General features: G+C 58.3%; 8 protein-coding genes across 24 annotated transcripts in view; 4 read left to right on the top strand and 4 right to left on the bottom strand.

The window, feature by feature from the left end:
* The first annotated feature begins 11,105 nt into the window (after positions 1 to 11,105).
* On the top strand, positions 11,106 to 106,437 carry HDAC7 (histone deacetylase 7). 10 transcript variants are annotated; one of them, XM_075075958.1, is made up of 25 exons: positions 11,106 to 11,249; positions 89,877 to 90,130; positions 91,775 to 91,865; positions 93,947 to 94,058; positions 94,550 to 94,665; positions 94,833 to 94,955; positions 95,462 to 95,571; positions 96,001 to 96,117; positions 96,342 to 96,540; positions 97,426 to 97,634; positions 97,929 to 98,138; positions 98,875 to 99,100; positions 99,576 to 99,709; positions 100,344 to 100,464; positions 100,701 to 100,750; positions 101,894 to 102,001; positions 102,230 to 102,285; positions 102,516 to 102,603; positions 102,922 to 103,041; positions 103,498 to 103,595; positions 103,694 to 103,812; positions 104,002 to 104,135; positions 104,244 to 104,328; positions 104,576 to 104,714; positions 105,326 to 106,437. In XM_075075958.1, the coding sequence occupies exons 1-25, from the start codon at positions 11,246 to 11,248 to the stop codon at positions 105,369 to 105,371; spliced, it is 3,069 nt and encodes a 1,022-aa protein (XP_074932059.1). In that variant the 5' UTR covers positions 11,106 to 11,245; the 3' UTR covers positions 105,372 to 106,437. The 10 variants fall into 10 exon arrangements, with proteins under 10 accessions (XP_074932059.1, XP_074932058.1, XP_074932060.1 ...); XM_075075957.1 differs by lacking the exon at positions 11,106 to 11,249 and adding an exon at positions 17,313 to 17,599; XM_075075959.1 differs by lacking the exon at positions 11,106 to 11,249 and adding an exon at positions 50,297 to 50,435.
* Positions 106,438 to 108,803: 2,366 nt separating this feature from the next.
* Positions 108,804 to 117,908, bottom strand: LOC142048763 (twist-related protein 2-like). Its single transcript, XM_075075962.1, has 2 exons — positions 117,043 to 117,908; positions 108,804 to 110,711 (listed from the first exon to the last, which is right to left on the bottom strand). The coding sequence occupies exon 1, from the start codon at positions 117,532 to 117,534 to the stop codon at positions 117,049 to 117,051; it is 486 nt and encodes a 161-aa protein (XP_074932063.1). The 5' UTR covers positions 117,535 to 117,908; the 3' UTR covers positions 108,804 to 110,711; positions 117,043 to 117,048.
* Positions 117,909 to 138,366: 20,458 nt separating this feature from the next.
* On the bottom strand, positions 138,367 to 154,750 carry SLC48A1 (solute carrier family 48 member 1). Its single transcript, XM_075075504.1, has 3 exons — positions 154,566 to 154,750; positions 143,313 to 143,480; positions 138,367 to 141,364 (listed from the first exon to the last, which is right to left on the bottom strand). The coding sequence occupies exons 1-3, from the start codon at positions 154,702 to 154,704 to the stop codon at positions 141,228 to 141,230; spliced, it is 444 nt and encodes a 147-aa protein (XP_074931605.1). The 5' UTR covers positions 154,705 to 154,750; the 3' UTR covers positions 138,367 to 141,227.
* A 15,442-nt stretch (positions 154,751 to 170,192) lies between these two features.
* RAPGEF3 (Rap guanine nucleotide exchange factor 3) lies at positions 170,193 to 185,554 on the top strand. Of its 2 annotated transcripts, none has more exons than XR_012657502.1 (27): positions 170,193 to 170,633; positions 175,771 to 175,824; positions 176,165 to 176,271; positions 176,444 to 176,565; positions 176,724 to 176,898; positions 177,154 to 177,238; positions 177,461 to 177,521; positions 177,775 to 177,851; positions 177,960 to 178,106; positions 178,277 to 178,386; positions 178,638 to 178,726; positions 179,355 to 179,433; positions 179,696 to 179,846; positions 179,942 to 180,024; positions 180,423 to 180,462; positions 180,597 to 180,678; positions 180,754 to 180,900; positions 181,042 to 181,139; positions 181,313 to 181,438; positions 181,524 to 181,705; positions 181,790 to 181,880; positions 182,295 to 182,345; positions 182,533 to 182,620; positions 182,763 to 182,827; positions 183,033 to 183,143; positions 183,235 to 183,306; positions 185,187 to 185,554. XR_012657502.1 is itself a non-coding variant. In XM_075075634.1 (27 exons), the coding sequence occupies exons 1-27, from the start codon at positions 170,346 to 170,348 to the stop codon at positions 185,303 to 185,305; spliced, it is 2,844 nt and encodes a 947-aa protein (XP_074931735.1). In that variant the 5' UTR covers positions 170,194 to 170,345; the 3' UTR covers positions 185,306 to 185,554. The 2 variants fall into 2 exon arrangements, 1 of the variants encoding a protein (XP_074931735.1); XM_075075634.1 differs by having other exon boundaries at positions 170,194 to 170,633; positions 183,089 to 183,143.
* A 4,862-nt stretch (positions 185,555 to 190,416) lies between these two features.
* On the top strand, positions 190,417 to 197,363 carry ENDOU (endonuclease, poly(U) specific). The gene is made up of 8 exons (XM_075075738.1): positions 190,417 to 190,474; positions 194,056 to 194,190; positions 195,148 to 195,319; positions 195,437 to 195,636; positions 195,931 to 196,044; positions 196,127 to 196,233; positions 196,615 to 196,757; positions 197,249 to 197,363. Exons 1-8 carry the CDS (start codon positions 190,417 to 190,419, stop codon positions 197,361 to 197,363), a joined length of 1,044 nt encoding a protein of 347 aa, XP_074931839.1.
* Positions 197,364 to 210,893: 13,530 nt separating this feature from the next.
* NEUROD4 (neuronal differentiation 4) lies at positions 210,894 to 213,465 on the bottom strand. Its single transcript, XM_075075581.1, has one exon. It carries the CDS (start codon positions 213,463 to 213,465, stop codon positions 212,470 to 212,472), a length of 996 nt encoding a protein of 331 aa, XP_074931682.1. The 3' UTR covers positions 210,894 to 212,469.
* A 17,723-nt stretch (positions 213,466 to 231,188) lies between these two features.
* On the bottom strand, positions 231,189 to 240,558 carry TESPA1 (thymocyte expressed, positive selection associated 1). 6 transcript variants are annotated; one of them, XM_075075694.1, is made up of 14 exons: positions 240,428 to 240,558; positions 240,028 to 240,082; positions 238,458 to 238,591; positions 237,563 to 237,703; positions 235,515 to 235,711; positions 235,391 to 235,433; positions 234,745 to 234,794; positions 234,481 to 234,534; positions 234,136 to 234,172; positions 233,942 to 234,025; positions 233,635 to 233,843; positions 232,280 to 233,376; positions 231,807 to 231,900; positions 231,189 to 231,711 (listed from the first exon to the last, which is right to left on the bottom strand). In XM_075075694.1, exons 5-14 carry the CDS (start codon positions 235,678 to 235,680, stop codon positions 231,599 to 231,601), a joined length of 1,947 nt encoding a protein of 648 aa, XP_074931795.1. In that variant the 5' UTR covers positions 235,681 to 235,711; positions 237,563 to 237,703; positions 238,458 to 238,591; positions 240,028 to 240,082; positions 240,428 to 240,558; the 3' UTR covers positions 231,189 to 231,598. The 6 variants fall into 6 exon arrangements, with proteins under 6 accessions (XP_074931795.1, XP_074931794.1, XP_074931798.1 ...); XM_075075693.1 differs by lacking the exon at positions 240,028 to 240,082; XM_075075697.1 differs by lacking the exon at positions 240,028 to 240,082 and having other exon boundaries at positions 240,443 to 240,558.
* A 2,020-nt stretch (positions 240,559 to 242,578) lies between these two features.
* Positions 242,579 to 243,793, top strand: part of PPP1R1A (protein phosphatase 1 regulatory inhibitor subunit 1A) — a 5,715-nt gene continuing 4,500 nt past the window's right edge. The window contains exon 1 of one of the 2 annotated variants that reach the window (XM_075075735.1): positions 242,579 to 242,737. In XM_075075735.1, coding sequence (XP_074931836.1) covers positions 242,657 to 242,737 — 81 coding nt within the window. In that variant the 5' untranslated portion in view covers positions 242,579 to 242,656. The remainder of the gene's footprint in view (positions 242,738 to 243,793) is intronic. The other variant, XM_075075734.1, reaches the window with a different exon arrangement.

Raw genomic sequence — 243,793 nt, 5'->3', positions numbered from 1 at the left:
CTTAATTCAGGTGGCTCTTAGCACCAGCAAGGATGTGAGCTTTGTGGAGCAGAGGTTGTCCAGTGGTGGGAATGGCCGGGCCCCAGCGGTATCGCTTGAAGGTGCTGAGGATGGTTCAGCTGGGAGTGTAAGAGAGGCACGGAGAGGGTGCCTGGTTTGTTATTTAGAAACAATTGACGAGGAGATGGGAGAAGAACATGTGGGGAAGGCAGCTGGCTGCAATAGCTCAGAAATAAGACCAAATCCTACACTTCTCAGATGCCAAGGCGTTGCAGAAATCTGAGTTCCTATCTGGTCCTAGCTCTTCCCACAGCAATAACCGCCTGGGGCAGGGGATGTGATGTTCCAGCCTTCTTTATTCCGAACCCACTGTTTGTCTAATTCTGTATTTCTCCCACTGCATTTGGGATCTTTCTGTGGCTACAAGGGGGGTCTTCTTGTTTTCTGGATTCGGAGTGTGTTGCAGGTCAGCAGAGCTGCCCAGGTGAGCAGTGACTTGCACCTGAGATGACCAGGACTGGCAGCCTTCCACGTTGAGAGCATTCGTGGCTGCCGAGGGAGGCAGCAAATGGCCCGAACTCTGGCAAAAGGGCTGGGACCAAATCCCAGTTCCAGACCACAGGAAAGGGTGCAAGAGGATTCATGGGCTTTGCAGGGTTTTTAACTAATGAAAGCCAGAGCATGAGAGAAAATCAGGTCCTCTGATTCTAGCAGCCAACTGCTGGTCCAAAGGCACGTGGTCCTACTATCGTGGCACAAAAGTAATAAGAAATTGTGGTGTTTTTGATAAGATTGATAAGATTGCAGCAGTAATATGCTGCACTAGTTCTGAGCTAAACTTTGAGAGCAATGGGAAAAGAAGAGAAGCTGAAGCGATGACAGCGCAACATAATGTGTAGAAAGAAAGAATAATAGTCAGTGGATGATTTAAACAATGTGTTAATTAAAATAATATAGATATTGAAGGATGAATCTGTTTCCTGCACAACTTGGAAAAAACCAGAACATGGTACGCTTGGACTAGTTAACAGCAGCTGTGGGCAAGAGTAGGCAAGAAGATCCTGCCGAGTGAAACATTTCGGTGCTTTGCACAGCTTTAAAGAATGTAAAAGTTCTGAAATGTGGCTGAACTCACAGAAAGTCCCATGGAAATAAAAGAAAAGGTCGTTGGACATCTGCGCCTGGTCAGTTCTGGATAAGCTATTATCCTGGGTGTTTCTGAGATGAACCGTAGCTGGTGCCATGACTCCTTGGATTCTTCCTTGGGTATTGGGTAGGAGGTTACTTCACTGGTAAGTACCGGAGAAATTCCTGTATGTGGAGAGGGAAGACCAAGGAAACAGTAGATCTAAGTCTTTCTCAAGAGAAGCAGCTAATAGTGGGTAATGCCAAGGTCAAAATATGTCAGTCTAACTTCAAAGGGTGATTGATGAGATAAGCATCATGATTGACAAGTGGTAAAGAGGGAAGAAATCTCAATACAGTAAGGAAAAGCCAAGTTAGAAATGCCCTTATATTCATTATATATGTTCAGGTCATCTGGGCAAGATTAAATTCCCTCAATGGCTGGGAGAAAGCTAAGAAGGGAGCCTTACTAACCTGGGGAGGATGGAAAATGGGCAAGAAAAATGCCAGAGGTTTCTATTAAAAAGGAGACTGAAGATCCGGAGAGAATTATGTGGTGTCGGGATCTGGGAAAACAGTGGAACAAGCAGTTAAACGTGTTGTTTGTCAGCACCTAAAGAAGAACACCAAAGAAAATGAGTAACAGGCAATAGTAATTTGGCAAGATCCAGCCACCCCAAGCTAAGATAATGTACTTCTACAGTGATGTTATGAGCGCTGCACTCCAAGAAGAGGCAGTAAATACAGTTTTACGGTTTTTGACACTGTTCCACATGGTACATGAGCAAGTTAAAGAAAAGTTCAGATAAAATCACTCCGGAGTGGATCCAAGACTGAGTGATGAGCCCTGTGCAGAGGAGCATTTTCAGAGGCTTCCTTGCAAAGTGGAAGAGTAGAAGCAAAGCAAGCTTTTTAAGAGCAGGTTAAAGAAATGGGTTGGGAATAATGTAACTGGTCCTTGATGGGGCAGGAGGATATTTCCCTCTCACCTCTACTGAATGGGGGCCTCTACAGATATTTTGGAAAATCATGTAATTTTAATTGCTATGAAACAACAAAAAATTACTTGTTTCGTTTTTTTTTTTTTTTTATTGCAAGCAGGAAGCTAAAGTACCTTGAAACAAGAAGCTGTCAGCAATTTTAACTGATTTAAGATAACAAAAACGTAGTGTGAAGCAGCTACAGACAGAAAGATGCTTCTAAAAGAGTTAATTCATGAAGAAATAGCTCAAGCCGAGCCTGGACGCCTGCTCTTCCGAACAGCGATGGAACCTGGATATTTCTACAAACAGATCTCCAACGTATTGCCTGTTCCTGAACAATTCCTATTCCTTCAAATGCTTCAAATGCTGTGTTTCTCTTGGGACTTAACTCTCTGAAGTGTCAGGACACCCTCGCTGAGAAGGATTTTACCCTTGGCCAAAGTCACAACTGAGATTGCGTGATGTGATTTCCTGTGCGAGCAAAACTGGGTTTGACGACCCTCTGAACCTCTCGGCCTTGAAGGCTGAAGCTTGTTTTCTTGGGCTTTAACTTGGAACCAATTCAACCAAGTCTTTTTGTCCTGAATTTTATCTAAACAAAAAAAAAAAAAAAAAGAAGAAAGCGTCTTCTAGAAAAAGAAAACAAACTGTTTCACTCCCTAATTCTGACTCTTCCTCCAACAGCTTTCAGGAAACCAAGTGACAGAGGTGAAATTGTTTTATATAAACCATAATTTCCACCCGGTGAGAATACAGCTCCCTGCTCGCTTCTCTACAAGTGGAGCTGAAGTTGGCCATTTCTCACCTCGGCAAGTCCAATGGCCGAATCCTGCATGAGACACCACACTGGGACGGCAGGTTTTCCACCTGCTTTCAGCCGCCCACAGCAGCACCTCTGGGAGGCTTCGCTTCTGCTTCGCCCGCCTGTTCTCATCCAGGACGTATCTCAGCCAACAACTGCCACTGGTGCATGGCAAAGGCGCGGTGTTGCATGTATCTGCCAGTACCGCCCCAGCAGCTGTGTTGGAGCCTTCAAATGCGTGTTGCATTAGACAAGAAGAAACGGGTGCTCTCCATGTGGTTTATAGCATCGCTGTAGCCCACATCTGGGTACAGCCACAGAGACACTGGCTTTGTATGTGCTGCCAACTGCTTGGCCAAAGTCACCTTGACTAGCGATAGAATGAGAGGAAATGGCCTCAAGCTACGTCAGGGTTGGTTTAGGTTGGGTATTAGGAACAATGTCCTCACTGCAAGAGTGGTCAGGTGCTGGCACAGGCTGCCCAGAGAGGTGGGGGAGTCACCGTCTCTGGGGGGGTTCAAACACCGTGCAGACGTGGCCCTTGGGGCCATGGTCTAGGAATCCTGGTAGCGTTGGCTTAACGGTTGGACTTGATGATCCTAGAGGTCTTTTCCACCCTTAATGATTCTATGATTCTCCAGGGTCACATGGCACCCAGGTGGCTCACAAAGATTTTCTTTTCTTCTGTTTTTTTTTTCCTTTTTCAGTTCAAAGTACCTCAAGCACTGAGAAGGCTGTCAGAGCCTTCCCGAGTGGTTTATTTTTAGCACAGCACCCAGAGCATGCTCTGTGCCCTGAGGCGTGCTGTTAGGTGATGCAAAGACACTTGAAAATATAAAACTCCCCCTTTTCAACAGAAGCGAGCTCTTAAATCTGCCCAGACTTTCTAGTGGCTTAATTCAGTCCTTGTGATCATATTTCATTTGACAGGATTTTATTTGATGTTTCATTTTCGAGACGTTGCTCTCCATATAAGTATTTATTGAGTCCCTCAACCCTGCTCCCTAAAGCGCTCAAGTCCTGAAGTCTCCTGCCCCGGAGGCTTTGAATGGGTCCCGTGGTGCTCAGCTGATCCCAGCGGCCACTCTGGCCCCGCAATCGCTGACTGCATGAAACGAGAACCCCTGATTATTTTCACAGGCGGCTTTCCTGAGAAGCGGTCTCACAGCATCTCAGCCCCTCGCTTATGAAACTCTCAGCGTGTGCAGGCAGGAGGCGTTTCATCCGGAGCTGGAACACATCAGCCAAGCAGAATTTCCTCTGAGCTGCAGATAAGCAGATTCTGGTGATAGAGAGGCCCTGCTCAAACAGACACTGGGCTTCCAGCTTTCAGAACAGCCTCCAGGGCCAAAGGGGAAGGAAGTATTTAATATTGTGAACATAGGACATATAGAGAAAAACAACATTTCAAGATGCATCACCCTTAAAGCCGTACGCCCTGAGCTGTTAACCCACTGCTGCCAAGGGTGGGCGTCCCCAGAGCGGCCTTGGAGCTTAGGGCACGTGCAGCAAGGCTGAAGGTTTTCTAAGCCTGTGCAGTATTTGGTAAGAATTCCTCTGGAATCGGCAACAAAGAGTCAACTCATTGTGCAGGAAACCTTGATCAGCCATGGAGAAAGCTGATCACGGAGTTGGGCGTATTGAAAAATCAAGTTGTCTTTGTGAACGACCTGAATGGTCAGATTACAGAAAGCAAATCCCCACAAAAACCCAATTCCAGCCTCTTCGCTGAACGCTGCAGAGCTCAGCTTGCCCGGCGTTGAGTTGTGAAACATGTCGGGGCACGCACAAGATCTTAGAAATCATAGCTCTTTCCAGCATCAGCAGAATTAAAAAGTGCTTCCAGAGAGCAAAGAGAAGCAGCACTCTGCACTGCCGAAACGCTATCAAAAAGATATAGTGGGATAATAACGTTGTGGTCAAAACCAGCAGAAGATAGAGGCAGGCTCAGGCAGTCTGGCTCTTGAAAGAAGATCTTAGAAAAATCGATAACAAATCAAGCTTATTAATAACAAACCAAGCGTTTCTGGAAAAGCAACGGAGAAGCGCTGCCTGCCGTCGGGTAGCCCCACCTGCGCGCCGGCGAGGGGCACTAACGAAGAGTGGAGAAACAGGCAAAAAGTTACGCCATGGTCGCAGATGACATAAACGCACAGATGAGAGTCAGTGGAGGAAAAAAGTAGGATGCAAGGGGCTCCCTCGTGGTTTCTAGGGAGAGACTGACCCCGAAAAACCCCTCATCTCGGGGCCACCTGCCAGATTAGCGGGCGACACGGCAGAATATCCAGTAACAGAGACTTTATCCAAGCGTACCCGGCTGAAGAAAGGAAGAACAGGATGATGACCTGCTATTCGAGGACCGTGAATCGCAAGGTCCTGCTGTATCCTTGTAGTTATAGGTGGGACGGGAGCTCCCCAGCCTGGCTGGAGGCAGCTGCAGGCCGGAGGCTGAGCAGCGGCGCCCCGATGATGTGTGCGTGTCGCCCCAAGCAGTGCTCACAGAGGGACACCCACATCTTCATCCCCCCCTCCCCGAGCCCAGTGAAAGGTGTTACAGGAGCCAGTCTGCCCACAGCTTCCAGAAGCTGCCTCAAGATGGTGCTCCAGCCAATTTTCTGGGTTCTAGAAGAATTTGCATGTGTTACAGATGGCTTTTCTGTGCAGGTCTTTGCTTCCTAGTGACAAGCGAGGATGGACCCGGCTCAGTCCTTGCAGGGAGCCTTCAGCCGTCTCCGCCAAGCCATTCGTCCCTTTGAAAGGCTCCTCGCTTCCAGCTGACGGTCTGGAAGCCCCGAGCAGCTGCCGGGAATGAGTTACAAACAAGGTCCCCATAGGAAAGGAGAACTATGGATTCATAACCTTGACCGGTCTGGGTAGGAAAAGTTTATTTGTCCAACTTGCTTTATAAATAACCCAGAAAGCAGCAGCTTTGTTTTCACGAGCTCAGACTGGAGGTGCAGAGGGGCCGCAGCAGGGGGCCTGCCGAGCCCTGGCAGCCATGCCCAGGGACACCAGTCCCGGGACAGGCATTTTATTTCATGACTCACAACACGCAAAATACCCCAACAGGATAAGACCAAGGAGCGGGATCTGTGACTCTGCGGCATGGGAGAGCTGCGGGCACTGAGGACCCTCCTGCTGCCTCTGGCCCCCGGATCTTGCCAAAATATACCCTCCATCCACACTGCGTTTTGCAGCACTGTAGAGGGAACCATCAGCAGCCTCCCCATGAGCTACTCGATATTGCTGTGTTGCAGCCTGAGTGATAAAAAGGGTTAAAAAGAAGCTGGAGCGGTTTTGTGGAGAATGGAAAGAGTTGAGGTCAAAGAGCAAAATGTTAATGGAGGGATGTGTGCAGGGGCCTGTAGAGTCAGCTCTCACCACGCAGGTAACTCCAAGGAGAAACCGAAACCCTGACAGTAAAATTAACCCTATGAAGGCAAGGTTAACCCTTGCATTTTATGTCTGTCGGCAGCAACAGTCTTCCAGCAATCGTTTGCTGCTGGGGTTGGGGGACCAGTGACGTTAAATTGGGAAAGGTACTTCTTGTTTGCTTCTAGGCTGGAGGGATGCCTGGCTTCCCACAGCAGCTGCCGGGGCAGGATGTCCTCTTGGAGCCAGGCAGAGATGCCACGGCTAAGAAGGAGCCAGTCTTCATCCTGACTGCGGTCCCACAGAAGACTTCTTGCTGGTCCCACTCGCAGCACTGGAGGCTTGAGGATGCCTTGTGTCCCCCGTAGAAGTGGTATGGGGACAGAGAACAGCATTAATGAAGAGCTGATCCTTCCATTAATGATGGTTTTGTGTTGATTTTTTTTTTTCCAATCCCTCCATCATATAGTGTTTTTCTACTTTTTGCAGGGCAGGAACAGCTCCAGCTCTTCTTTTTGTTAGAGGAATCGAACAGGTGCTGGAAAGGGGCAAATACTCTTTTACACCAAGCAATAAAACTGAGAAATCGTAGGATGCTACAGGAATGGTGCAGGCAGACATCACCCACGCACCTGAGCGTCGTCTGCCAGGAGACCCTACAGAGCCTGACGGTGGTCGGCTAACGAGCATCGAAAGCCTGTAAGCCTTGGTCGTGGGATAAGCACTGGGCACAGAGAGCTTTGCAAAGTATGTGGAAAAAGAGAAAATGTGGAGGGCGAGTAGAAACCCTGTACTCAGCACTTCAGGGATGTTTAGCCTGTTTCTCGCATTGCAAGCAGTTCTTCCCCGGGCAGCTTCGCTTCCCCCGAGTCTGATTCGCAGAGTACTAAGGACTCAAACCAATCTTTAAAACTAGATACTTCCCTTACCCAACCCATTCTTCCTTCAGCCCTTATCTGCCCTTACCTGTCTCCACTAGGTCGCTTTAAAAGTCCCAGACACTTCCTTCCTTTGTTTGTCTTGGCCAGAAAGGGAAATGTCTTGTGTGTCAAAGGTTTAGTGCAAATTCCTGGCCAAGCTCTTTAGTACCTCTGGCCCCGGTAAATCAAACTTCTTCTCCTGACTGGGGATTTGCATGATCAGTCAGGCACTCTCGCCCCATTCTCCCTCTCGTGCCTGCACACAGGATCGAGGTGGAAACCACAAAACACCAGGGGGTTAAATCCCTACTGACTGGTGCAAATTGGGGGACCGGAAAAGAAGTTCTGGGTTTCAAATGCATTTGCACAGAGCCAGAGTTTCTCAAGGTCTGTGCCACTGTCCCGGCTCTCCCAGGGCCTGGCTGAGATGGATGAAGAGCAGCTGGCAGAAAATGAGCCCTGAAGCAGTGGTGGTTGGTAGGGAAAATATGAGCTATTAATGGTCAGATTTCACTCTGTGAATGATCAGGATCAGTGCCTCTCAGGGAGCCCACCAGAACCTCACGGAGGCTGCTCTGAGAGCCTTCCCTTTCTCTGCCCTCTCACTCCTCCTGTTGAGTCCACATTCCTGGTACCACCCAGGATCTGTCCTGTATTTTCTGCATCCCACGGGCTGCCTGTGCCCATGCGGCAGCTCTCGGGACTCAGAGGAAGCTGGAAAAACATCTATTACTGAAGCAGGCAGAAGAGGGAGAGGAGTTTAATGCCCCCTGTGCAGAGAGTACATGGGATGTGGGACCTGAGGTTTCAAAAGAGAAATATCGCATTACCTAGCCACCTGATGACCCTCCAGGCATCAAGCTTCCCCTGTGGGTGATGAAGATGCTCAGAAGAGTCCCCATCCTCCCGGTTTCACAAGAGGAGTTAGTCATTTCTGGAGCAGGAATTTATGATGGGATGGGCACAATGGTTTGGTGAGAGCAGAGGCTGCTGGCAGAAGAAAGCTTGAGAAGCATCGTTCTCTAGCTTGGTGGACTGAGCAGCTCAGATGGGATAGGGCATTTGTCTTAAAACTGGCACGATAAAGCCAGGGGCAAAACTGAGTGTGCAGGGGGTAATTTTGAGGAATTCCAGGCAGCTCCCATGCCTGAATTACCTCCTCTGGGTTGTTTTCCAATGAACTGCGCTGTGCTGTGTCCAACGGCACGTTCAGAGGGATGGAGCGAACAGATCAAAGAGCGTGAAACACCCTTGCCTGGGGTGGGTGGCTTTTCTGAGTGTTCTGCTCATCCCTTCCTCTTCAGGAAAATCATCTGGACTTAGAGACTCAAAGCAGGACACCGGGGTCCTGGCTAGAGATGTGGGCAGGAGGCGCAGCCTCTGTGAGCTCTACCTGGACTGCAGCACCATCTCCCCAGGGCCTACAGGAGGGAGGCCGACAGTTCCTATCATCCTGGAAGAGTGAAAAATGTGGTAAGCCTGAGACACGCTCTAAAGAGAGATACTGGTCTCCCATTTTCATCCCAGACCTTTGCCTGGGCTTGGCTGAAAATAAGAAAAAAGAGACCTCTCCATCGGGTGAGCAGTTCAGCAGCAGCAGGTGCAGAACAAGAGCGTCGGGTCGAGTTTGAAGCTCTCTGAGCCTCGACAGGGAGGGGTGAGCTAGCTAGCCACAAGCCTACCACGCAGGCAGCACTTCGGTTGGAAGCTCCTTCCTTTGCAGATGAACACCTTGATCTCAGCTCCCCCATCTTCTCCTTCTCACCGAATCAGCCCTGTGCGGTTGCTCGAGAGCAGCGCACCTGACTGCGGGGTGCCTGGTGCCAGCAGCTGCTGAAACCACAGCTTCAATGAAGCCAGCCTTCCTCCCCCTTGCTCAAGAGAAGACTGTGCTGCATGAAAACAAAACTGAATCAGGCTGTTCTCACCCTAAACTCCCCTGGCAAACAGGAAGCTACGAGCAAGGGTGGAAGAGCAAGGTTCTGGGCTTGTGGGTAACACCAGGAACATACTCCAGACACCACCTGCAGCAAAGTGAAAGAAGTGCTTTCCAGGTAAACACAGGCGTCTGGGTTTACCTGGCCAGCTGATACACCGACATCTGTATCCAAAAGGGGGGACGAGTTGAGCACTTGCATTCCCCTCCCTGAGCTTTGTCTTCAGGCGAAACGTTAAACTGATGCACCATCTGCCAGAGCAGCAGTTCAGGTGCAAGCGGCTGTGGCCGGGGCTGCCGTTATAGCCAGGGAGAACAACTGATGAAGAGCCAAGAGATTAGTGGCCAGCAACAAGTCTCCTCCGTGCCAGCACCACACTAGCTGGCACCAGGGCTTCAGAGTCATCCTCCCCTGGAGAGGGAAGGGCTTTCCTCCCCCACAATGCTCTTTCCACCTCCGAGCTCCTCCAGGAACGTGGGATATGTCCATCTAGGAGGGACGGCCTCCTTGTCATGCCCCGGCTAAGGGTGTTCAGGCTCATGTCTGCAAGTCTCCTTTATTGCAATTTACTGTCACAGGAGACAGGGATTGTCTGTCTGTACGTTGGTGGGAAGAGGACAGAGGCAAGTATGTGCCCAGGGAAGTGTGACCGAGTTGGATAAAAGCTGTTTTGCAGTGAGATACACTCGACTGTAATAATATCTGCCCAGAGAAAGTCTAGAGGGGAAAACATTCGGTTTAAATAAATAGATGTTAAATAGTACAAATGCCTAAGGAAACGTGCACCCAGCAAAAGCCAGGTAGGTTATACCTGCGTAAAAATGCCGGTGCTGATTGAAGAGCAGTTTCTACCCAAACTAAATGCATCTACAGCTCCAGCAGGTTTCTGCTGCCTGCGCACACCGAGAAGCAACTTCCCTATGCCAGACACTAAAAGTTCAAAGCCCTGGATGCTATTATAAGCATTTCTTTTTAATCGTTAGGTGCTTTTCAGGCTGGTGCAGAGGCCAAAGGGAAGCTTTTGCGTGCATCGTCCTGCCTGGTGTATTCCTCTTTGGTAGCTCCAAAATGAATCGCTGTGAGGAAGGGCAGCATCTTCTGCTCATCTATGCCAAGAGGCCCCTGGCTCGTGAGGAGGCAGTGGGCTCAGCAAGGCACCCCCATGTTTCTCCACCTCTAATTTTCATCCTGGCCCTCTCCCTCACTCCCTTAGCACCAAGGTTACATATCAGGTATGTGTATGCTCAGAGGTTTCACCACTGCTGTGGTAAGCTTTTCACTACCAGCTCTGCACAGGATCAATATTGGAGCTCCCTTGATTCAGCACCTGCCTGCTCTTGACATTTAACCTGTCTGTAGCGATCAGGATCTACCACAAAGGCACAGCAAGAGATTGTTGATGGCAATACAAGAGCAAACAGCCATTTCTGTAGGTCTTCCTGCTGATTGCACCCTGGAGATGCTTCTACCCCTGGCACTCACAGTCTGCCGCTGGAGCCGAGGGCCACCACGGGACATGGGTGGGATGGTGGATTAGAAAAATGGCTGTGAAATTTCTCATGCATTTCCTGCAAGTTTTGAAGTCACCTCCCTGTATGACATCTCATCCCTCCTCTTCACAGCTGCTTCTCATTTCCCAGCCATAGTCTTCCTGTTTTGCTGGAATTTTTAATATTTTTTTTCCTTTTTTTTGGGGAAAGGTGGGGGGCTGTGCTCAACAGCTGCACACAATTGTCCCCTGGCCATGCCTGCTCCCATCTCTATATATAGCCTCAGACATGCCAAACAAATGGAGCAGGGCTGGGGTTAATAATCACAAAATGGAGTTCAGCTGTCTCTGAACTGTGATTTACTGGGACCCAGGCCAGGCGAGTTCTTCCTCACGCCCTTGCTGTGGAGTTGTCCGCAAGGGACCAGCCTTTTCAAAAGGGGAAAAATTATTTGAAATGCCTTTTTTTTGCTAGCTGAAACTTGAGAAGATGTGAAATGATTCAAGCAGGTCTGCTGTTGGATGAGGTCTCCAGGGAGATGGTGGTGTGATGCAGAGGGGCATCGTGCATGCTGACGTGCCACTGTCTCCATCCTTAGAAGCTTGGAGCTGGGAAAATGGGTGAGTTTAACCTGGCCCTTGTTCTTCAGTGGGGTTTGTGGGGGGCTGAACTGTTGTTCATGGAAGCACCCCCTGAGGAATGGTTAGAGTTGCTCTCAGACAATTAGTGCACCCCAGAGGGAAGGTCTACCCTGGGGTTAGAGGTGTGAGGGTCTGCCATTCCGTGTCCCCTCCCTGTTCTGTGTCAGGTGTCTAAAACGTTCTTGGCGTGTGATATCTTGCCTGTTTGTCACATGGACAGAGGCTGGGTACAGCTGTCCCCCTTCGAGGGGTTTTAGCCTCATTGGTCTCCCCTGTGTTGGGTGCTGCTCTGTGCTGTGCAGGAGCCCCGGCTCCCCCGGGGTGACCTGTGGGGGGCTCATATCTCTGTTCCCTGCACCATCGCAATATTGATGTGAAGAACCTGCAGAGCGTCGCTGGGGCTTGAATTGCTTTGTGTACTAATTGCTAATGAACAGGCCGAGCTGGGCTGCTGAGTTCACTTCAGCACCTAAAACAAAAGCCAAAGTACGTGGGCAGGATTCAGAGAACATCCAGTTTTGTGGGTCTTGGACACCCCAGTCCTGCCCCTTGGGTATCCTGAACATCAGGATACGCTGCAGAGGCTGTAAGGAAGGCCGTAGTGCCACACAGGAGGCATCACCCCCTTCCCCTAACACAGGGCTCCCCGTGGCGTGCTCTCCTGCGCGACCTCTCTTGTACACCCTGGTCCTCAACAGCTCCGAGTATTTTTAGCCAGCGTGCCTTGCATACGTAACTCTCCTCCTCCTGAAGAAACAAACCTGCTCGTTTCCTGCCTTCTATGGAGAGAGATGCAGCTCCAGGCGGCTCTCCTCCCCCTGCCTCGCACATCCACTGCCTGCACCCACGCTGCTGCTCCTCCAGCTTTAAGCTGCTGATGGCCTGCTCAGTGTCTAAGGGCAATTCTGGCAGTCCCCATCTCCACTTACCTTTCGGGGGGGGAGGTGGACCTCGGGTGATGTGAGAGCAGGCTCGTGGCCGCTGGAAGCAAAGACCAAGCTATTGAAAGTATGCCAGGGCAGGTGGGATGCACCTGACTTAGCTCGAGAGCCTGGGACCCCACAGCACAGCTTAGGTCTTTGTGCTTTGACTGGAAGAGATGGGGTCCTGACGGCATGTTCAGCACAGATACAGGCACCTAGTAGGATCTTCAGCAAAGCTTGTACTCCTTGTCACCCAAAGGTTTTACAAAGTCCATTTGCCCCTTTATATTCCTAAACACCATCTTGGACCTGCCCTGGCCTCATTTGTTACAGAAACATCAGCCTGTAGCTTTCCAGCGTACAAATTTTAAGTAGTTTCTAGCCGAAAAGGCTGCAGAAATAGCTGGCAGTATCTACGCAATCTAAAGGACCCTTCCTCTCTTTCCTATGCTGCCTCAGCTTTCCCAGCCCTAAATGAACTGTCCACACTGATGTGACTGTGCCATGCTCGAGAGGCCACCGGGGAAGGAGCATCTGCCAACAAACGCTGCCGCCGGAGCCGCTCAGGCCTTCTGGCACGTAACCGCGGAAGGCAACATGGCACGGCCGTGCCACCAAATCTCCCGCTGATGGGGATGTTGGGGCTTCTTTACTGGGCTGCTGGACCAGTGTCAGGCGGATGGCAGAGGGGGGGAATCTTGCACTGAGGGAGAACTGCCCGGGTTAGTCGGTGCTGAGCCACCGTGCCTGGTGTGCTGGGCCACGCAGGGCTCGGGAGGAAGGCTCTTAGTGTCAGATATACTCCGAGAAGAGACATCCTAGGCTTAAGTGGGACCGTCATCTGCAGAAAAGAGGGATAGCACAGAACGAGGCCAAAGTAGTCCCTCCAGAGCTATTTCATTCCTTGTTCCAAAGCAATCTGCTGTGCAGATTGCAAGTTTGCAGTGCGCACAGCGTCTTCTGGGAGTGTCCCGGAACATCATTCCCACATGGTGTGAGCATTCTCCAAGTATGTCTTTACGTTCCTCTGGGCTGGCCTAAAGTTCCCCTGAAATTTCCTGAAATTTTGAAATTCCTCCTCTCCGTGTACCTCCTTAAATGAGCAGGGCGTGCCTGCGAGGTGGTGGTACGAAGGGCAAATAAGCGCTTGTGGACTACGTGAAGATTTCCCTTTGAGAGAGCAGTGTTCATAGCTAGGGATTTCAGGAGCCCACTGGAATGTATAGAGGTTTGTTTTTTCCATGATAAAGCCTTGAAGAAGTGCTCTTGGATAATGCGAGCGCAGATTAGAGCGCTGGGGCTTAGCATTTGCACAACTGCAGAAGTTCAAAGGAGCTAGGCGTATGCTTTCCTTCAGATGACGGGTTGCGGTGTGGTTTCTGAAAGCCCCGCGCTCTGCCTGCTCCGTCCCTGGGTGTTCCCACCCCGAAGTCCACTGGGTGCCGCTTTCCGACTCCTTCTACAGCGTGAACCCGCCGCCCCCATTTACAGCGGGGGGGGGTGTCTATATGCGCTCGCAGCCCCACGCACGCCCGTGCCACCGCTGTACCCCAAAAGCTCCGTGCGGGCTCTCTCCCCTCCGGATCTCTGTGACGGCCCGTGTTGTTCTTTCAGGGCAGAACTGACCCTTTCAGGAGACTCCAGCTGCCCCTGTGCCAAAGCAGCCATGTGCGCCTTGGGTCCTCGGACAAGGGTCTTTTCAACCAGCGACTGCGGGGAACGTTCCCTCCGACTGCCGGGGTGCAGATGTGCCCAAAATCCTCCTCTCTCTCATCCAGTTGTCTGTCTGTCTGTCCCGCGGGGTAGTGTTCAGAGTTTGCCTTTGGCCTCGGGTGCCTCTGAGAGCAACAGAGCTTCTTTGGGACAGAACTTATTTTGGATGGCCACCCTACAGACAAACCTTCAGGAACCTCCTTAGAGCCACCATAGTAACCATTTCCAGGGCTCGAGCTGCCACACAACGTCTTCTGGGTTCTCCAGTTGGTAGAACGTGAGCTTTCCCGCTGGTCTCCTCCACCCTTGAAACACAAAGATTTTAATCTTGCACCCTCTTTCTTCCTCCTGGTAGGCTTCGGTCAGTCTTCCTAATTAGACAGGATTGCCTCACTTCCTTAGATATGGAAATGTCTCTTTGTTAAACAAGGCAGTATCTCTTATCGCTGCCTGGCCTTTAAACAGCTCTGCTTTTGGCAATTCCTTCTGCGTCCTTACACCTAACATGCAAATGATGCAAACATCCAACTAGGTAAAAGTTTGTAACTCAAAATAAAAACTCGGCTGGAACCCGGAGCAGGAGTGACCCTGTTTGGGGGCACTCGGCTCCGCGTGGCTGACTGCCAAACTCTCTCCTCAGCACATCTTTACCACGGCGATTTCCTTTCCCCTCAGATCTTTCCCCATGGTCTTTTTTATTTTTCCTTTCTTTTTTTTTTCCCTCTTTCAGGTTGTCGGGTTCTTTTATCTGAGAACAGAGTCAGAAAAGTCCCAGGAACGTTATTTTTTTACCTGTGGGACTTCTCCAGGCCGGGCCCGCCTGGGCCACCCCAGGATGTGACTTCTCGTTTGGGGGAGAAAGCAGCCCTCAGTCGCAGCTTTCTGCGGCCCGACGGATCCCTCCCAGCCCCCCTCCAGAACTTGTCCTGCTGTTGCCATGACCATGAATTTTGCTGCTGCCAGCTGTGGGGACAAATGAGCGATTTTCTCCCTCATTCTTGTGACAGCAAAACTAACCTTTTGCTTTTGAGAAGCCTTCAGCTGTTTCTAGTCTCAGGCATTCACATCCCTGCTAGAGCGGGACGGGCATCGCTTGGTTTTTAGGGGTGGGAGAAGGTCCACCACGCTCCCTCTTGCCCACTGACATTGCTCCAGTTGGCACTGAAGGATAATTTGTGCTTGGGCTGGAAATAGCCAGGACAGGTTGACCATGATCCTCCAGCCCAGGAGCAGGGCGGGGAGCCCAGACCCCACTCTCGGGAGAGTTTGTGTGCTCCCTGCACAAAGCAGGGCAACTTCGGCGGAAGAGGTGGAGCCCATCCCTTCGCAAGGCTCCTGGGAGGATGCTCCTGGCTGCTGGAGATTTTCCTTCCCTCAGAGGCAAAACCTGAAGCCAGGCCCCCTGCATTAGGCCAGCTGCTGTTATTGAGAGGGATGCTTGGGGTGGCAATGGGTGAGGCAGGAAGAGCATTGCTGTCTTCCTCCTGGAGCTGTAACCCTGAAGACAAGGTCCTTCAGAAAGGTGAAGGCTACAAGCCTTGGAAGTGGTTTGGGGCTGGAATCCCAGGTGGAAGGAGCCACCTCCTGGAAAGACTAAGGCTTGCAAGCACTGAAGGAGGATGGTCCCTCAGCTTCTCCCCTATTCTCCTGCTTTCCTTCTCGCACCCATCATCCTCGGGAGCTCTTCTTGGGCTAGGGTGTGCTCCCAGTGAGGGTGAGATGCTCAGAAGCTCAGAGGTGCGAAATTATCGTGCTATGGCCCAAATTCCCCTGTAGATCTAGTGGAAGATGCTACATCTGCGTCCCTCAGCGTGCGGAAGGTCCCGCTAGCCCTTTGCACCACCGCCAGTGGCTTCTCCTCCAGGTGGAGGAGCGAGGGGCAGGTAATGGTGTGGCCAAGATCCTCGAGGGTCGGGGGGACAGCAGTGGGAATGGAGCCAAGACCAGGTGTACAACAGAGTCTCACCCTGGAGAGCTTCTCCTGAGCAGCCAGCGAGGAAGCCCTCTCCAGCTCCCACTACTTTTTGTAAGTGCTGAAAACTCCAGGTGAAGATTAGATACAGGCATCTAAGCGGGTTCTGGGCTTTCGGAGCCTTTACCCGGCGTTACAAGAGGGTTTAGCATCTTGGAGTGCAGCTGGCTTAACTCTTCTGAACACATTCAAAATGAAATCCTCAGGCTGGACCTTTTTTCTCTGATTGCAGCTGACTTTGTGTTTGAAATCTGTGTGCTTTTCCCTCGACAAATCCTTGAAAGGAAGGATGGCTTCAGGCAGGGCAGAGATCAGCTCGTCGCAGAGGAGCGGCGACAGGAGAGCGTGGCCTGCAGTGAGCTATCGAAGGAACTTCGTCTGTTTGGTACATCAAAACCCAGCAGCCTCTCGATCCATTATTCAACTGTGTGTTTAGAGACACTGGAAAATACTGGATTTGACTAGATTTGAAAGTGATAAACTGCATAACAGTAATCAATTTCCAGGAGTTAAAGCCAGGCGCAGTCAAACAAGAAAAGACACAGGTTTTGGTGGTGAGTTAACATAATTAAAGTGCTCCTTGTTAGGCTGTTAAATTATTGAGGAAAAAATTGAGGAGTTTGTGTGCAAATCCAGAGCAGCTGCTCCTGGCAAACGCTGTAGACGTCGGGCCCAGTGAGTCGTTGTCTTGGATGAAAGGTCCTATCTTGGGACAAACCTAAGGACTGTTAGATGAGGAAATAGTACTTCTCCGACCCCGAAATCCCACAGCCTGTGTCTGAGAAGTCGTGCTTCAGTAGCTGAGGTCTGTCCCAGCCGTGCCCGAGGGTGTCTGTACAATTTAATTTCTCTCCAGCCCTCTGTTTCCCACCTGCTCTATCAGATGGACTGTTTCCCTCGGTCTCTCACTTAACGGCGCGATTTCCCTTTCCATTTGGGACAGGGAGTGCTGGGTTAATGCCACCCTCCTCGGGTGTCGGCACCGCACACCCAGTTAACCCTCTCCGCGTAAGACACAGATGGGAAAAACAAAAGGAAGAAGAGGCAGCGAATTCTCTGCCGGTGACACTTTCTCCCAGCCAACAAACAAACGTTTTATTAGCTGAACCCTCTCAGATGCTGCATTCCAGCTTGGTAACATTTCGGTAACACATTGCAAACGTTTGACTCATAGAAACTTGGAAGGCTGGAGCCGGGGGAGGGGGAAGAGCGTCACATTCCCATTCCCGGGCAGGGTTTGGTTGTTGGATCCTTTTTTTTTTTTTTTTTTTTTTTTAAAAAGAACTGAAACTTCTCTCTGTTTAATGAAAGAAAAAAAAAAAAGTGTCTGAGCCTGACGGCTTTCACCGGCTCACATTGTGTTTAGGAGAGAGGGGCTGGGGGAGGCGGGCTTGCGCTGCCAAGGGAGGAACCCGGGGCAGCTGAACTCGCTTTTCTTCTGCAAGTTTTTTTTTTTTTTTTTCCTCCCTCTGTGTTCCCAGGACAGGGTTGGCTTTCTAGGTTTGATAAAGCATTTCCTTCCATTGTCATTCTATACAGCCTCTGGGCCCTTCGCTCAGTCCCTCCCCTTTCGCCGTCCCCTCTCTTTCTCTCTCTCTCTTCCTGAACTTTAGTGAATCTTGAGATATAAAGAAAGCAGCTGCCTCCCTTAAGCACATCTTGAACAATGAGACCTCATCTCCAAGGGCTTTAATTCCTCTGGATGCAAGGACAAAGCCAGGGTGAGTAGCCTGCTAGTGACCCCGGCGGTCACCGCGCCCGCAAACGCGGCCGTTCCCGGTGGGCGCTCGTGCCTGTCCCGCGGCGCCGGGGTCCCCTCGCCGCGCTCGGGCTGCGGAGGTATCGCGTAGCGCAAGAGCAGATGCTGGGAACATTACAACTCTCGGAAACCCAACCGGCCGACGCCGTCCCTGCCGGACGCTGCCCCCGGCGTACCCGTGTGCTGGAGAAGGCTTTGCCACCCAGCTGCGTGCTTGGATTTGGGTCACCCGCTGGCTCCCCTCCTTGGGAAACAGGGCAAAACCTGGCTCTTGGCAGGGCGGGGGGAATCCTGATCTCAAAGGCAAAGAAAAACAAACGTGATGCAATCAGGCGTGACTCTGAGCTGGGCTGCGGGAGGGACATCTTCCCCACGGCTCTGGGGCTGTGCAGTCCTGGGGCGACGCTAAGAGAGGAGCCTGGGAAGGCACCAGGTGGGAGACACCTCCACGATCCAGGGGCGCTTGGTTTCGGAGGCGAGGGCTGCGTCACGCCGATGCTGCAGACCTTCCTGCCAGTGTCCGGGGCATTTCTTGCCTTCAACAGCCTCGTAGGAATTTTCCTGTCTGTTTTAAATGGCGAAGTGAGAGATGGGCTGGAGCACGGGGGAGCTTGGGCTTGGTGCAGGGGATCGGCGGCTCGCGACTGCTGCATCCCGGGGGGGAGCGTGGCGGTGGGGCTTGCTGCGCTCCGTGCTGGGGACCGCAGAGAGCAGGCAGAGGCGCAGCGCCTGTTGTCGTTGCAGAGCGTTATCTGGAGTCTAGGTTTGCCCGAGGGATCCGTTTCGTGCGCAAAAAAGCAGGAGACAAAATACAGAACATCTCGGCAGCAGCGTGATGTATGTTAATTAAGGGAATTCGGGGCGAGTGATGAAGCTGCTGCCTAACTTGCAACTTCCAGTACAGGGTCCCAGTCTCATCCTCCCGGGAAACTGAAACTGATTCACATGGGAGACGGTGACAGACACAAAAGCATCTATCCCAGATGAAGCTTTAAGATCTTCCCAAGGGACCGTGTGCTGCAAAAAAGCACACTGTAAACCCGCCAGCTCCTCCTCCAGAGCAGCTTCACCGGACACTTGCTCTGCTCGATGTGCACCAAACCAGCCCTGTGCTCCTGGCGCGTCCCCGCTGCTCTTTCCGTCAGGCCTTTGCAAACAGCTAAAATACGCTCGTCTCATGAAACCTTCCTTGCGAGGTGTTTGCGTTCTGCAAGCTCCAGCATGCGCTGATGTACTCCCTGGTGTAGCGGTCCCTTTCTTTGCCTCCACTGTCATGCAAGCTTGTCTTGCTTGCCAGTGGCCAGGTGACAAGGGAAACACAGGCGCAGGCGCCATGACTCTGAATGATTTCTGAGGTCAAAAAGTCCCCTCTCTCACTTGTACCGGCTCCTCTAGTTGCTGAATAACTTGCAATGTGTCCCCTACCTTCATGCTACTTAGGGGAATTGGGGGAAAACTGATGTGCAGAGTAAGTGCAGGCGATGCACGTGGGTGCAGGAACCCGCAGGACAGGACGGACTGAGGACACCGGGACTAGATGGGCTTCGGCAAGTGGGAAATACTGCGTGCTTAAGAGAAATGTTGCTGTGTTATGGCGTGTTCCTTAGCAGACTGGTGACCGCCTGAGTCTGGAAAAGCAGGGGAGGGGAGAGCTAGCGAGATGCAGCAGTAGCTGCTGTTGGGGGGGAAGGTGCTCCGGCAGTTCTGCTGCTTTTCTCGTCCCTCGGTGCCCCTTGACTTCTGCCACTGAACTCGCGTGACTCAGTGTGGTTAGACTGGGCCCGAAGGGTTTGTTTTTAACCTCGGTTGCTCGGTATTAGCTGAGTGATCTGGTTAACAGTACAACGCCACAAGCGATAGCCGTGCCGCTGCCGAGAGCGGCCGTGAACGGCAACGCGCCGGTGGGATCGAGTGGCCTTGGTGGGACGTCGTTAAGGCTTCGCTGCCAAAGACACCGTGAAGTGAAACGACTCCCAGGCTGAGTCGCCGATTGCATGCAACTAAATACAGCCCAGATGTTGTTATCTAATGACCCCGTGTCTCGGTGTCCCCCCTTGAGCTTCTCCTCTTCATCTCCATCTGTCTCCAGTATCTGCTGCCTGCGCCGAAATGCGATTCGTAGGAAAGACTATCTTAGCCTAGGAAATACCACAGGGTATCCGAGGTCCTTGGGATGGGGCATGGAAAAGATTGGTCCCTGAAAGCCCATAGCAAGCCTCCATAATGACTGATCCTCCGACAAATTCTCCTAACAGCGCTATTACAGGTGAGTTTCCCAAATTTCTGCCTTCTGCCCCAGAACAGGAAGGAAAGTCTGGGATAACTGCAGTTCGGAAGGTTTCCAATGGCTTTATTGGGCTCCTTCATGCCATGTAGAGGCTTGTCGGGTGGAATTCATCCAAGTTAAGGTGGATGAGCCCAGGTGAGCTGCTCAGCCTTGGCTCCCTTTGCAGGCAGAGGGGAGGAGGAGCCTCTTCTGGGGACTGTTCATCTCAGCTAAAAGTAGATATTTGATGTGCGCTTCTCATCTGGATAAATTGAATCCTTCTGGTAGGGGCTTTAGGAGAAGCAGCTGATGACTTGGACATGGAAGACAGGAAAAACAGAGGAAAGAGAGCTGACAAAGGGAAATTCAGCTTAACAGGGTAAACCTGAGCACGTGCAAACAATGTGATTTTGTGTTTAGAAATTTCAAACCCCGCCTGGACGCGGCCCTGTGCCCCTGCTCTGGGTGTGCCTGCTCACGCAGGGGTGGGACGGGGTGAGCTCCCAAGGGCCCTGCCAGCCCCCACCAGGCTGGGATTCTGTGTTAGAAAACACTGCAAGACTACAGCTGAGAGCAGAGAAAGTAGGTCAGATGCTGACTGCTGGCTCTATTCTAGGAAACAGACCCTGGGCAGGATTTGGCCACCACCTGGGTAAGCAGGAGGACATGCCCCGCTTCTCCCGTAAGGCCCAATGTGATACCTGGGCACATAAAATGAGCAGCTGTGTCCTTTAATCTCACTAGAGTTAATTTTTTTTTTTTTTTTTTAAATATGAATGTTGATGCTTCCTGTCATAGATGTAGGGCATATTTGCAATGGGGGGCTCTGTCTGAGGAAGCAATGCCTTGAAGGGGCTCTAGGAGGCTTTGAAAGAAGAAATCTACTGGTACTGTCGCCAGTATAAAATGGCAGTTAAAAACCAAGCATGATTTTGGGCCTTATAAACAGGGGACGATCAAAGAAGGTATAAAACAACACTTCTATTACTCATTAAAGCATTACTGAGACTGGGATTCTGCGTTGGTTCGGGCCGCCGCTGGAGCACGGTGTGTTCTTGTGCTATAAGCAACCTAAAAGTTGTCCCGTGTTCTGCAACATATAAACTGTGCAAAACACGACTGGATGTTTTCTAAGAGACCTGCAGAACTTGTGGCTTGTGCAAAAATCATCTAGAGAGCCTGTGTAGTCCGTTATACGGGAAGCCCGAGTAGGCTAGATAAACTTTTTGTTTTTGAGCTTTTCTCCTTAAAATCGCGTTTCTAGTCCAACACATCGGGTGTTTTCCCATCAACCCAGTGCAGCCGTGCTTGTGGCATTTGCTCTCACCAGAGACCCCTGCTGACCTTCGGGCAGCGCCCTGCTATCTGTGCAGGTGGGCTAGGAGCTGGAGTTAGACACAGCTCAGGAACAGATGCGAGGCTGGGTGGACAAGAACAGGATTAGTCCAGGGAGGATCAGAGCCTATCGGCATAAGGGAAGCAGTCACATTCACCTTAAATCCCGTTGACTAAGTTGGAGGAGTTTTTATACAACTGGGCTTTAAAGTAGCGGAATGAGGGAGGTGAAATGAGCATCTCCAGACTTGATACTGAACAGATCTCAGATCTGCGGCAGGAGGAAACCTCCAAAGCTGTTGTGCTACTGCCTGGGACAGGCATTTTTCCAGCAGGAGCTGACATGTGTTAGTATAAATGTAGATGAAACCTTCAGATTTAATGGAGCTTTTCAGAGGCATAATCGCGTTCCCTTGATTTTTTCAGGAGGAGATGAGAACTTTACTGCCACTTCTGCCGCGGAAAGTCTTCCCCACCTCTGTGCCCATAGTCCCCTCCATAGCAGCCTCCAGGAGCTCATCTGTGTTCTTGGCACTTACACAATGAGGAAATTGGCCAGCATTTCCATATTAGCAATCAACTTTCCAGGGATGTTGCATGTATTTTCCAGCAAGGGATGGAACAGCATCAGCAACCCTTTTATCCATCAGGCCAGGACTGCGATTCTGCAGTAGGAAGGACCAGACATTGTTGTAAAAAGACTCAGATGAGAGCTTGCAGAGTGCAAACGTCCAGAGAGGCCGTTCCCGTGGCACAGGAGCTCTGTATTCAGACCGCGTCCTGGCGCTTGGCCCTCACGCCTTGTCCCTGCTGGGATGCTTTGGCGAGGCCTGGTGATTGCTGCCACCGCTGGCGCTGTACCCTGGCCCAGCCGCTCCCCCCGACCGCCCCAGTGCCGCGGCCAGTGGGCAGCTGGGCGAAGGCGGGAGGGACTGGGGGGTGGCAGCGCTCGTCCCACTTCACGCAGCTTCTTGGCATCCTGATGGACTATGGGAGAGTCCGGCTCTCCTCCCCCTGGCTTTAGGGCCCCATTCCCCTGGTGAAGCTGGGCTTGGGGTCGCTCAGTGCGGGTTGTCACATGGGGAAGGGAAACCTGGGACAAAGCCCGTAGAAATGGCCGTCTGGAGCAGTTGGTAAATTGGGATTGAGGTGATACGACGTGTGTGACCACCCTCGTGGTGCGCAGGGATGGGGAGTGACAGGTACCCAGCTGTGACCTTATTTCCAGTGGCACCTTCCCCTTGGTATCTCTCCTGGACAGGCACAGCCTTGCACTGTGTGTGTCGTCGGGAAGATGCACTTTAAATATGTATTAACTTGGCTCGGTTAATTCATCAGGAAGTTTACTTTAAAAGCAAATAAAAGCAGCGAGCAGCTATAATGCCAGGAAACAGGTAAACATCCCCCCCTCTTCCCCCCCTGAACAAACCAGGCGGGTGAGGCAAAAAAAAATCTTGCCTGAGCTGCAAGCATTTAGCAAATCTGTGATGGCTGCACCTGATGGTTATAATATCACCAGACAAACCGCTAAATAAGAGGTTTTTGTGTGGTGGCCACACAGGAAGACCCTTGTGGCCACTCACATCCTTGAAATTTGCTGTCCAAGACCATTGCAGGGCTATCGGTGACTCTGGAATAGTTATTCCCTCAGCCCGTGGTCGGATCTAGTTCGCTGTTGCTTTGGCATCTTTCAAATGCAAAATGCGCTGATGAAAAAAACTAAATAATGATTGTGTTGTGCTTTGCGCCGTGGCTGGCAGACGCGTGCAGGTCTGTAAAACCCATCCTGAGCTTTGCAGCACTGGTGCAAAACTACAGCAGAGCAAGTGTGTCAGGACTTGAGATGCTGCGCCCCTGGAACGGAGGGTGGAACAGGAGGAGATGGAGCCTCTCTCGAAGGTCACCAGGTCCCTCCGGCGCTGCTGCAACCCTGGGCTGCTAGTCCGTGGCTTCTGCTAGTCCTCAGCAGGCTGGGAGACAGGTAATGCTGCGGTTCAGCCTGCTTTAGCCTTTTTTTTTCTCATGCCAGCCTGCTCCTCCCTGGTAACTGCTTGCCGGCCTTTGTTCTTGAACCATATTTCTCACCACGTCGTCAAGCGCGCTCAGCGAGACAGAGAAAAGCGCTCCCTTTCGAACATAAAGACCCAGGACAGCCCCGGCCTTTTTGTTTCTTTTTTTTTTTGTTTTTCTGTGCTCGCTTTCATGCTGGGAGAGCAGTTTTTCCGGCCAGCCTGGCTTTGGAAAAGCCCAGAGCGCCGGACACGTGCAGAATGAGCAATGCTGGAGCTCTGGGGCTCAGCCTGGAAGATCCTGGCTGGATGGACACCAGGCTGGAGGACCTGGCAGGCAGATAGTCTCACACGGGAGGAAAGGGCTCGTTCTGGGGACAGAGCGTGGCTTTGAAGGGAATCTAGGCTTTCCAGAGCTGGGTTTCGAGTTGGAGACATCCTGAGGCTTTGGGTTTGAAGCAGAACTATTTCCTCCGTGTCTTCGTGCTTGTGCTTTAAATCTGGGAAACGGCACGTGCTTGGTGTTGGTCATTCGTTCGGTGAGACCCAGACCCCATAACTCACTCGATAAATGCTGCAGCAGGCTCTGCTTCTCCCAGGCACAGTGGCCGATCCGAGCGCTGACAGTACAGCCCGCCATGGGGAGGGCCTGGCTGTGGAAGAGTCAGAAGGATTCAGATCAGTCTCTCCGCTGTGACTTGGCTAGACTAAAGGTTTTCAGCAACTTGGAAAAAACAGTGCGGGATTCCCGAGCGTTTCACAGCCCTCGGTGTCCTCTGGCCCCTTTACGGAGGTGAAACCCTGAAATCGTGAGAGGCTTGAGATCATGTTGCTGTGTGGCTCCTAGGAATGATTTATAGTCCAGGGACTATAAATCCTGCTCTGCTCAGATGTAATAAGAAAGGATCCCTCCTCCCATTTCCTGAATTCATGATATTTAAGACAAGTGAAATCTGCGTTAGAACAAAAAGAAAAAAAAAAAGAATCTCTGTAGCAGATCAGAAAGGAAACATTCCTGTACGTGAAACTAAATCTCAAACCAAAACTGAGACAAGCAAAGTAGAGACCAGACACAGGGCTTAAAGCCATACGAAGTCACGGGCATCCGAGATGGGTCTTGTGCAGGAAGAAGTTGCCGCCTGCCAGCTTCGAGAGTCAAACAGCCCCTGCGGCCGCGGGAGATGCGAGGCTGGTTCTCGCCTCCCGCGGAGGGTCGGAGGGCGCCGAGCCCCTGCCGCTGTCCTTGGGCAAATGCTTCTCGAGCTCCTCCTCAGAGCTGAAAGGCTGGAGCAGGAGGGGGTTGTTTTAGTGAGGCCGGGAGTCCTGCGCACTTGCGGCACCGGGCGCGGGGGGCTGAGCCCAGGCGCGGCTCTGGCTCTCGGCAGTTGTCCGTCACCAAACCCGAGAGCTGGGGACGTCCCTGGAGGCCACCGCTCCCCCTTCCCGGGGCGGCACGGCTGGCTCCTGGGACGGCAGCACCCTCCAAGGGATGTGGCCGAGGGGTTGCCTAATCCCTTCTGCTTTCTGCACACGCAGTGTGAGCAACGTCACTGCAAGGGGAAGGGGATGAGGGCCTTTTTCAAGGTTACAAGCTTCTTATTTTTGGATGTGTTTCCCTACTGCTGGAGCTGGCCCAGGCTGCGAGCTGTTGAAGTTTTAGGTCCTTTGTTTGTTTAATTGAAGTGCTGTTTGTTTTTGATCACAGGCATGAGATAGGCGCTTCCTCTGCAGGCAGGAAGCAGTGATTTCCTGTTCGTTCGCTGGCCAACTCTCACTGTGCAGGAAACCTCGCTCTGCTGAGTGTTCACTTTTTATGCAACATTTTTGGAAGGTCTTTCGTGTTGTTGTTTTGTTTTCTCTCCTCCCCCCCCGCCCCATCCCCACAAACGGTGCTGGTGGTGTTGGGTCTCCGTAGGAAGGACGTGCAGAGACAGCCCTGAGCCAACGCGCGTCGGGCCGAGTGCGCTGGATGATGCTATTTGCTGAAAATGGTTCCATTTAGGCTGAAATCTGTTGGTGATGGCCAACTCGCAGGGAAGACGGTCGCTGTGCCGTCTTCACGCCGCCGCCAAGCCTCCTGCTACCGAACTCCTTTGGTTTTGGCAGTTATTTGACGATAGCCGTGTGTTACTCCAGGCAGCACCAGCCTGTCTTCCTCGTGCTTTTGCAGACCCCCCTCGGCGCAGAGCCGCGTCCCGAAGCACCCGATTCCTTCGCGAGTCTTGCTGGTCTCTAACTGCTGTTTTGTTGATGTGTGCCTTGGGGTGAAACGCTGCGGTGGTTTTGGTGGGGGGGTGTGTTGTGGTTTTTTTTCCTCTCTTACTGTTGAGGAAGGTATATTTGTAACAGGTCATTTAAATGACTCGCCCAGTATCACATAAACGCTCAGCACTTGAGCAAGGAGTTAAAACTGAGACCTGGGTCAAATCTGCCAGGTTTACCTGCTTATTTGCTTGCTGTGCTAGAGGGACCTTTAGGCATGTGAATGCTCTGAGGATGCAGCAGGTGAAAATGTTATTACCAATTAAATCAGTGATAGGTCGCTCTTCTCCGTCTCTGCCCGCCATGGATGGTGTTTCCCAGCTGCTCTGTAAGCGCAGGCAGCTCATTTCTCATGTCTGCAATACCGCGCCGGCCTCGTTCCCTCCCTGCACGCCCAGGTCAGCCCCATGAAGCATCAGAGAGGGGTCAGGGATGGGGTTAGAGCTGATGCTTCGCACCTACACAGGGGTTTCTGGGGTGGAAGAGAGATGCTTGGCCTTTTCTGTCGTATCTCAAACAGGGGGGGCAGCAGTTCCCTGGCACCTCCGCGCGTGCGCACAGGGATGTTCTTACTCGGTGGTGTTTACCCTGGTAGCATCTAGGAGCTAACCCAGATAGGGTTTCGCTGCAGCGCAATGCCCAGAGGTGAAGCTCTGCAGTATCAGATGGCTCCAGCCACAGGAAGACTGGACAGACAGACGGACACCGCTGCATGAGCGCTTTCAAACTGCCCCACAGCGACAGATGCCAACCGTCAGGGCCGCGCATACTTGTCTGGCCAAGTTTTTAATTATTTTGCTGTCGTAAAGGGGCTCCCCTGCAGGGAGGGAATTTGTGATGGGAAGGAGAACGGCTGTAGGAACAAAGCGGGGAGAGAAATGGCAGGGGAAGGGGGAGCAGGGCAGCTCGGAGCCCCGGAGGGGAAGGGCGGGGGGATTAATCCTGCAAATGCCCGTGCACGGGAAAGAAGATGGTCGGATGTTTTAGCCAGCGTTGTGCAAGAGGAGCTGGCTGGGGCCGTTCGGCCGCAGGGGGATGAAACGCCGGGGGGATGCACAGAGGGATGGGAGCTGGAGGAAGGAGAGGGCAGGATGGGCTCTGCTACAGCTGCCGCGCCAGGCTCCAGCCTCCGTGCTCTTCGGCCACAGCTTGTGCTCGGGGCCATCCAAGGAAAACATTGCCCGGGCTGCTCTCACACGGCCCCGGCCCTCGGCAAGCGCGTCTCCTGCCATCTCGGCCTCCCCTCCCGCCTCGTTCCTGGAGAGCTCGCCATTCCCCAGGCCCCTTGCAATCATTGCATGTTGGTGACATCACTGCCGGTTGCCATGGAAAAGCCAGGTTGTCCAAAACACGACCCCTTGGCCTCATCCCATGTGTGTCAGGAAATGAAGGTTTTATAGTACATCTCTGCAATGGAGCAGAAACAGCCGGAGCAGGAACCGCAGCCCGGGGACAGGCGCGTAACCCACCGTCACCGCGGGCTGCCCGGCCCGTGACTCCCCGGTGGCATCTCCCATGGGGCAACCGGGACCTCTTTCTTGGGGTTGCAAGGCTGATTGATGCCCCCTGAGTTGTTTCTGGGCTGCTGAGCTTTCTGCTTTGGTGTGAAATGCCCTGGAGGAGAGGTGACCTGAAGCTTTTAAGCTGGTGCCCAGGAATAAGGCAGAAATTCTGTGTGAGGTTCTGAGAAAAGCCAGAAAATGGGAGAAAATGGTTCATAGGGGGCTCCTGGCTGGGTGGAGAAGTCAGAGGCGATCAAAAGCATCTCCCACCGAATGTCTCTCGCACCCCTTTGGAGGGGCTGTGGTGTGCAGGGAGAAGAGCAAAGGCGCTTGGGAGCCTTGGCCACAGAAACTTTCCTAAAGCCGGAAAAAACTGTCCCAGAATGGAGGATTACCAAAGCCCTCGCAGAGGGTGTGGGGGCTCTAGAAAGGTGTCACCCCGTGGCAGGGACACAACGCGGCTGTTAAAGGCAGCCTTTGTTTAGGCAGGAATTACAACCAGACTCTCTGCTCTCCCACAACGTTTGGGAGTGGAGGTGTTTCCCCGCGGGAGAGCTGGAAGCCTTACCCCTGGTTCCTCCGAAACCAGGCCAGAGAAAGCACGAGGTGTCCTGCCCTGGCCACAAAGCCAGGCTGGATCCACTCCTTCTGTGCAGAAAGAGCAGAAAAAGCTCCCACGAACACCTGAAGCAGCCGGGGGCTTTGCCAACCCCAGCTTCAGCGTCGCTTCCAAATTCACGGCAGGGCCAGCCTTCAGTTCGTCACCTGGCTCGGACGTGCGTCACCTCAGATGCAACGGCTCTGCAGCAGCCTGGGCTTTGACACGGGTTGTCTCGCCCCTGCCCTTCCTGCTCTCAGTTTGGCTGGGAAACGAAAACGCTGCTTCTCTTGCTGTTTCCAGAGAGAGCAGCTGAGCGTCTCCGGATGGACGAGCTGTAACGTGAGAGTCTGAGAGCCGAAGAGCCTCGAGGTCTCGCCGTTTCGTGTTGCTGCGTCCTGCCACTGGGCTGGGTGGCGCAGGCAGGCCCGCGGGTGCATCCCTCCGTTAGTCCTGGCTGGCCTGTGGTTGGTGCGTGCCCGTGTCCGCCACAGCCCTGCGCACGAGGGAATTAAATAACAAGAAGAAAATGACCCTCAAACAGCAGCGTGGCCTGAATCTGGTTTCTGCTGCCTAACGCAAGCTCATCTTGAACCTGGAGGCTTTGTCCCCCTCGCTTGCCCCTCTGCCATGTTGCCCCCTGAAACCAGTTGCCCAGAAAATGGGGGTGATGAGCTGGTTAAACAGCGTGCGTGTTCGGGGGATGTGCTGGAAAATAAAAAGTTGGAGCCTTTAGGTTTTGCATACCCCATCCGGGGGCATGGTGCTGGCACCGAGCATGGAAAGTGCCTTCGTGACTTGTTTTGGTCTCACTTTGCTTGATAACTTGCCAATGCCGCAGTCAAATTACCCCGGTAAACAACAGCACGAGCCAGCTCAGACTCAGAAATGGGGCTGGCAGCGACACAGTCCCAACCCGACGGTGCTGGCTGACCCGCTGCGCTGCGCTGCAGGCTCCCCACCGCTGGCAGTGGGTGTTTCGGGGTTAAAAATAGACTCCAGATTTCGGTTAGTAAATGCGGAGGCAGGGAGCAGAGAGCTGTTTATCAATGCCAGGGTTTCCCCTGAGACACTGAAATGAGTCAGATAAGAGACGGGCACAACTGTGCACATGCCCTACTTCGCTGGGGCCGGCAGCGCTGCTCTGCGCACGGGAACTTTTTCTATGTGCTGAGGTGCCTTGGAAGCCGCCGGTCCCTGTGGATGCTCAGTATGAGTCATGTTCCTACCAGATTTAGATACTTTGCAGCATCCTACCCTCATCCCCTTTTGAAAACATCGCTCTCTGCCATCAACCTGTCACGCCTCAGCCATGAGAGAGTTATTTTTCTAACCTGGCTCAATTTCTACTTGTATTTTGAGCTCACCAAAGCGGTAGCAGGGGAGGAGCGGGTGGCGGGGACGGCGGCGGAGCATGGGTGTCCTGAGCGGACCCGCGTGGCTGCGAGGCACCGGCCTCCGCTGGCATCCCAGCCGCCGGGGATGCAACGGCACCTCGCAGGGCCAGGCAGGCGTCACCCCGACCCTTCTACCACGTGCAGAAAAATTGCTTCTAATGTGGAGGTTGCGTAACTGGAGCTCTGTAATCCTTGGGTTTTAGGGAAGCGCGAGTGAGGATCTCGCTGTCCCTGTTCCCCAGGCAGCTGGGCTCCCACGTGCAAGGGGGGGTGCAGGTAGCAAAGTCCGTGGCGTGGAGATGCTGGAGGGGTCCCAGGCTCTTTCAGCTGAACAAGCACTGGTGAAGTCTGGTTGTACGAACACAGCTATTGTTGCAAGGTTTTTCTCGGGCTCCCAAACGTAAAGGGGTGGCAAATTGGGATGAACTGCTGAAATGGGATAAATAGCGCTTGCGGCCGCCGTTACGTTGCTAACGTTTGGGACCTCTAGAGCAGCTGCGAAGGGAGGAGAGTGGGAGTGACGCGGTGTCATCGCTGCTGTTTGGAGCCATGTGTCCAGCCCGGGTGCTCGGAGCCTGCCAGCACCGCGCGGAGGGCTGAGCAGTGCCACGGGGAACAGAAACAGCACATTTTCGGTGCCGCTTTTGGGACCTCTGTTGATGTGCATCATCCAGTGATGCCTGAACGTAAAGACATGGGACGCTGCCTTTATGTCCTTTGCCTTTCCACTGTCTCTTGACAGTTATCACGGCACCAGCCCATGTTTTCATGGGGTTACAGGCTTGCATGGTCACCCAGACCCTGTGTTGCCCTCTGCCCGGTACCAGCTTCACTGGGGCTGATGGGGCCTTAGCTGCAGCCTCTGCCCTGGCGCTGGGGCACGAGGGGCGTGTTTGAGTCTGGTTATAATGCACACGGGCAGCAGCGTGCGGCTGGTTCTGGCAGAAGACCAAATTGTCATTTGGTCTGTTGCAGGTTGTCTAAGGTCCAGTTGATGGAGTGCCTTGTCTCGGTCCCGTGGGGAGGGGGACAAGACTGAAACCACCCCCTGGCTCCAGCCTTTCCCCTCCTGTGCTCCCACACCTCCTGACTCCCATCCCCGGCACCCAGAGACTCCCGGCACCATCCAGACCCCGACGCCTCGGTGTCCCTGAAGCGATGCATCCCTGCACAAGGAGGTTTCCGATGCTCCGGAGCCCTTTTCCCACACTGATATTTTCAAAACCAGCAGCTGGGGCCTCAAAGTTACCCAAACCGCATTTTTCAGAGGGGGTGGCACAGGCAACGCCGAGCCTCCAAATAAACCTTGACATGGAGGAGGTGCAGAGCCAAACCCCAGCGCGGGCAGCACCCCAAACGCCCCGGCCTCGTATCGGCCGGGTAAATCGGCTTGGCAAGGGGTGGGCTGTGGGGCCAGGGCCTGCGAGTTAATCGAGGGCACTTTTTTACGGCTAATACTTCGCTCGCCTGCGCAGCAGCGGCTTCCTGTTTGACTCACACCTGACAGCCCTGCTGCATAAGTCGGGGCCTCTTGTGCTTGCAAGCAACTGAATGGGGCTGTTTACAATTAGAGAACATGGGATTCCCAGAAAGAGGCTCAGACCGGACATCCTGAAGCGAAATACCCTGGGCGTCACCAGCTAAAAATAACCGTAGCAGAACAGTCACCAAACAAACAGCACGTTAACGCCAGCCCTGGCACCGAGCTCTCACGTATCCCTGGCACGGGGGGAGGGGCAGGCGGAGGGGCACCGAAAGCACCAGCTTTCCCTACCCCTCTGGGGTTTTTCTGGCATAACATGGTGCCGGAAAGGCTGGAGACTGCCACTTGCAGTGATTTCTCTTTGGTTTTGGTTTATTTAGTGGGAGGGGAGAGCAAGGCAAGGGTTAAAATATAAATAAAACAAGTTTCAGCCAGAAATGGCTAGTGGAAATTGGTTCAGCCCGCTGATGGGCTGGGGGAAGCCGTGGAGGGTGGGAAGTGAGGCAAGAACAGCCTCCGCGAGGACGGGGACTTTGCTGGGCCTCAGTGGCTGGGTGGGCATGCGTCATCGTGGCCGGCTCCCGGGGACGCCGAACAGCCTCAAAGAGCAGCACGAGCTGCTGTTTCTCATCCGATGTCTGTGCTGGGAACACGTCTCCCACAGGGACCCCCCACTTGGGCTCAGGGCGGGGGTTTATAGCAAATGCTCCCAACAGCTGGGGGGGAACCAGCGCCACGGCACCGCTCCGGTCCCCACGGACGGCGGCTGCAGGGTGATCTCGGTAACGCTGCTGTGCGCTTCCATAGGGGTCCCGCTGCGGTTTCCCACTTGCATTCCCAGGGAAAGCAAGTGCCTGACCTGAGAGCCCTTTGCCAGCCTTCCTCAGGGACGGCACCCACAAAGCAGCCGGCAGGCACCGACTGCACGTGAAAAAGGGTCAACAGCGCTCATTAATCCTTTACGAAATTTTCCAGGGCCCGAGTTAGTGCTAGGGAAGGGGAAGGTGCTAAAGTGGCCGGTCCTTAGAGCGGGGCTCAGAAAACGGACACGCGATGGTGATGGGACCAGCCTCAGCTGGAGCTGAGCTGCGCGTTGCGGTAGCCCCGGCACAAAGCAGACTGCCGCTGGCTTTGCACCTCCTCCCCGATGCTCGCCAGCTTGAGGAAGAGAAAATAAGATGGATCAGAGCAAAAGGGCCCAGGAAGGATCATAAAGACTCAGGCCAACAGCCCTATAGCCCAGTCAACCTCTCTCTAACAGGGATTTCAGAAGATGGGGGCTCCCGTTAAAAGGTGCTTATGCAATAGGTTGCTACGAGAGGAAGTTTCTCTTTAACCCCAGGCAGTTAGTGGTTGATTTATGTCCTACAGCTTTAGCTTTTATAAGTTGCAGGGATGTTGCATAAGAAGATAATTTGACCCCATATTTCTTATAAACTTTTTCTGTTGGGCGACATCTACTCTTTTATCTGCCTCTTGCATGCCTGACACCTTGACGATGTAAAGGAAAGGAAGATCATAGGGCTCAGGTTATCTTATGCATGACAGTGAATCCCCTCGGAGCCTGGAGGCAGTGCTGGATTTGTGTCTTCCTGAGCTTTACCCGGGATACTGCCCGCTTTGCCTTGCTAGTTGCATCCTCCCCAGAATAACAGAGGCTCCGTTGCTGCATGTGCTCTCAATTTCTCCTGCCCTGTTCGTGTACCGAGTTATTGCCGGTGGCTTTTGGTCTTAAGCAATAATAGAGCAGCAGGGAATACTCCAGGAGGGGGGACGTGCGGCCTGGATGGCTGTGGACAATTTTGCACCACGTTACTTAGTTCGTGTAGATGTTGGCCCTACACTCGGTGGCCCTGGGAACCACTTCCAGTCCCACGGACCTTCCCAGGTAACAGCTATCACTTAGTGGGAGCCAGTTCATTTCACGGCAGGGGAGGCAGACAGAGGTCTTCTGCCTCGTGGGAAGTTCACTTGGGATCTCTCCTGATTTGCCATTTGCCTTGAACCTAAAATAAAAGTTATTTAGACTAAAAGCAGGCACTAGCAATTTGTGAACAGAAGGGCAATTACAGGGAGAAAACTAATTTCCACCAGCATGGTGGGGGAAAGACGCTGCTACGTTGTCTGAGCCGCGGTGTCCTTCCCAGCAGAAGAACCGGTCCAGGTTCTCTGCCTCCAGCTATTTTGAATGACGATAGTTTGTGAACTCATCCTCTTGTTCTTGGCCTCCTTCTTGGAGTCCCGCCACAGGCCGTCTGACTGCTACGGCAGCAGCGATACCTCCAGGCCCTCCCGTCGACAGCTGCCCATGTAAAAAGCTTCATTAGCTCAGCGGAGGACCAGGCTGCTCCATCTGCTCTCGACCAGTGCAAAAGCAGAGCCGCAGCCTGGCAGGGATGACTGCGGAAACAGCCAGCTCAGAGTAAATACTGCACTGGAGGGACAGGCTGCCAAGCGCAGGGAGGACAACTCTGGTGCTCTGAGATGCTGAATGGAGAGCTGGGGCAATTCCTTCTTTCGTTACAGGCTCCCCTGGTGCCCTTGAGCAAGGCCATTACCCGCCTGGGCATCGGCTTGCCCTGCTGGCAGATCCGGGGCGACAGCGTCTTCTCCCTCTTTTCGTCTGCCTTGTTAATTGAGACCGTCCCTTTGCTCGCGTGGATGCCTGCTGCCACATGGAAATCTGAGCTTTAGGTTGTAAATTCTCGAAGGGAGGGATTTTTCCTTTCCTGGGTGAGTGTGGGTGGCTCTGAAGCTGCTCCAGTTTTAGTCTCCCCACACCACCCAGATATAAAACTGGGCATCTTGCTGCATCTGGTCCCGGGATATTCATTGTCCGGGAATCCCCAGGTGACCAATTATGCCGGCGGGAGCATTCATGGAAACAGGCCACTTTCTGCGACGGCTCAAAGTGTTTGCAAAAGGTTGGTAGAGTCCCAAGAGCTTCTGGCAGCTTCATTTTATTTTGAAACCAGTTGGTCCCCAGCTGGGTGTGAGAGTAAAATGAAAGGATGCGAGATAAACCCACTTGTGCGAGAGAGTGAGCTGCTGCCCGAGGCAGCGCAGCATCAGAGGTCGTCATTCTGAAACCGAGCATGGAAACTGCACAGAGAAGAAAGCTAGAGAGCAGGGCTCGGGCTCCTCGCCACACAGGGTGCAGACCACACTAAAGAGCTGCTCTGCCTGGGGACTGTCACATGCGCTGGGGCAAAGGAGAGAGAAACCTAAGGGGCAGCAGCCAGCTCTGACTGGGCAGATGAGCACTGACAACAAAGGTACTCTCGTCCTCTCCGGGCTACTCTCGTCCAACCCATCTTTTGGGTTTAAATGTGTCTTTGGGCTTTCTTTATCCTCTGCTCTTTGCTCAACATCTCTGTCTTGTTGCCGCGATCACCACCATCGGTGCCTGGGCGTTTGTAGGCATCCCCTCGCCTGAGCTGCTCGGGAGGACGAGGGGAGGCGGAGGCGGAGGGGAGCGAATGGCGAGGCACAGCGAAGAGGAGGCTCCGAGCGGTTGTTAAGCGTCTGCCTGCCCTGCGAGCTGCCGAGCGAGCTGCCAGCCTGCTCAAGAGCCTGGGTACTGTTTGTCAGGAAATACGGTCGCTGTGTTCTGTGTTTGTAGCTCCGGCGCCTTGTGACCCAGACCCACGCAGGGAGTTAGGGATTTTTAGTCCAGTTGATCCATTTTTGTGTGGTGTGTGGTGTGTTATTCCTGCTCCTGCTGGGATAACCCCGGGCCAGCAGCTCCCTCCCCCAGCTGGTGCAGCCTCTTGTATTTTAAGTAGCCGAGAGATGCTCTGATAGACAGGCCGTAGCAAAGGGCTTAATACAGAGGATCTCCTGGTGGACGTCGGCCAGGAAGGGAATGGCCGACAGGGCAGGGGGTTCTCGCTCATGCCGGCATCGGTTGATCACCACACGGCACGTGACGAGCTCCTAGCAGATGGGGGTAGCTCCCCTCTTTCAGGTGCGAAAGGCAGGCGTTGCGTTAGGTTTAGCGTGGTGGGGAGCAGCGCTGGCTCTCGCGGGACACCAGAGCTCTCCGACCTCCGGGCTAGATGCTCAGTTACAGGTTTTCACCTTCAAAGCGTGAAGTTCTCATTGCTGCTCCTCAGGACCCTCCTGTGTGCACTGCGCCGCGGTCGCTGTGTTGCCGGTGACCCACAGCACGGACGGCTCTGTTGGACACGAGCTAACCTGACACGGTAGCTCTGTGGCGTTAAACCGTGATGATACACAATAGCTGCAGCATTTGCTTACGTTACATGAATGACTTTTTCTCCGTACACCAGTATTCGCCTTGCAGAGCCCTGGCCTGGACCAAGTGACTGGAGCCAGGACATGAGGAGGGAGCATCTCCCCACTTTCTTCATCCCAAGACAGGTATTAGAGCTCTTCTCTCTTCTCTTGCCACCCCCCGGTACTTCCTTGCTCTCTTTCTGTGAATACGTTGGAAAATTGCATCAAAATAGCGATGCGCAGGTGATGACACCATGGTTAGGAGGAGGGAAGCTGTGATGGAAGAACTTGTTGAGTTTTGTCCTACCTCAAAAGTGCTGAAACTGGCGTTATGCTCCCACACCCCAGCCTGGGAATTTCCAGCTAAAAGCAAGTGGTTTTGGTTCTCTGGGCTGTAGAGAAAGCTGAGCACATGCTCGGGGTGCCCTAGTTATTTCAGAAACCAGGATGCACATTGGAAGAGCTGACACTTTTACAGTATCGGGACCCTTAATGCCAAATCTCATGTTCTACAAGCATCTGGCGTGACTTTTGGATGGTTGACCTTGGCAGCACCACTGTGTTTCAAGCACCTCGTCTCCTGGCTTTGAGGGCGAGAGTCAGAAAGAAAGGAGAGGGAGACGACACAGCACTAAGGAAAACTGAGCCCTACACGTGATGGGATCTTGCTGAGAAGTGAGAAAGTGGAGGAACTGTGTAGACGTCATGCGGCAGGAGGGCTTTCAACCCCAAGCTTCCTACAACCACTTGAAGGCCAAGAAAGCAGCTTCAGGGCTGTTCTCTACAGCTGGAGACAGCACCGTCTGATCACGGTCAACAGTTAGTGCAAATTAGAGTTAATTAGAGTTGGTTAGCAGGCAGCAGGAGAGAGATGCAGCAGACCCTCTCCTCTTTCACCCACTCTTTCCTCTTGTATTAAAGCTTCATCAGTTATGAGCTCTGGTTTGGGTTGTCTTTGTTCCCCGCCTACGGCAGCGAGGCCGAATGCTGCTTTGGAGGGGAGAGGGAAGGAGCTGAGTGAGAAAAGCAGCTAAAGAGGCTTGCGAGGCAGGTGCCAAAGTGCGCCGAGCCACTGAGGATGTTCCAGGGTAATTGAAGACTTCAAGGAAAGATGCAAGGACAAAAGGAGCAAAAGACAGTTGCTTAAAAATCCTTCTGTATCAGAGGTCACCAGGTTTTTTTAACAGGCTGCGCTTGAGTTACCAGATGCTGGTGCAAACCCTCGGATAACAGCGCAGTCCTAGACAGACTGAAACTTTTGAAGGGTCCACGTTTCAGGTAAGAACTCAAAGAAAAAGAGGCTCTTTTGTGGCATTTGTAACAGCTGTGATTGTGCTGAGCCTGATGGGCAATTCTGGGGGCCTTGTGGACTCTGTAGTTCATGGCCAGACTAAAGGGGACCAGAGATGAGACCTTGTGGAAGAAAGACCCTTGGGGGGCAGCGTCTTGATTCAAGCAGTAAAACTCTTGAGTGGGGACAAGAGAGAAAAGGCTGGGTCTGGGCTTTGGTGGGGAATTGAGGCAATGCCACCGGCTGAGTGGCCCGCAAGTAACAGCCCGAGGTGAGGGAAATGAGGAAAAAGTGAAAACTCCGGGGATGGGACTGTGAACATGCGAACAGGGAGGTCACAAGAAGCAGCCGGGAAGGCTTCACGCAGCCCGAAAAAGCACAGGCACCCACGGCAGAGCTGCTGCCCTCGCAGGGAGGAAAACTGCAAATGCCTTCAACTGACGACTGAAAATACCCAAAAGGAGCAGAATTTACCTATCCCGCGTGCCGAAAAGGGTTAACTCGCAGGGCTGTTGAAGGCACAGCCACGCACAGTGGCTAGGCTGTTGTACTTAATGTTATTTGACCACTTGTAGCAGTAAAGTGAAGAAGCCTGGTGGTTAAAGCTCACACCACACGAATGGGGTCATCCTTACCATGGGTGTTTCTGAGCCCTGTATCGCACACCTGAACGGTCCCTACTGGTAGGCGACAAAGGGTAAAAGGTCTCTCTTACTCTTTCTTGATGGGCTGATATCCTGTGTGTCAGAGAAAGCCCTTCTAGGGCTGAGCATGAGCTTAGAGTCTGGAGCTGACGTTGGGCAAAGAAAACCTGAAAAACTCCAGACTTGACAAATAAAAGCTCTTTCAGTGGCAATTTTTGAACTTTATGCCCAGCCCACATTCACCTGGTCTTTCTCTGTGTTTGCTGGGAAATAGGGATATGATGGTTTTGGAGAAATTGTTCTTGCTGTTCAGAAAAGGCCGATGGGCCCAGCTCCTTGCCCTGTAATCGCAGGCACAGCCAAAGCCCTGTAGCAATGGCAGAGAACGAGCCACATCTCATAATTAGGAGGGTGGGGGGGGTGGGGAGTTGTTTTTTTTCTTTTTAACCAAAACAGGATGATTTCCAAATGATTACTTTGAATCTGAAGGATGAGTAATCGCGTGGTCATGGGGATGGTGAGGTTACAATTGTTAAAAGGAAGCCTTAAAAATTGTCGAGTGTTGTGTTCAAAGCTCGCACAAGGGCAGCACCCATGTAACAGGGACCACAACGTGCTGAAACGTTGCTCAATGAAACCTCAAACTAGACTGCTTGTTGTATAAGCACTGGTTTTTAAAAATAGCTCTACTGGAAACGTTCCTATCCATCGTGGGGAATTGCAGTAGAGAAGGTCGGAAGAGAAAATCCGGGCGGCTGCAGGGGTGCGTGCTGGAAATGTGCACGGGCAGGATTTTCTGCCCCTTGCTTTTGGGATAGCTCTGTAGGAGAGGAAAAGAAACCTTCAGCTCTCGGCGAGAGGAGGTGGAGAGGAAACGGACCCTGAGTCAAAGCTGAAGAGGCTACAAAGGGCTCAGGGCACGGGGAGCGACAGTGGGAAGGGTGAGTAGGCAGCGCAGGGCTGCAGCCCTGGAGCTGCTCCCAAGGCAAGTGACTCCAGGCTGTGCTGGGACCTCAGCGGCTTGTCCTGCAAGGGAAGGTGGCCCTTGACGAGGCCGGTGTCAAAAATGAGTTGCTTTTTGGTGGGATCCAGCTGATGTCTGTCCCAGGAAAAATTCGTAGGCATCTGGCTGTGATGCCTCTCCCAGAGCCTCCTTCCTCCAACTTTTGTTTACCTCCCTCATAACAGAAAAACCCATCAGAGTTATTAGCTCCATTTCAAAGATGCCATCAACCGCAACCAAAGCCGTGGCTTAGCCAGCAAAGTGTTAAAGTCTGTCCCGGAAACTCCCCGAGAGGAAGGGAGCTGGCCAGAGGCAGGCTTGGGTCCCTGCCAGCGGCTGTGGAGCAGCCTCCGCTGTCTCCTGGCCACCCTCCCTGCCAAGGCCCCTTGGGTCGTCCCCTCACTTTCTTGGGATTTCTGTGATGTGTCGTGTGAGCAGCGCTGCGTTGCTCATCTAGGCATCCCGGCTTGCTCCCCTCGCCCCTGCTGGCATCTTCCTCCATCCTACCCCGTCGCAGGAGGGTTTCACTGGCACCTCCAGAGCACTTGGCGTAGCTGCACCCAGAAATCCTCCCTGCCCTGACCACAGCCGGCCCATGCCCCAGCTCCAGGAGGAAACCCAAGCCATAAGGGATGTCCCCACACTCAGAGGTTTTGCCTTTGCACCCGCTGTCTGCTGCTGCTGGAAGCTCCTTCGAGCAGTGTCGCAGCGGAGAAGGTCTCCTTTGGGATGGCAGCGATACGGGCATGTCCTGGGAGAAGGGAAGGCTGAGCCGAGGCGGCAGCCTGCGAGCCGGCCGGGGAGTCCCCGGCAGACCTGGCCCCGTCTGCCGCGGCACCCAGAGGGCTGGGAGGCCGTGGAAAGGCTGCCAGCAGCGCTGCCAAGCACAAAATGGAACCACAACCTCAGCCTGAGAGCAAAACTCCCCTTCGCTTGGAGGTCTGGCCCCTTCTGCGGCGAGGCTGCTGGCGGGGCCACCACCCCGGCCCCGCTCCCGGTGGCCCCGGGGAGCTCATGATGCCTTCCTTGGCCAGCCTGAGCTGTTCTTCTCAACAGTCTCCCTCACGAGGGACACCTGGGCGAGTTCAAAAGCAGAAGCCACCAGGGCTGTCCTGGCTGAGGGTAGGATGTGGTTGCTCAGCAGCCTTTGGGCACATTCTTGCCCTGGGGTTTTAGGCATCCCCACCCTCACAGCTCATTATATTTGCCGATCTTGGGTTGTCACCTTTAGCTCTCTGAATGTGCTCGTTCTGCAGATCTCAGAAGTCAGTTCGGGCTCCTCTGTGGCTTTCAGAGGTGCTGAGGCACTGACAAAAGTGTTGCTGTCAGACGTTGTTGGGACTAGGGGGAGAAGCTGGTGAAAGCGAGCCCTGGGGCTCCCAGACTGTCAGGAGCTGGTGGGTTTATTTACCTCGCTGAATTAATCTTGGATCAGGTGCTTCTCTTCACTCTCTCTGCCAGGGACCGTGAGCTCTGGATGTTTCCGAGCAAGTTGCAAGGGCATCTGTACGTGTGTCTGTGTCCACTTGGTGGCAGTGTGTCTGCCCTGGCTCCTGCAGGTGAGGGGCCTGACCTTTTGGAAGATGCTTTTGGATGCTCAGATTAGGTTACGCTTCAGGGAGCGACCTGGTGTCAGCGGTAGCGGTGATGCCCTGGGTACCTGCGCTGCGTGGCTGCAGCCGGGCTCCTCGCCGTGGTGCCTGGCAGGAGCAGCAATGAGCGTGAACGGAAACAAGAGAGGTTCTGGCTGGATACGAGGAGGAACTTTTCCCCGATGAGGGCAGTCAAGCATTGGAATAGATTGTGCAGGCTCCATCCCTGAGCCTTTAAAGACCAAAGCCCCAGGCAACCCACTCTGATCTCACAACTTCAAGCAGGAGGTTGGACTGGAGACCCCCAGAAGCCCCTTCCAACTTGAATTATCCTATGATCCTATGACAAGTCTTCTGGCTATAGTAGGAACTTTGCTGCTTATGCTCTTACACCTCAATACATCTGCTGGCAGGGGCTGGCACGTCCTCCTCCCACGCACCTCCTTGACCACCGGGGTGTCCGGCTCCTGGCTTTCTCAGTGTGTCTCTCTCAGCAAGCTCCCAGCATGATACAATCCGTTCCACGTCGCCTGTTTGTGCTGCTGACGTGTTCGCCCGTGAATCGGCACCAAGGAGCTGAGCGTTGCCTCCAGCCTCTGCAGGCAGGATGGCAGCTGAGGTCATAGCTTGCTGGGTGGAAAGATTTACTAGCACAGTTGTTCCTCATGTGTTTTCTGAGCCTTTTTGAAAGGCAGGAATCCACCTTCCCCTGCAGACCTGCCTAGCCTGGTAGCACAGCTGCTTTGCTGAGTCTGGAGACAGCTCTCTGGCCATTCAGGTAGACCCTGTCCAGGACGGGGACGGTGCGGTTGCTGTCACAAAGCTTTAAAACGTATTGGTGTTCTCTCTCTAGACCAATCCAGCCTCACAGTGTTTCCTCTCCCAGGACTGGAGCGCTTGGGTGAGCTCCGCATTCTTACTAATAAGAGAGCAGGTATTGCTTCAGGCTGTTGAATCGATGGAGAAAGTACCTTGCTCTGGATGGATTGTAACATCCCTTAAATGCTCCTTATTTATCCTCAAAATCTGTTTATCTCCATTTAGATCTTGCTCTGCTGTTGGACCAGAAAGGTCCTTCTGCCCTGAGAAATATTGCCCCTTGCAAATACCTCTGATCGCAGTTCAGTCATCCCACAGCCTTCCCCTGGATGCACACAGCGCTCTTCAGCCTCTCGTTCCACGGCGGGACATACGGAGCCTGAATCTTCACTGACCTGCCGTGACGTTTTACCTCCCTTCTTCACGGGCGGGTGGCAGAGCCAGCGTCCGTCCTTGTGCCTCCAGGGGTGCGTTAGGCTTTGGAGGAGCCAAGCACGTAGGTTTGACAGTGGGACTTTCCTGAAGGTGTGAATTAATCTCACCTACCTTTAGATGTCTTCACCTGAACATCACTTTAAAGTCAACAGAGGGGAACAGCTTTTCTAGGGCATGAGTCATCCGGGCTATTTTGGAGACGAACGGTACCTGCTCTGCCCAGGGATTTCGCGTGTGGTTTTTCATTTGTGTGACTGATACGGTGCCCATGGAAAGTTGTCCTCCTAGGTCGGTTCGGTTGTGTTTTCTATCAGCCAACCTATGGCAAGCTGCTAGCTTCAGATCAATATTTCCTTTTTCTTACCGGCTTGCTGAGAAAATCACAACTGCCTGTGTCAGGTTAAGAAAGTGCCTGTGGTTCCTGTGTCCTGCTCTGAGGAGCTTTAAGATGAGGCGCAACTGTCTCTTCTGTGCCCTGATAATCAAAGACCCGCTGTGTATGCCTCACAGGCTTGGAAAGGGAAAGGCACCCACAGAGCCCGGTGAGCCACCCAAACCCCCTCCCTGCTGGGGAGCCCTCTGGCCCCAGCCTTTTGCGGGGGACACGCGGGCGGCAGGGGCCAGGGGAGATGGGAAGGGCAGGACCCCAAACCCTTCCCAGCTGGCTTTAACCCCTGAGCACACCCATGCTTTAACCTTGGAGCGCAGGATGCTCGGGTGCTCCCAAACCCACCCTGAGGGTAGAAGGAGCCAGACTTTTGCTGTAGGTGCAGGACAGGTCGCAGCGGGGACCCGGGGTGGACGCTGGACCGGTGGCCGGGGGGGGGTCGTGCCATAACGGCGGGGTTTCAGCCTCCGATGCCAACGTGCCCAGCAGCTCAGAACAGTGCCCAGAGCAAGCCAGAGGCTTTTGTTCATTCTCCTGGTGTTTAGGAAAACACGGTTTTGCCAGCTATTATTTCTTTATCTGAATACAAACCCTCTGGGCATTTTAAAGGGAAATAAACGATTTCCAGTTGCTCAGGTGGTGGCACTTGAAAACTGCTGTAGACTTATACAGCCCTTTTCTGTGAAACTGTTTGCCCTGAGCTTCTCTAATGAGAAAGGCAAGCAAGAGCAGGTAGCGGTTGACGTATACAGGTGATGGGCTTTCATGTAATTGCCACACTGGAGTCGCTTTTAAGGATATATTAAAAAGGCAGAGGACTCTAGAAGCTCCTGTATAAGTTGGGCTGCGCCTTGCTTCACAGGGAGCGAGCAGTGAGGAACCCACCAGGTTGTGTCTGTGCCTGCAGATCCCGTCAGAGAGGCTTGAAATGGGAGGCACGGATTTGGCAGCCGGCGCTGAGGGAAACGACAAAGCCCCCGAGTTACTGCATTTGCTCCCGGAGTCAGGAGAGGGCGTGCGGTGCGGGGCCGCGGGCAGGATTTGCTACAGAAACATTTAGTCAACTCAAAGGCTGTTTCGAAAGCTAAATTCAGAGCTGCTCCGGCTCTTTCCCCCCCCAGCCCATTGTTGTGGTTTTACAATCACATTTTCCTGTTTTTAAAACAAATGTTTTTCTCTTCCCTGGGGCTGTACGAAAACCCCACGAGAGCAGCAGGGGAAGGTGGCCGCAGGACTGCGCTGCACCCGGGGGCTGCAGAGCTGCAGCAAACCCCCCCATCGCCCCTTCCCTCTAATTGCCGTTTGCTTTGCGCAACGCGCTGCAGCGCTAACAGCAACGGGAGGGTGAAACAGGCAGGCAGAAGTGTGATAATTTTTTATTTTTAAATTTTTTTTTTATTTTCAAGTTGATGGTTCCTCTTTACCGAGCTGTGGTTTCACGCTCGGCAGCAGGATGGTGAAGGTATTTTTGTAGGTCTTATTCAAGGAGTGTCTATTTAAAACAAACTTCTGGGCTGACAAGCAAATGTCATTGTTCAGTTAAAAGCACAGGCGGAAGATGGGGCTTGTGGAGAAATGGTGGCAGCCCCTTGAGGGCTTCTGCCACTTGGGCTGTCCGATGGGTGCTGTGAGCTCTCTGACGGTCCTCAGAGCCCAAGTCCCAGCTGTATCCGTACGGAGGGTGGACCCACCACTGTGTACGCGGAGGCGGTGCAAGACGAGGGCCCGCGGAGGAGAAAAGCTATGTATCATACAAGTTCCTGTATGCAGAGCGCCTGCATGCCACCAGCGTTTTGCATTTAAATATGAATAGTTTTACATTTACTGAATGGAAGTCAAGAAGTTTAAAATGCTGAGCAGTAGGTCCGCCGAGCTGCTCCAGCTGTGCCTCGCGTTTCCGGGCAGGGCGCAACTGGGGCCAAAATTGCACGGGGAGTGGGCTAACACTTGCCCAGCATGGCCAGGACCTGCTCAGCCCCTGGTCTGGCCCCTCTTCCTTCTCTTGTGCAGCTGAGACCCTGAAACACAAACCCTTCAGTGCCCGGGACACATCCCAAAGACCCGATCGATCGCCCGCCGCCTGTTTCCCCAAAGCGCTGCTCGGCGCCTCCTTCCCAGCCCAGCTGCGCGTTGCCCAATGCAGGGTGTGAGCTGCTGCCCTCGTATCGTACATCAGCAAATAAAAAGAGGCATCAAGCGCTCTTGTGCCCAAGTCAGCAACTCGCCCACCTGCTTGCTGGGTCAGCCAGCCCTGCTGCTGCTGGCAGGCTCACCAGGCTGCCCTCAAACCCTCCCAAGCATCCCAAAATCAATCCCCAGCGGAGAAGAAATGGCCGGGGCGGGGAGGAGGAGAAGGAGAAACTCTGTGATGGAAAAGTAGGGGTTGGGAGGAAGGCTTTAATCCCTGCTTGAGCGCCAAGCAGGCTCCCCACTGCGTTTGCAGCTGCGGGTGGCTTTGGTCGAGCCGTTTGCAGAGGTAGGACCATGCAGGGCTCTCCGGTGTCCCCGGCACGAGGCTGGAGTCGAGGCCAGCAGGAGGGAGGTTTTTAGATAGGGTCTGGGGAAACGGAGCTGGTTTCCTTTCCAGTCGCCTCTCCAAACCCACCAGTGCTGAGCCGTGCTGCTTTGGGTGCCATGTTAGCTGTGGCCCCGCTCTGGCGTGATGGGGCTTGTGTGGATGCAGGGAGCAGAGGCAGCGTTATCGCCTCTGCCGCGCAGCCCGCTGGGGTAGGTAACGACCCTGCCTTGGTTTGTAGGTGGAAGATAAGGGCATGCTTGGAGCAGACGCTGTGTGCTGGAGCAGTAGCAGGAGGTCAGCAGCTACTGAGAGGGAGCAAATGGTGGTTTTCAGCATTTTATAATGAGGCTAAAGCATCCTACTGCCAGCCTGTGAGCTCCTGCTGCAGCCCAGGGAGGCCAAAACATACCTGAAACAAGCACACCACCATTTCCCCCGGAAAGCAGGAGAAACCTTCATTTTTTCACATTTTTGCGAGGCCCACAGGTGACCTGGAAGGTTCAGACCGTGCACAGCCCCGCACCAGCCCAAATGAGAGCAGAGCTTTGTGGTTGCAGGAGAGGCACGTGGAAGGAGCTATGTTTTTGGGATGGAAAGTTTGTGGATGGAGGGAGGAAGACACAGACCAGCACAAAGCCAGGGGAGAGGATACTGGGCTGTCCCTGAGGCTGCGGGTCCCTCCTGCAGCTCTGTGCGGTCCCCTCTTATGGTCACTCAGCCCTTGTTTTGCTCAGGTAATTACGGAGCCAGAAGGATGCAGTCGGTCCCGGTGGGGAATGCTGGCTGCTGTGCCCCTAATTTTACCAGGTTCTTCCCTGTCATCAGCAGGACCCCCACGCTTGAACACAGCCCTCCCAACGCCGGCAACAGCAGGTGTTCGCCCGGTCGCCACCGTGGAGATACCGGGGAGCTTGCTGTTCCCAGGGCTCCAGTTAGGAGAGCCCCGTGCCAGAAGCAGCTGGCTGCAGCCCAGGTTCCCAGCACGGCTCCATAAACTGGGGCGGGCCGGGGAGCTGAGCGCGCGTCAGAGGACGCTCTCCTCCGGGGAGCATCGCTCTCGTCTGATCGAAACCGCAGTCACTCCTCACCTGCCGCAGCCACCACCTACGTGGCGTCTTGCTCTTGCAGACGTTCCCGCTTGCAGCGGGCAGGGAGGCCACAGGCAGCGGGCACGGGCAGGGGAGCGAGGCGGCCCTCAGCTTGGGCGGGCAGGAGGCGGCTGCTGGGGGTCCCCGAGATGCCCCTGGATGGGGGATGGAGGCCAGGAGAGCCGCCGAGAATAGGGCTGCCCGTGCCACCATGCCAACCATGCCCATCCTCATGGCTCCTGCCATTCTGGGGGGCCAGGAGCACAACCCCAGCTTGCAGGCTGTCCCCAGCCCTGGGCACATTCCCAGCTTTATCCTCGCCTTTTCCTGCTTGCTCTGCCTTGCTGCAGGACTGAGGTGTGATGGGTGGGAGCTAGAGAAGTACATCCAGCTGCTCAGCAAAGACCTCGGCTGGGATGTGCCACCATTGCCCACCCTCCCTCCCCCTCCCAGGCAGACCAAGACCTTCTTCTGGCTCTCCTCCAGCTCCGAGCATCGGGGCCGAGCCTGCGTGGGGGTGCTGCGGGAACCCTCCCCGCTTGCTGCGAGCTGGCTCGAACGCGGGGAGCCTGAGTGAGCCTGGGCAGCCTTGAGCATCTTTGTCTCCTTCACCGGCAGTCTGAGGGTTGCACAACGCGCGGGGGTGAAGCGCATTCATCTCCACTGATCAAAATAGCACGTTTCTTTCACAACCGGCAGTGGGTTCTGCACATGTACCCCTGCCCGGCCGCAGCAGAGCCCCAGCCTTGCTGGCGACGGTCTCTAAGGGAGGAGAGACTCAAGAAAGGGAAGCGGTGCCTTGCTTTCCAGGCTAAAAATACTGGCTGCGCTTCCAAAATAATCTTGGTTGAATGATCTCATTCGACCCCAGGCTCCATGGCTGATTCAATTCCCCAATAACTTCAGCCTGAGCTTTGGCCATCTGGATGGAGGAAGGTCTCAGTGGGATCTCTTTGCCGTTGGAGGTGAGTTTTACTCTTCGTGTGCAGGTAATTCCTGAAAGGGGATGTAGCGGGAGAAGCCGGGGTGCCGCTTCTTTTTTGAAGTGTGAACATGAAAATATTCACAGATTTCAAAGCTGAACACAAAGACCAGAAATACTCTGGTTTTCCAGCCCACCCTGAATCTGACCTTTTATCTGAGCTATTACTTTGGAAGAGAAAAACACCAGCTTCCTCCAGGATGCCCCGGGGTAGATTCCCATGGGTTATACCGGCATGGGGAGCTATCTGCAGGAATGATGGGGCTGGCTGGGCTCAGGAGGAGCGACCCCCAGCTTGCCCTTCCCAGCGCGTTTGAGCCTTTTTGAAGGATGAATTTAGGGGAATTTAGAGCACTGAACAGGGGAAAGAGCTAGATGGGGAGGATGAAGCCCTTTTTCCTGCTGCTGACCAACATAAACCACTGAGAACACTCCCCACCAGTTGCACCTTTGGTTGGTTTCACTGAGTAATATGTAAATTTATGCAGAGTGGGGCCTGCTGGGGCTTACATTGTGAAGTTATTGACCGTTCTCAGAATCAGCTGTTAGTCATAAAAACATTGCCATGGCAATTTCGGTGTTGTTGGGGCCCTGGGAGCACATCAACATCCTCATGAGGCTGCCCGAGGCCCTGGGATGCCTGTGGGTCCGCGTGGTGCTCGCCAGCGGGGCCGAGGCAGCTCACCTACCCCATATTCCTGGTTTCCCATTGCTCGTGCAGCCGGAAAGGCTTTACGCCTCATTGTGTCCCTCTCGGCACCGCTTTGCTTTGCAGAGTGATCCCAAAGCACCGCTCAGGCCGGCGCACACACGGACCCCCGTCCCGGTGGGGTTCTGAGCCTCCAGCAGCCCCCAGCCACGTGCTGGCTCCTTCGCCAGCCTGGGAAATCACCAACGCTTTGGCAGCTCACGACATCAAGGATATCGATGTTCCTTCCCCTGCCGGCTGGCTTCCTCCACTGACACCGACGCTGAGGTTTCCCCCTTGCCTCCCCTGGGTTCAGTCTGGGATTCATTTGCAACTACCTTAAATGTCTAGCACTTCTGTTCTGGTGTTATTTTGCAAATCAGAGAGGCATTAAGTGTAACCTCCGTAATTATGAGTTAGTAAAAAAGCCTTTGTCCCTCCCTCTGTCTTTGCTACGGAGTGAACCTCTGTGAGGCGCCGTTTGAGGGTCACGCATGGTCCCAGAGGAGCTTTTGCCAAGCATTTCCAAGATGAGACTGGGGATCAATAAGGTTTTGAGAGTTTGGAAATGAAAGGGAAGGCAAGGCTGAGCCAGAAGAAAACTGGCTTAAATGAAAGGGAAAGAGAAAGCCCCAAAGGTGAGCGGCTGCAGCTTCAGAGAGGGCCAAAAATAACCGCTTGGTAAGTGGGGCTTACAACTGTGTGCCAGCCTGTGTGCAGGCATGCATGCTTGATATGTAACTTCCCATATTCTGGTCTGGTATCGTAAGAGTGAGCAAAATAGCTCAGCAAAAACACAGCCACTACCCACCCGTGTTTCGGTGTTTATCTCACCGCATCTGCACCGATTGACCTCCGGAGATGCCGGGTGCCGCAGCTGAGCGGCGGCTCCTCCAGGCCTCCTTGCTCTGGGATGAGGCAGGGCTTTGCTCTGCATCTGAAGTGATTTCTTCTTTGGAAAAAAGAAGTGTAATTCAGTGGTCAGAGAATCCCCCACGCTTTGGATTTCCTGGAAATGCAGCTGTCCTCTCGCAGAGGAGCTGTGGCCAAATAAGCGCCGTCGCAGGCAGCTCACCCCGCGGTCAATAAGGAAATCTCGGGTGGTATCACTCAGCCTTTGAACAAGATTTGAAGCCCCCTCAGCGTCACCTCCTTCGCTCTGAATTGGGCTCATTTTCTTTCCTGGAGGTGCTAGGTCCCCACCGTGTGCTGCGTGGGGATGCTCCCGCTGTCCTGCCCTCAGCTCCTCCCTTCCTGTGCTGGTTTTGGCTGGGAAAGAGTTAATTTTCTCCACTGGAGCTGCAACGGGACCTGCCCCGTCCCGGCCCTGATCCCCGCTCGGGAGGGCCCGTGGGTGAGCTCCCACAGCGGGGTGACGGGAGAGCGCCAAGAGCAGAGCAAGTCACTGGGAAATGCAGGGGAAAGGTGTGTCTTAAACCTGCAATTTCATGTAATTTAGGAGTTTTACTCGGGGCTATGCGGAAGCGCCTATCTCCAATTAGGTTTGCAGAGCTCTCCTCGGGTTAGGGCCTTCTGCCAGCGTGTTTGCTGCCCCTTTTCTCAGCAGTTTGGTGGCTTGGACATTCACTCAGGATGGAGGGACTCAGGGTCCAGTTTGGCTTCTAGTGACAAAGATTTGAACCCTACTCCTGCTTGCCCTGGGTCTTTCCAAGCACGCGGCTGAGGGACTGCTGGAACGAGCTAGTCGCCGTCTCTCCTGTTGGAGCAGGTCAGCTCTGTATAATACCATATTTATCAGGTATGAGACGATGTGGCTCCCTCCTCCTGGAGACGAGGGGGCACCTGGGGGCTCCCATGGGTGAGCGACCTGGGTTTGGGTCTTGCTCTGATGGTTACCGCATTTGCAGTGCAGCTGCTGAGACGGTCAGGGTCGAGAGCGAGGGGGCTACAAGGAGAAGTGGGGGGAGCCGCTCTGTTTTAGGGTGGGGAAGAGGGGAGGAAGGAGAGGTCTAACCACAGCCTACCACAACCTGAGGGCAAGCACGAGACAGCAGAGTCAGCCTATTCCCAGTGGTGCCACCCACACGACAAAAGGCAACTGGGACAGTTTGTGGTTTGCTGGTACAGGCTGGACAAGCGGAGATGTTCTGCAGAGAGGTGGAAGGCCTCTATCCTTGGAGATGACCAGCCTGAGCGAGGCAGGGCCACGAGCACCGTGCTGGGGAGGGTGGTGCTCCGAGGAGGAGGCCGGACCGGAGCCTCTGGAGACCCCTTCCCACCGGCACTGCAACCCCCGAGACATCGGCCTGTCCCAGGGTGGCTGTAGGATCGGCGTTTTAAAAAGAAAACTCACCCAGTCCCAATGGGATGTAGAGATTGGAGGTACTGAAGCCTGACCAGAGTGTCAAAAACCCGGAAGGCTACACGCTGGGTGTTTGAAAGACAACCTAAATATTCATGTGGATTTTGAAGCACCTGAAAATACCTCTCTGAAAAGGAATGTTTGGCTCAGCTTCAATTAAAGAGCTGCTACACTCCTTAAATTTAAGACTGTGATCCGCATAATATTCTGGATTAATAGTATTTAATTTTCAAAGAGAATACACTTAAGAGTAATATAAATAGCAGTAGAAAGGCTGGCAAGCTTCACGGCTCCTTCCTGCTTGCACATCCCGTATCTTTCTGGAGCCACCCTTATTTTTACCAGCCAGATGCATCAAATCCAAATGATGCGGCCACTTGAAAGGACTTGTCGTTGGTGACCGAGTCCCAAGGGAACGGGCAGGAAACGGCACCAATCTGCCAGAGACAGACCTGTGCTTTCGGCTTTGCGTCCTCCGTGCTGCCGTACAGCTCTCGCTGCGGACCGTGCTGGATTTCAGATTTTGTAAGGAAATCCAGGGCAGAGCAATGTTTCCCAAAACTTAATTCATAAGTCTGGGCTCAGGGTCCAGCTGCAAGAGATTTTAAATGCGCAATTCCTAGCTTTTCCTCGCTAAATGTCTGTGAATCATACCCGACTCTCTCTAGCAACGAGACGCGTCCTGCCCGAGCCGGCAGCCTCGGGAAGCAAGATAAAAAGCTGCAGTAATGGCAGAACTTCTTACCGAAGAGCTCTTGCTGCAAGAGGCGAGTTTCTTAAGTTCCTGCATGTAACATTTTCTGTATCTGGGATTTATAAGCCGTGGCAAAGCTTCTGTTGCGGCTCACTGACCTCAGTGGGATCGGTTCGGTAGGACCAAGCACGGTATGGTCGGTGGGGAGGAGCCGTTGAACCCTGCGGAGGTTCAATTCAGCCAGCACCCTACCGTGCGACTCTCTGATGATGTTAAAAAAAAAAAGAGAGAGATGCTAAGGCAGAACCGAAATAGCCTCCATTTGAAGCAAGCACTTAAACCGAGGATGGCATCACGTGCCCAAGCAAAACACAGCTCGGAGCCACCCTCCCGAGGCAGCCGCCCCAGCAGTTCCAGCCGCCACCTGCAAACGCTTTTAGGCGTTCTGGCGGCGGGTTTTCCATCCCGCTGAGCTCTCGCCGGGGCCCAGCGCGGCCCTTCCTTCTGCTACAGACGAGGCTTTTCCCCCCGCCCCGCCGCCCGCTCGCTGCGCGCCCCCGAGGGTTGCGGGTGCCGCGTGGCCCGGGGAGCGCGCCGCGGCCGGGCACCACGGCGCATCCCGCCGCACCGGGGTCTGCGTGCGTGGCAGGTGCTTTTCCAGCCCTAGGGGGGACCCGCCTTTGCACACCCGCAGGGTGCGGGGGGCGGCTCAGGGAGCCCCGTTTTGGCACCCGAATCCCGGTTCCGCCCAGACGCGCAGGATCCCCGGCTCGGTCCGAGTGCTTGAACCGCCCCCCCCCCCCTCCACACACACGTCCCCGGCCGGTCCCGGTGCCCGCGCCCCGCGTCGCCCCACGCGTGCACCCCGGTTCCCAGCTGTGTTCCGGCCCCGGTTCGGCCCGGCCCGGCCCGGCCAAGCCCAGCCCGGGGGGCGGTGGCGGCGGCGCCATTGGCCGGGCCCGGCGGGGCGGTGCGGCCCGCAGACAACGCGCCGTGGGCCGGGCCGGGCCCGGCCGCTCCTCCCCGCCCGGTTCCGGTGCGGCGGCGGCGGCGGCGGCGCAGGTGGAGCCGAGCCGCTGAGGGGAGCCCCGCGCCCCGCCGCCCAGCGCGGCCCGGCCGGGGGCCGCCCCCGCTCCGCCGCCCTCGCTCCGCCGCCGCCGCCCTCGCCCGCCGCGGACGCGCCGGCCTCGCCTTTGTCCCCGCCTGGCTCCGCCGCCGGCCTCAGCCCGGCCCCCGCCCGAGGTAGGCACCGGGACGTTTCCGCCGCGGCCTGGGGCGGGCGCGGCTCAGTCACCCCCGGAGGGGGCGTCGGAGGGGCCTTTCCCGGGTCGGGCCCCCCATTCCTGCGGCGGTGTCAGAGGCCTCCCCCCAGGCCGGGTCCCCCATCCCCCGGGAGGGTGTCGGAGGCCTACCCCCGGGCCGGGTCCCCCATCCCCATGAAGGGGGTGTCGGAGGCCTCCCCCGGGCCGGGTCCCCCATCCCCCGGGAGGGTGTCGGAGGCCTCCCCCAGGCTGAGCCCCCATCCCCGTGCAGGGGGTGTTAGAGGCCTCCCCCTGGGCCGGGTCCCGCGTCCCCATGCAGGAGGGGACTCCCCTGGGCCAGGCCTGGCCCCATTTCCCCCCATATTCCCAGGGGGAGATGCCTTCCCCCTGTCAGGGGCAGCCCCAGCCGAGCCCCCTGAAGGGCTCTGCTTGCCCCCCCTTCCCAGGCCTTGCACCCCCCCTGCTCCCCAAAGCCCCTGGGGCTGGCAGGCCCCTGTGAAGGGGTGCCCTGTGCTGCACTGGGATGGAGGAGCCCCCTCCACAGCAGGGAGCCGGCTGGTCCAGAGCAGGAGGGTCTCGATCGCTCCTGGGGGCGTTGGAGCCCCGCGGCACCCGCTTGGGCTGGGCTGGGGCTGCTGGTGCACCCCGTATCGACGGAGAGTCGCTGGCTGTGCTTTCGCCCCGATACTGCGTGCATGGCGTGCCCGGCTGCGGGCCAGGGAGCGTCCGACAGCCCAGCGCGCTGGCGGCCCTGGCCGCAGCGGAGACCATGGGCTGGTGCTGGTGCCTGCGGAAGCATCAGGTGACGGTGGCTTCGGGAGCAGCTGATCCACCCCGGGAGGTGATGGTGTCCCATGTGAATGTGTGCGTGTGGCTGCGGGTGTAAGCCTAGATAAGGTGCCGGAGCTGAGGGAGAGACTTCAGGCTCATGAGTCCCCGACTCATTGGGTCGAACGAGGTCCGCAGACCTGTGGCTGCCTTCGAGAGTGGGTGTTTAGCTGTGGTAAACCCGAGCCTGGTGTTTGCTGGAACGTTTTTATTCTGATCCTGTTGCCTTTCCCTTCTGAAGGCCAGCTGGCGCTTGCAGGAATCGAGGCTTTGAGGGCAGAGGAGTGATGGCATTGGGCTGCATCCTCCTTGGGTTGATTTACTGAAGTGGCATCTCCCCTTTCTCATTAAATCCGTTGTTTGAGAAAGGATGTGAGCAGCTGCGCTGGGAAAAGAGCTGTTGATACCCTGAGTAGCCCGGATGTGTCTGGAGACTGAGCGTATGAGCCAATGCAGCCCACAGGTCTGTGACTCGTCCAAAATTTGCCCTTTGCTGGCAATCCCCAGGCTCCCAAAAAGCAGATCTTCCCACACCTTTTTCCATGGTAAAGGTATTATCCAGGGTTTGGGCATGTTACGAGGCTCTGCTGAGTAATGGGACGTCGGGAGGCTCCTGCAGAGGCGGTGTTGAGATGTGCGCCCGGGCTAGGCTTGGCTCAGGGCGGCTGTGCAGGAGGGACGAGGTGTCGCGTGTCGTGGGAGAGGAGGGGAAGCGGATGGCCTGAGGATTTGGACTGTGCAGTAGCTTTTGCCCAACTGGATGATCTGTAAGTGGTTTCTGCCCTGTGTTTGTTCTAGCAGATGGTCAAAGCAGCAAGGATGGGGAGGGTGGGGAGGGTGGGGAGGGTGGGCCCCACTCTCTTTGGGTCCGGATGCGATACCTCTGACCAGATGTTTGCAGAGCATTTGCAGCCTGGAAATCACAGGCTTTCTCAGGAGATCTCCAGTGCTTCCTGGTTTGCAGTGAGGATCGGAGGATTTCAGCACTTCCTACTCAGCTGCCGGAGGCAAGCAGGAAGTGGGAGCATGAAAATGGCAGCAAAAGTGCTTGCAGCGAGGCTGGAAGCTCAGCAGGCGTAAGCACATGGGATGATGATGAGGTTAGACCTGTCCTGAACAGTGTCCTGAACCCTTTGGACGTGTCATTTGGGAAGGGGCAAGTCACAATGCTAGGGCCAGCCTTTGCAGGCACTTATCTCGTCCTGGGACAGCAGGAAGGCGGAGGTGCTGCGTGAGTGCATGTGAGTGCGTCTTTTCCTGTAGTTTATTAAACAGCTTTGTCGCATCCTGCTGGGCCTGGGACGGGAACCACCCCAGGGCAGGGAGAGGCTTGTGCTTTGGGTTTGTGCTGGGTGCTGTCCAGTGCAGCTCTGATCTGGCATTTCAATGCGACGCAGTGTTATATCTGGGCTAGCAAAGGGATGAACTTCGCGCCCTCGTGAGATTGTGGGTCTGGGTTTGTGCTGTGCCTCTGGCAGAGGTGGGGGATTCAGGCCTGTGGTGGCCGGAGCATGTGTGTCGTGGCTCTGGCCCTGCTTTCTGTGTTCGCACTTCACTGGGCTGGGGATTGGGGTAAAGACCTGGGTTGTATCTGGTCTGGGGAAGGGAGGCTGGTTGCTTAAAGTCTTTTGTGGCAGGTGATTCTAGGGATGTGAGTGGCCGCACCGATGGCTTTGGGATACGTGGCTTAAGCCAAACAGCTCTCCCACCGTGGGGCACTGCGATAGGAACAGCTCTTGGGAACCTCTAAGCCAGTGCTACAAAACCCTAACCATTTAGAAACTGTTGAAAGAAAAATGAGGCTTGAAAATGTCAGTACTAAGGAGACATCGTGTATTTGGAGTCTGTGGCTCAGATTTTCAGGCTTTTTCCTGTTCCAATAGTGGGATGCAATGGTATATGTGCTTTTTAAGATAGTCTGGGAGATCCTGCAATCATGTATTTAACACCTGGGACCTTGGGGAGGGGAAAACAGAGACAAGTGTGTTGGCAGCGCTCCGAAACAAGGCAGCTCCTTCTGCCCCATTGCCTGACTCTCGCAGTGGAGGTGTGCGAATCTCCTCTTCAATCTCTGGTTCAGACATCAAGACCTTAGTTTTTCTGATCTGATTTATTACCTTTTGATCTCCATCCAGCCCCATAGCTGCTTTCTGCTACAGCGGGACGGGACAGCACAGGATGGGTAGGTGAGTCAGTCCTGCGAGCTGCTGAGTCCTTCCCGACGTCTGTGTCTCATTACCTCGCAATGCTCCCTGAAGGCAGGAATGCATCCTTCCCCGGTTCAGGCTCTGCCGGCTTCCTATTAACAGCCTCTTTGCTGACTTTTGTGCTGTTGGTAAGATGGGGGAGATGACAGGCGGCCAGAGAAGCGTGTCCTGGCCTTGCTGAGTTTGAACAGTCTGGCTGCAGCTGGGTGGGCTTGTGTCAGACTTGAGCGGCCCTCTGTGACCGAGGCTTTGTGAGCCCCGCACGGTTCAGCTCCTGGCTGGCATGGCCGGTCTCTCGTTTGCTGTTCTGACTGCCCTAAAAATACTGCAGAAACCCCTGCTGCTTGCAGCCTAGCAGTCTTGCTGAATGCCTGTAATGTTTTCCTGCCTTTGTTGATGCCTAACCTATGTGGTTTGTTTCTGGTCGCCCCGCTCCCACCTCTTTGGACGTGTACGGGCTGCTCTGCTGAATTGCCTTCCCCGAAGAGCAGGGCTGGGCCTGCACTGTGTCAGGTCACTCAAGAAAGGTCTGAATTGGGACATTTGCTTATGATGTGATGGTGCCGTGAAGCTTTCAAGGGGGTCTACACAGTTCAGGAGGCACGTAGGGGCCGGTGGTGTGTGGTGTGAGTTGCTAATGCTGTTAACATTAACTTGGGTCTCGTTAAGCTGAGCCGAGGAAGTTGAGGAGAGCAGCGCTGTCCTGCAGAATGTAGGCAAAGGATTTGTTTTCTTTCTCTGCCTTGGAGAGCTCCTTCTTCCCTTGAAACTGTCTTCCCAATATAGCAGCAGTTGCTAACACTGAATGAATGCGTGCTGAATTTAGGCAGCTCTGAGGCTGCCGTGTGTTGTGCAGGATTCAGTCGTTTGAGCTTAGCCAGAGCAAGCGAAGCTGGTATGCTTGGGTGGCATTGTCCCAGTTGCCAAACTATAAATAGCAAACAGAACCCAAGCGCTTGTTGAACTGACTTTGGAAATTTCCCAGACTCACCTTGGGGGAGGAATTCGTGCCAAGACACATCAGCCCTTGGCACAGCAGGGCTGAAGGCGGTGAATGCTCAGGATGATGCAGAAGTACCCGTAAGCGAGTCGATGAGGTGGCAGAGCTGGTACGAGTGCCGTATGTCCGTGTCACTGCGGTCCCTGTTGGGCAATGTCTGAGGGTGCTGAGGAAAGAGCCTTGAGTCAGTGCCATGCTGTCACCCAGAGAGGTCTTCAGCAGGGAGGGAGTGTCCTAAAGTGAGGGTCTCCATGGAGGTCCTGAGCCCGAGGACGGGCTGGAGCCAGATAGCGGCTATCTGTTAGGCTTCAACACCTTAGCATATCCATCACGTGTATCTGTTCACCTTCCCTCATCCTAAAAGTTTAGTCCGTCCATGTTCAAGGCTAAACGTGGTGGATGGTGCTCTCAGTGTGTCAGTGCTGTTGTCAACGCAAGAATTACGAAGGCGTCTCCCGAGGCTGGAGTCCTGCTCGGTGGCTGGCTTGCCTTTTGCACCACAGCACAGTAACGAACCGCCCCGCTCGCTCACAGGCAGATACGTTAGGCCTCGTCCCGTGAGGTGTTTGTCTTCAGGAGCAGGAACGCATGCCAGCAGGAGAATTAGCTCTTCCACAGGATTGCGTTGCACAGTTGGATCAAAATACTGCTCACATCAGTGCAAAACAAACACTGCTGCTGGTCTGGCACGCGGTCATGCTCACCCCGTGGCCTCTCTGCCGCAGTAAATGACAGCGTGCGCTTCAGGGGGACGGAGGCTCCGCACCGGGAAGGTGGGTGCGAAGGGGAGGGAACAGGAGGATGGAGACGCAGGAGCTGGTAAAAAGAGCTGAAAACTGGGAGTATCCTGTGCTGGCTTCCACAAGAGACCTATTTCTCTTGAAGGAGAACTATTTACTTGTGCAGGATGTCCCCCTCAGCGGTGCCTGCCCGGAGCATCCTCCCAGCGTCTACCCGGTGAGTGGGACAGGAGCGGCAGCCGCTGCTGCCCATACGTGGCTCCCAGCTTTTGGCACTGCTAAGCCGATCGCTCTTCTGGGCTGTTTGTGCATCGCGGTGTGTAACTTAGGGTCGGAAAAGCTCTACTGGTTTACTGTAGCTATCCTAAAGTAATACCTCAAAACCAAGACCCAAACTTTTGTTTATTTTAGAAATGCCTCGATGTTATAAGGCATGAAATAAGCAGGTAGGGCTTCCCAGTGCAGCTGGGCTTCTTGACAAGGTTGCCTATGCCTGTACTGATTCACTGGGTCACGTTAGGTGATCCTGGACTTTTCATCCATCTGCTCTCCCACCGTCCTCTCCTACTTTGCCTCTTTTATTCCCTTCTTCACCTTCCCTTGTACTCGAGTACCCCCAGTTCTCCTGCAGCTCCCCCTCCACACGGAGCGTGGTAGCCGCTTATAGAAATAAAATAGGAAGGTGTCCTGATCCGGTTTGTGTTCCAGTTGTAGCTGGAAGGATATCAGCCTGTCGCTTGGGTCATCTGCTTCTCCGAAAGAGCGGCGTGTCCGAGGAGCCTCTGGAGCATCCCGCGGTCCTGCAAGTGCTTTGGAGTTCAGCTCCACGGAGGGTGGAAGCAGGCATGGCGGCAGCCTCCGGGGAGGAGTGGACTCCCTGATGCTGCAGGAAGGAGTCGGGCCGTGGTGCTGGGAGCGGTTGGCGGAGGGCGGGGGGAAATGTTCTTGAGCCCTCACAGGAGGAGAATCTCTTACGCAAGTGTTGGTGCTGAGGCAGCTTTTTCAAAAGCCGCTGTTGCGTAAGAGCGAAGCCTTGGGCAGCACAGAAAATGTGGAGAACGTCACTTCCGAGCCATCGCTGAAGACAAAGCGAGGATTGCTCTCTGAATTTCTTCCTTTATGCGTATCCTAAACTTCAAGGCTCATGTAAATTCTCCAGGTTTGCTCAGGGCTTGATACACTTATGTTGCAGAGGATATGTTTCCATACATAGCCTGGGGGTGCAACTACCAAGTGAAAACAGTCTCTTCTGTTCCTGCCATAGACTATTCTCTTGATGTAGCTGCCTTCAGCAACACTTACGAGGCCAGTGAAAGTGCCTGCTTTCCAGTATTATCTTCTGGTGGCTGTAGGGTGGGAACATTCACAGCACAGAGGCTGTCTCTGCCTCTCTGGGAGGTGGGAGTGTGTCCCTGCTCCCTCCCTCCCCTTCGCTGCCCAGAGCAGAGGAAAAGCACCGTTCTCCCACTTCCCTTGCCTTGCTTAGTCCCAGCTTTTGCTGTGTCCTTTTTGCCAGCTGTGTGGGCTCACCCTTGGTCCTCTGGCCCCTCTGCCCTTGTCCCAGGGCTGAGGCAGGGCTGGCATACGGGTCCTTGCTGTCCCAGGGATGCCAAGGATGGAGGGCTGACTGTTTCTGCGGATGCTACTCCTCCTGGATGCAGGAGCCTCTGCTTCGTCTTCTGGCTTCTGCAATGCTCAGGATCATGCCTGCCTCCTTGTTCTCCTTCTTCCAAGACTGCACCAACACGTCGCTGCAGCGGTAGAGGGGTCCCCAAGCGAGGATGTGGAGGTGCTGGTGGGCAGACTTGCCGTACAGTCCGTACACGTTGAAAATTGCTTCCACAGAGACCAAGCCTGCGAGTGGATGCAGTTCTCCGCGGCTCAGGGATGCATCAAAGCCTGATGAAACTACCGGGTACTCCTCATCTACCTGTTGTCAGCCTCTTTCGTGGCCTTGCTGCTCCCCTCTGCTCTGGGGCTGAGACAGGCTGGACCCTCCCTGCCTTTGCTGGTGGCACTTCAATCCCTGCAGAACAGAGCTGCTGCCAGCAGGAGGTGGCCATGTCCCAGAAGAGGGGTTCCCCACGCTGGGGGATGGTCCCTGCCGCAGTGCCAGGGTGGCTGGGTTTTCTGTGGGTCCCTGCAGCCACGTGGCTGTCACCTGCTGGCGTGGGGCGGGCAGAGAGGGCAGCAGCACTGGCTCATGCCGCTGTAATAATTGAACTGCAGCGTTAAGCAAATCTGCGGCCGGTGATCTTTATTCAGAGCGCTCAGCCTCTTTGAAACAGTGGTTTAATACAGGCGGTTTGACAGAGGCCTTAATAAGCATTTGCTGTCTGGATGACAACTGGAATTGGAGGTGCCGTGTTCCCTCAGATGCCCAGTGTAAGTTTTGGAGGATGTTTTTATAACAGACGGAGCTGGTGGGTGTGGGGAATTCAGTTATGTAGCACTGAAGACTGTCAGTCCCTGCTTATGACTTACTCCTGTCTGAAAAATGGTAGAAAATATATTTTTAGGTTTTGAGTAAGCTGGCAGAATGTACTGGCATCGCGAGTATTCAGACGCACATGCTGACCGGGCGCTGTGAGCTAGCAGAGAGCTGCTGCAGGGACCGGTCTCAGGTGGCAAGTTTGATTTCCAGAAACCGTAGCTTGTATGTTTGTTTTCCCAGTATCTAAGGATTGAAATGAAATACGCTCTGAGTATTGCCATTTAAATTTCCCTACATTAGCCTTAAAGTTGGTTGCTAACCGAGACCAGATCTTTCCTAAACACATCTGGCGACTGCGTACGATCGCAACCCTTTCTTCTAAGGGTGTGCTTTGCTGAAGGGCTGCAAGGGTCCGCTTGAGGTTAGAAAGCAAAGACAAGGTTTGGGGTTTGTGGGTGCTCTGTCCAGTTGCTTTGGTCACGTCAGCTCCCTTTGAGGCTCGGCTCGGCTGGCTGCGAGCGCCTGGTCAGGATCTCTGGCAGCCCTGCTTCACCCAGGTGCCTGGGCAGGCTGAACCTGCGGCAACACGCTCTGCTCGATGTGGGCTGCGCGGCGGCGGTGCGGGCAGCACAGCAGGCGGTTTGCTGGGGTTTTGCCGAATCCCAGGCGGGGAGGAGCAATAGCCACACTGGGCTGGTGCCCGTTGGGGTCCAGCTGTGCAGTTCTTGGTGGGCTTGGCCGGTCCCGGGGACGCTCAGGGCACTGTGGGGCTCGTGCTGTGCCAGGGGACGACCCGCTTGGTGTCGTACTGCTGCAAACACAGGCCCCGTGTCTTGGGTTTTGAGGAATGAGCTGGCAAAGCGGTGCGAGATGGCCTCGCGGATTTGCCACAGCGTTTGCTTTGCCTCAAAAGCACACGCAGTGGCTCTACCTTCTGTTACCCAAATCTTTCTTGGTGAGGTGAGAGTTGTTGTGCAGAGTTTCCTCTTTATATCCTCTTATGTCACGCTGCCCCGCCGGCTGAGTGCGCTCAAAATAGCTGCCAATCCCAGTAGGTTTCACTTCAAGGTCTCTATTCTTAGCTTGCTGGTTAGCTGAGCAAGCCGCGTTACTCAGTAGTCATGAGTTCAAGGACCATAGGGTAAAGACTAGCAAACTTATGCCATGCAGGAGTTTTGTTTGCGTTTCATGGCAGCTTCGAAGGGACAGCCTGGGCAGAGCCCTGCCCGGCAGCCTCAGACTTGTGCGCTCAACAAGAAGGCCACACGTATGTGAGCACAAATAAGAGTTGCCGGAGCCGGTACATGCTCCGGAGGCGGCGGACGGCTCAGGAGACGGGATGACTCAGTATATGCGAGTCTGTTAAGTGGCTTATTGCATCTGACCCATGTATGAGCAGCCTTATCAGATGCATCTTACTGCTGCACTGATGACCAGATACGTGCGTGGCAGGAGTGAAGCAGAAGTGAATGTGGGATGCGGAGCGGCGGCTTCCCGGGAGTGGAACTAGCTGGATGTTCTCAGAGTGTCACACCGAGGCTGAAGATATCTGCTGCGCTGGTGATGTTCAGCCCGTCCTGTAAGTGCCTTTCCCATCCCTGGGAGATTTTCTCCTTCCTTGCATGACTCTGAATCCTGACTAGTCAGGTGGGCTGGCTGAAGGTGTACACGGGAGCATCCTTCTGTATGACACGTGGGCCTGAGCTGAAGCTCTAAGCTGCGCCTGGTGGACACAGCCACCGCTGGGGCAGGGCTTTGTGATTCTGATCGCCTGTACGCAGGGTCCCAGCTCGGTGCTGACGTGTGAGCTTTCCACAGCCCTGTTAGCCAAGGGAGAGGAGCAGGTAGCATCAGTCCCAGTTGTACCAGCAAACACACGACAGGCTCATCTGTTACCTGCTCAGCCGTTTCTGGCTGTTTCACTGGGAACTCACCATTTGCCCACCAGCTCTTGCTCAGATGTAATGAAGGTGCTGCCTAGATGGATGCAGAGGGACCCCTCGCTAGTCCTTCAGCAGGACTTAGCTATTTTTGAGAGTGCATTTTGAGAGAGATCTTGTTTTCCAGAGTTTGTTTAAATTCCTTTAGCTTTTCAAACTATTGTTGGAGCTGGCTGATGCCAGCTGTGCTGGGCTTGGATGGTTTCCCACCCAGGAGTGGATCAGGCACAGTGTGCTGGCGTTAGGGCACGGGCAGGAGCAGCATCCTGCACCCGAGGGGTTTATGGCACAGGAGAAACGAGCCCGTCCTGGGGGCGAAAGGTGTCGGCCATGGCTTTCGCTGTGTGCTGCGAGGTGGTTGAGGCTCTGTACGTGGGGTTGCTGGGGAGCGAGTGTTGTGTACCAAGTTTGCATCCTGCCTACGCTGCGGGTAACGGTCACGTGCAGGCGAGGCCTTTGTCCTGTGCCTGACTGCTTTTTTTAAAATTTATTTTTAGGTGCTCTCTGGCTTCCCCTTCCTCCTGCGCTGCGCTGCACTCCCTCTTTCTAACTCCCTCTTCTAGGATTGCTTTTTGAACAATCAGTTCCTCCTTAAACCCATTTTTGCAGGCCTTTGTCTGCGCTTGGGAGCTGGCCCAGTTTAGCATTAGCAGCTGCTGGCTCCTTCTGGGTAAGCGAGAAGAAATAAAGGTTTACACTGAATGAATCATTTGAGCCTTATCTGTCTTTCAAATTCGGGACAGCTGTACAACTGCTGTGTGGAGTCTGCCTGGAGGGCACAGAGGCTCCTCGGTGAGGAACTTCTCCCGCCAGTGGCCTGGGCTTAATGGGTGTTGTGCTGCTGATCCGTGGGCTGCCTCATTGAATTCTGCGTGCCTCTCTGAGCTTTATCCCACACTTGGTTACGAAGCACAGCTCTGGAATAGCTCCCTTTCCTTGAAGCCTTGCTCCACGCCAGCTTTGCTGTAGGCTCCTGCAGAAATGAAGCCTTTGGGATGCTTTGAGTGGTTTGATCGCCGTGTGAAAATGCAGACGCTGGCTGCAGAGCATCGTGGTGGGAGCCGCATCGCGGTGGGACCCGCGGCGTGGATGAGCTTTGAAGGCAGACAGCGCGTGGTTTGTGGGGAGCGAGCTGTTGGCATCCCCTTGGGCTCCCCGCTTAAGCAAAGGGACACGGCGGAGTGTGGGCACGGCAGAGTGTTGACACTGCAGGAACCGCGGTGTGGCTTTGCTGGTTTAAGAGGCAGGATTTGTAGATAAGTAGTGTTAGTTGGTTTAATAACAGAAATGTGGGAGAAGGGAGGGGAGCAGCAGATAAGCCTTGGGCTCGTGCCTAAAAGGTTTTAATCTGACGCTAAGGTGGGGAGTTGCACCAGAGCTAATATTTTGCTGAGATGAACAGGCCAGTTTTTTCTCCCTTTCCCTCCCTCTCCTGCTGTCCCTGTCTTCTGGCACTTGAGATTAGACTTGGTTTATCCTCTTTCTGTGCAGAGAGGCCATGCAGTTAGGCCCTGTCTAACCGTAACGGAGGCCTCGCCAGCAGATGTGCTGTTGTTTAGCGGTTCGGAGGAAGTGCCAGCACACGGTGAGCCTCGCCCACCCTCCTGCAGCCTAGTCCTTCTCCCAGCTTGCATCCTCCGGTCGTCAGAGCTCATCAGAAGAAGCAGCAGGCTTAGACACGTGACGCAGGGGTGGCAAACTCCTCGTAGCTTCTTGCAATTTCCCTTTTTTTTTTTTTTTCTCTCAATTTTTTCAGAGGCTGTGTGCTGCAGAGCCTGCCCATCTCTCGGCACCCTCCGCAGATGCTGGAGGGAGGTTTGGCTCTGCGGCTGGATAAACCATTTGCCTTTGTGATGCTGGGAGCCGTCGTGCTCTTGCAAACTGGAGGCGTTGGTGGAGCTTCCTTCGTGTGTTTGTAACTTGCCTTCCCAGTTTGTCTCATCCCACGCCGAAGGCCCTGCGTTGACACCGAGAAAGGGATGTGGTGGCTTGGTGGCTTCGGTCCCGCCGGGCACTGAGGACGTGTTTGCGAGACGGAAGTCCATCCTTTCTAGAGGGCCAGGCCTTGGAAGGTGAAGATGGCTCTGCCCTTTGCATGGCAGCAGTTGCAAACCTTACTGTTAACTCGATAAGAATCAGGGGATTAAAGCAGACCTTGGCTCCTGAGTGCAAGGGCTCTTGGCACTTTGACTCCTCTAGAGAAGATCTGCAGGCTGGCCTGGCTGCTCAGAGCTGGGCTTGTGGCCCCAGCAGAGCGTACTGAGGTGTACAGAGGATTGTGCATTGTCTGCAAGGTCTCCTCCTGCCCTGGCGGTGACTTCCGTGGGGCTCCCTGGAGCTGGGCTTGCTCTGAAGCTGTTATGGCCAAGGCTCTTGGGGTGCTTGGAAGGTGATTTTAGGACTAAGGTAAGTCCTGGGTGAGGAACCAAACAGGTACTCGTAACAGTGGTGGCAGAATAAGGTGGTGTTGTGGCAGAGGCTGTTTCCTTAGTTCCACGTGAGCTCTTTCCTGCAAAGCCCAATGGATAAACTGCATCGCTTTCTTCTCCAGAGCTTGGCGGCACCCGGCGGTGCTTGTGACCTGGTCTGGGAGCTTGAGTAGAGTGGGGAGATGCAGGGCTGCATATCCTGGGTTGGGAAAAATAACCCAGAGACCCTTTCCACCTCAAATACAGAATTTTGAAGGGGGTCTGCAGGATGCTGGGATGGGACAGCCACACTATGCATGGTGAGCTCGGCTGTTTATTACCTCTGTCTTCGTCTGGTGTGGAGGTGGCACATCAAGCTTGGTCATCTGCAGGAGGGTTTTCTTCCATGCTTTGATTTCCAGCACAGGCGTGAAACTGTGGACGGCCAGACCCAGGGACTCGGTGGGAGAGGGGTCTTGAAAGGGGGGTAGGGAGGCAAACCTCAGCACTACGAACATGAAGACTGGCTCCTGAGATGCAGGGGGGTCTTGCTCTGAGCCCGAAGAGCTGCGGCACAGGGGAGGAGAGCCCAAAAGGTGGCACTGAGCTCGTGGTGCCGGAGAGGGGAAAGCCAGGGTGGGGGGACACAGCAGCATGGATCCTCAGCCAATGCAGTTTCTTTTTAAAACTGAATTTTTTCAGCCTTTCCAAGAGCTTCATATGCATTAAGCTGGCTTGGTGACCTGCCTGTCAGGCCCAGGCTGGGGCAGTTTGGGGCCAAACCCATGGATCCATCGCACGGAGGATTTCTGAGGGATACCCCCAGCTAGCCAGGATGAGCCTGTATCGATTACTGCTTAACTTCAGGTCTCCCTGCCTGTGTCGGGCAGACTCTGAGTGCCCCAGTGCAGGGATAAGCAAAGAGGGCTTGTACAACCCTTACAAATCTGGGGATGGAACCTGCTTTTCTAGTATGACAGACCAGGTCTCAGCCACTCTGCCTTTTTAAAGCAAGTGTACTCAGAGAGGGTTTGGCTTTTCTGCCTATAACTAATTTTTTAGCCATTAGGTAGACGGGGCAAAAGTACCTGCTGGATTTGTCCCGGCAGCTCATTGCAGAGCCGGTGGAGGTTGTGTTGTGACGCCTTGTCTCGTGCAGCGGGTCCGTCCCTGGCTGTGCACCAGCTGCAATGGGTGTGCAGGGATGCTAAATCCCCCCTTCCTCATCAGCTGGGTGCCTCCTCAACGGAGCAGGAATTAGTCACCTGGATTAAATCACAAGCCTTCTCTCTCCTTCCATCTTCAAGGCCCTGCTGTCGTAAACAGCTGCTTACTGGAGTAGGTAAGTGGAGGCAGCGCGGTCCCGCCAAGCCCTCGTGTCCACAAATGACTAAATCCTGCCTGAAAAGTCAAAGTATGAAAACATTATTTTTTGGTTTTGGCTGAGCCTCGTGGATTGCTGGGATCAAGCCATCTTGGCTGCCCGGCGGGATAGCAGAGCCGCTCCTCTGGATGCTGGCTGGGGCTCTGCCCACCTTGCAGCTGGCGGATGAGGGTGGAGGAAGGCTGGTGCGGACGTGTCGGGGAGCAGGCGAGGTCCTGGGGCGCAGGGCAGTGCCTGGGGGATGCCACTGCCCCAACGGTGCTCGGACCAGCCTTACAGCCTGGGATCTGCTAGCAGCGCTCTTGCAAAAATTGTTGTGCCCATTGGCAAAATGTGTTGGCTGGAGCGCGGTGCTGCAGCTGCAAGCCCTCGCAGTTCGTAAATAGCTGTGGGGGCTGGAGAGCCGGGCCGGTGTCTCGTAGAGGAGCTGTCGTGCCAGCCCCTGTGCAAAGGCAGCACCTTGCCTGCGTTTTTTGGCTTTGAAGCTAGCTTTTCTCTTGTGTGCGCTTCCACGGTGGGGGCCTGCATGCAGCTGGGGTTTCTGTGTGCTGCCCTCATTTGCTTGCTGCTCTGGCGGTCCATCTTGGGATAGCGGCTGGTCGTCGCTGGCAGCCCTGCCTGCCTGGAGCTGGGTCAGGAGCCTTGCTGAACCGAGTGGTGGGTCTGTCATTCTGTCGCAGCCTGGCCAGTCAACTCTGCTGTTGGTTTGGAGGGAATAGGTGGATGTGAGGTGGGAGATGCTGTTGTTTAATAGGGCGCTGGTCTGGGAAAGGAGAGCTCGCTCAGAGCTCTGTGCTAAAGACTCTTTGTGCGTTTTGATGTCTGTAATATATGCTGGAGCAGGAGCCTAAGAGGGTGGAGAGGAGTCTGGTAGTAGCCCAGTCTAAGTAGGTGTCCTGGCGCGCTCCTGGGAGTGCAGATCTTGCTGCCTGAAACACCCGACGTGTCTCACTTCTGTGGGACAGGCTGCTGTGAGAGCAGGTGCCTACAGCCTCGGCGGTGCTGCATATGGCATTGCTGAAAGACCCCTGGCTCTGGGCCCTGGCCCAGCAGAGACCACTTCCTTCTCTAAACAGCGCGGCAGCTTGTGGTCTGCTTGATCTGACTGCATCTGTGCTCTGCTTTGGATGTAAGCAGTGATGGACCAGGCAGTGCAGAAGCCGCTGTGCATCCCTGCGTCCTAGGCTCCCATCTCCAGCTACTCAGGCTTTCCCAGGTGTACCCCTCCTCTTCTCCACCCAGAAAAGCCCTTGCAGAACTTGGTTTCCCAGTTGGCCAGTGGAGATAACATGAAATGGAGTTCTGCTCTCCTCCTCCATAAGCTCCGGCCGTTAGAGGTGGAGCGTGGGTCCAGCTGCCTCGGCAAGTGAGACTTGGGACCCACAGGAGCTCGGCATAAGCCTGGCCTCCTGCTGTCTGGTTAGGGCTGTAGGGATAGAGCTGAGGAGCCTATGGTACGGGAGGTGAGAAACTGTGATGGGAGATGAGGCAGGGTGTCAGGGAGGTGGCAGTAGCAAGGGGTCGTCCAACCCCCATCTCCCATAGCAGAGGGAGGTGATGTGGTGTTTGCTCTAACATAACTGACTCGCTCATAGCGTGACCTGATGTGATGCGTAACTGGGGGACGCTCATGGTTTTTCAAACCTCTTTAACTCGGCCGTATTTATAATCAAACTTTGCTTCAAAAGAGGTTGGCAGCCGTGCTCTGGGCTGTCCATTTGCAGCTGGAGAGGACAAGCGTGCCTGTGCGTCACAAGGGCAAGCCTGAAGCTGGCCTCTGCCAGCTGACCAGAGACGGTGGTTTTGCATCCCTTTGCGTCTCCTCTCCCTCGCTTGCTCCGCAGGCGTGGTTTGCAGGGGCTTGGGCAGCAGCCTGTGGGCAGTCTGGGATTGCTGCTGGTGGAGGCAGAGGTAGAACTTGGCTTCAAAGGCTGTATCTGCTCGGTCTGGGTCAAGCAGAGCAGCAGCAGGCCTGTGTTGCTACACTGGACGCTTGTCTGCTCCCAGCGGTTCTTGGTGTCCCTTCCCTGCCCCCACGGAAGAAGCCCCCCTCCAAAGAGCAACCTCCATCACCGCGTGCAGGACCTGACGCTTCTGGAAGACTCTGCAGTGTCTGGATGGAGATAAGGGTTTAAGGCCAAAAATTAGGAGAATTTCCTGCTGCTAGAGATGGAGCCTGGGTAATGCTGATTTAGGGTTTTGACTCCCATCTGCAGCCTCCCCGGGCTCCCAGGGGAAGCTGACCGGATTCCCAGCTTGCTTGGGATCTCCCAGCTCATGCCTACTCACAGCCTCGGGGCCTCACTGGATCTATAGGTGGTTTGTGGATATGGATCCCCAGTTCTCGGTCTGCCTTTCCCGCATTCATGGCAGCGCGATTCCCAGGTACGTGGAGCCGCCGACACGCCGCATCCTCCTGCGGTAGGACAGAGCCTGGCAGCCGAGACACCCCTTCTGCGTGGCCAGGCTCAGTGGTGAGACACTGGTATGCGAGATGTAAACTCAATACCAAAGTTTAGATTACAGCCCTGTGAAAAACATCAGCTCCCCTAAATGGAGCCCAGATGGTGGCGGAAGCTGTGCAATGCATCGAAGCCAAGGGCCGGGAATTGCAGGAACTGTGTGAGCAAAGGGACCAGGGCTGTGGGGGAGGGAGAGGAAGGGAGGTAGGGTTACAGCTCAAGTAGGCTGCGACGCGGGCCATTGGCCTCTGCCGTCTGCATCAAGGGTCAACTCCTAATCCAGGCTGGTTAATCAACCTCGCCCCCTTAAAAACAGCTTCGGATGACAGATGTCTTGAGTTGCATCACTGTAAATGCAGCATTTGCAAAGCTGAGGTTTCCCACAGCCCATGACAGCTGAACTTGCGGGCGTAAGAGGCCGAGGGCTCTTGGGCAAATTAGAGGAGACCGGGTAGATCTGAGGCAATGAATACACAAGCTGTGTTCGCTCGGGAGCTCTGCCAGAAGAGGAATTTCCCAGCTTCCCCATTTCGGCAGGTTCAGAGCCGCTGAGCCCGGGGAGAGGGGCAAGTTGTGCGTGGGGTAACCTGGAGACGGAGCCGTGTTTTGGGTAGGACGAGCACCAATGTGCGCCCCAGCAGCTGGGCGATTGCATGGGTGAGCGCAGGCTTCGGGGAGGCTGACCGTGACTCAATATCCTGGTGTTGAAAAAAGCAAATGTCCCTGGGCACTGCCGAGAATGCTGTCTGGGAGGCCAGGAGCCATCCTTCCCTCCTGCTGTGTTGTGGGAGCCTCTGCCACAGCTTGTTCTGGGTGTTTTGGAAAGTTGTGGAGTGACAGAGGAGCACCAGAGGGACCACAGAGCACGTGTGGTAGGGCTGGACCCCGTGAAGCCAAGCAGTGCCAGCGCATGCAGAGGGGACTGAGGCTCCAAGTGATGCTGCGGTGATGTGAGAGCAAGTTATTCCCTTCTCCGGACAGCTGATGCCCTTGGGCTGCAGCAGGGAGACCACTCTGGGCCCAGACAGGTCCAGTGGTGAGGGCAGGCTTGGCCAAGTTAGATGAATGTTAGAAATGGCTGAGTTAACTGTCTCCTCTGTGAACTAGAGGGCTGGGGTGAGGTGATGAAGAGACGAGGCATTTACATTGAAATGGGGCTCTTCCTGATGTTCTTCTGTCAAGAGGAGTTGTGGGGAGACCCCAAACTTGTCCAGAGGGGATCAGTGCTCCTCCGTTAGGACCCCACCATCCCTCCTTCCTTCCTGCTCTGCCCTTCCCACGTCTCCCTCCCTTTCCTTGTAAGAACTGCTGCATTTTCCAGTATCACCTGCTTGGGCGGTAAAAAGGGGACTGGGGCTGAGCTAGGGAGAGGGCAGGAGGGATGGAGAGGAGCAGGAGCGCTCCTGCGGGCCCCAGCACCACTGCTGGCAGCCAGGGACTGAGGTACCAAGCCGTGGGGCCTGCGGCTAAGCTCACCCACGCGGCATTTGCCCCGGAGGAAGGCCCACATCCCTCGAGATAACAGTGTGTGCAGGAGCAACACACCCCTCCCCTTGGAGATAAGTTTGTGTGCAGACACAGCCCGGAGATAAACACTCAGGAAGGCAAACATCCAATTCGTACACCTGTACGGACATGGAGCACCTGCAAACGCCCGCCGCGTGGCTGTGCCCGTCCTGCTGGGGTGGCAGAGCTGAGCTAGGCGGGTGTTTGGCGCTTGCCAGACCAGCACTGGGCCTGGTTTTGTGCTAGAAAATCACACGTAGGGCTGTGCGCTGCCCCAGAATCTGGAGGTGCTCAGGGAGAGGGACCAGGCGGAGTTTGGTGTCATCTGGGGTTGAGTTGGCTGCAGCTTTCAAAGGTGCTCGGAGCATCTTCCTGCTCAGACCCCAAAGTGCTGTTACACCCCAGGGTTTTGCACGCCTGGAGGATGCTGTCATCTTTAAGCTATGAACTCAGTTTTCCAGTGGCTCTCAGGTAGCCTCCACACGCAACACAGAGCCTTGGAAAGTTCCTTTAACTTGTAAGAAGGGTTTTTGTTAAACTCGTGTCTCAGAGAAGTTGTGAAATTGGCACAAACGAACCCGTTGCAGTGGGAATGCTTTGCGGGGGATTTCGACAGGCGCTTCGGGGACTCTGCTTTTGGGCTCCTGTAAAGGGGGCTGAACCAGTCGTCTGGCCTTCGCTTAGGTTCGGGAGAGAGCGGATCCGCGCAGCTGGCGGAGCTGCCGCTCGCTTCTCAGGAGCAGCATGCGGGCCGGGTTTAACTCCCTGAGTTTCAGGTGTCTGCAATGATGGCATTTACATCTGAGCCCGAGCCACACGTTGCCGCGCTCTGGGCAGGCGGAAGAGCTGCTGGGGCAAACTGCACCGTTTTAGGATGTCCGTGATGGGATTATTGCTGGTGTCTCTGCAGCCAGCTCAGACATCTGCACCGAAACGTCCACTCTGGCAGATGAATCGCAGCTGTAGCTGGTGGATTTGGATCTTACCCTGAAGTCAGGCTCCAGAGTTTTATTTTTCAGGACCGACTGGGAGATAGTTAGGGCACCATCACGTATATCCCGGATGAGGTGTGGGGGGCTGGGGAGTTCTGGTGGTGGCCAGCCCTGCACGTGCTGTCTGCAGACGCCTCCCAGCGTATCCTGCAGAGGCTGTTCCTGCCCCCCCAAGCTTGCCATGCTAATTGTAGGGGCTCGTGAGACATGCTTTCGCACTTTGGTCGCACCATATGGTTACTCTGATTAAAATAAATACCAATAGTGGGTTGTAACCAAGCAGGGGGTGGCGGTTCTGTGTCTTGTCTGTCACCGAGAGAGCTTGCTGCAATGCACCCCCAGTTCTGGGGCGAGCAGCAGCCCGAGGAGCCCTGTACTGACAGGTAGGAGCCTTGCAGAGTTGGGGAGCTAGACGTCAGCTCTGTGCCTCTTGCTCTTGTAAATACTGCAGCTGAATGTTAACCTTCTTCCTTGGCAGGATAAACTAATCTTTAGACTTTGAAGACTCGGAGCACTGCATTGGTCTGTAGCTGCAGGGTGCTCCTGATGTGGATGCGGCCGAGCAGTTAAGATGCTGCAGCTTGTCTCTCCTGGGCGTCCTTTGCCCTCTGTCTCCCTGCGCATGCGGGACTGTTTGTACTTCCTCCTGGTTTTGCTAGTAGAGGTGTATTTGTCACAAATCAACAGCATCCATATCCACGAGCAGGAACCGAGCTGTCAGGAGAGAGGCGATGCTGGGCTGCTCAGGCAGTGCCATGGTGGCTGTGCTCCGAGTCCTTAAAAACAACTGAACGGGGTTGAAGGCTCCACCGAGTCTGTGTTTCCTGAGTGATGCCAAGAAGCATGAAGTAGGAGTAAGGAGACATCATCGCCTCTCTAGCTCATGACTCGAGTGGTCTTAATGCTGTGGCCAGCACTGTACTATCTACTTCAGAAAGGGCAGTGACTCAATGGAAGACTCAAAACTACAAAAATGCAGGACCTGCCTTGCAGGGAGAGATGAGGAGGAGGCTCAGCCTGGTTATCTTGGCAAAGGAGACTCAAAGCATCAGCTCCTTTGGCTGATGGACCAAGACAACGATGTTGGAGGCAGAGGTTAGCTTGCGGTTTCTGTGTTGGCCCTGTCCACCTTACGTGACCGGTCCTAGCAGTGCCACATCTGACCATTTCTTGTGTCAAATCGCAGCAGAAGGCAGTCCCTGGGGAAGCGTCTGGAGTCTGCTCCTTCCCTGGCCAAAGATCTGTAAGTCTCGTTTGCAGCTCCTCTGTCGGTTTTACTGGCTGCCTCTTCTGTTTGTGTTTTGAGGTGTGGATTTGTAACCGTGCTGATGATGAACCCTTGAAAGATCTGTCAAGATCAAGGAACTGGGAGGATTTTTAAAATTTTTTTTTTCTTGGTGGGACCTTGTTGTCAGGGTTGGATGTCTTGTTGGATCTAGCTTACTCATGAGTAACTGTGCTGGTTGGGTGGAGGTTCGCGCTCTCTTCTGCAGGAGCCCAGACTGGATGATAGCCTGTGACGGCGATGGGAACAAGTGATAGCGCTTGGCTGCTTCCCTGCTGGAGAGGTTGGGATGCTGGCACGGAGAGGCCATTTCACACCACGCGGACGTGTCTGGGACAATGTGCCAAGCGAACGAAGAAGGTGGAGGGTGTGTCTGAGGAGAAGCCTGGGAGGGGTGCAGGGTGTAGGATGGGGTGCTGGCACATCTGGAGGTGGGACAGAGAAACTTGCAGAAGGATTTGTGGGCTAGGCCTGGTTTGAGCTTGGGTGTGTGCTGTATCTGCACAAATCTGCATGTCCTCCCTTCTGCCATCTTATCTTCTGGCTCGGTGGGGGAGGCCTCCCAGCAGTGCTGCTTGCCAGAGGAGATCCTTGCAAAACCTCACGGCTTTCCCCCCTGTCCATGCGACTTCCATGTCCATCTCCTCGCAGCAGCTCTTGGCATTCCGGACCCTGGAATGAGAGATGAGGCTTGGCCAGAGCTCACCTGCCCCCCGACCAGTCTGATACCGGTAGCCCGGTTCAGAGGAGAGGTTCCCAGTTACGTGCTGCTGGTTGCTTTCCTGAGGTACTTAGCATTAGCATAGATCTCCTAGTCGGAGAGATAGGGATACCCTGGATAACGATCTCACAGCAGGCTCTGGGATGAGCAATGCTCTGTAAGTGGTATCTCATTACAAAAACTGATGGTTTTATTTTGACAGAATATCTAAATTAACAGCAGAAAAGCTATGACTTCTGTGACTTTGAGGCGAGGCTTTGGTCACGGGTGAATAGTTTCCAGTAGATTTGTGTTTTAGGAAGCCATTTGATGGGCTGTTTTCAAGAGTCTTGACTGAAGAGTGTGCCGAAGTTGCCATGGCTGGAAGGTGGCTGATGCGGGAAGCAGGAGACCTAGGTGAGAGCAGCAAGTGGCACCACACGGCGCGTACGGTCGCGAGCAGGGGGCGGCGGTGGCTTAGCGAGAGGGGGTGTTTGCAGCTCCTCTGTGTCTAGAAGTTCTTATTGCACTAAGAAAAGGGTTAGGAACTTTATGGCAAGGAATAGAAATCACAACCCAAAGGTCTGGCTGGGAGTTGTGGCTTTCACGCAGGAAAAAAGAGCTCTGTGAGGCACAGGCTAAGAAGGGGATTGGATTTGGGGCTGGGGTTGGTGGATTTAAGCCTGGGGCAAGGCAGGAAGGGCTTGGGCAGTTCAGGGCTGTTTTGCTGTTGGATGCACCCGCTCCTGAGTCAGGCTTCAGCTCTGGCATGGCTTTGCTGAAAGAGGAGGCCAAACAGCTGGGAGAGGAGGTGAAGCTGGCAGAAATGAAGCCTGCAGGAGCTGATTTATCTGAGAAGATTAAAATACTTTTTATCTAGCTGAAATCATGGCCTCCATCTAGGCTGCGCTTGCTCGCTGTTAGTTCCAGATCCCTGCCGCTTGCTGTAGGAGCGTCTCCTGCTGCAGCTCGCCAAATCAGGCATTTACCCAGGCATTGCTCCACATCTGTCTGCAGCAGAGACGGGGATCGGTAAAAACAGCCGCGGTACCTCCGGAGCCAGTCCCTCCTTCCCTTTTGGGTGCTTGCTGACCCACCTGGGCAGGCTCGCCGGAGCCGAGCGAGCTGGCTGCTCCCTGAGCCTGTGCCTGGGCTCCCAGCTTGCCATGTTTTTTCCCTCCAGCGGCAGCTACATGCCCTTTCCACAGCCCACACAGTTTTTCTTGGGTTGCGGGAGCCCTGGCAGCAGGATATCAGAGCAGACTTCCCTGCCAGGGCTCCAAGGGTGGATAGACCAGCTCTTCTCCTTCCCTTATCACCTTAAGCTTCGGGAGCGGGGAAGCCGCTGCACAGCTGCTGCGCTGCAGAAGAGTTTTTTGGTTTTGGCAGCAAAGGGAGAACATCAAGAGCTGTGATGGCTGCAGAGGGACCACCTAAGAGAGCATGGGAGGTTGGCAGCAAACACGGCTGAGCAAAGAAATGGCAACTGATGTTGAAACTCCTGGAAAGGGGAGAGTTGTTGCTGTAGAAGGCGGGGGGGCGGAATAATATGGAAGTATGGGAATGGCTTGCCACTAGATGGAGTGAATGGTCTTACAGGGATTTATCTTCAGCCTCTGGCAAGTTCAGTCCAGGACCTTTGCTGTGGGAATAGGTCCCTTCTTCCTCAAACTGCTTGGCTTGACTTTGGGAGCTGAGTTGAGCTGCCCATCAGCGTCTCCTCCAGCACGGCTGAGGGGTGCGTGGCACGGTGGTCCCGGCTGTTGCCACCCGTTGGATGTAGAGCAGAAGAGTCACCTCCAGATATTGTGGGCACAGAAATCAAATCCTTGAGCTCTCGAAGCCCTTGTCCTTCGGAAGAAGCACGGTTTCGGACTCTTTGGGGTGATATGGAAGGTGCGAGAGTCACGCAGAGAAAGGACATCTTTTCCAGCCTTGCTGGAAGGAGCCGTGGAGCTGGTCCTCCCGGGGCTTTGGGGGGGGCAGTAGCCTTTTGGGAAACCACCTGGAAACATTGCCGTCGTGATGCGTGCGGATTTGCAGCGGGACCCAGTGGAAGAGCTAGCTGTTGATCTGTAGAGCTGTGGTGCTGGCTCCGCTGGCCCCATGGCCATCCCTGGGGAGCTGATGACTTGCAGCAGGGGACCCCCACGCCCCATCCTGTTCTCCCACCTCTTGCTGTTGCCAGAGGAGGCTGCAGACCCTGTCAGGAATGATGCAGCGCTGCAGGAGGAGATCGACGCAGGAGAACCTTGGGCTGCCCCTCTCGGGTGCCGGCTGGCAGCGTCAGGAACCCCTGCAGCAGCCGCAGCTCCCCGGTGATGCAAGCGCCGGCGCAGCAGCCCCGTCGGGGTGAGATGCAGCGCTTTTCCCCCCGCCCGCGCACCAGGGGAGGGGTGAGCTACAGCAACAAAAATGCGCCCTTCCACTTGGGTGACTGCTCCCAGTTAGAGATGAAAACATTTGTTCCTGAAATTGGAGTCATTCCTGGGATTGCAACACCCAGGCTGTGTTTCCAATTAATCTGCTGAAGTCGTCATGCATTTCCAAGTGCATTGGCTCAGCAGAGAGAAATCTGGCGTTGCCTTCGCGCTGGGATGCCAGCTGAGATGCGCACGGTCTGAAATGAGGAGGGAATGGCCCCGGCAGGCTGGCCCACCGGCACCTGGCACGGGACCGCAAGGGGGCACCGGGCAGCTCCGGTATGGCTGGGGGATGTGGCAGAGGGCACGGCAGCCTCCTCCTGGGAATGAAAACGCTTGAAATAGTTGTTGAATTACGGTTGGGTTTTTCCTGACTGGTTTCCTTCTGTTTCTGGGTGTGTGTTTTGTTTTGGGGAGAAGGGGAGGGGGGTGAAGTGAGTTATGCTTGGTCTATTCGCTGCGTCTGCAGGAGCGTATTTACAGCTTCGCCGCCTTAGAGGCGATGAGCGGGAGATGTTTGCCGTGTGTTGGGGATGACGGTGTGACCTCTCAACCCCAGCCTCCTCCCAGGCCCTCCCACAGGGCGCTGCTGCCCTCGGCGAGGCGGGTGAAGGCTGGAGGCCGGAGGCTGTTTCGTTTGGGAGTTGAGTGATCCCTTAAGCGATGCCTGCGGCGCTGCACATGGGTCGGTGTCTGGGCGCCTGCGGGGCGAGGGGAGTCTGGAGCGCGGCAGCCCGCAGAGCCGGCTCGGTGTTGGGCGGTGGGTCCTGCTGGTGCGTCTCTGCATTAGGCACCTCTCCAGGGAGCCGCTGGAAGGGCAGGCATGCCCTTGCCGATGGGTTTCTTTTTCTCTCCTAGGGCTGCTTTTGTAGAAGGCAGGGTTCCTGCCTGGAGCTGGAAGTGACCCGACACATTCCTCATCTCCCGTGTGATTTCCTGAGAAATGAAATTGGATCTAGAGCCCGGTCCCAGCTGGGTGGGAGCGGTCCAGTACGTTAGCACAAACACTCATGGAAAGGCCGAGCTTGCGTAGAAATCTTCCCTTTCCAAGAATGAGGTTCAGGCGGAGGCCCCCCTCCCTCCAGAGTCAGCAGGGATGACGGACAGGAGCAGGGAAGGGGGGGATGGGAAGCTCAGCAGGTCTCCGGCCACTGAGGTCACCGGTGGCTTTTTCCTTCAGGAGGAAGCACGCAAACTGCTTTTGCAGAAGGAGCATGCAAACCGCTTTTACCTGTTGGGAACCGGAGCTGGGATGGAGAGTCCGGCTGCCTCCAGCTTCCCGCTCTGCGCAGCCCCTCTCCCCGTGCCGTAGGGATGGCGTTCCCCCGCGTTCCTGCAGCAGTGCTTCCCTAGAGCTGGAAAGTGTTAAGTGAGGATGGTGACAAGACCACTCCCAAATTGGATCACGCTTCCTTTCCCATCTGCGAGGGCAGCACCGGGGCAGTATGTTCTTCTGTGGGAGTGTCGTGCAAGCCTGTGCACCCTTCTCAGAGGCCAGCGCAGGCAGGCGGCCCACGGCAGATGCGTAAAAGCCTGAAAAAAAAGAAAAAAAAAAAGAAAAAAAAACCCAAAACAAACAGGGAAGCGAGGAGAGGAGGGGGAAGGCAAGTTCACCACCAGGGTTTAATGCCACGGTGCGTCAGTATAACAAATAGTCTTAAGGCTGTTGCGCTGACTTCCCAAGTTATTTGCTCCAGAAATAGAGCTTTCCTATGTGTCTGTATTAGAATAAGTCACCGCTGCATAGATTTTTAATGGCGAGCACGTAATGTTTCTATATTTGCTTGCAGGACAATGATGCTGATGCTTTCTATTTTCTATTTTTCTATTTTTAACACATCAGCGGGGCAGAAATGTAGTTGGGAGCCTTCAGGGAGCAGAGCAGCTCTGCCCGGAGTGCTGCCTGCACGGCCAGGCTTCGGGAGCGACGCCAGCAGCTCAGCGAGCAGCCCGGGCTTTCAGAGTGCCTGGCCCCGCTTTTTGGCAGGTAAAAAGAAGCCAGTCTGCGCAGGGCTCGTCTCCCTGCTCCGGTGGGCTCCGCGGAGCCCGCGCTTCAGGGTCACAGGGCTGGGTGGTGGTAGGGAGAAGCGAGGGACGTGAGGCATAGGCCATCCTCTTCCTCCTGTTTCTCTCCCTGCTGTGGCCGTTTGAGGCTGCGGAGGTGGTGGGGAGCAATGAAGGGTTTGTGGGTCTGGCTCTGTTGCTGGCTCTGTGATGCTTGTTTGGGTGGTGCTGGTCCTGAAAGCCCAGCTCAGGTCCTGAAAGCATTTCAAGCCTTATATATGTATATATGGGGTTTTTTTTCCTTTTTTCTTTGGTTTTTTTTTTTAAAAGAAAACCAGTTTCCATCACCACCTTGATCTTGAAAAAGGGCTGCAAGTGATAACCTGCAAAGACCTCCAAAACAGGAGGTGAATAACAAAACTGGTACCGACTTGAGTTGCAATCCCAAGTTTGGGGGCTGGTTCATAACTTTGAGTGGTTCTGCCCTGGCCAGGTCCCTCTGCCACCCTCATCTACTTGAGCTGCCGTCAGCAGCCCTCCTCCAGCAGGATGGGCTTGCGTTGGTCCTTGCAGGGTTTCTGTCTGCTGACGTCCGTGCTGGAGGAGCCTGAACACGTGCACCTCCCATTTGGAGGAGAAAATAGGAATTTAGGGTGGAACTTGCTCCCCGGGGGCTCTGTTTCGCCCTCCGGGCTGGGCCCAGAGAAAGTGTCTTCTGCTGTCTTGGTGGTTTGTTTTTTTTTTCCCCCCCCGCAGTGGAAAATCCCACCGGTCTCAGGAGTGGATTTTATCGCGGTGTTTGCGCCTGTTGCAGGGACTCTGGTTTCCAGCCCCTCCGCAGGGCTGTGCGCAGCGATCACCCTGTTTCCACAGCAGCTGGTAGCCGCCAGCGGATTTCGGATTAAACCCCAGACCTGGCCGTTCGTTGTGCCTGGGGGTCCCGGCTGAAGGTGGCGCCTGTACCTGTGGCTGCCCCTCCTGGACGAGGCAGCAGGTTTGCATTTCGGGGCCGGTCCTTTGGGGCAAAGAGGTGACTTTGGGTTTGCAGTACGGGGCGGGCAGCCGCGTGGGGCTTGGCCCCTGGCTGGGACAATGGCAGGAAGCCGGGAGCTGCGTGCAGCGCCTTGCTGCTGGCCAGGCATTGCATCCTCGCGGAGCCGAGGCTGCCTCCGCCGCCGCTCCTCCCTTGCTATTTCCATCGCATTGTCCGGAGGAGAGGAAGGATGTTTCCAGCCTTCTTCCTTTTTGCCTCAAAGGGATGTGGGGTGGGCAGGGAGGGGAGGGGAGGGGATTTTTCCCCGCTGGCAGTTGTGCAATAGGCACGATCACTGCTATTCAAAGCACGGTCCTGCTCCGCCCAGGTCAAGGGGGTGACGCATCTTGGCCTGAGCCGTCCCGGAGGTCTCCCCTCCTCTGCGGTCCTGGCAGCGGAGGTGCGTCTCGTCCCATGTCCTTGCTGGCAGACGGTGGGCTCAGGCGCGTCCTCGTGTGCGAGGCGGGGGCTCGGCGCTCCATCGGAGGAGGTGCTTCTGTGGTGTGGCTTTTAGTGAACGTGCAGACGTGGCTGGACTCGTGGTGCTCAGCAGTGCTGGGGGAGATGCTGCACCCACGCCCCGTGTTCCCAGTGGCGGGGTGAGGCTGTGGTGAGGTTGCCGGTGCGCAACGTAAGGTATTTTGGGAAGGCAAAGTGGGATCCTGGTGTTATAAACGTCTTCGGCACCGTGTCGTGGTGGGAACATGTGCGTGGAGGTATCGTGGTAGGGCTGCAGGGCGTCGGAAGATAACCCCTGGCCCCTCAACAGGGATGGTTTCAGGAGCTCTGAAAGCATTAAAAGTGGTGTCGTGGGGAAAGGGAATGGGGAAGGTCACCTCTTGCTTTGTGATAGAGAAATATGGCCATGAAAGCGGGTTCTGGCCTTTTTTGGGGATGTTTTTAGATCTTCATCTCGTGGACAGGGCTCTGATGATGACAAAGAAATGCTGCAAAATCCTGCCTGCGTTTTTGCACAGCTCCAACTGCTGTGGCTGTGCAAAGTCGAGGCTCCTCGCTGCGCCGGAGGAGGCCGGGCTCCCACGTGCCAGGAAGTGAAAGCAGAATTAATTAAGGTGGGAAATTATCTTAATTTGCTCGGGCTAAATCCCTTTAGCACCAGTAAACCCCAAACATTTGAAGGAAAATTCTTTGGTTGGAGTGCAGCCACACCTCTCGTGTCCTTCAAAGGTGGAGAAATTGCCCGTGACACATCTCTGAGGGTTTGACTATAAGAGAGAGTTTTACCAGTGTTACTGGGAGGCTTGTCACTCCGGGTAGCAGCCAAACTGGGAGAAGCCCATCTCTTGCTGAATGGGATCCCAGCTCGGCTGGGATCACCCCAGGACAGCCAGAAGAGTCCAAATTCAAATCTCATGTGTGCTGGCGTTCAGTCTGTCCTGGGACAGCCTCAAGACTTAGCAGCGCCGCTGATTGTTTCCATAGGGGAGCAGAAAGCTTTAAGGATCTCTTTCTTCTTTGCCTGTCCCGAAGTGGATCGGGACGCAGCGCGGCTGCGTTGTGTCGCCCTCCTCGAACCGCATCCCCCACGCGTGGTACCCGTCACGTGCCGTTCTCGGGGACACCCTCCATACCCCGCTTTGGAGCCACCAAACGTTTCTGACAAAGCCAGGGTCGGGACCAGCCCACGTCACCTGCCAGGAGTACCGGGAGCTCCCGGATTTTGCTGCTGGCAGGAGGTGTCAGGCAGTGCCGGGGCGATGGAGCAATTACTTGGCGTCTGTCGGAGCCAGCTCTTTGCGTTAACGAAAAATGTGAATGATGTGCAGGCTTGTGAAAGTGCTGTTTGTCCCTGGGGGGTCGGGGAAACGACCTCGCCTGTGTGTCCTTGGTGGTTTGAGCCTTCCACGCGCGTCCCGTTCCGTGCATTGGTGTTGGCCACCCTGCGGTGGGGTAAGCGAGGAGACGGAGGTTGCGTGGAAGGAGGAGGAGATGAGCAGTTCTATCACCTCACTCCTCCTCCATGGTTTTGTGGTTGTAGGGAGGCTGTGAGCATGGAGAACGCTGCAGAGGAGCAATTCTTCTGTAAACCAGCTCAGAAATGATGCTGGAGGAGCTGATGCAATAAAATACCACTTTAGGCTGAGGCAGGAGTTTTTCCCCCATTATTTTTTAAAAAAACATGAGCAAGCTGGGGTGTGTGCTTCATTATGGTCTCTCTTATTGCGTGTTCCCCTTTGCAAAGCGGAGAGGGTCTTGTGTTCGCCTCCAGCAGCTGCCACAGCAAAGGGGGTTGGAGCGGGCACGTGCAGGAGTGGCACGGGCATCGTGGCCCATCCTCTCCGCTCTGCTGTGGCTTTTGCTTCCCCGACAGAGACCTCTCTGCGTTTCCACCTGCTGCTGCGTGGGGCCTGGGTGCCAGCCACCTGCCCGAGCCCACGCAAAGCCTCCCTGTTTATTTTGTCTAAAAGCAATATCCCCCAAAATGGGGTGCGGGGGGGGAGAAATACCCGCTCTGGCTTAATTGCGCTTAATGAATCTGACGGGGCTGGCTGCCAGCAAGCAGAGCGCTTTGCCAAGGCTCGTACTTGCCCGTGAGAACTGCAAGGGTGTGGTGCACGACCGCGCCTGGCTTTGCAACCGCTGGGAGAAAAGATCTGAGAGCTCCCGCCACCCTTCGCCGCGGCCGTTGTGCTGCTCGCCCAATGCCATCGGCCCAGCCCGCCTCGCAGGGCTCAGCCCAACGGTTGCGTTGACCCCCAAGTACTCGGAGGGACATGATGACATCTGTAGGTGAGTGTGCCAAGCGGGTGGGCAGCATCCCTTGCAGACGTGACAGGGGGCTTATAAAGATGGGTTTGTATTAGACGCAGCATGAGCGTCCTTTTATCTAGAGCTGGGTCCAGCTCAGCTCCGCAGTGTGCACCCAGCCAGGCGCCGTTGCTCGTTTGATTGTCAAGTGAGCTTTAGGGACCTGGATAGGTGTGTGATTTTGCTGAGTTGAGACCAGGTCTGGCCTTGAGAGGTGCTGAGGGCTCAAATCCCACCACGTGCACTGATTCCTCATTGAGGTTAACAGTGCGGCACTGGGCTCGCTGGGGGGTTGTTTATTTATTTTCCTCTTTTCCCCGGCCATGCTTGAGTGGCTCAGCGGCAGGTTTAACCCTGTTTTCTGGGTTAAACACCCTGGGCAGTGTTGCTACATGAGTGTGGAGCACACACACACCCCACCGCACCTTCCGTCCCCACCAGGCGCTTTGGCTGCCTCGGGGCACTCGTGTTCTGCAGCCGTCAGCTGGGAGCTGGCCTGCATCCTCCTCCAAGGTTTCTCCCTGCTGACTGCTTTTCCCTGGGCAGGCTCTGGCTGCATGTAGGACACTGGTTCCTCCTTGCATTTCTTCACCTCCAGCTTGTGGAGACCCAGAAATCCTGCCTGATGACTTGGCCGTGCCGTTTCTTTTAGCTTTTCCAGCCTGGGTGGCATTCCCCAGCTTCAACATCGTGGATCTCTTCCCAGCATCTCCCCCAGCTGCTTGCATGCACCAGCGCTAACCCAGATTTACGCGCCAGGGCAGCTGTCACTGGTGTGGCAGACGGGCTTGTTGGATCCAGGCACGTTTCAGCCTCCTCTGCCTTAAGGATTTGATTCCGGTGCCTTTCCCAGCTGCACAGATGCCAGCTTTGAACCAAAGGCCGTGCTTTTTCCTGAGCACCCAGGTATGGGAGGCAGTGCCAGACAGCCCACAGCAAAAGATACCAGAAGAGTATTTGTACAGGAAACTGAAAAGGTTGCGGCTTCCTTCCTCTGACAGAAATAGCTCTCGCCCTAAAACCTGAGTCTCCGCTCTGCGTGCTGGTAACCTCTGGCACTGGCTTGAGGGGACGCTGCGATGGGGTGGGCAGGGGTCGGGGACCACCACGTGCCGTCGCCGGGCCTCGCAGGGCGAAGCTGAGTCCCCTCAACGTTGGGAGCCTGCTTGCTCAAACACCTGATGGGCGGCACTGGAGCAAGGCTTGGCGTGAACGCCGCATGTGCCCTTGCTGGTGGCAGTTGAGCAGTCCGTAGATCTGCACGGGGAATTTCGTTTGTGCCCCTTTCCCTGGGATGTGTGTTATTCCCCTAGAGCTGGGGCTGCCGGTGTTTCTCCCAGCTCCTTCTTCTCCTGCTCTCTGCACTGTATTGGGTCTGAGGTATTTCTAATTTTCTTTTCACGGCTGAATCTGTCTTCCAGCCCGGCCCTGGATCTCAGCCAGCATTTGCCAAAGGGACTTCCTTCTCTGCAGCATGCAGAGAGGCTCCAATTAATGGGCAGGTCCCCTTGAGTAGTCACTCGCTGAGTGTGGGTATTGTGGGAGTCCAGGCTTTTTTGTCTCAGCACTTCCAGATCAAGCAAGACACCGCTGTGGAGCCCTGAGCTCTTCCCTGGGGCCTTATGAGTCAAGCTGGGCTCTTGCTGTGTTGCACACAGCAATTAAAAATATAAAAATGTAGGCTGAGCTGCAGCGCTGGTGACAGCAGCCCCCGTGCAGTGGTGACCCTTTGCGGGTGGTGCGAGACGAAGCAGGTTGTTGTTTCGAGCCAAGTGGATGGAGGCGCTGCTCCGCGCCATGCCCACGAGGCGCGCCGTGCCGCGGCGGGGCGCTCCCAACAGCAGCTCCGTGCGTGCCAGGGGGCGGCGGCAGTGAGAACCCCCCTGCGGCAGCCCCCAGGCGGGCTGCGGGCAGCAGCGTGGTGCGGGGCAGAGGTGCCGACGGGCCCATCAGCGTGCTGTCCAAACCAGTTGGGAACGCTCTCCTCCGCTTATGCAAACGGCTGCTAATTGAGGAGAGGTTCGTATAATCGTTTGATCTCTCCTCTGCTTCCCTTGGCACGGAGGCCGCATCCTCTCATGCTGATGTAATCAAACCCGGTGCGGGAAGACGCGGCGTCCTGCGCCGAGAGGGTGCTCGCTTGCTTCCCGGGAGCGCTCGGCTGCATCCGCGGGGCTGCCGTGCAGCTCTGCCTCTGTTGGCATCTACCTGCTTGGAGAACAGAGACCCGGAGGAGCTTATCTTGCTCGGGCTGGTGCCAAAGCCTCTCTCCAAAGATGATCTGTGTTGGCGGTAGGCAGGGCGATGATGCTGGGGCTCTAGACTGGACTGTTGCCTCTTGCCAGAAGCCTGGTCGAGGGAGAAGATGGGACTGTTAGAAGGCACTGGGCTGCTCCAGTGCCGGCAGAGCCAGGGGACTTGCTTGCCTGGAGCTGCTGCCTGTCATCCGTGTTCGACTTTGGCTGTGGGCCTTGGCAGTATTTAAGCTTTCAGGAGCACACTGCAGACCCTCGCCCCTTCTCCGGCTGCTCCTGTAGCCGTGTCCGCAAAGAGAGGGCACGGGCGGTGAAGATCCATAGCAGCCCTCCGTGGGGCACGTTTGGGGGGCCGGAGGGGCAGGAGGAGCGGTGGAGCTTGGCGTTGGCTGCAGGGAAAGGCTTCGGGGGAGGACCAGGAGGAACGGCTCTGCCTCTGCATCGCATGACTCGGGATAGCGCGATGCGTGGGGCTATGCCGACCTGCCGCTGGTGGCTCTCGAGCAGGGAGTAGCGGGCAGACCCTGTCCGGGCTGTGCGACCAGGTGAGGGTGGTTGGAAGGGAAGGAATCCAGCGGGGTGGGCTGTGCTATGGGGGATGTTTCTCTTCTGGGAGGGGAGGACTTTTCCCTCAATCTCGGGAGTTTCTGTGAGCAGAAGCTGCCCTCGCTGTTCTGGGGAGCGTGAGGCACTGCCAGGCAACCTTGGCTTTCCTTCAAAAAGAGCCCTTTGGTCATGAATTTCCCTCTGTTTCGGAGGAAATAGCAACTGTTGCGAGGTTTCCTGGGGATACCTTGCACTCCCCCGCACAGCATCCTCCCCCAGGGGCCTTGTGCTGCTATTTGGGATGGGGTTTACAACCGGTGGGGGTGGGAGGATGCAACTGCCGGCAGGAAATGACTGCCAGAGGTTTCCAGCTGTGCCAGAGCCGTGGCGGGGATGGAGCCCACTTGCTGTTCCTCTGGCCTCATGCCCCGGCTGCGGTTGCAGCTCTTCAGTCCCACCTTGCACCTCGTGCTGCCCACGCTCAAACCGTGTGGCGCAGGGACCTGATCCTTCTGCAGAGAAACCGGTAAAAACACTATTTTTATTTACTTACTTGCTTTAGACACGCACAAGCACACGTATACCTGCCCACGTAGGCATGGCGGCTGGTGCCGTGTACCGCGGCATGACCGAGGAACGGCCGGCGGGGACCGGGATCCCTTACGCTGGGATCGAAAGCAGCTATTTGTGAAGCAGTGGCCACTGTGTTGCCTGCTGGTGGTGTGATTCAGCCCTGCCTGTGCCTGGCTCTTCCTATGGCTGGGTACCCGTGTGTCCTCTGCGACCAAAGAGTCTCAAATTTAGTCTCGAAACCCATCGCCAGGTTTTGCCTCTGCACATTCATGGTTGCGTGCTTTGAAGGCTTTTAAAAAATTTGTCCCTGGGAGAGGGGCAGGATCCAGGGAGCTGAGCCCCTGGCAAGCTTGCAAGTTCCCCCAGCTCCTCTGGGAGCTGGATGTGAGTGTGAAAGGAGTTGTTTGGTGGTTTGAGTACCGCCTGTGGGGAAGTTTGGGTCTGGTATTAAGGTTCGCGGCTTTGGGGTAATTGAGCGTGATGCAGGGTTACCTTGGGATCCTCTTGACCAGCTTCGCCCTGCAGGCAGAATGCTTTCAAGGCCAATCTGAACATGCGGATTTGAGGGCATGTGGAAAAGCTGCCTTGAAACAGGCTCCTAAACACACCTGTGTGGATCTGCTCGCATCTGCGGGGCAGAGCTGGGCCAGCGCGGAGGGGGCTCCCTGTTCAGGGAGAGCACAGGCACCCGGATTTCCACTGCGGATGCAACTGCACCGCTTCCATGAACGTTTCGTTAGTGCTGAAGTTTCATTAGTACATTATACCTCTTCCTTTGGCAGCGGAGTCCTGCCTTCAGCTCTGTATGGATGCTGTGGGAGTGTATAGCGTGATCCCGTGCCTCCAGCGGGCCTGGGTGGGAACACCGATACTCTGATATATGGGAATATAAGATACATCGACATACGGGAACACCCACACCAGTGGGTGCGGGTTGAAACACAGGGCATTAAATATAGCAGTAGATCCAGGTACAAAGGGTTTTGCTTCGTGTCGCCGTAGCTCACGCTGGCCTTGGCGCACCATGAGATTTTTGGGTCCCGGAGTCATGAGTTTTAAAATGTAACTACGCGCGTTTGTGGGGAGAAAATTCCAGGGAGGGCTATTAAATGCCTGACTCAAAGGTCACGAGCTGCAAATAACCAGCGAGAGGAATCAGGGGAAGGATCTCGCCCTGATCTGCTTCCCGAGGCCAACGTGGACCTCGTTTACAGGCTCAAACAGAGTATTTTCTGCTTTATGTGCTTGAAATACCGAAATAATGTGCTTCGCTCGCAGGTGTATGTGCGTAGTCTGGGTGGTTTCAGGTGTGTTGCTTTTAACCTCGGTTCGTGGCTTTGCGGAGAGGGTTCTGTGGGGCACGTGCGACTTTGCCAAACTTTAATCATCGTCTGTCTCAAATTTGTTTCTGGAAACTTTCTGCAGAAGAAAGTTTTCAAAAACCAGAGTAGAAAAATACGGTTTTACCCTTGTGGAAAAACTCTCGGGGGCTTTTCTTAGAGAAGCATCGGCCTTTTCTTGTTGTGGAGCAGGAATTTGATGTCTGGTAGAAGGGAGAGGGATCCACCCACATCTGGCCAATTCATAAAGCCCTTGAAACTCCCAGTTAACATGCTCCATAAAGAGTTATCGCAACTTGGCAACTGACCGCTCCAAACATTACATCTTCCCTGAGCATCATCTGTTCTCTTATGGCTCATGCGGGACACTGTGTACGGCCTCTCGGCGCGGGGACAGCGGCGCAGGGCTTTCCCTGGAGCTGCGTGGCAGCTTCCCTGTGCTCCCCCGGCAGCCGCCCGGCGAGGCGAGGAAGGAGGAAAATGCCCCAGACGCTCAGATTCCGCAGGGCCCTGCGAGGAAGCCCCCCGGGGACGCGAGAGCGGATGGAGGTAAGGGGGGGCAGGGGGGCACGTGGAGCACCGGCTCGGGGTTCCCGCTATCTCCCAGAGAGCTGCGAGACCCGACGGCTAGCGCCTGTGTCCCTGCTACTGGTGCAGCCGGGCAGAGATAGTGGGGTGATGCTGGTTTTGTCATTTTTTTTTTTTTTTAACTTGTCTTTGAGGGGAGCATACTGTTTAGCCCCGTAATTAAAACCAGCGTCTTGGTGCATACACCCCAGGGGCCAGGGTGAGGTTATGCAAGGTACCCCGACTCTGGGATTTCCTATTTCTCGAGTTCTGGCTTTGTGATCTTAATGTTATTTCAACATAGTCCTTTTTGTGTGGTTTCTTATTTAAGTGTTTTTAATTTGAACAAACTCCCTCCAGCTAATTTTTGTTACTTGTGCGTGGCTCTGGAGAAGACCTTTTCCTTTTATTAAAGAGGAATGTTTTTAATCACATGCATTCTTCAACCCGGCTGAACTCTGAACCTTTCACAGCTAATCAACATAAGATGGGAAAGGGTTTAAAACAAAACAAAACACCCAACAAAACCTGCCTTTAACTGCTGCTCAGCCTCAGACAAAGCTCTTCGCTGTGTGCGATCGCTTCCCGGGCAGTGCTGGCACATGAACCGGTCGCACCGTGCCGCGAGACCCGGCCGCCTGCCTTCATGGCAGGCAGGGCTGAAGGCAGGGATGCACGGGAAGGCGTAGCTCAGATGCGACTGGTTTGCTCCTTAATAATTTCCCTGCCCTGGTTTGTTTGCTTCGTGCTTTATTTCCCTCTTACATAAGCGCAGCTCTTCGCTGCTGGCTGATATTGCCTCTTTAAAAACATAAAAAAATCAGGAAATGCCAAAGCAAAGATTTCTGCGCTGCTTTTCTCTGGTGGGGGGGGGGGGGGGGGGTGGCTGGATGGCTGAGAGCAGCAGCACGACCAGTGATGTCCCCTTTGGGGAGAGAGCGATACAAGCACTGGATTACCACCACCAGCCTGGGAAACTCGCTGCCACCACGCTTCACCCTGGCCAAAAGCTTAGCAGGGGTCCAAGAGGCGCTTGACTGTGCGCAAAGCGGGGAGCCCGTCGCCGTCTGCACGCTCGCTCCGTGTCTCTCGCCGGCGAGCACGCGGGCCCTTGGAGCGCTTCGGCTGTTTTCCTTGTGCTGCAGCCTGGAAAACGCCGGTAACCCGTGCCGGGTTGTTGAGCACAGAGCTTGCGTTCGTGCTCGTACCGCCGAAGGCTTTCCCAGGGCACGCCGGGGAGAGACTCCGCACCGAAGCTCCTCTCGCTGTGTTGCAACCTCCCCTTCCCGTGGAGGCAGGGTGGCAGCGGCTCTTACCTGCCCAGGCGCGGAGCGGTTTGTGCAATGGGCTCGGCAGCCCCGGGGCAGTCGCCTCCGCGCGCCGGGACCGCGGCGTGGTTCGCCTCGGCTTCCTCCCCGCGCGCTGCCGTAGCGGCGTGTTTTCCTCCCCTCGACCTGGCTGCGCGAGGTGACCCAGAAAAACAATCGCTCGGTGCCGCAACGCCGGGACAGCCTGGGTGCTTCTGCTTTACTGCGGGGCCGTGTGGTGCGAGCGGGGACGAGGCAGCAGGTGCTCCCTGTGGCCACCTTCACCCCCTGTCCAGGAGAGGGGCTGATGCTGCCTTGCTTCACACCCCAAACACATCCCGAATTGTTTGGGCTGAGCAGAGGAGCTTTGCAATTAATGATTTATTCAGCAGAAGCAAGGAGGAGAGGGATATCTGTGCACAGAGGCTGAGTTTTGCTGTGTTTTAATAGCAGAGTCATGTGCAAAGCCATTTGCTCTGCAAATACTGCCCCGGTCCCAGCACGCTGCTGCTGGTGACTTGGTGGCTGCTGAGCCCCTGCCAGCCCCAGCGCTCGTGCGAAGATGAGCTTGCCACCAGTGCTGGCCTTCCCATGCGAATGTTCTTGCGAACTAAAAATAATTCGCAAAAAAATGTTGGCAGCTGGACGTCCAGCCGGGAGAGGAGCCTGTCGCAGAAACCTTCCGCCTCTTCCCTGGGTGGGTGCTCCCAGCTCGCTTCTCCCTGCCCCAGCGCTCGGCCCCGCTCCTGGCCGTGCGGGTGAGGAGGGCAGGATGATGGATTCAGCCCGCTGAGGCTGCACGGGGCCAGCGGAGCATCCCAGCCCCTCTGTGGCCACAGGCTGTGGTGCTGGTGGCTTACGAGGGTCCGCTAGGAACCGGCAGGACCTGCGCTGGGTTGGGGAGTAGGGCAGATGCCCCCCAAGAGCCGTCATGGAGCCGTGCTTTTGGCCTTCTTTGGGTGAGGGGAAGAGGAGGAGCTGCTTGCCTGGCTGCCTGCCCCCTGAATCATGTGTGAGCATCGCAGGCTGCCGGGGAGGGGAGTTGTTTACTGTAACTCTTGGCGCAGGTCCCGGCATGAAACCCCAAATGAATTCAAGCTGCACCGGGAGGTCACGGCTGAAACAAACAGCTCCCAGGGCAGGAAGGGCTTCACGAAGGGGTTCTGGAGCTGGCGGGGTCTGGCTGGAGCGGGGAGGATGCGGGGCATCCCTGGGGAGCTGCCGTGCGCAGGTGCCACACGCCAGAGGCGTCCCAGCGTGGGGAGAGCGGCCGAGGCTCCTGCCCAGGGGCTGGGCTGCGCTCCCAGCACCGCTGCCCTCAGCCAGTCCTCGTCCCTCGCTTCCCTGGCACTCGGAGTGTAAAACATCGTGTTTCTAAGCTCTGAAAAACCATCCTGAGTTTTGTGGCTTTAGCCTGCGCTGGCCGGGTGTGGAGCTGTAAGCGGGGGCTTTGCGCAGGCTGGGACACCCGTGTCGCCCCGGGGCACTTCAGGCTGGTCCATGCTCCCATGGTACCTTTTTATCATCCCATCTTCCCTCTCTCCCGCCTCCTGGACAGCCCCGTTTTGCCAAAACATCCCCAGCCGAGCGGGGACTGGCGTAGCGGGGTGCTCCATGCACCGTCGATGTGCAGAGCTGGGGGGCCGTGGCTGGAGGAGGGTCCGCGCAGCCTCTGCTGGCGGCTGCTCCCCCTGGCTCTGGTGCCTTTTGGCCGTGGGGATGCTCGACAGCCTTTTTCCTGGCTCTGGGCGAGTGTTGAGGAGTTGTTTTTCTGGCTGCTGGCCGCTGGCCTGCCCGTCCTCCCTCTCCCCCAGCAGACGCATTCCCTCCCACTTCTCTTCCGCTGCTTCAGAGTTTGTTTTTAAAAAGACTAAAACAAATGAGGTAGAGAGATTCCCAGCGACCCCGCCAGCGCCTTCACCCTCAGCTCTGTGCTGCTGTCCGTGTCTCCCCCTCCATCCCCAGAGGTGCCTGTAATACCCCCTCCTGTGCCTGCGGTTGCCCCCAAGACCTTCTCGCCCCTTTTTGCCCCATGGAGGTGCTGGAGGGGCAGCGTCGGGCCCGAGGATGCTGCTGATGGGGAGGTGAGAACGTGACTGCTGCTGCTGAGCGTTGGCTGGTGGGAGCTCCCCATGGGTGTTTTTCACATCGCAAGTAGAGGGCTGTGACAACTCTCTGGATGCCATCAGCTCCAAGGATGGAGGCTGTGGCTTGGTGGGCTGGTCTCTTCCTCCTCGTACTCCCGCTTTCCCTTCCGAATGATGCTTCTGCATGTAAACAGCCCTTTTCAGTGTCTCAAAGCAGAGCCCGATGGCTGCGGTCCTCCGGCAGCCCCTCTGCAGTTCCAAGCTCCTGCCCCTTCGTGCTATACAGCAGGACAGTGACATTTGGCTGGAGGGGACCGAGGGGTGGCTGAGCTTCAGCAAGCTCCTGCAGATAGGCAGCGTCATGTGGCGGGCGTTTGGCTCGGCTGGGAGCTGTCAGAAGTCCCCGTTTCCCATCCTTAGATTTGCTCGTTACAGCCTGTCCTTGCGTGGCTGCCAGCAGCCCGGCCCGTCGGGTAGCACTGTGCATGTCGTGCCGCTGCCTCCCTCCAGCCTTCCTCCTGCTGAGCATCCCTGAGGGGCTTGGCCAGCGCCTGTTCCTCTGGCATCGTCCTCACGGGGAGGTGGGAACACCCGTGAGCTGAGAAGCAGGAGGTGACAGCCCAGCTTATCACTTGCATCCTTCAAAATCGGTGACGTTTAGCAAGATCTGAGGCCCTTTGGGGATTGCTGAAGCTGGGAGGTATCTGGAACAGCAGGCAGGTAGGGCCTCCCAGGGTGCTGGTGCTGGCACCGTGCTGCAAGGAGACGGGACCAAGCGCTGCAGCCTTTCGGGTAGTGCTGGGGTGAATTGTCAGCCCCGTGGAGGACGACAGCCTTTTTGGGACCTCCTGGCTTCTTGCAGGTGTTGAAGGGTGCATAGAGAGAACACTTGGTGTCTTCCTGCTTAGGGTAACTTCACTTGGACTCTTGTTATCTCATAAAAACGCAGCTGAAATGTGCTCATCTGCTTTTGCCGTGCCTGACCCTCAAAGGGGGCTGCGGGTCTCATCCTGCCCACCTCGTGGCACCGCACCGTGTCCAGCCCCGAGGCCTCGGTGGTAACGGAGCAGAGGAGCTCAGCGGCTTTCAGGCTGCGGCTGTTAATCTTCCTCAACCTCCGTATCATGCCGGTTACGGTGGGGCAGGCAGGGTGCAGCAATTAGAGCCAATTAGCCAGAGACAAATTAAATCCCAGGCAGTTATCAGCGAGATAGAGAGGGCAGGATAAACCCTGCGATGGGGTTTCCTGGGAACAACGTTTCTTTCTCCAACATGGGTTGAAATCGGGGACATTTCTGTCCTGGAGAATTGAGCTGGTGCCGACAAGCGTTTGCCCTTGGCCAGAGGGAGTTTTCCCTGCCGGGGCCGCGGAGGGAAGCCAGAGCTGGCCCTGTTTCAGCAGGGCCGTGCACCCTGTCATCTGCACGGATGCGCACCTGCGCTTATTAATAGTCCCTGTGCCCTCCTCGGGTGAACACGCTCGTGCTCCTTTGCCTTGCAGGAAGGCGCGGGCTGGGCTGGGAGTTTGCTGGGTTTCCCCCTGGAAGAGCTGGGTAAATGCTGCGTTATGGCCCAGGAGCCTGCAGAGGTTTCTCCTGCAATATCGCACTCATCAGCACAAGCTCCCTGATGCCGCTGAGGTTGGCGTTTGAGCAGCGCAGGGTGCGGTTCTCCGTCTATAAAATAACATTTGCATTAGGTGGTTGTTTTGTATTTTGTTTTGTTTTTTTAAATTGAAACTGCTTTTGGAAGGCAATTAGTTCTCAGGCTGCAGTGGCCTTGGCCCTGCATCCTGCAAGAGCATCCCCCTTGCAGCGTCTTTTCATGCTCAATTTCCTGCCCGCCTGCATGTTTCCAGCTTTCCCATGGCAAAGCACAAAGCTGCAGCGGCCAGGGCTGCCTTGCACCTGGCTGCGCTTGGTTTGTGGGACGCGACAGGGCTTGTCCGTGCGTCCTTCGGTTGCTGTCACGCTCGCTCATCCCCTTTGTGCCTGTGCCTGGCTGGCTCGCTGCCTTCTCGCTGCGTTGCTTGGAGCATCCTGCTGCAGAGATGCAGGAGGAGCACTGCAGCTGCGGGCATCCCTCGGCTGGGTGGCTCTTCTGAGGGTTTGTCTGCTCTTTGTCACAGCTGGAGGCAACCAGCTCTGCTTTGCACTGGCCCGTGGCACGTGCAGGATAAATTAAGCGAGGCTTTAGGACCTGGTTGGTGAAAATGCCCTGCTTCGGTGGGTGCTCCGAAGCTCTGTGTAATTGGGACTATTTTAGGTGTTCCCATGAGGATGGCGGGGTTCAGCACATGGGGAGGCCGGGCATCCAGGCAGGGCGGGAGCGCCTTAAGTTTGTAAAGCAATTCTCAGCTGTGGTGTCAGGGAGAGATGCCTGCAGCACCTTGGAGACTCTCCAAGGGTGTCTGATTTACAGGATTTTTTTTTGCCCGGATGATGGAGGAGGCTTTTGCAGGCAGTAGGTGGTGCGTGGCAAACCCTTCTCAATGGCAGGACACGTTCCTCGCAGTGCCCACCCGTGCATTGGGGTACACCCGGGCCCCATCCCAATGCTTTCCCTACCTACCTAGCAGGGCAGTCTGAGCCGGACTGGGACTGACCTGTGCTCCGCTTTGTGTCTTGACAGCTGCTGTGAACCCGTGCACCTCCCCACGGGTGCCCCAGACCGCCCCCATGGACCTGCGTATCGGGCAGCGCGTCGTCAAGCCCGGCTCTGACACCACCTTGCTGGCCCTGAAGCACACGCAGCAGCTGCAGCACCAGCTCTTCCTCGCCAGCCTGCACCAGCAGCAAGTGGAGCAGCTCGCCCACCAGCACGTGAGGGTACGGGCACCCCGGGGTGCAGGGGCAGGACCTGCACCCGCTTTCCATAGCAGTTGGGTGAGGACCGGACACTCTGAAGAATTCATTTTGCCCCCAAAGCACACAGCTCATGGTGCCATGCGTGTCTGCCAGCAGCGCCCTGCGTCGGGGCTGGCTTTGTCTGAGCTCCCGTCTCTGGCAGGGATTAGAAGGAATAGGCTGGAAATCCCATCCCCAAAATAACCTTCCCAGGTGAATTCCTTCTTTCCCCTGAGGTGGAGAGTCTGTGGTGCTTTTTAGCCAGCCCTGAGACCTCTCTGACGCAAGGTGACCAGTCAGGGAGTCAGGTGGGGGGGTTTCGTGCCTTACTTTCAGGCCAAATCTCCGTTCTGCCAAGGCCAGCGGGAGGGCTGGGGCCTCCTGGGATGTGCGAAGCAGGGAAATGTTTTCAGCTGCATACCATGTGTGCTGAGCGAGGAGCCAGAGCGACTGGACAGGATGCCTGGTGTCTGTGATCTGCCACTCCGCTTGGCCACTGCTGTTTCTCTGCCCTAAAGGCATGGCTTACTCACTTTACAAGCTAATTTGCTTTTCTGGGAAGTCTTCACTGAAATTCTCTAGTGTCACCCGGAATAGCACCCCTGCCCTGCACAGCCTCTGGTGCCAGACTGCATTGTCACGAAATTACAGCAAGATTTAGCTTGGATGGTTCCTCTGGAGGCCCCCCGCTGAGGGCAGGACTGACTTCAGAGGTAGGGCAGGTTGTGGAGGACCACATCCAGGTGAGCCGCGACCATCTCTAAGGACAGAGATCACCCTGCACGTCCCAGTCGCAGGGCTGCACCCTGCTCATGGCAGGAATCGGTCCCATAGACAGGATTTTCCTCGTGGCACATCTGTCTCGTTGCCGCTCATCCTTTTGCTGCGCTCCTCGGAGGACCCTGGCTCCATCTGCTCCGTAACTGCCTTTGGGTGGTGGAAGACGCAGTTGTCCCACCTCTCGTCGGGACTAAACGAGGCCAGCCTCGTCTGCTTCTCTCACGTCCTGTGTGCTCTGCCCCTGGGCACCAGCTCTGCTCTTGGTGGCTGGCACGGGCTCACTGGTCCCAGTCGCCTTGTCTGGAAGCCCTGAGGGAATCACGCTGAGGCTTTCTGGGAGGGGCTTGAGCATCAGCTTGGTCCACACAAGGAGAGTTTGAGATGCTGCTGCTGCCACGACTGATGGGTGCTTAGAGGCATTTGTGCAGATGTGATGCTTTCTGACCTCCCTGGGAAACGGGATCAACTCTGAAAACCTCAGCTCTGGAAAACACCAAGATCAAAACTTTTAAGACTAGTAGAGTATTTTTTTTCCTTTATTCCCCTTTTTAGTCAACTATGGTTTTTATTTTTGGTTGTCTTACAACATGCCCTAGCTACAGATATGTCAAAACACCATGAAAGGCATCAAGTTGAAACGGACTTGTTTGAATTGTACAGTGTCCCTGGGGAGGGCGTCTCTAGAGACAAAGATGCGTCCGGTTTGCTGTGATGAAACAAGTTAACACGTTCTTGTTGGCCAGGGCTGCCCATCAGGTTTCCAAAAATGACATAACGGACCGTTGCAGACATGCTCCATCACCGTGCAGTCGTGCTTTGGGCGTGGGGAGGGGGTGAGAGGGCTTTGGTCTGCACTGGGCGAGGCTGGGGTCTCCTGGCGCTGATGTCTCTCTCCCCACGCAGGTGACCATGGAGTCCCCGCACCGCGAAGCCGAGCCTGGGCAGCAGGAGCAGGAGCTGCGGCAGATCCTCAACAAGGACAAGAGCAAGCGAAGTAAGAGCCTCCGTGTGTCTGCCGGCGTGTGGCACCGGGTGCCGCGTACCTGCCCGAGGGGCCGAGTCCCCAAAACTGGGGGACTCGGCTCACTGAGGGAGGGAGATCAGAGGGGCTTTTAGAAGAGGGCTCAGCAGGTGGTTCTGCCCTTATCCAGACCAAGCTCTGCCTTCTCTTGGTCTAAAGGCGTGTGATAGCATCCACACCACTGAGATCTCTGTCCTGTGCATCAAACTGAGCCGGGCTCTGTGCCTGCCTGGGGCCAAGAGAGCAACTTAGTGTCTGTGGGGAAGTGCAGTCCTTCTAAGCAGCAAGCGGCGATGCCAGCAAGTTGCACTAAGCAGCTGGCAAGAGATTTTTTTGGCCCGGGCTTAGCTGGTGTTTGTCCTTCGTGTCCTTCCTAGCGACGCCAACCAGCCGGTCACGACAGATCTCCATGCTAACGTTGCATCGTGCCCTACGGCTGCTGCAGCAGCGCTGCCCGAGCCGTTGGTGCTTGTGACTGCGCTGGCTAGGGCGTGAATTTGCCTCTTGAGCTTGCAAGCCCAGGCTGGAGCACTGGTGGCAGTGGGGAGAGGCTAGTGGGTTCCCCTCCACGCTGGGCAGAAAGGTTTGCAAACCCTGGCCGGCTGCGATCTCCCTGCGCCATCTAGTGCCAGTCGCCGCAGGGAGCTCACAGGGAGCTTGCTCTGAGCTTTTGGATGTGCAGAGCTCTGCATCGCACCCCAAAGATGCAGCTGCAGCGTGCATTGGATGCGCTGCACCCGCCCCAGTGTCCGTGAGCCTACTGTCCGCCTCCTCGTCCAGCCTGAGCAATCTTGGGACGCTGATATTTTCCCTTCGCTCCCGTGTGGCTGCAGAGCACAGGCTTCTCTGCCGCGGTTCCCAGGGTTGACGGGGCTAATTGCGATGCTGAAAACACAGTGCCTGCCCTTTCCACGCCATTCCTGAGCAGGCAGCTCCTGCGAACGCGGTTGGCTCGGCGTGGGCTGAGCGTGACGGCCGCTTTATGCAATCTGGGAGTTAATAGTATGAATTGATCGATAACTTGTGCTCAGAGGTGCCAGATGCTGGCACAGAAGTGTGGAGCGACCCGTTGTAAGCACAGAGCGTTCCTGCTAGAATGGACGGGTGGGGACGTGGCCTGGCATGGGTAGGAGCATGGGAACGGGCCCTAGCCCGAGGTGGGAAGCCCCATGGGAGGCTCACGGCAGCCGGTGACTGCAGCACCCTGCAGCAGTCAGACCTCTGTGTGGGGGTGTTTCACCACCACAGTGGAGCCAGGTGCTGAATGCGGGTCGCTGCTGCTTGTCTGCCAGCGGGTTATGGTAAGTCTCATGCTCTTCTGTAAGAGCACAGGTCCATCAAGAGATTCAGGAGCCTCAAAGCTATCCCCTGATTTGTTTGGAGGTGCTTTCTTTCTCTTCCTCGTGCAAGCTGTCCCTGTTTTGGGGGGCAGAGTGTGGCTGTGGGGGGGCTGAGGTGCAGGACGGCTGAGCTGTATGCCATCGACTGGAAATCATCAGCATGTAGCCAATGCTCGAAGAGCCTCAGGGCACAGTGCCTCTGGAGAGGCTTCAGAAGGATCCCATGCAGCTGCGGGAGTGTTGTCGCTGCTGTACAAGCCACATTTGTGCTTTCATGCCCTCTTTATGCTGTGGGCGTCAACTTATACCTGCTCCCTCTGGCTCAGATGAAGCAGGCAGCTCCGCAGCTGAGACGCGCCGCTGGCGATGCTCTGCCTCTCACCCGCCACATTCCCAGTGCTCGACAGGGTGCATGCAAAAAGATTGGGCTCCTGAGGTGATGTGGGAGAGCTGAGGGTGTGACAGGGATGCTTCCTTGACCATCTGGGAAACCCTGGTTGCCCCAGCTGGCCTTTCTCTCCCTGAGCCAATCTGACCTGAGAACTGCACCAAGCATCTCCGCAGGGCTTCCACAGTGTCTGTGTGTTTGTAGGGGGTCTCCAGCCGTCCCGGTGTTATTTGTGGAGCCATGGGGCCGCTCATGCCTGCAGGGATCCTTTGAAGTGCTCTGCGTTGGCTCTCAGCCCTGTGTGGTCACTGCTGGTCTTTCTGCAGGTGCTGTGGCCAGCACAGTGGTGAAGCAGAAGCTGGCTGAGGTCATTCTGAAGAAGCAGCAGGCAGCTTTGGAGAGGACCAGCAACCCCAACCCTTCAGCCATGCCGTACAGGTAAAACAAGGGCATCTTCTGGCCTGCCCCGGGCAGGACATCTGCTTGGGACCCAGAAAAGGTGGCTGTTTGTCTTGGGCAAGATCTTACCGTTATCTTCTGCTTCCTGGTCTGTAGAGATACTGTTTAGCTAATGTCTGTTGGGGTGAGGTAGCTTGGTTCTGTGTTAAGTGCTTGCAGGAGGTGGATGAAGCTCCCACATTGCTTTCCCTGACCTTGTTGGACTTTGATGGCTTGTCTCACTCTTGACCCAAAAAGTACTGTTAGGCTTCTTGTCTTTTGTCCCAAGGCAAGACAAAACCACCAGCTGGTTCCCTTCTGTAGGTGCTTGTAGTGGATGGGACAAGCCTTTCTGGCCACTGGCAGAAGAGCTAGTATACACCCAGGAAAGGCAGAGCCCCACGGGCCACCCTTGTGTTGGAGGACGTAGTGTGGGTGGCACGTGGCTGCCAACTGGGAAAGGTCTCTAACAAGGTGGCTTCTCCCCATAGGTCTCTGGAGCCTCTGGATCCCGAGGGCCCTTCCCCTCCTGTGCTCAGCACCTTCTTGCCCCCTGTCCCCAGCACTTCTCTTGAACCCCCAGAGCATTTTCCACTGCGGAAGACAGGTAAGGCCGTGGGGGCAATGCCATCTCCCTCCCGCCGTGATACCCTCGCAGCTCGCTCACAGGGGGTGGCTGGAGCCCAGAAGTGGGGTGGCCTGGCCCCACAAAGCCAGTCCAGCTTCACCCCCATCAGCAGTGAGGCCGGGACTAACCACCTGGTCCGCTTGCAGCGTCTGAGCCCAACCTGAAGGTGCGTTGCAAGCCCAGGAAGTGCCTTGACCGACGCAAGAACCCCCTGACGCGGAAGGAGAGCGCTCCTCCCTCCTTGAAGAGGCGGCCACCCGAGGCAATTGGTGAGGGCTTTACCTGGGCGGTGATACCTTGGGGGTTTGGAGAGACCTTGGGGCCAGGCTGGAGCAGCTACGGTCTGTCCAGGATCCTGCACCACATCTGCCTGGAGGTTGCGTCTTCGGGGCTCGGCATGTTATCGGTGCTTGGGGCAGAACCCCTGGAGGGAACTCTCTGCCGTGATGGTGCAGGGGTAGGTGAGCCAGGAAAGGATGTTGCTACAGCTGTATCCTGCTGCTCTTTGGGCCCAGGATGGACCTACAAGGCTGAGTGGGTCCAAGGCCCTGAGCAAATGTGGCTGGTCGTGCTTTTCTCACTGTGGTGTGGTGCCTCCCATGCTGGGAGGGCAGCTCTGCCTCCACTGTGCCATGCAGTCGAAGGGAGGTTTGGCCCTTGGAGGGCGGTGGGCAGCGGTGAGAGGGAGGGAGGGGTATGAAGGGCTGGGGCAGGGGCTGTGAATCCATTTTCTGGGTGCTTGTGCCCATCATGCCCATTTCTCTTCCTTGTGCAGACTCCTCCCCGAGCAGTAGCAGCACCCCTGTGTCCGGCTGCAGCTCGCCCAACGACAGCCTCCCCGCCGAGCACGGAGCCCTTCCTGCTGCCTCCGGCATGGCCCACGAGGTGAGCTCCGGCGGCCTCCCAGCCAGAGGTCTTGCAGCTTGGGGCTTTGTGACCCCAGGGTCGGGTGCCCTCATCTCCCACTCCCATCGTAGGCTCAGGCAAAGGTAGCATCCACCCCCTGGGACCCCAGCCCTCAATCCCACTGCCCAGGAACTGCCCTTAACTCTGCTCTCCCTGCACGGTGGGATCTTGTGTCTGGCCCAGTGCTGCTCACGACACACGCTGCCTTCCTTTGCAGTGTGCGTTTCTCGTCTCATGGTGTATGTGCTTTCCCCACTGGGCCCCAATACCCCTTGCCCTGGCCCGAGGCGTTCCTCCAGGCAGCTGGGGCTCAGCCACCCTCTTCTGCTGCCTGCGCCCAAGCTGCTTGTCCCTCGCTGAGCTCTACCGCTGCCAGAGCAGGAGACTAATAAATTGTGTTTGGTGCAGACGCCCCTGGCCCAGCGCCTGATGATGCAGGAGAGCTCACTGGCCCAGTTTGCCCTGCAGAGTGCAACCTCCCTTCCGGCCATCACACTGGGATTGCCGGCTACCACTAGCGCCAGGGTAGGTAGCCAGGTTGTAGGTAGCCCCAGAACTGGGCAGAGGGTCCCTGTGGGGCAGGGGAAGCCCTTTCCTTTGGGCCTGGGGTTCCTGGGGTAACACCGGGCGTGTACTGGCCCTGAGTATTAATAGGCGCTGCCCGTGAGCATGGTGAGGATATGCCATGCCATCCCCTCCCTGTGCTGTGTCCCCGTGGGTTGCTAACCCAGTCCTCCTCCTCTCCGCAGGGAGAGGCAGATCGCCGCCCCCTCTCCGGCCTGGCACACCGGGTGCCCGTGCTGAACGGACCCGTCCTCACGGGCACGCACTCGCCCATGTTCATACCAGCTGGCTTGGAGCAGCACGAGGCTGGGAGCCCCTTATCCCCTCGGCTCCAGCCCGTCATCATCCTCGAGCCCTCGGTCACCCACACTCCGCTGGTGGCAGGTAAGTGTCGAGCTCGGTGACGGGCACTGAGGCTGTGTCAGCGCTGGCAGGGCCCAGCGTGGAGCTTTGCTCAGGGCAGGCAGGTTTTTTGGGTGCTGGGAAAGTGCAGTGGCCTTGATTTTTCCGTTACTCTTCCGTGAGTATGTTGAAGCAGGCTGTTGACCCTGGTTCTGGCTAGCCAGCAAGCATGTCCTTGCCATGGATGAAATGAGAGTTCTGCGTGTACCATGGCCTCAGCAATGCAGAGAGCGCCATAGCTTTGGCTCTTCCTTCCAGCTGCCCCTTGCCCAGCCCGAGCTGGGCCAGTGTGGAGCCGTGCGCCTTTCCTGCAGCCCAGAAGCCCCCCTCCAAGGGGTCTTTCCTGCTTTTCTGCTAGACTCTTGTGCCAGTAGATTTCACTGCAGACCCTGCACTGAGCAGGGCAGCTCAGACCTCTTGGCTGTGCCTCTGGTTGACTTATTCCCCCCAGCCCCTTCAGGTAATCTGCTCTAATTGTAGCAGAAGGAGAAGTGGCTCCTTTATGCTGGTTCCTGGCTCCATCTCTCCCTGCCCTGTGATACCTGCAGTGAAGGAAGCTTCTCCCATTGAGGATGAAGCTGAGGCAGGATGATTGAAGTCGGCCAGATCTAATTCCCAGACCCCTGTTGGCTGTGCGATGCCAAAGTGATGGGGACAGGAGGAAGGGAGCCATAAAGACACAGCCCGCCCATCCTAGCCTACCAGATACTTGGCTCCAGGGCTGGATCAGTGTCATTTTTAGGGCTGCCTGGAGACAGTCTGCATGGGTACAGAGAGCGCTGCTGCTTGCTATGCCCAGCTCTGCAGGGTGTCACGTCTGCCCAGCCGACAATGCCACCCTTCACCTCTCCTTCATCTCCCCTGCAGTGCCAGGTCTGGGAACGGTCCCCATCTCCTTCGCCCCCTCACTCATCTCGGCAGAGCGCCTGTCGCTCCCAGGCCACCATAAACCGCTGGGCAGGACCCGCTCGGAGCCCCTGCCCCAGAACCCCAAGGCCATCCAGCAGCAACTGGTGTACCAGCAGCATCACACCCAGTTCCTGGAGAGACTCAAGCAGCAGACGCATCTGGGCAAGGTAAGACATGGAGGCCCAGGCCAGGCATGTAGGAGGTGATGGGAGGCAGATGCTAGAAGGGTGCAAGATGGCAACCCTACCTGCTGGGCAGTGAGTACCAGATGTCCAGGGCCAAGCCAGAGGGCAGGCATGCAAGGTTCTGCCTCGCCCAGGCTTGTAACAGCAAGCTGAGGGTAGCTGCTCGGCATCCCTGGCTCCCACATCCATCATGCTCCTGCCACCCCCCACGACCACCTCAGCCTGGCCTGGCCCCTGCCACCTCCCTGGGCTCATTTGTGACCCCTCTGGCCGCAGCGCATGGCTAAATCCAGCGAGAAGCCCCGTCTGCGGCAGATCCCCTCCTCGGAGGACATGGAGGCTGAGGGGACGCTCCCAGAGGCCGGGGCTGAGAGCAGCGACCCGGCGAGGGCACGCGTGGAGCCCACACGGCCGGGGAGTTGCGTGAAGGAGCCCGAGAGGACGCAGAAGATGATGCAGCCTCAAGAGGAGCTTGTCCTGCAGCAGGTAGCTGAGGGCTGGCAGGGATGGGAGAGCCCTGAGGAAGGGTGGGGGCTGTCAGCCTGAAGCAGCCCATGAAGGAGCCCATGGGAAAAAGGGACAATGGCTTCTCTGGCTGTCCCAAGCTGCAGGGAGCCCTTGGGGTGGTTTGAAGCCTTCATACAAGCTCAGGAGTGGGCTGTAAGAGGTGGAGTTTCCAGCCTTGTCCCTGTCTCCAGTCACGGCTTAACTGCTTTGAGCGTTAGTCATGGGCAGGCAGCACGCAGAGATCCCTGCCCTGCAATCTGGAGCAATTTTTAATTCATCCCTTGGTGTCTCCTATTTGAGGCTTTGCACAAACCCGGTAAAGCTGGTAGCATTCTGAGCCTGGGAAGATTCAAATCAGAACCTGAGAGCCACCTCTGTGTTTCCCCGAGCCTGGGGCAGTTTGCTAGGACAGGGCCGAGAGCTGCAGCCACCCCTGGTGCCAGCAAGGCTGGGCGTCATCCCCAGATTGCTGGGTGTCACCCCCAAATTGCCGCAGCACTGCGGGGCTGAGCCAGCAGAGAGCAGCAGATGCTGTGTGACGCGTCCCAGCTCCTGCAATCCGGCTCCGGGCCCTGCAGCGTGGAGGGGTCTGTTGTATCCAGACCCTGGGAGGGTGCAGAGTGCGGGGCTCCCTTCCCAGGGCCGGCTGATGCTGCTCCCACCGCCCTGGTGCCTCGCGCTGGATGCCGTGCTCACTGCCGCCTCTCTCCGTCAGGCGTATCTCTGGGATTCCTACCAGCGCGTGCAGCAGCAGCTCCTCAAGCGGCAACCCTTGGCCGACTCCCCCATGGTCCCCACCATCCATGCGGGGCACAGGCCCCTCTCCAGGGCCCAGTCATCTCCTGCCACCGCCACCATCTCCCTTCCTGCCCAGGACACGGCCTCCAAGACGCTCTCCCTGCCGGTGCAGGAGCAGCCAGCCAAGCCGCACTTCACAACAGGTACGGCCCGGCCCCTGTGCGGGGCTGTCACAGCTGGAGCAGCAGCAGGGGCTGGGAACAAGAGCTGGAAGGGAGGTGGGGATGCCCAGGGGCAGCTTAGCATCAGTCCGAGTCACTCCCGGAGCCGTAAATGCTTGGGAGCGCTCTGGCCAGCTGCTAAAAGGGCAGAGCCAGCCACGAGGGGCCCCTTCACCCTTACCTAAGGTGGCTTTTCCCATCTGGCCCTTTGACTGCCATCCTGGTCCTGCGATGCTGGCAAAGTTCAGCTCTCTTACATATCCGAGGCAGGATTTGCTTTAAGCACGCTGGGACAGAGGCTCCTGTGGTTTGAGGGAGGCATTTCAGTCAAACCAAATAGTTACAGGCATTTAGGGTCTCGACCAGCCCCTGAAAAGGAGCTGAATTAGGGTCAGCACCATCGAGGCCTGGGTGTCCAGTCCAGTCTCGGGACAGCAGCCCTCCTTGTGCCTTGCAGGGCTGGTTTACGACTCGGTGATGCTCAAACACCAGTGCTCCTGCGGCGACAACAGCAACCACCCAGAGCATGCGGGCAGGATCCAGAGCATCTGGTCCCGTCTGCAGGAGAGAGGGCTGCGCAGCCAGTGCGAGGTGAGCGTGGGACGCCTGTCCGGGAGGGCGATGCCGGTACGAGCTCATCTGCTAATGGTGTGACAAGTTATCCTGCTCCCACCTCCATCCCTTTTGCCTCCCAGATCTTCTCAGCCTGTTGCCACCATTATCCAGGCAACAAAGACTTTGGGAGAGGGCTTGGACTTGTCCGTTGCTGGCAGTGCCAGGTCAGAGCACGCTGGTGTGACCATATCCAGCTTTGGATGGCAGCAGCAGTCTGTTCTGCTGGAAGATGGGCGTAGGGTGAGGCGTGATCCCCACTGAAATGGCGTGTTTTGCCAATTCGGGGAAGATCCGTGTGAGTTCCAGTCTGTTAGAAACCTTGCCCCTGGTCTGGCTGGGCTGACTGGTCCGCACAGGGCTCTGCAGCTGTAGGAAGGTGGTGCTGGCATTTCCTGCCTGATCTCTGCTTGCAAATGAGGGGTGCTCAAGTTCAAATCTAATGCAAGAAGCGCAGCGCTCAGCCTTGCAGCTGCCGTCTCAGGTGACACGAGGTGTGGCCGTACCCGTATGTCAGGGCGTGCCACCTCCGCCCTCGGAGGCTGGTGTGCGGGGTGGGAGAGCCCGCGTCTCCCACCTGGAGCAGCTTGGTCACAGACCCTGTCTGCCCCAGTGTCTGCGGGGACGCAAGGCCACCCTGGAAGAGCTGCAGTGTGTCCATACGGAGCGCCACGTCTTCCTCTACGGCACCAATCCCCTCAACCGCCTGAAACTGGACAACGGGAAGCTGGCAGGTGAGTCTACATCCGCACCACTCCTTGGGCAGCCGTGCCCTCGCCTTCTGCCCACACATCCTCACCGGGTCTTGGAGCACGCTCAGCCTCGGGGACCGCACCAAGCAGCTCCCCTGGAGGCTGATCCTAGTGCTGGCCAAGCCTCCCTCCTTGGTAGCCCTGTGCCATGCACCCTGTCCCCCCACCATCCCTCAGTGTCTCAGCTCTGAAGTCCTCACTGTCCCCTCTCTCTGCAGGGATCCTGTCGCAGCGGATGTTCGTCATGCTGCCCTGCGGAGGGGTGGGGGTAAGTGCTCGATATCTGCTTTGGCCGCTTTTGGACAGGGTTGTTCCTTCTGTCCCCAGCGAGGGCCTCCTCACGGGCTTGAGTGGAGAGGGAGCTCCCAAAGCCCTTGGGCTGCCACAGTTGGGTAGCCTCAGGTGGGAGCACTCCGCCTGTGGGCAAGATGTTGTGTCAGAACTTCCCCCGTCCTTGGGACGGTCCTAAGCATCCCGCCTTCAAAGGGGATCCTTTATGCCTCCTTACTCTAAGGGAAGGGGAACCAAAAGCCCCTCACAGCCATCTCTAAGAGCCTGGGGCATTAGAAGGGAGTGAGCTGGCAGGACGGCTTGGGGAAGCCACAAGCCGTGGCCCCCACTGAGGGAGGGGAGCGGTGTCATGGGACAGCAACTCGCCACTTCCCTCCAGACACTTCTGTGGCTTCTCCTTCCACAGCTTGCCACCCTCGTTTCTCTCCATTCATTGCGTTCTCCTCTCTTCTTCTCTCCCCCCTGTCTCTGTCCTTCTCTCTCTCTTTCAGGAAGGGTCTCACTCCATGCCTTCCTGCTGCCTCTTCTGGTTCTTCTCCTCTCCTTGCCCCCGCTGCTGGGCGCCAGCTCTTCTCAGCCCCGTTTGCATCTACTTTCCCTGCTCTGCCTCCCCCTCCCTGCCCTCCTCTCGCCCGTGCCCCGAAGGCAGTGGGGCTGGAGCTGCCCCTCTCCGTGGGCAGAGGGGAGCCTTTGAGTTGCACACATGGCGTTGATCAGAAGAGACTTGAGTTTTCCGGCTCTGGCTCAGCCCTTGACGTGATCCTGATCAAACCAAGATGTTTGGTTAAGCAATAAAATAAGATAAAGAAGGTAACAAGCGTTTCCTCAGTCACTCCTTCCAGCCCCCGGGGTGCGGGGTGAGATGCTCCGTGCAGAGCTCGGCTGGGGGCTGGGGCTGACGGCATGCGGAGGAGCTGCCACCCTGCTCGGCAGCAGGGAGCCGCTGGCGAGCCTGCCCTGTTGCGTGCAAGGCGGTCCAGCTCCACAGTGCCCAGCCCTTCAGCCTGCACAGGACTTCAACCCCCGGCCCCGAGCGGGGTGGCTGGCCAAGAGCGTGGGTCCCGTGACTGAGATCTCCACCGGTGCCTTGTCCCCGTGTGACCGATCCCCTTGCTTCCAGGTGGACAGTGATACCATCTGGAACGAGCTGCACTCCTCCAACGCTGCCCGCTGGGCCGCGGGCAGCGTCACTGAGCTGGCCTTCAAGGTGGCCACCAGGGAGCTGAAGGTAGGCTGGCTTCACGTGGCCGTCCCAGAGCTGTGCATCGCCCCGTGGCTGGGCAAGAGCGGGGCTGTGGGGTCTGGGCAGCGCCCAGTGCCAGCTGGCAGCCCTGCGCTGCTGCGGGCTCCGTCCCCAGCTGTCCCCGTGTGGCAGGACTGGCCAGCTGGGGTTTGGAGGCAGTGTGCGGTGCTGTGGGCAGCAGCTCTGATCGCCTCGCCTTTGTTTTGTCCCCAGAACGGCTTTGCTGTGGTGCGGCCACCCGGACATCACGCAGATCCTTCCACCGCCATGTAAGGGCCCCGTCGGAAGCTGCAGGGCTTTGGGCTGGCGCATGGGAAGCCCCAGAAAACATCTCCTGGGCTCAAAATCACTGATTGCTCCATGCTAACCTCCCCCAGGACCCATATCCAGGCTGGAGGGAGAGGGGAGGGGGAGCCCGCCCTTTGGCGAGGGCATGAGCCAGGAGGAGGGTGCTCAGGAAGGACCCTAGTGTTAACCAGCTCCAACTCCCTCTTTGCAGGGGATTCTGCTTCTTTAACTCGGTGGCCATTGCCGCCAGGCAGTTGCAGCAGAAGGGGAAGCTCAACAAGATCCTCATTGTGGACTGGGTAAGTCCCCTGTGTCCCCCAGCATGTCCCTGCTCCTCCCCAGGACGTCCCCAGGAGCAGGCGTCTGCACCTCCTCCCAGCTCTGGCTTGGAGCTAGACCAGAGAGCAGCAAAACCTCCTCCTTTGGGGACCGGCTGCAGGACCGTGGCTGGGAACCCCCCAGCGTGTCAGGGTGGGGGAGCAGGAGCAGATCCTGGAGATGGGGGACCAAGCCCTGGAGCAGGGTAGAGACCCAGTTGCTTTTAGCTCCATCAGGCTGTAGGGCCACACTCAAGGCTGGAAAAAAAAAAAAAGCGCTCTCCCAATTTCTCCCCTTAGGATGTTCACCACGGCAATGGGACCCAGCAGATCTTCTACAGAGACCCTGACGTTCTCTACATCTCTTTGCATCGTCATGATGATGGCAACTTCTTCCCCGGCAGCGGGGCCGCAGACGAGGTAAAACGCACCGACAGGCTGCGAGGTCTGTGCAGCTCTGCCTGGGGAGGGCAGCGCTGGTGGCGAAGGTGGCAGCCAGCCAGCAGAACGGGGCTCTGCCCGGTTTGAGCGGAGGGTAGCTGTGGGTCTGCGCCTTCCCCTTTTGGGCCTGATCCTGCCTGCTTCACCCAGCTGGCGGCAGAGCCGAGGCTTTGTCCTGCCTGCAGCCAGCAGCACGGGGATGGTGGCTGATGGCTGCAAGGCTCCGGGAAACGTCCAGAAAATGCCACAGCTTCTGCTGCTCTTCAGCAAGCTTTGCAAACCCAGCTCCCATGGCCCTGACGCAGGGAAGGGGGGGCCGGGGCACCCAGCCCTTCCTCCCCGGAGCCTGGCAGTGGTGGGTCCTGCTCAGGGCACTGCCCCAGCGTCCCTGGAGGTTGCACCCAGGCCTTCACTGCTCTCCTTGCTCTCTCACAGGTTGGTGCTGGCCCCGGTGAGGGATTTAATGTCAATGTAGCCTGGACTGGAGGGCTCGACCCCCCGATGGGTGACCCTGAGTATCTGGCTGCTTTCAGGTACTGTTCCCTGTGTTTCTGCTCATCTCTTTCCGTCCGTGTCAGGCTGAGCCAGCACTTAACACCTCTTATTTGTTTTTTTTTCTTTACCCACGCAGGACGGTGGTGATGCCAATTGCACACGAATTCTCACCCGACGTGGTGCTGGTGTCGGCCGGCTTCGACGCGGCTGACGGCCACCCGCCACCCCTGGGCGGCTACAAAGTCTCTGCTAAATGTAAGGAGGTGGAAGCAGCGCTGCTGTCTCAGGGCGGGTTGTTCCCACTGCCCACCCGGGCTGGGTCATGGTGTTGGGGTGGCAGCTCTCCAGGGAGCTGGGAGAGATCTTTGGGCTTGTACCGGCCTATCGAGGCCCCAGCGTTTCAGGCAGGGGGTCTGACAACCATCCCTTGGGCTTCTCCTCCAGGCTTTGGCTACATGACGAAGCAGCTGATGAGCCTGGCTGGTGGAGCCATCGTCCTCGCGCTAGAAGGTGGCCATGACCTAACGGCCATCTGTGATGCATCCGAGGCCTGTGTGTCAGCCTTGCTGGGCAACGAGGTGAGGGCTGGGGGTCAGCGGGTTGTGGCTGTGGGGCTGTACTGGTGCTGTGGGCCGAGCCCTGGGCGCAGCTCCCTCCTATTGACCCCCTCTGTCTTCCTTCGGCAGCTGGACCCTCTCCCAGAAGAAAGCATGAGGCAGAAGCCAAACGCCAACGCTGTGCGCTCCTTGGAAACGGTGATCCAGGTCCAGAGTGAGTGTCCCAGGGCTGGGGGCTCGGTTATTTACCATGGAAGGGCCAAGTGTTAGCACTTCCTCCCCTCTCCAGTAAATCCCATGACCTCCAAGGGAACATTTGGCATAAAAGACCCCAGCGGAGCCCTCCATCATCGTCCTCCTCGTGGGAGGGTGACGCCCCATGTGTGCACTCTCTGCAAGGGAAGCCTGGAGACCTCAGGCACCCCTATCCTGGCACCTCCTGATTTTTGCTTCTCCTGCAGGTAAATACTGGGTGGCCGTGCAGCGCTTTGCCTCCAAGCTGGGCTGCTCCTTCCTGGAGGCACAGCACCACGAGGCAGAAGAGGTGGAGACGGTCACAGCCTTGGCCTCCCTCTCGGTGGCCGTGATGGTGGAGAAGAGGTGATGCCCTTAATTGATGCTGGGAGACGTGGGTGCCCCTCACTCCCTGTGTGCCTGGTTCTGAGCCTTGCCATCGCAGGGGTGGCAGCAGGGAAAGGCCGTGTCCCCTCAGCCAGATGAGCTTCGGGGAGGCCAGGACGTTGCTGGTTTTAAGCAGGTCTTGGGCTGTGGGAGATAGAAATTACAACCGTCCTCCCCCTCGAGAGCTCTGATCCTGCAGCCCCCACAGACCTGGCCCCAGCATTCAGCACTGGTGGGCGGCGGGGTGAGCTCCTGCATCCACATGGTCAGGACCTGGGCTGGCTTCGGGGGGATTCAGTCCTGGGCTCTTCCCAAACAAGGTGAAACTGAGACCAAATCCTTTCTCCTTCCTTGGAGGCTGGAGGCGTGGGGGTTTATCACCTCCTTTCAGCCAGGGTCCTGCCTGCCCACCACCTTTTCCCATCCTCACCAGGACTCAGCCAGAGTCTACGTAGGTCTCAGTGGAGCGGGAAGCACTGGGAGGCCCGTGTAGATGCTGGGCTTGCCAGAAGGCTCCTCAATGCTGAGAGAGTTGTGTTGTGTCACACAGGTCTCTCCTCCTTCTCATGTGTCTTATTTCTCCATTCCAGGCCACAGGACGAGCCGATGGAGGAAGAGGAGCCCATGAACCAGTGACGAGCAGTGACATTTTTCTGCTCCCCTGCTTCCAGGATGTGGCTGGACTCTCCTGAGCCCAGCGCTCGCTCTTCACTCCTGGCTTCCCGTTTGCCACGTCATCCTCACTCCCCGAGTCACGGTCCTGAAATGGCCTGGACCTTTGGCTGCCGCCTCGGCAGGTCTCCCAGAAAGGATGCTCCTGCAGCCACCGGGAAGACGTCTTCCTGGCTCGGGACCGATGGAAAACCACAGACTCCCTCTGCAGGGCGTGGCCTTGCGAACCTAGACCGTGCGTGCTATCAGTCCCCAACCTTCGGGACCTGCAGCCCCTCTGGGGACACGCGTGAGAGGCCTCCACCCCTCTGGCTGCGCTGGCAGCCCGACGCAGACCTGCCCTCCTCCTGGGATCTTCCTCACCCTTGGGGAAAGGGGGTGGGTGTTGGGATGGATGTTGTGGCCAAGCTGCGGGTGGTTAGAGCTGCCTTCGGGACTGCACCGAGAGCTCCTCCCCGGCCAGGCAGCGCTGCCTTTGAGAAGCAGCCCGGTGTTTTGCTCGGGAGGGACGGGCTGTCTGTGTCTTCTCGCGAAGGCTCCCTGGCCCCCCTTCCTTTGGTAGGGCCCAAGGAGGGAGTGAGCATGACAGTGAGAATGGGGTATGACCTCGTTCTGCACGAGAAGCGTTTGGACAGCTGTGCACGATGCACCGATCACCTTGCAGCTGAGGAAGAGCAAGGGCTGGAGTGTCTGCAGTGCCCAGGATTGCACCCGTGGGACATCCTAACCACTAACCAGAGCGCGAACCCTCTGGTGCTGGGGCTCTGATTTGCACTATATACAATTGACGTGTGCTAATGTGAACCTTACGTACTCTTCTTTCCGTGGGAATGCCGGGATCAAACACCTCGTCGTGTGGATGTTACCAAGGTGCCTTGAGCCCTTTTCAGCAACCCGCTGACCTGAGGGTCTGTATCAGTGCCCACCCCTGTAATCCCTAAAGCAGGGGGCAGCCCAGCTGTCTTCCAGTCAGCCCCCTGAGCCCACCCCCAGCACCCCCATGGGCCCCTCTTCTCCAGCTGAGCTCAACTCAAGTCCTGTCCCCCTCTGCTTGGTGCTCCGCTGCCCTAGGGATGCCCAAAGCCCCAGCAATACAGTGCCTGTCTCTGTCCAGGCTGTCTTGGGGTGACAGAGGCAGGGTCAGGCCCCCCAAAAACGCCGTGTCCGGCTAGATGTGCCTTCTTCCCATCTCATAGTGCAACAGGGCAGCATGTGGCTTGTCACCCCGGGAGCCTTCCCCGTGTCGTCCCTGTGTCCCATGGGTTGCCCCCCCAAGGACAGGTCCCCGCTCGGGCGTCACGGTGCTGCGGGGTTTGGGGACAGCTGGGCTGGGGTGGCTGGGACGCGGAGGCCTGGCTGAGCTCGGGAGGCAGCCAGGACCAGCAGGCACAGGGAGGAGGTTTTGTAAAAAAAAAAAAAAAAAAAAAAAAGAGAAAGGAGAAAAAAAAAAAGGACCTTGGAAGAATAAAACATTTCTGTGTCTCCGACTGCCCAGAGCTGGGGTCCAGCAGTGCCGGCCAGTGGCACAGAGACCGGGGAGGCTGTGAGTGTCCTTACAGCCGGGTGACACGTAGAGAAGCCGGCCTGGCCGCACTGCAGCACTGCCCTGACGGCCGCCTCCTTGCTGCCGGGGCTCGGGTGCCTGTGCTCGCCCTGCAGGGTGGTCCTGGGACCCCTCCACAGCAGCATCTTGCTGGACAGGAGAGAGGGTGTCACGTTGCAGTAGGACAGCTTGGGCAGGAAAGGGTTAAAAAGCCCCCCAAAACCTTTCACTGTCTTCTCCAGAGCCTGGTATTTGTAGCTGCCATCCCTCCATGGTGTGGGTCTCCCCCTGAGGTGGGCTGCGGGGTGGTGGGAAGGACCTGCTTCTCCAGCCTTGGGCCACTTGAGGGGTTCTGGTGTCCCCAAGCCGAGGCTGGTGCTGCCACCCCTTCCCTCGGGTCCATCCCCTCTGCTGAGCTAGTCCCCCCACAGACCCCTTGGCTCCACCCCCTCGGCTGAGCTGGGACCCCCACGGACCCCTCGGCTGAGCTGGCCCCCCACAGACCCCTCGGCTCCACCCCCTCGGCTGAGCTGGGACCCCACAGACCCCTCGGCTCCATCCCCTCGGCTGAGCTGGGACCCCACAGACCCCTCGGCTGAGCCGGGCCCCCCACGGCCCCATGCCGTGGCTCTGCCAGAACCACCACCTCTCCCTCCACCGGCCTCAGTTTCCCTTCCTTGCTCGGTCCCACCCTCGCTCCCGTTTCTCCCGGCGGGTCCCAGCCCGACTCATGCCCCGCTGGAGCCGTCGTGCTGCGACGTGGCCCGCGGCCGCTCCTCGCCTCCGAGGCAGCCCAAAGCTCAACAGCCGAGGGGCGTTTGTGCCCCAGTTGCCATCGCGCGAGCGCTGTGGGTGCAACTGGGTGAGCTCAGCTGTGGGAGCTGTTACAGAGGGACGTGCCCCAAGCAAGCGGCCTCTTGCCTCAGTCCTTAACTATTTTAGTATTTAACGTTTTCAGTTTTCCTCTGGGTCTATCAGGGCAAGATACCAACGGAAAAAAAGCTGTGATTAATTAAGCTCATGAATCCAAGGGCTGGCCCTTCCCAGCCTCCAGCCTGGCGCCCAGCGACACCTTCCTGAGCGTCACCCAGCCCGGGCTGGGGTGGGCGGCCAACAAGTCGGTCACCCTCTGCACGCTACGTGGTGGGTAACCCCAAGCCGGAGCCGAGACCCCGCGCAGCCCCTCTGCATTCGCCTCCTGTCGCGTCCCCCCCAGCCCGGGCGCCGACCGGCTCACGGGAAGCGCCGGCCCCAGCTCCCAACCGGGTCGCTTGAGGTTTCGACCCTGAAGACGGGGCCAAACACCGCGGTGGTGAAACGCGGGTGTTTGTGCGAGGTTTTCTTTCCTAGCGGGGTTACGTGCGTCTTTGGAAGGGTGGGGTGGCACCGCCTCATCCCCAGGTCCCCCCTCCCCCCCAACCACCCCTTTCAGGGGTGTCCGCTGAGCGCCGAGGCTGGAGGAGGTGGCGGGGTCCCACGGGTGGACGTCCTGCCGTGGTGATGTGGACGCCCAGGTCTGGGTGGGTGCGTCACTTCTCGCCCAGGCTGGAGGGAGGGTCCTCGCCCACCTCCCATCTGCCTGGTTTTAACAGCTGAACATCCCACTGTGACGCCGACGATGGGCTTCTCCAGCGGTTGGAGCTCGGCTCTGCAGCCGTCCCTGGCGCCGTGCCCGCGCCGCGCCGCTGAGCGCGCTCCATCCCATCGCCCGTGGCGAACGGGACACACACACCCCCCCAAAAATGGGCACCGGGACCCACAGAGGCCCCCCGCCGATGGGGTGGGTGGTTGGCGCGGTGGCCGCTGCGGGATGCCCGGTGTCCTGCTGGGGTGACTGGCCCGTGGGGACGGGGTTTGGGGGGGGGGGATGACCCCCAAGACTCGTGATGGTAACGGCCATGACACCCCCAGATCCGTCCCTCCTTGCCCCAGTGAGCTTTTCCCCCCAAAACTCTGTGTCTTTGGTAACAACCACCATGACCATGACATTGAAAAACCCAAAGTTCGTCGTTCAAACTGTTGTTCGGGCCTTAGGGCTGATGTTTTGCTCATTTTAAAATAAGTCAAGATAAGGATTTTTTTAAAAAAGACTCAACAACATGTTACTTTAAAAATAATTTTTTTAAAGATACTTAGAAGATACTTAAAAGCGCTTTTTTTAAAAAAAATTAGGGTTGGAAGCCTGAGTCTCCGCTTCACAAAGAGGTATTTCCCCTTTATTTTTAAAGCACATTTTATTTTTTTGAAAAAAAAATTATATTTCTAAAGGTGGTTTCATTTTTCATGTGTAAAATACTTCCTCTGATGCGGTTAATGAAGCCATCCACAACCCTATTTTTAATGGAATTTTTATTTTTTTAAGCACATTCAGGTCTTTTTAAAGGCTGCGGTCAGCTCCCCGGAGCAGGGAATCCACTCACAGTGTACATAAAAATTGAAGATTATACAGAAAAAGGTAGTCTGAGCCTTGCTGTCGCTTCTCGTTGGATTCTCTGGTGTGTAATAAAGCGTGATCACTAACTGAAACTCTGCTGTTGAGTCACTGGTACCGCTTCTCTCCCACATGGGGTATTTGGGTTACATGCGTGTTGCAGCCTCACTTACAGGGAGTTTTTTTCCTCCCTTTCTCTGCTAAAATGAGCAAAAATACCTGATTCTTTTGCCTAATTTAAATACCACTGGCTGAGCACCAGCGCTGACGGAGGGTGCAGGGGCGGGCGCGCGGCCACGCTGCCTCGCGCTTACGGCAGCACCATTTCCTTAGGAAACAAGATGTTTGAACCCTGGAAAATTCCCCCTGGACTTAACGGGATTGTCCGAAAACCCCAAGGCCCCTCCGTCATCCCCCCCCCAGCGTCTCTGCATCCCCCCAAAAGAGCCCGAATCCCCCCAGGGCAGCGCCGCTCCCGAGGGGTCCCCAAACTCTCGCACTCTTGCGAGGAAGAGGGAAGGGCTGTGTTCAGCGTCTCCAGCCTTGTTTTCCAATAATTTCAAAGAAATTGGGTTGTTCGAACAGGGCGGGTGATTTTGAGGCACGTCCGCAGGGCGTCGTGAGCCGCGGGGTTCACTGGGGGGCTCAGCAGCCCCCCAAAACCCACCCTGCACGCCAGGCAGCAGTACAGAGCATGGTGTCAGCGCGGTGCGGACCTCCAGAGCGGCGTGAAAGAGGCCCAAACCCTTGGTCGCTGCGGTTTCGTGTCCCTGGGGAGGCGTTAGGAAGCGGTGAGCACCAGGCCAGCGAGGGACGGCTCGAGCCTTTCCCATCGCCCCGAGAGGGGTTGTCCCCGCCTGGTCCTGGCAGAAGGCAGCTGCCTGCACGTCCTGGCTGCGGGGCTGGCTGCAGGCGGCGGGGGGTTGCGGGGAGCACCGAGCCCGCTGAGCCGAGGACATCGGCGTCCCTGCAGGCTCGGGAAGCGGGCGGCTACTACCGGCGTAGGTAACTCGACTATTTCTTACCTGCGAGTCAAAAAATAAATTACACCCTAAAAGAGTTTCATACACAGCATCCAACCAAGCTCGTTCCAAGCAAAACCACCTGGGTCCTGGTTCGGGTCCCTCTGCCCCAGCCCCGGGGTTTGGAGGGGGTCAGAGCAGCCCCAGGCGAGGGGGCTGGCAGGGTGGGACGGGGCTTGCGCTCTCCTGCTCGCCGGGGAGGCTGCTGTCGGTTTTTTCGGATGCTGGAGGAGAGCGGGGTGGCGGGGTCTGGGTGCCCGGGTGCTGCTGAGCTGCTGCTTGCTTCCATCGAGGCGGAGGCGGAAGACCTAAGGGAGACAGGCAGGGTCAGCCCGGCTGCCGAGTCACCGAGGTTTTGGCTCGGTACGGCCAGCCCAGGCTTCCCAAAATCATGCAAAACCCGGCGCTTGGCTGGGAAGCCGGCGGGGGGACGAGCCGCGTTTGGTTGCTGGCCTTTGAGCCTTCGTGCTTCGCATTCGCAGGCTTCCCAGCAGCCACAGGCGTTTGCATGGGACGTGCTGGGAAATGCCCTCGCACCTGAGCCTGGGACCGGGAGCGTTCAGAAAAATATTTTAAAAATCACAGCTTTTACCTCAAATATGCTTCTCTGGGAGGAGGGAGAAGGAAAGCAGCTGAACCACTCACCCCGCCCCCCTCCATGGGGGGGACTGGCACTATCCTGTGACGAACTGGTCCCTCTCCAGCCCGGAGGATGACAGGCTGTCCCTAGGGCGGGTGACGCCAGAGGGGACCCCGTGGAGCCTCCGGGCACCTCCAGCCGATGCTGGACGCCAGCCTGGAGCCAGGGGCCGTGGCGCGGGTGAACCGAGCACAAGAGCAGGGCAAGCCAAGCCGGCAGCCGGACCCGGACCTTGGGCAGGGGCAAACGACTCCTGCAAGGGCTGGAGGAGATTGGAAACGGCTCCAGCATGTCTTGAGGGACCAGGCATGGGGAGGGGGAAGAGGGGAATCAAGCCCTGTAGGGCAATGGCTTCGTTTTGCTGGCCCTGGCACTCGCTGGGCTTCCTCCCCATCACCCCCAGGTCTCCAGCTTTATTTCATCCCCCCTGCTTTGACGCCTGCTTCTGTAGTCCCTCCTTGAGCAATAGCTGAGCCCTTTACCTCTCTGGAGAGGAGCCTGGAGAAGAATAAATCAAGCCCTCCAGTAATTCACCCCTGGGCACTGGCTGAGGTAATGCGGACGGGGGCCGGCAGGCTGCTGGGGGCAGCCCCTGCCCACCCTCTCTGCAGATGGGACGGAGCCTGCCCGAGCCAGGCGGCAGAGAGAGGAGAAAAAAACCCCGCAGCCCGATGTATCCCGTTGCTGTGCCTTTGGGACCGTGGTCTGAAAGGTCTGCGCCGGGCGCTGCGCGCATCCGCGGTGCTCAAGGGCAGCGATGCCTGCTGCCACGGCGCAGGGATGGCCGGGGTGGTGGGAAGCACAGCCACGAGCCTCTCAGCCCAGCCCATATGAACGCTAACAATCTCCCCTCGCCCCACAGCACATCAACCTCTCAAGCCAACAAGCTCTGACGCCAAACAACGCCCTCACGGTGTGATTTTTGAAAGCGGCCGAAGGGCTGCAGGAGCCTCCGTGGGCGAGCGGCCCTGCCCTGAGTGCGCAGGGCTTGGGGACGGAGGCTCCCGGGGCTGGCGTGGAGCAGACCCCAGAGCCAGGACACACAGCGCTCCGCGAGCCTGTCCTCAGCGCCCCGGCCGACGGCTGCCCTTCCCTCCCTCCGCTGCATTAACACCCTCGTCGCTGCTCAGGTACAGCCCTATAAAAGGAAATTAAATGCAAAGCCCGTCTCGTTAACGCATCTCCTTCGTTCCCCCTCAGATCCCAGGTGCATTCCCATGACATTTGGCGATGAAATACGGGCTCGTTTCAAAGGCATTCCTCTGGGCTAAGCGAACACAGCTGAGATCTAGCGAGCCCGGCTCCTCGTGGGGATCGTAAACCAGCAGACATTTTAATGCTCGTGAAGACTGGCTCTGTAGGTTTATCTCTGTTTTAATTTTAACTAATCCTGAGTAGTGCTGAGAACCTGCTTTCCTGCGATGGAGAGGAACCCGGTCCCCCCAGGCAGGTTTCAGGTTGAGTTCTTCTGGCTTTAATACAAATATGGAAGTTTTTGCTAGAAAAAGTTTTCTTTCTGATGGTGAAATTAACGGCAGCCCCAGTCTCCTCTTTGGCATGTCCTTGTGCTGGATGGTCTCATGCCAAGAGACCTGGAGAGGGAAGGCTGGACACAGCCTGTGGCTCTCTCTGCTTCAGGCTGGGCTCCGGGAACATCAAGGTGATGCCACCCCTTGCTCCTACGCAGCAGTCGGGGCATCCCCGGGCACGGCGTGAGCTGCTTGTGGTCAGACTGAGCATCCCCAGCCCACCCAGTCCCGCATCCTTACCCAGAGCCAGGGCATGAGGTCAGCCCTGGGATCCTGGGGGATGTCCCGCATCCCTCACCTAGGGCAGCCTCTCCTGCCCCAGGGCACCCCAGCTGGAGCCTTCAAGGCACCAAACATCTCTCCTTCTACCTGTGCACCCTACAGACCCTGTGGCTAATGCTGCCCCAGCTCTGCGCCTGTGGGGCAGAGAGCAGCCCCTGAACCTTCTCCACGCCAGATCAAGGAGCAAATCCCAGAAGCGTCCTGCCAGGGCGCGTGGATGGGAGCACGGGGCACGGCTGGTACGTGGCGTATTCCTTGACCCGAATAGAAAAAAGGAAAATCACGGATTTCCCAGGATTTGGGCAACTCCTCGTCTCTTCTGGGAGCTCAAACCAAAAGTGAAAGCGAGGTGGTTGCTGCCAGCACAACTCCTCACCCGCTGGACCTGGCTAAGGAGGAGCCCAGCGCCCGGGCTTGCCCTAAGCCAGCCCGGGGTACCCTGAGCCAGCTTGGCCAGTTTAACCAGCAGGGAGCGAATGGACCCACTTCTCGCTGCTTTCAAAGGACTGACGGAGGTGGCCTGCAGCTCAGCCGGCCAGGGCTGTGCGTTCTCGCCAGGCTGCAGAGGGATCTCGGCTTTTTGAAACAGATGCTGCTTTAAATGTATTTTCTGAGCAGATCTGAAGAGGGAAGGGAGCTCTCCCCAAGCTCCTTTAGTACCCTGGTGCTTTAATACCATGCAATGAGACGTATTTATAAATAAAAGAAAATGAAACATCCACCCGACAAAGCAGACTCCAAGCAAGAGCAACAGTCCCCAAAGGGAAGATTTATCCAAGGTCTTTCAGGATAGACAATTAAGTGAGGGCAATGCGAGAAAGACAATAAATCCAGGGAGACAAATGAAGGGCGAGGAATATCACCCCTTACAACTCCACCAGTCTTTCCCCCCCAGCAGTTTCAGCTTCCAGACTCATTTTCTCCTCCAGCAGGAAAAGAAACCATTTTAATGTGCTCAAGACTGTGCTGAAAAACCATGAGCTTGGGGGACTTCAAACATTATTTTTCTTGCCTGAGGGCTCAATCCCTCTTTCCCCGGATGATGTCTCCTGGTTAACAAGGGCATATCCACATCCCGCTATTCCAGTGCCCTTTGATATTTAATAGGCTGGGTTTCAGTGGAGACCAGTACGCCGGCGCTCGCAGCAGCCATTAGCTGCTTTACATTATAAAATTACAGTCCCATTGCAAGCGCTGGGTTAATTCACTTACGGGAGAGAGACGCAACCTTTCCAACTCCGGCATCGCTTCCCCTGTGGCTGTTCCCTCTTCTCGGTCTTTGCTTAGCAAATCCTCCTCCCCTTATGTCCCTGCCTGGCTGGGAGATGCTAATCGGTACCCGAATACCGCTGCAGGTTGGCACAAAGCAGATTATTATCTATTCAGCTGAAGGATGCTTTGCCTCAAGGCAAGCACCGGAGCTGCTCGGGATGAATATTAACCAGCAAGGCTAAGCACACTGAGAGTACCGCGCTCACAGGACATGAGGGATTTTACACGGAGGCTTTTTCATTTAGCAGAGACAGCTTTAAGATCACTAAGGGTCTTTAATGCCTCTGTTTATCATGGGAGCGCGACTCCTGCCAAGCACTCGGCTTAAATAAACAGGTCTACAAGTCAACGCCCGGACGCAGAGCTGCACGTCAGCCCACACACGCAACCGGGAGCGGCCGCGCGTGTGCCGAGAGCAATGGCCTCGAGCCTGGGGGCGATGGGGAGGGCACTCAAAAGCCCCACATCTCCTCAAGGTGGCCATGCCTCTAGCTGGGCTTGAACAACGCGCACAGCACGGCCTTCGTCAGCACAGTGCCGAAGCCCTTAACAACCACCCACCAAAGAAACCCACGCGCCCGCCAGGCTGATCCCACCTCTCTTGCGACCCCAGGAGCGGGGCAAAGCTGTGCCGAGCGGCTCCCATCTTTTGGGGGCGTGCACGGAGCACCCTGCCTCCCCCAAAACAGGATAACCCAGCTGCCTACTGCAAAACTCACAGGGCTGCTAAAATGTGACGCCCAGAAGAGGGTGAGAGAGGCTCTGGGGAGGGATACGGGCTTGCTCTGCTCGGGAGGCTTAGCATCCCGACCATCCCTGGCAGCTTCTTGGCTTCTCAAAGCGAGAACAAGTAACCACACGCTTTGCTTCTGGCTGTCCCAAAGGGGACGGTGTCCCTGGCAGCACCCCGCCATGGCTAAGGGGCAGCAATCCGGCTTCTAGCAAGGGCAGTCTTTCTCATCCAGGTCTTAAACAAATATTGTCTGCCCCAAATAATGGAAATCTATACACGGGTTTAGGAAACTGGCAGGTTTGCTGTTGGCTAGAAGAGCTCTTAGCAAGGTTTGCAGCAAAACGAGAGTTTAAATGTAGCACAACCTTAAATGAAATCCCCCTGGGAGCTGGTCAACACCTTCAGCCAGCGGCTGCACCGATATCTGCAGATCTGACCTGAAGTTCAGGGCGGTTAAGTGGCAAAACCCAAATGCAGGCAGGTCAGCAGTGCTCATGTGGGCAGTGGCAGAGGGTCCCGGGCATCGCTTGGGTCACTTGGCAGGAATTTGCTGTGATTTATTTTGTCTCAGAAAGGCCACTTTCCTCCCTTTCCCACTCCCTCTGGCCTTTCGAAACGTGAGACCAGGGTGGCGAGCAGATTACTTTTGGTTTTTTGCACTATGGCTTCCCCAAAATACACGCTAAAGGTGGAGGCACGAGGAGCCCATCGTCCTCGCCAGGCTGTGCCGTGACAGGGCAGGGACCAGCGGTCTCACACCGCCCTGCAGCATCGCACCAGCTCCCTGCCCCAGCTGGGGGGGGGGTGTCTTTAATTAGGGTCTTGCACCCGCTCAGCACTTCCCATCACAGGGTCTGGCCTGTCTCGTGTTATAAATACGCTGCTTCTGCTTGCAGGGAGACCACGGTTGGGCACGGGCATGCGGGTCCCTGCACTGAACTGGGACTTCAGTAAGTCTGGCCAGGAGGAGAAATGGCACGTAAGGAGGTTGCACAAGGCTGACCTCAGATAGCTGGCAGAAAATATAAAGAAAAGGGTTTTCCACGTTGCAGCCCTTAGTGGTGGGTGCAAGAAAAATGAGTCCTTTTGCAGTCGGCTTCCCCGGAGGACCCGGTGGTCTCTAACCCCCGGCGCCGGGGCCGACACAAGGCAGGGGTTAGCCAGTGCCCGAGGGAAGCCAGATAGCCCTGAGCCTGCTTAGGGGACAACGGGGACTCTCGGGATCTGGGCTGGGCGCCCACGAAGTGCCCCCAAAGTCCACAGCTTGGGAACGTCCTCCGGAGCTTTCTGCTCCCGCTCACGGGCTGCAGGGAACGTTAGCGTGACCCATCTCCCCCCGTGCCCCCTTTCTCCCAGCCCAATGAGACCTAAAGCAGTGAAAATAGGATTATTCCCCTCTCGTCCCAGCAGCGTTGCCAGTGGCCGAAAAGATGCTCGGGTGGAGGCCGGATGGTGCTGAGCACATGAAGCAAGGGGTGCCGTGCAGCGGGCGGGCAAACCCCCGCACCCTCACGCAGTATTGTAGTCCCTGCAGTGTAGGATGCCTACAGAGCTGGGGGGATTACGGATCCCACCTTATCTGCAGCACTGTAGGAGAGGGAGAGGAGAAAGCCTGGCAGGATGGGGGCCCCGGGGCCACCCAGCGGCTTCGGGGAACGGCTGCCGAGTTTCGCCCGAGAGGCGAGCACAAGGCTGGGCTCTTCGCGCGGTGGGAGCAACAGCAGCCACCGGCCGATGTCTGCAGGGCTGCCGCTGCTCTTGCTCGTGCCGTTTTGACACCTCGCTAACCCAAGCACATTCAGGAGGGTGTCTGCTGATTTACGTGCCCTCCCGGGTTACCATGGGAGGATAAATCAGATTTATTTTTTTTTAAGCCCTCGTTTTAAACCTTTCACTAGCCTGCCCAGACCATACCCCACTAAATGAGATCAGTTGCTTCAAGGCTCCGCTGCTCAGCCCCCTGCAACGTCCTACCGGCCCCGGCAAGGTTGGGAATCGCCAACTCCTCCGACCGCCGGCCTTGGCAGCGTCTGGGGTTCGTTAAAGCAAATCGCTTGCACGTGGAGTGCGAGGAGGGGGCGGCTGCCGTGCGTTTCCCCCGCAGGACCGAGCTGGGGAGGTGCACGGAGGATGCAGGAGCGAGGGATGTGCGGAGGCGTCAGCGGGGAGGTGGCGATACGTACCCCGGCTCAGTGGGATGCCGACATGGACCAAGCCCCTTCCATCCTCCAGACGGAGAAGGCGTAGCTGAGCCTCTCGTGGGCCAGGTAGTTGCAGCTGGTGATCTTGTGGTCCAGCTCATCGCTCTGCAGGACCTGGTACAAGAAGTCTATGTAGCGGGCGGCCAGCTTGAGGGTTTGGATCTTGCTCAGCTTGTCGGAGGGCAGCGTCGGGATGATCTTCCGCAGCTCTGCAAAGGCGTCGTTGAGTGACTGGGTCCGCTGGCGTTCCCGCACGTTGGCGATCACGCGCTGCGTGTGCACGTCGTCGAAGGACTGCGGGACGGGGCTGCGCTTGCTCCGCTTGCCCTGCGGCGACGGGGCACCGCAGTCCTCTGCCGGCTTGCCCCCCTGGCCGCGCTTGCGGAGGCATTTCTTGTGCAGCCGCTCGCCCTCCTCCTCGCTGGTGACCAGGCTGCCTTCGGGGGAGTCCGGGCACATGCTTTCCTCTTTCATCTTCTGGGCACCTTGCAGGCAAAGGGCTCTGGGGTCTCACGAGGTGCGACGGCCACAGCACATCGGCGAGGCGGCCTGGAGAGCAGCCGGTGCCCACGCAAGAGGTGCAGCCTGGAGCATCCACCCTCCAGCCTCCCCAAACCTCCCAAGCCTTGCGGAGCCCTCCAAGGAGCTCGGTTGGTTTTTCCTTTGGGCTACGGAGAGGAGGGCATTCAAATAACTTTGGGGAATGGCTCTTGCTGATAGGGCGAGGGGGACCGTGGGCGGACCAGGCACAGACCAATGCAGCCGTGCAAGGTAATGCAAACATCAGTGGAGCTTATGGGTTCCAGATTTCCTTCCTCCCTCCTCCACCGACACCCCCAAGCCCTCCGGCACAGATGCTCCTGCCTGCTGCCCGGATGTCAGGGGACATTGCCTATGCTAACGTGAGCACCAGCCATGGAGTTCAAGGCAGACTTTTTTGGGTTTTAGCCATTTTTTAAAATTTTTTTAAAGCCCAGTTGACCCTGCAAAAGCCAGTCAGAAATATTCACTTGTCCAGTTTGGAACAAGAGACTCTTATCTATGAGAGATTCAGGTGGAAATGTGGAGCGATGGATGTTTCAATGAGCAATACAAGGTATTCTCGGAGTCCAGGGGAAGAAGCAACAGTGATAGGCATCCATGTTGTTCTTGAGAAATGGCATAATTCAAAATGAACTTGAGTTTGAATCCATTCATCCATCTGCCCAGTCATCCATCCAGTCATCCATCCATCCATCTGCCCAGTCATCCATCCATCCACCCATCCACCCATCCATCCATCCATCCATCCATCCATCCATCCATCCATCCATCCATCCATCCATCCATCCATCCATCCATCCATCCACCCATCCATCCCTCTTCCACTGTCTACATTTCTGGTGGTCTACGATAGCCCTTATTACACAGATGGAAGCCAATACTCATCCACCGTCAAATTCCCTTCAAATAAGTATGGCAGCTACTGAAGATAGAGGGGGTGGAAGAGGTCCAGGCTGGAGCCACAGCCAGTTCTTCCCCTGCTTTCCCCAGGAAATCAAGCGCTATAAGCAGCATCGCTTCCTCACACCACGCCTGAGCCTGCCTACAAAGGCCCTTCCTCCCCCCTGCAGAAATGCTGGGAGAGCTGCATCCTCTTTTAGCCAAGTTTGGAGGTCCAGATTCAGACCACCAAGGCATAAAATATTCTGCCCAAGACCCTCCTTATATTGGATAGTTTTCAACCCTCTGTTATCACAGCAGAAGACCCAACACATGAAACTGGAACCCACTGGTGACCCACCACTCTCCCATGCCCAGTCACCACTCCTAAAAATAGCCTACACCTTTGGGGACCCCTATAACCCTCCCATCTCCTGCCTGTGCCCTCTCTGCCTCTCCACGGCGTTCGTCTCCAAGCCGTCTCTGCCCATCACGCTCCCCTGGCGTTGCTCCCTGTCACCGGGAGCTCTCGCCCTCAGCCCCTTCGGAGGGACACTGGTGCCCTGGCACAACGCTCCCTGGGGATATTGGGGTCCATCCCCGGCAGGGCGCCATAACCCTTGCTAAAATCACGCTTTGTTGTTCTGGCTCATAATAAGAGCACAAAGGGGTATTATGGGAACAATACAGTTTAAAGTGGTGTCAGTAATTCATCAAAATCATTAAAATAACATCGATAAACTATGAACTGTTGAGTTGACCTACGCCTGTGTCTGTATAAATATTTTTTATATTTTATATATATGTATTTTAGATATTTTTTAAATTAGCTCCTTGTTCTGGCACGTAACAAGTCCCCATATATAATATATATAACGGACATCTATAGCGTACTACAGAGTCCTCCTACGCTGCTGAGCCTGCCCCGTGCGGCGGAGGGGTCCCCACCTACCCCGGACTGGCAGTGATGGGGATGCGGCAGCTCAGGCTGAGCATCACCAGGAGGCTGCAGGAGAAAGTCCTTTAAAAGGCAACGACCTTCTTTTTTTGTGTGTGCCTTGCTGCAGATAAAAAATTAATATTCTCGTCTTGTCGGTGTGATCCTCATCCTGAGAAACCGATACTGTTGTGCTGCAGGCTTCTCTTGAACCTCTGCTCAGGAACCTCTGGGCCGCTCCCTGCAGCCTGAAGAGGAGGAGGATGTCCTCTCTGCTCTCTGAGGTGGGGCTGAAGAAAAGCAGGTGACTCGGCCAACTTTGCTCAAGCAAGCTACTCCAGTTTCCAGTAGAAAAACCCCAATTCAAGCTCAACTACAAGGTTATTTCTTCATGCTCCGTAGACCTGTTAAGTGCCTGTAGCCTCACTGACCAGCCACGCATCCCGCTGTCCATCAGCGCTCCCAGCAAAACCCCTTCCCACCCCGTCGCCTCCCTGCGTACACCCACGCAGAGGCTGCCGTTTCACTCAGGATGCAGGCACTGTAGAGAGGATTTTTGTCTATTTTAAGGAAATGTGTGTTTTCACATGCTTCCACGGGTTTCTCGCGCCCGTCCTTCATGCCGGGTGGGGGCCTGAGTGGAATGGCAACCTCGAAGAGCCACCTCAGCCCCGTCCCAGGGAGACCCGAGCGATGCAGGATGAGGACTTTGAATATGAGCTTCGGCTCAGCCCCATCCTCCCTCCGCTCATGTCAACTCGTCAGGGATGGCAGAAGCCGCGGACGGGAGCCAGCGTTTGAAAAACGCCCGCTATTGCTGAAAGAAGGAAAAGATGCTCAGAAACAGGCTGATACTGAGACTCGCTGGGACGGAGCCCGGTGACTTTGCTCCTTCCTCCGCACCGAAGCCCGTGGTGCCAGCAGGGCATCGGCTCGACGCGCTGCTCACACGCGAGCGTTGTCAAGACAGCGACGAATGTCAGATGTTCATAATGCGGAAAGACAATAGATCACAGGGGCCTGGGAAAGCGAGCGAAAACAAAGGGCGAGGGAAAAATACCCCAGGGAGGGCAGGATTTAGGCAGGATCCAGGGCCCTTGCTTGGAGGAGCTGGCGGAGCTCTGCCGAGGGCTGGGGAGCTGCCAATTAACACCAGCTGGGGCACGGGCTTGCGCCTGGGCTTAGTTCTTTATTAATTTATTATTATTATTATTATTATTATTATTATTATTATTATTATTGTTTTCCTTTTTTAAAAAGTAAGTTTAATTTAATTTCGTTGGCAAATGGTTTTGGACGGAGGAAGTGAAGTTCGGTGTTGTGTTGCTGATATCCCTGAGCAAAAAGGAGCCACACAATGAGCTTTGATCTGCGGGAAGGATCAGCTCAGCGCCCCGTGCTGCTCGAGCGGGCTTTTTTTTACCCAGATTTGGCTGTTTTGTGGCAAGAGTATTTTTCCCTTGAACGTTTCAATTTGTTCTTTCAGTGAGTGTTTTTTTGGAGGAATATTAATATAAACTTTTCATGGAAAGGTCATGAGTCACCAAACTGGTTTCAATAACTTTGCTTTTCCAGCTAGCTGGGGGTTTTATAGCGCTCGTTTTGACAGATCAGTGAAAATTTCAGACCTTAAATATGTGGAGAAAAAAAAAGCCTAGCTCGCTGGATTCAGTGAGAAGCCACCAGCTGGGAGCTTTGAATCGCCACCATGTCCCGTTCCCTCTGCCCACCTCCCCTCCTGGTCCTCCTCTGCCCTCTCACGACTCACATCCACCCTTCCCGAGCAGCTTTTCTTCGGCTTGGGCAGGAAATGCCCCCAGCGCTGGGGTGTCCTCAGCAGGTCTGAGCCTGGAAGGTGGTTTGCAGGGCTCCTGCGGGGCCAGTTAGCGCTTTGGAAAGAAAGAAAAGGTGAAAAAAAGACAGCAAGGACACTACCAAACCACGCACGGGCAGAGAGCGAGGGAGCCCATCACGTGGGAAAACAGGGCTGAGGCACACCAATACCTTCAGAGAGGCTGTAGGACCTCAAATGGAAGCGCTTTTGTGGGGTCGAGGTGGGCACCAGGGTTGAGGCGTCCCCTCAAAACCACATCCTTTCATGGGCTGAAAGCACGTCTCGGTCAGCCTGAGCCTATTTCTGCCGCTGAGCCTCACACCGCCTGTAGATGCTCTTCACCGGTCCTGGAGGGGTCTGACCCCTCTCTGCCACCTGCGTGGTTGCAAACCAAGCCCTCCCAGTCTCTTCCCCGAAAGCAGGTCTCCAAACCCCGCGGTGATCCCAGCGCCCCGCCGTGCTGTCCCCGTGGTGGACCAGGCTTCCCTCTCGCTCCCAGGAGAGCCGAGCTTTGGCACAAACGCTTACCGACCTCCTTTCAGTACAAGTCACAGGCTCGCGCAAACCCCCTGAGGCGTCCCGGCCTCCCTCCGCCTGCCGCACGCCCGCAGGGACGGTCCGCTGGAGCGAGAGGTGGGTGGTCTGAGGGGCAGCGTGGCACTGCCGTGCCTCCAGGTCCAGCTCTGTCCCGCTCACCAGGGGAACAACTGCTTAATACCTCAAATAATAATAAAAAATCCCCTTCATTTTATCAATCTGCTTCTTATTCGTTGGTGATGTCACATCTTTTGGCTTTTCTGAGCTGGAGCCGGAGCACGAGGCTCTGCCCCAACCTCATCAGCCGCACCGAGCTGGGTGGCTGTGACGGGAGGTCTCGGGGGACTGGATGGGGTCTTCGGGTTAACGCACGCTGGGGAAGAGCTCGGAATGGCGCTGATGCTCCGCCACCACGGGCGTAAGGAAGGTGCCCGGGAGGTTTCTGCATCCTTGGGTTCTGTGGGGTTGAAGCCATGATTTTTCTTGTGGGGTGTGGCATAAACCAGGGCTGCATCCGCTGTAAGAGCATCACGAGGAGCGACTGGGCGAGCTGGGCGCCACCCCAACAACCTCCACAGATGCCATGACTTGCCCGTGGTGGGACAGGACTTATACCACGGTCTGGGTGCAAATCCCATTTTGGTCCAGGGAGGCTGAGGACGTGCCACCCCCCCCCAGCTCCACCCTCCAGCTCCACCAGTTTTCAGGCTGGTAAAACGGGGCTGCGAACCTGCCCGCCGCTGCGACGGGCTGGGGCTGCACCGGGATAACATGGGCCATGTGTGAGCCCGGTGCTGTCAATACCATCGCTTTGATGGCCAAGGACCTGATTATGCCTGCAAATAATTCCGGGCACAAAATCAGAGGCCGAGCCTCAACGCGGAGGTTTTGGGGTTGGTTTTGTTCTTTTTTTTTTTTTTAAGCTCCTTTTCTTTGTTAGAGAGGACAAAAATAATCTCTATTTTATCCTGCGTGAAAAAAAGGAGGATAACGCTAATAAATTGAGAACATTAAAGGGAGCCAGGAATAGCCGCTGCCCCTGGAGGCTGGGGAAGCAGCTTTGGTTTCGCAGGTTTTTCTAGTTATTGCAGCGTTAGAGTGGAAACATGTGTGGTGCGAATAAAAATGCGAAGCATCCGCTGTAGCGTGCTGTTGCTGCAGCAACCGCAGGGAATATGGGCGAGGGGGATCGTGCAGGGCTCTGGCTGTAAAAGGGAACTCGAGCGCTGCGGGGTCCTTTGATCTGTGCGCCTGCAGCTTTGATTGATGGCCTCGCAATTCATTTCCTTGTCAAAGTGACATAATGTTCCTGGAACTTGCTGAACTTTTTAAGAACTAAAAGATGTTCCCCACCAAAACGCGCCCCCTCCACCCCTCCCTGAGCGGGGGGCAGAAGGAACTCGGGGTGGCGGACGGGGTCTGGCCAGGGGTGTTGCTGGTGAGACCGGGTGTGAGCTGCGGTGCTTTTCTGCCTCGCTTTGCCCCTTCCCCGGGCGTGGAGCCACGGGATGGGGCGGCGGGACGAGCCCCGGCACCGAGGCCGAGCGACGGAGGGACGCCCCGCGTGCCACCCACAGATGCCAACCACCACCCCGCGCCGACGACCATCCCGTTCCAGTTAATTTTAACATGTGAAAGTTTGGGGCTTTTTTTTTCCCTCCCTCCCCTTTCTTCCCCATCTGTTTCCATCTGGCCATCAAAGGAGCAAAACGCCATGTTCTGGCTCTCGCTGCCAAGAGCCTCCCCGCTCTCCCCGTGAGCCGAATAATTCCCACCGCAGCCGCCTCCAGCCCAGCCCTGGCACTGCACGAGCCGAGCCCTGGGGGGAAGCCGAGCGTGACGGGCTCACGCCGGGGCACAGCGGCCGAGCCGAGCCCTTCCCCGGCCACTGCTGCTAACGGAGGCGGTCGGGCAGCCCTCCCGGGAGACCAGGCGCTGCCTGTGACTGCGACCTTGCTCTGCCCTTGAATTTACATCAGTCCCAGGCAGCGCCGAAGCGGATCAATCCCCCTAGGATCTGCTTCCCTCCTAGTGATGAAAGAGCGTCACAAAGCAGTTGCTTTTCCTAGTTACTCCAGGTTTCTCCTCCAAAGGACCCCGCTGCTTTGCGCGTCCCGTGCAATGCCTCGCGGACACGAAGCCACGCTGGGAGGGCGCCCCAGATGATGGGGCAGGGGAGGTTTTGCGTGCCGTGGCCAGTAGATAAGTGACCAAGCGGTGCCCCAGGGGATGGCATGGAGAGGACAAATGCGGTCTCTGCAGGCAAAGAGGCTCTTTGGGAGGAGGGAGCGAGAGCCCTATAGCGAGGTACTCCTGCGACAGAAATAACACGAGCAGCGAACCCAGCCCTGCCTGCTGACCCTGAATCTACGTCAGCCCTTCGGCAAACATTTCTTGGAGCAGCTCCTCTGCCCAGATGCGAGGTGTTTGGCTGTGTCACCCAACACTACCGAGAACGGCTTCATCATCTTTGTAGCTTGCGAGTAGTTGTGCTTCTCCTTGTTGTTGTCTTGCACCTCAGGAGCAAATAAAAACCTTCTTGTCGTTCTTGCCTTTAATTTCTTGCCTTGGATTTAAATGCCAGGCAGAGAGAAACCCTGTGAGGTGCCCGTCCCCGCTTACCGCACCTCCCCGGCTCCGCAGGCCTGTCTGCAGGACCCGACCCTGGCTCCAGGAGTGCAGCTCCTTCTCCCGGTGCAAAGCCAGGCCCCCCCCCGCCCTCTGCCTCGCTACCCCCGCGCGCGTCGCCCTGCACCGCTGCTCCCATCTGGCCAAGGACAACCTCCTCCCGGCTCTCTCCAGCCGGAGGCACCGACGTTTGTGGCTCGTGAGCAGGTCTGGGTGGTGAACGGGGCACTGCGATGCCACAGAGGTGCTTGACGCATTCGAGGGGAAGGAAACAAGATGCGCTGTGGGCACGTTGCAGGCGAAGGCTTGACTGGGAGCTCTGCATTTCACCCCAGTGCTTCCCAGTTCCCCGCTGGACCTGGGCTAGCACCAGGAACCCAAGGATGAGAGGCCAGTGACTCACCGTTGGATGGAGCAAGGATCCTGACGGCTGTGGCTAGGTTAGCAGGAAGCCTCTTTCCATCACGCTGTGCATCAGCTCAGCTACTCCTGCGGTGAGTCACTTCCAGCCAGGAGATCCTACAGCCTCAGTCCGGCCTGTGAGAAGGGAAACCAAAGGGTCGCCTTCTAATCTTAGGGAGTTTCATGGTTTAATCTTCTCTGAATGTGTAAACGCTGCCTAATCCCCCTGCTCCAGGCCTGCTTCCCCCCTGCAACGGCATCAGAGCCCCCCCGTGCAGCTATTAACCCCCGAAAAGCAGAATTTCTGAAGCGTGGGGGCTCAGGAGAGGAAATACAGTCATTCTTATTTTTGCAAGCTGCACCCCTGGGCTCCAGCCCAGCCCATTTCTGCCTTTTCCTGACCCTTAGGATGGCTCATCTGTGGGTCACCCTGTGCCCATCCCTCTGTTTGAGGCTCAGATCGTCCAGCATCCAGCTGTAACTCCCTCTCCATACGTACGTAGCCGTCTACCCATCCATCCTCCACACACCTTTTCCCCTGAGCTACATTGGGCCTGGCCACGCACTTTGCCATCCTGCTACGAAACCATCCCTCCGCTCTCCCCCGTGCAAGACTCTGAAACCCCAATAAAGCCCGGAAAGTTGACTCTTTTCTCCCCTAGTGCACTAAACCCAGTCTTTTGTTTTAAAATGAATCCGTTTGAAGCAAATATGTATTTGTGTGTGCGGTTACCTCTCTCTGCGCAGAGCTGGAGAGGATCCAGTAAGTCCAAGCCATCCTGACCTCCATCTGCCCCATGCAGAGCGCCACGCGAGCCTCCAACAGCAGCTCAAGTATTTGTGGGAAAGCAAAGTTCAAAACTGCTGTTAGCAACAAGGCAAACATTTATGGTAGGTTTTGTTTCATCTGTGAGCAAAACAGCCTCTGGAAAAATCTGTGCGAGCAGGTGTTGGAAGGGCAGAGGTTGAATTTGCCCCAGGGGATCCCTGTCCGAGAGCGTCTTCCCCAGATAGGAGGAGACGTTTCACTTGGTGTTTCTCCCAAGCAGTGACCAAACTGTCCTGGTCCCTTGGGCGCCTGCTCTCAGCAAATCAACCTGAGATTCAGGTTCAGGAACTGGGAGGGAGTGAAAATGGGGGAGGGGGGAAATGTGGTTTTCTCCTGGGGGCAACCAGAGAAGCAAAAAACGGAAGACACCAGCAAGTGCACGCATTTTATAGCAGTTTTCCTTGGGCTGTTATTAAATGCCACAAAGCCTACCAGCAGGATAAGGCCACAGAAGTACAGAGCAGCCAGCCAGACGGATGATAGCGCTGATGCACATCCCAAAGAACGCTGCGTTATTTTTATGTGAGCAACTTTGCAAGCACTCAAAGCTGACTCACTTTTCTGCATCCCCTCCCTTCGAGCCATGGGCCAAGCTGGAGCCGTGCCAACCCAAGGGATGGAGGGAAAAGGGGGTCTCAGAAAAGCCAACGTGCTGGGTCTTCTTCACACGGCTCTGCGTGAGAGTCCCTGCTCATGCAAACCACCAGCGTCTTGGCGCAATTCAGTAGCTCCCGTTCAGAGCCTGGCGGCTTCCCACGGCTCCCAGCGGGCTCATGCGTGGCAGAGCAGAGTTACGAGCAACATCTTAGGACAGGCTTGGGTGGGATGGGAGAGGCCACCCTGGGCCCGCTCCCACCCCCAGCCTCCAGACACATTAGCATCACCCTCCATCACCATCACCCCGAGCCCTGGTCTGTTACCAGGGAAGTCACAGAGGGCCAGAAACAGGAGGAAGGGCTTTGGAGAAGGGGGATGGAGGGAGCTTGGACCCTTCCCCACGGCACTGATACTTTGCTGCCAGCAAGAACCAAACTCCATCTCTGCACTCTGTGTACTTTGCTCTCCCCACAGCACAGCCCTGGGCAGAAAGCAGACCCTCCAAAAGCCTGGCGAAGCAGAGGGTATCATCTCCACCTCCATCCTGTAGAGCTCCAGAACCTCTTTTAAGATGCCTGGGGAAGAGGCTGCAGAACCTCAACCCCACTAGGAGACCCGTGGGACACCACGTCCCACCGTGCTGCAGCCCATGGGGGTCCCCTGCGCTTCATGACCCTCCGGGGTGAAGGTGGTTTGCAGAAGCCCCTCCAGTCACCCCATTTGGGCATCTCCCAAAGGGAAGAACACTTTTCTCCCATGCTGCTTTCCACCCTCTCCTCCCTCCCGGTCCCAGAGCTGACACCACTCCCAGCCCCAGCAGCACATGTGGGAGGACCCTGCAAGCCTTCAAAGCCCTGTCTGGGGCGAGATGAAAGGCCGGTTAAACTCCTGGCTGGAGATGAAAGAAAACTCTCCCCTCCGCGGCTGGAATGAGTTGCTGGTGCTTTGGAGTCGGGTTTGAGGCCCATTTCCTGAGCGCCATGGCAGGAGCTTTCATTTGCAGAGGGACTTTGCGAACCAGCCACGGGGCTGTCGTGAGAGCAGATGTCCGAGTCACCCACGGCGCTTGGGCGCATCCCTGTCCCCGAGCACGCCGCGAAGACGCCGGGCTCTGCAGGACGGGCAGCCGGGATGCTCCAGCAGCTGGGGCTGGTGCTCACACCCTCCACAGGGGAGGGGTCCCGGCACGGCTCAGCGGGACCCCGGCACCCCTCAGGAGTGACAAAGCCACGCGTGAAGATGGGCCGTCCAGCTGGGGTGAGCAGAAAGGGGAGATTCCAGCTCCAGCACCAAGCACAGATACACAGCCCAGGGCTGAGGAGCGGCTGGCCGGGCGGATGCGAGCGACAGATTTTACTCATTTTGTCAAAGGAAATTCTATTCCGATTAAAACCTGTTTGATCTCGATGGAGAAGGGGGGTAGGGTGGGGGGTAGGATTGGGTTTCTCTCCAATTGTTGGGCTTTATTGGGCTAATGTATCAACTAAAATCTTCCAAGCAAGATTTAAAGGAGGGAAAGGCAAGGGCATGAGCTGCAAAATCTGGAGATTACTTCAAGGGGCTTAATAAAAAAAGGGATGCGCTGCACAGCACGGAGCAGGAAGGTATCAAGCCGCTCGTCCAGGGCCACGTGTACAGGCGGGCTGCAGAGCCAGGCCCCCCCGGTACCCACAGCTGATGGCACCAACACCCCGGGGCCGCGCCCTCTCCTCCCACCTCTGCCTGTATCTCATCGCTGCGTTGGGACGGGGTTACCTGGTGTCAAACCTGAGCTGAGCAGGGCCCAGGATGTAGAGACAGTCAACATCAGATGGGTTTATGAGGGTGTCTTAAGCTTTGTGGCTGCCGGAGGGACAGAGCTAAAGGCCGGGAAGGTGTTGGGTAACGGTTGGAGAAATAACGTCAGAGCTGGGGAAACGTGGACAGACCTGAACGCACCATCCCAGGCAGAGGAGCCTGAGGCAGTGGAAAGATCAGGGCTGCTACGGGCTTGATTTGAGCATCAACAGGCAGAAAGGCACCGGCCGGGGAGCAGGGCTGGCCACGGAGACCCTCCTACCCCGTGTCTCCAGCGAGCACTTCCTACGCTGGTGCATCCCACTGCATCCGCTCCCAAACCAGTCAGTTCAAATGCAGCAATTTTGGCTAGAATAACAGGTCGAGACATAGAAAACTCCAGCTGCGAGGACTTGGAGAGGTCACCCCATGTGTTCCTCTGTCCCCAGGATGGATCAGTCGCTCCTCTGCCATGTCTGCAAACGCCCACCCAGTTTGTCCCGCCAGCAAAGGGGGCCAGGCAGCCCACACCAGCAACCCGCTGCCCTCACTAATCCTTCCCAAGACCTAACCTACACCTGTGCTGTAGTTTAACCCTATCACTTCTTTTCCCAGCCAGACGAGAAGAGCAGATCGTCCCTCTCCTCTGTAAATCAGTCCCCAAAGACCATGGTCAGGTCTTCTTTCAACGGTTCCTTCTCCAGACCAAGCAACAGAGACACTTCCAAGGCTCACCCTAGGCTCTGCCTTGCTAGTTAAGCCCTACCTGCCGCTCCGCCGTACCTGTTGCTCTCTGCAGGTCTCTGTGCTGCTGCCACTAAGCACAGACCCTGGCGAGTGCGGGCACGTAGAGTTGAGCAGGGATGGATGAAAGGGGGGCGAGGGAAGATGATCACCTTGGCGGAAAAACTCCTAGAGGAGGAGATGCCACATCACCGCCTCGTCGTGAGTTGGGTTGCTTGTAGGGCTGGGCTTGGCTGGCTGCCTCCTGCCTGGACAGCTGAACGCCCAGGCTCAGTTTCCAAAGGGTTGATTCCTCCCCATCGAGGAACGAGAGGCCTCTGGCTCCCGACCTTCTCCTCCGCCACCTGAAACCGGCCGTAACGTAAAAGGGAACGTGTCCTGTGAGGCAGAGCACCGCAGGGTTAGGTGTATGCAGGGGAACGAGGAAGGTTCCACTGAAGTTCTGGTTTGTCTGAGGACCGGAGAGAGCACCGTGAGTTGGGGGACATGGGCAACGGACCGTCTTCCAAGGGAGGCCATGATAACGTGTGATCTGAAATGAGTGATGGTGAGCTGGCTTGGGTTAAATTGAATGGCTAGCTACGGTGTTTTGCTAGGGAACCACTTTTTTTTGAGCTGGAGAGAGGGAAAACCCCACTGAAAAGTTCCATTTACTTGTAGAAAGGAAAAGAATCAGAGAAAACATCTCTTTCTTAGAGACCTCTGTAGGGATAAAGCCAGAATTGTCCTAAGCCAGGCTGAGTTAGACCTGGCTAAGGAAGTTCAGCGAGAAAGTCCTTTAGGTGTATATATAAAAAGAGAGGAAAAAAAAAAAAAAAGATTACATCTGCACAGTGCAGATGGAATTGGGCTTAAAGATAATTTAGACATTTCCCCAAATAACTCCACGATTCAGCGAGGAGGATGAGGACGCAGGAAGGGTGCCGCTCGAGGAGGAGCGTACGGAGCGAGCACCTTGGAGGCGAAGGCGAACGCGGGAGCGTGGCGTGCTGGAGCACCGAAACCCCCATCTGTAATAAATATCATGGCTTGCTGGAAAATAAAACCGACCGAGTAAAGACAGTAAATACAGAGCTTTTATTGTCGGAAGGGCAAGAGAAGCAAGGGAGCGCGACCCCGGCGGCGTGCAGGGCTTGGAGGAAATCTGGAGAGCAAAAACTATCAAAGATAGGGAGATAATTGGATTAAAACGGTGCAGAACAAGCTCACCTTGGGCTAACTCGATAATTGTCTTTGATCAAAAATTATATTCTGAACCAAGGCAGTGCAGTAGATCTCCTCTGTCTGGGCTTTATTAACACACTTGATAAATTGCTCCATAGGCACTTGTGGGTAAACTGGGGAAAAGGAGGTTTGACCTGGGGAAGGAATGGGCTAAAAGGGGAGACGTGGGGCTGCCGTGGAAGAGGGACTCCCACTAGCTTGGGGTCCCTCAGGGACTGGTTGGGGACCAGCTTCCTTAAGGTATTCATGTCCCTGAAAGCCAGGAGGAAGGTAAAAGCAATTTGCTAGCGATGCAAAGTCATCGTAGCACCAAGGCGCTGGCAGCAGAGAGGAGGGTCGGGCTATCGGCGTGCGAGACCCGGATGTATTAAAAGATTGAAGTAACAAATGATGGAACAAGATCAAATGGAAATTCAGCATTTGGAAATATAAAACCCTTGACAAAGCCTTCTTGCCACCGCTGGCACTTGCACTGCGGCCATCCCATTTTTCCCAGTCCCCTTCCTGGGTGAAGCTGCCCCCCAACCAGAATTTGGCTGACCCACCCCACCAAGCATATCTTCCCCGAGGTGGAAAAACAGCAATAAACCCAATTTGGAGAGGAGGAGGAGCGTGCATCGGCCTGCTGGGCTGTGGGGTGCCCAGCCCAAACACTGCACATCCCCTACCACGTGCATCCCAAACCAACTCCACCTTCCCGGCACTGGGCAGATAAGGGAGAAATTCTTAATTTTTGAGGGTTGATTTTAACTTTGGAGCCCTCGGCTTTGGGCCCTAGCTACCAACCCACAAGATTTTTAATATAATTATTCCCAGAATAAATTCTCCCCCACAAGGCCTTTAAACCACTGAACTGTGTCAAGGAGCTGTGGGCCAAGAGACATGTCCTGGCACGGCACTGGCTCAGCGAGATGTTTCCAGCCACATCAGGCGTGGAGTAAACAGGATCTGGTGGAGGATCTCACAGCCCAAGCGCTCGCAGGAGGAGGGGAAGGGCACCCATGTCACCGCTTGCCTCTTTCTTTGCAGTCGTGTTTTGATCCGCTATGATTTTCCCAGTTCATTCTTGGCTTTTCAGCCCTTTCTTCATTTCTTTGCTCTTTCATTCCTGGTTTAGGAGGAGGATCAGCAACGACCCTTCCATGAAAAGTTGCTGCCAGCCCAGCTCAGCTCCAAGCCTGCAGCACGGGCTGTCCCAGGAGAGGACCAGAGCCCTCCAGCCAGCTCCAAACTGCAGAGTAACCTCCGTGGAGGTGCCAGGACCATCCGATAACCTCTTTGCAAAGCTGTGGTTCAGGCTGCCTTTGGCTGCACATCACCACTCGCCATAAATATTGTCTCAAAGGCTCTTCCTAGATACTCCACTTCAACCCGGCAATTTTCAGCCTCCTTGTTAAATATTGGAACCATATTGAATCATTTTACGCACTTGGTTGTTCTCCAAACTGAAAGATGTCCTAAAAATAACTATTCCCAGCTCTGCGTGTGATGCTCAGCCCCCCCCCCCGACCATGGCTGCCTCCCAGCTCCGTCTGTGCGTCGGTCAGCTTATCCCAACACTAAAGCAGCTCAGCTGGGGGCTTTTAATCCCACTGCTAATGTTTACCAAAACCCACCTCTGCCTGGCGGCTCGTGAGAAGCCCAAGGCAGGACAACAACTTCCCTTGGGAAGAGCATCACCCTGGCAGGACTTAGTGCCGAAGCAGGACCTGGTCTGGGCTCGCGTCCGTGAGTCCAGCGTCCACCCAGCTCGAGGTACGGCACTTGGGAGCAAGGAGACACCTCTGGGGTTGCTCGCTCCAGCGAGGAGGTCTTCTGCAGGGGCTCCTCCTTGCCGTGCTTCCCTTTGGGCAGGTTGTCCTGTCCTCTCCACCCTTTCCCAACCCACACTCAGAACTGGGGCTGGGTGCAGTGAGACCTCGCAGTTGTCCCTGCCGTGAGGAGGGCACCGGACCAAAGACTACCAAAAGGTCCCTTCTAGCATTATTTTATCCTTTAACCCATTCTTTTAACCCACACTATCCCCGCCTGCCACGTCCACGGTCACCCCACCTTACCACATCCACTGCTACCCTTTACCCATCACGTCCAGCACAGTCCCGTGCCCGGGGCTGCCCCACGCCCGCTGCCTCTGGGTCATGGCTCTATTGGCCTCATCCAGCAACGCCTCCGAAGCAGCGCTACCCCAGCCTCGCAGTCATGGCCAGAAACACCCCGTGCCTGCTACATCTCGCTCCAGCCAGCGCACGACGGCACACAGCTCCCTCCTGCTCTGACGAGGACGTTGCGTGCGAGGGCTGCAGTTATTAAAATGGTATTTGGGGGATTTTCTTCTTTTTTGTTTCTTTTTTTTTTTTTTTACAAGCAACAGCCAGTAAACAAAGAGCAAATATGTGCTGAGTCGGCTCCCTGCTCGCAGGGCGGGCCGGCTCCGCTGCAAGACCGGGGACCGCGCTCGCAGCAAACCCCGCGTCCAGGCGGATCTGCACGGCGGGGCTGCTCTGCAGAGCAGTGCCGCCAAGCGCGGCTGAGGTCCCCCGTGCCTGCAAGGCCTGTAAAATGGGCCCCTCTCCCTCGCATTCCCCCTTCTCAGCACCCGCACTGGCAGGCAACGGGTCCTGCAAGCGCAGCTTTGGCCAAGCGGCAGCGTGAGACCCAACGTGGCACCGTCGAGCTGGATGGTGGACGTCCCCGAGGGAACAGGGACCTAGCACCTGGGCAGATCGATGACCCTCTTGCCTACATGGCTGGTCCCTCCTGGCACCACCCTCCCAGCCCAGCCACTCTTAGGACCATCCGTGGTCTCCTCAAGGATGGCAGAAGACCCCTTCGCCCCCGCTGCATGGAGCCCCGGGCTCTGCCCCATGCCTTAGAGCTGTTGGACACCCCTAAGCACAGCCCCGGCGCCCACATAGAGGACGCAGAGCCAAGCTTTATGGGCCCAACACACCGAGGATGGCGTCACCCTGGCCAGCAGGCACCGAGCATCCTTCCCCACCCAGACCCACTTTTGAAGGCCCACGTTCAGCAGCTCCAGTGAGGCTCATCTGCAGCGGCCTCCACGTCTGGCGGGGCTGCAGCGCTCGAAGCCTTTGAAACGCCGCTTCCGTCCTCCCCACATCTTGAAAGCAGATTGCTAAAATGCAAAAAATCTGTTGTTTCTGTTAATGTTGCTTTGAATATCTTCAAGTGCTGCTCAGGCAGGAAGGTGGGATCAGGGCCACCGACATGGGCGAGCAACAGACCCTCTGGGAGGGTGCCGAGACCCCGACAGCGGGTCTCAGCAAGCGGTTGGAGACCCGCGCCGGTGGCGTGACAGCGGGCTGCAGGCAGAGCTGTGCTTCACAGCAGGCTCCTTCTAACCCCAAAGGTCTTCTGTGAGCCCCAAGACACACGCCAAATCCAGCAGATGCTGCCCAGTTTCTGGAGAGTTCCTCAGGCGGCCGGGTGCCGGGTGACACGAACGCCGCTGCTCCTCGGAATAAGTGAAAACTGGGCAATTGCATGAAAAAGGTCCTGTTGGATGGTGAAGCCTGGTCTACCCTGAGAGCAGGGCGGGGATCGCCAGGACTTTGGGGAGCAGGTAGAGAAGGGCTCCCATGCCAAGATGATGGACGCGCGTCTGCGCGGGTTTGCTCTGGCCCTTTAGAGCCACACGGGACCTCTGCTCCCCTCGTAGCCTAACGCCAGAGGGACGAGCAGGTCATATGGGCTGGGGTCCTGCCCTGCCTGGTTTAGAGCAAGGACTGGAAACCTTTCCCTGGGAGAGGAGGTGGCTTTTCCCCTCCTGAGCGGGGCAGTCGAGGGCTGTTCTACCCTCCCTTTGGAGGGCAGCTGGACCCACCGAGCTGCAAAAACCACCCCATAAGGTGGGGGGAGACTGCCACTCAGAGGGCTTGGATTCCCCACTGCAACCCAAGCAGAGAAGGGAGATCCCTCCCCTTCATACCTGCTCTGCTTTGGCCCTTGCAGCCCCCCTGAGAGGCAGTTTTGCAGCTACAAACCCAGAGGAGGCCCAGAGAGGATGATGTGACACCCAGCGCTGGTGATGCCCAGTGGGTACCTTCATCCCTGAGCACCGCAGGACTGTGCTGAGCCCCTCCGTGGCCTCCCCAGCCCAGGGGACAGCCTGGAGCGTGGTGACACAGCGCTGGACCTGACACAGGGCTAGCAGGAGAAATCCCCTCATCCCAGGAAGGGCTCAGTGGCGTCCCCGGGTGCGTGTGCCACCGGGCTGTCAGCCCTCGCCACCTCCCTGTCGATGGCAGAGACTCAGTGGCCCCTCAGCAGAACAAAACCAGCTGGGATTTCAGCACGAAGGAGCCAGGAACGGTGCCAGGAGCAACCTCCCGGTGCAGGAGCAGCTCCCAGAGCTGTCTGCAAGACCCCGGCGAGGGAAGGGAGACCCCCAAACCAGCCTATGGTGGCTGCTGGCCGCAGCTCATCACCTCCCCAGACCCTCCTGTCACCCTGGGGCAGAGCGTAGGTGGGAACCAAGGACTTGTGCAGACCTCAGCCTGCAAGAAAATCGGGGTCTGGGCCGGGACAGCGGCATCACCGCAGTGGGAGCTGGCGGTCCCCAAAGGGGTCCAGCCTCGTCCTCCCACTGCAACGCCAAGGAGACCCTCAGCTGGAGGCACATCCCCACGATGCGGGTGTTGTGGGGGTGCGGGATCTTGCTCCTGGGGAGGCCCCAGCCATGGCCGGGCCACTGCTGCCCTCCACCGGCCACTGCCCACCCTGCACCCATGGGTGCTCCCAGCCAGGCGGGGGGCTTAGCCCCCATCTCCCACATCCCTCCCTCCCGTGCTGCCACCAAAAGCAGCTGGGGTGGAGGGGACCCCTCCTGCCCCCTCCCCTTCCCCGGAGAAGACCTCTCACCACTCACCCCAGAAGCCCCCAGCGAAGCCGCTCCGGGTCCCTTCGGAGAAGGCAGCCAGCCACGCCACCGAGGATGCGGCTGAGCCCGGCAAACTCATTTCATTTTTAACCGGAGCCGGGAGCGGAGCTCGGCGCACAGCAACGCTGGCTGGCGCTCCCAACCGCGGGGCTGCGGAGCCTTGGACTCTCCCCTCCTGCAGGAAAACCATCAAAGGGGAGACGCTGTCCCAGCGCTTCCCAAATTCATTCCAAATGTTGTAATTACTGCGGCCTCCCACCAGCCGCCGCGCTCGCCGGCGGGGGCGGCAGAAAACAGATGATCAGGAATCAAGAGGCAGGGGGCTTTCCCCTACCCCAAACCTCGCTGACCCCGGGGACCCGGTCACGGGTGGGGGCGCAGGGTCCTGGTCCCAGCCATCTGCCACCCGGCGGAATGGGGAGGGGAAGAGCCGCTCAGGGGCTCGCTCAGCGCGATGCCCAGCCTGCGGCGAGGTTCGGCATCAGCCCACAGCGCGGACACGCAGCCGCCTCTGTGGCAGGTGCTTGGTTGGAAGAGCAGAGCGGTTCCCACCAAGCTTCCAGCCAAACTTCGCTAAATTTAAGAAATTAAGTTGCATTTCCCCTCCCTGCTCAGCTTCCAAAAACTGCCTGCTCTCTCCCAAAAGCCTAAGAGGAAGAAGAGGCGCGGGATTCCCGTTCCCCCCTCGCCTGCCCGCGGCGAATGCCGCAAGCGCAGGCGCTGGAGGAGCCTGCTTGGAGCACGCTTACAGCTGAGACCACACGGGGGGACAGGCAGCTTGCTCCGAGACCGCCGCTGGCATTCAGGCAAGAGCTAATGGCTCATCCCATTTTCAGACAGGCCTAAGACCAGCAGCACAAGCACGGGGAGAAGCTTCCTTGCGCCCAGAGCTAGAGGGGATTTGGGAATCTCACCTGCGGGTGCAGGGATTTACACCTCCCGTGCGAATCCAGGCGAGGTTGCTCAGGCGCTGAGAGCGTGTGGCGGCAGCGCTGGGGCTGCAGGACGGATGCCTCCACGCAGGACGTCCCCACCCCAGCCCACCGCTCCTTCGCGGCTCCCAGGGATGAGGCTGGATTTCTCCGCCGAGGGCTGGGCAGAGGCCGGGCAGTGCTTACTCACGCTTGGAGCTGGCGAGAGCAAATGCATCGTCCCCACTGGTTTGAGCCTGGTTAGACACCACCGAAGCATTAACCCTCGCCCTGTCCATGGCATGAAACAAGCTAGACTTAGGCAAGACCTGGACAAGCTGGAGAGGTGGGCTCGTGAGACCCTCAGGAGGTTCAGCAAGGCCAAGGGCAAGGTCCTGCAGCGGGGTCGGGGCAGCCCCCGGTACCTGCACAGGCTGGGGGACGGGGGGATGGGGAGCAGCCCTGCGGAGAGGGACTCGGGGGTGCTGGGGGGGAAAGGCTGGACACGAGCCGGCAACGTGCGCTCGCAGCCCCGACCCCCAGCCGTGCCCGGGGCTGCATCCCCAGCAGCGCGGGCAGCAGGGCGAGGGAGGGGGTCCTGCCCCCCTGCCCGGCTCTGTGAGACCCCCCTGCAGCGCCGCCTCCAGCTCGGGGGTCCTCAGCATGGGACAGACACGGGGCTGTTGGAGCGGGGCCAGAGGGGGCACAGAAATGCTCCGGGGGCTGGAGCCCCTCTGCTGCGAGGCCGGGCTGGGAGAGCTGGGGTTGTGCAGCTGGGGAAGGGGAGGCTGCGGGGAGACCTTATTGCGGCCTCCCAGTGCTCAAAGGGGGGCTGTGGGAAGGGTGGGGGCGGCCTCTTTAGCAAGGCCTGCTGTGACAGGACAAGGGGGGATGGTTTAAACTGAAGGAGGGGGGATTTAGACTGGATAGAAGGAAGACATTTTTTACTCTGAGGGTGGCGAAGCGCTGGCCCAGGTTGCCCAGAGCGGGGGTCGGTGCCCCATCCCTGGGGGCATCCAAGGCCAGGCTGGCTGGGGCTCTGAGCGACCTGGTCGAGCTGGGGATGCCCCTGCTCAGGGCAGGGGGTTGGGCTGGATGCCCTCGAAAGGTCCCTTCCCCCCCCAGCCCATTCCATGATTCTGTGACTCTAAATCTGCCGCTTGCAGAAGCAGCGGGGCGTTCGTCCCCTCTCCAGCCCAGGCACACGCACCTATTACCAGGACTCGTTTGCAGAGGAACGACCCCGCTCGTCTCTCTCGGCCCATACCTAGAGGGTCACCAAGCCCTCGCTGCGGCCAGCGACGCCTCAAATCCCACAAAGAGGGTCTTCACAGGCTACAGCGTCCTTTTTTTTTCTCCATCCTTTAGGAAAGCAATGGCTTAATCCAAACCTCTCCCCGTCCAGTTGGAGGAAGCATGTCTGACCCACCTGCGAGATTAGGTACGCGAGTGCCTGCACTGTCTCTCCTCAGGCTGCAGACAAGGCACGAGAAATCAGAGGCCGAGGGGAAAATAAACCGAGGAGCTGCCTCAGAGAGCTGAGCTCACCACCAGGCTAATTAGCTGACAGCAAGACCAAGCTGCTGAGAGGGTAAGAGGGACTGCGAGAAGGCTAAAAGAGAGCAGGACTGTCTCATTCCAACAGTAAAAATAAAATCTGGGCGTCCCAAAGGAGAAAAACAGAAGTCAGTGTCCCGTCCCCGGGCAGTCGGCATATGGCTTTGCACAGAAGATGAAACATCCCCTCCCCACAGACTATTTTACACCCTTCCCCGTTACACCGAAGTCCGCAGCTTTGCAGCTCTCTCAAGCCACCAGGCGGCCTCGTTTGCAAGGGGCAGCGCCGCTGGGCTCCACAACCCCCACCCCGCGCCTAATCCTGCGACCAGCAACGCGACGCGTACACGAGCGATGCTCTTACCTCCGCGGCCGGGCTTCGGCTGCTGCAGGAAATCAAGAGCCCGGTACACAAACCACCCTTTGCGGGGTCTCTTAGAAGGGAAAACTTGCGGCTCAAACACAATACTGCAGATCAGAGTCAGGTTTTAGGGACGGGGGCGAAGACAAGGCTGGAAGTCACAGCCAGGTTTGCTAAAAAGGTGGCCGAGTTTTGGCTCTGCAGGCAGCAGCGGCGGCGTGCCCGGGATGGGGACGGCAAGGGCTGGGAGATCAGGAGCGCTCCCGTCGCAGCCCTTTATCCAGCCGCCCCCCACCCGTAAGCATCCCTTCCCCCCGCCCGTTTGCACATGGCGTAGTTCAAATAAAGGGGCTGGAAACAACATCACTTGCTCAGAAATTCCCGTGTGCTCAAGTCCCAAAACGCGATGGGATTTGGGGCGAGGGGGGGAACACATCAGGCACCGCTACCTGTGGATCCAGATATTGAGGGTGCCGAGGAAGATGCACGGGGGTTGGCACGACAGGGTTAAGTGCTGGGGCTCCACATCACCCCCAAAAGCAAAATGTTTTGTACAAAATTCACCCACAACCTCCTCCTGCAGGTTGTCATCGAGAGAGGGAGAGAGAATTTAACAACTCGATAGGGAAAATCACTCCCGACACTGGTTTGGTGAGAAAGACGGCTGTATTTCTGCTCTTACTCCGGTGTCACATACAAGTTATAGTGTGGTTTAGTACAAGACGACACGGGGATACACGCAAATGAACCCCACTGTGAATTACACCATCCCACCGCAGGACCAAATCTTACACCAAGCGTGCAAACGAAGCAAAAAACAATGTAAAAATATATTATATATTTACATACACCATCTTTTAAAAAGCCGAGATGCAAGTATAAATTCCAGAGCTAAAACATGTCAGGGGAGAAAACAGGGGTTAGATTCAGTGAGCTGTTTGTGGGCAAATTTACAGTCACAAAAATAAGCTTTTAAAAACACCGGCGTAAGCTGACAGGACTTATGGACACGTGCCCAAGGGAGGAGCTCCTGATGTGCTGCTACGAGGTGCCAGCGGCGCTCAGACAGGAGGGCTCTGCAACTCCGCGACACGGGGACAACGTCTGGCTGTAAGGCAGTAGCAGAGCTCCACCAGTCCGACCAGCGTCAGCATTTCTGCGTCCCAAGCACGCCGCAGCCCGGTTATGAGAGCTGGGGCTCGCACCGGCGCAGCAAGCGTGCGGGCAGCGTCGTGCTGGGGAAGCATGAGATGAGAGGTGGCTTATTGAAACGACCGACGCTAAAACCACTTGCAAACTGCGCCGTGGTTGCCACGGTTTGGGGCAGGGAAGCGAGATGAGCTACTCCATCCCCTGCCAGGCATGCTGGCAGCCTGATGTCAGCACTAAGGGAGACGTGAGTATTTAAAAGCCTGAGTATTAACCTCATAAGTAAGCGCATTTCACATTCGCGGCCTCCATCTATGTTTAGTGACTCCAGCAGATCCCCTGGCAAAAGCTGGCTATAACCTCGGTTTATACGTTGACCCAAAGATGTTCCTCAACCTAGTTAAGTCGCACGAGGATCTTCCTACCCATGAAACAGGAGGACGCCATCAGGTGTCGTCAAACACTTCCAAAATCCCCTCAGTGGCTCAAATGAATTACCGTGCGCTTGAACCATCTTCCAAAGCGAAACGCAAACCAACAAAGGTGCGGATGGAGCCTTTGAGCGTGGAGAGGGATTCGATCGCAGCCGAGGCAGAGCGCGCCGCTAGGGTGGGGTACAGACAGGACAGTCCACGGTACTCCCCAGCAGACAGCTGCACAGAACCAGACTGCCAGTTCCGCGCGGCATGAGAGAAAGCTGGGCTGACGGAGCACGCAGGACCCTCCACTCGCACCCTGCTTGGCCACAAAGCCCTGAGCAGGGCCTGCCGCCCACCCTCTGCCAGAAAGGCACTTCAGGGAGGCTCCAGCAGCACCGAGAGAAGCGGCAGGACAGTGGTGGCTGGGGGACGCCTTCGAACACCTGCCTTGCTCACCTTCCATCGGTCTGCAAGGGGAGGGGGGGCTTCTCCTGCCTCTCTCCACACCCAGCTGTAAATTACTCGTGGCAGTTGCCATTTCCAGTTTGTAATAGTCAGCACCATCTGCCCCACGGGGCAAAACAGCGGCCTGGATTGTGCCAGAGCAGCTGCTTAAAACCTTTGGGGTACCCAGAGTTAACAAGGAAAGATGTAAACGCTTGAAGGCTTCAAGCTTCTCAGGGTAGCTGCTGGCAGCGAGCAAAACACAGGGATTAGAGAGGTCACTAAACCCACTCAGGTTTTAGGTTTGCCAGAGCAGTGCCGTGCATGGCTGAAATGCAGAGGGAGGGCTTCGCTGCCAGCAGGCAACAGACGTGCCGGTCAAGCCCAGCTGTTTCCAGCCCACGAGCGCAGACCTGTCACCTCTTAAGGCGCTGCACGAGAGCCCAGCCATTTATCCACGGTTGCGCTCTGCCGGTGGCGATCGTGGAAGCTGGCTCTGGATACCTTCCTTCCTTTTGGGTACCACGTCTCCTCCCCTCTCTCCTCCTGCTGACTGTTACGGGGAAGCTGAGCAAAGACGAGGTCACGCAGTACTGCCTACAAAAAGGTTTGGGTTTTTTGTTTGGGTTTTTGTTTTGGTTTTTTTAGAAGGATCATATTCGTGTTTCTCCAGCGGTTCAGGTAGGTAAGCCTTTGCCCAGCACATCTTTCACCCAAACACCCGATTCTACATGCTATGAATTTGAGTGTTAAATATGGTATTAAGTTCCTTTTTAAAATGATACTGGATAGTGGCCAGAATCAGCATTCCCCACCTCTGACAGAGCCTCGAGATGACTAGTGCTTCTCTGCCGCTGGCCTGTCCCTTGGGGCTCATCCAGACCACAGGAGAGAGCTGACTTTGTGTACAATGTGTAAAAAGAAAACACTGGAAGATGCGGGGTAGTGGCTGGAAGGTACGTAGGGGCTTCTGCCACAAAAGAAAGGCTCATCTCCCCCTCTCTGAGGAGCAGAGCAGTGCAAAAGGAGACGACTTTCACACAGCGGGGTTCTTTGCTACACACATCTGGGACACCCGCCCGAAGCAAGCTGGTGATGCCCCCACAAGGACAAGAAGTCGGGGTGCTGCATCCACGAGGTTTGAACCTACAGCCCCCGGGAGGGCCCAGGGCTTCCCCCCAGCTCAAAAGCTCCCCTGGACTTCGGGACAACACAGAGTGGCTCTAGGCCTGCTGTGTGTAAGCACATGGAGTCTTTCACCTCGCTACCAGACACAGGGACGCCCAGGGAAGTTACAGAAAGACTAGATTGACATCATTAGCCAAACTTCAAATGGTTGAGTAAAAGCAATTGGGAAAAACCCCTACTGCAGACAGACAAACCAAGCAGCACTGGGTGGGTTCCTTCGCCGCCTCTCGTACATCTCTTGCGTGTACCATGCCTTTGGGAGGCAACTCAAACATCCAGCACCTTCAGACAGGATTGAAGTCCAAGCGTTAGAAGTCACTGAGGATACTGATGTCTGCAAACTCATTCCTGTACCGGTAAGCGTACAGACTGAGCAGGAAGGCCCATTTCAAGGAGATGAAACTCCAGACGCACGACAGGTAGTAGCTTCTGGGATCAGTCAGGGCTAGGAGAGAAAAGGATACACATACATTTAAAAATCCCATTTATCCCTCATGCAGATGGGTCAGGAAGAAGCCAGCTCATCCCCCCAGTTCCTGTGAGCTTTTCAGCCTGCACCTAAAGATGATGTTCTGCGAGCGAGGCTTAGCCAGTGCCTTATTCCCAGCTCTCTTGACTCAGACTAAGATTTCCTCCTCTCTGCCCCAGATTAGCCTGGTCAGTCTGGAGAAGGTGATTATCATCTCCTGAGAGGCAGATCCCAAGAGCTGTCAGGTCACCACTCAGCCACCCCAAACTCTCCTTGCTTAGGGCCCAAAGGATGGAGTTTGTGTGAGTTCCTGGATGGCAGAAACACACGGCTCAAGAAAAGGACCTCACCCTGCAGTGACTAATTTCTCTCACCCTGCCTCACTACTATTCCCTTCTCCCCCACCGTGGCAGGGAGAGAGGAAATCTGCACATCTCGGGGGGGGGGGGGGGGGGGAACTGGAAATACAATAGATCCTCCTTCTAAAAATGCTTTTACCCATCGTTGTAACCAACATTTAATATACAATATTGTGCATTTCAACCGGCACTGCAGGCCTTCACCACGGTGCTGCGATGATCACGCATTTGTGAATGGCACGAACAGGCTCTTTTTAGAGAGGCTTTGCAAATGGACACATTTCTTCTTTATCTAGTATGAAGCTGCCTCTTCTTAGGGATCACTTTGAAGTCAAGTGGGTACGGTTCTGCTTTTTGAGTGCATGTCAGCAGTTTTCATATTTATTTTCAACCTTCAGGGTTGTTTTTTTTTCTAGAGATGTCAACAGTTTTGAAATACACTTACATAACCTATTGCCTAAAACAGTTCCACCTCTAAGTACAATCTGTTTGGTCATTATTAAAAAGCAAAGACATTTTTTTGGAAGAATATACAAAACAATACTCGCTCAGCAAATCCCACTCATTAAATGTACCAGTCCTAAACATTCCATACATAAATAACCTACGCAGATGTTCTAGTTTCTCCCAAAATCAGGGCTTTCCCTAAAAAACCACTATTACCCTAAAAAAAAATAAAACCAACATTTTCCAAAACCAGTTTTCTTCATGTCTCCAAGAAAGGAGGTGATGAAAAATATTTGTTTTCCTTTTTACATTTGTTTTTCTAATGATTGCGTACGAGTATTTTCATACCCTTCCACTAGGCTGAAGCACTCGAATCTCCACGGGGATTGTATTTAGGCTAAGCCAAGGGCTTTTGGGGGGTTACGACCCCACCACAGCTTGCCCACCACCACAACAACAGGACTCTTCGCGGCTATCAGCCCAAATGCAGCGAGCAACAAACACAGACCACTTCTAAAACAACACAAACCCCAAGCTTTCTCTCTTTGGTCTGTTGCCAACCGAATGCTGAGAGCAGTTACGTGAACCCTCCTTAGGCAACGTGAAATATTTGATGGCAACGCAGCTTTATACACCGACCAAGTGTAGGGGGCATTTTCACCCTGCTGACTCGCGTTTGGATTTCAGGATCCTCACCCTCCTGCTTTATGAGCGCTGAAGAGTCAACATTCAAGAGCACTCCCTTTATTTGTCAGAGAAATAATTCCAGTTCCTATAGGAAACAACGCTGGAATACTGCCTGCCAGCAGCGCTACAGACCAGGCCTAGCAGGGCAGCCATCAAATATGAGAAGATGCCCCGAGGGAGTGGCACTCGTCAGGCAGCAGAATTACTCTTGTGTCATCAGGATATCACAGCAGAAAAATGAAATGCAATGGCATTCTTGTACCCCCTCCCCAAAAGCCTCTCCACACCTCTCAGAAGAGATGGCAGGAGCACCCCCAGGCTCACAGCCCAGCTCTGCTTCGCCAGGCTCCTCTATTCCTTCCACTCCAACCCCAGCAATCCCAGCAGCGCTATTCATTTCTCCCAGTTGCCTACTGCAACAAAGTACTTACACTGATGGTTGGTGATGGCCAGAACAAGGAATATGCAGAATCCCACCACTGAGAGAGCTGAGAAGAGGATCCCGATGAAGAGGAAGAACCTCAGCCCTTTTAACCAGGTCCTCCAGTAATCCTGCACATACATCACATGCGTGATTAGGGCCCAGAGCGCCAGAACACCTGCTCAATCAGACAGCAAGGGGAATCAGTACCATGCATCACACTGCAACACAGAAAGGTGTCTAATAAAAGTACATCTCATCAACCCCCGCCCCACAAAACGCTCTGTGGCCATGTCCCACGCAAAGAGAGGGGAAATACCAGAACAGAGGGCTGCCTGTGCCAGCATCGCGCTCCGCCGCCACCCCGGACCCCTGCCCTCGCACAGGCTCGAAGACACCAATCTTGGTTGCGGGCTGGCGCAGAAAGGGCTTCGTTCATTGTATGGATTCCCCCAAATAAGTCGTTCGTTTTCCTGTTTTGGATAGACCCGTGTAACGCATACTCTGTGCAGTTTTATTTAGCTCTCCATGCAGCTTTCAGGACATCACACGTGGCAAGCCAAGCACTTGGCAAGAGCTAGCGCACCTTTCCAGAGGGGCCAGGCAGCCCCTTTTACGCACGGAGACGATGAAGAGCACCACTACGTAACGCTGATTTTAAACACCTAAGTGAAGATACACAGGACCCGTCCAGTACTCAGCGCTTCACGTCATGTAGCCCCCAATGTACCCCTCGTTAACGTCACAAAGAGTACGTTTATACAAATCCCCTCCAAACACTTCAAATGCTTCAAGTAAAAGGGCGTAGAAGTTCAGCTCCCAGATGATTCATACACACGCAATTCCCCCTTACGGCAAAGCACGCTCGCTGAGGTTTTAAGGTGGCCTAAACCTAACTCGGTACTTTTGGGTCTGGCCCAAAACATCTGGATTACATAACCAGGCAAATATCTGAGCACATACAGTTTATTTTTTTTATATATATATATTTTTAAGAACAGCCAAATTCACTACGTCTTTAGTAGGAACAGCAAAAGGCATTTCCCTAGGCTTAGGTGACTAGTCCATAACCAAGTTTCAACTCTCTTGTCAAAAGGGAGGAAAAAAGGGATGAAAGCATCCAAAAAACAGCTGTGAACAGTCTCTGACGTAGAGAAAAACAACGCGTCCTTCCCTAATCTCATTCTAAAAGCTGCTACCTTTCCACCAAACTCCAGAAAACAAAAATTGGAAGAGACCATCTAAGAGCTGCCCGTTCACATGCCCAAAGCCTGGCGAAGCTTTTAGAGCCCACCAGAACCGTCGCTCCCCGTTATACAACCCCAGCTGCCAGCAACGTCAACTCCAATTATAGCAGGCTGCCCCTCTGTTGAGGTCGCAGCGCTGAAGAGTATGACTAAATCTCCTTAAGCCGCTAGCTCAACCTATAGTTAGTGCCTCTTCACAGACTTAAACCGTTTGACTCTTTTCGGCAAAGACCTCTGTGGCACTTCTGAAATTCGAACCTGCGCTGGTGCAACTAACCGGCTGGTGTTTCTCCTTCACTGCCACCTCCTTTCCAGATTTTATTTTAAGGGCAGTAGGGGGAAAAAAAAGTAACTCAAAAAAAAAAAAAAAAGACACCACTGCTAAAATACGAGGCTGCTCTATACGGTACCCTGCAACGACACAGACCTCCCTCTGCAGCTACTTCTCAACATCAAAGGACAAAAAACCAGCCTTGTCCACTACAAGATAAACAGTTTAATGCTAAGGACAGCCGCAAGTCTTGCCAGAGCTCGTTTGTTACTGGGTACGGTCATTACACACAACGCTTCCCAAGGCTTAAAAGAACATATTATGGGCACAGAGGGAAACAACTGCGTCAAAACGGATGGATGAGCATGGCCAAGAGTCGCCCCGCAAACCCGCCGGGCTTGCTTTGCGCCTCCCAAGCAGCTTTCAGCTCATTGCTAGCAGGCTTTTTGACCTCACCGGACACACGGACAACAGATGCACTGCAGGTGCACATCAAACGAAGCTGAATATACACAAAGTCAGTTCCAGGATGGACGGGAGAACCCTGGCAGTGCTTTTTTGCCTCTTCAGTGTCTTGGGATGGGGCAAAGAAAGTTAAAATACCCTCCGCGGTGGCCCATGAAAGAGGTGGGTGGAAAAGGGACAACCTTCAAAAGAAAAACCCCATGAAAGCGAAAGCAAAAGCCCTCAGGGTGAGCTAAAAACCCGAGGGTGAAGTGCTGATATCCAAGACAGATGGAGCTCACGGACTTCTTATCACAGCGAACACGAAAGGCAGAATGAGAACATTGCCTCATCCGGTCGGACCCGCCGTACCCAAGCATGTTTTCTGGCTCCAGGCAGTCAGGATTTTATTTCTGAGACTCTCATCAAGTCAGCTGCAGGTCCTGCTTTTCCACGACTGACTCCGCACAGGCTACCACCGCTGTGCTGGCGGTCACAAAGCTGGCGGGAGCTACCGTGCAGCTCTGCAGATGCAGAACCACCGCGCTGGCAATGCTTTTCAAACAGCCTGCCACGGGATTTGGTGGAAAAGCCTATCAAATCACCATTTCCTCAACTTCATATTACCTTTAAGCTTGTGCTTTAGCAAGTTCAACCCACGTTTTTTTATGAAAAAGAAAGAGAAATGGGGAACTCGGGTTTTTCAGTCAGCAAAACAAGCTGCTTCCCCTCAGGCACCTTCAGATGACTTGGCACAATTTATTTAAACTGCTGAGTCAAGTTGCTGGCGTTTCCACACCAAAAGTGCTGCTGATGTTCCGAAAGGTCTCTGTGGGGAGAGCAGAGGCAGCGCGTGAGCTGTCACTTGATCTTCGCCCCACCGCCGGGCCCGACCCTGCACCTTCCCCCGACTCTACAGCCTGACGCAGCACTTGAAAGGCAGCCGTCTGGCAAACTGTTGCGTTCGGTTAATTCTTCACATCCAGAGTAACTGCCTCATACGTGACTAAGCAAAAAAAAAAGCCTCCTGACAACCTCACCACGTGCTGACAGCCCGAGTTTGGTCACAAGGTCATTAAACAGAGGGTATCCTTTTACAGGCGGCTCAGCCAACATCATGTTCGTTACCATGCAAAACAGGGGAAAGGTGTCTCCTCCAGCTCCAGCCATACGTTGCCTCCTTTCCCTTACGCCCCCACAGCACTCAGACCCTTTGGTGAGGCTACCCAGCTTGCACAGCAGTTGATTTTTCTTTTTTCCTCTTTTTCCCCCCCTAAAATGGCAGAACAGAATTCCAACCAGTTAAATCAGCTCACAACACTGTCTGAAAAACATCAATGCTGGCATAAAAGCCTTGGCATTAGGCACTCAGGGACAGGTAGGAGAAATGAGAACAGGACTTGCTTTCTCAATTGCTTCATTCGCTTACCCAGAGCTTGTGCAATCACGCTCAGGTGGGCGCCCGAACCTCGCCAGCGCTGCTCAAAACTAGGGAACAGCCACCAGAGGAAGCAAAACCACCATACAGACGCGACAAACGCAGGCGAATAGGAAGGGCATCCCAAGCGGGATGAAGCTACGTAACGGTAGGGCACGGCAAATCGAACTCCGAGTCTGAATACATGAGAAAAACAAACACTTACTGCAGGGAATCGCATTTAAGCAGAGTATATCGCTAACTACGGTTATCACTAAACAAACGTTTAATACATGAGAGCATGTGCCTTTGCTAAAAAGCCTTCTTTAAGCAAACTGCTTCTCTACACGCGGCATTCAGCAGGAAAAAAAACCACCCACGCTATTTTTAACTAACCCCAGAGGAAAAGTGTCCATGAATGATGGAATGGAGCGTTTGACTCTGGTTTAATTCAACTTAAATTGGGCTCAGGAAGAGAAAAATCACCTCCTATTCACCAATGTACATAGGCTAAGTGGTGAGAAGAACAAATTAATTCTAGTGATCTACAGAAAAGGCTTCCATTATCATACAGAGAAGCTAAAACCATACTAGTCTTTTTTAATTAACGTGAAATTTCTCACTTTGCAGACCTTGAGAGCAAAAGGTCTGCAGGTTTAACACAAACCTATCAGCTATGTGGAGGTAACAGAAGAACAGCTAGCTCATTCGCTGCACAGTGAAACAGGCTCTACTGGAATAGGAAAGAAAGGTTTTGTCTCATTCAAAGTCTGGAATGATTAACTGCAGGACCTCCAGTTTTGATTTGTCAGTGCGATTCCCCCCAGTCCCCTCCTCCTCCACAACCACAGCCGTGCTCTCCAGTGGAATCGCACCTTACACAGAGGCACAACCTGAACCTGCAGACGTAGCCCTGGAGAAGCAACGGTGGTTCTGGGCTCCAGTTACATCCCCCGCTTAAAATATCATAAAAAAAAATCTTGCGCCCATTTCAGAGAAACATTTGCTTTGGTGGATTTACCCCACACTTCATGGTTGGAATGACCCTAAAATAAGAGCTGCTCTGTAAGCCACAATCAAGGGATTTGCAACGTACAGCAACAGGAAAGTTACCTCTGAATCAAAAACTAATTATCCCAAGTACACAAAGCTCCAGGAAAAGGAAACCGGACGATCAAACAACCGTGAGCGCATCTGCAACAACACTGACAGAGGCAGTCTTTTTAAATAGAAGTTAACAGGTATTTTGGCAAGACAAATTCGTATTTAAAGTACAAAAACTTACAGCATACTTGGAACGGGTTTAAATAAATTCTAAAAGGCAAGTTCAAAAGCAGGCTTGTCCTCCTGTAACCTGGTCCAGAAAAACACTAATATCTAAATATTTTGATAAGCTCTTTCAAAAGTTTGGCAGACTTTAGCTCAAGTGAAACAAAACTTTCCCTTTCTCCAAACATAAAACAACAAAAAAAAAAACCTGTGACAAACAAAAGGTTTTCTCAGCCCCCTGCTCATCACTGCCCGAGTCTTCGGTCCCAGCAAAACAAGCCGCATTGTTGACGGGGAATAACAGCACAGCTGCCTTCTCTGAGGTCACAGCAGCCAGAGGCCAAACGTGTCAGGCCACGTTTGCACGCCGCGGCAGGACACTGGGTACAACACTACGGGCGTTACAGATTCTAGGAAAAAAAACAACAGATGTGCAACAGAGGCCAAAAAACCCAAGCGAACGCGTACACACAGAAGCCATTCTCCAAGAACCGTTCTTATTGCAGCCTTCCGAAGCTCAAAGCGCGTGTTGATGATGGCCGGCGAAGACGATGGCAAACAAGATGACAATAAGAATGAAAAACAGTATTAAAAACTACTTGCATAGCCCTGGAAAATATGAAGTCTATGGTGAGCAATTAGAAGACTTCTTTTTTCAGAGTGCTTACAAAGCCTTCAGTCATTTTCCACCTAAACAATCTTTTATACGCTCTGTTACCCCAGCTGGAGCATTAGAAATACCTACTCTAAAACGAGCCCCAGTTTTGCCAACCTAAGGTCGTTTTGCCGTTTCTGATTTTTGAAAACTTTGCCCTGACTGATTGCCTGAAAGGGTAAAATATTTTCTTCCGGGAGCTAAAGCCAAGCCAGCTCAGCCTCAGCTGCTTTTGGAAGAGGTTAAAAATGGGTTTTCTTGAGCAGCTCTTCTGCCAAAATAGCTGGGGATCAACACTGAAATATTTTAGGCAAACAGCTCTCGAAGGAGAGGAGCCTTTGGAGTATTCTAGTGAAAACCGGTTCTCACTTGGCAGCGTTTCCCTCTGGGCACGTGCAGTCGAGGGCTTTACTATCCCAGGGCGTTTCGGTTCGGAGGAAAGCAGACTGGGCCGCGCACGTGCGAGGAGAAGAGCCTGGCATTTCAGCTGGTTGTTCAGCGCCGAGTCGCTCTGCTCGGCCATTTTCAGAAGCAGGAAACAAGATTTACAGATTTCAGATGCTCCGGGCCTCTCCCATTCGCATTTAAGATGAAACCAACCTCACAGATTCCAGCACATCGGCAGCACTTACGAGGGACTCGTTCTCTCCTCGCAGCCTATTTAAATTATGGTTAAGCTTAAGCCACGTGCGGCCTTTTCTCCCAGTGAGCTTTCCTTCCCTTTTCTCCCTTTCTTAAGACGATGGACCAAAGCAGTCAGGAGCCAAACCTTAATCGAACAACATGTAGTATTCTATATGCAAATCCAAACATTTAAGGATGCTTTTCTCCAGAACTGCGACGCTTTTTGGCCGTGCTTTTCCAGCCCTGGGTAGGGAACAAGCCAACCTGCATCATTTATGTATACATATATATGCAAGTCAGATTGGTTATCAGAGTCCTCAGGGAAGCGCTGCTTTTGTATGCGACCGATACCGTGTTCAGCATAAACCAGCTTCTACTACTTTCACTTATCAGAGGTTTTTAAAATGTCAGAAAAGTACATTTTGTGTTTCATCTTCTTTGCAGCTGCTTTAATATCTGGTCCACATTATATTCGCAAAGCACAAGCTTTATATTTTGCCAAAAATATCAGAGCAGCTTGGAAACAGCCAATAAAGACTCTTTGGAGCAGGGAAAAAAAAAAGAGAAGATACATACACAAGAACATTAAAAGCCACTGAGGAAAGGGCTGGATACATCCTGAAAACATTTAATTGCTTTCTTCTCTTTTAAACTGCCTCTGGCAGAATGAAAACGTCAGAGTTGCTTAGAGATTCATGGCCTACTTAAACAAAAAAATATTAATTTAAGGCAGCGAGGGGAGAAGGTCAAACATACAAACAAGCAGTAAATTATAAAAGCCACTGTGACTAGCTCAAAATTAAACAGCAAACCACCGAGACAGCCAGTATTAACTCAGGAACGACTTTCTGCATCCTGTGTTTAGTCGGTTAAGTGGCTGTCCCTCCGGTTATCAGGAGCACTCGATGGGGTGTTTCTGCTGAAAACGAGGATATGATACACGAGGTCTGTATCTGATTTAAGAGGATCCCAAAATTCCCAACTATGCATGCCCAGAGGCATATTAAGAGTTTGAGGATTAGTGAGCTGATTCTCCTAGGCATGGGGTGGGGGGCGGGGTGTGTATATTATGAAAGCAAACAGGAAAGACTGGAAAGGTAGTTTGCTCAGCACCTTAAATTACATGTCTCTGGTTTCATAACTAAAGGTGACTGAGGGCTCTAGTTACAGACTCATCAGTATGTGGCAATCTTCCCTCCGCAGAACTTTAATGCTAGAACTTGGAGCAAACATCTAACTCTTTGAATTATAGGAGAGGTATCAGAGCAAGTGAAAATTAGTACAAGCAGCAGCGGAGGGTGGATTTCAATGCATAATGTAGCAGGAAAGGTCCTCTACAAGATAAGCAAAAGATAAATAAACTGATTACAAAGAGAAAGAGATAGATTTCTAACGAGACAGGAATCAGTAGGACTCCTTACAGAGAGGAAGTACATGGATAAACATCCTGAAACACACGGCCCTGACAAACCAAAGGCACGTCAACAAAAGCTGCAGCAGGCTGCAATCCATCTCGCCAGCCCGGGCAAGAGAAAAGCAATGACAAACACACAGGAGGTGATGGCAAAACCAGAAAGATAGTTAAAGCTAGGTAAACATGTACAAACACACACTCGCAGAGAAGGCTGGCAGGCAAAGCCTCGGCTTAATCAGAGGCTTATTAACGAGGAACTGCTGCAAAGCTGCCAAATACACCAGCCTAAACAATTCTCGCCCCCCCCCCCCCCACATGGTGTCAGAGCTCCCAGCTACAACAGCCCGGCCTGCACCTCACTCTCAGGTGCTCCGATCGCTCTTTGAAGCTTCTGAATGAAAAAAGGCACATATGGGCCAAAAAAAACCCCACCCCCCCGATTTGTGCTAAAGCCAGCGAACCCCCGCAGCACACGCACACCTCCAGCACAGGGCTTTGATTTCACAGCGCCAGCTGCAGCAGCGCGCGCGCTGGGCCCCAGCGCTCCAGCCGTGTCACGCGTTTTGGGGGAGAAGCCGTCTTTCTGCACTGTGTTACCCTGTACGACGTGCAGGGAGTCGCAACGGGTTTATTAGTAGACTAAAGGGCACGAAACAATGCCTGACAATTAACTTCGCAGTGTCTACACAGCGGAAAATTTCAGAAGCTCGCCCACTTCCTTTCCTGCCGCTCTCTGCCAGTAGAAGTACTAGTTAGCGTGTTACGATAAAAAAAAAAGGATGATTTAACAAAGTTTGCCAGAAACAAGCCAAGTGAACGCCCTTGCTTACCTGAAACCGAAGTATCCACAGTGTCTAAGCATAATGCAAACCTCCTCCTACACACCGTGATTTTTCCTTAGAACAATCTTACTTCAGCAAGTCGCCTTCGCTTCAACGCACGGAAAAAAATATCACTTTCTTTTTTTTGGCTACTCCTCCACAACTAAACAAGCAACCACTCAGCTCTACCTGTGCAGACTCCAACGCCCAGCACACAAAAGGTCAGTTTGTAAAGGCTGGCAATGAACTGAGGGAACACCTTGCCTTTTACATCTGTCTGGCAGCAGAATGAGTGTAAAAGGTCCTCCCCACACACGAGTGGTTTTATTCCCACTCCTTCCTGGCCCCTCCATCGTGGGGATAACCACGTTTGTGAGACAGCACGCTACATGTCCTCAGTTCAGGGGTGGGAGCCTAAAATAAAAGCCTCATCTCAAATGTTTGGAGCATATTTTACCTATTGAGACGTTGACGAGGTAGAAAAGCAAAGCAGAAGGGCAGGAAAAAGCAGCCATGAATTTAAGATGACAGGAAGCCCTTAAATCAGCTTCATCTAACACCAAAACACACATCTCTCAACCTGTGCCTCAAGCCTTGCGACCCTGCTGCCACTCTACCTCTACATTTCAACAGATGTTTCAGAGCACACAAATTCACAGGGCCCAACCTAACAAACGACCATTTTCTTGACTTTGGTCCTTGCTTACCTTGCTCCTCGTTACTTTAACTAGCTTGAATTGCCTGCTAATTAACCAGCACACAAACCTCCTTCTCCCAACAGACAATAATCTACATAACTTCAGCACAGAAAGTACAGGGGGGTTCCTCTCTCTGCCTTCTCACCGAGCTCCTCCTAGAACGTGGGCTTCCGAAATTCCTCTGTGAACACAAAGACAGCACGTGCACGTGGCATAAAATAGCGCTTGTTATTTTCTTGCGCATTTCTGGGGTCCAACAGTCCAGCTTTCCTTCTGCCACCCCGCACTGCAAGGTGTTGGAAGCGCTCTGCTTAATCCCAAACCCAGCTGGGATTAAAACCTTTCGGAAGGAGAGGAGGCAGAGAGGCAACCACAGCCCCGCGCCTCACAGCGCAGCAAATACTGACAGGTACGTGGGGGCGCTGGCGTTGCTCGCGCGCCAGAAGTAAACCAGATCCTTCCCAAAATTTAACTTCACTTTCTACTCTTCCTCCAGGCGGTTACTCTTACTCATGAGCCGCTAAGCTGACAAACCCAGAGAGGACTATGTTCGGCTCCAACCTAATCATCAGCTAAGACCCATAACCGACGTAGGCGTCAGAATCGCACTGATTTCAGTGGACGTTAAGATGCGTTTTACGGCTTCTGGCCCCTCAACAAGCCGCCCAAACGCCTATTTCAGAGCGTCTGGCACAGATGCTTTCAGCGGGTGTAAACATCAGGAGGCTAGCATTTTTTTTCTTGTCTTTCCTGAAAATACAGCGCATATGTAGCTATAGGTCACCAGACCAAAAAATGACCAGGAAAGTCAGCAAAGCTTTCCATTGTAACTTTGAAACAGAACCCTCTTGTCAGTAACGATGCTGGCGAGTGCACAGCGCTTGCTCTGGCGGCCGCACGCAATTTAAGCCTCCAACTTCTAGAGGTTTTTGCTCCATAACGTTGCGAGTTATACAACATCATTAATTGAAGTTATTCTACCGCAAACAGTAAGTTTTCTAGACGTTGTTGCAAAAACCCCCTTGGGACCAAGGCGAAGGCTAGAAGAATCCTGTCTTCGCTAGCAGCGAGGTTATGAAACACACAAACTTCCTTTTTCCTAAGGGATGAGCATGAACAGATGCAGTTATCGTGTCCCACCAACCACGGTTTTGCATTTCAAGTTTCAAATTCAGCCAGACACCATGAGCTAAAGCCTCCCCAACAGTTTTTATCAAAAGTCACTCTCTTAAGGGCGTAACAACTCCTTCCAGGAGGTCAGGAGCTCCTGGGCAGGACGCAGCAGCATCCGTGAAGGCTTCCCAAAACGGAGCGTAGCCCACCCAAGTCCCAAAATTGTATGTGCTGTCACCTACTCCAGCGGCCACAAGGAGCCTTTTTTCCCCACTCCTGTCGCAAACCCAGTTTTGCCACCGAGATTCCAAGAAAACCAGCGCACGGCGGTACGGGAACAGCCGCGCACCGGCAGCCTGGTGACACCACCATCACCGACTGGTGGGGGCTGGCAGGGACCCCTGGAACTCACCCCGTCCCACCCCCTGCGTGAGCAGGCACAGCCAGAGCAGGGGCACAGGACCGCGTCCAGGCGGGGGGTGAATGTCTCCAGGGAAGGGACCCCACAGCCCCTCTGGGCAGCCTGTGCCCCTGCTCTGGCACCCGCACAGGGAAGGGGTTTGTCCTCATATTTAAGTGGAACTTCCCGTGTTCCCACTTGTGCCCGTGGCCCCTTGGCCTGGCGTTGGGCACCACTGAAAAGAGCCCGGCCCCATCCCCCTGACACCCGCCCTTCAGATATTTATAGGTATTTATGAGATCCCCCCTCAGCCTCCTCTTCTGCGGCTGAACAGACCCTGCTCTCTCAGCCTTTCCTCCCAAGGGAGATGCTCCGGCGCCGACCGCCTCGCCAGCTCTCAAACCTCCCTGCCACCTACCCTCGCTGCCACACGGAGCTTTTTTACCCCCCTCGTGTCACAGTTTTGCCGCCGAGATCCCAAGAACACCAACGCGTGGCGGGAGCGGCCTGGCGTCGACGCCGTCCCCACGCTCCCACCGCCCGGGCGCGAACTCTTGCCCCGCTCCGTTTTCAGGCCGTTTGGTGATTTTTGGTGAGCTCAGAGAGCGCACCCCGACAGGGACCCCGGGGGGGGGGGGGGGGGGGGGGGGGTCTCAGGGCTCACCCACCCTCCCGGGTGCTCACCGAGGGGTCTGCCCTCCCGGGGCAGCGCTGCTCGCCCCCTCGCCCTGTCCCCCCTCAGCCCAGGGACCACCGGCAGCAGCGCCGAGGCGAGGCCGCCCACCCCCCGCCCCGCCGCCCCCCTCACACCTCCCCTCAGCACCCCCCCGGGCCCCGCTGCGGGAGTTACCTCAGGCGGTGTCCCCCCGCCCCCCCCCGTCGCCGCGTACCCGAGAGCCCCCCCGCCGCCGCCGTGGCGGGCTGCCGAAAGGCCGGCGCCAGGCTCCAGGTGAAGAAGGCGGAGAAGCCCATGAGGGCGCCGGCGGCCGCGTAGGCCAGGCGCAGCGCGAGCGCCCGGCTCACCGCCATCGGAGCGCTGCTGCGCCGCCGCGCCAGCGCCGCGCCTCTCGCCGGCGGCAGGCCCCGCCCACCGCGCCGCCCCGGCCCCGCCCAGCGCCAGCGCGACCCCTGGCGGCCGGGGGGACCGGGGCGAGGGCCGGCGGGGGCGGGGGGGGGAGTGGGGACACGGAGGGACATAGGGGAGTGGGGACACAGGGCGGGAGTGGGGACACGGGGGTGGGAGTGGGGACACGGGGGTGGGGACACGGGGATGGGGACATGGGGGACACGGGGGGACACAGGGGAGTGGGGACACGGAGGGACATAGGGGAGTGGGGACACGGGGTGGGGACATGGGGGACACGGGGGACACAGGTGGACATAGGGGAGTGGGACACGGGAAGGTAGTGGGGTGTGGGGACACGGGGGTGGGGACACGGGGATAGGGACATGGGGGACACGGGGGGACACAGGGGAGTGGGGACACGGGGGGGAGTGGGGACATGGGGGGACATAGGGGAGTGGGGACACGGGAAGGTAGGGGGTTGTGGGGACACGGGGGTGGGGACACGGGGATAGGGACATGGGGGACACGGGGGGACATAGGGGAGTGGGGACACGGGGAGGGAGTGGGGACATGGGGGAACATAGGGGAGTGGGGACATGGGAAGGTAGGGGGTGTGGGGACACGGGGGGACATAGGGGAGTGGGGACACGGGGTGGGGACATGGGGATGGGGACATGGGGACACGGGGGGACACGGGAGTGGGGACACGGGGCAGGATTGTGGACACGGAGGGACACAGGGGAGTGGGGACATGGGGTGGGGACATGGGGGACACGGGGGGACATAGGGGAGTGGGGACACAGGGTAGGAGTGGGGACACGGAGGTGGGAGTGGGGACACGGGGACATAGGAGACTGGGGACACGGGGGGACATGGTGGACATGGAGGATGTGGGGACACAGGAGGGCATGGGGGGCACAGGGAGACATAGGGGAGTAGGGACACGGAGGGACGTGGGAACACAGGAGGGCATGAGGGGTGTGGGGGCACAGGGGGTGTAGGGGACATGGGGATACTGGGGAGTGGGAATGGGTGGGGACATGGGAGGGCATGGGGAGATGGGGGCGTAAGGGACACAGGTGGACATAGGGGAGTGGGGACACAGTGGGGCATGAGGACATGAGTGGGGACACAGGGGGACATGGGGTATGGGGACACAGGGGTATGTGGGGACACAGGGACATGGAGGCGTGGGGAGGTTAGGGTATGGGGACACGGGGGATATAGGAGCATGAGACATGGGGGGACATGGGGACACGGGACATGGAGGCACAGGGACGTGGGGGCACAGGGACATGGCGGGGACACAAGGGAGACATGGAGGGCATGGGGACATGGGTTGGGGACACACGGATGGGGGGATGGAGGCATGGGGGGGACAGGGGGACATGGGGTTAGGTGGGGGGACGCGGGAGGCATGAGGACATGGGGACATGGGGCGATGAGGGAGCACGTGGGGCTGGGGACGTTCTCTGTGCGGCTTTCGCTTCCTCCCTCAGGTAGTTCTCCTTCTCCAACCAGCACCACCCTGCTCGATTGTGGGATTGTGGTTTGGGGACACCTAATAAAAGTTCTTAAATAGTTTTGGGGCTTTTCCACTCTCCTCTTCTCCACCCACCCCCCTTTTTTTAAAACATTTTTTCCCATGTTCTGAGCTGCCGGCGGGGTTTGGCTGTGTTTAAACCCACGGGGCAGAAACTTGTAGCAGGGGTGGAGACAAGAATGGGCTTTTTCCACCTATTTCAAATTAATTATTAATTGCACTTATGTGAGCGGCGCATCGTCTGCCGCCCAAGGACAGCAGGGACGGATGCTCTGCCCAGAGCCTGGGAATCCATTACTTGCTCTATTCCAGCTCATAATGTTTTTTCCTTAATTTTCCGGGTTTAGTCTCTACCAAGACGATCTTTCCAGGCCTGGGAATGTGCAGTTTGGCTGCCGCGCCCGCACGCAGAGGACTCCCTGCTCTAGATGGCAGCAGCCTCCTTCCCTTTCAGCCTGAGACATCGCTGAAACAACATCTCCCCTTCCCTCCCTCACTCTACCCAAGCGAGGGCTTGAAAACCACCAAGGACGGAGTATCTCCGTATATCCCCTGTGAACCTCTGCGATTTCAGCCTCCTGCCATGACCCCCCATGGAGAACCTGGCTCCATCTTCTCAATAACCTCCTCGTAGGTGCTCAAGGCTGTTGTTACGTGTCCCCAAAACTTCTCTTTGCGTTGAACAAGCCCCATTCCCTCATGGAGAAGCTCCAGCTTCCAACCGGGCTCCAACCATCTTGGTGGCCCTCCGTTGAATTCACTCCAGTTCGTTGATGTCTGTATCATATCGGTGGCCCCGAACTGGGCACAGCACCCAGGTGTGGTGCAACGAGCGCTAGGTGGAGAGGAACAAGCGACAAACCATCGGAGAATGTGGGGAGGATGCGGAGGACCCTCGGTTTTTTGGAGGCTGCGATGATGAGGACAGGCACTGCACGTCTGTAAAGGTTGACGCGCTTTGGGGCTGAGAGATGTGGCTGAGGATTCGGCTCCACCAGTTCAAGAGCAGGTCATGGAATCTGGGAGCGGAGAAAATGTTTATGCAGTGTGACCGACCCGTGAAGCCTTATCACATTCTTGGCTGAAGAATTGGAAAATTCACGGGGGAGCTCACCGCAGGGCTTGGAGGAGAGGCGGCGTTTCTTGGACGGCACCGTGGGACATTATTCCGCACACACCTCACGCCTGAGATGCTGAAGGCACATTGGTCACGGTAACTGGTGAAAACACGGGTAATCTTGCAGCTCGTTTGGGTTCAGCGACGCCGAGTCTTGGCCTGACGGATCCCGGGGCCAAGCACAGTCCTGAAAGACTCAGTGGCACTATTAAAATATCAGGTGCCCTTGGGATGGGTGGCTGCTTGTCCTGGGTGCCTTTGGCTAGGGGAGGGACGTGCTGTTAGTGGGTTTTTAGCGTCAAAGCCTTGAGATCTGCAAAAAAACCCCTCTTCCCTGACACCTCCTGCAGCGATCGCAGGAATTCAGATGCTGCATGCACCTACCTGAAAGCGCAATAAGCGGCGTCAGCAAACACCAGTCGGCTATTCTGTGCCAAAACAGGAAAAATCAGCTCCATCTCCGTTCTCTCTGCCCAGACTCTTCTCACCCCTACTTTCTGCCAATTACCCAGCAGAAATTTGGAGACGACTTCTGTAGTGTCATCCCAACTCCGCTGAGTCTGCCCGAACGGCTGGTGCCAAAGGCAAAAAGATTTTGTGGAATAATTCTGTAGAGGTAAACCTCTCTGACCTGATAAAAAACAGAAAGTGTGTTGTTTGTGTTTTTTACATGATTACAGTTCAAATGGATCCTTTAGGGAAGGTCAGGCCACAGCAGAAAGTCATCCAGAAGGAATTTGGGAGATACAGTAAGGGGAGCGGGTTTTGGGGGCCAGGTCTATCGCTTAGACCAACCTCAGAGATGGCCAATGTGTCTTTTAAAAGGCTGCGGGAGGGATCTGGAGGCCACAAGTGGGTAGATCTGTCCTCAGGCTGGGTGATGGGTTCTGGAGACCTTGGGCTGTTCCCAGAGAAAACAACAGGACGTGACAATGGGTAAATACCAGGAAAGAGTAAATGCTGCTTTGGAAAATGGAATAAAGTGGCCTCGTGGACGTAATGGACTTCGATTTCTAAAGAAATCCATTCTGTTGTGCTCCTTCACCTCTGCTGATGGGAAGGAAATTACTCTCCTGCGTTAACAACCATCCACCAGACGAGACTCAAGAGCCGGTGGGAGACCAGCGCCGAGCCCCTCCAGACACCCCAGCCTGTGTCAGTGTGTCCCAGCTCTGCGCCGGGGCAGATGCTGAGACACGGGGCAGGTCCTGAGGGCGGCTCTGCCGAGGAGCTGGGCTCAGGGGTGCAGGTGTGAGCTCTGACGTGTGATAGCACCCAGGAGGAGAACCAACACGCAGCAGTACCTTGGGCTGCAGCGGATATCAACCAAAAGCTGATGAAGAAGAGAGCAGCGTGTGCGTCCCTTCGTCAGAGACGGGATGAGAGCGGCGACGCTGCCTGCGGTAGGCGCCCGGCAGGGTTGACATCACCCTCGGCAGGGCTGCTGCCGTGCAGATGTGCGTGTCTGGGCCAGCCGGCGCGGGGAGAAACGGGCACTTCGGGTCATGAGTCACCTCGTCCCGAGGTAAAGATCTCAGCCAGCTCAGGAGAAATGCACCTAGGAAGCGATTGCACCTTAAATCCCTGCCAGCACCATGAAGGCAGGTCTGGCAGCTGGCAGGAGCATGCGCCTCGATGCCTGAAGAGTCTGGTTTGGGGCAGCAAGCAGCTTTTTGAGTGGTTCAGTGTTAAAGTGCAAAAGCATGTTGATGCCCGGGTGGAAAGGCAGTGCCAACAGGATTAGCATCCCCGCAACACCCCCTCAGCAAAGGGGATTCTCTGCATCCACAGAGCAACCCCAAATCTGCAGGAGGTGACGAGATGCTGAGTGTGATGGCGGTGCCCAGGGGTGATCAGTCTGTAGGACCTCCTTCCTTGCCCAGGAGACATAAGCAATCACTGGACAAGAGTCCTGCCCTGCATCCAGGTGACCATCAGCTTTCTGGGGATGCTAAACTAGAGGAGATGTGGTTTCCACAATTCCCTGAGCCTCTGCATCACCCTTGTCCATGAGTTTGGAGCATCCTCAGCCTTGTCCTCAGGAGGGGCAGGCAGTCAGCAAAATGTTGGAACCAACAGCTACCTCAAGCTGGCTCCGGGATTAGGATGATCAGAAGCTGCTGGAATTTGCATGGCCTAATTAAAGATTCACTGAGCAAACACAATAAGCCGGAGCTGGAGCCGGAGCAGCTCCGTGTTTCCCCGTGGGCTGCTCTGGGTCGGGTTTCAGGGCAAGATGCACATCACACGCTTAGGGAATCCCTGCTTTTACAGGACCAGGTGGGAGCTGTGTCCTCCAGGCACATGGGGACATGATAGCCCTGGAGAAGGGGGCAGCCGAGTATTTTAATGCCCAGTTTACTGCAGAGCTGTTCATTTTGCCTTGCAAGCGGCCTGAGGCTGAGTTAAACCCAGCTTCGTGTCCTGGCTGACCGCACGGAGGGCTGGAGCCACGGGCAGGGGAGGGATGGCTGCCAGCCCCTGTGCAGCCGGCAGAGACCTTTTCCAAGGGGTTTATGGCTGCTCTGCATTAGCAGGAGCCCGCAGCAGAGGCTGCTGCCCACCCTGGGACATCCCCACCCTGGGACATCCCCACCCCGAGTGGCCGTGGGTGTCCTGCTCCAAGGGGCGGAAACCTCCGGCAGGCGAAGGTGGATGAGATGGAAATGAGCAAGCGGGGAAAGGAGGAGTAACCGCTTCAGATGCTAATACGGACGTTCCTGTTCAACAGCTCAGATTTGGCCTGCTTGCATTTCTCAACCTAATGATATTTTTTCACCTCGAGACCCAAAACAGGCTTCCCAGCTGTGGCCCCACCCATGAAACGGTCAACCCTAGACGGGATCTTAATTTTGCAGAGATTTGGACCTTGGCCCTTCTCTCCACCACCAGCACCTGGTCACCAGGTTGCCTAGAGCAGAGTCTTTCCCCTGGTTATTGCTCCTGCCTGCAAAGTCACAGCAACAGCTGGGAAACAGCCGGATTTACCGGATGAGGGATCGTCTTCCTCCTCCTCCCTCCGCCCGGCGTGCCGTAGGTGGGAAAGCTGGATGGTGGCTGGATCTGGGAACAAAAGGAGGAAAATCATTCGAGATGGGGGTAGCCCTGTTTGTTTTCAGAGAGCTGGGAACAGGCTGGTATTTTATCCCACTCATCTCTTGAGAATTTGTCCTTGAGGCTTTTTTTTTTTTTTCCCCTTGTTTAAAGAAGCATTTCATATATGGGAATAACTGGGAAAAATAATGCTTTAGATCCCATGAATATTAAAGGCTCAAAGGCAAAAGGAAGAAGGAAAAGTTAAGGAAATGGGGACGTCCCAGCCCTTCCTGGTTTGAGGGAGGATTACAAGTGCTGCCTTAAAATGGCCTTTTGGGAAACTATTGTTTTTCCTTCTCCTCTCATTAATCCTTCCCTAATATCCCCCCCACCCAGCTGCCTGCCAACTCCTCGTGGGCTCCGCAGGCTCCCGACCAACTCTGCTCCCTGTGAAACCCATAGTGGTGTGTAATTCGGTGTGCTGGTGCTGGGTGTCGGGGATGTGGCCCTTCAGGTGCCACCAAGCCCCGTGCCTCACTGTCTCCCTGTCTCGCCATATCTGTGTCCTGGCGACTCGGTGCCTGTGCCCATGATTTGGTGTCTCAGAGACTCGGTGTCTCTGATTTGGTGTCTCTTCTGTGGGTCTAAAGGACTTTGTTCTTAATCTGGACATTTCCAAGGGGCTGCAGCCGTGGCGTGAGCCCGGCTGGGCTGAGCTGTGATGGTGTGCTGCGTTTGCAGCGGGGGAAACCGACCCTGAGCCTGGTTTTCTTCCTTAGGTTGGCTCATGTCCATAAATCAGACCTTCCTGGGACCATCCTCCACACCGAGACCCACTGCTGCAGGGGTGCTGACATCCCCGGTTGATGGACTGGGTTAGGGTTAGGCTTAGGGTTAGGCTTAAGTTTAGGTTTAGGACTAGGGGTAGGCTTAGGGTTGGGTTTAGGACTAGGGGTAGGCTTAGGGTTGGGTTTAGGACTAGGGGTAGGCTTAGGGTTGGGTTTAGGACTAGGGGTAGGCTTAGGGTTGGGTTTAGGACTGCATTTGGATTAGCAAACACCCCTTTGGCCTCTGTGCCAGGCACGCACACACCTTGCAGCCCTGCAGGTCTGGTGGCCGCTGCTGCCCGTGCGCCGCTGCCCGCCCTCCCCGGCATCGCCCCGGCCCCCGCCTGCCTGCCAAACGCAACGCAGCCGGGGACTTTATTTAATCTTGCTTTTCCCAAGTGAAACCTGCCACCTCCAGACCAACCATAACGTTAATTGCTCATGATTTAGTGGTATTTTGTCTGCGAAGGGAGGTGAAAGCCATCGTGTTCTGGAGGGCTGATGATAAGCCCTTGCTGGACTCAGATCTGAAGTGTTTACGGCTCTTCAGAGACGCAAATCTGGGAATCATGTTTCAGGAAGAATTGGAAGAAGCAAACTGGGTATGGAAATACCGGGAGAACAAGATGCTTCACGCTCACCAAATGATAATTAAAGGAGTAGGACACGCAACTGCCTGGGAGACTGAAACCTTCTTTCCCTAAGGAGCAGCATCACTTCCATGGCAGCGTGCTCCCGCTCAGGTTAAATCCAATCCATGATCCTAAAATGGCTAATGTGGCTGGAGTTTCAGCTAACCAACTGCGGCTAAAATAATACCTATAGCTGTTTTCTCTTCAACAAAAAAAAGAGCATACTATAGCTTGTGTTAGTTCCAGAATAGCCGCTAATTCTGTGCCAATTAGGAGACAAAACGCAGGAGTGGAACTGCTTATTAAATTACAAATCATGCAGACTAAATCCGAAGATTATTTAACACCAAGTGTTTCAGTAAGACACTTGCAAAACTGCGTTGGAATAATAATGTCACTGTGGAAGTAGTATTAATCAAAGTAATGAAAATATAAATTAGGAAAGGCTTAGCCAATAAAAAGGAAATATATATAGTTTGAGGAAAAGAAATACATAAAGTAGCTACATTAAAGAATAAAACAACATGCTTAGAGAGCAGTAATTTAAAGCCATTTTCCCCAGAATCGTATTTTCAACACTGATTTGTTATCTTGTCCCAGTAAGCCGAAGAGATGATAAATATAAAAGATTTCTTCTACAACCATCTGCCAGCAAATACACTCATCAGCAATACAAAGAGTTCAGCCATTTCTTCTTGAGTTTCTTCCGTGCAAATGCACTAGGACCTACCGCTAATTTTCATGGAACGGTGCCAAAATAGGCAGGGTAATGGAAAAACCAGCATTTAACTCGTCCTACCTTTGGGTAACGATCGCAGGATGGGACGGAGGCTTCAGCATTTCGCTGCCCCGCGTGTCTGCGGCTCCTCTTCAGGACGGCCCTGGCGTTATTAACTACCCCCGCGCATCTCGCCACCTCCGGTGCTGCGATTCAGCACCTCCGAGCCCCGTCAGGTGCTTCAACAACCCATCGCTCGCAGCTTCTTGTCTCATCTGCCAAAGCCCCTTCGGGTTTTAATGCCAGGCTCCGGTTTGCTGCGGCGACAGCCGGGCACGCCGGGCACGGAGGCGGCCAGGTGCCCTGAGTTTGCAACGAGACTGAAACAGCAGCTCCGGAAACCTGTGTCCATCAGAGGATCATGGAATGGGCTGGGGGGGAAGGGACCTTTTAAGGGCATCCAGCCCAACCCCCTGCCCTGAGCAGGGGCATCCCCAGCTCGACCAGGTCGCTCAGAGCCCCGGCCAACCCGGCCTTGGATGTCCCCAGGGATGGGGCATCAACCCCCGCTCTGGGCAACCTGGGCCAGCGCTTTGCCACCCTCAGAGTAAAAAATGTCTTCCTTCTATCCAGTCTAAATCCCCCCTCCTTCAGTTTAAACCATCCCCCCTTGTCCTGTCACAGCAGGCCTTGCTAAAGAGGCCGCCCCCACCCTTCCCACAGCCCCCCTTTGAGCACTGGGAGGCCGCAATAAGGTCTCCCCGCAGCCTCCCCTTCCCCAGCTGAACACTGTGTTGATGAGATGGGACCCCGGTTTGTGAGCACATCACTAAAAAACTTGCAATTAAATAATCTTGGGAGCAGCATCCCCACCTGTAATTTAATAAGCAATTGCGGGTCTGTAGCTTAGCCCCTAATTGTGAGGGATTAACTCCTGTTCATCAGGCCAGCACAAAGCTGTGTTCGAAAGGCGAGGACACGAGGTCGTGCCATCCCGTACGCGCTCGGGGACGGCAGGAGGAAGCTCGATGGCTCCTCACGCATGGCTGGCCAGGGGATGGTACAAGATGCAGCACAGTCAGGAAGTCGAACCTAAACCCATGACGGTTTTTTTTCATCCAGGGGAAATAAGCCCCATCCTTGCACGGCCGACAAACAGCAGACTCAACTGCCCAACCCAAAGCCATGCTACCTACCCATCGAGGCCGCGAGACACCCCTTCGTGCGGCTCCCTGCCCGCGCGCCGGCGCACGCTTGCACGTGCAGACCCATCGCCCCGCTCCCACCAACACCTGAACCCCGACAGGTGCCCACCGCGGCGCCGGGCTGGCACGGCCCCGCCGCACGCCGGGGGAATCCCCTGGGAGCTGCCAGCCGGCGCGGCTACCCAGTCCTCGGTGGGAAAGGCCAGCCCTGGAGCTATAAAGAGAATTAGCCTGACATCTCGTGAGCTTTATTCAGTGCTGACACTGTGCGTTTGCTGCTTTTCCCACAGAAAGCCGGGGCCAGCCCGCTGCGTTCCTGGAATGCTATTTTATCCCCCATTTGATTTACGAAAGAACCCAAGAGGAGCCTGGAGATGGAAGGGGCTTTAAATTGGCCTCGTAGGTCTTGCAGGCGCAGGCGAAAGGCTGGGAAAATACCCCAGAAAATGCCTGGTGAGGCTTTTGGGGCGGGCTGGAGGGGCCTGAGCTGCCAGTGGTCCCCATCGAAGCAGAAGCCTCTGGTGCGGGCACAGCTGGGGGCTCTGCAGGGCCTCTGCACCCCAACCCCATGGCAAAACTCCCTGATTTTGACCCCCGCCCATTGCTTTCACCCCGTCCTCCTGGTCCTCCGCATCGCCCCAGGATAGACTATTTCTGCTGCCACCTTTATTTATGCTCAGTTATTTAAAGCTTCAAGCTGTAGGCAACGTCTGGGTGCTCGCCCTGGGAATGACCAGTCCCTCAACCAGGGGAGCGGCCACAAAATACAGCCGCTGCCCCCAGCCCCGCTGCCGTCTCCACCGCCGAGGGAGGCGGCTTTGCCCTGTGCCCGGAGCTGGGTAGCCAGGGCTGCAGTGAGCCCCAGGGAGCAAACGCCAGCCCTGCCTGTCACCCTGCAAGCCCTGCTCTGATTTACAGCCCCTGGGAAGGGGCCAGGAAGGGTTTCCCAATCCTGCTGACGGGGTTTATTGTAGAGATGCTGAGTGGGAGCGCTGGCCGTGGCTCCCAGACCTCGGGGATCTTCTCATCTCCCAGGGAACAAGCACGTCTTGCCGGAGGCTCGGCTCCGGGTAGCTGCCACCGCAGTCCCTTGGTGATCGGGGGCGGCGGGTGCATGTCAGCACAGCCCTGAAATTAGTGATTTGTGCTAACGAACAATAGGGAGGCGACCAGCAGCAGCGAGCCCTTGGCTCCAGCATTGCAAGGGGGGACTCAGCCTGTCCGCAGGGGCTGAGGTACCCACGCCAGGGGCACCACTGCCGGGCAGTAAATCGCAGGGAGGCGGGAGGTGACAAAGCAACACTAAATCGTTTGTCCCCTGAACTACCCATAAAAATGGGAATCTTTATTTTTTCTTTTTTTCACCAAAACAGCTGTTCTTACAAATTATCTGAGTCCTGAAACACATAGATCAAAGCCTGGAGGGTTTTGCCAAGGGATGTGCATCGCTCCCAGCCCATGCCACCGAAGGGCTGAGCACTGGTGAGATCTGAGCGGTCAAACAGCCATTCGCGCTGACACCAGCACCACCAGTTTCACTGGGAAAGACCTGGGAGCAGCAACCAAAAACTCTCCCTCTGCCAAGACACCCGGCTCCAGCAGGTCCCATAAGCCAAACACGAAAGGTGCATTTCCACGGGGCCAGGCCTGCCTGCTCCGGGAGATTAATTATTATTCAAGTGCAGATAAAATGAGCAAGTTAAATACAGTGATAAGGAGTTAGATAAAGCAGAACTGCTCTGTTTGCATTTTATGGCAAGGCAGGAGATCTCTGCTCGAAGTTAACCAGACTCGGGCAGCTGGTGCAGCCTGTTGGAAACGTGTCCCTGCGGCTGGAGCCGGTGACCCGGCGCGTTGGCTGGGCACGCGGCTGCAGCACGGCGGCAGTCCTCTGGCGTTCCTGCTCCTGGTTTGCACCTGGAAAAGCTGTGGGGGAAGTACACGGGTGCAGCAGGAGCAGCCAGGGTTGTTGGATGCTGGGTTTCTCTGTGCCTGGCAGCGGGATCCCACGCTGGCCGTCGCTGGCCCGCGGACGTCTGCCATGGGGTGAGCGCCATCCCGCAGAGCTCAGTGACACCCCGTGCCCTACGTCGCTGGCTCCGGCAGGGGTGCATCGTACAGCACTGCTGCGTGATGCCCTCACACCCCGTCCTTGAAGCATCTTACTGGTCCAGTAAAAACAGGACACTGGGCTGGATGGAGCCAGTTCAGAGTTTCCAGAGCTGCCCACCCTGGAGATGCTGGACCACCCATCGGCCCATGATGGGACGCTAACGCCCCATTTCCCGAGGGATTCGGACCTCCACCAGCACCCGCAGCACACAGCAGCCGTGGGGTCCGTGCGGAGGATTGCTGCCCCGGCTCCCCACGCACCATGCCACGGCGGGGCTGCCCTGTGCCGTTCCCTGCCAGCACAGCTGCACCAGCCATGACCTTGGAAAGTTTTCTAAACTCCGCCAGGGCTGGGAGCCGTTCCCAGGAATGCAGGGTGGGAGGAAGCGAGGAGATGGCAGCAAAGGGGCAGGGAGAGTGCTTTGGTGAGGGTGGCGGGGCATCCTTCACCGCTGGGTCTAACCTGGGATGGGATGGGGTGGTGGAAGCATTAGCCAAGATGTGGGGAGAGGGGGAGGAACCGCCCACGGTCCTTGGTGGGGCCCAGGCAGGTGTCACGTCCTTGGTGCGTTGTGCTGCATCCGCACACAGCCGCTTGGGTGGGGCTGCCCCGGGAAACGCTGCTCCGAGAGCCTCTGCCTTCCTCAGACCTCTTCTTCCTTCCCTTAATTGGCTCTAATTTGCATGGGGGACATGTCTGTGCAAGGCAGGATTCCCTCGCCCATGGCAGCAGAGACCCAGGGGCCTGTCAAAGGTGAGCGAATCCTTGATGTGCAAAGCTCGAGGCAGCCCAGAGCACTTTCCATCAGGCCGGGGAGCTTTCCAAAGGTTCCTCCCTGCAGCGGCCGGGCCAGCATCCTCCCTCGGCGCAGCGGCGGGGCCGTATCCTGGCCCGCTGCCCTGCGAGCGTTTCCATCGCAGCACCAGCTTTCGGGAATCGCTCCCGGGTGGGCTTTGCCAGCCAGCAACAGGCAGCTGAGCAGGAGGGAGGTTGCTTGAACCCTGAGCCGCCTTTGCCAGTACCAAATTCAGCTTCCACAACGCCCCATTTTGGGCTGCAGCAGGAGCGGGCTGCAGCCAAGGAGATTTCCTTTCTAATGGGCCGTAGGGGCTGGGAGGGGCTGGAAAACGCTGTGCTGGGAGCCCAGTCTCATTTAGTGCAGAGTTTGTGCGTGTTACACACCCGATGCCACCCAGAGCGGACGGACGCCTGGGAAGCAGCAGCTTCGGAGCCCTCCCAGGGCCCTCGGCCCGACGGAGGAGATGCAAGGGCGGGCAGGGCAGATGCACACGCAGGCAGCGGAGGTGCGCGCACAGCTCCGAGGGACAAGCTGGGACTCGAAGCGAGAAGCCCTGGCTCGCTGGGACAAGGCACCGGCGCAGCACTCGCAGCCGTGCTTTGGGGCAGACCCTGTGCCACCGTCCCTACGTCACCTCCCCTCTGCGGTCCGTGCCTGCAGCCTGGGGCTCAGCGCAGGGCTGAGGGGGGATCAGCTTTTGGCACGGGTGGTTTCCTGGGACAGGGGAATGCGTTTAATGTTATAAATACAGAAAAAACGCCGTGAGAAGGGCCAGGAGGAGCCTGCACCTCCCGGGCATGGTCTGCGCGTGCACCCCACTGTGCCATCTTCAAGACAGGGATGCAGAAGACGCATCTTTTACAGCACAATAATCAAACGTGTACTTTTGCACCCATTTCTACAGCGTCCCGAGTTCCCAGGCCATGCCGCCTCCATCCAACTCACCCACGACTGCTTTGTCCGTGGGGCCTCAGCTGGGAAACTGGACCTGTAGGACGGGGAAATGCTCCACCGTGCATTTAAAATGCCCCTTGCTGAAGTGTTTTCCAGGCAGCACCCAGCCTCATCCAGCCCCTGCATTGCTCCGTCTCTCCCTGCCCAGCTGGGACCCACTCAGACCAGTAGCCATACTGGGTTGCCAGCGAAACAGGCCGGGAGCCCTTTAGCGAGGCTCCTGGGAGGGATTTGCGCAGAGGACGGTTACGCAGCAGCCCCCCTGCTTTGGCTTGGAGATCCTGGACCAAATAGCCGCACACGAGAGCGGACTCCGGGCACGATGTAAGTGGTGACAGGTCCCAGCGCGAGCCTCTTCGGTGCCGTAATTGCGCGTGGGTGGTTGCTGTGATCCTTGCTTGCAGCAGAGCGCAGCGGCTGCAGCGGCGCCCGAAGCCTCAAGGTCTCCAGGAAAATGCCTTTTCTGCCTCCGAGCAGGCGCAGGCGAAGCAGACGGTGGGAGGAAGGATTGCTGTCCCCGTCCTGCACGGCTGCTCAAGGATTTGCCCAAGGCCACGCAAGGAGAGCCTGTCTCCCCAGGCCCACGTGGGGTGGCCCTGAGCAGTGACAGTCCTGGGGAGCCTGGCGTGGCCCCCTAAACCCCTGGGGTGCCTGATCAAAAGAGGAAGCAGGAGTGTGTCAAGGATGCGTATTCAAACTGCTTGTTTCCAGCTGACATTCCTCATCACTTTGCTGGCTGGGGCTTATTTAACTATATATATTTTCACATCTTTTTTTTTTTTAATAAAAAACCCCAGGGTTTATTTCAAAAGTAAAAGTTCCTTTTGGCAGAAACCCCTTTCTTTTTAGCCAAAAGCCCCAGCACAAGCACTCCCAGGACCGCTGGGCCATGGTCCAGGTCTGCTCCTCTGTCCTCCCCGGTCGGAGGCTCAGGGCCACCTCCCCAGTACAAATCACCTCCCACTTTCCAGCACCTCTGTGCCCTGTTCTCCCTGCACCAGACTGGGCCCTGCTGGAATGAGCAGGGCAGGGGGGTCCCTGTGGTTTCCCAGTCCCCAGGGTCTTAGCGGGGTGCGCAGGGGAAGGGTGGGGGCTCCTGAGACACCCCGGTCCCTGGGGTCTTGGCAGGGGCTCCCGAGAAACCCCAATCCCTGGGGCCTTGGTGAGGTGTGCAGGGGAAGGTGAGGGCTCCTGAGACACCCCAGTCCCCGGGGTCTTGGTGGGGGCTCCTGAGACACCCCAATCCCTGGGGCCTTGGTGGGGTGCGCAGGGGAATGGCAGGGGCTCCTGAGACACCCCAGTCCCCGGGGTCTTGGTGGGGGCTCCTGAGACACCCCGGTCCCTGGGGCCTTGGTGGGGTGCGCAGGGGAAGGGCAGGGGCTCCTGAGAAACCCCGGTCCCTGGGGTCTTGGTGGGGTGCGCAGGGGAAGGGCAGGGGCTCCTGAGACACCCCAATCCCTGGGGTCTTGGTGGGGTGCGCAGGGGAAGGGCAGGGGCTCCTGAGAAACCCCGATCCCTGGGGTCTTGGTGGGGTGCGCAGGGGAAGGGCAGGGGCTCCTGAGACACCCCGGTCCCTGGGGTCATGGCAGGGGCTCCTGAGACACCCCAATCCCTGGGGTCTTGGTGGGGTGCGCAGGGGAAGGGCAGGGGCTCCTGAGACACCCCAGTCCCCGGGGTCTTGGTGGGGGCTCCTGAGACACCCCGGTCCCTGGGGCCTTGGTGGGGTGCGCAGGGGAAGGGCAGGGGCTCCTGAGACACCCCGGTCCCTGGGGTCTTGGTGGGGTGCGCAGGGGAAGGGCAGGGGCTCCTGAGAAACCCCGGTCCCTGGGGTCTTGGTGGGGTGCGCAGGGGAAGGGCAGGGGCTCCTGAGAAACCCCGATCCCTGGGGTCTTGGTGGGGTGCGCAGGGGAAGGGCAGGGGCTCCTGAGACACCCCAATCCCTGGGGTCTTGGTGGGGTGCGCAGGGGAAGGGCAGGGGCTCCTGAGAAACCCTGATCCCTGGGGTCTTGGTGGGGTGCGCAGGGGAAGGGCAGGGGCTCCTGAGACACCCCGGTCCCTGGGGTCTTGGTGGGGGCTCCTGAGACACCCCGGTCCCTGGGGTCATGGTGGGGGCTCCTGAGACACCCCAATCCCTGGGGCCTTGGTGGGGTGCGCAGGGGAAGGGCAGGGGCTCCTGAGACACCCCGGTCCCTGGGGTCTTGGTGGGGTGCACAGGGGAAGGTGAGGGCTCCTGAGACACCCCGATCCCAGGGACTGGGGTCCCAGGGCGACGCACACGGCTCAGACTGGGTGGGGGGTCCCGTGGGTGGGGGTGCGGGCTGGGACCCCTCCCCGGGATGGCCAGAACGGGGGGGGGGGGGCGGGGAGGGGTCCCCAGGAGGAGGAGGGGTCCCGCTCCGGAGGGCGGGAGGGGGGGAAAGGGGTCGGTCCGCGGGACCCCGGGGAGGGGCTGCGGGCGGGGTGCGCCGTGCCCCGGCCCCGCTCCCGGTCCCAGCCCGCTCGGGGGCGGGGCGCGCCCAGCCCGGCGCGGCGGCGGCGGCGGCGGCGGCGGCGGCGCCGAGCCCGTCCCGTCCCGTCCGTCCCGTCCCGCCCCGAGCAGCCCCGCCGAGCCCCCGCAGCAGCCCCGGGGCTGCGGCCGCCATGGCTTCGCCCCGCCGCCAATGAAGGTGCGGGGGGCCGCGGCGGCGGGAGCGGCCGGGGAGGCGGCGCGGCGGGGCCCGGGAGCGCCGGTAGCCCGGAGCCGGCCGAGCACACGGCGAGCCGGGCTGGAGCCGGGCTCCGGTGCTGCTCGCCCCCCCTCACCGCCGCCGCCCCCCGGCGGGCCCGGGGCTGACGGTAACCGGCTCTCGGTGCTCCTCAAGAAGATGCACTTGTTCCGGAGCTCCAGCTACGAGATCCGGCTGGAGGGTGAGGGGGGCAGCCTGCCCCGCATCCAGGGCATCCGCTGGGTGAGTGCGGGCTGGGCGGGAGGGGGGCGGCCCTGCCGGGGGACCCCCGCCACCCCCGAGAGCCCGGGGAGACAGACCCCGAGCCGAGGAGCCCCCCGCGCTGCCGGCTTTCCCTGCCACCCCTCTCAGCATCCCTCCTTGCGCCGGGGGTCTCTGCTTGGGCAGCCGCAGGGGTCTGGGGGGACAGGGTTGGGTGAAGGCACTGCGAGAGCCAAGCTGGGGCCCCCCCCACCCCGGGCTTATCGCCACCTCCAGCCCTGCTTCCTGAGCAGGGCTTTGCAGGGCAGGACTGGCCCTTCCCTGCCTCCCCAGCTGGCCTGGCAGCGGGGATCCGAGACCCGCACCCTGCTCCCCCCCCTCGGGTTTGCTGGCTGCGAGGCCAGGCGTGCAGGGAGCGAGGCCAGGCGTGCAGGGAGCGTATTTCTGCAGCCACTTGCCCTAACCCCCTTCTCCAGGTGGAGCTGGCAGCCAGGCATGAAACGAGCCCGGTGCTATTGTGCTCCGGCGCCCGGCGCCCGGGCAGCGCACCCCAACCCCGAGCGTGTGAACAGGAAAGACCTTCCCTGCGGCCCTGCGACGCGCAGGGTTCAAAACGTTCCCTCCCCGCCGGGTCGGGTCAAGCCGTTTCTACAGAAGGCACTTGTTGCTCAGCAGCGGGACGATGCTCAGCGTCACGTCCTTCCTCCCCAGGTCCATGCTGTCCCCAGGCCAGGAGCTGCTGGGGGTCTCTTGGGGGTCCCCAGGGTGTGAAAAGCACCTGGTCCCCGCTCTCAGTCTCCTCTTTGTCCCCTTCGGGCTGGGAGATGACCCTGGAGCCTGTTCATCTGCCCCAGCTGAGCTTTGTGACCTTCCCCTTCCCACACTGCTTGACCTCAGACGTACGTTTTTAAGGAAAAAAGTGAAATTAGTTTAAGGGAACGACCCCCCTTTCATCATTTCTGTGCAGCATGCGAGCTCCTTCACAAATAAGAACACTTTCCTCTCTTTTTTCTCCTTCTTCCGGATTTTTTTCTCCACGGAACTTTTAGGAACTTAATTACGGGGAGGATTTTTGAGCGCCAAAAAGCCAGGGAGGTGGGGAAAGCGTCAGGCCGGAGCGGGACTGTGTGAAACTGCCAGACTAGGATAAATTTGATGAAAGCTGGCAGCGCAGTGGCACATGCGGTGTGGCAGGAGCATCCGCTCCCCAGGTGGCTCCGCTGTGCGTGGGGACACCCGCCAGCCATTCGAGGGGAGCGGATCTGATCTTTGCAGGGAAAGGGGGTGTTTTCCCCACTTTTTGAAGGTTTGTGGGTGCTCCCAGTGCACCCATTCCTTGGGGCAGGTGCCAGAGAGTCGCACAGCAGGGAACCGTCTGCTGTGCCTTGGAGCAGCAATAATGTCCCTCGTCCCCATCGCTGCATGCCTACGGCTCCTGGAATCTCCTCCACACGCGGTGGCTCTGTCTCATCCCTCCTGGGGACCTGTTTGCCTGATCCCGGTGCCGGCAAATCCCTTCCAGCTCTGCTCCTTGCCGCCAGGCTCCCGTTCCCTGGCATCAGCAGGACACCGCAGCCCAGCGTCCCCAAGCAGCTCTGTCCTTCATCCTTCCTGGAGTACCAGCGCCGTCGTGCCAGCTCTCACCGCATCCCTGGAGATGTCAGAGGGGACAGAGCGGGTCCCCCACGCCTCCCTCCCCGCTGATGCTCCCGAGGGGACAGCAAGCCCCTGGCTGGCTGCCGTGCTTTTGGAGGCTGCGGATGGGCGAGGACTTTCTCCGGAGCTGTAAAGCCTGAAATAACTCCTGTTGTTTTCCTTGGGATCCCAAACAAAAGCAGCGCGCGAGCGCGGAACGGTCGCTGCCGGCCTTGGCCGGCCGCCCGCTGCTACCGGATTTCTGGAGACAGGCAGGATCTCAGCGCCCGCGTGTCCCGTAAGCAGGAAGATGGAAAGAGGCAACTCCTTAGGAAGCTGTTTGGAGATGATGGCCGCGATGCTGTGACAATTAGGCAGGGGGTGAGGGTGGGGAGGGAGTCCTGTGGGTCCAGACCCGGGAGCTGCAGAGCAAGGATGCTTCAGGAAGGGGGTTTTGGGGGCAGCCATGAGATTTTGCATGTGGTTCAGAGCTGGTCTGGCAATGAGAAAACCCCAGGAGGGAGAAATCGCTCCGAGCGCTCATCCTTGGGCAGGGTTTTTTTTAGTCTCCTTGGGTGTCCTTGTGAGCACAGCTTGCAGCAGGACCGTGGCGCGTCCTGGCTCTCTGCCTCAAGGACAGGCCTCGCTTACAGGGTGACCGCAGAGGCTGTTTGGGGACCGGAGCAGCTTTCGCTTGCGCCCGAGGGGGTGACATCGACCTCCGGGTCCCGCGGGAGGTAGCTCCACACTCCGGCTGCAGCCCGGCTCCTATTTGCAAACATTTGCTCTGCAATTGCCGGCGTGTTTCCTGTTCCATGGGGCGGTCACGAGGCTCAGGAAAGTTTGCAGAATGAGTAAGTCACGATGTCCCAGCCTCAGTGGCAGCGTGGCCAGGTCGGGAGCGTCCCCAGGGACCTGCTGCGTTCGCGGAGCTGCTTGTTTTCCATCCACTCCCCGAATCTCTCGTAAGCTGGTTGCAAAGTGCTGGGGGCAGCTTGGTCGCTCGAGTTGCCCGGGCTGTCCCAGAGGAGGATGGGGAAGCCCTGGGGGTGTGCAAAGGGCTGGAGGAGATGAGGGAGCAGCCTGAAACGGGCAGGGTGTGAGCAGGCAGGGTTTGGGAGAGGCAAGCAGGCAGCACAGGGCAGAGCACCCATCCGAGCACCCAGCAGTGGGTGTCTGCCTCCATCACCCTGCTGCCTGGGCCAGGAGGTGCCAGGGCTCTTTGGTTTTCACTCAGCTCCTGGTAGGTGGTTTTGTCCTTGAATTCATTTGCAAAGAAGGTTTCTGCAGCTAAATACTCCTGCCCTTGGCTTCCTTAATTGAGGCTTTCATCTGGCCATCCGTCTTGCTGGGGTTGCTCGGACTTTCCCAACCAGCCCAGAACCAGCAGATCGAGGAGGATCTGGCCCAGATGACGCCGTGTTTTGAGTGCCCACCACCTCCACAGCAGCCCGGAGCGCTGCAGACACCTTACCAGCCAGAAACAAACAGGGGGGACCACAAAACCTTCCCCTCGAGGTGAAGACACCCCAAGGAAGGATGGCCCTCACCCTGTCTCGGTGTTAATGCTCGAAGTGCATTAACTGCCTCGGCCAGGGCAGCGCATGGAGAACAGGTCTGACGGGTGCTCTTGGCTTCCCCCAGCCCGTGGTTTAGGCAGCACACGCGGTCGGGTGGAAAGGTTGTTTATTCAGGGCCAGTCTTGGCCGTGAGGGAGCCCTTGTCCCTCTGGGAAGCACCTGGATGGGAGCGTGGCCGCCCTTGCACTGGGATTAGGGCTGCAGCTGGGGTGGGAAACGGCTCATCCCTTCGTTGCTCTGCTTTTACCTGGAGCATCCCCTTCCCGAGGGGAAAAAACTGGGAGAAGAATAAGCATAAGGAATTAAAAAAGCACCTGCTCATGGGGGATATCCAGAGGGACGAGTGGTTGTGGAGAATCTGAAGACTCAAGCGTGGCCTGGCAGGGACTGGCATCGCTCCCGGCGGAGCCGAGCCCGACCCTGGGCTGCGCCGTGGCAGTCGGCAGCTGGTCCATCCCGGGGACACCGGAGACGGTCCCCAGCTACTCCCGACGGTGCGATGAGAGGTCGCTCCAGGAGGGACTCCCCAGCCATTTTAGGATCCCTGACCTATTTTAGGACCAGTAAATGGCATAGAGGAACCGGTTTAGAAAACAGCCTTGGATCAACCCATCACGTGCGGACTTAAGTTAAATAAAGCAAAAGCCTCGGTGGGTGACGGGGCTTTTCCATCCCCAAGAGACGCGTTTTTTCTCCTTTAGGCTAAGGCAGCACTGAATTTCTGGCGAACCAGGTGCGCTGTGGATCAGCAAGGGTTCCTTTTTTGCTCTCTTCCCACTGACACCCATCCCACTAGTTGCATTTCTTTACCGCTGTCGAGGCCTGAGTTCGTGTTTTCGGTCACTGCCATGGGCTCCTGCTTGAGCTCAGATCCTCTGACCACGAGCAAGGGAAAATTTGGCTCGTTTTCTTCTAATATGCCTTATTTTAGGCATGTCTACATTGAATTTTACCCGCTGTGCTGTTTCCCCATGCCCAGCGCATGCTCGGTGACTTTCTGCCTCGCTGGTCCATCATTTCCAGGATCTCCCTTAAAATCCTTTGGAAAAACAACTTCATATTTGCCACCTGCTTGGCGCCAAGGGAAGCGCGAGGTTACACATCACCCTGACCAGTTCGGCTCTTGCGCTGCCGTGCCCCTCTGGGAGCCGGGGCCCTCGCGTCCCGGTGGTTTGTTGCACCTGACTTTTCAGGATTTCTTGCATGAGTTTTTCTGGCCGTGCTGTGATTTGAGACCCGTCCCCCAACACGTTGCCGGCAGGGAAGGGTTGGAGCACACGTTTCTCATGGGTCTCCGCTACCGTCGACCTCCATGAGAGCTCTTGCTCCCCATATCTGCCGTGGGACAGGCTAGCCACGAGCCCAGTCCTTGATGTCCTCTGCAAGCTGATCCTCCAGCTCTCCAAGGCTTCCTTGGGCTGTTCCCCGTAACCCGCCAGAGTTTGGCACCTTTTCCATCCTCTTTGTTTGGAACCTGGCTTCAAAGCCGGAGGAAAACCCCCAGGCTTTGGACACCTCTCCCTCCCCTGGGGCTGCGCCAGCTTCCCCAGGTCTTTCTGAAGTCCTTCTCCCCCAGTGGCAAGCTCTGTGTCTCAAATACAATGTCTTTGATCCCTGTTTGCAAGGATTTTACTTTTAACTTCCTTCTTTTATCCCTCATTGAATGCACTTCCCTTTCTGAAGTTAAACATAACCACGGGGGGCTTTCTGGGGGTTAGATCCCCAGTACACAGGTCTGTTTTCAGCAAGGATGGGGCAGAGTAAAGGCTTTGCCTTGGTTTTAGATCAATTCTGGTGAGCACGCAGGGATGCTTGCCTCCTTGCCTGGTGCAGAGCAGATGAGGCTGAACTGTGCCTTGGGGGAGGTGGGACCCCCCCTGGGGTGAGGGGGGGGCATGGCAGAGCCCCCCAAGGCCACAACTTCCTTCTTTTTGGTTTTCCAGACCCCACTTTTGGACACTGAATCCACCCTGGACTACAGCCACAGCCTTACCCAGGTGGGTGGGCTGGGAAAATCCATAAGGACTTGAGTTTGGGGAGGTGGGAGATGGAGAAATGTGTGTTGAAGGCTGTGAGGGGTGGGAGGCTGGATCACCCCCATATCATGGGGTCCTCAGCTCGTCTCTGGGGTGCTCGTTCCCTTGGGTTCATCTGCTCCTGGGGGCAGGTGATGGAGACCCCGGGTGCTGGGGCGGGCGTGCAGGTGTATCACACCTTGGGCAGGATGTTGGGGGCACGGCTGACCGCGTGAGGTGCCAGCGCAGTCAGGGTCCGTGCCTCACTGCCCGTGCCCTCCCCACTTCCCCTGCCAGCTGTAAAATCCCCGTCCACCCCCAGGCATCGTCGGAGAAGATCTGGCGAGCCGGGAAGCTCCTCTTCACCCACCTCACCAGCACCCGTCCTGGCCTCATCCGGGACCACAAGCACCACCTGCGGCACCACAGGTGGGACAGCAGCACCCCTGCCACGCCGGGGGGCACCGCGGGCTGCCGAGGACCCCGGCAGTGCTCCGAGGAGGGCAGGACTTGTGCTGCCCACCCCGGGCAAGGGCTCACCTGGGGTTCCGGGCGCCGCAGCCCCGTTTCTGGGTGGTTCTCACGCCCTCTCCCCTTGCAGGCAGTGCTGCTCCGGGAAGGAGCTGGTGGACTGGCTGCTGAGCGCTGGGCTCGCCGTCCAGACACGCAGCCAGGCTGTCGGCATCTGCCAGGTGCTGGTGGATGGAGGCGTCCTGACGCACGGTGAGGGCGGGCGGTGGCAGCCCCCCGCGTGGCGGCGGGGTCTCGCAGGGCGAGACAGGGTGCGCTGGGGGCTGCTGGGGTCTCCCGTGGGTGCAGGTGGCACCCCGTGTGTCTCCCACGGGTGCACGGCCGAGCTCATGCGTGCTCTCCCCCCGCAGTGAAGCAGGAATGGCATTTCCAGGACAAGGACACCCAGTTTTATCGCTTTGCTGAGCTGGAGCTGAGCCCCGAGCCCAGTGCCGGGCTCCGGGATGCGGAGGAGCTGCTGGAGGCACTGGCCTTCCTGGCCCAGCTGGGTCCCGATGCGCTGCTCACCATGGCCCTGCGCAAGCCGTGAGTGGCTGGGTGCTCCCCAGGGGCCAGGGGGGACACGGGGCTCATTTCGACCCTGCTCCAGGGGAGTCTGGAGTACCAAAGGGGCTGCTGAGGATGGGGAGACCTGATCCGAGCATCTATTCCACGGCTGTCAGACCAGGGAGAGAAAGACTGCCTGGCCAGGGGGTTGTGGCTGGAGAGGGGTGTCTGTACCCCAGGATGTGGCAGGGAGAGGGGCCACAGACGGCCGCTCACCCCCCTCTCCCCTCCCAGGCCTGCCCAGCGCACGGAGGATGAGCTGGAGCTCATATTTGAGGAGCTCCTGCACATCAAAGCTGTGGCTCATCTCTCCAACTCGGTGAGTGTGCCTGCGCCCTGCTTCCCCCACGCCACGTGTGTCCCCCCCAAAACTGCTCCTGGTCCCCAAATCCTCCTGCATCCCATCGCTTCCCGGCTGGGCATCCTCTTCGGGTCTTCTCAGAGCATCCCTGGGCTTCCTTCCCACCCCATCCCACGTGTGTCCCCTCCTCGCTCAGCTCCGGGCTGGGCTCACCCTAAGGGCCGGTGCCTCTTGCCGCAGGTGAAGCGGGAGCTGGCGTCCGTGCTGATGTTCGAGTCACACCAGCGAGCAGGCACCGTGCGTGAGTATCGTGTGCCCCAGGAGCCACGCGGGGCTGGCCAGTCCCCCGGGAAAGGGTCCCCAGCCCAGGGAGGACGGCTGGAGCCGTTGTCCTCAGTGTGGATGCTCCTGCTGCGTCTCCGTGGAGCAGGGATGGAGGGGACCAGGCACTCGCTGCGTTCGCCTGGGCTGAGGGCTCGGGGTGAGGGGACAGATGAGGGGTGCTTGGGGGGCTCCCCCTCTTCGACCGCTGGATGCTGCCGTTTTCCCTGCAGTGTTCAGCCAAGGAGATAAAGGCACGTCGTGGTACATCATCTGGAAGGGCTCGGTGAACGTGGTCACCCACGGCAAGGTAGGTGTGTCCCTGCGGCAGCGGGTCTCTCCAGACACCCCACATCGCTGGCTGCCAGCGGGGACAAGGGTTCCCACCCCATCCCTCGCCCTCTGCGCCCCCACCCAGGGCTTGGTGGCCACCCTGCACGAGGGGGACGACTTCGGGCAGCTGGCGCTGGTGAACGACGCGCCCCGTGCCGCCACCATCATCCTGCGGGAGGACAACTGCCACTTCCTCCGTGTGGACAAGCAGGACTTCAACCACATCCTCAAGGTGGGCAGGGGGCCCACGGGGCGCTGGGTCTGAGCCGGGGCGCACCATCCACCCTCCGTGGTGTTTGCAGGGGAGGGGGCCCCTCTGCGTACCGATATGGGGTTTTGGGGTGCAACCAGCCAGCCAGGCGTAGCCTGACGGGGCCGAGCTGGGCTGGTTCCTCGCCCTAGGACGTGGAGGCCAACACCATGCGCCTGAAGGAGCACGGGAAGGTGGTGCTGGTCCTGCAGAAGAACCTGCAGGGTGGCAGCAACCAGCCAGCTGCGGCACGGAGCAGCAGGTGAGAGCAGACTGTCCTTGTCCCTCCTTGCAGCCATGCCAGCTGATGCTGCCTCTCCCTCTTCCTCCTCTGCCGCTCTGCGGCTGCCCTCGGGGGAGTTTGCTGGGAGGACCATGTCCCCAGAGAGGGAACAGGGATGCCAGGCCATGCTGGCCAGCTGTGTCGAGCAGCCCGCTGGCCCGGCGTGGTGGCCCTGCCCACAGCGGGGGTGCTGCATCCCTCCCTGATGTGCCTGGTGCTCTGCCCACCAGGTACTCGGTGATGGCCGGGACGCCGGAGAAGATCCTCGAGCATCTGCTGGAGTTCATGAGGCTCGATGCCACGCTCTACGACCCCGTGGGTAGGTGGGGGGGGGGTCACCCCCTTGGTATGGGGACCACATCCCAGAGCCACCCTGAGATGGGCAGGGGGCTGGGGGCAGGGTGGCTGGCAGGAGGACCCAGCACCAAGCAGGCTGCCTTCTTCCCAGTGTTCAACCCCAAAAGCTGCTCCTCTTGCCCTAAAATCCCCCATGGAGGGCAGGAGAGGGAGGCAGCTCCAGGGCCCAGAACATCTCTCACTGCTGTCCCACATTCCTCCAACTCCCTCTGCCTTCGGAGAGGAGCAAAGCTGGGTGAGAGGGGAACCAGGAGGTGTCCCCAGTGGGTAAAAAATCAGAGCTGCTGAGCTGGTGTCGTCAGCGGCTGCCTTGGAAGTATCTCTCCGCCGATCGCTGTACTTCTAGCAAAACCCTTTAATTTTCTTTCATCCCCCAAAGCCCGCGACCCTGCCAGCCCTTTCTGTGGTGTTTAGAAGCAAAAAGCGACCCACAATGAGCACAGTCGCCATGGGGGTAGACCACAGGCCAACCCCACGCAGGGCACGGGTGACCCTTTCCCGGAGCGGCTGTACCGCCTGGCTGTGATCACCGTGTCCCCAACCCGCCGGACGTGGCGAAGGGTGAATGATGGTGGCCTGGTCTCTTCCAGATACCCTGCTGGGGGATTTCCTGCTGACCTACACCGTGTTCATGCCGACCTCGCAGCTCTGCAGAGCCCTGCTGCACCAATATCCTTCTGCGGCTGGAGCTGGGGGGGAGCGGTCTCCGTCCTGCACCACCCACCCCCCTGCCCGGGACCAGCGCGCTCGGCTTGGTCCCTGTCACCCCGGTGGGACCTCAGGGGTTGGCCAGGGGAGCCCCGAATCCCTCAGGCTCCGGGGCACGGGGCACATCCCCATCTCCCATCCTGTCCTGGGTGCCCACGTATGGGGGTCCCTGCCCACTCCCCAGCCCCGCATCGCCCGTGCTGGTGCCCTTGACTGGTCCCAGTTTCCGCGCGGAGCTGCTGGAGGGCTCGGAGCAGGAGAAGGCCACCTACTCCCTGCACAAGCGCCGCAAGATCCTGCGGCTGGTGAGCCAGTGGGTGCTGCTCTACGGGCGGCTGCTGCAGGGCGACCGCAGCACCACGGCGCTGCTGCAGGTACTGGCAGCGGGGCGAGGGGTGGGGGGGGATGTCCCCAGGGGGGTCTGGCCATGGGCATCCCGTGCTGACCACCGGGGACCTTCCTCCTGCAGAACCTCGCGGACCTGGCGAGCCAAGACCCCCGCCTGGGCGGGCTGGTCCAGGAGCAAGCACAGGACCGCCGGTGGCCCCGAGCGTGAGTCCCCCGGGGAAGGAGGGGTGTCCTCATCTGAAAGAGAGCCTGCCTCCGTACCCCCCGTGCCACTGCTGGCGCCCACGTCCCCAAATCGTGCCCCCCTCATGTGCATGGGGGGTTGCACTTCTCGTGGGGCTGAGCTTTCGGCCAGCGAAGCAGTGATTGCCAAGGCTGGGGGGATGCCAGCAGCCCTCAGGCCACCTCCTCCCCAGCGCGGGGGTTTCCCAGCTGCCGCGCGGGTGTCAAACACTGCTGAGACTCCCCGGTGCCCTGTGGGGCAGGGATGCTCGGGGGACTTGGTGGTGGCCTGGGTCCTGGGGGCTGCAGGACCCGGTTCTGCCTCCAGCGCGAGGGGTGGGCTGTGGGGCTCTAACAGCACCTTCATCCTCTCTCTGCAGGCTGGAGAATGGAGATGGCAGTGTTTCTCCCCAGCCCAAGGTAGGGGCAGCTCTGGGGGTGTACCAGGGCAGGGAGGGGGGAGAGCTGGGTCACCCCTGCCCTCTGGGGGCCCTCAGCAGGAGGGATGGCCACTGGGGAGGCATCCTCCCCGCTCTCTCCCACCTTGGCCGCAGGCTCGGAGCTCGGTGAACTGGCTCTCAAGCCAGGAGGAGGCGATTTTGAACAGCGGCTGTGCCTTAAGAGCCCAGGACAAAGGTACGGCCTCGCACGGCGGGGACTGTCTCCTGCCCAGCGCCTGGGACACTAAAGCCCTTTCACGCCCCCCCATAGTGCCCTACGAGATCTACAGACCGGACCACTCGTGCCTGATCACGGTGCTGCCCGTCAACGCCTCGGTGCGGGACATCCTGCGGTCCCTCGCCCCCCGGCTCGGCCGGGATGGGGAGCACATCCTGGTGAAGGTGAATTCGGCCGGAGGTGAGCGGGCTCACCCGGGGATACCACGTCCTCGGCGTCTCTCCCGTGGGCTGCCACCGTGCCAGGGTGGCAAGTGCCCCGTGGCCAGCCAGGATCTGGCCCCCTTCTCCGTCCCGGCACCGACCGCCCTCTCTCCCGCAGATAAAGTGGGGCTGCAGCTGGATGCCGTGGGGGTGTTCACGGCGCTGGGGCTCAATGAGAGGCTCTTTGCTGTGAGCGTGGAGGAGCTGGGCACCCTGGTGAGCGTGGGGCAGGGGGGTCTCCGGGTGGCCCCCCAAGAAGGGTTTGGGGCTGTGGCCTCCATAGCAGCTCAGGGCTGGGGGTGTCCGTGCCAGGGAAGGGGCTGGTGTTGCTTTCCCTGCTGTGGTGGCTAATGGTAGGAGGGGTCAGGCATCCTCTGTCCTGTGCACAGACCCCCCACCCTGAGCAGCTGGGCCCCCACGTCAGCTCCTCGGAGACCCTGGACCTCATCAGCTCCAAGGACCTGGCCAGCTACCTCACCGACTACGACTGGAACCTCTTCAAGAGCATCCACCAGGTAAGGCCAGCCCCCAGACTGGGGCAGGAGGTGCCTCCGGGGTGGCTCTTGGGACACCCCTCAGCCACTGCGTTGGGCTTTGCAGGTGGAAATGATCCACTACATCGTCGGGCCGCAGAAGTTTCACGACGTGACCACGGCCAACCTAGAGCGGGTCATGCGGCGCTTCAACGAGCTGCAGTACTGGGTGGCCACGGAGCTCTGCCTCTGCCCTGAGGTGGGCAGGCGAGCCCAGCTCCTCCGCAAGTTCATCAAGCTGGCCGCGCAGTGAGTGCCTCGCCGCCCACGTCCCAGTCCTGCAAAGACGGAGCCGGTGGTGGCCTCCTCGCCTGACTCTGTCCTCGCCTGCAGCCTCAAGGAGCAGAAGAACCTGAATTCCTTCTTCGCGGTGATGTTTGGTGTGAGCAACACAGCCGTCAGCCGCCTGGCCAAGACCTGGGAGGTAACCGCCTTCGGGCTGCTGCCAGCCCCGTGAGGTCCCCCGAGGTCTGCAGTGATGGGTCTGGGTCCCCGGGCTCGGGCAAGGGTGGGCCAGGCGCTGGGGTCCAGGTAGACCCTGCACCTATAAGGTCTGAGCAAGGGAGCTGCTAAGGGCAGGGAGCACGTTTCCCACCGGGGAGGGGGCCAGGATCAGCCCCTGGGTCTGGTTAGACCCAGCTGGGGGCCGAAAGCCCCCGTACTGGAGTGGCAACAGACTCCAAGCCTATTACTCATGACTACCCAGAGCAGGCGGTGCTGCAGAGCCCACCGAGGTGCAGTGGGGCAGGTGGAGAGCAGGAGGTGCCGGGGGAGCTGGGGGGGTCTCTGTGGGTGGGAGAGCCGGCGTGCCAGCAGCGGTGACCCTCTCTCTGCGCAGAGGCTGCCCCACAAGATCCGGAAGCTGCACTCGGCGCTGGAGCGGATGCTGGTGAGAGCAGCCCCTTCCCACCCCGCATCCCCCTTCCCGGCAGGGTTTGCCCCCGCTGCCCAGATGGTGCGAGGTCACAGTTGTGCCGTGGAGGTGCGGCCCCTGCTTTCTCCCCTGCCCCCGGGGCAGGCGGCAGCCAGGGCTGCGTCCCCTGCCGCCCTGCGCTGAGACCCCGCTCCACCCCCAGGACCCATCGTGGAACCACAGGGTCTATCGCCTGGCCGTCGCCAAGCTGAGCCCCCCCATCATCCCCTTCGTGCCCCTCCTCCTCAAAGGTGGGTACCTCGGCTTGCGACCTGCGGGGCCTTTGTTGGGGGTGCAGGTGGGAATGGGTTGGACCAGGGTGGCCGGGACCCCTTTGGACACATCCAGCCCTCCCCAGGGACCAGGACTCTGATCCCCAAATCCCCCCCACAGACATGACGTTCATCCACGAGGGCAATCGCACGCTGGCCGAAAACCTCATCAACTTTGAGAAGATGGTGAGTGGGGTGGGTTGGCTCCCCGTGGACCCCCACCTCGGGGGACCTGCTGTCCCCCCGTCCCCCTGAGATGCAGATAGCTCCAGCGCATCTCCGCGGCATTAGCACGGCCCCCGCGGCAGCCAGGACCCCTGGCCGGCCCCTCGCGGGGGGCACAGGGCAGCCACAGCCGCCGCTGAAGCCGCAGGGGACTGTGTTTTACCAGCCTGGGAGCAAAATGGGGCCAGGCGACAGCAAGTGACCTTTGTGCATTGCCCACAGCACATGATGGCAAAGACCGTGCGTGTCCTGCAGCGCTGCCGGAGCCACGCGCACGGTGAGTGCTCCTGGGTGGGGGCAACGATGGGGCCGGGCACCAGCGCTCCTCTGGGGAGGGGGCTGAGCTCCTGCTCTCTGTCCACACCCAGCTCCGCTCTCCCCGCTGCGAAATCGCTCCCCGCACCGGCCGGAGGACCCCAAGGCCGTCAGGATCTCCACGTGTATGTCTGGGGCTCACCCATCCGCCCCCCAACCCCCTGCGCTGGGAGACCCCCGCCCCTCAGGGCTAGGTGGGGCCGGCCTGGGGGAGCATGCACCCACCATCCCTGGGGAGAGGGGTCCCGTGGGGACATCCTGAGGGCATCAGCCTGGCTACAGTGGGTGAAAAGTGGTCTGGATGCTGTTGGTGCCTCGGGGTAGCCAGGGACGGAGGCTGAGCTCCCAGTCCTGAGAGGTGCAAGCCCGTGGGTCCCAAGCTGCTTAGCTGGAGGCACCAGTCAGCAACTCCTCGTGCTGAAGAGAGTCACGGAGTACTTCCAGCACGTCTGGAGCACTCTCCAGCTAACACAGCTGTTAGGCAGCAGGCTGGATCATCACTTTGCTCCATGGAGCAAGTCTGTCCCTGCTTGCTCCTGCTCCTTCAGCTCCAGCGGGTGCCTGGAGGTGATGGAGGGGATCCATGAGCTGATGGGGAGGTGATGGAGGGGTCTGTGAGGCGAGGGAGAGGCAGTGGAGGGGATCCGTGAGCTGAGGGAGAAGCAATGGAGGGGTCCATGAGCCGAGGGAGAGGCAATGGAGGGGTCCGTGAGCCGAGGGAGAGGCGATGGAGGGGTCCGTGAGCTGAGGGAGAGGCGATGGAGGGGTCCGTGAGCCGAGGGGAAGGCGATGGAGGGTCCGTGAGCTGAGGGAGAGGCGATGGAGGGGTCCGTGAGCTGAGGGAGAGGTGATGGAGGGGATCCGTGAGCTGAGGGAGAGGGGATGGAGGGGTCCGTGAGCCGAGGGGGAGGCGATGGAGGGGTCCGTGAGCCGAGGGGAAGGCGGTGGAGGGGTCCGTGAGCCGAGGGGAAGGCGATGGAGGGGTCCGTGAGCCGAGGGAGAGGTGATGGAGGGGTCCGTGAGCTGAGGGAGAGGGGATGGAGGGGTCCGTGAGCTGAGGGAGAGGCGGTGGAGGGGTCCGTGAGCCGAGGGGAAGGCGGTGGAGGGGTCCGTGAGCCGAGGGGAAGGCGATGGAGGGGTCCGTGAGCCGAGGGAGAGGTGATGGAGGGGTCCGTGAGCTGAGGGAGAGGGGATGGAGGGGTCCGTGAGCTGAGGGAGAGGTGATGGAGGGGATCCGTGAGCTGAGGGAGAGGGGATGGAGGGGTCCGTGAGCCGAGGGGGAGGCGATGGAGGGGTCCGTGAGCTGAGGGAGAGGCGGTGGAGGGGTCCGTGAGCCGAGGGGGAGGCGATGGAGGGGTCCGTGAGCCGAGGGGGAGGCGATGGAGGGGTCCATGAGCTGAGGGAGAGGCGATGGAGGGGTCCGTGAGCCGAGGGGGAGGCGATGGAGGGGTCTGTGAGCCGAGGGGGAGGCGATGGAGGGGTCCGTGAGCCGAGGGAGAGGCGATGGAGGGGTCCGTGAGCCGAGGGGGAGGCGATGGAGGGGTCCGTGAGCCAAGGGGGAGGCGATGGAGGGGTCCGTGAGCCGAGGGAGAGGCGATGGAGGGGTCCGTGAGCCGAGGGGGAGGCGATGGAGGGGTCCGTGAGCTGAGGGAGAGGCGATGGAGGGGTCCATGAGCTGAGGGAGAAGCAAAGGAGGGGGTCTGTGAGCTGAGGGAGAGGCGGTGGATGGGATTTCAACAACCTGAGGAAGAGGGGATAAGAGGGTTCCATGAGCCGAGCCAGAGGTGATAAAGAGGTTCGATGAGGTGATGGAGGGGATCCATGACCCAAGCCAGCAGCAGTGGAAGTGGATCAGTGAGTCAGGCAAGAGGCAGTGAAGGGGGATCCCTGAGATGAGCCAGCAGTGATGGAGCGGGTTGACAAGCTGAGCCAGAGGCGATGGAGGGGGATCAGCGAGGTCAGCCGGAGGCAGGAGCCCAGTCCTGATCTCAGCTCTCCCCGGCAGGCTCGGAGCAGTCCCTGAGTGTGCGGAGCCCCGTCTCCACCTGGGCGTACCTGCAGCACCTGAAAGCCATCGACAGCCAGAAGGAGCTGCTGCGGCTCTCCCACGACCTGGAGTCCTGATGGGGCCGGAGGGCCGGAGGGGGCCCGGAGCAGGGATGCCGCAGCCTGTCTGCCGGCGGCGGGGGCAGCCCCGCGGCGCTGCTCCCGGTAGCACCGGGTACGGGGCTGCGCTGGAGCGGCTGTGCTCGGCTGTGCCGCCGGCTGCGGGCGCCAGGTCCGGCACCGCGAGGCAGCCGGAGCCCATGTGGGCTGCGGGCAGGTGACGGCCACGGACAGCGGAGTGAGCAATAGAGGTATTTTTGTATGCAAGGCTGCACTCCCCTTTCTTCTAAGTGCAGCAGCCTGGATTCACTCCCTGCACCGGCCAGGGGGGAGGAAGGAGCCCTGGCTGCCTCCTGACGCAGCCTGCCCTGGAGGTGCTGGGCTGGAAGATGCCCCTTCCCCCTGGAGGGTCTCAAGCCAGAGCATCCCTATGAGCAGGGAACACCGCGTCTGTCTCCATCAGGGTGCAGACACCCAGGCTGAGCTCAGGGTCTGGCTTGTGCTGCCCCACGGATCCTGGGGGCAGCCCCAGGGGGGACCTGCCCTTCCCTCTGTCCTCTCCGTCCCGTGGGAGGTGCTGGCTGTGTCCCCTGTCCCAGCCTCTGGGAGCCGCATGACTCCAGCAGCCACGGGGAAAGTATCTTGGTCCCCCTTGGACTGTGTGGGCTTAAACCAGCCCGTGCTGCCGAACCTTGGGCTAATCGCAGCCTTCTCCGTGCCTCAGTTTCCCCACATGGATGGGGGCGGGGGTAGGCACGTACAGCCGTGGCACAGGGGCAGAGGAGCGTTCGTCGTGGAAGGAAGCTGTGGTGGCCTCGTGATGGAGGCGGTGATCTGCTCTGGCCATTCCCAGTCCATGACCAGTTGCTGCTGGGCCGCGAGCAGGGGTCTGGGCGAGATGTCTTTGAAGGAGGCAGAGCTGACAGACCCCGGGGTGGGGACCCCCATCGCTCCCCCCAGAGCATCTCTGTGTGCGCACGGAGCAGTTTTAGCAACGACCTTCCTAACGCTCTGAGCAGGCCTGGACGAAGCCACGGGGTTCAGGGGAGGTCGCAGACCCTAAAAAGCTCCCACGTTCGCAGGGTACCAGCGCGGGGGGAGGCTCGCAGCCCCTGGCAGGTCTGTGCCCCAGCCAGGACACCGCGGAGCCACAGTGCAGAGCCCCCAGCCAAAGCCCCCCCAGCCTTGCCCCAGTTACGGCTGGGCTACAAGGGCCCAGAGTACTGCTGTATTAATTGCTCTTTTCAATCTCGCCATGCAGATGAATGGGTTGCTTAAAATAAAAGTCCCCATCACACCTCATGTTTCAAGCGATGCAGCCAGCTATGAGACAGAGCACGGGTTCCTTGCAGCTCCCAGCACCACATCCATCCCAGGACCCCCGGGTCCGCCTCCCACCCAGTGCAAAGCTTGGCTTTGTGGTTCCCTGCAAGGCAGGGAGCGGCCGTGCTCGATGGGGAGCAGGTTTTGACACCTGGCACCTCCCAGGTTTCTGACTCCAGCCCCGTGCATGGTCCCAGCAGCGTGCGTGCCCAGGCACGCCAGGGCAAAGCAGAGAGGCGATGGCGATTCCTTGGCATCTGGCACCAAACCGAGCAGCCCAGACCTCCTCCCGCAGCCGCCTTTCCCAGGGTGTTGCCCTAAAGGACCAAAGGAGCCTTGACATGGAAGAAGGAAGGGTTAAACCAGCATTGCATGTTTTCCAGATGTTTCTGGGCCTGCAGATTACCTTCAGCTGCAGGTTGGCTGGCCGGGTCAGTGGATGTGTCTCAGGGCTTTCCCTTCCTTGGCTGCAGGCGGGATGCTGGCCCGGTCGGCTGGCTTGGCTGGGGAAATTTCCGCTGGAGAAATTTCCACTGGAGTGGAAAAGTTGGCCCTTGTCTATTTTCCCCGGTGCAGGCTGTGAAGAGCATCCCGTTGGGGAGCTCACCACAGCCCGTGCACCTCCCCAACCCCTATCCTCCACCAGCTGTGTTTTCCCTAAGAGCACGAGCGTGAAGGTCCAGCCCCACCAGCCGTTCCCATGAGGTGCAGAAGCCCCAAGATGTCCCGAGGATGAGGGAAATCCTGGAGAAATATTCTGGAAAAGGGCAGTGAGTCCAGGGGGAAGCGGAGGGGAGGATGGCAGGAGGGGATGGGGATGAAGCTTGGTGTCAGGTCGTCCTGCTTGTAGAAAACACTGGACCATGCAAAAACAAGAGGCTGGGTGCCTGCCTCCTCGAGCAAGACCATGGGTAAAGCCGGGATCTCTAATGCAAGAGTGATGGAGAGCCAGCCTAAGGGTGCTTGACTCACCACCCTCCTGCAACACCCCTCGTGGGCGAGCACCCTGAACCGTGTCACAGGGTTTGGTGACAGCCTTCTGTCACCAGTGACTGAGAGGGAACGCTGGCCCCGCACACACCTACCTGCTCTTGTCCCGGGACCTGCAAACCATCAGACTGGGCAAGGAGGGGCAGGTTGTCCCCAGGAGCTTGGAGGGCTTCGGTGCCTGGGGGTCCAGCACTGCTGGAAAGTAGAGATGGGAACAAGATGTGCTGGACCACGGGGGTGCGTGAGGATGGCAGGTGGGGAGTGCCCACACCCGGCCACCAGCTTCTGGAAGGTGTGGTTGAGAAACAGGGAGAAACACGCTGTGCCACATCCTTGCTGGTGGAGCTGACGCTCCCAGTGAAGCCCAAGACAAAAGGCATCATCCTCCATGGTGAGGCTGGGAAAGCAACCTTCTGCAAGAAGAGGTGGGCTCCACCTCCATCCTCCTCCGTGGTGGGCATCCAGCTCCCTCTCTGAGCGCGGCAGGACGCGCTCCAGCTCCCGGCGCTGCTGCTCCTGCTCTTCCCGGCTATCTCAGAGGGGCAAGAAGGGTGCAGCCACCCATCCAACACCCAGCCCCGCTGACGTGAGCTCCTCACCCCCAGCAGGGCTTGAGGCACAGCCTGGAGCTGGGGAAAGATTGGCTTGTGCATGAGCCAGTTGATGGACTCGAATTGCAGCCTCAGCACAGGGTGGCACGAAGAGGTCAGAAAAAACAAGGCTGCTTTCGGGTAGAACGGGTCAGCAGGGTCACCAACCCAGGGTGGAGGGTAGGAAATGACTGAGGGGTGAGAAAGAAGCCAAACCTGGTCCTTATTACACCAAATGCGGCTCCCGTGTGCCAGCTAACGCACCCCGGGGGGGTTAAGGCTGTTGCAATGCTGCTGTGTCAGTAGGATGAATGGCAGGTGGCTGCTGGTGGAGGTTAGAAATTGCCTCCCCTTGGCTCAGGTGGCGTTTGGAGGTCAGTTATCACCTGCCGAGGTGGAGGGGAGCCATCCCCTCCTTTGGTGGCGAGATCCTGTCCCGGACCTGCTGCTTCTGGTGATGAAAACATGGGAAGGGTGGCTGCCTGGCTGCCACCGTGGCAGGCAGCCCAGGGGAGCCCGGCGCTGGCTGCAGAGGCTCCAGGGAAATTTCCTGGCATTGCATCAGGCAAAAGCCTGGCCAAACCAGAGGGACAGGGAGCACAAGGGACCGGCCAGCATTGGGCATCCGTGGGTCCGTCACAGTGCACCGGTGAGGAAGCGGAGAAGCGGCCGCTGTAAATCGTTTGGGCTTTGGGCAAGGCTTGTGATGAGGCTTCGTGAGAAACCACGTCACCACGAGAGGAGAAGCCAGAAACCAGGCAGTGCCTGCGACGGACCCTCAGGTGCAGCACCAACGCACGCTGTTGGTCTCTCCGTTATTTTCCCGGAAAGACGGGGAAGGGCGATGCTTGCGGACAACACAACCATGCTCCCTGATGGATGAGCTGAGGTCAGCCCATGCCGGGACCGCGGCTGGGAAGAGATGGGGAGGTGTGGCGAAGAGCTGAACTTGCCCAATGTCCTCCAGCAGCAAAATTGGTTGAGGAGGTCCCTTCCTGCTCACCTCGGTGCGCTGCTCTCCAAACCAGAAAGGGAAAATGGCAGGTTTTGAACCAAGAAGGATGGTGAGTTAGGTCCGGATTATTTTCCTGCTGCGGTTTTGAGTGCAGCCCTGTGAGCGGCTGAGCTGGGCAGTGGAGGGGTGTGCATGGAGACCCGCTCAGGGACGATTGCGATGCCCCTTTGAAAACAGGGAGGCTGTTCCATGGTTCAGAGGCAGCATGAAGGTGCCCTTGGAGGTAGGATGGGTGCTGACCTGTTCCAGTCCGGCCACTCACACTCAAAGTAGCCTTTGAGTGTACTGGTCAGCATGTATGACATGCTCCAGGACTGGGAACCAGTGGAAGCTGGGTCCCCCCCGGGATGTGGGAGCATGGAAATCTGTCTCTCCTGCCAGGTACACCAGAACACCCACCACCTGGGAACACCTTTCACTGGGATGCGCTGAATTGAGCCGGGGCTGGCCCTGCTGTGGGCAGGGAAGAGGCTGGTGACCACGCCAGGCATGGGCTGAGGTGCCCCTCGGCATTACCCGGGGCCGTGGAGGCTCTCTGGAGAAGGGCAACCCCACACAGGGTGGGGATGGACCAGCTCTGGGCTTGCCCCAGGACTGAGACCACACTGGGATAGCCCACAAAACCAACTCCCTGAGCAGCCTTGACGCTGAAGCCTGGCTTGTGGTTATGCCTCAGGGATTTCCTTGTGCTGCTGGAGGACCTGGAGGCTTCCACCAAGGCTGGTCTGTGCCTTAAGGGGGGCACAGCCCCCAGAGACAGCAGCTGAGGCAGGAGGGATCCTTACTCCCATTTAACCTGGGAGCAGAAAGTTGCCCCCAGTTAGCACCAGTTGCACAGGAGCATGTGGCACATCGAGGGACCAAGCTGTGGCACCAGCTCACACCTCTGATGGACCTGCTGGGCTCTAGGTGGGCAAAGACCCTGCTGAGAAGCTTTCCCTGTGCTCCTCAACCGCCCCTGGGGCTCATGCATGTGAGGAGTAGAGCAATACTGGATTTACCAGCCCTCCTCCCACTCTGGGCAGCCTATAATTAAGTTTTGGCACAGTTTGGGCGCAGCCTGCCCATGAAGCCCTCAGTAGCATCATGCTCCTCCCTCCCCTCCACGCTCCCAGGGGACCCACATATAGCAGGGAGTGCCAGGGAGCACCGTCATTCCCAACCTGCTTTCCGGGACGCTCCGAAACGCCCAGCCTGCCGTCTACGGGACGATGAAGTCCTGGATCCTCCTTGTCAGGGCAGGAATAGCCCTGGGCTGCGTGTCTGGCAGTGAGTAATGGAGCTTTGCTTTGGTGGAGGGGCTAAACCAGCCGGTGCATCCGATGGGAAGGGGCCGATGGCGGGCTGGAAGCAGGCGGTGCTGAGGGCGCTGCCATAAGCCGGGAGCTCGGCTTTACTGGGGCAGCTGGTTCCTTGCGAGGATGGATCCAGCAGAGCTTCACAGAGGAGAGGGTGAGGGATGTTTTCATGCTGGAGGGCTTCCTCGAGCTCTGGGGGACTCAGCTCGTGATGAGGGTGGCTTATCCTTCTCTTTGATGGGTTGAGACTTCCCCTGGTCTTCAGCCTTGTCCACCAGTTGCTTCCTGGTGCATCTTGGTGTGTTTTCCTCGTGCAAGCCCGCCTTCCTCTGGCTCCTCCATCCTCCCACACTGCGGGAGGATGAAGGGAAATATTTTTCTAATACCTATCCACCCTCCCCCCCGTGGCCACTGGAGGTGAGCGGAGGAGCCGGTCAGATGCGATGGAAAATGCAACATGAACTCGGGTGTTTTGCCCTTCATGACTCTGCGGTTGTTATGAGAGGGGACAGACTTGGGGAGATGATAAAGGATAGCTCTGTCTTTAAAGCAGATGCTACAACAAGGAGCCTCTGGTCTGTGGGCACCAGGTTTTGGCTCTCGATTGACCAGGATCCTGCAGGTGATTAGATCGCTTCATTGCCATCTTCTTGCACAAAATGTGAACTGTCATCTATTTGCAAGACGGGAGTTTCGCCACTTCTGACGCTGCCAGCAGGCTGTATCTGATGTTTAGAAGCCGGTGACTCCCCTCGGGATTAATGGTGAGGAGTTTTGCAAGGCCAGAGCAGAAGAGGAGCTTTTTCTGCTGCAAACCCGTTGCCCTGAAAGCAGGAGGATTTGCCGTGGTCTCGTCTTATTTAATGCAAGTGCAAGGTTATTCTTGCTTGAAGGAATAACTGGGCTTACCGTGGCTTGCGTCGTGGTCTGTCCTCGGCGCGTGCTTCGGACCGCAGCACCAGAGCATCGCCCTGATGGACCTGTCCGAGCTGTAACGCCTCCGCCGTGTGATAACTGCGCTCATCCTCGGCTAGGCAGGACGTTGGGGGAGATTGTGCCCGATCGTCTCACAGACAGCTCGCACCCAGGGTTTGTGTGGTTTCAGGGGCCAGGAGCGTGTAAATGAATATTTGGGGAGCTCAGGCTATCAGTAGCTCTTTTGTTGCATGTTAATTTGTCCTCCAAATGGGCCCTTTTAGAGGCAGGGCTGATCTTCGGTCTGTGTTTGCACAGCGCAGCGAGGTCTTGAGGCAGGCCAGGGACTCACGGACGCTGCTCTGACACAAGCCATAGCTCATGTTCGTGTACTAAACCGAGCTGAGAGCTGCTGGGAGGGCTCCGTCATGTCTCAGACATTTCCCCACACCTTGCTGAACGGAGCTGCTCAGGAAATTGCCCGCGTTTTCTCGGTCAAATCTTTTTTGGCAGAAATTAAAATGGGTTTGTTCTTGTCCAGAAACCTGCGCTTGGGGAGGGATGGATCTGGCTGAAGGGCTAAAAATGAGAAAGAAATATTTGTCTGGCTTTGTGCAGCCAGAAAATATCTAGTGGCTGGACCAGCCAAATACCGACGGAGTCGTCGGGTGCGGATGCGCTGTGCGGAGCACTGCTGGCCACGTCCTTCTGCTCCGGCCGCCATGCCACGGCTGCAGCCCTCCTCCCTCCAAAACCTCCAGCAGCCCCTCTAAACTTGAACATCACGAGCGGCCAGCTGCTCCGCAGGTATTTAAGCTCACGCCTGCGTGAGGAGAAGCGTCCTCCTGCGGCCGTCCCCCGGGCCCTGCTCGTGCTCCCCATGCGGGAAGGAGCCGCGGCACCCTGCAGCCGAGCCCCGCTGGAAACGGGGCGATGCTGAGCTCGCGCCCCCAGGGCCTCTGCAAGGCTCCCGGCCTCGCCTGAGTCACTGCACGCCCCGGTGTTGGTGCTTTGCTGCGACACGCTCCGGCAGCACGTGCCCCAGGACTGGGAACGTCTCATGGGTGACTGATGCGCGGGCAGTTCCTGCCTTGCACAATCCCTCCGGGACTGCTGCTGGGAAACGGGGTGCGTGCGTGATTCAGGCTCTCTTACCCCAGCCGCCGCTTTGGGAGCGAGGGGGGTACCCTCCCGGGATCAGGGATCTCGCTGCCAACCGCGTCAGAGCTACAGACCTGCTCTTCTGCGTGGACTGGTGAGGCCAGGGTGTCTGGACACCACGAGTATCACTCACCACCCGAACTGCGGGTGCCCCTTCCCTCTGTAGCCCCTCTTAGTTCTCCCTGCATCAGTAGGAGCAAAGGTGGGGTGGCCTCCAGGAGCACCTCAAGCAACCCTTCCTACTCCTCTTGCTCTAAAGTGGATTTGCCGAGGAAGGACCCGGTGGCGAGAAGCCAAACGGGAGTCAGCGACGTGCCCTTGCAGCATGGTCAACCAGCCCGGGCTGGATCAGCTGGTGGGGGGAAGAGGTTCTTCCTCTCTCGTCAGCACATGTGGGACCTTGATGATGTGATTCTGAAAAGCACAAATAGTTTGGATAAAATTCAAGACCACAGAGCAAGCAACGTGGGTGCAGAGAGAGGCCAGCAGGCATGACACTGGGAGGTCACTCTCAGCGCTGCCGTATCAGGATTTGCCCCGAGGGCACGTTTCACCTGCCGGAGTTCAAGGCAAGCATCCCAGAGGTGTTTAAGATGTTGCGTGATTGCAAGTTTGCCAGGGAAAGCACCACCCTTTCCTCCAGGGATCGCTTCGCAGGCTGGCGGCTTGGCTGGGACATGGCTTGTCAGCACGTCTTTGGAGATGGTCACCTTGTGGCTGGAGCAAAGGGACGCCAAGAAAGCCATGCCCGGGCTGCCCCGTTCCTCCCGCCAGGAGCTGATGGGCAGCACAGAATAACTCACGTTCCCTAAGCTTGCAGCCTCCGGGCTGTCTCTTAGTACAAACCCAACATCTTGGTCTCCTACAGCCCCTCTTTTCTTGACAGCAAGTGTCCGTCGTCCATCTGAGGCACGGCACTTGCCCAATTCGAAGCACGGCTTGAGTTGCTGCGTTATTTTTAGCTTTGCCACCATGTGTAATGAAGCACATGCTCGACGACACATTTGTGATGTAAATAGCTCGGGAAGCAGTTCCCAGTTTTCCCAGCATTGCAGAAAGGGTGACGGTCGGGTTGCAAATAAGGGTGTCTGGAATGTGGCACTCCTGTGGCCCAGAGAGAGCAGGACCGGGGGCGCTCCTGCTAAGCCTGGCATTAAACAGGTGAATCAGAAGGAGCAATTAATGGTGGGAGCCAAGAACATGTTTCCTGGTGTGAAGTGGCCCCGATGTGGTGGATGTCTGCGGCCAAAGAGCCGTGACCCATGGCCATGTGCAACCTGAGGATTCAGCCGGTCAAAATGCCGCCCACAAACACTGACAAAGGATCCCAAATAGCTCCAGGGTAGGAGCCTGGTCCTTCAGGCTCTCCCAGGAGGGGAGCGTGGGCAGAAGGCAGAGGGACCCAGCTCGCGGGGTGGATGGGGCAGGGTGGTCGGTCTGTCCTGCTGACCACACCGTTGTTTCTCTCTCCCAAAGACCTGTACACAGCCCCTGACTCCTGCAAGGGACGCTGCGGGGAGCCCTACAGCGAGGAGGATGAGTGCCACTGCAACGCCGAGTGCGAGAGGCACCACAACTGCTGCGAGGATTACTACTGGCACTGCCGACCCGGTGAGCATCCTCGGGCGACGGGGAGGCTTGCAGGGGCTGCTCTGCCCCCCGAGGCTGCCAGAGCCCAGCTACGGGGTGCAAAGGGGTTGGCTGCAAGCACGTCTCTGTGCCACTGCGCATTTGTGCGTGTGCGGCCCTGGGCAGCCCCTGGCCCGTGACTCCCATCACTCTGAGCTCCTTTTCCTTCCCTCTGGCTCCACGCAGGTGCCGAATGGGCCGAGGAGTCAACGCGCGCCCGCGCCAGCGGTGAGTAGCTCCGCTGCTGAGCGAGGGCGATAAACCACCGCCCGGCTTCACCCCGCGCCCCTCGGGGCAGCTCGCTCCTCTGCCACCGTGGCTCTTGGGGGTCAATGGCATCGGGGTGTCATGCTGGCTTGTGGCCGTGTACGTGCCCGCAGCGCCCCGTCGCCGGCCGCTCCAAGCCGCTGCGTGTCGTTGCTGAGCAGACGGCACAGCGAGAGCCCCGGTGTCGCCTGCCTGTTATCGGCAGCGTTATCGCCCTTCACCAGAGCTGGGCGAAGCAGGCAGGTGCAGAGCGGCCAAAGGCAGGGGCGAGCTGGTGTTTGCACCCCCTGGTCACCGCGCACCTAAAATGTGGGAGCTCGAGATGGGGCTGATCCCAGCGGGCGCGTTGCAAAGAGCAGCGTTGTGCCTGGGAGATGGGGATTGATGCTTCCCAGCTCACCCGCCGCTTAACGAAAGGGTCCTGTGCCTGCAGCCCTCTGGCCAGCTTGCCCCCCACGGCGTGGGGTTGGTGAGGGTTGGGACCCCCCTGCCACCCCTGCACCCCTGGACCCTCCGTGCTGAGCAGCCGCCTCTCACGGTGTCCCAGGATCGAGACGCCCGTGCATCGGTGCAGCATCAGGTGCTGCATCACCCTCGCTTCCCCATGGGCAGCTAACCTGCAGCCCCAGGAGCTGCTGCCGGCTCTTGCCAGCCTCCTGCCTCTCCTTGCAGAGGGTTTCTCCACCAGCTGGGATGCCATCACCGACGAGGACCTCCTGCACGTCTCCGAGCAGCTTTACAAGGCAGATCACAACAAAGCCCGGCCGACTGACATCGCTATTAACCCCCAGTACCAGGCCTCCCCCGACGAGACGGGTGACCAGGAGGATCGCTCCCCGCAGCCGTGAGTGTGCACCAGCATCCTCGGGGGGGTGGCCGGGGGCCTCCCCGGCCGAGACCATCCATCCAGGCAGGGTGCAGGGCTGGTTTTGGAGGGGACCTGCACTCTGCACTCTCCTAGGCTCTACAAATACGTCAATGAGGAGCTCTTCTCCAAACCCACCTACGCAAGCTTCATTAAGCTGCTGGACAACTACCAGAGGGTGACTGGCAGGGAGGAGGATGTGACGGCGGAGGAGCTGTGGGAGCAGGACAACTTCCTCAGGGAGGTGATGAAAACCGAGCTCATGAAGAAACTCTTCGCCTTCCTCCATAAAAAAAGTGAGTGTGGAGCGGGGCAGGACTGAGCAGGGGGAATGGGGTCCCTGGATGTTGGGCGTCCAAAAGGAAAGCCCCAGCTAGGTGGGAGATGACCTGGGAGGATGCAGACTGGAGGAGCACGGGAGCGGGCTCTCCAGAGCTGCCAGGACATGGGAGAATTGAGCAGGGCAAAGCCCAGTTGCTCCTGAGGGAGAGGACTGGGTCAGGGCTGGGGGGAACCCCGGCTCTGCCTCTCCCAGTGCTCCCATCCCGGGACACAGCTCCCACCCCTCCACCACGCTGCCTTGCCTGCAGACCGCTACGGCTCCGAGCAGGAGTTTGTCGCCGATTTGAAGGAGATGTGGTTCGGCCTCTACTCCAGAGGCAACGGCGAGCGGGACTCCAGTGGCTTTGAGCACGTCTTCTCAGGTAGAGCCCGCACCGGTGGGGTGGGGGGTGCTGGGCAGCGCTGGGCCAGGGGGGCTCACACCAGGGTCTCGCTTGTGTTTAGGGGAGGTGAAAAAAGGGAAAGTGTCTGGATTTCACAACTGGATTCGCTTCTACCTCCTTGAAAAGCAGGGCATCGTCAACTACTTCAGCCACAACTTCAACGGGCCGGTGAGTGATCCTGCGGGGTCCGCAGCCAGCGGGGGGCATCCCGAATCGGCCGCATCCCAAAGGGGGTGAATCAGAAGCGTCACAGGTGCTCACCCTACCACGTCCCCTCTGCCTCCCTGTGTGGACCCTGGGATGGAGGCAGGGTGGGAAGGCCCAGAAAAGACGATGCAATAGGCAAAAGGAACTCCCAAACCACTTGAGACTGGGGGGTTCTGCCTGGAAGCCACTCAGGCCAGCTGAAAGCTGCTCTGGGTCTGTCCCCGGGGAGGGTGTGAGGATGCCTGGCTTCATATGCAGATTGGCTTTGCTTGAATTCCCTGCCCTGCTGCGCCCGGAGCCAAGCAGAGCCAGGGGCCTGATCCCCGAACCCCTTTTCTCTAGTGGGACACCTACCCCGACGTGCTGGGGCTGCAGTTCAGCTGGGATGGCTTTTACAAGGAGGTGGGCTCTGCCTTCATCGGCTGCAGCCCCGAGTTCGAGTTTGGCCTGTACACGTTGTGCTTCATTGCGCGTCCCGGGAGGGCGTAAGTACTGTACCTGTCCGCATCCGTCTGTCTGTCCCCTGGCCGTGGAGCCAGCAGTGCCCTCCTGAGCCTGAGCAGCAGCCCGGCTGGCCCCTGAGCCCGGCCCAGGTCTGGGGCATCGCGGGTGGGAGGGCTGGGGAGGGAGCAGCACTGGTGTGGGGATGCACAGAGCACCCTGGAGATGTGACTGTGGGGCTCAGGGATGGGGCAGGGCTGGTGGGCAGACACCGAGACCGTCCTGGAGATGCGACTGTGGGGCTCAGGGATGGGGCAGGGCTGGTGGGCAGACACCGAGACCATCCTGGAGGTGCAACTATGGGGCTCAGGGATGGGGCAGGGCTGGTGGGCAGACACCGAGACCGTCCTGGAGATGCGACTGTGGGGCTCAGGGATGGGGCAGGGCTGGTGGGCAGACACCAAGACCATCCTGGAGGTGCGACTGTGGGGCTCAGGGATGGAGCAGACCTATGACACGGTCTGTGTCCCCACAGATGTCATCTGAGCCTGGGCGGCTACAGCCTCAGCATCCAGACCTACGCCTGGACCAAGTCCACCTACGGCAACGGCAAGAAGTACATCGCCACTGCCTACGTGATCTCGCCCTGAGGCTGGGAGGAGGGGGGAAAACTGCAGCCCCACTCTGGGGCCCTGGGCTGCCCCACACCAGGGGCCCATGGCACTGGGCAGGACTGCTCCTGCTGTGGGAGGTGGACGGCTGTGCTGCAGGACCAGTGCAGGGTACCGGAGGGAGCTGGGCAGGATGGTGGTGGCCATGCTCTGCATGGAGGCAACGAGGGGGTGGAGGCAGCAGCCTTGGAACCCCCCATTCCCATCGAGTGTCGTGTTCCCCAGTCGCAGCAGAAGAGCAGGGGGTAGGGGGACGCTTGCAGTGGAAAGTAGCACCCCTGAACGCAATAAACACTGACCCTGGATGGAGAAGTGTTTGATTCCTCCGTGCCAGAGCTGCTGCTCGCCGCGCAGCCTGCCCTCTGCCCCATCAGCAGCTCCCCCTCCCCATCACTTCTGTGCCAGGCACTGGCCCGGGCTGGGTGTTGGGACCCTGGGTGCTGCCAGGGCCACATCCAGCCCATGGCGTGCAGCAGGTCGGGGTGCAGACCCTTCCCCTCCTGCTGCAGCCTCCACCCCCAGAGCTCCCGAGGAAGGTAATGCAGTGAGGGGCACGGAGCAAAGCCCGATGGGTGACGATCCCCCCACCCCTCCAGGAGCCCTGCCCGAGGTGGGGGAGCAGGTGGGGAGGCTGCAGAGCTGAACCCCCACCCCATTCCATGCAGGCAGCCGGTCCCGCAGCCGCAAAGTCGTGCTTGCAGCTCGCAGCGGTGCTGCAGCCTGCCCGAGGGGAGGGCACCCCACTGGGGAGCGGCCACTTTTGGGGATCCCAGGGGACAGGGCATGGCTGAGAGTCCCCAGGACTGGGGCATGTTAACAGACAGGGTTCTCATCCTCATTTGCTTCCACTGCTTCCAGGGAGCGGCCCCTCACTGCCCTGAGCCTACTGGTGTGGGACCCTGGAGGGGTGAGGATACTGGGCAAAGCGAGCTTCTGCCGGCCAGGGTCGGTGCCACCACCGGCGCCACTCCTCCACCGCAGTGCCCAAAACTTGGCCCCGACCTTCCTTTATCTACCCCTGCATCCAGCTTCTGTGGGTGCGGCGGGCTCAGCCTCGCTGCCTGCCGTCTCTGGGTCCTGGGGGGCTGCTCAGGGGTCCTGCCCCGAGGAACTACCCCGCTCGGGGACCGAGGAGACGGCCGAGCTGCTGGGCGCCTGGGCCTGTGTCCCAGAGGCAGCCTCTCGCTGGGGACCATCACGAGGAAATGAGGGTCCGCGCTAGGTGCATCCTCCTTCCTCACCCAGCTGTGCTCTCTCTGGGGGCTGTGGGGCCCCTGAGACCCCTCAGCTCTGCACCCAGAGCTGGGGCTGCTCAGGGCTCCAGGTGCTTTTCTCAACGCTGGGCTCTGGGGGACAAATCCAGAGCCCCCTGGGCAGCAGGACAGGCAGCTTGGCATCGGGACCCCCACGATGTCACCCACTGTAACTCCATTCACTGTCCCCCCCAGGCTGGTCCAGGGAAATGGGGTCCCGTGCCCAGGACAAGACCCCTGCCAGCTGCCTGACGATTCCAGCCCTGCCCAGGAGCTCCCCCAGGGCACTGGGATCCCATCAGCCCTCCATGCTCAGCCCCCTCCTGCTTATCCCCCCCTCCGGATTCGGGTGGGCAGCAGGCAGGACAGCCACCAGCTCCGGGCAGCCGCTTGCCCCCCCCTCCTTGCCTGCACCCCCTGCGTTGGCAGGGCAGGCGGCAGCCGGGGTCCCCGGGTGGAGATGCTGCACGGCAGCTCCCAGGCAGGACCGGGGAGATTTGAGCTGCCTGACAGATGGCCGGCTGCAACAGTTCCTGGGGAAGGGGTGGGAGTCCCCGCACCATCTGCCAGGGGTCACAGGTGACCCCCAAACCCCGCCGCGGGGGAGGGGGGCATGCCAGAGCTTGATTTATAGAAATGCACTGGGAAACTGGGGAAGAGGCGGTTCAGAGGGACCTGGGATGGGTGCGGGTCGGCTCCCTTCTCGGTAGTGTGGGCGTCACTCCTCTCCCATGCCCCGAGCTGGGGTGCGGCAGGGGCGGATTCCAGGACCTGTGGGGGGGTTAAGCTGCAGATTCAAGCACTGCAGGGCAGCTCAGGGCCCTGGCCAAGGCGCCTTGTGCCAGCTGGTAGTTGCTCTCACAGCAAGGTGGTTTGCACAGGGCAGATTGCACGGGGCAGGGCATGGCTCGGCTGTGGGATGAGGAAGCTCCGGGAACCTTCGTCCTTGCTGGAACCCATCCTGAAGGGTTTCACCAGAGCTATCAAGAGGCAGCGGGGTGGTTGCTGCTCGCTGCAGGGCTGCACTGGCACAGGACCCAGTTCCTCCTCCTCATTCCACATGCCTCAGCCCACTCCCACTCCTGCCCGCCTCGCCACCAGCCTCCCTGATGACAAAGCTCTCTGTCTCGAAGGATCCCGGTGCCCCTCGGCATCACGGACAGAGCCAGTCCCCTGCCCACTGGTCCCCTGCGCCCCACAGTCGCTGCCAGCTCTGCACCCGGGGGCTGGGAAGCTGCTTTTCCAGCATCCATTTCTGGGGTCAACGGAGACAAAATCTCACAGAGGAAAGTCTCCCACCCCGGTCCCGGTTGCTGCCGTGGTGGTGGGTGTAGCGCTGGGGGACTGGCCAGTGCTTGGAGATGCTCAGGTGATGCTGGGGAGCTGCTCTGCACTTTGTCCACGTCCAGAAGGACCCTCCCCACGGCTGCAGCAAGCCATGGGGGAGCAAGGAGGGGCAAGGTGGGCACTTTTGTGGGTATCTGCTGGTCTGATGGTCCCCCTGCCTGCCGGTTCAGGCTGTAGGGTGTGAGGCAGCAGCCTGCCAGGGCCAGGAGGCTCCAGGTCATACCCAGCCAGCCAGGCCAAGTGGAGCAGAGGAAAGCTAGCCATCAGTGGGGCTCCCAGTAGCCCAAACTCCCTGCCCACTGCTGGCAGAGTCAGCACAGCATCCTCTGCAGCATCACCCTCCGTGGGGCCAGCACACCCCTCGGCATCTTTCTGCCCTTGGGTCCAGCTCCCGGGACAGGCTCCCTTCGGCCAAGGGGGGCAGCACAGCGGGACCCTCCGGCTTCACCCAAAGTGTTGGGAAATCAAACAAAACGAATGGAGAAGAAAGGGAAGGGCAGGAGAGGGGTGGAGAGGAGGGGCAGGTGTCAGCAAGCTGCCTCCAGCCATCTGTTGCCAGCTCGGGGACTCCAGGGCCCCCCCAGCTCTGTGCCTGACGGGGACAACGCTCGCTCTCGGTGGGGGGGGGGGACGACACTGCGCGGTCGCATCCCCCACCTGAGCGCAGCCACACCGGGGAGTTACGGAGGGGGATGCTGGCCCTCCCTCAGTGGGGCTCGTGGGCTGCCTGGGTGCCTTCGCCGCAGCTGAGCTCACGGGGAGGCTCGGGCAACCCTTGCCCCCCGCCCCCTGCTTCCTGCAGGGTTGGGCTCCCCCTAAAACTGCCTGGCCACGGGTGCCCCCTCCTTGCACACGGGAGGGGTGGGTGCAGCAACCCCCTGCAAACCAGGGCCAGGGCTTGGGCTTCTTTGCCTGATCCAGGCCAGCCAGGACCCAAAACCTCCAGGCAGCATTGCTTTGGCCCTGCAGTGGAGATGCTCCTGACTTACACCGATACTAGGACAGTCGGACCCTGGGCACAGCTCTGCGGGTGTGATTTTGAGCTGCTTGCATAAACAGGGTGTTTTCCCCATGTTCTCCTGTGCTGTGCTGGGCACAGAGAACCAGGAGGATGAGAAATGAAAGGCTGGCTATCGCAGCATCCCTCCTCTGCGCTGCCAGCCCAGGGGCAGCAGTGCTTCATCCATCCCTGGAGCCTGGTTTGGGCTCCATACATCGAGGTTTATGCAAGGCCAAGATGAACCACACCTGGATGAGCCGGCGTGCAGACACTGGGACAAGGAGGGATTCCCTTCGAGATACCCGGGGTGCTGGGAGACGTCCCCAGGGCTGGCAGAGCCAGGCACCTCTGGGGAGGCTGCTGGGGGACGGCTGGGACACCCCGAGCTTCTCCCAGGACACCTGCACGTGTGTGTCTGAATCTTTCTCCTACCCCTGGCAAGGTAGGGCAAGGTGAACCGCCCTGGGGAGAGGCAGGAGAGGTCCCCCACATTTTGAAGGAGAAATGCTGAAAATTCAGGGTGTTGGCTGGGGGGATGCTCCGTCACCCACAGGTCCTTGCACCAGCTCATCTGCTGCGTCTCACCTTGTTCCCACCCTTGGAAATAGCTGAGCTTTCTGAAGAGATCCCTCCAGGATTTATCCTGGCACGGGCCAAGGCAGCCCAGGCTTTACAACGGAGGCCTCTGGACAGCCACATCCCTGGGTACCACCGCCAGCTCCCAGCCATTAGAGCTTTTGCAAAGTGAGGATGAAGAGGGTTACAGCTCCATCTGAGCCCCCGTAAGGCAAAGCTTCCTGCATTATATCCTAATCCGAGAGGCCTTGGGGACCGTGACTCTAAGTGGAGGCTCTCTAATCCCCTCCCGTAAACGATACGGCACTAACTACCCCGATGGGACTCTGGCCACATCTGGTAGGAGAGCCTGCCGGGAGCGCCCGGCTATACCTTTTGCTAAGAGGATGAGGATGCAGAGGGGAATATGCTAAACCATTTATGCCGCGGGCACTTTTTTATCCGCCACGATCAGATGTGTGAGCTGGCAGGACGGGATCTCCATCTGGATGTATGGCCCTGACCCTCAGCTCGCTCCCGCACCCCGGGCAGCATCCCTCCTCGCCGCCAGCCGCTGGAGAAGCACCGCTGGGGTGCTCCTACGAAAAGCCTGGTGCGGATACGGCCACCTCCCTTTGCCGGGGCTCAAGGCTTTAAGGGGAGCAGAAATGCCCCACACCGATGAGCCCCACGCTCTGCCCCATCCCCGGCACGGCTCCGTGCGCGGCTGCGATGCTCAGCTGCATGGCGAGGGAGATGTCCTGTGTATGGCTCAGGAACGCCCTGTCCCAGCCTTGAGTACAAGTTAACTGAGGAAAAGACCCAAAACAACCCAGCCCACGTTTGCACGGCAGGTCCCGTGAGCAACCAGCTGGAAGGGACCCTGGGGCAGCGTCCCCCTTGTCCCCCAGCCCACCCGGGGACGCAGCAGAGGTGGGTCGAGTCCTGCCGCGGTCAGGGTAGGAGGCCAGCCAGGGCTTAGGTACGCTAAATCCTCCTTTTACAGAGATTCATCCTGAGGCTGAAAGGGACGGGGGGGAGCAGAGCCCCTCCCCAAGCAGCCGGGGAGGGGGCGCGGAGCATCGCTGGCAGCTGGGCTGGGGGTGCACCCCCGGAGCAGAGGTTAATGAGCGAGCGGGGCCACGAGCGGCCGTTGGCGCATATGGACACGCGAGCGGCGGCGGGGGGGGATCGGCGCGTGCCGGCGTCCTGCCCCGCGTTTCGGGTGGCAGAGCCCCCTCTCCTCTGGTGCTGCCAAAAGCCACCCGAGACGCAGGTTTAGGTTGTTGATGCTCCAATCCAGAGCCAATCCCCCCATCCTTCCTGCATCCTTCCTGCATCCCTCCTGCATCCTTCCTGCATCCCTCCTGCATCCCTCCTGCATCCCTCCTGCATCCCTCCTGCATCCTTCCTGCATCCCTCCTGCATCCCTCCTGCATCCTTCCTGCATCCTTCCTGCATCCCTCCTGCATCCCTCCTGCATCCCTCCTGCATCCCTCCTGCATCCTTCCTGCATCCTTCCTGCATCCCTCCTGCATCCTTCCTGCATCCCTCCTGCATCCCTCCTGCATCCCTCCTGCATCCCTCCTGCATCCTTCCTGCATCCCTCCTGCATCCCTCCTGCATCCTTCCTGCATCCCTCCTGCATCCTTCCTGCATCCTTCCTGCATCCTTCCTGCATCCCTCCTGCATCCCTCCTGCATCCTTCCTGCATCCCTCCTGCATCCCTCCTGCATCCTTCCCGCATCCTTCCTGCATCCTTCCTGCATCCTTCCTGCATCCTTCCTGCATCCCTCCTGCATCCCTCCTGCATCCTTCCTGCATCCTTCCTGCATCCCTCCTGCATCCCTCCTGCATCCTTCCTGCATCCTTCCTGCATCCCTCCTGCATCCCTCCTGCATCCCTCCTGCATCCCTCCTGCATCCTTCCTGCATCCCTCCTGCATCCCTCCTGCATCCTTCCTGCATCCCTCCTGCATCCCTCCTGCATCCTTCCTGCATCCCTCCTGCATCCCTCCTGCATCCTTCCTGCATCCCTCCTGCATCCTTCCTGCATCCCTCCTGCATCCTTCCTGCATCCCTCCTGCATCCCTCCTGCATCCTTCCTGCATCCCTCCTGCATCCCTCCTGCATCCTTCCTGCATCCCTCCTGCATCCTTCCTGCATCCTTCCTGCATCCCTCCTGCATCCTTCCTGCATCCCTCCTGCATCCCTCCTGCATCCTTCCTGCATCCCTCCTGCATCCCTCCTGCATCCCTCCTGCATCCTTCCTGCATCCCTCCTGCATCCCTCCTGCATCCCTCCTGCATCCTTCCTGCATCCTTCCTGCATCCCTCCTGCATCCTTCCTGCATCCTTCCTGCATCCTTCCTGCATCCCTCCTGCATCCCTCCTGCATCCTTCCTGCATCCTTCCTGCATCCTTCCTGCATCCCTCCTGCATCCCTCCTGCATCCCTGCCATCCCAGGGATGCTCTTCCGATGATCAAATAAATACCGCCGGGCAAAAACAAGGGTACAGTGTTTCACCCGGGGGGTTCCAACACCCTGCGGGGCAGAGGGTGGGAGCAGGGCGAGGACCACGCACCCACTGCTGGCACTGCCTCCGCCCCGGCCACGGCACAGCGAGCGGGCAGGGATGCCTGTGCTGCCGGACCACAGCTGGGTCCGGCAGTTGGAGAGGCAAGCCAAGGTCGCGCCCGTTGCCCCTGAGCTTCAGCTAACAGCCAGGAGCCCGCTGGGCCCCCTCCGCACCTTTCTCCTGCTCCCCGCGGGGACGCCGAGCAGCCAACTGTTCCCCGCAGAGGCTGGCGAGCTGCAGCCCGGGCTAATCCAATCCATCAGGGGGGTAATGAGCTATGAAAGTGCGGATTCAATTAAGGGGGATTGCGACGGAAGGCAGAGCCCGGCAGCAGACGGAGAAAGGAGCCCACTCCCCTCTGAAAGGGTCCATCTGTGCCGCCGTGTCCCGTCTTTGTGCTCCCTGAAAGAACCAGCACGACACAAAAGCAGCCGCGTCCCCGCCGGGCGCTGGCGCTGCACAAGGGTCCAGCGGTCCTGGCAGCCGGGGTGGGGAAACTGAGGCACGGTACGGTTAAGGGAGCAGCTTGCAGCACCGGTGGCAGGGTTCGGAGGGCAAAAGCCTGCAGCCGGCTCTCTCAACCCTGGTTGCAACCTCGTTTGCAGGTGATTTAATGTTTATTTGTGAGTTAGGTGGGGTTTGTGCAGGGCTGCTTGCCTGGGAAATCTCCTTCCAATAGCCCAGCACGGCTGCTGGCTCAGGACCCCATCCAGAGCACGGTGGGGCTGAGGGAGGCAGGATGAGCCTCCAGCTTTGGGTTAGTCCTCAGGGCTGGGCCGGTCCTGGTGCCACCCGCCTTTCGGTGCCCATTCCATCATCCAGGGGGGTGACATGCTTTCCTGGCCAAGTGCCATCCCAGTGTCCCCCTCAGCCTCCAGGTAATTCCAGGGCTGACACTGGTTTGGGCATCTCGTGGGCACGTGGCCAAATCCAGCAAGCTTAAGCCTTTGCAGAGACCTATATTGAGTCTCCACACATGGGGAGAGAGAGAATTGGAGCCTCAGGGTTTGCTGGGGTCAGTGCCTCAGTTTACCCCTCCGGGAATGGCTGGAGGTGGTGGCAGTGCCGTCGGTGGGTGCATGCTGGGTCTTCAGCACCCACCTGCCCTTGGCTCACATCTCTGGGACTCCTCCTGCATCACCTGGGCTGGAAACACCCGCCAAGGCCTCTTCATGTGAGAGGTTCCTGCCTGATTACAACTTGGGAGGGATTGGGCTGGGGGCGAGTTTAAAGACAGGATTATTCCTGTACAAATTCTGATTAAACCATCCCCAAACCCTCCTGCTACAAGATTAAGCCGAGCTCTAATCTCGTCCGAGCAGCAAGACTTCGTCAATAACTCCAAATCTCTCCGCTGTTAGTTTATCTGGTGGGGATTAAGCTGGGAGGTCCCTGAACTTGTATTATAATAAAAAAAAAAAATAAAGCCAACCCTGTGTGTGTGTGTGTGGTGGCCAGTGCCTGACAGCTGCTGTCTCCCAAGTCTCAGCCAGGGAAGGGGCTGAATGAAATGCCCGGTGCCACCCAGATGCCAGCGTGGGCTCCGGTCCCTGCCCGCGCTGCCGCCAGCCCCGACGGAGCTGCTCGGCCGCCGGGATGGGGAGTGCAGCCCTGGCCCCGTCCCAGCGCAGGCTGCCTGTTCCCACAGGCTGACTTTGGGGTGTCTCCGGCTGCCAGCCCTTGCTGGGAGCCCAAATCCTGGTGTGCAGGACATCGACATGCTCTGCTCTGGCGGCACATCATTTACTGCCCCAGCAGCACCCGGCCGGTGGCCGCAGCCCTCGGCAGAGCAGGCTGTGGGATGGCTGCGGGCTGGCACAGCTTGGGGACGAGCAGCCGTGTCCCCCCAAGCTCTTCTGGTGGCCCAGGTGTTTTTCATCCACTCTGCTGGAGAACCAGGGCTCAGGTCCAGCTGCCACCCCAGGAACATCCCTCAAACATGATCTCTGAGGCTTCCAGACCAGGGCAGATGGTGGAAGAGGGGGAGAAGGCTGAAGTGCTGCATGTGGCATCCTCCAAACGGAGCCTATGGTCCTCCCTCAGCCCAGCCACCACTCCCTGCAAGGCCAGCCAGGGTATGACTCAGATCATGGTGGCATCTGCATCCCCTTCTCCCTGCATGGTGATCACAGTCCGGCTCAGCTCTGGACACCGATGAGGGGCTCAGGAAGGAGGGGACCCTGCGAGAGGGGCCCTTCTGCTGCTCGAAGCTGGCACGGGGTTAGTATTGCCCAGGTACTCATGGGTTCATCAGTCAAGGATGTCCTGAGCCTCCCTAGAGTCCAGGGGAGGAGGGGTGACACCCCTCCCAGCTGTATGACAGTCCCTCTTGTTGCTCTGAGCTCCCCTCGGGGACAGCCAGCCCACCAGGACCCACAGCAGCTCCAGGGTAAGACCATGAGGTCCCCGCTGTCAGTGGGACCCTTTGCCAGCAGCAGAATCCCTTTGGGTTCCAGGAAGGACCCACAGCACCTTTGGAGCCAGCGCACTCCCTGGATCCCATGGCAGGGTGGGGACTGGGAAAGCGGGGAGAGCTGGGATGGCCCCCCCAAGGCAAGGGATGCTCCAGCGCTGGCCGTGGCTGGACCGAGCAGATGCCGGGGGAGCATTTCCCCTAATCCCCTGGACCGGTCCCTGCTGCGTAAACACTCTGTACAGCTTTGCAAACAGATTGATCGGCGGCTGATCTGGGGAGCGGCAAAGAGCTTAGGGGCTCGGCGGAGCCAGCACCGGGATTTGTGCGAATTACCCGCCCCGTGCCGGCGGGAGGCTCCGGAGGAGCCGGCGGGATGGCAAGGCTGCTCCCACCTCTGCCGGGCTGGGTGTGCGAAGGGGACCTTGCCCTCCCCTGGCTCGCCAGGGCGCAGGGGGTGTAGCAGGGTGGTGGGGCAGCCACGGATCCCCAGTTAGACGGATGAGGTGGAGCCTTTGAAAGCTCACAGGACATCCCAGCCTAGGACCAGCCTGGGGCACTGCGGCTGAGGCTGGCCAGGCTCTTCTCCCAGGCGTCCATCCCCACGGCATGTCCAAGGGGATCCATCTCCTGTGCTGCGACGTTGCCCGGTCCCACGCTCCAAGGACCTGGGTGGCCGGAGCCGCACACACCCCGCTCCAGGGCTTGGTGGGATGCTGGGCGGATGGACCGGAGGGTGCTGGGTGATGCAGGGACGGGGACACCCCGTGCGTGGGAGTTACTCACCTGCATAGCCATGTCCAGGAGCAACACCTTGGATTCGTGGAAAGAAGAAACTGGTCCTGAAGGCTGAAAACATGCGAATGGTGGGTTGGTTTGCAACACGCGGTGTGAGCCTGCGGGTCATGGCTTTGCACAAGCTCTATTTAACCCTCAGTGAATGCCTGGTGGGTGCAGACAAGCTGCATCCTGGCAGATCCCATTTTCCCCAGGATCAAACATAGTGTCACCACATCGATCATCGTGGGACCACGCGCAGCTCCTCTCCCACCGGCCTGCACTTATCAACAAGAAAGTTAGTTGCCAAAATCTGATGTTCCCCAAGGGGGAAAAGACGATTAACTCAAGAATCAACAGTCTGATATTTCGGCTTAGTGAGAAAATCCTCGTGGTTTCCCAAGCTGGGCACATTAGGAGCTCAGTGGCTCAGAGTGTTATCAGATTACAAACAATATCAGAATTACAGCTTTTAAATCTGGGGTTTAAAAAGACTTAGCAATTATACAGCTCTGGACACTCCCACCCCACCGTGGAAACGAGGGCGACTCGGAGCCAGGACCCTCAGAGTGAAGAGTTGTTCCCAACTGTGGCTTTCCCATGGACACCACGGCTGTTGACTGAGCCATGTGCCCGGCTGGTGCTGGACACCCATTGGAGTGCCCCATATGGGATGGGGGGCAAAGCACCCCTACCTTGGGGTCTTCTCCACGTGCCCAGTGGAGAACAGCACAGGAGGTTGTTCTCAGCTGGCCTTTTCAGCTCTGATGGTTATCCTTCACCTCACACATTCCCTGGCTGGGTTTTTCCTTCCAGTAGCCTTAAAAAAAAAGAGTCCTGGTTTTCAGCCAGTTCCCCCCAGGATGGGGCTGGCTGCTGGGGTGCCAGAGAGGGGCTGGTGGGGCTGCTCTGCCATCCGAGCCGACCTCCACGTGAGCCCAGAAGGAGACCCTGTCTCCATCTGTCCGGCGCCGTCTCTGCACCTCATCCAAAACTCACGCAGCAGCTGGGGATGCAGGAGCTGGAGCACGAGGAGACGATGGAGCATCGGAGGTTCCCGGTACCTGCTCCAGCCTCCCTGGTCCTTCTTCCAGGGGAAAGAGCATCCTCGAAGCTCAGGATCATCATACGGAGCGGTTTTAACAAGGGCTCCTTTGTCCTAGATGTTAATTACTCACTAAGGCTACATAAGTGCAGCTGATGGACCGACTTGCAGGGCTCAGCTCCTGGGCACCCACTCGTCCCCAGCGTTTCTGTGGGTCCTCACTAGGGCCGGTGAGACATGGCGTTGCCTCCCCAGGAGCCCTTCCCAGCACCCGGACCCTGCCTGCCCCATCTCCCCCCCCCCACAGAGCTGAGGGACCTCTCCCAGCCTCCCCCCACGCTGCGAGGTGGGTGGTGGGGGGCTGTGGGGACCCACCAAGGCGTGGGGTGGTGAGGGACCCCACCTGAGCCACCCTGGGGCGGGGGAAGAGGGACCTGCCCCATCGTCTCCCAGGCCGTGCTGGTGGTGGGGAGCGTGCGGTGCGGCGAGCGTGCCAGTTCTCAGCTCCACACCGTCACTACAGCTTCAGCAGTGCCGAGCTGCGGAGCCACGACCCCAGAGCTCCTCACGGACCCCTCACCCCTGCGTGTGCGCACACGGGGGGGTCTTCCCTTGCCCCCGCACACACGCGTACCAGGGGCCAGCTGTGCTCTCGCACGCCCCTGCACACACACAGCAGCCCCGCGGGGGCCGGCGCAGGAGCAGGGCAGCGTTTGCCCCAGCCTGGCGCGGCTCCCTGCCCTCTTGGCACAGGCTGGGGCTGCTGGAAGGGGAGATTCCCCTGCTGTCGGGCGCGCAGGCACCCGGGGGACCTGGCACCGAGCAGGGCTTGGCCACTAGCCAGCGAGGGAAGGGCCATGGGGGGCCGGGGGGAGCCGGGGGGGGCCAGGGGCACAGCTGGACCCTGGGCACCAGCGGGCAGCCGGCCGCTGTCCTTACCCCACTGCCCCCAGAGCATCGCTGGGCAGGGGGCAGGGGGGGGTCACGCTGCCATCGGGCGCGTGATCGTGGGCGTGTGCACGCGTGTGCGCGTCCGTAGGTGTCCGGGCTGCGGGTGTAAGGGAGGTGTGAGGGTTCGGGTGCTCGCCTGCACGTTTGTGCACGACTTTGGGCATCCGGCGCGGAGCTGTGCGGGAGGGCTGTGAGTCTGCGCGTGCACGCGCAGGTGTGGTACCCACTTACCGACGCACGTATCTCTCCCCGTGTGCGTACGTGTGTCAGTGATGGAGTGTTGCCGATGTGCGTGTGCGTATATACGTTGTGCATACGTGCTGGGAAGGGTCTCTCCACTTCCACAGGCTGCAGTAACCCCCAGCCCACCGTACAGACCAGGGTAAGACCCATTCCCAGGTAGGTGCATCCCCAGCCCACTCCCCAAAGCAGCAGCTCCCCGCTTGCTCGGGGGGCACACGAGGTCTCCTCTCCTCGCCAGCCCCCTGCCCACCTCACGCCTCCCGCGCGGCTCAGCCCTGGCCCCGCTCAGGGCCGCAGCATCTCCCCCAGCCCTTTGCCGAGCGGCTGCAGCTGCGGGTCCCCCCAGAGAGCCCCCCGCCCTCGCCCCGCGTGGGGCAGCGGCAGCCACGTGCCGGGCACAGCTTGCGGGGACGAGGCGCTCGGCAGCTCCCACCGGAATCCCGGCAGCAGCCGGCGCGCGGGGCTGGGGGACGGCGAGGCACTGAGGTGTGCGAGGACACGTGGAGCCCGGGGTCCCCGCGCGAGGGGCCGCAGGGAGGAGAGGCCCCGACAGCAGCCAGAAGCTGTTTTGGGTTTTTTTTTTAGCGCAGCTGGGAAATGAGGACTCGTGGGTGCTGCGGGGTCACGCACACCCCGGCTCTTGGTAGGGGCGATGGCTTGGGCAGGGTGAAATCAGGACGCCTGCGTCCCCTGCAGAGCTGAGCCACGCGGGCGTGTGCTTGCCCGTGCCCCTGCGTGCACTTGTGCGTTGCTCACAAGTGCGTGTGCACGCCCAGAACTGTGCCGGACAACGTGTCAACACGTACGTGCGCGGTGTGTCGGCGTAGGCGCGTGCAAGGGGTTTGTCTGTACGTGCGCGTGGCATTCCTGTGTGCACGCCTGGAGGGCACACCCGTATAGGTGCACACGCGTGTGGGTGTCCGGGGCAGCACGTGTGTAACTATGTGCGTGTCTACACGTGTGCGGTCACGACGTGCACCCCATGAACGCCGTGGCCAGACGGGCAGAGCCAGCAGCAGCTCTGTGTTAAATGCACCCACCCTCGCCCCGCAGCCGAGCCCACCCCCACCCACCCCCTCCCCACACCTCTGGAGATGACCTTCCAAGGGGGTCCCTTCCCAGGGAGCCCCCACAGTCAGCGCTGGCCGCAGGACCAGCGCTGGCCACCAGCAGCAGCCCATGGAGCCCACCCCCAAGGTCAGGGGTCCCAGCTGGACCCCAGCACGGGGCGGGGGGTTGGATCCTCTGGTTCCCCCCAGGCAGCCCCTCACCCCCACCATCGTGTTGAAGACCACAGAAACGGAGACGACAGCCCTTGGGCGATGCTGCTTGAAAGAAGACCACAACTTTATTTGAGCTAAAAACCCAATTCTGCTTTCTTTACAAAAGGATAAACATTTGCTCTCAGTACAAAAGGGAAGAAGCCCCAGGACCCAGGGGCTGGGCAGGGACCTCCGGAGCTCAAGTCATCTCCAAATTCCCAACTCTATACAAAACACCTCTGTAAAACAGGGAGGTTTGGCCAGCCGGGCTCACAAGGCCAGTGGGACATCAAAAATAGTTGCCTGGATTTTCTTGAAAACAAAAATAGTTGCATAGCCTTTAAAAGTTATTGCTCATATAGAATTACAAGGGACGAGTTGGGAGCTGCCGGGCGTGCTCAGCCTCCAAAATCCAAGAAATGGCAATGTTAAATATGTATTTCAACATTAAATAGGTAACCCCTTGGTTAAATACTTGGTTTCATCACCAGAAAATAGACCGTGAGGGCGGGAAGAAAATAAATTAAATAAATAATGGCTAATAAATAATCCTGGAGCAACAGCACTGCAAAAACCACACGTCTCCACAAAGCTAACTCCAACTAAGCACTTGGAAGTCAACTGGAAAATGAGGAGGTTATTTAGCACATTCCACGTTTCCATGTAAAACGGAAGGAAATAAATTAGACCCCACCCACACACAGTAAATAATAAATAAAACAGGAAGTTAAGACACACTTCTTTTGGCAGGATGTCTTCGGGACGCTGATCGTGATAAATAACACTACAAACCGTAAGAAGACGTGGCCCTGGTCAGGAGCAAGGGTTCAGCTGAGAGCTCCTCTTCCAGCCGGGATATTTGTGCTCTGAAAGCACAAAGTCCCTTAAGGAGGTTTCAAGACCCGTGTGCTGATAACCTCACGCTGGTCGTAGGTCACAGGCGAGGTCTGAGGCTCAGGAGAGGGCGGGCAGCGGGGCTCAGCGCGGGAGGAGAGCATCACGGAGAAGCTCTGAGCCTGGCTGGACCATGCCGTCCCTGGATGATGTGGTGGCAGCAAAGACAAGGTTCTCCATCCAGTGGGAAGCTTCAAGGAGGAGCAACCGTGTTGGGCTTCTGCAGGTCGTCCAGATCATTCCCAGCCCGCTCGGCTGGACTCAGAAAACCAAGACCCGATCAGAGCGTGTGGAAGGGTCATCCCAAGGGGCAGGAGGGGCTTGTCTCCACCATGCGGGACAGAGGTGTGCCCACCACCCCAGGGAGGGAGGAAAAGGAGCCGTAATGTCCTGGCAATGGACGATCCCAAGTGCTGGAGTGCGTTCAGGCAGAGAGTCCTGCGGGGTGAAGCCACCTTCATGAGCATCTCTGGGGCAGAGGGAGCGGGAGGCGCCGGCTCAGCTTTCGGCGGTGCCTGCTCAGAGTTCAGCTGTCGGGAAGGGTTCGCGCGGCTCAGAAATCAGCAAGGTGGCACCGGCGCAGACCTGCTCGGAGAGGACCGGAGGCCCAGCTCAACCTTCCACAGCGACGTCCTGCAGAGATGCTCAGAAGTCTCTCACCCCGTAGCGGCAATAATCCTCGCTCCAGTTGTGTCCGTTCTAGAAACAGCTCCGCGACGCGGCTGAACTTCTCCCTGCGTCAAGGATTTGGGTCTAACTCTGCTTTGCTATTCATTGAAGATGGCGTTGAGCTGAGGCCCGGCCACGTGGTGTGGGTAGGACTCATAGCTCATGTCTATGGGGATCTCGTAGCGGGGCACCGTGTTTTGGAAGTGAGAGGCATGTCCGTGTGCTCCGGCCAGGCTGACTGAGGGGTAGTGGGCCATGAAGGTGTAGGATTTATCCAGATCTGGAGACCCATCTTGCTTCAAGGAGAAGTTCCCGCTGATGCTCAGGGGCGGCGTCAGGGGACCCTCGTAGGGGGGAGTGGTGCAGTCAGAGGGATGGTTTCCGAAGGAAGCATCCACCAAGCTCTTGAAGGTTGGAGGCTTTAAATGCAGCAGATGTGTTTCCATGGTCCCGTAGGGTGGGCTTGGGAGCCCTGGGGACTGGTAGCTGAAGGAGTGGCTGGATATGGCCGATTCACACACAGGGGACTTTTCTTCGTGCTTCTCCAGGAACAAGGTCTGAGGTCCCAGCTGCAGACAGCCAGCCACCAGGTTGCTGGTGGGCTGGGACAACCCCTTGCAGAGCATCTCCACAAAGCTCTTACCTTCAGGAGTCTGCCCCGTCTCGAGGACCTCAGACAGAGCCCAGATGTAGTTCCTTGCAAGCCTCAGTGTCTCAATCTTGGACAATTTCTGAGTCTTGGAGTAGCAGGGCATCACCCTCCTCAAGTTGTCAAGAGCATCGTTCAGGCCGTGCATCCGCGTGCGCTCCCGGGCGTTGGCCTTCACCCGCCGGGCCCTGAACCGCTCCAGCCTCGCCTTGGTCATTTTCTTCTTCTTTGGTCCTCTTCTCTTCGGCTTTTCCCCATCATCCTCTTCTTCCTCTTCTTCCTCGATGCTGTCGTGCTCTTCATTCAAGCCAGACATCAGTCCAAAAGGACCTTGCCTGCCGCCCTCTTCCTTGAGCTCATCTTTAGAGCTCAGCGTTTCGTCCATCCAGGCTTGGGTGCTCACAAGCTCCGCCATCTCTTTGGGCTCGGCATAAGTCTTGGTCATCCCTGATCCCTGCAACGAAGGGACAAGGGGATGTTAATGAATTCTAGCAGCAGAGACACTCAACATGCTGAGGGCGTTAGGAACTGAAGTCAAAATCACCTTCCAGAGGGATCAACTGCTTTCCGCCCATCAACGGTACCTACAGAATCTATTTATCCGTCGTCTATTTATCGATCTACAATAATTTCTGGTGAATTTTTTTGGGGAGCCACTGAGGCCTCTCCTTGGGGCTTAGCAGCTCTTTTCCAGGGCTCGGGGCTTCCAGCAATTCAATTTTGGGGTTATTCCCACTCATGAGTCCCTCCCCTCATGGCTTCAACCCTGATGGTCATGTTGTGGTTGCAAAAGGGAGCCTGAAAGTAAAGGTCCTCAGCTGAGCTGCCTCTGGAGATTTTCCTGCCTGAGCCCTTCTAACCTGAGAACATTTGCTTGAACCTTCGTTTCCCCCTGCCCTAACGAACACAATATCACCGCACAGACCAGCCTGGGTTTCATGTTAATCAGCCCCCCAAATCCCGTCATCGTGCCTGACTCATTTAATAAAGCTTAGCATCTAAGCAGCTTTGCTGAAAGTGTGCTGCCCAAGCCCTGGCTCCACCGCCCCTGTCCACCCCAGGAGGAAAATCCCACTTTTAATATGCGTGATGGGGCTTGCGGGCTGGATTAGGGTGTTAATTGCTGCGCACGGCCACGGTATCCCCAGAGGACCATGTGGCCCCAATTAACTCTTCGGCAGAGTAATAGGGGTCTGTCAGGTGCTGGGAAATCTGGTGGGTGAAGGTGGTGAAGGACCATCTTTGGGAAGAATGGATGGGTTTGGCTGAGCCAGGGTGGGACCACAGGGTTGCACCCGCTTTGGGTGGTGAGAGCAGCCCAGGAACGGCCGCAGATCTGCTCCAAAACCCCTCCAGGCTGCAGTCTGAGGCTTGCTTTCACTCCACCCTTGGGCACCTATCCCTAACGCAGCATCCCTGCCTGCAGCTCCCATCCCTGGTCCTGCGCACCAGAATCCACCCCCGAAGAAATCCACCAGGTCTGGGGCTCTGTTCAAGAGGCGATGCCAGCGTCTTCCCCCCTTCCCTGCACTCTGCAGCTCTGTATTCCCACGGAAATGTTTCAGAAGGAAACTTTGGAAAGCCAGTTTGAATTTTTAGGGATTTTGCTCCCTTTCTCCAGAATAGTGATTTTTTTTTTTTTGATGGAGACAAAGAGGGAATTGCCTGATGAAGTCGCTCTGGTAGTTTCCCAGTTTCCCAAGTAAGGAGACGGTGGGAACCCACTGTGAAATGGGAAGCTTGTCCAGCCCCATATTTTGGATACCTTTCATTTTCAAACACCTCCATTCCACCTCATCTGAAAGAACCGTAAGAAACCCATTGCAGGAAAAACCCAGCTGTAGCCGAAAACTTAATTTTTCCAGTAGGGGTGGCTCAGCTCACAGCAGCGGGAGATGCTCTCCCTTTGTGCCTCCAGGCACCGAGCTCCCATCCCAAACCAAGGGGGGTCAATTCCTTCTCCTTTTCTGTAGGACCAGGAACTTGATTTCAACCCTCCACTGGTTTCCTTTCTCCAGAGGACAGTTGGTTCAGGGCAAAGACTGACTCCAGCCCGGCGCAGCCCCTGGTACGAAGACCCTGAGCCCTGACAGGGTCACCCGAGGGAGAACAAACACGGAGGGCCGGGGAGGAGGATGCAGGAAAGATGCTGGCAAAAGAGCCAGGAACAAAACAGGCAGCCGGTGCTGGGAATTCATCACAGAGAGGAGCAGGAGGGACGAGAAACCCGCAAGCAGACCATGAAAATTAGGATTTGCTTGAGACCTCTGCACCACGTCCTGCCTGGGAACGCAGCGGGATGTGGCCCGGTTGGATGTGGACCCGGTGGGCTCTGGCTGCGGGGTGGATTAAAAGCCCTTACAGCTGCTCCATCAGCTCCAGCACCCAACGGGGTGGCTACAGGGACACTGGTGTCAGCTGAGTCCTGAACGTGGGGCTGCCCGGAGCTCCCAGTCCAACTCGTGGTCCCAGTCCCACCCTCAGCCAACTGGGGCGGGGGAGAGGGGACGTGCTGACATTTGGAGGGGGGGGATCTGCTCAAGGGCAGCCCTGCAGCATGCACACAGACCTGGAAAAGTGGGAGGAAGGGGGGTGATGCTGGTTTCCTCCTTGCTGGGGTCCTGGCCCTGGGAAGGACTCACTGGGGAAGGGGCTGCGCTGGTTGAGCACCAGGAACCCCAACCGGGTTCCCCTCCCCGGGCTCCCCTCCAGGAACAGAGAAACAAAAGCCGGGGACTGGGGCAGGTCCTTCATCTCCCCCATCACCTTCATCACCTCCATCACCTCCATTCCCAGCAAAAGCTCGGCCCCGACGTGGCTGGACCCGCTGCTAGCTCCGGGGCAGGACAGAGCCCCCCCAGTGCGGGGTCCCCACCCGGCTCCGGCTCCATCCCCCGACGGCTGCGGGGAGCTGCGGGGGGCGGCTGGGGCTTGGTGCCGCCGGCTCCATCCCACCCTTCGCCCTGCACCCCCGGCGGCTCCCTTCGGAGGGCGCAGAGCCCCCCCGGGATGGGGTCCCGCGGCTCCGCCGTCGGGGTAGAGCCCCCCGCGCCGTCCCGGCGGGTCGCCCGGGGAACCGGAGGCACCGAGCGGCCGAGGATCCCCCTCGGAGGGGTCGTCACGTCCCTTGGGGCCCCCCGCACTGCCGGGGGTCCCGATCCGCCCTTACCTGAGCACCGGAGCTGTCACTTGCCCGGGCGCATGGTGCCTCCAGCCCCGGGGGCGCGGGCAGCTCCCGCGGCGGCGGCGGCACCGGGGCGGCACCGGGAGCGGGCAGCTCTGCTCTCGGGCGGTTTTGAGAGCTCCGCGCTGCCGGCGGCTCCTGCCCGGCCGCGGATTCCCCGTGGCTCCTCCCACGGGGGGAGGTGGCCGGGCCCGGCTCCTCCCGCCGCCCCGCCGGGGCCCCGACGGCAGCCCCGGGCATCCCTGGATGGGTGCCCCCCCGCTGGGCACCCCCGGTCCCTGGGCATCCCTCGACGGGTGCCTCCAGACGAGCACCCTCGGGTGGGTACGCTGGCCAGGGTCCCCTGGGTGGGCACCCTTGGGTGAGCATCCCTGGACCAGCACCCTTGGAGGAGCACCCTGGGATGAGCAGCCCTGGATGTGAACCCCTAGATGGGCACCGCTGAGTAGGGACCCCTGGATGTGCACCCCTAGATGGGCAGCCCCCAATGGGGGCCCCCAGATGGGCACCGCTGAATGGTCATCCCTGGATCAGCACCCTTGGAGGACCACCCTGTGATGAGCAGCACTGGATGGACATTCTTAGATGAGCACCCCTAGGTGGGCACCCCTGGGTGACCCCCCCTTGGTGAGCACCCCAGGTGTCCGCCCCAGCTTGCCCAGCACCAGGACAGACTCGGCCACGCAGCTCCCTCCACGGGGGGGAGTCCCCAGGGGGTCCCCATCTGACAGGGCACGGTCAAGCACGATGTGACAGCGACACAGGGCTGTCGGGGTCCCAGACTTGGGTGTCATCACCCGCCACCCCCCTTGGCCCGGCACTGCCGTGGTGATGCCGGTGCTGGGGAGAGCCGGGGAGGGGGCCAGGCCCTGGGCGATGCTGGCTCTGACCCAGGTGCTGGGGGTGGGCGCTGGGGGCCACAGCTCCCTCCCAGCTGTAATGAGAGACGAAAGTGGGAGTAATTAGTGGCTGGTGCAGCCAGAAGGGGCCCGGCTGAGCTTTCCGTTGCTCAGACAAGAGAAGGGGCCCCGGGGTCCACAGCCCCCGGCCAGTGAGAGGGGGCGATGGAAAAAGACCCCCCATTAATTAAGGAACAGGCATTATGGGTCGCCTTGCTCTGCCCCTCGGACCTGGAGCTCAGCTCCTCCAACTGCAGGGGCTGCAGCCGCCCAGCCTGGGGAAGGGGCTGGGCTGGGACCCTCTGCAGCAGCAGGGCTGGAAGCAGGGGATGGCGATGGCACCCCAAAAGTCATCATCCCCCCCCCCCACCTTCCACCCCTGCCCGGACTCAGGTCCCAGGGCTCAGCATCGCTGTGTGGGAGCCTCCCCGCACGCGCCAGCCCGTAGGACCCTTCACATTAATTTAGAGCGCTTGCAATCATGTCTTTGGCAGCCTGGGATTACAGGGAATACTAATTAATTCATTAGTGGATTCATGGCTTACTTCCCACCGCCAGGCTGGGATGGGCAGGGCAGGCAGGAACAGATTGCGGCCAATAAATCTGCCTGTTGCCACACTGCCCGGCTCGGCGGCGGCTTCGTCCCCTCCCTGACAGATGGCTCCAACAGGTCCGGGCACCCACACAAAGGGGCCGGTGGGCGCCAGGGGAAGGGCGGGGGGACACGACACAGCGAAACCTCCCCCGGGGCTGGCGGAGGCCCCCGGATGCCGGGAGCGGGAGTGACCCCCGGGAGCGAGCGGGGCGATGGCGGGCGCATTGTCTGCCGCCCCGCTGCCTTTCAGCGCCCGGCCACGTGCCGCTCGCTAATCCCATTGTGTGGGGGCTTTGCATCTGTTGGGGTTACAGGCGGCTCTGGCCCCCCGGGACCGCTCTCGCAAGATGTTCAACCTTCCCACTCCCGCCTCCATCACCAGCCCCGGGGACGGGCGCCGCAGCACTGGGACGGGGACCTCGGTGGGCAGAGGGTGGGGGGCTGTGGCTGGGGTGGAGGTGTGGCCCCCCCTGCCCTACCCTGGGTGGGTGCTGGGGGTCTCCGAGGTGGACAGGAGGGAAGCGCAGCCGGGCGTTACCATTTCCCAGCCCCTCATCCAGCCCCTGGCAAACCAGGGCCACACTGGTGAGCCCCGAACCGCAAGCTGTGGCCACCCCAGGAGCCTCCCACTCTCCCCGAGAGCCCTCCCACCCCGATGTGTCCTTCCCTTGGGTGTCGCCCCCCTCCGTGCCCTCTGCGTAGCCCTCTCATCCCCCCAGGTGTCCTTCCATCCCTCCCAGGTGCCCTCCATCCCCCATTTAACCCTTCCATCTTTCAGGGGTCATCCCCTCAGGTCTCCCATCCCCTTCAAGTGCCCCATATCTCATGCCTCCCCCCACATCGCCTTCCCACCGCCCCACATCCCTCCCCAGCTCTCCATCCCCCAGGCACTGGTGGCTCCGGACACCGCCTCGTTACCGAACACCCCTCTCAGTTCAGGGGCACAGGGTGTCCCTGTCACCCTGCATATTCCCACGCGTGCCTGCTCGTCCTGAGCCTCAGTTTCTCTCTCTGCTGTGGGGCTCTGAGCAGCGCAGCGCACGAGGAACAGACTGCACCATCCCCGTAACAGCTGGAGAAGAGGTGGCCGGTCCTGAGCTTGTCCACGTTACCCCCCATCTGTTGGCCACAGGCAAGATGTCCCTCACCCTGTGGCCCTTCCCTGGTGCTCTGCAAGGAAATCACCCTTGAAAGCATCGTCCTCCTCAGATGCTCCCCATCCCAGGGCTGCAACCACAGGGGGCAAGCTGCAATCCCACCAGGGCTGGGGTGATGTGGGGGACTTGGCGCGGGTCCTCCTGGCGGCTGCAAGGTTTGCCAAAGGGAGCTAGATTTGGGGTGCTCCACCTTGATGATGCTCCATCCTAGGTCGCCCCACCTTGACCAGGCTCCACCCTGGGATGCTCCACCTCCACGATGTTCCACCTTGGTGATGCTCCATCCTGGAGAGGGCATGAAACCACCACCCAGATGCTCCAGGCAGGGCACAAACCTGCACATACAAGGGGAAAAAATTGGGGGTGATGAGAAGAGGGGGAAGCTCATCCCACCCCTGTTCCCACGTCCCACCAGCACCCCTGGCCACCGCCACCCCTGCCCCAGCGTTTCCTCTCCATCCCTTAATCCCCTTGCCAGCCCCTGGCCTCGGAGGGGCCGCAGCCTGGAAGGGAGGGTAATTGCCAGAGTAAATATTGTGAAAGCCGATTGCCGCCCCGGTGCCGGCCGCCCACCGCCCCTGCGCCCGGGCTGGCATTCCTGGGCCTGTGCGGAAACGCAATTACCGCGTATTAACGGGGTCTAATTTAATCCCAGCAGCTGCGCCCGGGACGGCTGATTTGCATGACACTGGGGAATGCAATTAAAGAGAAATCAGGGGCTGGGGGGCCCGGCAGGGCAGCGGGGGGCCAGGGGGGCCGTGGCCAGCGCTCGCTGACCCGTGTTTGTCAATTTGAGTGATGGTGGCACCGGGGAGAGGTGGCGGGGGGGGGGCTGTGACAAAGCGGCCCTGTCCCCGGGGTCCCCCAGCAGCTCAGTTTCGGGGGTCTCCCAGGTCCCACGGGCACAGTCCTGGTGGCCCAGCCATGGGGTCCAGTCGGCTACACTGGGTGTTTCACCACCCTGACGGTTGTTGGTGCTGGAGAAGGGAAGTGTGAGGGGCTGGGGACACCCTGTGGGGACCAGCCACATCCCCGGCCCTCGTTGCAGCACTCCTCCTGCCTGCTGGCCACCTCCTGCCCCCCAAAACCTCCAGATGTGGGGCACAGAGGATGGGGCACCCGGTGTCTCCCGATGCTACGGGGTGCTCTGCTCCCTGCCTCAGTTTCCCCTGCCCAGCCCAGGGCCCGCTCCCCAGCGAGGAGGCGGGCGGGGGTGGGATGCCCAAGCGCCCAGATGGACCAGGAGGCACAGATGGGCTCAAGCACCCCCCGGCAAGCGGGGAGGGCAGGGCCGCAACCCCGCCGTGTCCCCCCCGCAGGGAGCAAGCCCCCCGTTCCGCGCGGGAGCCGTTCCCAGAGTGGCGGCTGGCTCGCTGGGCTCCTGGCAGCCCGCAGGACGCGGCGGCTGCGGGCACAGCTGGGAGAGCCCAGATTCGCTCCCGGTTGCTTCCAGCGCCGTGGAGCTGGCAGGGATGCCCAGGCCCCCTCCTCCTCCTGAGAGCAAGGCTGGGGACACCCTGGAGCAGGGGACACGGAGGACGGTTCCCGTTTAGGGGAGGCGTCTCCATCGCACACAGGGGACAGCGAGTGACACCCCAGCCGTGCCGTCACCTGGTGCATCAGCCCGGGTGAAGCCCGGACATCCCCACAGCTCGGTGGGGACCCCGTTGCCAGAGCTCTCTGGAAAAGAGAGGGTTGCAATGCCCAGCACCTTCTCCAAAAAAGGGTTTATCAGGGTGGGGAAAGACCCTTTTCCCCAGCGCTGCTGGGGCAGAAACCCCCCGAGGCTCAGCCCTGAGAGGGGTTTTTCTTGCTGGGAGTGGGGCCACCCCAGCAGGCTCATGGGGGGGTGTCCTTGGTGGGCTCAGCAGCATGAACCTGGCTGCTGAGGAGTGGGATGCAGCCCCCCACACCCCCTTCCCCCTGCCCCACGCATGCACCAGGCAGGGTCTTGGGGGTCCCCTCGCTGAGCGCAGGCAGCATGGCATGGCGGCTCCTACACAGAGCTGCCCCAGATGGCACCATCAAACCAGGGGTGCAGGCGAAGCACCCCCCGACCCGCTGCCGGGGTGCAGGTGCCTGGGACGAGCAGTTGGCACATCGTCGCCCCCAGCCCCTGCTTTGCATCCCAAGGAAGGCTCCCAGGTTGGTGTAATTTGGCAGAGGAGATGCTGGGCCCGCACAGGCTCAGACAACGTCTGCTCGTGGGCCTGGGGCTGCTCGTGGGCCAGGGGTTGCTCACGGTCTGGGGGTGCCAGTCCAACCCCACTCCATTGCTCCTCGAGAGCTCTGCGGGAGGTCTCCAGCCCCAGGCAGCCCTTCGCCCTCCCCCCCTCACCCAGGCAGGACCCTCGCTCCCCTGCTTGCTGCAGAACTCCCCGGGGTGCTCAGCAGAGCACCCAGCCCCTCCCCTGCACACCCTAGTTTCGATAACGAGGTATTTTCTTATATGACCATGGCAGAGCAGATCCCAACGGGCCCGGGTCATGAGCAGGAGCTGCAGACCCCCCGGAGGAAGAGCCACAGGCTGTCCCAGGTCGCTGCCGGGGTGGTGACACACACAGCCCTGGGGGCCACCGTGTCACCCCGCTGCCCCTGGGGACGGTCACCCCACGAGGAAGGCTGCAGCCCAGCCACAGGCGTATGCGACGGTGCAGAGCCAGAAGTGGAGCCGGGCAAGCCGCGCATCCCCGGGCGGGAGCTGACATCTGCTGGTAAGAAATCTCAGCAGCCGACAGCCCCGCGGGGTGCCCCGCATCCCGCTCGGGGTGCTCACCCGGCCCACATCCACGTGTCCCCACAGATCTGGGGAGCAAGACCTTGTCCATGCAAAGGTCCTCGAGCAGGAGGAATCTTACAAACCTGTGCATCCTCCACCGTGTAGGGCCGGAGGCAGCACAGCCCAGGGGATGCTGGGCAGATCTGGGGGACCAGGGCATGGGGTACATCCCAGCCCTGGGGTCACAGCCAGTTTGGGGGTGTCAGAACACGGGGTACGTCCCAGCCCTGGGGTCACAGGACAGTTTGGGGGTGCCAGGACACGGGGTACGTCCCAGCCCTGGGGTCACAGGACAGTTTGGGGTGCCAGGACACGGGGTACATCCCAGCCCTGGGGTCACAGGACAGTTTGGGGGTGTCAGAACACAGGGTACGTCCCAGCCCTGGGGTCACAGGACAGTTTGGGGGTGCCAGGACACGGGGTACGTCCCAGCCCTGGGGTCACAGGACAGTTTGGGGGTGCCAGGACACGGGGTACGTCCCAGCCCTGGGGTCACAGGACAGTTTGGGGGTGCCAGGACACGGGGTACGTCCCAGCCCTGGGGTCACAGGACAGTTTGGGGGTGCCAGGACATGGGGTACAGCACAGCCCCGGGCCCAGGGCTTTGGGATGAGCATTGCCCTGTGCCCCGCACACATCCCGGGGCACCACCCCGCAGCATCCCCAGGGCTCCCCCCGCTGCTGTCTGCGGCCACGTCTACCCCTTAAACCCTCAGGGTGGGGTCCAGAGGACCCCGGGTGGGCACCGGCAAGGTGGTCCTGGCCCCCTGGGACCGGATTCATACCAGCAAAGAGTTTGTTGGGGTCTGCCCAGAGCCCATCCTGCAGTCCCCAGAGGCTGGAGGAGGTTTGTCTCAGGTCCCCCTACCCCAGCCAAGCTCTGCAGGAGGAGGAGGAGGAGGAGGAGGAGGAAGATGCCTTGGCACAGGCTGTGACGCTGCTGCCTGGACAGCGACCACGGGCCCCAGATGTTGAGCTGCGGGCACGGCTTTGCCGGGAGCCACCGTCTCTGCCCGTTTGGCAACCTCCTCGCCCAGCTGCTGCCCCCTCTCCTCCGGCTCCGCAGCCGGGGCTGCCATCCCCCCCACACACACCCCCCGGAGCATCCCTGGACCGTCCCCCAGGACCGACGGCGGCGAGATGCTGCCGCGGCACCTGGTCCAGCTTGGCCCCGACCCAGGCGTGGAGATTTGCCGGCATCCCTGGGAGGGCTGCATGGATGCGCGCCGGCTCAGGGAAAGCATCCCTGGGGAAGAAGCGCCCGGACACCTCGGGGGGCACCAGGATCCAGCCGAGGGGTGACTTCGCTGGAGGAGCAACAGAGGGGGATGTTGGCCAGGGTCAGAGCAGAGCATCCCCAAGGATGCCTGGCCTCCCCAGGGAGAAAGGGTTGCTCTTTGCAGGGAACATGGATTTTCTGAGAATTTACAAGTAAATCCATTAATTAGTTTATGAGCTAAAATTAATTAGAGATGGGTCCTCTAAGGGCTGCTGCTCCGCGTCGGGTCGTTAGGTTCAGCTGACAGTAATAGCAGTAAATTGAGTTAGCCGAAATAATCGCGGTGACGTCTCCCAGCCAGCTGGGTCGGCTCCAGGCGCAGCACGGCTCCAAGCTCCAAACTCAAAGTGCACGGGGCGGCTGCAGCCACGGGCGCTCCCGAGGCGAGCAGAACGAGAGGTGATGTCCTGGGACCCCGCGCTCCCCCCGCCTGCCCGCTCCCCCGAAAGGATGGAGGGCCAAAGACCCTCCGCGAGCTGGGGCCACGTCCATGCCCGCCTCCCGCCTATGGATGCTTCGGATCTGGAAAAGACGATGCCCTGAAGCCTCAGAGCTGTTGGTTGTTGATGTTGTTGATGCCCTGAAGCCTCAGAGTTTCGCCCCCAGCTCCAATATCCCTCCCAGTGCCCCCCACTCCAGTTACTGGGGACCCCACAGTCTTTTGGGGTCACTGGCTCCAGGGCGGCGACGTCCAGCTGGGACCCTGCTGCCCCCGAGCATCCTCACACAGGGGCTTTTGGCCCAGCCACAAACGGGTCCCTTTTTAAGGTCAGTTCTCGAGGTTTGGGGACAAGGCCACGCCTCGCTTTGTGCGACAGGCGAACAGGAGCGAGCCTTTCGCGCCAGATTACGCCGCACACACCCGGGAGGGCTCTGTCAGACGGGGTCTAATTTAAGCTCCGCTCAATCCCCAGCAAATCCATCGCTAATAACGCACTAACCCACCTCGGGGAACAATTACGGGGCGAGGAGCTGTCAGGAATAACGTGTGCCGTCTCCCCGGGGACATCCCACTCTGCAGAGAGTGGCAGCGCCGCCGCGTCCCGGCTCTCAGCATCCCCGGCAGGAGCCTTTTCCTGGGGAAAAGGGGAGGGTTATAAAAAAAAAAAAAAAAAAAAAAAAAAAGCTGTTTTTTGAGATGAGATTTATCTCACCTGCAGTGGGAAGCAGGAGGTGGCCGCTGCAGTTGTCACTGAATATATTTACCCCCGCCCCGCAACGCTTCCCTTGGCCAGCTCGGAGGTGGACTTTGCCATCTCAGAGCTCCTCTGCGCTTGCACGCCGCACCTTTCCCCTGTGAAACCGTGCCCAAAACATTGCTTTATTTACTCAAAAAGCTGCCCAGAAATGCCAGGAGGGAGGCGGTGATGAGATGTGTGCAGCAGCACACACCCCAGCGCCCAGCTGGAGGAAGAGCTGCCAGCCAAGGGGAGGAGGAGGAGGCAGCTCTTCGTGCGAGGCCGAGGCATTTGCCTGCTCCAGGAAGGTTTACTCTTAGAAGGAGTTTATTGGGGGGAAAAACGTTCATTTAGGGCATCCCACCGCCAGTGAGGAGATGAGATGGCCATGGGTAGCCAGGTTTTTCCATCCTCCAGGAAGAAGCAAAGCCATGAGACTCTTCTCACTGGTCTCCCAAGCTGGAAACCAGTAAGCACTGGGTCAGCAGCGTGCCCTGGTTGCACATGGATTCGGGGGTACAGTGAAAAGCTGCACCCCACAGAGACCTTCTCAGGCTTGTCCTGGGCAGAGCCGTGTCTCTCCAGAGCATCCCACGACTCTGAAAAGATACGGAGCTTCTCCCTCCCCCGTCCCCGGGAAGATCACCCGCTTCCCACGGAGCTGCCAGCATCATCCTCATTGCCATGGCAACCAGGCAGCTCCCCCCACCCCCCCGCCCCCCAGCCCCACCACCGGCAGGTTTTTGGCAGAGCAGGGGGTGTCAGAGCTGCAAATCCAACACCCCAGCCCCCACAGGACCTCCATGCGTGGAGGGGGTGCAGGCAGAGCCGCATTTTGGACCTGGGGCCGTGCCCAGGGTGGTCCACACCTGGGGCGAGGAGACCCTGGGTGGGAGGACACCACCCCCCCCCAGGGCTAGTCACCCTCTCAGTGATAAGCATGAAAGCTGTTAGCCCCAAGGAGGATGGAAGATGCTGGCGGGGGGGGGCAGCCCCCTGCACCCCCCCGGCCACCCAGCATCACCCCATGTCCCAGCCCTACTCACCCCCAGAGCACCAGGACACCCCGGGACATCGTCAGTGGTGGGGACACCAAGCTGGGGGCCACCGTGGGGTCCCTGCAGGAGGCCCGTGCTGCCCCCGCTCCTCACGGCCTGAGTAGGGTGCCAGTGGGGGAGGGGGTGGGAAGAGCCCCGGGAGCTAAGGAACTCCTCTGATGAGGGACAGAGCGCCTGGCACCCAAGGGAATGAGAGCCTGGGGACAGAGGAGTCTTGTGGGTTGGGGTCTTGGGGTCTGTCTTTGTAGGACAGGCTTAAAGGCACAGCTGGATCCAGCTGAGCCCCCACAGCTGGAGGGGTCCCAGCAGGCCTGGGAAGCAGTGGGGTGGTCTCCATGCCACATAAGGACTGAAGGCGGTGACTGTAGGGCTGGTGGGTGTCCTGGGACCACCACACGTGGGATGGGTCCCTGGGGCTCAGCTGGCACCCGTCCCTGCCGCGGGTGCCTGAACCGAGTCCGGGGAGACTCGGTTCATCTAAAGCAGCTGCCTCTGTCCGGCAGCAGGATCGTTCCCTGGGCTAGACCACAGCCGGGCTGGGTTTCAATCCCTCACAGCCGCGGGCTACAGGCCAACACCAGGCAGGACAAGACAGGCAGCAATTAGGGGTTTGCTTTATCGGTAGCTTCGGTCTGGAGCGATGCACGCACGTGGTGCAGGAAAAGCCATGGGATGAGCTGGGAGTCAAGCAGAGCCGGTGTCAGGGAGCTGCGCGATGCTCGTGCAGAGCCGGGGATGCGCGGAGGGAGGGGGGGGATGGATGCTGCTCCCCGGGGAGCATCCTGGTGCCCGGGGCCAGCCCTGGGAGGGAGCCCAAATCACACCATGGAGGGGGAGCCAGTCCTGGGTCCTCCGCTGCCCCAAAACCTGCTCTGAGTCGGCCCTCCCAGCCCAGCACTGGCTCCAGCTGAGCTGCTGTGACACACGGGGATGCGGAGGTCCCTGGTGTGGCATTGGGGGAGGTCTGGTGGGGTGGCAGGGTGGTTCGGTGGGGTGGCAGGGTGGTCTGGTGGGACAGCAGGGTGGTTCTGTGGGGTGGCAGGGTGGTCCGGTGGGATGACAGGGTGGTCTGGTGGGGTGACAGGGTGGTCTGGTGGGGTGACAGGGTGGTTCGGTGGGACGACAGGTTGGTTCGGTGGGATGACAGGGTGGTTCTGTGGGGTGGCAGGGTGGTTCAGTGGGGTGGCGGGGTGGTCTGGTGGGGTGGCAGGGTGGTCTGGTGGGATGGCAGGGTGGTTCAATGGGGTGGTTCGGGTGCTCAGTGCAGGAGCAGAGAAGGATCTGGGCACAGTCCTGGGCAGCCATGGGAGGTGGGGGGGGCTCCCAGTGCCCCCAGGATGGCATCGCCCCAGCCCTGGAGCTGCATCCCTGCCAGCAGCAGGGCACCCCATGTCCCCAGGCTCCCCCGGCAAGGAAGGAACTTACTGTGCTGGCAGCTCCCTGGTCACCTGGAAGAGAGAAAACACTGAAGGGGTGAAACCTGGCCCGGCCCCCCCATCCCACCCTCACGGGAGCACCCAGCCAGCCCCCCAGCACCCACCCCACTACATCCCCCACCAGCATCCAGCGCAGCAGGGTGGGAAGGAGCTGGGGACGCCTCTCAGGGTGGCAGCGTTGCGGTCCCCACTGACTGTGGCAGAGCCCCCCTGTCCCCCATTGCTGCCCCTTCCCCGCCCACCCAGTGATGTTGGCACTCAGAGCCCTCAGCAGCCTGTCCAGCAGGTCGATGAGAAGGGTCAGCACTCCTCCGTCAGCCCTCCCGGCTGCCTGAACGGCTGCGGGGAGACACGGGGTTACCCGAGCACCCCGAGGTGCCGCTAACAGGGTGCTCCTCGTCCCCCCCGCAGTAGCTCCCACCTGCGCACCGAAACCAGTGGCCCTGACGCCCACCACGTCTTGACCCTTGCGCCGCCACCCTGGCCAAGGCCACCACCCCCTTCCCCGGCCCCGAGGGAGCTGCCCAGAGAGGTGGGGGCATCACCGTCCCTGGAGGGGTTCAAAAAAACGTGTAGACATGGCACTTCAGGGCACGGTTTAGGAGGCCTGGGGGTGTTGGGTTGGCCGTTGGACTTGATGATCCCAGAGGTCTTTTCCAACCTGAATGATTCTGTGATTCTCTTGCTGTGGGGTTTGCAGGGAGCCGGGGCTGCTCAGACCCCATCTGTGCGGTGTGGGTCTGACCCACACACTTCCCCACCTGCCTCAGGGGGAAGAGAGGGATGCGGGAGCATCCTCAACTGCTGGGAACAACCCCACCTTCAGAACAAGAGTGAAAACCCCCGAAGATTTGCCATTCCCTGGGGGGCTTGGGGTCTCTGGGGAGGTGCCAAACCTCTGCCTCGCAGCCCGGCCGCCAGACCCCCTGGGTGAACAGGATTCACGCATGGGACCCCTACCTAAGTCACCAGAGCTTGTGGAGGACGCCTCATCCAGAGGAACTGCAGGAGGAAGAGAGACAGCATCACCCACCTCAGCAGGGTGTTGGGACACCCCACCGCACACAGGACACCCCCACTCCGCCCCCAGCCCCTTGACACACGCACCAGGATGGCCTGACCCCGCTCCCGCAGCCCACCGGGGACCACCCCAGTGCCACCCCATATCCCCCGAGGGACCTGCCCGACTCACAGCCAGCAGCTGGACTGCAGGCGAGCCCGGCCAGCAGCAGGACAGCCCAGAGCTTCATCATCCCGGAGGATTTCGTACGACAGCCACGGCTGGGAGGCACCCAGGGATGAGCCGGGGATGGGGTCCCTTATGAAGGCAGCAGGGGCCAATCGGCCCGGGCTGGGAGGGCTTGGGGAGGATGGGATTTTCCAGGTGTGGGAAGATGCCCGTGCCCAGACGCCCGGCCAGGGACGGGATTAGCCTGGATTAGCCCTGCAGCCCCTCCGGGCAGCGCAGCCGGCCCCGCTGCCCGCCCCAGGAGCACCCAAACCAGCCCCAGCCCCGTTCCCTCTGTGTGCCAAGCGATTCCCGAGTCCTCAAAGCCCCAGCGGCTCATGTAGCTCCACGGCTCCCACTCCACATCACCCCAGTACACTCTATAGTCTCCCAGTACACTCCTGTCCACCCCATACCCTCCCACGCACCCCATACCCTCCAAGCCCCCCCACCACAGCTCACTCCATAGCCCCCTGCTCATTCCCCAGCCCCTCCACGCTCCTCGACTGCCACCCCTCCAGCCACAGATCTTTCCTGCTCATCACAGAGCATGTTTTCAGCTCCAGCACTTTATTTCTCAGCGCTTGACAGATAACGGACAGCGAGGGGACGTGCGGGCGCGGCGGAGGCGTGGTGAGGTGGAGGGGCACGTGAAGCCAGCCCGGTCCCGGCCCCGGCGGGGAGTGGGGATGCACAGGGGAGGTGATGGCGGGGATGGTCACGCTGACACACGCAGCCTCTGAAGCACGGAGGTCACACGAGGAGAGGATGGCTCCGCCGAGGAATTGGGGCAGGGCTGTGTTTGCCGGGGGACAGCGGGACACGGATGCTGCGGGAGCATCCCCGTGGCTAAGTCCTGCCCCAGCTCCTCCTCGTTTCAGGGATGAGTGGGGCAGAGCATCTCTCCCCCTTTTTGGGGATGCGGGTTGAGCTCAGAACATCTTCCCTGATCGAAGAGATTAGCTGAGCCGAAGGGGGTTGGTGCTCTGAGGCCAAGGGCACGGGCTGGAGCACGGGAGGGACCAGGAGCTGCACGAGGCGAGGACAAGCCTTGGCTCTGCAGGAAGAGCCGAGGCTGCCGTGAAGCGCAGAAAAGCTGGATGAATAATCTCCGAAGCACTGCTTAGCAAACAAACCCCATCCGGAGCGTACGTGAGCCGGGGAGGGAGGGAGCCATGTCACGCCTCTCCAGACATGCAAGGCAGGGGGGAAGTGCGGTACCGGCACAGCTCAGCTCGACAGCCCTGCGTCGGCATCGCGGGGCGGATGGAGCAGCCGAGCGTGACCCACCGCGATGCCGGCACAGGCAGCGCTGACAGCACGGCCGGGGGGGCTTCACCTGGGTGGTTACAGACCCCCCCAGGCTGAAAATGCAAGAAAAAGGTTTAGGTGAAACTTTAGGGAAAGGTTTATGGAGGCGCCGACAGCAGCTCCTTGGGCTGGCGGGGGGTACCCAGGGACGTGCCCCAGGGGATGCTCCAACAGGCTGGGGGGGATGTGGATGGGGTGCTACTGGGGGGGCGGACGGGGCCCCATAGCAAAGCCGTGCCCAGATGTAGGACGTGGTCCGCGCTCGCAGCTTCTGGCCTCTCCCCTGCCATCTCAAAGAGCTCGTGCTCCCCGTGGGAAGGTGCTCCCACGGCTCGGCCGCATCATTTGTCCTCCAGCCCTCGGGTGCGCAAATGCGCTGAGCTCTTTCTGCGTCGGGCTGTGGGTTGTGCACCCCCGAATTTAAATGCTCTACACACCTCAAGGCTTTTAATTTCAGTCTAAAACTTGCAAAATCTCATTTTTCCTGCTCAGGTGGGGTCTCAGAAATTATAGGGCCTTTTTGCAAGAGCCCAGAGCTCAGAGAAGAGGACCCTTACCTGTTTGCACCCAAAAATCACCCTCCCTGGGCGCAGGCAGAGCCTTTGCTGCCTCTTGAGCAGAGACGGGACATAAACCCTCGGTATTTTCCATGCATTTCTCCTGCCCAGTGCCCGAGGGAGGATTTGTGCTGTGTACCCGGTTTCTCAGGCCACCCTGTTTGTTTTCAGTAAGGAGAGGAGAACCTCGGAGCACCCAGCTCTGCCCTGGGGTGGGATTCCAGGCCCTGGGATGCAGGATGCGGAGCCAAACCCCCTCCCCAGCCAGGCAGAGCCAGGGGTCCAGGAAGGTGCCTGCGGGTCACTGCCAGAGTTTGTAGGAGCCTCCAGGTTTGGGGGGGTCCCTCACGGACCCCTCTGCAGAGACCGAGGAGGAGGATAAAGCGCAGCTCTGGGCAGCCCCGGCAGGTTGGGACCGTCCCCGCCATGGGACCCGCAGCGTGGCCAGGACGGGCTGTGGGAGCCAGCCTTGGTGCCCGAGGGGCCGTGGGGCTAATCCAGGATAATCCCATCTTTGGCTGCTCTCCACGGGGAAGCCCTGGGGTTCGTTTATCCGCCAGCACTTTTCCAGTAACTCCAGCACCAGTGCCCTGGGGCTGGTGCCATCCCACGAGCAGAAGGTCATGGACCAGCGCTGCGGTGGGCAGCCGGGATGGGGACCGTGAGGGGAGGGGGAGGACCATGGGGGCTCCTCCCTGAGATCATGGGGCTCCGGCTGGGGGGTCTTGTGACCCATCCCTGTCCCCTGGGTAGATCTGGAGGGGCCGGAGCAGAGCTGGACCCTGAATTTGTGACTTGCAGCCCCTTTGGGGGGAGCCCTATGAGATACTGCTGGGGTGCCCCCCCAGCACCCACCACTCTCCACCACCTAGTTTGGGGCCATGCCCACACTCGGTGCCCACATCACCTGGGGCAAAAGCCACCAGCAAAGCTGCCCGTGCCCTGCCCGGGTGAGCAGCGGCAGCAGCAGCACAGGAGGGGTTAAGGAGCAGCTTGCGCGGACCCAGCATCATCTCAGTGTGGTTTCCTTCAGATGCCCAGATCGGGTGGAGGGGAAGAACAGCGAGCCAGAAAGATAAGGTGGCAGGAAGATGAAGAACAAGCCTAGAGCCATGAAGTACCCCGATAAGGAAACAGAAGGGAGGCTCAGCAGAGGCGAGAGAAGATGGAGAGTCCAAAAAAGTCCCGAGCAGCACCCACTGCTCTAGTCCTACCCCTGGGCTTGCACCCCACTCAGGGCATGTGTTTCTGTGGGGGGTACCACGGGTCCCCAGCCCTGCCATGAGCCCTGGAGCAGGGGTGGGATGGGTCACGGGGTCTGTAGGGCAGGAACACCCCAGCCTTGGCGGCAGCCCCCCAGGGAAGACTGGGAGCTGAGCAGAGCCCCCCAGCTCGGTCCCCTTTGGAGCACCAGGAGGGCTCATGCTGGGGGTCTCCACCCCAGAGGGGGTGGGCAGGGCCCAATCCCACCCCCCCACCAGCTCCAGCAGCGACACAGGCACCATCATCCCTTTGGGAACTTTATTTCCAGCCTGCTGCTGGCTCTGCCCAGCAAACCCCCATCCTAGTGTTACAGGTGCTGCAGCACGGGCGGCCGACCGTGGCCAAAGTGCCGAGCGACGTCCCCGAGAGCCAGGCACGGGGGAGAGGAGACGTCCCCGGTGCAGCCGCGGCCCCAGAGCCCACGGGCTGGGCGGAGGGGGGACATGCGTGCCCCGAGGGGCGAAAGTCCTGAGTCAAAAGGTGTTCTGTGCCGAACACCCACCCCACCCACCCACCCACCCACACACACATACACACGGTGCTCAGCCCTCGGCTGAGGGTGGTCTCCCTGTCCGAAAGGCGGTACAGTCCATGCGGCACCCAGCCGTGGCTCCTGCCGGTGCCGGGGCAAGCCCAGGTCCCTCTGCGGTGGCCTCAGGCCGCCTGGCCGGTGCCGTGGAGCCGGGCAGCGGGCGGCTGGCCGGGCACCGGCTCCTCCACGAAGCCGCTGCTGTCGGACTGCACGCTGCTGGCGTGTGGCATGAAGCCTGGGGGGGGACACAGGGACACACACTGGCACCGAGCACCCGCTCGGATGGCAGCCCCTCTGCCCCCAGCAGGGTGGGAAAACCCTACGACTTACTTCTCCGGACCCGGACGGAGGGATGGAGGGAGCGGCTGGCTTCCTCGTGGGCATCACCATCATCGTCATCATCATCCTCGCTGGCACTCAGCACCTGCAGGCAGGACGCAGCAGGGCTGGGTGAGGAGCTGCACCAGGTGAGCATGTCAGTGCATCCCCCTGCGTGTGTGCAAGGATGCTTGTGCATATACACGAGCCCACGCAGGCGTGCGTGCGTGCAGGAGCCGGCCATCCTGCCCGCGAGCCCAGCTCCCCCCCACAAGAGGCTTCATTCGAAGCTCTAAATCATTCAAACCTTAAAAGCCTGAGAACGCTCTGGGGACATTTCCCACTCCACCTCCTTCCCACCCCACGCCAGCTCACACGGCATCACCCACCAGCCGAAGGGACACCCTGCGCTGCTGCCCCCCGCCTCCCAGCCCCCTCCTGCCCCCCAACCCCTCTGCACCCATCACCCGGGCATCACCTCTCACCTCCTCCATCTCGAAGGAGTCCACCGGCTCCTGCCAGCTGGGACGGTGGGGCAAGGGGCCCTTCCCAGGGGGCTGCAGCTCCGGTGCATCGCCCTGCTGCCACCTGGCATCCCTCAGGGAGCCCCCCCGGCACCGGCCCCTGCTCCGCCGAGGCCGGTGGCCTCCAGTTCTTGGTGTGTCTGAGCTGGGGGTATGTGCCCAAGCAGGGTCCAGGGGGTCGCACCCACGGGACCCTGATTTCCTTCTGGGGGAGGTCCCCCAGGAGCCGGAGCTGAAGCCTGAGTCCCCCTCGGATCCCATCCCCTCTGGGTGCTCTGGGGTGACCCACACCCGGCTGGCGTGGGGGGCCAGGGGATCTGGCATCAGGGACAAGGTGACATTCACAGCAGCGTCTGGCTGGTGCTCCTCCGTGCTGACCCATCCTGCTCCCACCGGGCACAGAGCACACCCGGCCCCCTGGGCCACCCCCGCGGGGCTCTCTCCGCTCCCCTGGCCATGGGGACAGGACCGCTCCGGGCATCCCCGCGCAGCCCCCGCCGGCGTCCCCACTGGGGCTGGCCTCAGGGTCGGCTCCCGCTCCCCTCCGCAGCGTGCCGGGGCATCCGCACCACCATGCCGGGGACACGCGGGGACACCCCGCGCCAGCCGCACTGACGGCGGTGCTGGGGGACCCCCCTTCTCTCCCTGCCGGTCCTGCACCGTCCCTGCGCCCCCATCCCTTTCCCAGCCCTCGAGGACATCGGCCGGGTCGAACCGAAACCGGTCCTCCCGTGCCCGTTCCAGCACCTCCTGCACCACCTTCCCCAGGGCGCTGGGCTGGCTGGTGGGCACGGTGGGCGCCCGGCCGGTCCCCCGTGGGCTGTCCTCGTCCCGCGGGGACGTGTAGAGGCACATGGTGGACACAGCCTTCTTCAGGCGCTCCACGGGTGAGAGGGTGCTGGGCTGGGCGGGGGCGATGTGGATGTCGGGGATGTCGGGACGAGCCCAGGCGAAGCGGGTGGGGGAGATGCGCTGCACGGGGGTCCGCGAGACGTAGGAGTAGAGGCAGAAGAAAGCATCGGCTGTGGCGGCCAGAGCCTGGACCTGCTGGAAGCGACCTGAGGGACCGGGAGGAGATGGGAGGGTCAGGGGGGCTGTGGGGTGACACGCTCAGCGGGGCTGAGAGACGGGGCAGGGGGCTGCAGCGGGGGCAGGGTGGGCTGGCTGTGTTTCCCCAGCTCACGCGTGGGGAAACCGAGTCACGGGAGCATCTTTCCCACCACCCCAAAGGAGCGAAGCCCAGCGTGGTGGATCCCACCCCACGTGTCAGTGTCTCCCCAGGCGAGGGGGGGCTTGGGGACCGGGGTGTCACTCACTGGCCAGCATCAGGCAGGGGTCCTCCATCTCCATGCGCCGCACTTGGGCCTTGAGGAAGAGCTGGAAGTCGATGCCCTTGGCACGGGAAGGAGACGAGAAGAAGCGTGCGGGGATGCGGGCCACGGCCTCCGGCTCGCTCTGCACAAAGCCCAGGTTGTAGAGGATCTCCTCGGCATCCGCCTGCCACCACTCCAGGACCTCGGAGATGCTGCGGGGTGGGGGGCAGCCACGGCTCAGCCCCACGGGGACCGGTCTCACGAGGGGGTGACCCCACACCCTGTCCAGAGACCACCCCCCAGCTCCTACCTGGAGCTGGTCTTGGTGGTGAGGCTGGAGAGGGCACTGGATGCCATGCTGTGCCCCAGGTTAAGGTGCTTGTCCTGCGGAGCTCTGCGGCGGGGAGGGGGACGGGGCTGAGCGAAGGGGATGCTGCCAGAGGGGTGCATGGGTATGGTGCCCCCAGCCCCCCCCACAGCCTTCCCCAGGATCCCAAACCTCACCTGCCCATGGCCTTGTCACTCCCTGGGAGCAGAAGAGCTGGGAAGAGGGAGCAGAGAAGCAGCAGGGAGTGAGACGGGGTGTTTTGGGGACAGATCCCACGCTCGCCATGCTGGGAGATTGTCCTTCCCAGTGGCCACAGCCTGGAGCCCGGAGGGACTCAGAGCCTGGGGGCATCCCAGTCCCACCAAAACCCTCCTGGAGGAAAAGCTACCGATGGTGGCTGTCCCCCTGGGTCTGCTCCTGCCTGTCCCCAGCCCCCCTGCCTCTGTCGGGGCAGCCGTGCCCATGGGGTGACAGTGACACCTCAGGAGGGGACACCCCAGCCCGCCGGGGGTGGCTGGTACCTTCAGCTCCCAGGGTCAGGTCATCCTCGAAGCTGGTCCCATTGCTCCCGCACCCTGAGAGAGAGCAAAGCCTTGCAAGACGCGGGGAGACACCAGAGCTGGGGACAGATCCGGCCACCGCGCAGCAGCGTTGGGCAGCGGGGACCTCCCTGCCCATCACCCTGCGCCTCAAGCACAGCCCACGGGGCTGGGTGGGCTTTGGGGTTGTGCAGGGACCACCAGCCTCAGCACCCCAGGACCCTCACGGGGGCAAAGCCGACGTACCATAGGGGCCCAGCAAGCCCAGCTCCTCTGGTGGGACCTCCACCGATGACCTGCACCAGAGCAAAACCCTGGTTACAGCCCCCCGGTCCCCATCCTGGGGGGCCGGAGGTGGGATGGGAGACCTGGGCATGGTGGGACGGGCGGTGGGGACAGGGACACAGATGATGGAGGCAGGGTGAGAGCTGGGAGACGGTGGCTGGGCTTGCACGTGAGTGCACCATGGTGGGATGCTCAGGAGGGGGGGGTCCCATCAGCAGACCCCCAATCCCAGGGGACCCCAGACCCCTTGGAGACCCTGGCACTGTAGAGGGGGAGGATGCCACCACCCTGCTGTCCCAGCCCGGCCGGGGATTTCCTGGAGGCACCTGTGTGGTGACGGGTGTGGGACCAGCACCCCACGCCGGTGGTCCCAGTGTGCAGCAGAGCCGCAGCCGAGTGCCACCCGTGCTTCCTGCACAGGGGCGAGCAGGGAGAGGGGGGACACGCCGCCATCCCACCGGCACCCACACCCCCGCTCGGGTGCAGCTCCCAGGAAGGGCCAAGCATGAGCATCGTCCCACCGCCCTCACCGTCCCCATAATGACACCAAGATCCCCGTGGGAATGATGTCGGGGCAGAGGCACCCCGCAGCTGCCCCCCAGCTCACCCACACTCCTGCAGCCACGTCTCTATCTTGCTGGAGGTGCTTCCTGGGGGGGGACAGAAACACCCGTGAGATGACCCAGCGCGTAGGGACCCCCACCCCGTGTGCACCCCGGGGTCCCCCAAACCTTCGAGGAAGACGTCGTCCAGGTGGGGCGGCTGCAGCTCGGGGACATCCTGCATGGCGGCGGCCGCCTCCTCCTCCACCACGGTGGTCCTCCAGCACCGGCTCTGCCTGGCCCACGCGCGCCGCTTCTCCCATGAGGAGGGGCTCAGCACCGACGTGCCTTCCATGGCCACAGCGCCGGGCGGGCCGGGGGTCTCCCTGCGGGGACAGGAGAGCCGTGAAGATGGGGGGGGGGGGGGTGTCCCCTCCCCCTCCTACCCATGGGGTGGGACCATTGGGTGCTCCACGGGCAGGTGCAGGGTGGACTCTGGGGATCCCAGGCATGCCCGATGGGCACCCACTGCACTCAGAGCCTGGAGGGGGACAGGGACGGAGCTGCCGGAGCGAACGGAAGAGCTGCCGGGGCCGAGATAAGGCGTGGAGGGCTGCACCATGGCTGGGCACGCTCCAGGGCAGAGGATGCACGTCTCCAGAGCCTGGACTTTGCCTGCTGGGGAATGGGCACCTCTCTCCGCCAGCTCCCGCAGGGAGGTGATTTCCAACCCCCCCTCCTACGGCCCCTGAGCGAAGCCGGGCACTGTGTCACCAGGGATTCCCTTGTTCCCGAAGGACCTGATGGATCCCAGGCTCCCAGCACCCAGCTCCTGCACTCTTCCATGGCACCCATTGAGGACACCTGGTCCCTCACACTCTGCCCTCCCCAGGACAGGTCCTGGCTGGGGACAAGGACCCCCCAGCCCGGGCAGAGCCCACAGCACCCCTGCAGCCACAGGTTTCCCGAGCCATCCGCCTGCTCCGGCTTAAGCACTGCTGGATCAGGAGCATCCCGGTCCAACCATCACCCGAGCACTGCTGGAATGGGAACATCCCGGTCCAGCCATCACCCGAGCACTGCTGGAATGGGAACATCCCGGTCCAACCATCACCCGAGCACTGCTGGAATGGGAACATCCCGGTCCAGCCATCACCCGAGCACTGCTGGAATGGGAACATCCCGGTCCAACCATCACCCGAGCACTGCTGGAATGGGAACATCCCGGTCCAACCATCACCCGAGCACTGCTGGAATGGGAACTTCCCAGTCCAGCCATCACCCGAGTGCTGCCGGAGAGGGAACGTCCCAGTCCATCCACCTCCCGCAGCACCACCATCCCAGCCCAGCCGTCACCATCCCAGCCCAGCCACCACCATCCCAGCCCAGCCGTCACCCACCGCACCCGTGGGAGGGGGCTCGCTTTGCAGAGCCGCGGCGGTGCCGGCCCCTCACGCCCAAGGCCAGCGCCGTGCATCCCCCCACGCCACGGCGCCATGCCGCAGCCGCGCCGAAAGTCCCCGGCGGAGGGAGGGCACCTTGTCACCATTTCCCCATTTCACCTCTCGCCGGCCAGGCTGTGGGACGGGGTGAAGCCCCAGGCAGGACCCGGCGGCACCTGCCTGGGCCCCCCCGGCCCCCCGTGATGCTCAGGGGTGGGACGTCACCTCCGGGCACTGGGCTGGGGGCGCTGGGGGCGGTCAGGGAGCAGCCGCCCCATAGCCAAGCTCTTCAGAGGCCACATCCAGCCCGCCCAGGGCACGTGGTGGGGTGCTCTGCCCATTGCAGCCCCCCGGAACCCCCAGGAGATGCTAGGGCTGCCCCGTGTGAGTGTTAACGGCCCCCAGCCCCCCTGGGCTGACCCAGCCCTGGGGGCAAAGGGGCTTCGCAGAGCCCAGCAAGGGGCTGCGGCACACAGGACCGTGGATGGGGGGACCAAGCCAGGGCTTGTTTGTCCTGCCACATCCCGGAGCATCCCAGCCCCATCCCCTGCTGCCCACTCAGCCCCCCACTCCGCTCCCCATCCCTTCGCTGCCACAGAAGAGTTTTCCCTTTGCCCTGGGAAGGGGAATCGCCTCTCCCGGATGCCCAGAGTTCCCATCGCCCCATGGCCCCATCGCCTCCCCCACAAATGTGGGTCCATCCACCACCTGCTCTTCTGCCCTCTATCCCAACCCCTGCAGCCCCTCCTGGAGCAAAACCACCCCCAAACCCCTCCGTGTGGCTCCAGCACTCACCGGCACGGGGGGCAGCCGGGCAGCCCCACCGAGAGCTGCCTATGTCTGGCGAGGGACCATCAGCCGTGGCGTCCCGTCGCCCCACCGCCGTGCCCGGCCCCCCGGCGGCATCTGTCGTCAGCAAGGAGGGAGGAAACTCATCTGTTTTGAAGAGGAAATTAAAAAAATCAACAGCAAAACCTCAAACGTTGACCCACATCCGCTACCACAATGGGAAAAACTTAATGAGCTGCTGACGTGGGCGAGGGTGGCTAATAATAGTCCGGGCACCAACCGAGCCACCCAAGTCGCCCTTGCCATGGGCGAGAGAGCGCCCACCTTCTGGAGGGGTCCCCTGCACCCAGCCTGCTCCGAGGGTGGCTGTGACACCCCAACGGCGGGTCCCAAGGCCCCAGCGTCTCCTCGGAGGCTGGCGCCATGTCCGCAAACAGCACGAGGTGCCGGGTGGCTGTGCAAGAAGGGATGCGAGGAGGAGGAGGAGGGTGCTTCGCTTCGCACCCCGCAGCGTCCGGCTCCATCCCAGCAGAGCTTTCCGTGCCAAGCTGCCGATGCCACCGCGCCGATAAGGGAGCGCTGGACGGGCGTGCGGCACGCGGGGCTTATTGCCGGCGAGCCAGGCGGGTCCAGCGCAGCCCCGGTAACGGGGCTCGGGGCGGCCCTGCCTCGGCGGGGCACGAGCCGGGCTGGGGTGGCTCTTGGGGTGACCGATGAAGCCACCCCAGGCTCAAAGGATGGCAAGGGGGTGATGGAGACGGTTTTCTCTGTGGGTTATTTGCCAAGCTGGGGCAGCGTCTTCAATCCCACCCTCCAGCATCTCCTCCAGCGCCGGGATAAAAGCACCTGGTGACGAGGATGGCCTCAGCGAGGACATCCCCGATGCGGGGACAGCACCTACCTCCCGCGGGGACATCACGGCCACCGAGGCGACATCCCTCGTCCCTTATCCGTGCCTCTGGGTCCCCGGCACAAGCCATGATCCCATTCAAAAAGACAAGGAAGCTCCCGGCATGGCGCTGGCTGGGAATGGTGCTGCCCGTGGGAAGGATATTTTTAGACTGTGAGCATTTGTGGATAAAGACCTGAAATAACTGTGTCTTCAGCCTGCCTGGGGTGTTGGGGGGGGGGGGGGGGCGGGTGACCTGGGAGTCACCTGCAAAGGACGGGCTCAGCATCGCCCCTCGCCTGGCTCTGCTCTGGGGTGGGAGCGGGAAAAACAGCCTTGTTCTGCTCCCCGGATGCATCCAGCACCCGCAAAACCTGGCAGGGATGCTTGGGGGGGGTCCGTGGACCCCGAGGGCCAGGGGACATTGCGTTTGGTGGCCGAGGAGGTGCCACCAGGGTGCAAATATTGATATTTCTGGCCCTGACAGCAGCCGGGGGGGGGGTCCCAGTTTAACCACGATCCTGGGGCAAAGCATTGCCCCCCCATGTTTCACAAGCATCGCTGTCCTCAAGCCCACTCCCATCACCTTTCACTCTCGGCTGTGCACACCCAGCATCACCACGCCGGGTTCCCAACCCCGAGCAGGAGCTGGGCCGGGGTCCGTCCTCCATCGCTCCCGGTTATTCCCCTCTCCAAAGGCTTCCTCCCGGTGCCTGCGCGGCTCTGAAGATGCTTTTACCTCCCCCCCCAGCCCCAAACCCTTTTTCTCCCGCCGGCAGAAGCAGCGCCCGCCGCAGGGAGCCAGGATGGGGCCGTGGTTGCATTGAAGCCGGGAAGGGTTTTCCCATAAAAACCCAGCACGGAGCGAAATGGCCGTGGGCAGAGCAAGGGTGAGCTGAGGGGTGCGCAGCGATGGGGACCCCCCCAATGCTCACCAGCCATGGGGGTCTCTGGGGAGCAGGGGGACCCCTATCCATGGGAACGGGGACCCCAAAGGCAACGCAGTTGCCCCTCGGGGTTGAGGAGGGGGTCAGCAGCCGCACGGAGCATCTCTGTGGGGAGGGACCCAGGACCGGGCAGGATTAAACCCCAGGAGCAGGGACAGCCCATGGGGGGGTCACCAAGTGCAGCCGGAGGAGTGGGGGGCTGGGGGGCCGCTGGTGCGGGGGGGCTGGAGGGGGGGGGCACGGCCGCACGAAGCAGCTTTTCAGCGAGTGCTTTTTGCATCAATAATTAACGGCGGCTGCATCACGTCGGAGCGGGACACCGGGACGCAGACGTGGGGAGCTGCCAGGATTGGGGGGGTGGGGGGGTCAAGGGGGGATTTGGGTGGTCCCGCTGCCTTTTCACCCCCTGGGCCAAGCCGGGAAGCACCCCCACTCTGCCAGCAGCATCCTTGGCCGGACCCCCAGCACGCTGCGGCCACACGCTGCCGCCAGCATCCCTTTCCCGTGCTGCCCTGGCCGTCCCCCCACCATGGGGACCCCCCAGCACCCACTCCGTGCCCAGCGCGGGGGGTACAGCCGGGGCACCCAGGGGATCAGGCAGCCCCCGCCGCCGCCCATCGCCCCTCCTGCCTGACCTAGATAGCGAATTCCTCCTGCCAGATCCCGGCAGCAGCCGCCCAGGCCTCCCGCCTGCATGAATAAGTGATGGGACACGCATTTATGGCTGCTGCGGCGGGGTCCCCCCGGCCCCCCCCCAGCCCCCGGGGCTCTCCCCTCCCTGCCCCAAGTTGCGGGGGCTTTGTTGGGGGGGGGGGTGTGTGCATGGGATATGGGGGGGCGCATCGCACATGGGGGGGTGCAGCCCTGTGCAGGAGGCCCGGGGCGTGGGGAAATGGGTAGGGAGACCCTGCAGACACCCCCCCCACTGCAGACACCCCACCCCGCAGACCCCCACCCTGTGCCCCCCCCCAGGGATGGTGCTCGCCCCCACCCTGCCCCTAAATCATTAATCCTCTTTTTTTAGGGCGTCCCCACCAGCTCGCTGCTCACAGCATCCACAGCCCTGCGATGCCCAGGCCCCAGCGGCCGCCACGTCCGTCTGTCCATCCATCCGTCTGTCTGCTGTCTGGCCACCAGCACAGGCCTGACCCGTGTCCCCTCCCGGGCCATCAGGGCCAAGCCACCACCACCATGCCAGGACCCCCCCTCAGACACAGCCGGCTGGTGGCCAACACCACACCAGGACCCCCCCCTCGCCTTGTCCTGCAATTAACGGCCTTGTTAGGACAGACAGACGGACAAGAGGGTGCAGGCTGGCCACTGTGGTGGGGGGACGGTCCCCAGGAGCGAGGCCGAGCGCAGGCGATCGATGCGGGAGCCGCCCCGTGACCAAACGGGCGCTGCCGGACTTTGCCCGCGCCCTGCCTGCACCCGCCGGGGCGTCCCGGGGGAGAGACCCCATGGCGGGGGGCGCCCCTGCCCCTGTCGCCCCCCGGCCCCGGGAGGTGCCTGTGCCGCGGCCCGGCCGGGCACTGACCTGTGTGCACGCGTGGGGGTGCCGGGGTGCACGCGTGGGGGCGTAGGGGGCCACGTGTAGGGGTGTGGGGTGCACGTGTGGGGCTGCACGTGTCGGGGTGTGGGGGTACACATGTGGGGGTGCATGTGCGTGGTGTGGGGGTGCACGCGTGGGGGCGTAGGGGGCCACGTGTAGGGGTGTGGGGTGCACACGTGGGGGTGCATGTGCGTGGTGTGGGGGTGCATGCGTGGGGGCGTAGGGGGCCACGTGTAGGGGCGTGGGGTGCACACGTGGGGGTGCATGTGCGTGGTGTGGGGGTGCATGCGTGGGGGCATAGGGGGCCACGTGTAGGGGTGTGGGGTGCACACGTGGGGGTGCACGTGCGTGGTGTGGGGGTGCATGCGTGGGGGTGCATGTGCGTGGTGTGGGGGTGCATGCGTGGGGGCGTAGGGGGCCACGTGTAGGGGTGCATGTGTGTGGTGCGGGGGTGCACACAGGGGGGTGTAGGGGGCCACGTGTGGGGACATGCTGTGCAAGCGTGGGGTGCACGTGTAGGGCTGCACGTGTCAGGGCATGGGGTACACGCGTGGGGGTGCACGTGTGGGGGCGTAGGGGACCGCGTGTAGGGGTGTGGGGTGCACGTGTGGGGCTGCACGTGTCGGGGTGTGGGGGTACACATGTGGGGGTTCACGTGTGGGGTGTGGGGGTGCGTGCGTGGGGGTGCATGTGTGGGGTGTGGGGGTGCATGCGTAGGGCATAGGGGGCCATGTGTAGGACGGTGGGGTGCACGTGTGGGGCTGCACGTGTCGGGGCATGGGGTACACGTGTGGAGGTGCGCACGTGGGGGTGCGGGGACATGGGGGTGCACGCGTGGGGGTGCTCACATGGGGGTGTCCACCCACGCACACCCACGTGCCTCCAGGTGTGCGCACACCCCTGCCTGTGCGCGACGGGGTGCGCCTGTGCGTGCACACACGTGTCTCTCGTCATGTGTGAGTGTGTCCGAGTGCGCGCCTGTCTGTCAGCGTCTGTCCCTGTGTCCATCTGTCCTGGTGTCCGTCTGTGTCTGACTGTCCCACTGGTTGTGTGTCTGTCCCTGCGGGTGTCCCCACGTGTCACCGCGTCCTGGGGCCCGTGTCCGGGTGTGTGTCCTGGTGTCGTGTCAGTCCACGTGTGTGCCTGTCTGTGTGTCAGCCCTGCGTCCGTGTGTCACCCATGTGTCTGTCCCAGCGTCCATTTGTCCATGTTCTCCATGCCCTAGTGTCTGTCCTGGTGTCTGTCCCACTGTCCCTCTGTCTGTCCCAGGGCCTGTCTCCGTGTCTGTCCCTATGTCCTGGGGTCTGTCCTTGTGTCCCAGGGTCTGTCTGCATGTCCGTCCTTGTTTCGGCATGTCTGTCCATGTGTCCTGGGGTCTGTCTGCATGTCCATCCTTGCATCCCAGTGTCTGTCCCAGTGTCCCAGGGCCTGTTCGTGTGTCCATCCTTGTGCCCACGTGTCTGTCCCTGTGTCCAGGCTCTGTCCGCGTGTCCGTCCTTGTGCCCGTGTGTCTGTCCCAGTGCCCTGGCGCATGGTCCCAGTGTCCATCCCTGTGTCCCTGCGTCTGTCCCGGCGGGTCCCACCGTCCGTCCGTGTGCGCTGCGGGCGGGGCCCGGGGCGGGGCCCGGGTGGGCGTGGCCGGGGCGGGGCCGGGGCGGGGCGGCCCGGGCAGGGCCGGGAGCCACCGGGAGCCGCCGGAGCCGCCGCCCGCCATGGAGCCCAACAGCCCCCGCAAGATCCAGTTCACGGTGCCGCTGCTGGAGCCGCACCTCGACCCGGAGGCGGCCGAGCAGGTGGGGGGGGGACCGGGCACCGGGGGGGGCGACACCGGGGGGACACCGGGGCTGCACGTCTGGGGGGGCGCGGGGGGAGCCGGGGGGTCCTGCCGGGGACCGGAGGGGGGCACCGGGCGGTGCGGGAGGCTGCGGGCACGGGAAGGGCACGACCCGGAGCGGGGGTGTGAGGGGGGGCACCCCCGATCTCTGGGGTGCCGGGGCGGTGACAGCACCCCTGGGTGCGGGGGGACGGGGCGCGCGGCGGTGGGTGACACGGGGACGGGTGCAGCGTGGGCTCTGCCAGGTGGGTGCAGCCCCCCGGTACCGGGGCACCCCCAGCGTCGTGTCCCCCCCTCTGCACCCCAGCACCCCAAACACCTCCGTGGGCAGGCCGGGGTGGCCGTGGGGACCGGGGTGGCGGCGCCAGGGCCATGTGCTGGCTCAGCACGACGCCTCCCGGGGCGTCCCGGGGAGGGTGTAGGGTTACGGCCCCCCCTCTCCTCCCCCCGGGGCCCCCCCCGGGGCTCTCCAGCCCTTGCTCAACCCCTGCTCCCGCTGGAGGGGATCCCAGAATAGCAGCTGGGACGGGATGGCCCGGACAGGGGACACGGCAGGGCTACCCACAGGCAGCCGGGGACCCACCCCTGGCACCCTGGCCCCCTCCCTGCCCACCAACCCCCCCTCTCGCCGTGCCCCACAGCCCTGGGGGCTGCAGGGGACGAGAGGGGTCTAGGGAGGACCAAGGTCCTCACCGTCGCCAGGCGTGGGAAGCTCTGCGGGGGCTTGAGGATGCTGATGTGGGGTGGGGGAGCTCCAGCCGGGGGTCCCAGCCACTCCCCACACACACAGGCGGGGGGGTCCCCAGCAGCTGGGTGGCTCCCAGCCGAGGAGCCCCTGCGTGCCAGCGGTGCGGAGGCGAGCGCGGGCCGCCTCCCCGGCGAGCATCTCGCTGTCGCTAAATACGGCCACGCACCATCTGGGGCTGCCGCACGGCTCATTTGCAGCGCAGCCCCCCCAGGAGCGAGGGTGAGAGCCAAGGGGGGCTGCCGGGCGGTGGGCGCGGGGACCCCAGCA

Source organism: Phalacrocorax aristotelis, chromosome 26 (genome assembly GCF_949628215.1).
Source record: "Phalacrocorax aristotelis chromosome 26, bGulAri2.1, whole genome shotgun sequence".
Taxonomy (NCBI): Eukaryota; Metazoa; Chordata; class Aves; order Suliformes; family Phalacrocoracidae; genus Phalacrocorax; species Phalacrocorax aristotelis.
Note: the sequence above shows the minus strand (reverse complement) of the source record. Positions and strands in the feature narration are given on the sequence as shown.

Excerpts from the sequence above, each read along its gene's own strand:
- SLC48A1 (XM_075075504.1), bottom strand. The coding sequence starts at position 154,704 with ATGGCGGTGAGCCGGGCGCTCGCGCTGCGCCTGGCCTACGCGGCCGCC. Across the intron at positions 143,481-154,565 it reads GGCGGCGGGGGGGCTCTCGG|GTGTTCTGGCGCTCTGGGCC; the intron begins GTACGCGGCGAC and ends CTGATTGAGCAG. Across the intron at positions 141,365-143,312 it reads GGCCATCACCAACCATCAGT|CCCTGACTGATCCCAGAAGC; the intron begins GTAAGTACTTTG and ends TTTCTCTCCTAG.
- TESPA1 (XM_075075694.1), bottom strand. The coding sequence starts at position 235,680 with ATGGAAGGCACGTCGGTGCTGAGCCCCTCCTCATGGGAGAAGCGGCGC. Across the intron at positions 233,377-233,634 it reads CCCCTGCCTGATGCTGGCCA|GTCGCTTCCAGCAGGTCCAG; the intron begins GTGAGTGACACC and ends CCGGTCCCTCAG. Across the intron at positions 231,712-231,806 it reads CTCCGTCCGGGTCCGGAGAA|GCTTCATGCCACACGCCAGC; the intron begins GTAAGTCGTAGG and ends GTCCCCCCCCAG.
- RAPGEF3 (XM_075075634.1), top strand. The coding sequence starts at position 170,346 with ATGAAGGTGCGGGGGGCCGCGGCGGCGGGAGCGGCCGGGGAGGCGGCG. Across the intron at positions 177,239-177,460 it reads TGGCTCATCTCTCCAACTCG|GTGAAGCGGGAGCTGGCGTC; the intron begins GTGAGTGTGCCT and ends CTCTTGCCGCAG. Across the intron at positions 180,463-180,596 it reads GTGTTTCTCCCCAGCCCAAG|GCTCGGAGCTCGGTGAACTG; the intron begins GTAGGGGCAGCT and ends CCTTGGCCGCAG.
- NEUROD4 (XM_075075581.1), bottom strand. The coding sequence starts at position 213,465 with ATGACCAAGACTTATGCCGAGCCCAAAGAGATGGCGGAGCTTGTGAGC.
- HDAC7 (XM_075075955.1), top strand. The coding sequence starts at position 59,141 with ATGCGGAGCGGCGGCTTCCCGGGAGTGGAACTAGCTGGATGTTCTCAG. Across the intron at positions 96,118-96,341 it reads CGGCTACCACTAGCGCCAGG|GGAGAGGCAGATCGCCGCCC; the intron begins GTAGGTAGCCAG and ends TCCTCTCCGCAG. Across the intron at positions 102,604-102,921 it reads AGATCCTCATTGTGGACTGG|GATGTTCACCACGGCAATGG; the intron begins GTAAGTCCCCTG and ends TTCTCCCCTTAG.
- LOC142048763 (XM_075075962.1), bottom strand. The coding sequence starts at position 117,534 with ATGAAAGAGGAAAGCATGTGCCCGGACTCCCCCGAAGGCAGCCTGGTC.
- ENDOU (XM_075075738.1), top strand. The coding sequence starts at position 190,417 with ATGAAGTCCTGGATCCTCCTTGTCAGGGCAGGAATAGCCCTGGGCTGC. Across the intron at positions 190,475-194,055 it reads CCTGGGCTGCGTGTCTGGCA|ACCTGTACACAGCCCCTGAC; the intron begins GTGAGTAATGGA and ends TCTCTCCCAAAG. Across the intron at positions 195,320-195,436 it reads GAGGATCGCTCCCCGCAGCC|GCTCTACAAATACGTCAATG; the intron begins GTGAGTGTGCAC and ends GCACTCTCCTAG.